The sequence below is a fragment of the Dermacentor albipictus genome, chromosome 10 (genome assembly GCF_038994185.2).
Source record: "Dermacentor albipictus isolate Rhodes 1998 colony chromosome 10, USDA_Dalb.pri_finalv2, whole genome shotgun sequence".
Taxonomy (NCBI): domain Eukaryota; kingdom Metazoa; phylum Arthropoda; class Arachnida; order Ixodida; family Ixodidae; genus Dermacentor; species Dermacentor albipictus.
Genome location: NC_091830.1, coordinates 40,053,261 through 40,341,142, shown reverse-complemented (window position 1 = coordinate 40,341,142; position 287,882 = coordinate 40,053,261). Strand labels below are relative to the sequence as shown.

Here is a 287,882-nt window from a genome sequence, read left to right as displayed (position 1 = left end):
AAAACCGACCAAAACCAAGGTTTTCCACATTCCTGGCACATCTAACAGGACGCTCGTATGTTCTGCGACGGCTGACGTTAAAGAACCTTAGGTGGTGAAAATTAATCTGAAGCCATCGGCTATACGGTGGTTCTTATAGCCCGAGTTTTGCTTCCGCATGTTAATACCCATGAAGGCAGCAATCAGTCGATAACTATTTCAGATCTGTCAGTCACAAGAGCGTGAACACGCGTTATTGCACGTGAAAAAAAATGTAGCGATGACCTCAGCCCCAGTGTAACTCGCGGCGTGCTTCAGCACTGGGCCTAAGAAATCCGGCGAGGAATCGAGGAGCATTTGGCCATGAAGGGTGGATGCGACTGTCAGTCATTGGGCAATATATATACATATGGGTGGGTGGGATGAGGGCTTGGGCAAGGCTGTTGGATGGCAGTGCCTTAGGAGGTGTGGTCCCTCTCCTTCGTGAGGAACGTCTCTTCGTGAGGAACGCGGTGCATGTAACACCGAAAAACAACGCCCACTTCCAACCAAACTACATTTTCTGTCTCAGCAGAAAAAAGTGTTATCGACTTCTCGCCTCAGCGGGTCATATACGAAAACGTGCACATGCTAGAATTGAAAAGAAGTTTTTCCGCGACACAATTACGAAGAGCAAGCTCCCTCGCGTGAAATGGTTCACTATGAGAAATTAGACTTTCAGCTGGCTTTTGTAAATAAAGTATTACATGCTTTTTCTTGTTCTGAGAGTGCGAAGTCACCGCGTTCAGAAGGCACGGCAGCTGTACACGTAGGCTGTATCAGAATGAATACACGGTGTTGAAAGACTTGACGTGCAGAATATTGTGAGCAAAAGCTGCGCAGAAAACATACTTAATTCTGCACTAACTTTGGAGCCGAGTGGTACGCATGTCAGCATGATGGGGATCAACAGTAGTTGAACAAAAGACGTCTGTGAAATCATGAAGGCCCTTCGGCGTAGCACAGCTATAGTTCGGAACTCCTGGTTCAATGCACGCGAGAACGCCTGGTCAGGTACAAGGACATCACCAAGCACTACCAGCTAGGCAGGCGGTTGCTGCTCCCACCTCACCCCATGCTGAAACGTCGCCAGGCAGTCATCTGGCGACAATTGCAAACACAAACATTCCCCAGTCCGGTGCGATTGCAGCACCTTTTCCCCGCGCAATACCCGACTGCTCTTTGCAAACTATATCAGGAAACTAGAGCGACGCTGTCACACATGTTGTGGGAGTGTCGGGTTACATCAGCTACAATGCCAGTACCTCCGGAGGCTCTTGCGTCGAAGTGGACCGCCGCTCTGCGCAGCTACAACCTCGAGATACAAGAGTGGGCTGTCCAGCAAGCCCGAGAGGCGGCGACGAGGCAAGGCCTCGAAGTCCCTTCGTGGGAGACCTGTGCCCGGGTCGTCAAATTTGCCGGATTCAAAATAAAGTTGCTTCCATCCATCCAGCTATAGTACATGCGCAGATGGAGAGCAAGACAGACACCAGAGAGCGCTGTGTGTCTGTCTTGTTTAAAACCCCTTGATAATTTGAAAGTAGTGACTCTCCTCCTCACGGCGCTTTCCTCCTCGATTCTCCTCGCCCACCGGCTGCGCACGGCGCGCTTTTCCTTCTGGGCTCCCGCGGACGGGCCGCTGGATTCTGTGGAGGCGTGTTATTTTGGGCCAGTTGCGCGCCCCAGAGGGGTTGAAAATTTTAAGAAATGTTAATAACAGCATTGATAATGCTGGAGGCAACGTTTATGAGGAGGTTGGTTTTTTCTTAAAGCCGTATGAACGGGGTATACTGATATAAAGGGAGCTTTGAGGGGAGTTCTATACTCCAGACAATTTTTCTGCCACATGATCAGATGCTTCACTTCGTGCGCTTGATCTAGTATTGCTTGTGACACATATCTTTGTGTGTGTGGCTTATTAAGCGAAAAAGTATCATGCGACCGAAGGAAGGCGGGAAGCGAACCAAAGCATGTGCAGCCGCGTGAATAATGATTAGCAAAGTAATGATTGATTAGTGATTGGATTAAGATTTTGGGTGTGTTAAGGAGAATTAAGGTGGAATAAAGTCGATGAAGGTGCAATAGGGTGAATGAAGGCGAATTAAGGTGCACAAAGGAGGAGTAGGTTGGATTAAGGTCGATGAAGGTGGATTAGGCTGGATGAAGGTGCGTTGAGGTGCATTAGGACGATTATGGTGGATTAGGGTGGATTAAAGTGCATGAAGGATAAGGGTGGATTAAGTAGGATTAAGGTGCATTAGGGAGGATTATGGTGGGCTAGGGTGAATTAAAGTGAATGAAGGAGGATTAGGGTGGGTTAAGGAGGATTAGGGTGGAATAAGATAGATGAATGTGGATTTGGGTGGATTAGGGTGAATTAGGGACGATTATATTGGATTAGGGTGGAATAAAGTGAATGAGGAAGCATTAATTAGCATTGATTAGGGAGAATTAAAGTGCAATAATGAGAGTTAGAGTAGATTAAGGTCGATGAAGGTGGATTATGGTGCATTAAGGAGGACTTTCGTGGATTATGGTGTAGTGAAGTGAATGAATGACGATTAAGGTCGATGAATGTAGATTCGGTGGATAATTGTGCATTAGGAGGATTATGGTAGACTAATCGGTCTTAATACTCATTGAACTCCAATTCACCTTAGTCCACCCTAATCCACCTTAATGCTCCTTCACCACCTTAGTCCAGCTTAATACTCCCAATCCACCTTAATACAACCTAATCAACCTACATCGCATCTAACGCACCTTAGCCTACCCTATACGGTCTTAATCCTCCTTTATCAACCTTAGTCCCTCATAATCCGCCTTAATCCCCTGCATCGACCTTAATCCTTACTCGTGCACCTTAATCCAACTCAATCATGCTTAATAGTCCTAATCTACCTTAATACACCCTAATCCACTTCTATCCAACCTAATCCAGCTTCATGGTCCCTAATCTACCTTAATCTACCCTAATCCATCTTAATTGGTCTTAATCCTCCTTTATCAACCCTAATGCACCTTAATCCACATTAATCGACCTTAATCTTTCTTTATCCACCTTAATCCTCCCTAATCATTGTTCATGCACCCTAATCGGTCTTAATATCATTTCATCAATCCTCCACCTTAATCCGCCATAATCTTCCTCCATCCACCTAAATCTTTATACATGCATCTTAATCCTTCTTAGTGCACTCTAATCGACCCTAATCTTCCTAATACACTCTAATCGACCTTAATCCTCCCTAATCCACCTTATGTAAATCACTGATGATTCATTAATTAACTTGAATAATCATTCTTTTATACAGGGTGGGCGTGCCTTGGGTCACCTCTGGCCTTCTTTGGGTCACGCGATACTTCCAGTTTACAACTCGACCTCGAAACAGAGATCTAAAGGCTTTCGCCTTATAACTTAAAAAAACTAAATGTTGACAAGCTAACGCTCATCACCTGCAATACCACGGGTATATTTGGCGCTAATTTTTTTTTCAAGGCGCAAAGCACAATCTATAATGCTGCAGTTCCGATTGAATAACAACAGTTAGCGACGTGCGAGGTGATGGAGCTGCCCCAGAATATTGAGCTTACTGAGGACAACCGCAACAAAAAACGCTGGTAAGCAGGCCGGAAGAATGAAACAGAAAATGCAGCATTACGTGACGCTTTGCTACGAGCTATATGAAAGACGCCTCAGCTCGCAAACAACGCTGTTCTTTGTCGGAACAAAGTTCCTTCGGCCAATGTCATGCAGCCACTGCGTCCTGCGCAAGCCGTCACGCTTTCTTTGTGGTATCCTAAAAACGGCGTAACCATCTTGAGGCTTCTTGCTGCAGTTATCTACGCAACAGCCCGGCATAGCCCTAGCGCATAGAGCAGGCAACAGAGCGTACAACGTTCGCTACGCCGAGCTAAAGCGCCGAGCCAGCCGTGCTCGAAAATTGGCGCGAACGAAAAAGAAAAACACAAGCAAAACTCAAGATCCGCGCGTTTCCAAGGGCAATGGCAGGGAGACCAATCGTCGTGCAGAAAAACGGGGGCCAAACTGGTTGCCGCGGGGGAACGCGCAAGGGGCGAGGAGGAGGCGAGGAGGTCGTGCGGCGGCGGCAGAGTTCAAAGAGTGTCGCTACTTTCGAACTATCAAGGGACTTTAGTCTTGTTCTCCCTCCGCATCCAGGCACTAATTACCCTACGCCGAAAGGCTTTCATTATGACGTACCAACAAGCTCGAACATCAACACTGAATGTCTGTGGAACTTGGGGAACTTGTTTTCAGAAACACCCTTTGTTCGATCGCTGAAATACGTAGGTGTTTACGGTCGTTTCTCACAATCGTGTTTGGAACGGTACGATTCCAAGGATCCACTGGCGTTCACTGGTATACTAACTCCATATCATTTCACTGGCGTGAACTGGTATAGAGTTAAACTGCGCAGTTTACCGTTCTGTTACTTTTTTATTTAGATGTACTCTCGCAGTTACAGTACTCTGGTGGCGCTCTGCATAAGTTGTCTTTACCAAAAAGCTACCAGGAGTGGAGTCAGCAAGCGCTAACATTACGTAACATTTCCAGAGAGGCTTTTGCGTACTTTAACGAGTCTCAAGAAAACTGCATAATCTGTCCCTTCGTAGTCTGTCCGTGTTTAAAAAAATAAACAACCAGCGCCTCGCGTGCTCACGGTTATCTAAAACGCAACATTGGCTGCACTCACCACAAATTTTTCACCATAAAGCTTGCATACGAAAAAAATTTTGCGACCCCGGCTAGAATTAGCGGTTCCAGTTTGGTTACCTCAACAGCTATATATAATCCGAATTCTCGAGTTCATTCAGAACCATGCTGCAAATTTCATTCAGACATTTCAGCCCATAATTGAGCTTAGCTAACATCAAGTTGTCATTGTCACTATTATCCTTAGAATCTCGGAAGAATGTAGCATTGCCTTGGCTCCTACATAAAATTATGCGTAACGTGCACGAGTCTACCTTGCCACACATTGGTCCATCCCTTATATCTTGGCGCCTGCATCTAAACTCAGATTCCACCTTATTTTCGGTTGCTCCAATGCATTAATTCCTGTTTTGTCACGTGCCTTTCAACATGGGAATGGTCTTCCTGATAACATTGCTGACATTATCGACCTAGTAACCCTCAGACAAAATATATTTGGTTCGCTTCGCTCAAGCCTAGTGTGCTGTTGCTTCTATTTCTGGTGTAATCATCACAGTTGATGGAATTGTGTAACGATTGGGTTAACCGTATAACTTTGCAGTTTGCTGAAAAGCTTTTACCGTACAACTTCGCAATTTGGGTTAATCTTTGGAAAAATGGGTACTTACCCATTTCAAGTTCAGTTTATATTTACATCATTGCACAACTTACTTTTTTTCTCACTCTGTTATTGTAGGTAACCCACCCTCGCGCAGTACTCCTTCTGGAGCCTGTGACGTTACCTGAATAAATGAAAACTCAAAGTTGAGTATACTGCAAGTAGACAATGGCCATCATTAGAATCCTTGTCGTGATCAGATTTCACAACACCAAAGCGTGCTGCAGGCGAGATAATCAAACATACGCTCAGGCGAGACTACATTTGCTGGCACAGATAGTTCTACAGAAGATAAATAAGTGGCGCAGGCTACTTGATATTTGGGTCACGTAGGCTTCTGAACACGTGCCAGTCGTACCTCCGACATCAAGCAGTAAAAAAGACTCGAGTGCGATACTGACTAACCAAAACTTAACTGATATTGATTGTCGTGATGGTTTCCCAGGGTTGAATCACAATGAATACATAAATTGGATATAACTCCCGATACTCAAATGAACCCAGTAAAATGGCGCTTCAATTCTTCGAATTCGTAGTAAATTTAAGGAGTCAATCCCTGTAAGTATATAATGTTTATATTCAACATAATCAAAGCAAAAATATCGCTATTAAATTACTGAGACATGGGGCACACTGACGAATTTGTACTACGTACGCGGCGTCACTTTTCCATCACTTTACGACCAACGTCGTGGGCTTCGTTCCCACCGTGGTACTAGACGCCCTCGCTGCATTTCCGGTCAATGTCAATTTCGCAAGCCACTATTCCTCGCCAAGAGCGACACCATAGCGATGCCAACGTCCGCTAATTGTAATCAGCGCCAAGTTCATTGCGCCGCTCCAGCCGAGCTTCTTCGGTAGACTTTATTGGTGGTTGTGCCACATGCTGGTGCCTCCTCACAGGAGCGCCTTGAGCTGTTCCATGTCGCGCTAAGCCAAGAGGCCCCCTCGTCGAGGTTGCAGTTCACCTCTGGCCACTGTCCGCAGTCGCAGCAAGCCGGGACTATCAGCAAAGATCTACCTTAATACACCCTAATCCACTGGAAGAATGACCATGACCATGACCATGGCCGCCATTGTACAGAAACAAAGGCAGGTGCAAGTTTCTTGCACCCCCTTGTTCTGGTTCCCTTCGTGGTATATCTTGCCGCAGTGTCCGATCTGGTACATGACAATGCTCTCCTCCCCTCCCCCTCAACAGGCACGTCCCTCCCTGCTGGGGCCATCCTCAGTACGGGATCTGGTTCTGGTAGTACTGGATCATGTCGTACGTCCTGGTCCTGATGTTCAGGTACGAGTCGTTGATGATCTTGATCATGAAGGCCGCAGCCTCTCGCTCCGTGGCTGTGGGCGCGAACCGCAGCCGCAGCAGGCGCACCGTCTGCCCGCGGAAGCAGGGCAGTCCGGTGTCCAGCATCAGGGAGACCAGGGTGACCACGTCCTCGCGGTAGGGTCGCACGGCCAGGAAGCAGCGCACGCAGAGCTCGGTGAACCACTTGAAGGGCTCGGCCTCCTGCTTGCCGCCCATGATCATCACCATCTCCTCGGTGAGCTTGATGTCCGGCTCGAAGCCGATGTTGCCGCCGGGAGAGCTCTCGAAGAGGAAGCCGAAGTCGATGTGGATGATGTGGCCGTCGTCGTCCAGCAGCAGGTTGCCGTTGTGGCGATCTTTCACCTGGTGGTAAAGAAAGAAGAAAGTTGCGCAAGCGCTATTGACGGTCACGATATTCAATTTAAGAGTATTGCCGAACGCTCCCAGACATCTACTCACTTTATTAAGCAAATAATGTGCTTGAAGGTGTGTACTTGTTATGGTGAATAGGCTTAGGCAGCGTTTGTTATTTCATCGCGTTTCGTTCCGTAGAAAAGCGCCCTTAGCCAGCACGCCTGTAGGGGAAGCACAGGTGGCCATACATATGATCCGGTTTCGTCATACGTGTGTTGTCTCAAAAGGCGGTGTGAGCGCCGACGGGGAAGGCGACCTGTTAAGCTTCAGACAGAGCTTCAAAGCTCTTGCGCAACTGCACGTGCGTCTCAGATATATCCGTCCCTGGTGGACGAACGCGGCCCGCAACTCGGACGCGCGAGAGCAGGCGCCATTTTGTGGCAGCGGTGAAAGTCTGACCGCAAACCACCGACCATTACTAAAAGAGACGCGCGAAAGGAGCCAGAGAAAGCTATTCGCTTTAAAGAAGAAAGCAACTCGAACGTGGTGAGGTGTCAAGGTTGAAGCAAACACTGTGCCGCGTATCATGTCACGTCATGCGCTTAATGGTCCGAAGCACCAGACAAAGGTGCAACTATTGCAGAAATAAGGGTGTACAATGACGCCGATTACATTGAGAGAAGAACGCGTGAACATCTAACGTTCAGCTCTCGAAAGAAAGATCAAAATAATTTGACCAAACACGGAAGAATGTATTGTCATCTACGATGAACTGCTTTTCATATCAAATAACTTTTCACGCACCAAAAGAATAACTCTCCATCACATCAATCGCTTAACTGTAGTGCCCAGTCAACTAAATAGCATTGCCGTAAACTCACCTATACATGGAAGCATCTTGCGAATTTGTATTGTCAGAGTTTCCAACGTATTAGAGGGCCTTACCACCGTCATTTTTCTTCTGTCATGCTATTTCATATCGAATTGATTACCTGGTACTTTATCCCCTATTCATCTTCGCACGCAAATATAACTACCTTGCGCCTATATTATTACAGGTTCCAGTACGCGCAATAGGAAAGAATAACATGCGCACTCACTGAATTAGAACGTACGAGAAGTTTAGTTCCCTTTTGCACCGATGCACTCTTCACCTTAGACTCTAGGAATGCATGTCGAGGAATCGAAATCACTTCGTAAAATCAAAACTTTCATGAAGTAAGGTTTTGTAAACGCCAGGTCTGACAGTGATGTATCGCAGAAAAAAAAAACTGGTTACCTCAGACTGCTGTGCTTCGGGCATTAAAACTTCGCTGAAACACCTGCGCCCGCCATAACAAAATTCTCTTACGCTGGAACTGTTCCTAAGAGAAAATTTCAGCCAATCCTCATGCTGGCCCTATAATTAGCGAAGACAGCTGACCAGTAGTAAAAGATCACGTACGCACACAGAGCCGCGCGAATTCGGCCCCTTGAATACACACGAAAAGTTTTAAGTGGACTCGCCTGCAAGAGGAACATGGCAACGCTGTAGGCGGCCATGCTCTTGACGAAGTTGCTTCGCGCCTCCTGGAAGCCGCGCGTGGATTCGTCGCCGTACTTCTGCAGGAAGTACTCGTACATGCCGATGTCCGTCTGTCGGCCCAGCTGGTCCCGAGACGTGGTGTCCGGGACGCACTCGATGACGCCGCAGCCGGGCGAGGTGGCCACCACGCGGTACGGGAACAGGTACACCTCGATGCCCGCGATACAGAAGACGTGCTTGAAGAGTGCTATCACCTGGAGCGCCAGCATGTCCTGCCGCACGTCGTCGCCCACCTGCGAGAAAACTTGAACCACTGAGGAAGAAGTCTTTTACCTTATTCTACAAAGAACATATCCCTTTTCACCCAGCTTTGATTTTAGGAGAAGATGGGCTTGTTGAAGTATCATGTGTTTTTAGCTTTTTAAAAGAAGCTGGAGTTCTCTTAAAACTTTAAAACCGAACTTAACTACATATTAAATACATATTACAGAACACCTCATCCACCTTCTCATCCCTGGGAAGAAGGCCGAGGTCCTTAGTTAACTTGTTGGGACTTTCCGGGCTCTTGCCCAGACAAGGACTCACTGAGGTGTCCCAACTTATTGAAAGAATCCATACCTAGTGTTTGGCGCATGATAGCCTAAGCTGCTTATGTGCCATTAACCCCAACTCAACTCAACTCACCCACCTGCGAGTTCCCTGAGAACCCGCATGCGTGGGTTCATGCGGCGTGGTTTTAAAACTGGGCTCGGAGGTCTCAATTTAAACGAAACTCGTGTCAGTCAGTCAATGAGGGTTTTTTTTCCATTTCGACCGTTCGGGGCAGTGTCCGGTTTCGTGAACGCTAATCTGAGCCGAAGATTTTGGAGGAAAGTAAGAATTTTTGGCAACAGCCATGGCAGATGATTGTCGAAAGTAACTTGCCATCGTGGATCAGTGGCGATGGCGTAACAGAAACATAGACAAATGGCCTCGTTAGCTACTTACGGATGTAATGCAGAACACGCGCATGTTAAGTAAGCCTTGGAAATACGAGGTAGCTCTTACATATAGCACATTTCTCTAAACAAAACAGACCACAATCTTAGAAAAAGGTTTGTTTGGCCGGAGTGCATGGGAAATAAAAAATACACAAGACAGAACGATCTGTCTTGCGTATCCTTCGTTTTTTCTCATGCACTCGCGCTAAACGAACGCTTTCTAAATAAGACATACCAACAAGTCCCCACAGTACCGATAGGCCACAATTTTTAAAATCAGTAATCGCGTGTCATAATATATATGGTAAGACGGCAGGCAAAGAAACCTTCGCTATAATTACTTTTAAGCGCTGGTGTTAACCCACGTTGAGCGCTGTAGTATGGACAGCCGACTTCGACTACGGCATTTTTTTAGAGCGCAGCTCTTTGGCGTCCGTTCCTGGGTTTCGCGTCGTCGTCGTCGTCGGCGTCGTCGTCGTCGGCGTTGTCGTCGGCCTCGTAACCAGCTCGCCGACGAATCTGCTGCTCCGCCGCCGCGCATGCGCGCTGTCGGCTCTCCGGGCGAGGGAGGATGATGGAAGGGAGGAGGAGAGACTGTGGAGGAGGGCTGGCTACACAAATGGCTCTTTGGCGTCCGTTCCTGGGTTTCGCGTCGTCGTCGGCGTCGTCGTCGGCGTTGTCGTCGGCCTCGTAACCAGCTCGCCGACGAATCTGCTCCGCCGCCGCGCATGCGCGCTGTCGGCTCTCCGGGCGAGGGAGGATGATGGAAGGGAGGAGGAGAGACTGTGGAGGAGGGCTGGCTACACAAATGGCTCTTTGGGGTCCGTTCCTGGGTTTCGCGTCGTCGTCGCCGTTATCGTCGGCCTCGTAACCAGCTCCGCCCCCCTTTCATCCCCCCAGCGCTAGCAGCGACCGACTGATACCGCTTTCGTGAGTCCGCTACCGCACTCACGAAAGACGTCGTGCACTTCCTGCAACTCGCATTAACCGTCCATCGATCCACACCGATGTTAGTAGTGGGGGACTTTAATGTTGACATAAAGAGAAACAGCAATTTCCTAACACTTATGCGGGAGAACATCCCGTTCCTCTCGCTCGTAACGCGTCCCACGGCTGTGACAACCTCGCGAGGCACTTGTATAGATCTCGTCTTTGAGAATCAAGCATTGGTGTACCAAGTCGAACATATATCAGTCTATTTCTCCGACCACAAAGCTTCATTCATGACTGTCAAGAACTGTTAGTGGAGTCTTTGTTAAAGGAATACGTGTGAAAAATTAAAAAAAAAATTCTGTGATAGCGCATACATGTGTTGCTCGATTTCTTTGCCTCAATCTATCGAAAAGGTGAAACAGCTTATTTGCTGCGCTCAAATTTCGCATTAGGAAGTAACGTAATCGTCGGTAATTTTTTTTCCATGCGAAGCATATTACGAGAGCTCAACCCAGCTCCTCAGGCGCGGCGGTGTCGCCTTCAATACCACGTGACACCGTGACGTCACGACAGAGGAGAACGGGGCTCCAACTCGCGCCGTCGCTCGCGGCGTCGCGGCGGTATATAAGCAGCTGCGCTTGCCTCTGCTACACTCACGAGGTGAGATGCCTCCTGGAGACAGAGCTGCTCGTTGGAATGAGAAGCGAAGGTTGCGGCGTGCTACAGAGACTGATTTTCTAGGTGGCTTTGGCTCAATTCTTGCAAGATGGGCTGGGTGGGAATCGAACCAGGGTCTCCGGAGTGTGAGACGGAGACGCTACCACTGAGCCACGAGTACGATGCTTCAAAGCGGTACGAAAGCGCCTCTAGTGAATGCGGTGTTGCCTTAGAAACGAGCTGTTTCTAAGGCTCAGGCGTGCGTCGCTTGCTCAGGCGCACATTTCGTTGCCGCGCCGAACGCTGCGTTGCTCGACGCTCACCGCGTCCAATGCGGGGCGCGTAATCGCTGCGCCGTAGCGCATTGTCTTACACCCCTTGGCGGGTCGACGGGAACGCTCTCGCGTTCCACTCTTGAAGGCGAAGCAGAGTAACGCATGAGTTGTTTCTTCGTCTAGCCGAACCAAATATAGCCAAGCAACAGCAGTTCACCAGGCTAAACAGTGGTTCAACAACTAAAATAAAGGCTAGTATGCTTCGCATCCTGGGCTTAACCTTAGCTAAGCCACAGCCATTTTTTTTTCAGAATGGCTCTGTGCACCGACCTTGAAGATAGCAGCCTGCCAGTGCTCCTTGCGCAGGTCTGAGGCGCTGAAGAAGCCGCCGTCGCGCAGGTCCTTGTATCCGGCGGTGGCGATCTCCTGCACCTTCTCGATGCCCACGCTGCGCACCTTGAACTTTGCCCGGAAGGGCGCCTTGGCTGCACTCTGCATGGGCGCGCCGGACGCGTAGTCGATGTCCACGATGATGGCCTCGGGGCTGGAAGGCAGGTACGACCCTTGCTCCACCTTGATCTTGGACAGCTCGCAGAGGCAGGCGCGTTTGCGCTCCGGGCCCTGAGCGAAGGAGATGGAAGGCCTCGGAATGGAAGCATCAAGCAAAGCAGAGTTGATCTGAGCTGTCAATTGGATTGCGCGAGTCACTTTATAGCCAACTGGTGAGTACGCGGCGAAATACGTACAGTGCACTTGTACTATGTCTATGCGCATATATACCGATGTGGCAAAGGAATTTGATGCTTCATTCTACTTTCCGAAACAGACCCTTGTTTGATAGCAAGTAACAGTTACAATGCCCTTGGTCGCTGCAGTAAATTTTAGTTGTGAAGAAATCAATTACAACAACCAAGCAGGCGAGGCTCGGGACACAAGCGTTGACTCCCAACTGCCCTATGTCTGTCGCCATGATATATAGGTGACATCTAAAACATTACCTCTATTACGTGTTTCCAGCAGCGCAGCCGCTTTCGACGCATGCAGTTAGCAAAATCATGGCCTTCGTAATAGGCTTCTCCCACCCATAGAGAGCGGTCACTGGAGCGTGGATTTGAACACCACCAGCTCATACCTTGTTTGTTTCTGCGCAGTTGTCGCAGTTGTCGCTTTCGTTATGCATTGCCAACCAGCCCTTCTGTACACCTGGCTTAGTTACTACTAAGGTAGAACTGGTCATTGATCTTCGTGCACTGCGGTTTCGTGGGTTAGCGAAACAGAAAAGCACTCGCACGAATCACCGATGGAGGCAAACACTGGCTGCAAAAAAGCACCGCTGGAAGACAGATAGGCAAGACGTGGCATCGTCGAAACAGGCACACATCAATTCTGGGCATTAAAGAGCTGTAGTTATGTTTCGTAAAATAGTGGCATGAGCTCATTTAAATAAACGGGGAGTGTTTAAACAAATTTGTATAAACGACAAGAGCCCAATTTCGCGGCCTCTCAATTGGTGACGCGGAGACAGTATTGCGGTATATTACGCAATGTCCGGCTTTGGTCGAAACTTCTGTGCCAAGCCTCGGCCACAGTTTGATGACAGACGCGTCATTCTGCGAGAGGCAGCGAAACATGCGACTTCGATTCAGAGCAAACTCTTTACCCCATTCAGTGATTCGCAGCAAAAAAGCGCTTCACTAGAAGGTAGAAGCTGCTTCAAAGTTTCACTTTTCCTTAGATTAAGCATAGTGCATGTGTACAACTAAGCATGGCGCAGCGGGCGGGTGTTCGGGCGATAGCGTTATGCTACCGGCATACCTACTACGGCGACACCTAGCGGTGGGTTAGCATGGCGCATCAGCTGGAAGGCAGTCGCGGCTCGTCTGGAGCATTTCCGGAAAGGGAGACCGGTTGGAATGAAGCGACGCCTTAACGGACACGCGATTCCATTGAGCTTCGGCGCGCACGGTGTACTGTTGTTCGCGACTGGGGCACGTCGGCGAAGTTCACCACGCGAAATACGACCAGAGCGGAAGCAGCCGAAGCCTCGAGAATAGAAAGACAGGAAGCTGAGAAAAGAAATGACGAACTTTGACCGCGTTAGGACGACCGCTGCGCATTATGTTTGATGGCCAATATGAACTGGGGCATTACAACGCGTACAGACGTTAACGACTTCACACAACTAAAGGGCGTCAAGAAATTTGACGCTTCATTCGAGATGCCGCAAAGAACAGATCTCATTGTCGTGTTAGATAGTTAATTGGGAGTAACCAAACCTCTAACCAAGCGGCGACTATTTCTGTCGACAATCGAGAACCGATGTGCTACATTTAACGTCTTCGTATCAGCACGTTTTCGGTTATTCTTACCGACAAGGCTACATCGGATAAATTGTGAGACCACTACGAACTGTTATGCGCTCAGTAACATAATGTTACAATGATGTTCGGGTCAACCGAAGGGTACTGCGAAGGTTGCAGCACTTACACTCTAACGCCACAAATGCCGCACCAAAGCCGCAAAGTTATATACCGCATAGAATTGCCATTTATGGCTAATCAGTGCCAGTGGAACTGAGCACTCATCCGCGCAACCAGTGGGAAACGGCCCACCCAACATCAGTCACCTTTGGGAAGTGCCTCAGCACGCCCGATATGGCGGTGATCTTGGTGAAGAAGTCGAACTCTGACTCGTAGAACAGCTTCTCCTTGCCCGTCAGGTTGTTGACCATGGTGTCGATCATGGAGTTGAACACGTCGTACAGGTCGGCGTCCTTCTCCTGTCCGTCCTCGTCGCGGAACATGTTGGTGCGCATGTTCCAGATGAACTGGTGCGTCAGCAGCTGGCTGATGTTGGCCGACGTGATGATGAAGTTGCGGATGTAGCCCATGGTGTCGTAGCGCACCGCCTGCGCCAGCTGCGGTATGTAGAACATGAGCACGTCCGGCGGGCACGCCGACAGCACCCGGATGGCGTACTGCGCGGTGATCGGGTGCGGCGAGTACAGGCGCGAGAAGTACGCGAGCACCTTGACGGGGGACACGGGCGCCCAGGCCTGCAGGTAGGACAGGTCCGGGTTGTCCTCGAGCACGAAGTCGGGCGTGATCATGTACTGCAGGGCCTCGGGCATGTGACACACGAGGTCGGGGTTCGCTTGGACCAACCTGGTGACTTCGTTGCGCAGCGCCTCGGACGACCTGCGGGAGAAAAAGGCCAGCGATGTGTTCCGCCGAGAACAGCTAACAGACCTCTGTGTAGTCAACTTTTGACGAAGTGGACAAAGATACAACGTAACCTTACATGAATGTATATCGGATGACGTGACCGACGACAGCAGCGCTGCCGAAGGTATCAACCATATCGCACCAGGGGATCGTTTTCTTTTGCGTGACTCTTCTCTTCTAAATAAAAACGTTGCATAAGTACAATCGCAATGATTATCTCGCTGCCAACGCATCTACAGGAGCAGCTAAGTGGCACAGAGGCGTTTGCCAGTATAAAAGGTCTGCCCGCTTTGGGTAAATATCACGAGGTCATTCGTAATTAGTGATGTCATGCCTACACGTTTTTACGCCTGTACGATGCTATATCGGTCTCACTCTAGTACAGCGTATACAGATACCAAAAAGCAATTCCTCGAGGCAAAAAATGATAATGTTCCATGCGTTCAACACATCAAATTTTGTGTTGCACGAATTATTAAACGTACTTGAGGAGAGGCACCAACCTCTCCTTAAATACATTTAATTAAAAAAACGTGAAATGTGTAGCTGCCTCGAGCAGTGTTGTCCCACCTGTAGATATTCTTCGGCATCATGATAGTACGGCAACCATAATACATACGCTGCTTCACGTTTTGCCGGTGACCGCTTTCCCCTAGTCATCACCATTACCACGCGCTGCCACTCGATGTACGAAGCACGTGCCGTGTCACGGACCTCGTTCCCGTTCTCCCCACGCAGTCATCTTATAACGAGCACACCATTACCGAAAGCGGCTTGGCAGGTAGACGGCCAGCATGGGCGACAGGCTCCAGGCGCACTGGGCCATGTCCACCCAGCCCCGCTCGGTGATGTGCTGGCTCCTCCAGGCGCTGATGATCTCCTCGCCGGGTACCACCCTGTCGGGCAGCGAGAGCGGGTTGTACCACGTGATCAGGAACTCGATCTCCACCGACAGCAGCGCCAGTATGAGCGAGCGCTTGCGCAGGTACTCCTTGGAGTACGCCGAGTCCGAGATGAGCGGCGTCTCGCGCATCTCCCGCGACGTCGTGGTGGTCGTGGTCGTCTGCCGCGTCGTCGTCGTCGTCGAGCTCTCGGTCGACGGCCGGCTGTAACCCTGCTGCTGCCAGCCGGCGGGTGTCGTGGGGAACGACTCGGCCTGCGTGTAACTAAAAGAAAGTGGCACATTGTCACTGCACTCTTAGGAAAATTTACACCCTTTGGGGCTTATCTTGTCCCACAACAATAATCGTCATCTGTCTTGCCCGCGTTTCCTTTCTTTAGCGCTGCTTAGCCCGGTACTTCCCAGTCACGAACGGCATGCGCGTTGTCAGTGTGACGCAGCATTCTCGACAGGAAAGTAGCGAGCGCCGAGTTTTCAAGAAAGGAAACGCAAGCAAGGCAGATGACGATTGTTGTTGTGGGACAAATATACACCCCAAAGGGTGCAACCGTTTTACGAGTGTGAACTGTTTCGAGTGTCGTGTCGAGTGCTTTCACCCTCGAGTGCTTTCGAGTGTCGTGTCGAGTGCTTTCACCCTCGAGTGTCGAGTGCTTTCACCCTCATTAAACAGTTAAGTGTTGTGTTTTTTGGCGCAAAATCTTTTCAGTATGCAAGATCACCAACTAGCCCAGCAGTTAACTCTTCTAAAGTACATTTCTTATCGTACCTCTCTGTTTAGCAAACTGTTTACAATATGTGGCGTGTGAAACGTTTAAGCATGTCTGTTTTTTATAATGATAATAATCAACCAATCAAACGGTTGTTAAACTATCACTGTGTAATGACTATCAAAACATCCTGGAATGTTTATGTCGTGTGGAGGCGTCGTGCGCGTGGCTGAGTGGTACAATAAATCCTCGCACACTTCGCTCATCTTAACCCGAGGACTCCCATAATTTGTAGCGCTTAATTTTTTTCTCTCTAAAGAAAATATTTGGATTGGTATAGATTATTTGGAGTATTATGCAAAGCAAGACCTTGTACAATAAAGCGCAATACAGAAGCTGAAGCCAACCAGGATTATTACGTAGGCCTTCCGAGCGTAGCTCAACTAGTATCGCGTCCACATACTGAAGTCTCAGCTTCGCTCTAGAGGCGCAGCATCGATTGCTATAGCAAATTATTAGAGATTTATACAAAGTTAGGACAGTAGTTTTATGGGCCGTATAAACTTTTAAACATTCGCATAGTAACTGAATTAACAAGCCTGGCGTCACGTGCGCATGGGCAAACATGAGCACATCTCACTCGATGACCGCGGACACTCGATGACCGCGGACACTCGATGACCGCGGACGCTCGATGACCGCGGACGCTCGATGACCGCGGACGCTCGATGATCGCGGACACTCGCCTTTCAAACGCTGGCGTGAGAAAGCGCGGCAGCAGCAGCGAGCGAATCGACCTTGATGCCGCTTCTCGCTTCAACACGAACCAATCGGCGAGAACACAACGGACACGAAGCTATCAGCCCTCAGTACGCTTAGATTGCACTCATCGCAGGTTAGTTCTCATCGCCATACGCAGCCACCGCCAGGCTGAAAATCGCAAAGCGATAACATATGCATACGGGTCGATCGTCGCTTCACTAGCAGTGCCGCGCAGTGCTGGTCTTCACTGCATAGGAGCGTTCGTTGAGGGGAAGTTGTAATGCGGAGTAAATATGAGATCATAGAATTATTCCGGTTCAAGCATTTTCGTACACATTTCCCTATTCCGAACTATCAAATGCGCAAGCTACCGCGTTTTTGCTACGCACATCAGGGTCATAAAATATGACTTCCTTTTTCTCTCTTCCATTCTGACTCCCTGATAAAAATCGATAAAATTGAAAACACTCAAGCAACAAGTTTACACCTAGGTAAATAATCCAAAACGGATGTCCCAATTCTGTAAGTTGCATCTATTATGACATCTAAAGTGTAAAAAATTTACGGAACACTCTTCCACAAGTTGCTAAGATATAAATTTCCTCACTTGAACGCATAGCAATTTTCATTCAGACTTTATCGGTTGTTGCGACAGTAAATGTTCCTATATACGGTACATACGTATTTCGATGGGCAATTCAGTAAGCCCAAAGCTGAACCTTCCTCTTTGCGTTTGGCCACTTTTCTAGTAACGCACAATAAAAAAAGATGCTTCGTTGAGCGGACAGGTACGTGCTTCGAAAGAACTACAAACACTCACCAATGATCGCTTCAAGCGTGCGCCTGCAAACATGCAATGACACTTGTTTAGAACGCCCATTGCAAACGCATTCAACTGAATGTACCAAGCATATATAGACGAATACGAGCGGTATATACATATATCTCTTGAACGACACGCGCGCTTACCCACTCTCAGCCGCCGAGCTGCCCGCCGACGACCCCTGGCTGCGATTGGACAGCTGGTTGCCCACGATCTCCTTGCCAAAGCTGGTTCGGCGCAGGAACTTCTTGTCGTTGTGCATCGCCATCCAGAACTTGACCATCATGAGGATGTTCTCTCGCAGCTTGCCGCCCCGCTCGGTCGGGTACAGCTGCGGGCCGCAGAAGTAGTCCAGGCAGGCGGAGTAGATGCGCTCCCGCAGGATGCTGCGGATCATCTGGCTGCTGAGCGCGTCGGCGTCGCTCTGCAGCAGGGACACGGCGCTGCTCAGCAGGTTGAACCGGGTGCCCACCACCGCGATGTGGCGGCAGCTGAACTTCTCGTCGCCGATGGTGGGCGAGAACGAGCGGTAGATGAGGTTGGTGAAGATCTCTATCTCGGCCTGGCTGCTGAACTTTGCCGACTCGATCTTCTCGACGATGAAGTTGACCCATACCTGCGACGGAAATGGCGCGTTTGGTTCCGTAGTGGAAATGATCCCCCTTCGGGTACGTTGCGCGCCAGTCCTGTACGTGACATTTTTTTTGACAGTTGTGTACGATGTGGGAAAGGGAAAAAATCCCGGACATCGTGCTTGGGCATTATGCTGCGGGTGCGGCGCCTTCAATCTGCCAATATTTGCACACACGGCCACATACCGGAAGAACTATGCTATGTTTTCAAAGATGTTTTACGGGCCGAGTTTCGTCAGTAATGGCAAACCAATGAAATATTTTCCTTTCTCGTAACGCATGAAGCCATTATTACTAACTTGTGCAAAAGCGTTGTAGTAGTGATTGAATTATCCTTACAGAAAAAATGTGACGTTGTCCGACTGCACAATAAATCAGTGTTTAATATAGAATGTCAATTTTGACTATTTGTCTTGTTTCATTATGTTTGTATACATCTGTGTACGTTTGATATTGTGCCGCTTCCAAGCACTAACTTCAGGGGCGACGGGCCTCGTCAAGCTGCCAAGAACCTGGTTATTCCGCAGCCTAGACATCTGTATCAGTGTAGAACACGAAGTGTGGAATATATATATATATATATATATATATATATATATATATATATATATATATATATATATATATATATATATATACATACATATGAGCACGCACTAGCATACACACAACACCATTCTACCCTACAAGGAAGTCGCCCCACTTCATTAAGAGTAAATGTTCTCTCTCTCTCTCTCTCTCTCTCTACTACTTTCTTTTTCTTTCGATGGAGTCTCCAGCACCATAAAATAAAATTTAGCTGCCACATTGATCAACGGTAAATCGTAATTTGTGACTGAAGCAGCAGTTGTGCGTGACAATGTTCTTGCCTTTATACCATTACGGTCCCAGTGCGCGTGAAAAAACAGGCGCACAGAATGGCAAATAAGACGGAGGGTTCGCAGAAAGACAAAATTTAACTGGATCACAGTGAGCCGACGTTTCAAGAGGTGGACTTGCGTCCCTCAGTACTCCGACAACCTCAACTCCCCCTTGTGAAAACGTTGGCTCCAGGCTGATGCTTTTCTTATTTACTATATTGGCAGTCATATGCCTTATTATACAGTCAGCGCATTTGGAAATGACTCAAATGTTCAACGTTCTATGATTTCGGCCAAATGATTATTCCAGTTGAGAATTGTTAGCAGAAAAAAAGTTCTTTGATTGTATCACCAGTTACTAAACCCAAACTTTCTGTAAGGCTGACATCAGTGACTGAGACGTTGAATGGCTAGTTTACCATGCACTACTTTGGTGATGCGAATTTATATTATAAACCACGAAAACTTCAGTGTTTCCGTATTGACTCTTGTTCCTGCTCGGCTGGAGTTTCGCGCTTTCTAAAACAAATCATGGTAAATTCTGCCGTTGTAACACCTTTAAAGTACCTAACTGACATTGTTTGAATGATAAAACGTACTGCTTTGCGTTGTATCACAGAGAAAAAAAGAATGACCCCAAACCTCGTGCGGGGCTATGTACGGCGACTTTGGGCGCAGGTCGCTCTTCTCGCCCACGGCGCACGGATCCGTCTGCACGGGGTCCTTCGAGAAGATACCCAGCTCTCGCTCGACCGTCGCCTGCCACGCGTTGGACATCTCGTGCAGGAAGCGCAGTTCCTCTTCCGGCTTGGCCGCCAGCAGCCACTGCCAGCAGTAGATGGCGTTGCGCGTCGGCTCCTCGGAGAAGTACTCGACGGGCGACCAGCAGAGCGCCCGCAGCAGCCTCCGGTCGAGACCCTTCATGCTGACCAGCAGGGCGCAGATGCGGAAGATGCACCGCTTGTGGAGCTTCTTGTTGGACGTCTTCCAGCTGGTGTGCAGCTGGTTGAGCAGCTTGGCCGCGAGCTCTTTCCTCGTGTAATCCGTGTTCTTGGAGCTCATGAGCAGGCCCGCCACCTCGCCCGAGTACCGGCAGCGAATCTCCATGGAGCAGACGAATTCGGAGTAGTCCTTCTTCACGCAAGCCGGCCACCGCTCCAGCAGGGACGTCGACTGGGGCGAAGAACTGGCGTTGAGGCCCGCGAAAAGCATGATGCTCTCGATGGCCAGCCCGACGCCCGTGTGCTGGGTCAGCGCTTCTACCAGTTCCGAGTTGGTGACCATGTACTCCTGTAGGTGGGAGCGAGTCGCTATGGGCGCCCACTTGACGGCCTCCTGAACGATGCCCTGGCAATGGGCGGCCAGGTCGCGCACGATGGTCTCCCGGCCGTCCATGGTGTCGGTCAGGGTGATCGAGTACGGCGTGAAGGGGACTATCACCTCCTGACCGGTCTCGTTGGCGTCGAGTTCCAGGGAGTAGGCCAGCGCCTGCAAGATGTCGAGCATGGCCCAGAGGACCTGCCAGAATGGCGGCATGGTTACAAAGCACGCAAGCCTGAGCCAAGCAATGCAAAGCATGTTTCGGTTTCTGAAGCGTGGTGGCTCCCGCCGGCATCAGCCATTTAGTGACTATTTCCTTTTGCCAGAGGGCAAGTTATTGGTCTCTCTATCAACCACTGTACTACTTTTCAACCTTATGACTCACTGATAGTAGGCCAGCACTTGCCAGATGTCGAGCATGGCCCAGAGGATTTAACCAGTGGACGGTACGGATGCAACGTGCGGATAAGCTGTCCTACAAAGCACTTTTATCTCTTCGAAGCATGACATATTACCCATAAATACAATTCATAATGTTTTTCCTTGTCTATAGAGATGTACGTCTTAAGAGTTGTTTCTATCTGAACAAGCAAAAGTATGCACCGTCTTAAATTAAAATTAATATCTGTGGTTTTCGTGCCAAAACCACGATCTGATTACGACGCACGCTATAACTGGTACTCCGGGTCAATTTCGACCGTATGGGGTTCTTTAACTTACACCAAAATCACAATATACGGGTGTATCTGCATTTCGCCCTCATCGAATTAGATGTTTTGAGGAACATTTCAATAAGGAGATTACGTGCGGTGACTGGCTGAAATTTTCTTAGGTATTACCAAATAATATAATTCATCTTATCCAATGAGGGTTCATCTATTTTCCTACTTTCTGTCCACAATGCTAAGTTTTGTCATTAAAGAAAACAGCATATGCACTAGTTTCCATATTTCCACCGTTAACGACTAGCCGTTTTCCCGTAAGAACAGCTTTCCTTGGAAACGAGCCATCCTTTTCTAAAACCACGGCTTTTCAAGTGTGCATTTGCACACGGAACATAAAATTCGGCAGCATTTCACACTGCTGTAACACGTAAAGGCGAAGGCCTGCTGCACACGTGGTAATGCATTAAGTTACGCAATGAGAGAGGTCAGACTTCTTGCAAGACATAACGAGCCGCAGTGTGAAGTAAATGTATGGTGCTATAGGCCAACCTCCTCAGTGACACATGCGAGCAACTATTACACTACCTAAAGGTTCTTTCATTCTTTGCTCTTCCAGCCTTTGTTCTTACTTTCTTTGTTCTTTCTATTCTTTCTTTCGTTTCTTCATTCATATTCAGCCATTGTATCTTTGCTTGCTTACGGGCGTATGAGCCATTCCTGGTAATGATATTCTTTGCTTTACTGGACTAGACGCCGCCTTTTTTTGGGTACGAGCCATTGCAGTGAGTCACTTAAGGCCTTAAAAAGTTTCGATTCATAAGAGAAGCGATAACTAGACTGCTTTCAGGATTCTATATTAAGCAAGCGCTGCAGCTTAAAGTCCTGTGTCAGATAAAGGCCTGTGTGCTCTATATTTCATTGTTTCGTATAAAAGATTTTGTTTAAATCGCAAATAGTCTTTCAGTCATGTCTAAAAATCAAGCACTTCAACCATACCGCGTTTCGCTTTTAACAATTGCATGCTCTTACGTGTTTCGCTTCAGTTCAGAACAGTGTCGGTAAGTTCAGGTGTCCTGTGTAAAGCCCTCACGGGCAATAATGCAAGACTGGCTACAAACTAGCACAGAAAAGCACACCATGTACTTCATATTTCTACTCACTACGTAGTCGCTGAACCTCATCAGGTTGTCATGAGTATTCCTCGTATATACTTACCGTCGCCGTATAACAACAAAACATTAATTAAGATGCATAGTGGTTCATCTATACTTAGCCAAATTATCTGTGAGTATGGCACAGGCTAACCCCTGCTCTACAACGCATTATAACGCCTGTTACGAGTCCTGCACAAGTTTTCAAGTGTGTTTATCCCCACGTGTTACGCCGAACTTGTTGCTCATCTCATCTAATGGTGCAAACAAACGTGCTGCACATCATCTCACCTTGCGGCTCCACAGCAAATGTGGGAAGCGATCGATGAAGTTCGAGATAAACTTGTCGGCTACACGCCGAATCTGCTTCTCGGGGTCGACGAACTTCACAAGGAGAAAGACAAACGCCTCCTCCAGCTCGGTTTCGCGCTCCTGGTGCTTGGGCTTGTCCTGCATCACGTCGAGAAACAAGTCGAAGACCTTATCGGCAACCGACGACATGCATATGAACATTCCACCCTTGTCCTTCTGTATGAGCGGGAATTCGAGGTACTGCATGATGGTCTGGTACGGGGTCTTGGTGGTCACCGAGTTCTGGATCCTCAGCGCTTCCAGGTCGTTGACCGACAGCAGATAGGTGGCCTGCTGGAAGTTCATCTTGTACAGTATGGTGCTGATCTCGGTGCCTCCCTTGAGTTCCTTCAGCAGCTGAAACTTGACGTCGTTGAGGTCGACGATGGCCGAGGTCTCGTGACGCACTGGGTTGTTGAACTGCAGGATGGGCCTCAGGTGTTCCTTGCATACCAGGACCGGCGACTTGAGCGCGATGTCGGCGGTCCCGTAGTACCAGTCTATGGGCCACACGCCAGACAGCACGGTGAAGCCCATGAGCGAGGCGTAAAGCCAGAAGTCCCAGAACAACTTGTGCATCCTCGGCTTGGCGCCCACCACGGGGTCCATGCGTTGCACCAACGCCGAGATGACGGGTATGAGAACGCCCATGTTGGCGGCGCAGCCCGAGTCCTTGAAGGCCAGCTGGTTCTCGCAGTAGCGGCACCCGTCGAGTCCGATCTGTACGAAGAGCTCGAGGAGAGTGCTGAGCAGCTCGAGCTTCTCGTCGGGCCCGTCAATGCCCGAGGCTACCTTGACGAGGACTTTGATGACGGGCAACGCAACGTGCTTGTAGCCGGGAAACCTGAAAGTAAGCGCTCGGGGATGTTCCTTTCGTTCTTTTCAGTGAAAGATATTGGGATCATATTCAGGCAGAACTAAAGTGATGATTAGTTATCTGCAGTGTCCGACGCACAGCTTTTGCCGAGAACAGAGCATTTGTAAGTTATATTATCATGTAAGCATACGACAAAATTAAGCGCCAGTGCTGCGGTAACATGGTGCTGCTCTCCCGATGTACGCGTGCCATTAATAAAAAACAAGGCAAGAAGGTGAGCAAATTATTTCTAGGGCTGGAGCCAATGTTTCGGCAAGCGGACCTGGCTAGTTATCGTGCTGAGTGTTGAACGCTGAAACTAAACTTTCGAAAGAGGGAGGAGGGTTGCCAAATTTTTGACAAGTCCCCTTGTTGAAACTAGCCTGATACTAGCTTGAGACATCCCTTGTTTGACCACTCTTGATGTCCGACATCCCGTACGGCAGATTGAAGTCAACCACTCAACAGCAAATCTTTATTACGCTGCATTTCAGCTTGAAAGAACACCAGCTTCGGCCAGTCTCACTGCATTTCTGCTGAGCTGACGGACGTAAGACGATATACTCATAATAGATCAAGAGCTTGTTCGATTAAACTGAGACATCATAAACGTTTCCAGCTCTTATATAAAATAAACGCCTCAGAAGGACGCAGAAAAGATGGCAGGACCAGAAAGCACGTTGGCTTTCAAATGACGGCGAAGATCAGCATTAAAAACTAGCCTCCTCCTTGTCCTGTCATCTCTTTTTATATGTGCGTGCTTTCTTTTTTCCTAACGTCTTTATTTTAAGCTGTCCGAGTTCGAACTAGCCCAAATTTCCGCATTAAGTATTTGTTCTCATAAGCCGCTCTATTCCCGTTCACTCAACAATGCCTGCCGCGCGAGCTCACTTGAGGCCGGCGTCGGCGATCTTGGCCTGCATGGAGTTGGAGACCAGCGTGACCATGGTTAGCATCTTCATGATCTCGTCCCTGACGGACCTTTCCACCTTGGCAACCAGCATGCGGCCCATCTGGTCCACGATGAGCGTGTCCAACGTTGAAGGGGGCTTGCAGAAGCGCTGCTGGAAGAACTGCAGCACCGACTTTTCGGTCCTGGGTGTGCCCCTCAGAGCCACCGCCATCTTGCCCAACGCCATCACCGTGTTGATGGCGATCAGCGCTCCCTCGCCGCCGCTTATTTCGGCCTGCCGATAACACGCAAGGAACACGGACGTCACTTTTGGTGCCACGACATCTACTTCGTGCGCGTGTTGGGCCAGGACACTCGAACGCAGGTTCGGTAGAAATCCGGAGGTTTATTACACGGACGCGCGCAAACAGGATAGCAAAACTTTCACTGTGGTAGCCACAAACGCACAAACTACTATTTCCGCAACAGTCAGAACAGAGTCGGTGGCCACAGCAGAGGCTACTGCGGTGGCTCTGGCTATTCGTGACGCTGAAAATAGAGCAGCACGTTCTGCGTTAATACTAACCGACTCGCAGTCGGCATGTCGCCTTTTCATGGCAGGCACCCTGCCCGAACTCACCATAAAAATCCTGGGAAGAAATCTCACGGAACACCACGCTATTACGTGGTGTCCGGCGCACGCCGGAGTGAGGGGTAACGAGAGGGCGGACAGCCTCGCTCGAGAATATAGCATCCGAGCGACGGAACGCACTCTCGTAGAATCTCCGATCACAGCAAAAGATATCTTAGAGGCACAGAGACCAGGAAAGCAACGGTATAGCTTTCCAGACACATCCTTGGACTCAGCGCAATTGCGGGACTGGCGCCGACTACAAACCCGTACATACCCACACCTACTCCTACTACGCCACATACACCCCACCGGTATCCCAACACTTGCCCTTGGTGCGGAGGGCGGCCATCTCTTGACCATATCACATGGTCGTGCCAGAGTCGGCCACAAGAAATCCAATCACCCCTTATGGGGCAAAACTCCAACAGTAGGCAGTGGGAGGTGTGGCTAGCCAGCACGGTGCTGGAGGACCAATTGGCCCTTCTCGACCAAGCCCGGCGTGCCGCGATCGCCAGTGGGTCCCTGGACTGAGGGACCCACCCACTGGACCTGAATGTGATTTTTTTTTTCTAATAAAAGTTTCTACTGTGCTAATTCGAAGGGGAAGCTGTCAAAGAGGCTCAATGGGGCCATATATTCAGAAGGCATGCCGTATTTTCTGGTCTATAGGCCGAGGTCTGCATGTTCAAAGCTGAAATTTCATTGCTACGGATTATATATATATATATATATATATATATATATATATATATATGCGCCGGCGTTTTCGAACCTTCTTTAAATCGAACGGCACATTGGAATAAAAGATGTCCGACAACGCCTGGAAATTTTAAAGCGAGGCTTTTTTGCTTTTTGCGTACCCACCCAGTGTTTCGCGTGACAGCTGCTAGGGCAGACGGTATCTCGGCGGACATATTCGAGGAAGGAGCATGATTATATATGCAAACATATGTGTGCGAAAGCTTTAAGGGCGCCGAATGTAAGTTCCAAAAAACAGTCCTATATACTGCACTTGAATGATGCCCGACAAAGTAGTGCCAGTAAGCGCGCCTGTGTTCTGCGCGATAGAAGAATAAATGACGGCATAGAACCTGCCAATATGCTGCCAGCTCACAGGTATCTCGAAAGCAGACCGACTTCTTGACAAAATAGGGCATTACATTCAACGAATAATTTTATTTTTTTTTCTTTTTACCATTCTGTGTGTCAGTGGGTATTCGCCTATTCTTGGACAATCATCCAGGATGGGTACGATTTTACGCATCGCCCTTAGAATAGTACAAAATTTGACACACGCCACTTCACTAAAGCATCGCTTTGCGTAGATTTCAGCATGTGCTTTGCATTTGTATATTTTTAACGTTTCTAATGTTCTGCTGATATTTCCACAGCTGACCTATGTAATCAATTGTTACTGAACCAGAAACTAGCCTTCCTCTTCTATTGGCATTGATACTTCCGTATGGGCATTTACGTGTATATTAAATTGCATTTATTTATTTATTTATTTATTTATTTATTTATTTATTTATTTACTTATCGAAACAACACTCAAATCGAACGTATGCTGTCGGAACTGGCATAGCCGAACCGAATGTGTACAATGCTTAAAAAATATTTCAGCCGACATTCGTACCGATCGGTACCAATGGATGGGATCTGTGTGGAGAATCTAAGGAAGTCCACTTTATTTCATGAGCAAATTTGCTCATTAATTGCAGTACACATTCCCTTACTAATTAAATTACCAGGCATAGCGCCACGCGCGCACAGGCAAACATGAACAGCTCTTACTCGATGCACAGCGAAACGAACACTCACTCTCTCAACGCTGGAGCGGAGCGCCTGCAGCGGGAAGCAAACACTTCGTGCCGTCTCTCGCTTCCCCGCGTCTCCGAAGATTGACGTTGCAGTATACCTCCAACAGTGAGCGCGCGGGAAGACAGCAACCATGAAGCCACCAGCCATCTCGGTTCACTCTTACCCCCGTATGAAGAAATGCAACTTAAGTCGAAGCACATGCTTGACTTGATTTAGATGACGCCTGGCGTTAACGTGCCCAAAGACGCTCACTGCGTTTCCTTCGGCGCGTTCCCGATAGGCGTCACTCGGATCAAGTCAAGCATGGGCTTCAACTTAAGTTGCATTTCTGCATACGCCTTTGTACCTGCCGCAGATTACCTCCAGGACAGGACGCGCAAGCCGCGTATGCGTTCGGCCACGCGGACAACCAGGCGCAGCCACGGCCGGGCTAGAGCAGACGTACGCTCTCCTCCTTCAGCGCGCGCTTGATGAAGTAGCCCAGACCACACGTGCGCTTGCGGACGCGCGCAAGCTCGCGTTCACACGCCCACGCATGCGCAGACGGTGCGGCATGGCTAGTACGCGTCGAAACGCGGCGTACAGCTCTTCGGGCATAGTTTCTCATTACATTACCTAGAGGGAAATCTGGCGCTGCTGCGCTGTGGTATGTAAAGCCCCTCAATTTTCCAAAAGTAGCGCCATTCTTAGATCTTTCCGCCACCCCGCTCACCCAGGCGCTTCCTCCTCCACTCCTCCTGTCGCCCCAGCCTACTCCGCTCCCCCATTGGCCAATCTGTGTCACGTGAAAGCGGGCCCCGCGCTTTTGTATATTTTTTTCTTTCCGGCGCAGAGCAGGCGCCGCGGTTTTGTATATCTTTTCTTTCCAGCGCGCTGCGACCCCCAATCTTGGGCCTGCGACCCCCATTCTTGGGCCTGCGCCACGAAGTACGGCAGGCGGTTTGAAGGAGCGCGGTAGTTTTATACAATGTGTTAGGGCCGAGTGCTTAATTGCGATGCCGTGCTGCTGCGCCTACGGTTGCCACAACAGACCCAGTGACGGCAAAAAGCTTTTTGTTTTACTATCCGCCGGGCGCAACGCAAAACGAAGAAAAGTGTGGATTCACAAGATCGGGCGGGCTGACTTCGAGCAAGTGGCAAAGAACGCGCGGCTTTGTGAAGTGACACGGCTCCTCCAACCTCTTCTTTTGACGCCCGTGTCAAAACGGGCCCGTGTCCAGTGCATTGGGGGTGCGTTAAAGAACCCCAGCTGCAAAAAAAAATTAATCCAGAGCCCCCATTATGGCGTGCCTTATGAGATCGTGGTGTTGGGATGTAAAACCCAAGAATCAACTTTTCTTCTGTCTTGTGTGCCTTGACTGTTCCAGTTAACGCAACACTGCTTCCTTGTGAAAACTTACAACGCAAAAGAATACAGACGCACGTAGTATACAGAGATAAAATTAGCACTTCAACAAAAGTGTTGCTGGTGCCAATGAGGGAGGGGGATAATTATTTTCTGAACCTCTTTCCAGTTGTCCCATCAAATTCCTTCTTTCTTTTCTATCAAATTCTAACCATTTGCACTGTAATAAATAAATAACGATTTCATATGCTGGTACGTTGTTAAAATTATCTATACCGCCTAGAGAAGAATGTAGTGGGGCGCCGACTAGTGCGGACAAGCAAACATCGGCTCCCGATATCATCAATGATTTCACGAGGTTATTCAGCCCAAATCGAAGTGAATTGCGCACCAACGAAGGCAGCAAGTTACACGGATTCCGTGGATACCGGATTTATTTCGGTGGGTGGACCCTTTCTCAACATTTTCTGCGTTGGAATTTTCAACCTGGGCGTGCAAAGGCAGGTAGGCCTAGGGCGACCAACGCAAGTCACTCACTACCGACATGGAAATCGTCCCCGGTGAGACGATATCGCCGGAAGACGCGAATGACCCGGGCTGGATCGCGGCATATAACCGCAAACCACGCAAGGGCAAGGCCAGTCAACCCCAAGGAGCAAGTTCGTCATGTACACGTGGCAGACGAAGGGACGGCGATCGCACCGCCGGACCGAACAGCGCATACCAGCGCCTCGTCGCCACCTCGAGACTCCCTCAGCTACCGAGGGACACGTTCCGTATCATCGTAAGGCCCCGAGACGGTCTCAACGTGGCCAAATCCACACCAGTGCAGGTTGAGCAAGCCCTGGCAATGGCGGCAGCCCTGGCTCCTCAAGACCTCACGGAAGACTCCATATGCCCCAACGTTACTCAGAATATCTTCATCATCTGCACCCCCAGCGAACGTAACGCAAGAGCATACGCCACGGTGCAACAGATTCGCATGAAAGACTCTACGTATCGGGTCGCGGTATACCCGGCCCCACCCGATGATACCTGCAAAGGCGTAGTCCGAGGCATTGACCTCGAGCTCAACGACTCCCAACTCCGAGAACTGATCGTCACGAAGCGCAACCCCAACGCCTTGGAGGTGAAGAGAATCAAGAACACCACAGCCGTGACAATCCTTTTCCAAGGAATGCGAGTACCAAGTTACATCTACTGCGGAGCAAGCATTGTTCGATGCACGCTCTTTCGCAGGCACACCGAAATTTGCTACAACTGTGGCAACATCGGTCACCGCGCAGATGTCTGTCCTAACCCCAGCACCACGTGGTGCCGTAAGTGTGGCCTCAAAACACCACCAGAAGATCACCAGTGTACTCCTCACTGCACTCTGTGTGGTGGACCACACCCCACCGCCGACAAGGACTGCAAACGCAAGTTTCAAGTTCCTTACATCGTGCGACAGAGACGCCGCCGCAGACGCAACCAACGCGGCCGCAACCGCTCCCGAGGACCGAGCGGCGCCAGTCACCGCGATTCGAGCGCCACCTCGGGAATTCCCGTAGCGACCACAAGGAGTCGCTCAGTCACGCCGACACCCGAGCGCCGCAGCGCCCTCCGCAGCAGCCGCTCCCGCTCCAGGGGACGACGCAACAGCCGCTCCCGCTCCAGGGGGCGCCCTACATCCGGCCACACCGAACTGACGTGGGCCGACCGAGTGCGAGGGAAACACCACCAGCAGCAGCAACAGGACGCCTCATCTATGAAACAGGTAACGCGGTCTTCATTGCCCGAGCATGAGAGCGAGATAGTCACAGCCCTACGACAGGAACTAGCGGGTCTCCGAGCGACCATACAAGTGCTTACAGCACAGCTTAATGACGCGAAACAGGAGATTCAAAACCTTAAATCTCCCAAACAGGCACCACCCCAGGAGACAAATGTAAAAGTAAGCACAGCGAAACGCAAACCACCTCCGCTCCCAGAGACGGAAGAAGAGTGTAATGTACCGCAAGACACCCTAGATGAAATTCTGCGCCTCACGCGAGAGAACCTACAAAGTATTCGTACCCTAGCAAATCGTGTAGAGGTTGTCGAAAACAAAGTCGCCATAAAAATTAAAAACAAAGCTAGCCAGCCACAACAAATGGACACGACTACGCAGCCTTCGGCGCCAATAAATTCCTCACAAAACCATCATGGCTAACACGACACGGGATACTTTAGAAATTTGGCAGTGGAATTGCGCTAGCTACGCGAAACGCAAATCCTCGCTGCAACAGTACCTCAAAATTCAACCCCAAAGACCGCACGTAATACTATTACAGGAAACCCTATGCGAAACCCTCACGCTCTCAGGTTACTGCACCGTCTCAAAAAGAGAAGGGGACGCCAGGAGAGGCATCGCCACGCTCGTTAGTAGAAAGCTCGCGCACATCGTTCACGACGTCCCACCAAAAAACAGTCGCATCGAGGCGATCCTAATCGAGCTCGTCCCTAACCGATTCTTAAAACAAAGTGTCTTTGTACTAAACGTCTATAGTTCCCCCGCGCACTACAACCAATCCTTCCACGCGATCCTTACTAAAGCCACGTCATTGGCACGAAACTCACCGCTCATTATAGCAGGTGATTTCAACGCCCCCCACACGTCGTGGGGTTACCCCATAAACAGGCCTAGCGGCAACAACCTCTCGCGCGCAATAGACGACCTGTCCCTCACCCTGGTGACGGACCATAGGTTCCCCACCAGATTGGGTACGTCGACGCAGCGCGATACTACGCCAGACCTCACGTTACTCCGAAATGTTGCAAACTACATATGGACGAACACGCAAGAGAACCTGGGCAGCGATCACTTCGTCATACGCACACAAATACCGAACACGACGGCCCCACCCCGATCTTTCACCCTCACAGACTGGGATACCTTCCGTAAGTTACGGAAGGAAGATACGAATACGTATGACTCCTTCGCGGAACTCCTCTCTGCGATAAAGGGCGACGTTACCAGAGCCACGAAAACCATAGAGACGGAACTGGAAGTCCCAAGGGTTGACCCTCACCTCGCACACTTACTCGAGGCCAAGGCTTCGATACTTGCGCGATGGAGAAAGCAGCGTCTCAACAGACGCCTGCGCAAACGCATCGCGATCCTCAACCGAGACATAGACGAATACTGTACGGAGCTCACAAGACTCCAATGGCACGAACTCTGTTCGGCAGTAGACGGCCGCATGCGGACAGGAGGTAAGTGGAACCTCCTGAAACGCATGTTAGACGACAGCCAAACGAAGGATAATCAAAGTCACGCGCTAGACCGACTTCTACACTCACATAAAGGGAAAGGGGGAACGGAAGAGTCCTTCTTGGAAGAAATTGCCAAACGGTATCTTCCGCTAGGCGTCGCTCACCCCAATGATTACCCGATCATAAAGTCCGAAACCACTCCCGAACTAGACGCTGCCTTCATGGAAGCAGAAGTCCGAGAGGCGCTACACAATCTAAACAGCAGGTCTGCTTCAGGACCCGACGGTGTAACCAACCGACTGTTGCGTAACCTAGACGACCAAGCCGTTACATTACTGACGAAAGACATCAACCACGTGTGGGAAACAGGAGAGGTACCAACGCAATGGCGCACTGCCACGGTGGTCCTCATACCAAAACCCGGCAAACCACTTAGCCTCGACAACTTACGACCCATCTCTCTTACGTCATGCGTGGGTAAAGTAGCCGAGCACGTAATTCAAAACCGAGTGTCACGCTACATTGAAGAACACGAACTCCTACCACACAACATGGTAGGGTTTCGACCCCACCTATCCACCCAAGACGTGATGTTACTCCTAAAGAGACAGATCTTCGACGTTAAAACAAGAGACGTTCGAGGCATCCTCGCCCTCGATCTCACGAAAGCATTCGATACCGTCTCGCACCGCTTCGTACTGGAGTCTGTGGCAGGCCTCGGCCTCGGCCAGAGATTTCAGGAGTACGTACGCTCCTTCCTAAAAGACAGAGAAGCCCGACTGCGAGTCTCGCACCTTAAGTCGGACCCCTACGCGCTGGGCTCCGTCGGAACACCACAAGGCTCAGTCATCTCTCCACTACTATTTAACATAGTGATGAAGGGACTTGCAGACAAACTACGACACATCCCAAACGTAAACTGCGCACTATACGCAGATGACATTACCATCTGGAGCCCGGGAGGCTCCCTGGGAGATATGGAGCAGGCATTACAGTCTGCCCTTGATGCCACGGAAGAGTACCTTCTAAACACAGGAATGAAACTATCTTCAAAGAAATCGGAACTATTACTATTTCGCAAGTCTTGCCAAGGAGTCCGCCACCTAACACCTCTAGACGAACTTCCGCTCGCACTACACACAAGAGACGGACAACAGATTCCGCGAGTCAACCACATACGCATTCTTGGGCTCCTAATCGAATCCACCGGATGCCACGGACTCACGATCAAACACTTGACCGCCAAAACCGAAAACATGATCAGACTCATCCACAGAGTCTCGGGGCGCAGGAAGGGTCTCCGCGAAGATAACCTTCTGCGCGTATACCACGCGTTCCTTATGAGTCACATTAATTACGTCGCCTCTGCCCACAACTGGACGAAACTAGAAAAGACGAAGCTAAACACACTCATGCGCAAAAGCATCAAACAGGTCTTGGGAATTCCACAAAGAGCAAGTACAGCAAAGGTTGACCAGCTAGGTATGCACAACAACATCGACGAAGTGATCGAGGCTCAGACTATGGCGCAAATACTCCGCCTATCCTCGTCCAAAGCCGGTAGGCTAATCCTAAATGACGCCAATGTCTCCCCGTCTCCCTATCTCGAGCACGCGGTTACCCTACCGAGCGAAATTAGAGACAAATACAAAGTCTCACCGTTTCCCAGAAACGTCCACCCACAACACAACGTGGGTAGGCGCCGGGCCCGCGCCCGCGCAATTCTCGACCGCATCGATGCGGATCGTGAAGCCACCGCATTTGTGGACGCAGCCCAGTACGGCAGCACATCCACTTTCGCAATAGCGGTCGTGGACGGCAACGGAACGCTACGATCATCCGCATCGGTTAAAACGAGCACCAGCGCTAAAGCGGAACAAATAGCCGTAGCCGTTGCCATGGCAGACCCCACATTTACTTATGTCTTCACGGACTCGCGTGCCGCAATTCGGGCCTACGAATGCGGCAACGTATCTAAAGAAGCAGCGCATATACTACTAGCGAGCTCAAAGGAGAGCAAACGGTGCCTCTCCTGGTTCCCCGCTCACATGGGGAAAGACATTCACCCGCAAAAAGCTAACCTCAATGAAACGGCCCACGACCGTGCGCGAGAACTTGCCCGCCGCGACGGTCCCACGGCCTACGAGGGGCTGGACATTCAGTTTAATGACCCGCTGCTCACATACCAAGAGATCACCTCCCACTATCGGAAAGGCAGAACCAAATTCCCGCTCCCACACGCCAAACTCGAACGCGCGCAGGCGGCCGCGTTTCGAATGCTACAAACGGACTCGTATCCGTCCCGAGGCCTTCTAAGTCACTATAACTCAGAAATCCCGGCAAATTGCCCAGACTGCCCAGAACTTTATTGCTCACTCTCGCACATGCTATGGCAATGTACCGCGTTACCAAAGGGCCCTCTCTCCAGTGAGCCCGAATGGGAAGAAGCCCTCAAAAGCCCGGACCTCAAACTACAACTCAAGGCCGTCCAGAGGGCCCAAGAACTGGCGGAGCGTCACCACGTTCCCGTCCCGACTTGGGTGTCGCCTACGGTTTCTGCCGGAGGAGTTCCCCGCATGGGATCTCCAACGGATTGAAACTCCTCAGGACTTCAATAAAGTTCTTGACTGACTACCGCCTATGTGTGAAAACGTTGCTCATGGCCACCACAACCTGTGCATGAGCTACGTACATCTGTAAAAGGCGCGGAACAGAAACGGCCCTGCTGCCAGGCATTGCTGACCGCAGACAGTCGGAATCTCTCACGCGCCGGCCGAACAAAAGCATCCTGCAGGTACGTAAATTAACCTACGAAACCACGTGCACATACTTTCGCGCTGTCAAAACCTGAAACTCTGGTAATTACTCGCGTGTCTGAGCACACCGCGTGCTTGTGTCGTGTTTCAGCAACACGAACTTTCAACGTGCGCGCGCTTTACGCCTTAAATACGCCTTGAATAATGGTGCTTTTCTCTATTTCTTCCGCAAATCCGACACGACATTCTTAAGGCCAGTTACCGACTGACAAAGCAAGATCTAGATTGAAAAAACTGCTCCGCAGGACTCGAACGAACTTTTCCGCGGATTTCCTCCCGTAGCGTGTTAGCCGTCGTCTGCTACGGCAGGCCCACCACCAGCGGCGCCACCGTCGAGGCCGCGCCGAGCGGAGGAGGAGGGAAGTGAATGGCGCTACTTTGGGAGATTGAGGGGCTTTAGTGGTATGCATGGGAATGCCGGTATATTGTGGATGCGGATTGGCATCGTTCTCGTAGAGACAGGACACCTTGAAGACGCGCTTGGCAAGTACCATTCCGTCTGTCACAATGATTCATTTTCTACTAGAACAGCACGTGAAAAGCTGTTTTAGCTTTATTATTACGCGAAAACATGTTTTGTTTAAGTATGAGAACTTGTTATTGTGTGTACGACTACATGTTACGTAAAAAGTATCAGCGGGCCGCTAAAGTTGGAGGACAGACGACAAGGTTCGCGCTCGCTTTGAAACAGTTCTGTTCTTGCTTTTCTTTGCTTGGCCATGCATCGTGTGTAAGTAAAAATGTAATATGCGTGAACGGAAACATTTTATGAAGATGTTACTTTGAGAATGCGTTATTTGCGTAGTCATATTCACGTTTTAGACGAAGCCTCTTACAACACCAGCCAACACGAGCCTCGCAGACACATATACCGTCATTCCCATGACGGCACGGTGCCCCCTTAAGAAACTCCCATAGACGGTGGCGCCAGATTACCCTCTAGGTGTTATAGTGAGAAACTCTGTCTTCGGGGGACAGCTCTTCTCTGTTATCGCGCGCCTGTCTACGCAGCTGCGGCGCGAAACGTTCAACTCTCAGTGAAGCAGATTTATATCATGCAGGAAAGTGGTTCTTCTTTCCTTTTGCGCTAACGGCAATAAAAATATAACAATTACGTCTATAGATATCGAAGCGTTTCGAAACACTGTCGATAACAAAATACGAAGCGGCGGCCTACCAAGGCCTCTGTGAGCCAGCCCAGTGAGCGCGCGCTGTCGCGCGTCTTTGTGGGTGCAAACCGCCATTCCTCGCCAGACGCGGCATGCGATAGGCGCGCGGACGCGAGCTTACGCGCGTCCGCAAGCGTACGTGTGGTCTCGGCTATAGTCTTCAGCACTGGGTGCGCGCATCGCACCACTACCTTTTTCGCCTCACCGCCGCACGCTTTCGCTTGCACCCCCAGCAAAATGCGCGCGCCGTGATCTTTTCGCACTCGGACTTTGTACGTAACATCACGGTGACGGCGATAATGAAAACCTGCCTGAAGTGTCCCTGTGATTGAACAAAAATAAAAACGCTGCCTTAGAGTTGTACTCTACAGTCACTTTGAGCCGTGTTAACATCCATTTACAATAAGGCCTTTTGCATCCATAGGGAGGTTGGAGAGGGCTTGCCCTAGCAACTCACGAGCCATCTATCCATACCCATATCCACACACCCACAACCGCGTTCACCACATATAGTTGGCTGTATCACCCTCCGTGCCTACACTCGTCCTGGCTATTCCCATGCTACATCGATGCGGCTTCTATCGCACGCATCGACTGAACCTAGGCTAAGAGTGCCTCAGATCAAATCCCATATATCCCTACCAGCGTGTCAACGTCCAATACAGCGCATACCATCAGCGGGAATTGAACTTTTCGCCATCCCCTGTGTAATAAACCAGGGCGGGGTTCGTTTACATAACCGTGCTCTTGGGTTCTCATCTACCAAAAAGGGGACTTCGGAAGCGTTACTTCGTGGTATTTTATGTCCAGGATTACATTACTGCATCTGAGCGTTCTTTTAGTTTCTGTGTAAGGATATTTAGTCGGGGTCGATCGACTGCGAAGACACTTGCTTGCATTGCATCTTCAACCACGCGGTCTGAAATAATTTCGCAGAAAGTTCCTTCGACATGTGATTTGAGTCATGGCTCAAGAGTGTAAACATGCACACGTCGCTGTGCTTATGGGCTTCCTTTGCTATGTCATGTCTTTGTGTCCTCGTCCTAAAAAGTGGCGCTGGATTAATTTCCTAAGAAAAGTTACACATCAACAACTAGCCCCGCAATGTGTTTTGTTAAGGCTCCTTCAAAGCAACGATAACTTTAATGCCATGCCTTCGCGCACCGCACGGCGCCGGAAGCGATTGCGGCAGCCGGGAAAACGTCATCGCTGCCATGTTTTGAACATAACCGTCGGGCCAACGAGAAACCGTTCTTACGAGCAAAAAGCTTTGCGAGTCAGCGTCACTTTTCTTCTTTCATTTTCGCACTTACCTGGAACAGCCGGTTTGAAGCCGAAGCCAGGTACGCCTGCACGATCTCGGGGTCCCGCTCAATGCCCACTCGAAGCACTCCGCACAGGCAGTCGATGCCTGCGTCGCGCACCTGCGTGGCATTCGATTAGGAATGTTTCGCCGCAGCCCGTACACTGTAAAATAATTTACACCCTTAAAAGTGAGAGGGGGTGTAAATGTGTCTATAACTCCCATCCTTAGGGTGTGATTTATGCAACTAACACCCTATGGGTGGGAGTTATAGACACATTTGCACCCTTTTTCACGTTTAAGGGTGTAAATTATTTTACAGTGAATGTTTGGCGCGAATAATTTTCGATCAAATGAACTTGCCGATTCGACGGAGAGAATTGCCCACCAACTGATATCAAAGATCCGAGTGCATGAGATGAGTCTCAAGATACCTGGTATCCCCAATGACGTGAGCAACGCAGCTGACTGGCGCATGATTAAAAAAGACAAACACGGCATTTATTTTATCTGCGAACAACGTTTTAGCAGAGAGAAAGCGTAGAATGGGCCCCAGAGTGGCGTACCACTTGGTTCTGACTTAGTATTCCCGTCTCGTGTCCGTTTTAGCATTGAATATGGTTAGGCTCTGGCATGCCTGCTTCGACTGCCGGAACCGGCCTCCACAAAATGAAAGGGCAAAAGCTGTCATGCACATGAGAGTGACGCGATGATATGCAAAATAAACCCAGACGGATTTCTCTGAAAGAAACCTTCACGTTTGAAGAAAATTTGTGCGAATCGACGACGACTGTCAATGTACGGAAACAGCCAAACGCTTCTAGAAAGCTATTGGCTTTATTAAAGTAACTGTTCGCTCACATGCATAAATTTCTGGCAGTGCGGATATTCATATAGTGCTTGCTGTTTCAGTGCGTAATTACGAGGAGAACGGAGCTGTTAAGGCCGCATATACGTAGCGGTGTAGTGTATAGGTGGCTTCGCATATAAGTCAATCCGTCATACGTGCGTTATCTCCAGCGGCGCGAGCGCTAGCATGAAAAGCGACTGCCATCCTCCTCTCCCACAGCCACCACATGGGGACATGCGACAGTAGAAGAGGACGTTTGTCCTCCCTCAGAGTTTCACCGCAGCATCTAGACCTTCAGACGACCCAAAAGGCCCGTGCGTCTCCGGGAGCCACAACAGTTGGCGTTAGGTGACGAGCGCACGCTAAAACTCAATTTAACCACATCACGTGCCCTCTACATTGGTACCTTTGTATCCGGGTCTTATTTTAAAACCACGAAAACTGACGAAAAAACGAAAGAAACCCATTCGGTCGAATATTTGTCGCGGTCCAGGTATCGGGCATGGGAATAAAAGAATACTTTCTGCGACGTTAGCTGTAGCACCTGAAGCTTATATACTGGGCCAGTTGCTCGGACGCACCTGTCTGAGCGCCGCCTGGCAGATGCTTCTGACGCCGGCGTTGTCGCCGCTGACGAGCTCTTCCATGCACTGGTAAAGCTTGAGCAGGACGGGTGCTGGGGCGCCCAGGAAGTCGCGCGCGGCGAGCATGCAACCGTCCACGATCAGGGGAAACATCTCGGCCAGCGTCCTGATGCCGTTCAAGCAACTGATGAGGATGGGCAGGTGACCTGCACGGGAATCCAGGAGCTTACTAATGTCTGCTCAATTTTCCTTATCATCATCATCATCATATAATCATATCATAGCATCACATCATAGCATCATATCATCATTATCATCATATCATCATATCATTATCATTATTATCGTTATCATTATTATCGTTATCATCATCATCATTATTATGAGTATCATCATTATCAGCAGCGCACAATTGTTGCAAAAATATTCGAAGATTATTGTCAATATAAGCGTATAGGTTATGCCGACTGCAGAACCTAAATGCACACACGAGCAATACTTCCAAAGCATAATGCTGGCATCGTTAAGGGTGTTTGACGGTGGTGATTCAAATTACCATCTAAGCGATTTGGATGGTGAGATAACAGGGGGATGGTGGCACCACTATGATGGTGTGACGATGATGCGGTTGAAAGGCGAGCAAAAAGAGGGGGGTCACCGGAACACTGAGACCGTAGAAATATTAGACAGTGACCAAACAAGGAAAGCCTCAGCATAGAGCCAACGCTTCGACACAAGGACATCGTTTTTGTAGGGTAGTCGTCTCCCAATCTCTAGTGTTACCCGAACACTGCGGGTTTGTGTGTGTTGTGAAGCGTCTTCTTTAGCGCCTCCCGTGCTGGCCCTTGTGTGGCTATATATACCGTGACCACCTGACCGGCTTCCCACATATCATACACATACACCTTTTTCCCCACTTCGACACTTCTAATGCTAATGCAGTAAAGAACTGATAATCATGCTCACCCAGCGTCCATTTAGGTACACTACAGAATAGAGGAATGTCTCTTAAACGACTCCTCATCTTCGCAGCATCTTTATTCGGGAAGTGGCGCTGTGCTCCACGTGGTAGAATCCAGCGACAGTGTCAATACGAGAACCATTTGGTAAATACAGTAGTAAGGAATGACCCACTTGCATATGCATTCTTCTTCAATACTTGCTAGGGAGAGCATGCTTTATATTAGACTATAAAATGGTTGTGCATTTGGCAACACACTTGTGAAATAGTGACACGATGGCACGGGCATTGCTTGAGGCGCCTTTCACATTCTGCAAACCAGTCCGAAGTGTGTTAGTGACACATCCACACACCTAAGAAGTGAATCTGATTTTATCAGCAGATATCTTTGAGCGCGCGTGTCGTTGTCGATTGACCAATGTATACATGAGCATGTCCGAAGTGCAGTGTGCTTTATATATTGATATACTGTACAGAGTAAAGACTTAATTGAAACTAAGCGCTCGTAAACCCGTATATGTTGTATTCACTTCTCTTCATGGTGGCTTCTTTGTTCGCGTATGTAAATTTTGTGGGCGAAAATGCGCAAGTCCCGAAACTACCACTCCACGCAGAACGCGGCTCCAACTGATTAGCCAGCACTCTTAGGTTACTAAAGACGAGAAGTTTGTTCTCCGCCATTCACAGCTTTGTACCGCCCGCAGGTATACCACGAGATGACGACTACACAAAGGCATTATATATACAGATATACATGCAGCCTGAAAAGTTTTCGGAAGAGGCTGTGCGTACCAAGTGCGAGCTTGAGACCGTGCGCAGCGTGGAGCTTCTCGGCGAGCTTGCCGCAGAGCAGGTCGGCACCGTTCTCGTCCTCCTCGGCCCAGACAAGGATGTCCACGCACGTGGCCACCGTCTGGACGCTGGCGCGAAACCGGTGCACGCACGTGTACTGGTGATCCTTCTGCTCCTGTTCGCTGGCGTCGTACGCCCTCACCTGCCACCGTCAAGGACAGAGCACGGCGCATTGCAGCATAACCGCATTGTTTGACGTGCAAGACGATCGGGGCCATTCTGATGCCCCACTGCCGTGAAAGAACAAGCACTGTCCTGCGAGCGTTACCATCTGCAGAGTGATTCAGCAGCTGCGAGGACTACACCAGTTCAAAAAATTATGTCCTGCTAACGCTACTATCCAACAAGCGATTCGAAAATTGGGAAGAGGGCCACCTCCAGAAACGCCTTCCTGTCAGCTTTCGATAACACGTATTCAGACAGCTGTGAGGGGTGTACCATTTCCAAGAACACTGTCCTGTCAGCGTCATCATGAAATAGGTATGCCTGCAGCTGGGAGGAGTGTACCACTCCCAAGAACACTGTCCTGTCAGTGTTACCATGCGATAACCACCGATACAACTGGAAAGAATGGACCTCACCTACGCGAGCGTTCGAAAAAGGGCATAATGGCCGCATCTCGTGCAGCCCATGAAGGCTGTGCTGGGCCAGATATTCTGCGCCCGTCAAAGAGGCCCAAACATGGGCTCTAGTTTTGGTGAAACTGATAAGTTACTTCGCCCATACTCCGCCCCCCGTCCCCACTTTCGCCAATTCCGCACCCTACTCACCTGTATGTCCTTCTGGCCAGCGAGGAATAGATGCTTGGCAAGCTTCTGGATGTCCTTGGCGAGGCTACAGAAGAGTGGGGAGTCGGTTTTCCACTCCTCCTTGTCGGCGAGCGTGTAGGAGCAAAGCAGCTCGTAGAGCAGCGTGATCCAAACAAGCTTGAGTACCTCGCCGAACGAGAGGTACGGGTTCACGGTGATCTGGCCGCTATGGTAGGCTTCCATGGCGCATTGGTCGAGGTACTCGATCATCTCGTCAGACAGGATGCGGTCAGCGTACGCCAGGATCACCTGACAGCCGAAACAAAGATAGTCTGGGAAACTAACCAGAAAACACAATTTCAAAGCGCGTGTCTTAAAGTGGTAGTTTTTATGTGTTTATTTTTCCAACTCTCGATCTTGGCAAAGAGCAGGGAGAGCCACTTCGTTCTGATCAATTATGTACAACGATTCCTTAGGGGGGAAAAATAGAAATATCACTCTACAAGCCCTTGAGCTACGAACTTTGAGTAAGTACACGATGAAACGCCCACCATAAAACCGAATTGTATAAAAGAACAGTAGATAAATGGAATTAGAAAATAAGTTCACTCATATGATACCCGACCTTACGGCCTAGGCATTTAATGAACTTATAATGCTTCTTACTCCTCAAAACCAAGGAGGCTCGTTTATACGAGACGAATTGTATATGCGAACATACAGAACAGGGCGAAGTCTTGCCAGACAACCGAATAAAATATTTCTTAATCATGCAGAATTTGATCAGCATTTTCAATTTGTTGAACGTATTGGCAATGAAGAGTTTTGGACCTCTATAATACTCAGTTTGCACATCACTTCGTTGTAAAGATTGCGCACCGTACCGTTCACAATAAAGCAGAGTAAATACAGTTAGCAAAAGAAAACTTTTATTTAGGATGAATTCAAGCGATAGTTAGCTAAAACCTTTAGTATTTCTTGAATTTCCATGAGGACTTCATTCGACGGAATGCGCCGCCGTTAGCCGACCTTGTTGCAAGATGATTCAGGCATGACAGCGTCGCACAGCTTGTCACATACTTCTTTGGGGATGCGCGGGGCAAAAACCTCGGGGGACTGCTCTGGAACTGGTTCTGGAAAATGTCAAATTCCGACCTGCCCGTGTTTTAACCTCCTCAGTCACTTCGTACCCAATTGTGTACCTTGCTGTAATTCGTTTTCAACGTCACCTCAGAAGCGATGACGCCACATATTTATCATAGATATATAGTCAGGTATGCTGAAAAGATTTTGCGCCAAAAAACAACACACACAAGAAAGACGACGACACCACGGGCGCTACTTTCACTGTTTAATGAGAGTGAAAGCACTCGACATGTATAGCCCTCCAAAACACCGCGCATGCGTACAAGGCAACATGGAGTACAAAGTTTTGTCATAGTAGGCGTGATAGAAACTTCAGCTCAGCCTCGTATAGAAAAGCCGATGTATCACTAACACAGTTCGGACCCGCTTTCTTGATTTAGAAGGCTTCCAATGTTTCACGCGATGTCTGATGCCTGCCTCTATACCCAAAATCCTCGCATCGCGGAACCGTGGAAAACAATCGGTGCAAGCCCTGCACTGATCCACAAGTCGCTCACCTTCATCATTCTTTATACCTTTCGTATGTTCCCTAAGCCGATCGTTGACACAACGCCCCGTCTGTCCAATGTAGGATTTCCCGCAGGACAGAGGAATTTCATATACGACGTTTGTGGCTCACTTTACGAAACGCTGGCCACGCTTCTTCTGACAGCCAGGCATTTAGCTTTCGCAAGTTATGCGACGGCTTAGCTGGGCAAGCTTTTGGGGAGCGGAGAACACCACCGGTACATACCTGTTAGCCACTTTTTTCAGGCTGTGCGTGCCTTTATGGATAAAGCGCAAAACTGATAAACTAGGTAAGAAAAGTAAAACTTTTTCTACGACAAGGATCACGAGGAGGCGGTTACGTTCTCCACTTACATAAAAAGATGCTCCTTTCAGTATCTAACCAGGAAACTGTAAGAAATCGTTATTGCCGTTCGTGAGAACCGACTTGAGAAGCAGTTGTGCCCTGTGCCATTCTCAGGTCAAGGAGGTTAAGCCAGTCGAGAGAGAGAGAAACTTTATCGTAATTGTAAAGATTTGAAGGAGGGGTGGTCGGAGCCTCTCAGTCCAGGGCCCCACTGGCCTCTGCCGCCTGCCTGACCTGGCTAATTAAGGACTTTTGTCCTGCCAGGTCGGAGCGGGCGAGCTGTCCCTCCCACTGCTCCATTGTCCTACTGGTGTTTGGCCTATGAGGGTGCTTAGTGCACTCCCAGGTTATGTGCATTAGGGTAGGTATGCCACCGCACCAAGGACAGTTGGCCCTATAATGAGTGGGATACATGGCGTTTAGCAATTTTAAGTGGGGGAACACCCCAGTCGAAGAGCGCACCCTGTGAATAGAGTCTGAGTTGTCAACGTAGCGAATCCGGCATGCCGGAATTCGACTGCATGTACTACGTCGTCCCCGCATTAGCGCACCTGGATCTTGTTGGCCGAAAACCTCGCGTGGCTAATGCGCGCGACTTCGGGCTGCTCGGCGATGATTCGCATGAGGCTGAAGCTCGAGCCGAACGTCCGGAACAGGTACGTGGACGCCTTGAACGCGATGGGCGTCGTGATGTTCTCGTACGGCAGCAGGCCCTCGCGGCGCTCTCGCGCCGCCCCGCGGCACGCCTTGGCCATCCAGTAGTCGACCATGGCGCGCCGCGACACCATGACCGGGTTGTACGTCTCGGCGCGTTTCTTCTTCTTGGCGTAGTTCTCGGCGCCCAGCTCGTCCTCGATGAAGTCCACCTTCTCCGGCGGCGGGAAGATCTGGGAGATGAGGAACGGCGCCTCGGGGCTGGTGCGGCCCAGCGCGCGGCACGTTCCGAGGATCAGCGGAGCCACTGTTTGGCCGACCTGCAAAAGTCGGTGTACGATGCGGTTGCTAAGAATGTACCAGTTCCACGCTTCGGTCGCCATATTGCAGCGATAGCTGTGAAATAATTTACACCCTTAAAAGTAAAAATGGGTGTAAATGTGTCTATAGCTCCCACCTATAGGGTGTCCTTTATATAAATAACACCCTAAGGGTGTGAGTTATAGACACATTTACGCCCTTTTTCACTTTAAGGGGTGTAAAATATTTTACAGTGTTATAAGGCCCGATTTAGGGCCGATTTACGCTCGAGCCGCCCATCGCCGCAAGCCGCACCGCACCGCACGCGTGCGGTCGCGCGAAAGACTGCACGTATCAAACACTTGTGCACAAATTTCGGTTTACAATGTGTAAGGTCGGCCGCATTTCGATGGGGGCGACATGCGAAAACACCCGTGTGCTTAGATTTAGGTGCACGTTAAAGAACCCCAGGTGGTCAAAATTTCCGGAGTCCTCCACTACGGCGTGCCTCATAATCAGAAAGTGGTTTTGGCACGTAAAACCCCAAATATTATTATTAATGTGTAAGGTATACACTGTGCACACATTGTAAATGGTAATTTATGCACAAGTGCTGGATACGTGCAATTTTTTCGCGCGACCGCAAGCGTGCGGTGCGGCGTGCGGCGATGGGCGGCTCGAGCGTCGTGCGCCGTCGTGATTTACGCTCGAGCCGCACGCCGCACCGCCCGCCTGCCGCACGCGTGCGGTCGTGCGAACAGTTTCACACGTCGCACAATGGTGCACATTTTTCAGTTTACACTCGGTCCGTACATGAAGTGTAAACCGAAATTTGTGTGCAGCTTTTCGCACGACCGCACGCGTGCGGCAGGCGGGTGGTGCCGGGTGCGGCTCGAGCGTAAATTCAATGGCCTTAGGGAGGCGTGCAACAGTAGGTCGCGTAATGCACATCCAAGATGTAATGTCACCTGAAAACACTACAGCCTCACGAGATGAGATTGAGCGAAGTTGTCGCAACTACTTGGACGTTGGAAGCGAGATCAACCCTTCTGAGGTCGTCTGTGCACCTTATGCTCTGGCCCAGACAAGCTGCAGAGCGTGACGTCACAAAAATGTGGTGGCTGCGCCGCCACGTTTAGTGCAGACAAAAGAAGAATTTTCAATGCAAACTCCGCTGGCGTGAATCTTTCCAGAAGGCAAAAGTAATGACCATGTGGCCGAGCCATAAAGTTAGTTGGCAAATATCCTTCTCCCAAAAAGCAGAAACCAGGGTGCAGAACTGTCAATATGTTGTCGTCTGATCTTACCTGCACTGTGCGGCACCATGCTCTATTGTTTTTATTGAAAGCATGCAGCTTCAAGAGGGCGAAAAAGTGCACGAGCCAGTTTACCCGGCTTCTCCAGCACTGATGTACCCTTCAATGTCAAGACACGTGCATCTTCAATCGTTGCAGGCAACTGCATAAAACGCACGCTGCCTCTTCCCTGGTAGGTTTCCAGCAGATATGCTAGAACTGATGTATAAGGCTCATACTTTTATGGGCGGTATAACCTGCAGTGAACATTCTCTAACTGGATATGCGCGTTGTCACGTGTTCAAAGTGACATGCGAAGAAAGTTAACTCGATCACTGATCACTCGAGGTCACAACACCGGTGTCGCAAGAGAGTGATTTGATGGGAAAGGGACAGTTGGCTCGATCGCGAGGGTTGACTGCGTAACGTCCATCATGCTCAATTCTTTTTTTTCCCCTCGCTCTACGGCTACCCCTAGGGAAATCGAGCTCTGTGGTCGGTGTGAAAACTGATAAAAGATCACGTGTACCACTTTCCAACTCAAACACAATTAGCATAGATGTAGCAGCCAAATAGGTTATCTATCATTTCTGTAATGTCAAGAGGTACCGCGTGTTCAAAACGACTGTTTTCTCCGTGGAGATCTGTCGTTGAGTCACTTGCTTTAGGATTAAACCTGAACGTCCTGGCAAATTTCTATGGCTGATCCTGATATCAGTGCGCAGCCAAATATTCCAGCTTCAAACAATTAACGAGCTCTTATTTTCCAATCAGCCTACAGCATTTATATTCGCAGCAGCAGCAAAGCGTAGCTGCAAGCTGACTCCAGCGCGGCCTCGGCTCTCTTTTCAGAGCCGAAAGGTACACGCGTTGTGCTTTTCAGGGTAGAGATCGTTCCGAACGCTCAGTTGTGTGTACAGGTGCTATTAAATTATGGGGTTTTACGTGCCAAAACCACTTTCTGATTACGAGGCACGCCGTAGTGGAGGACTCCGGAAATTTCGACCAACTGGGGTTCTTTAACGTGCACCTAAGTCTAAGTACACGGGTGTTTTCGCCCCCATCGAAATGCGGCCGCCGTGGCCGGGATTCGATCCCGCTACCTTGTGCTCAGCAGCCCAACACCATAGCCACTGAGCAACCACGGCGGGTTGTACAGGTGCTATACAGCGGGCAGAGCGTACCTTGACGTTGAGCGTGGCTGCCGTGCTCGAGGGCCCCGGGCTCGCCGCGCCTGCGGCGTGCGCGCTGGCGCAGATTCGCACCAGGGCGCCGAGGAAGTCGAGCTGGCAGTTGGTGACCTCCTCGCCCAGCTCGTCGCAGTGGTGGGCCACGTCCGACAGCACCGTGTGCAGCAGGAAGCAGAATCGCTCGCGCACGGGCAGCCGCTCGTCGGGCTCGTACTTGACCTCCTCGACGAAGCTGGCCTTGAGCAGGCCGCGCAGCAGCCTGATCAGGTACGGCACGATGCGCTCGCGGTGCTGGAAGCCCGACTCGACCAGGTACACGCAGAGCGACACCACGGCGTCCTGGCCCCGCTGGTCGATGCGGAACACGCCGCGCGACTGCTCCACGGGGCAGGCGGCCATCACCTTGGCCACCTGCGGAAGTGTGCGGGACGCGTGTCGCAGCGCGCCCGAACTGTTAAAGGGGACACCGCGACGCACTTTTCGTCAAGCTTGAACACACTGATACGAGTACATTCTCTAATTATTTTTATTATTATTACATATAAATGGAGATGTCAATAGCGCAATGTTCATAATTTTCTACGTTTCCCCTCAACTGAACGCATCCGGGCGTGCTGCCTGCCTTGACTGCCTAGCTGTTTCGTCCACGTTGATTTCGTTTCGTTAACCATTTCGTTATGCTGCCTAAACTGTCAAGGATAACATCGAAAAAATTTCGAAGCATACACGGAGCTCGTTAAGCAAGGTGCTGCGCACTACAAACATGGACGAGAAAAGCACAAGGACGGGCACAGGTCTGCGTCTGTCCTCGTGCTCATCTCGTTCATGTTTGTATTGGGCTGTACTCTGCTTAACGATGTACGACCCACTCGCCCAAGAGCATGCACTGTTAAGCATACGTAGGGCATTGAAGGAAAAGGCTGCTCTGCGACTTTGTCCTGTGCAGGAAGTCTGTCTAAGTGCTAGTGGCCGGTGGCATTCTTGCTGTGAACGAAGTGGCAGGAAAATGGCCGTCGATTCAGCGAATCATGTGGTACTTAAGCGCGCATTGCTGCGATAACGTGCAAGTGTGCGAATGCAGCTCTATCGAGTACCACGCTTTCCGATGAGCCCACAGCAGAGATGAGAAAGCCAGCAAGCCAGTCGCATGCTGTACGTGGCTGTATTACGCGTAGCAACTTAAATAACAGTTCACCGTCGATTACAATACTCCTCAATGCGTAATTTGATCGCATCTCTATACGTGAAAGTATGCGTGTCAATGTTTTTGTAATATAATTATATAGATAAGCGGTTTGTATTAGGAAGAGAACGCTGCGAGTAGTGTGGCTGGTGCAGACAATGTCTTGTGCGGCACACTGCAAACGGAGCCAAGTGTGGCGCGACTGCCTCGCTAATCGGAAGATCGTGAGAGGCAGCGCGTGGGTGACGCGTAGACGCAATTCACAGCAGCAGCCGCAGACAGACCTCCGCTCATGCAGCGCTTTGTTTTCATATATGGCATATATATGTGGAATCGGCTCGCCATGTGCGTTTTCGATGGCGTCATCAGTGAACAGACGACGGCGCGCTACTCTGGCGCCATCTCGTAGCGGTCGCCGCCGCATAGCCCGTCTTGCGCGGCACTACGCTCATCTTCTCACGCTTTCGCCATGCCCTCCTCCGTTTTCCTCCTCGCGGTCACTTCGCTATCGTTGTCTTTCATCCCCCGCTCCGCTCCACTTTCGATCTTTCATCCTTCGCTGTGCTCGTTCGTTCGGTTACGCAAAGGACGCCGACACTCGATGCAGGAACGGGCGCCTAAGAGCTGCGCTCTAAAATGAAACTTAAGGAAATCTTCAACCACTGCCTCTAGACAAACGATGCGATTTGCCGTCTTGCTTTAAATGCACCTTGCCCACCGCTCCTGGATATAACAAGCATGAAATGGTTCAGAAGAAACACGTCCTGTCGGCATCTCGCGTTCGCAAGGTTTGAAGAACTGAGTCCAAGTGCGACATGCATTTGGTCTCTTCAATTTGTTGCCCCGAACTGCGTCGTGCATGCCCATGAGACATCTGACCACACATTCATGGTACGATAAACCCTGAGATCGAAAGAAGAGCTCGCGCTCGGCCTTCGCTCTCCGGGTCCGGGATAAAACTGATGAAATTACTTGTGTGCCAATGCCAACCAAGAGTGACGCGGCGATCGTCTTATAGCACCAATCGTTCGGTCTCTTGGACTTGTCGTCCCGGATTGTGCAAGACTGTCCGAGAAAACCAACGCTCATTGGGCACTCTTGGGCAGTCCGGAAAGGCAGATTGAATAGACCGATTGTTTTCGTGGACGGCCAAACTGTGGCAACGTCGCGAGCTTCAAAGTACATCTGAGGTCAAATTAATATTTGGCTTCAACCCTATCCGGGTCAGACCACCCAGGTGGAGGTGATGTCTGCTAGCTGAAAACAACTCAGCCTCACGAGATACGCTTGAGATAAGGCTCTCAAATTTGGTTTTAGGTTTAAAGGCGGAATACGTTGAACCTCCTAAGTCCATTCCCCTAATTTTAGTGGAGGATTCCCGAATGCCAGGTGACCAGAGGAAACGCTGTTCTGAACGTTAGGGCAAGTAAGTTTTGTAAATTTGGGCCCGGACTCGGCGGGCCGCCTGCTGCTGAGCAGGGGTGGCTTTAAATGGGGGGTGAGAGGGAGCGGCCGACAACCCAATAACCCCTAGTGTGCAGTGCGGGCTTGTCGGTAACCCCCCTGCCCCAATCGATCTCCGTGCTATAGCAACGCGGTGTGCCAAGTGATAGTGCCTTCCTGCACGCCCAACGAAACGTAAAAATTGGGCTCCGCCCATCCAGCAGGCAAATCTTAGCCCCACCCTTGCTTCCGAGCCGTGCCCTATCGGTCAGCGGTCACCTTGGTCCATGGCGTCGGCTGGAGGCGAGCCAGGCAACGGGACAATTCCATGAGGCCATGCCGGAACGCCGCGCGCTCCCGTTCCTGGGCCAACAAGCAGCTGCCGACGCCGCCTTCACTGCCGCCACTAGGGTGGCTACCGCCGCCACTAGGGTGGCTACCGCCGCTGCCGCTGGCGATGACGGGAGCTGGCGATGGCGTACCTGTCGATGCTGGAGTCAGATCGGCCATGTCTGTGCCGCGGGTAGGCCCTCAAGTGAGGGGGGGGGGGGGGGGGGGGGCCTCTCCGCGCCGCCTGCTTTGACCGGCGCACCCGCGGCGCCCGCGTTCGATGACGTCTTCTTTGTCCACTCCTAAGCGCCAGCTCCTCGGCAACGAAGTGGGCACGGAAACGGGGTTAACGTACGGCGACGTCGCAGGACAAGAGCTAATCGCTGAGCGGAGCACTTCCATACGACCAGCGCTCTAGGCAAAGCCGTTTCAAATCCGTGACGCAGGGTTTTCGCCCTTAACGAGAAACGGCTGACCCACAAGCGTGGCGATGTGGCGAAATGAAAATACGTAGATATACGCAGTCGATTTCCTGGAACATTTTACTGCGCAGCAGCTAGCGCGAAAGCCAAAATTTAACGATTCCGTAGTGCCTCGCTGAGAATAGTCGCCGATCATGCGGGCCAGAGAGTTTCCTCAGTTGTTGTATGAAATTCTACGCTACGAGCCATCTCTTTCACTCTCTTTCGGTAAACGATAAAAGCAGCGAGAAACCCTTCTTTTGGGGGTATTTCCAAGCTAGTGAAAACGTGTCGGCTCAGCATGAACCATGCGGATGCAGCAAATAATAGCAAACAAGTTTATTATTTAGTGTGGTCGGAGGCTAGTGTGTAGACCGGGGCACCTCTGACTTCAAGTGGGAAAAGGATCGAAAGAAGCGAGTTGTGCAACTGCAGGTGGGAGACAGTTCCGACAACTTCAAACCACAATCGATAAGTGTTGGCACACTGTTCAAACGTATTTCCTTCGTCAAGGGTTACTTCCTTCCGGGGAGGTTCATGCGTGCTTCAGAGTACGACGAAGCAAAGGAAGAGTGCGCAACAAGCCTCACTGCGAGGAAAGTTTGCACCCTTGGAGGCGTATCTTGTGTTCTAACTACAACCACTATATATCTAGCTTGCCTCTTTCTTTTCTTTAAAGGTGTATCGACACGATACTTTCGAAACTTCCTGTTTGCTTTAACTTAAGCTGCGACACCTCTAAATCTACCCCCCCCCCCCCAAAAAAAAAATTGTGCGAAGCCGCAATTGAATAAATAGAATATTACAAGGCTCAATAAGTTAATATAATAACTGTTCTACAGTAAGTTCTGATTTCGTTTCTACTGTGTTGTGACGTGATGATGCCGTATGTGGTCACTTGGGTCACTTGGTAAAAGGGCGGAGTAGCGCTTCGACACTCGCTCGGGCTCGCTTGGTCATTTGCTATGCTGGTACATTAGCCCTTACGAGCAATAGCAGCATACGAAGCGACCTAGCTATCCAGAACTAGTATCAAAAGGTCGCGATGTCCGGCTTCCACGTGACCACACACTGTCTCATAACGTCATATCACAGTATCGTCCTGGGCAATGATCGAAACCGAAACTGGTTGCAGAAAAAGCTATTGTAATAAATTATTTACTGCACTCCTAGTCTTGTCGCAATTATTCTTTGGTTTAGAGGTCTTTTTAGGGGTCTTTTTAGAGGTCTTTCTAGAGGTGTCTTTAGAGGTGTTTTGGAGCGGCACCAAATGAGTAGTCGAATACATCACGTCGGTACCCCTCTAATGCTGCGCGCCTGGCACTTCCTGATAACGAACGGCACGCACGTTAACAGCGTGACATATGGCATTCTTGACTGGAAAGTAGTGAGCAAATAGTTTGCAACAGAGGAAACGCAAGCAAGACACACTGAAAGAAGTTTGCAACCTTTGGGGTTTATCTTGCCGGGTCGATCCAAATAGGCCGCGAAGCTTCCGGAGAGAGGCGGTTCAGAACGAATTGTTACATCAGCAAAGGACGTCATGGTAGCAGCGATTGAAGCGCGGCTATGTAAGGATCGAGGGAACAAATACTGGAAAAGAAAAAAAAATGCGTTTTAACTAAAATGAAACACTTTGACAAATTCAGTAAAAATAAAAGGCCTAGTATGTATTACATGCGGGTGGGGATAAAAGACAGCTGCTCTATTTTACTTTATCAATAAATACCTTTATTCAGCGCCCACTAAGAGCGGTGGATATAACTTATTGAGTGGCTTTAGCCCCACCATCCACGTTTTCGCTGAGCAAAAGTGGCGGTGGCGTGTGGATGAAGGGGCTTTAGGTTTCGCTATAATTTTGCTATTACTTACTTACTATCACTTACTTTAGGTTTATTTTCTTGAAAACTTGAACACAAGGTGTTGTCACGTTGATAACGCGCAAGCCGTTCGTGACTTGGAAGTACCGGGCTCACAGCGGTAAAGAAAGTAAATCCAGGCAGGTCTGATTGCGATTACCGTTGTGGGAGAAGAAACAACACAAAGGGTGTAAGCCTTTTCTTAAAAGTGTTGTTTGGGGACAAGATATGCCCTAAAGAGCGTAAACGTTTTAAACTGCAGGGTGTTGCTTCTCTTCGCTTGTCCGCTCAACGACGCAACATTCGAAAATGAAGTCATACTTTTCCAGTAAAGTGAGCTAAGCTGTTCATATATTTACTCTTTATTCTACAAATGTGCACGTATACACGTCTCGGTAGACTAGTAAGTGTTCAGCGATTACTTAAAATTTCACGGCACCTCTAGAAACGTCCACAAATGACTCCACTTACACCGTATAGAGAATGCCTACAGCCTGATGGCGCTAGCGAACCTCCCAATACGAGCTTCAGTCAGTGCCATAAGCATTATCGGCATCATCATCGCCGTCCTGTTGAGCGAGCGCCCGCAACCAGAGAAGAGCGTGTGTGTATGTGTGTGCGTGTGCGTGAGTGTTTTTCGGGAAAGTGTGATACGAGTTTGTTATAATATGCGCGTATCGTGAGACCAAGCGGTGGCGTGGGAGCGTGTGCCTTACTTTTATTTTTTTGCTGCCCCCTCGACATCGTTTCCAAAACCGGGGGTTATGTTTGCACTTACCTTGGTCCGCCAGTAAGTATGCCATGTTCCGCTGCGCGTTGTCCGGCGCCTTCAAAAAGCCTTTGCCATTCGCCACATAGGCACTTCAGTTTAACGCCTGTAGCTCGGCGCTACGGTGTTGAACTGAAATAAAAATGTGGCAGTCGGAGAACTTGAGACGAGACGCGAGTGCATAAAATTTTTTTAGTAAGTCTTCGTTTGCAGCACAGCCAAGTGTTTGTTTGTGCTGGCGAGAGGCCCCGGCGTTTTTCCTGCGAAAAGAGCGGCCCCTGAAAAAGGCGAAGCCTCGCTGCGGCATCGTCGGCATCGCCTATCGCGCGGTGTTTGTTTCTTCGGCGACGCGGACGATATGTAAAATGATCTCCAGTCAAATGCCATTCTCGGTGAAGTTTCGCGGATAGTGCAATGGGTTTAGGCGCCCGGCGTTGCGAATTTCGTGCTGCTAAGTTGAACGCCTCGCTGGTGATCGTCGTCTGACCCAAATCGTGCAGTTTACCCGGCATTTCTTTTCCTTTCTTTTTCGATTTTTCAAGGCATTGCGATGTGTGCTTTTTGCGCTGTTAGTTGCAGTGATGTAGACTGCAAAGCACGCGAGTGTTAGTGTAAGGTAAAGAAATGCCGGTGCTGGCGTGCTTTGTGGGGGGTATTATGACGCAGCCTGCGTAAATGTGCGGCGGTGCCGTGTTTCATGCTTGCATTTTTCTCCTCTCTTGCAGTGGGGAGACACTGCACAACAAAGACAACGTCATTCAAGGTGGGTTACAGCTGCCCTAGCAATGTGCGGACTCTGTAGTTCCGTGCACTCGATGTGTTGTCACTTTCGGGCAATCTAAACGTTTTTCTGCAAACCCCGAGTAGCTTTGGTTATGTTCCGTGATGTTGGCTTGATGCTGATACTGATGTTGGGTTGATACCGGCCTATCACACTGTAGTGACGCAGACAGAATCAGCTTACGAATTGACTGGCGATAGTGAAAGTCCAGACTTTGTCAACAGTGAAAAGATTTTCATGCTGTTCTAAATGCGAGTCTACAATTCTCTCTACGAGTTTGCAGACTGGCATTTTGAAAACATTCAACATGGCGGACTGTGTGATCAGTCCTCACTCAATCCATCAGGGTCTTGGGTATCAATGTTACCAAATACAATATGCTGTTAACCTGCCACGGCAGCAGCTCTGCAACTGCTTAACTGGTGTGGTTACACATAGTGCATGCAAATTCAGGGCAGTACAAGAACATTTCAAGTTCAATCAAAATTGAGCAGATGTGGTCTGAGCACGGCTGTTGAGTTGACCATGCAGGTATTGATGTATGCAGCCCTTGCACTCTTTTTTTTTTTCTTTTTCATTGTGTGAAAGCTTACGATTGTTAGTGCACATTGTCTCAGAGCAATGCGGTGTTGCCTCATCCCGATTTGATGCGCAGTTGCATTGTTCCAGAGTGCATGACTGCTGCGAAACAGTATTTGAGCCTTGTCTGACTCACTCGTCATGCTTTTTCCAGGAACTCTTTCGTACACCTAATGTACTCAGGGGGAAAATTTGTAGTGTGGTGAACTTCTGGTGGGATGTATGCCACATTTCTTTAGTCTTTGAATTTAAGACGAGTATATATATAGTGTGCATGTCTGCGACTTTCGAATAAACAGTTGAATGTATAGACCGATTAGTTTGACTGGTGTTTTACTGACATCAGACTGGTCGAAGTGAACTGGCAGACCAAAAATCGATGGGTGTGTCGTGACAACACAGGTTTGCACTGCTTTGTATGTGCTTAGCCCACAAATTCTGGCATATTATTTTTGATACACTCAGTTTTATGATTCAAATGATCTCTTGTTTTTAAGTGCAGGAAATGTAATGCGTAATCCAAAATGAGTTTATTTATTATCCAGGGCAGTCTTTGTGTGGATGGCTTAGCAAAGCAATTACTGATTATTGTCAGAATTACAATTACTTACTCCAGAAATCGATTTATTACAGTTAATCAATTACTGTCATGTAAATTAGGCAATTACAAAAGATATTTGATTAACATTACTTTTGTCCCAACATTTATTAACATGCATTCAGATGCTTATTTGGGTGCAGATGCTTGTAGATGGTGCAGATGCGTGCAGATTCTATTTGCGATTACTAAGGTAATCGCAAATAGAATCAGGAACACCTTAGACTTTTGTCAAGCAAAGGACCAAGCAGGATTCCGTAAAGGCTACTCAACAATAGACCATATTCACACTATCGATCAGGTGATAGAGAAATGTGCGGAATATAACCAACCCTTATATAAAGCTTTCATTGATTACGAGAAAGCCTTTGATTCTGTCAACCTCAGCAGTCAAGGAGGCATTACGGAATCGGGGTGTAGACGAGACGTATGTAAAAATACTGAAAGATATCTATAGTGGCTCCACAGCCACCGTAGTCCTCCATAAAGAAAGCAACAAAGTCCCAATAAAGAAAGGCGTCAGGCAGGGAGATACGATCTCTACAATGCTATTCACATCGTGTTTACAGGAGTTATTCAGAGACCTGGATTGGGAAGTATTGGGGATAAGAGTTAATGGAGAATACCTTAGTAACTTGTGATTCGCTGATGATATTGCCTTGCTTAGTAACTCAGGGGACCGATTGCAAGGCATGCTCACTGACCTGGAGAGGCAAAGCAGAAGGGTGGGTCTGAAAATTAATCTGCAGAAAACTAAAGTAATGTCTAACAGTCTCGGAAGAGAACAGCAGTTTACGATTGGTGGCGAGGTGCTGGAAGTGGTAAGGGAATACATCTACTTAGGACAGGTAGTGACCGCAGATCCGGATCATGAGACGGAAATAATCAGAAGAATAAGAATGGGCTGGGATGCATTTGGCAGGCATTCTCAGATGATGAACAGCAGGTTGCCATTATCCCTCGAGAGAAAAGTGTATAATAGCTGTGTCTTACCAGTACTCGCCGACGGGGCAGAAACCCGGAGGCTTACAAAAAGGGTTCTAATTAAATTGAGGACGACCCAACGAGCTATGGAAGGAAGAATGATGGGTGTAACGTTAAGGGATAAGAAAAGAGCAGATTGGGTGAGGGAACAAATGCGAGTTCATGACATCTCAGTTGAAATCAACAAAAAGAAATGGGCATGGGCAGGACATGTAATGAGGAGGGAAGATAACCAATGGTCATTAAGGGTTACGGACTGGATTCAAAGGGAAAGGAAGCGTCAGGAAGTTAGATGAGCGGATGAGATTAAGGAGTTTGCAGGTACAACATGGCCACAATTAGTACATGACCGGGGTTGTTGAAGTATGGGAGAGGCCTTTGCCCTGCAGTGGGCGTAACCAGGCTGATGATGATGATGCTTAGAATAGTGTTGCACTGGCAGAATCCGTAAAATTTTTTTACCAATTGTATGGCCATACAGAACATTGGATTCTCCCCTTCTATGTACGTTAATCAAATGTTGAAAATTCTTAAATGTACGGAGTTTCTTCAAGATAGCATTTGGCTGGTTATACAAGTCGCCAAATGCACTTCGTCTACCAATAGGCTTTGCTCAGTCTTCATCCCTCATCATTTCATATAGCTGTCATCATGTCATAGAACCAATACTTTGTCTCCTACCTCAGCCATTGCTGTGGTCTGTGAAATGTATTGTTGCACACTGATTGTAATGCTAACAACAAAGTGTGCAAGTCAAAATCACACCAGCATTGTACAAAGGGGCAGAGTCTGAAACAAGAATACTTTCTAGTTAGCCCAAGTTAGCCCTAACCTATTCACATTATATAGAGTTGGGCAGGTTGGTCTTGCGTTGTCAATCTAGTGCAAAGTTGTGGATTCACCGTTCTAGCTAAATGGCTGTGATGTCGCGCTGTTGAGGGCGATGTTGGACGTTCAACTCTGGCCACCCTGCCTGCCTGTCGAAGGGGTTGGAATGCAAAGGTGCTCGTGTGCCATGCATTGGGCATACATTAAAAGGGCACTAGAGGGAAATGATAAATTGACCCACATTGAAAAGTTGGGCCTCTGTAATAACGAGTTGGAAGTGGCACCACCTGTTCTAAACTGGTCATTAGCCGGCACACTGTTCGTGAAGCTCGCTGAGCTCAATTTCTGTCTCTTCTAAGATCCAGTGCAGTCATTCTCTACTGCCAAAAAATTTATTAGGCTTGACTAGATGCTGTCAAACTTCATGACATCATGGCAAGCTGGCACATTCCTGTGCCGGCTTTCTGAACGCGCTAGCTTGCCATTAAACCTGGTGCAGGAACTTCAAGGCGACAGCGCCAATGAACTTTCATGTTATTGCGTTAGCAATTCACAATAGTGACAATACCGTCGTAATATGAACACTCCAGGCGAGTTTTCGTCATCGCTGCCAATAAGTGCCACCTTTGCCGTGATGTTCCTTATATATTTATGTATACATGCACTATATATGTACTTACACTGCATATGCAAGGTAGATGGGTTACAATTCAACTGGTAGAGTTGCTCAAGCCAGGATTATGTTCTCGGGTGAATTGTTCCTCACATTTTTTTTACAATTGCTCGACACAAAAAAGTCATAAGTATTTCATTTGCGCATGTATCTTATTCTGAATCTTGTATTAAAAGGTGAAAAATCATATATATATATATATATATATATATATATATATATATATATATATATATATATATATATGTATATATATATATATGTGTTTGTATATATATATGTATATGTATATATGTATCACAGCTCACAATCTGAAAATGACGTAACTTTACTGGTGCTGCTTTTTAAGGGCCGCACAGTGACGTCTGTGCGATGCCATTACAGGCATTACACGATGTGTTGAAGCTTTGAAAGGGGCTAGAAATTTTGGCACATCGGCCTGTGTTGTATCCACGTATGGTCAAACCCGCGCATAGTTAGGTCACTGTTTGAACAGTTCGAGTGCAATGCTAAACCTTGCAACCATTGTCAGTGCTTCGGCCTTCAGGCGAAACTGCCAAATTTTTTGTCTTGCTTAACAATCTTTCTCCCATAGTAATACTGGCCGTTCTGGTGTTGCGTTCGGGTACTTTACGAATACAGCCAAAATGAGTGTTCCTTTAACCCAGGCGGCCATAATTGTAACCTCTAGCCATCCGCATTGGTGTCTCTTATAGCACCTGTGCTGGATTGGGACTTAAAGCCCAATCATTCGCTCTCTGATCAAAAGGGAAAAATGGGTGAGTTGGTATGGAAGCACGATCAGAAGTGAGAAATGGAAAGTTGGTGTGGAAGCATGGGAGCTAAGACAGAGAAAAAAAGCCCCTTGAAGAGCGCTGTGTCCTGTCTTTTGCCTTAGCTTGTGTCCCAGCAGTTCGCGCTCTGAATTTAGCCATCATCACTCTCTGATGCGCAGGCCAGCTGGATGTACCGCTGTCGAGCATCGGCCTTGAGCAGGCCGAGCTGCTGGGCAAGCACCTGCAGCAGCAGAGGTTCACCCACGTCTACAGCAGCGATCTGTCGCGTGCCAAACAGGTGTGGGCACGCCTTGGAGAAGAGGACCCCTTACACACTAGCATGCTTAGATTGCTCATCTTTTGATTGTTTTGTTTTCAGAAAAAAGAGAATTGCATGGGGCACTCAGAGCGGATCCTTGCTGCTGCCATTGTCATGATTAGGCGTACTGAAACTTGTCCTTCAATGAGTGGCTTTTATGATTGCTGTAATAGTATAGTACAGCATGAAAAGGGGGGGAAAAGCGGTGACGTCTTTCACAGTTAACACAAGCACAGATATTCTCCTTCAGTGGCCTTATAATGTTTTATCAACACTCTTTAAACAAGTTGTCGGCACGCTTGCAACACCATGTTTGCTGATAACACCTGGTTTGGGTTAGCTCGCATATGAGCACATATTGCCTCACTAATGGAACTGCCTTAATCTGTCCTGCCTTGCCGGTTACCATGGATTGAACAGCTTTCATGACTGGCAATCTACGCCGGCAACCGGTAAATGGCGCCCGTGCAGCACAGCTTTGGAGTGCTCTAGATCAGCATGCTCGTGATTGTACTATTGCGTTCAGTAGGACTTGCAACGTGCAAGCCTTGGCCGAAGCACTTTCTGGGTCAAGCTGGTGGCACTAGCATGCGAAGCCCTCCAAGTTTACAGCAATACATGGGAACTCCCGTGCTTGCAGTCATCCACGAGTCCTCCTCTTTCTTTGGAGGCCCTTGCCTTGAAGCAAATATACCCTGGTATGCCCAGGAATGAGACTTCCCCTGCTTAAGACGGCGAGCTTTGCCATTGTGTGTAGAGGTGTGCGAATAGTGATTCTTGAGACCAAATCGAATGTGAATCAAATAGTGCCAGAGGCAAATTGAATCAAATATTGAACACTTTTCAGATAGGTTTAAAATAGTGAATAACTGTTATGACAATATGAAACGATGTTCACATCCTAGTATTGCTAAACTTAGCAACTTTCCGTCGTTACATAGTAGGTTATGAAGCATTTGTATTAAAAGCACAAATGAAGCATTAGGAGTAAACAAGTTTCTTCGCATGCACGGGGACCCATCACGATGGCTTAGTGGCTATGGTGTTGCGCAGCTAAGCACAAGGTCGCAGGATCAAATCCCAGGCATGGCAGCCGCATTTCGATGGGGGCGAAATGCAAAAATGTATGTGTACTTAGATTTAGGTGCACATTAAAGGACCCCAGGTGGTCGAAATTAATCCGGAGTCCCCCACTATGGCATGCCTCATAATCATACGGTGGTTGTGGCGCATAAAAACCCCAGAATTCAAGTCAGGCACAGGGCTCTTCAGAGAGTACGAATGATTGCTGTACAGCCTCTAAAGTATGGCTACATAAGTGACGTAGCCTACGCCACTAGGGAAGTTCATATGTTTTATGTGTATATGTGTATACTATGCCCGTGGGGGAGAAAATTTTGTGTACTTTTGCTCCAATTTTGTTTATTTCGGTGTAGTTGGCATTTTTAAGTATTAAAAGAATGTTTGCATTTACACTTAATGACTATTCAATTCAGTTGACGAATTGAGTAGTCATTATTTGTAAGTGCAAATATTTTTGATTTTAGTTATTTTATGAGTACATTTTCATTTCGGTTGACAAATTGAATAGGACACCATTCAATTCGTCGTTCGAAAGTTTCTAATTTTCACACACCCCTAATTGTGAGCCGTTGATCTTCAGTAGGGCAGTGTGTTATTACTGCACGATATAGGAACGCAGCTGCCAAAGAATGTATATTCCCAAAAGTACAGCGAATTATGGGCAATGCTAGAAACGTAAAACCCTCCCTGTGTTTTTGGTTTTTCCTTAAAAGCTTCACAAGTTAGCGTTACCAGTTCGACCTAAAGAGCGTTCTGGCCACGGCTTGTGCTCAGCAAACCATGCTTAACACTTTAGGCTGCCTATGTTAGTCACTCGCACTGTTTGCAAGACAGGTGCATAATTTTGTCTTCTTTGAAATTTCTTTGGGTCCTATTGTGTAGAAGTCACCTTGTGGCCCTTTTGTGATCGCTATTTGTGCCCCATTTGTGATCGCTATTGCTTCAACATCACTGCTGGCAGTATTGAACACGCAACTCAGCTTGGTGGTAACAGTCGGGTTAGGGTTAAAGAAGGGTGCTTGCACTAGAACTTCTTATCGCTACAGCTAGTGCTTTATGACTCTTTCCTTAGACATATGCTTAGACATACTGCAAGCACATGACCCAAAGCGAATATGGAGAGTGAGAGAATGTATTTATTAACATGTTGCTGCAGGATACAATGCCATTCTCTCTTTTTAGCATCTGTAGGGGATGGGAAATAAGACGGGAAAGGGAGGCTGGTATTTAAGGTTGTGCGAAGCAGCTGGCTTCGTGTTGCAGCTCGAATGGAACTTTGGACATGTTGGGATTTGAAAGACTCTAGAACAATCGCTGCCATTGAAACTATAATCGTTTATTTTTATTTGTTTTAAATAGAAAAGGTACTGGAGCTGCACATGCAGGGACGCTCGTAATTGTAAGATGATGAAAAGAATAGAGGCCTCAGCCTGCACTTTATATTTTAAAGGACGCTTACGCTTTGCCTTTTAGAGTGGAACACAATAGCGTTCAAAGATCCCCGACTGTTTCTTGCACTTCCCGGCGACTGGAGCGTATGTAACTGTAATGTTTACCAGGAAACACTAGCCGCGAATGCTAGGCACGAAGGCTGGTACAAACACAACCTCTTGCATGGGCCGCGGTGCGACGGCTGGAGGTATTGCAAGGAAACGGATGCGCCACTCCGAGGCCCCCAAGACGCCTGCGCGTTGGTGCGTGCTAATGGTGGACACCATGGCTGGTTTGTGGATGGTAGAAGCGCTGGAAAAGGGGTTTCTTTGAGTTTTCGCGTAACAGAATTGTTTTCTCGTATAGTCGAATTACCATACGAGAGCTTCATGTCTGTAGGTTGCATGTGAGTCGTAGTTTGCTATTTTCCCATGTATTTTACCTTGAGAAATTCAGTTCAGTGCACTCCATGCATCACATGGAGGGCCTGGGTATAGGTGGTTTGAAAATCTTTTCGTTGGAACAACGTCCGAAGCTGACCCTGGATTCTCTGAGACGAGCGCCTTAACACTATCACGTTAATATAGCAGGCAGTCCTGTACAGTGGAACCCAGTTAATATGTTCCTGACCTAAAGCCCATCGACTCCCATGTACTATTGTGTTCCCGTTTGATACGTTGCCATTTTCTAATGTTCCCGCATCTTGTGTTGCGTTTGAACTCAGCGGTCACGTAAATTTAGCGGTGTAGAGAAAAATTTGTTCTAGTGTGTTGCAACATGCAACCGGTAGGCTGCAACTAGCGACCGAAGCTTGCAGTAAGTGAGCAAGGACGCTCAAGCCAGGCACTGCACAAGCAAGTTAGCAGAAAACATGCACAGAGAGCAGTTAGCGAAGCACCCAAGGGAGTGCGCATTGGCTAAAATCTACCAGGAACCATGCACACTGGGCCAAGTCATACCTGCCGAGTGCAGAGCTACATTTATTTGGGGGCTGGCAAAGGTCTTATATGCATTGCATAATCGGCAGTTTTCTTTAGTCAGCTTTGCCACAATAGAGCCGTGTTATGCAGTGAAGCTTATGTAAAATATTGCGGTCAAGCATATCGACAGTAGCAAGGGGCCACTGTCGTGGAATGTCGTATGTAATGTGTCCCTTAATTATACACATGCACACAGGCCATATCCAGTCGTACTCAAGCACTGAGGCATCTAATAACTGTATTGGCACCTCCTCTTCAGAGCTATTTCTCGCGTTACAATGGCAGTTTGTGGCTTTCCTTATTGTTACTTTCCTGCCTGTTGAGAAGCCCCAAATCACCGCAGTAACGTCGGAAACGGCTCTGAATGGCTGCCACTGCAGTTAACAGATGTCTCGGCGATCGTACTATTTTTAAATTTGATGTGTGCATGTATAATTATGGGACACATGCTATGTTATTTAGTGGTAGCCCTTTTCCACCGTTAATATGCTTCACTGTAAAATACAACTTTGCTGCAGGGAAGCTGACAACTGCAGCAACAACTGCAGTTGCGTCAAGACTCGTCGGAATTGACGATTGTTTACTTCCAGTATTTCGGGGTGGGACCACGGGGTTTGCAATGTGGGAAAGGGAATGCGCCACTGCACCACTAAACTTACGGATCGCTGTGTTCAAACGCAACGTAAGATGCGGGAACATTACAGAATGCCAACGAATTAAATGGGAACATAATACATAGGAGTTCATGGGCCATGACCACGAAAGCATGGCGTAGCAGCTGGGAAAACGCAACAGCAAGGAACTTATCAGCAGGGTTCTGCTGTGCTAGTTCTGCAAACAGCAGAGATTGCAATTTTAAAATAGTCCAAAATACCACTAGGGCTTGGTGAAAAAACGCAGCCTGTGGATAGCATACGCTGTTGTGAAAACACCTCAGCGAAATTCTGCGCTTTGCGGCACCATTTTATACGATACTCTTTTCAATCTAATCCTTCTCCTCACCCCTTTCAAACATGCTGGCAGCTTGCAGATGTTGTCATATGCAAGATTCCATTGGCAGCTGCTGTTGGCTGAAAGCTGACACCAATCAAGGAGGGTGTTTGGATCATTGCGCTTCTTCCTACTGATACTGTGTATATTTGACGCAAACCCACAAGGAGGCTGCTGAAACAGTGCGACGTAGATGCCGCCACAGATGGTCCTCACCTAGGAGTGAGACTGCTTCGAAAACTGTGTTACCCATTCAAGTAAGAATGTCACCTGCACTTTCCAGTGCAGCAAACGCTGATGCTGGACAGTAGAAAACTCCAAAACGTCTCTCTTCAAATGAATAACCGTTACTTCCAAAGTAGACAACATATAGAAGAGCAACAGCAGGTGCCGCATCCAGTATGGCAAGCTGCTACATCGGATGAGGTACGACATGCAGATCAGCAAGTGGTATCGCTACTGTGATCCTTAATACATGCCATTTGCGTGTTGCTGAACAACATGCACACATCAGTCAGAAGTCCACTGCAAGTACTGGACACATCAAGTCCAGTGCTGGCACCCCTTGAGTAAACCGTGGCTCAGGAGGAAGTCTGAAAAGCAGCAGTTTTCCAGTCGAACGCCCAGGGACTCTGCTTGCGCATCGCCAATTGCCGACAATTCGTGGACGCCAAGAGTTTCGCATCATCATCTGTGAGCCGAACTTATCAAACTCAATCTATCCAGCTATGAATCATATGCCACACCATTTATGTTGCCAACTATTGGTGGAAACAGCAGTGTCATGGAGATTTTTTTGGTCGTGACCTCGCATTCTTCAGCCTGTACTGCCACATGACAGTAACCAATACGTATGCTTAACAGTAAAAAGGAAAAGACTTGCTGTTGCGGGTGCCTGCCTGTCACCATGAAGTAGAGTTGATTACAAAACATTACAGGACAGCCTGTCAATATCTCCTGCTCCTTGGATTATCATCGGGCACTTCAACACTCATCATACACCCTAGGGAAATACAAAAATCAATGTGCAAGGCAGAGACTTGTCATCTTTTGCCTCCGACAGCGAATTCTGGCTTTTAAATGACGGCAGTCCTACATTTCTACGCGGTTCTACATACAGCAGCTGTCTTGGCCTTTGTCTCGCGAAGTCTCGTCAGGTGTACTGGATGGCTTACGGACATTGAAACGCACGGGAGTGACCATATTCCCACTTAAGTCAAGATCAGAGGTCTTTCCGCATTGCACTCAAATGATGCAATACAAAGAGTGGACTGGCCCAAATTCCAATCTTTTATTGCAGACCTCTGTCAGGGTAATTTACTACATGTTTTGGAAGTCACAATCAAGAGCACAGTGAAAGACAATAGACGTACTCTAATGTGTTCTTTGAAATTCGCTGAATTTGATATAGAATTAATGTCTTTGAGCAATCCGCCGACGTGCCGAACATACACACTGATGCACAGTCAATGGACGATCTACTGACTGCTAGATGCCTACAAAAGAAGATCCAGTACCGGTTAGGTAAACTGGAGTCACAACGCTGGACTGCTTTCTATGAATCGCTAGACCCTCATAAGCCCCTATCGCACTTATGGAGGACAATGCGAGGCCTTACGACACCACCCGTACAGCGGTCTCCATTCAAGGCCCTGGCCCTCTTCCAACAGTAATCAGATACTGATGTCGCTGAAGACTTCTGTGCCAGATTATTCAAGCAACTCGCAGCTTCCAACAACTTATCACATTCCATCAGCTTCCTGCCCCTGCGTTACCCCCGCATGGGCCTACCATTTTTAATCCATGTGCAGGCGTAAGTCTTTACCAGGACCTGGTGGAATTTCTTACAGAGCTCTGTATCGGCAGGGTTAGCGGACGAGGAGTGTTCTGTTTGAAATGTATATTGAATCTTGGCTAACTGCCACACTTTCCACAAGCTGGAAGACTAGTCGCGTATTTCCGCTGCTGATACCTGGCCAGTCTCCATTAGAGCTTTCATCATATCACCCAATTGCATTGGCAAGCTGTGAGCAGAATGACGAAGAGGATGATCCTCCGATGCCTGGAGTGGTACTTGGAATACTACACCATCTATCCAGATGCTGTGGCAGGCTTCCGACGTGTCCGCTCGTCGGTTGATAACGACGTCAACCAGGTTACCTAGGTTCAGCACCAAAAGGGATGTAAACGTCTCTGCACTTCTTTGTTTCTCGACGTCAAAAGGACTTACAACGACCTTACACATGAAACCATTCTCGCCGCTCACGAAGGGGTAGGCCACGGTGGTCAATGTTTAGATGGATACTTAGCTACCTCTCTATTCAATCTCTCTTTGTGAGTGCCGAGGACGGCCACACTCTTATACGTTGCACCTGCTGTGGCGTCCCCCAGGATGGCATACTGAGCCCTACATTGTTTAACCTCACACTGATTGGTCTCCTTGACCACCTTCCAAACAGAGTTAAATCATCCATGTATGCCGACAACATATGCGTTTGAGTGTCCGGAGTGACACGCTTACAGCTACGTGCAAGGTTCCAAAAAGCTGCCACTCAGACTACACTCTACCTCTGCAGTCAAGGCCTGGAGATTTCACTGGATAAATCTGCACTTGTGGCATTAACACGTAAGCCCTTGACGTACTACAGTGTATTAATCAATGGGCAGAGTATACCATTTGTACAGTCTTACAAATCCTTGGGTAAACAAACATATCTCATGGAGCCCCCGCGTACAGCCGAGCCCGCTTATAACAAACTTGACCGTTACTCTGCGTCTGTTCGTTATACCCTGAAGTTCGTAGTAAGTGGACGACAGCTTAAAAGGAAGAAAGTGGCTCGTCAAAACACAAAATTTATTTGCAGAGAAGTTCATGATGCTCATCTGTTTCTACAGTGCAGATCCGATAAGGGCGGTCTTCAGTTTATTTAAAGCAGAAGTGTGCTCTTCGCCGAGACCCTTGGCATAGACAACTTGCCTGAGGCTCTCTATGCAGCCCGTTGCTACAGGCACACTTATGGGTGCTGGCTTCGAAGTTTCATCGTCATCCGATTCCTCTGCGTCGCTCTTCACCCGCAGTTTGCAAGCGATTCCCTCGTCCGTGCACGGTTCCGCAATGTCAGCATCTTCATAAGCAGAAATAAAGTAATCCCAACCATTGTCGTAGCCCCCCATGTTGAAGTGGACGACGCGCTGCCACAAATTGCCGCCGGACTGATCACCTTTGGAAGCATCAGTCTCTGCATCAGGCACTGCGTCGATGAAGCTGGCCTTGCGGAAACAGTTCCGCACGCAAGCGGCCATCACCTCTTTACGTGCCGCCTTTGCCATCCAACGGCTGAATACAGCGAGACTTGAAGCGGCAAGTTGGTGGCCGGGCGGTCAACAGCGATGAGCAAGCACTCCACAATACGGCACCTATACAATGCCTTACATGCACGTATTATGCCGAAGTCAAGCGGCTGGCTTTTGAAGTGGTATTGCGCGGAAGGGAAAGTAGAGTAACTGCTGTCAGAGAAGTTTGCACGTTGTGCGCTGAGCAGTTGTCGAGCATGAGCAGTATGTGCTTTCCTTGCCTATGCATGTCGCAGTCAAACTCCCAGCCACACTGTGAATAAATTATGCGTCATCCACGCATTAGTATTGTGCCTGTAGCGCACAGGTACACAGCTCCGAAAGCAACGCAGCTTCTTTGATTTTCCTATTACAAAGGGCACGCACCAGTCGCGGCCATCCATATTAATGCACTTCAGTACTGTAACGTGCACTTTACTGGGCTTGCCACTAGCACATGAGTCGTCTTTCATGGCAAGCGTCTTGTATCTTTAAGCAGCGCGTCCTCTATATCTGTGTAGGTGACCTTCTGTAGGCTCTCTTCTGTTTGTCGAGTCAGCAGCAGAGCTGGCGATCTTTTCCTTGTTCTTTGGAATCATTGAGATGGTTGATTTGGACTTCTTAACTTAACTACTTCTTAACCAACTCAGTTTTTAGCACCTTGAGACACTTCTTTCAAGATTGCTTGCTTTGTTGCCATGTTCAGCACTTTTTGTTTCGTGACTGCTGCAGGCAGTAAGCATTAAACATTGGCTACTCTGCCTGTCGGTGTCATAGCCATTGGGTCTCACTAATGAGTTAGTTTTGAACACTCAACTAGCCTCGAACCACGTAAAACTTAAGGTCAGATCACACGTATGCTAGCCAGCGCAAGCTCACTATTGCAGGCTCCAGGCTAGACACCTTGGCAGACATCGCTTCATATTGAGCTATTGACAGCACTTCAAAATGCGCAAATGCCTACTCTCTGCCGGTCAAGCTGGCGCAGGACAAAGCTGGCCTGCACCCCTGTAGCACAGCCAGACTGTAGCACACGAGCGCAAGCGTACACCTTCGTTGTGCACATAGCAAATGCTGTGCACATGCACCACAGTTGCATGTAGCTGCGTCTGCTTCGCAGCGTAGATACCGCAGCCACCACGGGATGTTGCAACGACGCAGCTCGCTGTGGCTCGAGGATGACTGTTTGGCATGTCTTGGGTTCCAAAATTGGGAATAGTGTCATCTGTGTCAGTCTATGCGAGCATCCAAAATGAAATTCGAACTGCACACCTTCGTGATGTTCTCTAGGCGAAATGTTCTGGACACGCTCCAGTCTGCCGTAGCCTTCGCAGTGCAAGACTTCTATGAAGGAAGGAACAGGAGCTCCACAAAGGGGATAAATTGTGATCTTTGATTGTCAATAGCTCCCCTTCTTCTGAACTTATTGAAGTACATTTTGCTGCAAGGTATTTCTGAAATAGTCTATTATAACTTCAAATGCATTTCTGCACTTCGATAAAAAGTGTTTCAGGGCCCCTTCAAAGTATGATGAAACCAGAGTGCTGGTGGTGCAACCGTAGAGGCAATTCCAACTGGGCGCTACCCTTTAGGAGGAGGAGTCGGAATGAACACTCGGAGAATTTCACTTTACACCCTTTGGGGCATATCTTTGTACCACAATATTAATCCCCATCTATCTTGCATTCCTTCCCTTTAAATTGCGTCGTTCCTTTCCTTTCATTAATGCTGCGTACCCGGTACTTACAGGTCACGAGCACCATGCGTGTCACTGGTGTGACATAGCTTCCTTAAAAGGAGAGTGGCAAGTGTAAAGTTTTCAACAAAGAAAACAAGCATGGCCGATGACGGTTATTGTTGTGGCAGAACGATGCACTCCAAGTGGTCTCAACTGTTTTTAAAGTGTAGATTTGAGTGCTACTGGGACATGGTCTTCGGATGTGCTTTGGCTTTGCGCCACTGAGCACCTAATGTGTTTTTCTCATCTTGCAGACTGCCATGTCGATCCTGGAAAAGAATCGGGTGACTCCAGGGCCTATTATCGAAGACCAGCGGCTACGAGAACGGGTGAGTTTGCACCGCTGAAGTTTAAGCAGTGTCTGTGCTTGAAGAAAGTGTTTAAACTCTTCCTTTGTGGCCATTTGCACTTGCACTAAAGCAATCATTTGGGTACAAGCTTGGGCTAAGGATTTTGTTATAAGCCAGCGTTTCTGGGGTACAGGGAGTGGCGAAGTTTCTCAAAATGTTTCTTGAAATTGTCGAAGATCTGCAGCTGCTTCTTTAGAAACTTGCCTTTGGTACGCATTAACTCCAGGTTTTCACACTAACCCAAATGAAATTGAAAAGCCAGAAGCAGTGTTAACCTCGAAGGAGCCTAGTACATTAACAATATTCAGCAAAACTTGTCATCAGTATCCCCAACCCCAGTGCAGGATAGCAAACTGGATACTCTCCTCTGGTTAACCTCCTTGCCTTTCCTCCTTCCCTCCCTCTCTCTCTCTCTCTATTGACACAATTCTGACACAATTATTAATTGCATGCAACACCATTCTCTTGACTGTGAGTCTAGACTGAATCTATGGACAATAGAATGGGAATAACAAACAGTTGCCAATCAATTTTCTAGACCTCGTGGGGACCGAAAAATAGTCCAGAAAGCTTGTTCACCCAAAACATGAGCATTTATTAGGCTTAGAGTGGCATAAAAAACTCTAATGATGCCCTGCCTCATACTATGCTAGGAGGCAATTGGGTTTGCTTGGATTTGAGCAAGAGTTACATCGTCTCCGTATACAGCCAACAAGAGTGTCACCGTACTGGCGATCTCTGTTGGCAGAGATTACCATGGAGATAGAATTGAAGAACCTTACTTCCCACCTCTTGGATCCAGTAAAGCCACACAAACACACGCAAAAGGGGGACATCTCCGAAACGCACCTGCTCTCTGGGCATGCCACTTGCAAAATAGCAACCGAAACTTTCAAAAAAAGATACCACAAGTGATTATGATAATAGTGCTGAGCATAAAGAGAACAAAAAAAAAAGTGTCATCCTCTGAAGCGGTTTGTCAGCTCAGACTAAGTGGGCATGGCCTCCGAGATAGTAGGGTGCACATAGTGTCCCAATCTCGAGGCTATCGTGTGGGCCACCGGAAGGCAAACCTGGACAAGCCTGCGGAAAACCCACCATGGCAGCCTCCACATTCATGTAGAATAGCTTGGAACAAGCAATTTAGTCCGGAAAATGGAATTTTGGGGCCTAAATGTGGCCAAAAATCGGTCTCAAAAATGCGTAAGCTCTATGGGAACCCTTACGGTGCATTTATGAAGTCCAGAATATCCATCAAGTCCGAATTTTTGGAATCTGAAAAATCCATCAACTACTATACAAGCTAAATACAGCAGGATCTGGGTAATACGATCATTTTTGATATGAATTTCTGGGTGACACAAATTTTTCAAGTCCTGGCGCAAGTGCATTAGCTTAGCACATGCTAAATTCTTAATGTTACCAACTGCTTCTCATGCTGAGGCGGACGATACAGACAATCGAGCTGCCACGCGATAAGCGCCCAGCCTGCCATTGGCACCTGGCACTGGCTGTTGTCGTCTAACCGCCTTGACTCCAATCCCCTCTACCAAGCAAAAAATATTTTGCTTTATGTAATACATTCCAATCTCGTTAATTCAAACACACTTAATTCGAACTTCCCGTTTATTCAAACTGACGCCGTGGTCCCATCAAAGTTTTGTGTATTTCGATGGGTGAAAACGCCCAGTAATTCCAATGCGCAAGCATTTGTGACAATTAATTCAAACATACCGTGCTCCAACAATGCTTTCAGCAGCACGCCAAATCACGCGGCGGTGCCTCCGACCAGCATTGCTCTGACCCCGCCATAGAGGAAAGGCTTAGGAGAAACCTCTTAATGCTACGCATGAAGGGAAAAAAACTGTTGTGGAAATTTCACCCACTTGCGAATGGCAAAGTCGGCGATACCAAATAGATTGTGATACCAAATTAAGATAAGTGCTGTTGTGCCATTACCACAAGCCCGGATTCCGAATCTGCAAGATGCAGAATTTATCCTGCGAGCGCCCTAATTCTCCCTTCACAAGTCAAGATGCTGAGCCGTCAGGCAGCGGTGTCCTGCGGGAGAAGCCTCGGCGGGCAACTTGTTCAGACGTGTCACCAAGTGCCAGACAGCCCGGCGCCGCACCTCCTTTTGCCTGGAGGTCACCACGCGCGCGAACTTTGAACCGTGTGGCCAGCACGGTCGCTGGTTGGACCTCTTGGACGACCGCCGAGTGCTGACCTTGTATTGGGCCATTTGAGTGACAATGGTTCCTCGGGGATTATAAAAGCAGCGACGCGCCGCATGAAAAACCGGATCCGCCGACCCACCGGGAGCCAGTGCCGCTCTCGACTGGGGTGAGATGTGTCACGCGTTTTCACCGGATGTCGCCGTGCGGGAACAGTCGCGTTTGCTGTGAGGTCTCGGCCCCAGTGCCGACCCGTTCATGTCCTGTATAATGACCTGTATATAGTGTATAAAGTCCCTTTTGTTATTCTCATCGACGCCTGGCTCGGAGTCTTCGCTGCCAACGCTCTGTCACGAAACGGGTGACGAGCGCTACGGGACCACAAAGTCGTAATAGTGGTGCAGCGGTGCAAAGTCGTAACAGTGCGGCAGCAGCAAGGAGCGAATTGACCTTTGTGCTGTCCCTCGCTTCAGTGCGAATGTAACATTGAAAGCACAGTGCATATGAAGCTATCAGCATTGGGTGCACTTTGTCCACATCGCAGATCGCTTTCAAGATACAGCGGTCATGCTGTAAGCAGCAGCCGCCGGAATAGAACCCTTCTCTCTCTCTCTCCTACCCCCCCACACCCCGTGCCTCGCTCGTACGATATTGAGCCGCGATCGCCAGCTGACCCCTGCAAGTCAGTTGCCGGCCCATGTCGACACGGCAAATCTACGTTTTATACGCCCGATTTTGGGGAAAAAATGGCCGCTAATTTTGTCCGCTGTAGCCAATGGTCCGTTGTAGCGTGGTCCATTAAAAGCAAACTATGTTGCATTAATAAAATAAGTCAAACAAACGAAGGCTGAAATATGGTTCGTTTTATCTGAAAGGCCATTGTATGCAGCTCCATTGTAACAAGCGTAGAATGTATTTGCCTTTAGTGTCCCTTTAACTACGACAGTGTTTCTCATCAGCTAGTCCAGCCACATGCTTTTTTCCCAAAAGGGGCCAGCACCGAGTGAACGACAAGCCCATATGTTTGAAGCTTATTATACTTTATCACTCTACTATATGTATGGGGCCACTCTGTTTATCATAAGACAAATATCAAACGAAGGCACGCCAGAAGAAAAATGCACAATTTGACTCTGGGTACAGTGCGGGGCTTGTCTCATCTGTAAATTTCTCTGAAATAAGCAGTTTCATGAGCTGGTCTTAGTGTTTGATGTTTTCAAGGCTGTTGTGGCACTGAGCAACACAAAAATTCCATGTACCAAGCTTATGGGGTGATGAAGCCAGACATGCTGAAGTACAGACACAACCTTGGTAGCACGCAGTGTAACGCAAATGGGCGCACAGTTGCTCCGACTGGAAAGGAGGCGGCCGGTGATGTTGGATTCTGTCCAGTAGGGTACCCGCCGTGGTTGCTCAGTGGCTATGGTGTTGGGCTGCTGAGCACGAGGTCGCGGGATTGAATCCCGGCCATGGTGGCCGCATTTCGATGGGGGTGAAATGTGAAAACACCCGTGTACTTAGGTTTAGGTGCACGTGAAAGAACCCCAGGTGGTCTAAATTTCCGGAGTCCTCCACTACGGTGTGCCTCATAATCAGAAAGTGGTTTTGGCACGTAAAACCCCATAATTTAATTTTTTTTGTCCAGTAGGGCAGCAATTGGCGTTTCTGTCACAGCGGAAACTTGAGGTTGTTTCGTAGATTGTTTTAGGACAACGACGGGAAACCAAGTCGAAATTGAGGTCATTGGTGGCACTGGAATAAGATGACACCAGAGCTTGCATCACACTCATTTTGCACAGCCTGCAGCAAGGAACGGTGACACATTTGGGTTGTCGCCTATTAAAAAGTGTACAATACACTTCCAGTGGCACTAAGCCACACGAGCTGCGACACAAGTAGGGGAAGGTGCTCATCGTAGTACCGTTGGCGGCAACAGCCGTGAATGCAGCGTGCGACAACCCACAAGGAGATTTGCTGGTACCAGAATATGAAACTGAGTGCACACTGGCATTTTCACGTAATTCAAGCAAGCAAGTACTGTGGGGAAGCTGCTGCGGTGCGTAGCTACTGTTGACAACTGCGCACGTCTTGTGCCTTTTCTTGTCTACGTGGGATCTAGCGGCTGATAGTCGTATCATACAAATGCAGCTTGCTTATGTTCATGCTGGTAGGTAATATTTTCTGGTAATGTATCAACTGGTTAAAAAAAAAAGGCGCAATTGAGTCATTCTTTTGTGTGTGTGTTTTCCTTCGCAAGTATTGGCGCCTGGATATGACACAAAACAGGATCATATCAACGTGGTTCTACTGTACTTGACAGTCTCCTGTCTGACGTTCTTGCAAGGGGTTCTCGCATGGAGTCTAGAGGTTTGGTTATAACTCATGCAGGATCGGCACATTTGGTGTCAGTGGCGAAGTAAGGAAAGCAGCTGAAGTCACAAGAAATGTCTCATTGTCGGCTGCCTTTAACTCGAACAAGGTGCAGATTATGGCTAGTGGGCTGGACAAAGCACGGAACTGAGCATCGTGTCAATTCGTTTTCTTTTGTACGAGTTCTTCCTGCTGTTGACATCTGGCCTTGAATGGTGGCGGCACCATCTTCTCGTGCAGAAATTTGGCACAGTGGAAGGCCAAAGCTTCGGCTACCTGAAAGAGGCATCCAACAAGGCCAACCAATCAGTGAGCTCCTTCACGCCACCAGGTGCCGAGACGCTAGACCAGGTAGGTGATGCAGCTATCGTCTACACTTAACACTTTCCTGCCCACGGGAAAAACATCAGTTTTTGGGTTGTGTCTAGTAAATACTTAATTTGAGCTCTAAGTAAGGCAAAATGAGCATGCTGAAGGGAATCAAATTTTTTGTGACTTTGCTCAGATGTTCAAAAAGATTGTGACATGTGCCACGGTGCTGCTTACAAAATTTCTCAGCACCTTGTGCTAGATTGAGCTTGTGAGCTTTGCGCTTCAAGCCAAAATTTTTTGCCTAGCTCTATTATTCCACACTGACTAAACGTGCATGCAGTCAACGCAATGTTACACAACGAAGAATCCATGCATGCCCCTAGGCATAACTTCTAAGACCAAAATCTGACCTTGGATACATTCCTTCATTAAAAGATCAAGTTCATTGTAAAATGCATCGTTATATTGATAATGGCAATACATGTATAAGGTATCTGGCCATGTTACCTTTGTTGCACATGCCATTTCACAGTAGAGGCGGTTGACTGTAGTCACCATGCTCAAGGAACAGGTGAAAGTCTGAAAAAGTGCCTTTTGTTGTGACTACATACTCAGAACTAGTTATACCTTACAGTATATTGATGTTACAGTACTTAAGATGTCAAGGTAAATGCGACCTCTTAATCTTCAGTTTATTTCAGTTATAACTCCCCTCTCTTGACCTCCCCTCTGCTTCAATGCAGTAGGATCACAGGTGAGTAGGCAACAAAGAGAAAAGAAAAGCGGGTACCCAGGACTAGAACTGCTTTTTTGCCGTCTCCTTACTGTTTCCCTGGCCCAGTTATTTTGTACACACAAGTGAGAGACACTACCACTCTTAACCCTTTGAAGGTTTTAGCCGTACATGTACAGCGGCGGTTTTCTGTCCCACAAAGTCTTTGCCATACGGGTACGGTTTCGAACCTCCGTTTGAAATTTCGCGCCACAATGACGATCCATGCTCACTGGGAGGTGCTGCCACCTCTCAGGACTTACAAGAAGCGTTTGAAATTTGCGCTACCTTCTTGGGGAGGTAAACAGAACTGATTTCTAGCTTCAGCGCGTCACACAGACTGCGGCAACACCCCTTTTGCGGTTTCGGTTTCGCCGCGTGATCGCAACGGAGGCGCGCGAAGCGTCATTTTTCTGTTTGTCGGCACTCTCTTGCAGGGGCGGTGATGGTTGATTTCTATCTTGATTGGCGCTGCTCTTAGCTTATCACCGCTGTCGCGAGGTATTCTCGCTCTCAGTGGCAACACGCTTTTGCGGTTTCGGTTCCGCCACGTGATCGTAATGCAGGCACGCGAAACGTGATTTTTCTCTTTGTCGGCATGGTCTCGCAGGGGCGGCGAAAGTTGATTTCTATCTTGATTGGCGCTGCTCTTTGTTTATCACCGCCGCTCACGAGGTATTCTCGCTTTCTGCAGCAACGCGCTTACGCGAGATGGTGCTTCAGACCTTCAGACCGGCTGCCCAAGGCAGCTGCACGCAAAGATGTCATGTGTGCGCCAACATAACTCATCACTCCAAGAGGAGAACAAACATGCATTTTAGGTGTGCAGACTGCGATAAGGCGCTGTCCATAGAACCGTGTTTTAAGGAGCACCACACTCAGAAATACTACTGAACATTTTGCAGTTCTGAGTGATGCCGACACCAAAATACTGTTCCTAATTTTTTTTTTACTATTTATTCCCGACTTTATACATTTTGGACATTCAAGATTCGCAATAAAGTAATTTGACCACCTGGGAAAGTTTTTTTCAAAATAATTCGACCCTCAAAGGGTTAATCTTGATACAATTTGAATGATTAGACATCTGGCATAATGCACTGACTCTGAAATCATTATGACCGCATTTGACTAGATTGCTGTTCACTTCTCTCTATCCAACGTGGTTGTAAGTAGGTTTGACAGGACTTCAATTCTGCCTTCCATAATGCAGGTAAGGAAGCGTGCCGTCTCCTTCTTCGAAGACCTCTGCCAGCTTCTGCGAGGGGCATATTTGACAGAAGACCAGGAAAACCTGAGCCCCAGCAAACGTAAACGCGAAGAGCAGACTCCTTCACTGCCGTCATCGCTGAGCAGCTCGCCGTCTGCGTTCCCACCTTCCCACAATTCTCCATCATCAGCTACGACGCCCTCTTTTGCCGACGAACTCATCCGCGCAGCGCTTGGCCCAAGCACTGATGATGCCAGCATTGCGGCGACAGACCCAGCCCCCAACGTCTCTCTCTCCCCACTCGTTGAGCAGTGGCCCGCCACCAACCCGCCGCGGAAGCTCTCGGCTTGTAGTTCGTCGGACGAAGGCGACGGTGTTGGGGGTGGGGGAGCGCTGCTGGCAAGCATCCTCGTCGTGAGCCACGGGGCCCTCCTTCGCGAGATGGTCCGGCACCTCGTCGAAGACCTCGGCTGCTGCGTGCCCGGCGGCCGTAGCCAGGCCCTGCGCATCAGCCCCAACGCGGGCATCTCCAAGTTCACCGTGTCGGGCCCACGCGACCGGCCGCGCATCGTCTGCCACCTGATTCACGACAGGCAGCACCTGATGGGCGGAAGCGCCTGTCCGATCGTGAGCAGCGGCGAGTCAATACCACGGCGGCGAGAAATGCCTCCGGCTGGCCTTTCGGCAGATGCTACGGCACTTTAGTAAAGGTGTGGGTGACCAGGGACTGTGAACGGAATTGTCTCGTTTTTGTGCTGGAAGCACCCTTTGATTCTGTTTTTCCTTTTTGTGAAGTGGCAGCGGCTGCAGCATTGGCAGGAAGGTCTTGTGACACTTCAGCACAGAGCTGTGGGTATGGCTTCCACGTGCCTCACTGACGGGGGAGGCAGCGAGCTTGTCTGCTGACACAACAGTGCTTTAGGAGGCAGGCAACAGTGACGGGTCCGTGTTGTTTTTATGATGGATGTGCATTGCCTATTTTGTTTTTACATTTTTGTGCTTCCACGGGGAAGCAGTATTTTGCACTCTAAGGAAACAGGACGTCTGCAGCGGGAGCGCAAAGCAGCGTTCACTTTGTTGCGCCTTCTGTCATATGTATAGCCGGCAGACGCGAGGGGCACTCGAGCTCTGGGGGTGAGGGGGGGTGTGCTGCTGCCAGTCTGCCTCAATTTTTTTTGTTCAATTGGGGCATTTGTTTTTGTTTTGGTCATCTCTGGCACGTGAATCAGTATTTCTCACCTTGTGAGACTGGAACATTCGACAGTTGAAGCAGTGAGCTATTGTTAAGCAGCCTTTTCCGGCAGCATTGTTAACAGTGTAGACGTTGGCCGAAGCTAGCAGCTTTCCATAGTCAGCAGCGGTTGACCACACTCTCGAGGATGTTGCACTGTAATCCGGGGTGACCAAACAGTGCTTCAGGGCCGGTTCACTTGCGGTCCTATTTCGTGGCGCTGGTATTGCAGGACTTGTCGTTAATTGTACAACCCCCTGATCCACAGCAAGGGCAGTACTTGTTTGCCATGTTCCTTGCTCCTGTTTTCACAGTAGCTCAGGAGCCTGTGGCTTTTTGTCTTTGTCCCCCTCTCCTATACCTTCTGTGACGTTTTGTTTTAAAACCAATGACACTTATGTCGGAGAAGGAAATAGGCACAAGCAATGTTCCAAAGACTTGGCGGTGCATCGCCTGCGACAAATTTCTCACTTTAGTGCTCTCATCATTAGAAATTATTTTAGTGTATGCATGAGGACTGTTATGCACTTTTCCCAAAAATGCGACTTCCAGAATGTGGCCACAAAACAGGAAAATTGATGCACTCTTAAAGTTTGCTGCAGGCGTCCCAATCGCGTACCTGTGGCATCTGTTCCTACGACTAGCAGACAACAAATGTGCCTGTTAACAATTTGCTGTCTCACCGCTTGTAGGATGGCGTTGTACTTGAGGAATGGTCAGGCGAAACTTGAATGTCCAAAGTTCTTTGCTGCATCTTACGACGCCTAATGCATTGTAGACTAGGCACAACCTATTTTGACAGTCAGTGCTTCGTTCAGACAGTGAAGAGAACCATCTTAACTAAAAAGTCCTTGGCACAAGTTGTGACATTTCATCGCTGCGGTATTTGCGCACTGTATGCCATATTACTTTCTCAGTGCAAAGGCTGTGCCTACTTTTCAATGTGTTAGTGGCATTCTTATGGTGTTGGTTATATACTGGGTGATTCAGAAGCAACAAACAAAAAAAGTAAATGTTTCGTAGTTAAAAACTAAACCATAAAAACCTGTGCTTTTCATATAATTTTAAACAAGTCATCTTAAAGCCAGGGTAGTTGCATGCCGCACTGACAGATGGCACTTCAGATTGCAACAGTGCTCTGGCTAAAAAAAAAAGCCTTGCTTTTTCGGTAATTTCTTTTTATCGTCTCGTTTAATCTTAAACTGGAGCATGGGGAAATAGAATGAACTTGTGTGGCAATTGCAACAGCTGATTCAAGATCGCTGTTTCGAGCCGAATTAGAATTAAGGAATTCAGGGACGTTCATCATTTCTGTTTATGCAAGGAAGCTTTTGTGAACATACAAAGTGGAACGGGTTTCATGAGAAAATTGTTACTTTGACCCAAAGTAGCCTTCTGAAATGACAAAAAAAAGAACTGTACGAGTCATCTCAAAAAAGCATCGTCGTCCAATTAGTTTTCCAGACCTGCGTGAATTTTTCTTGAACTATGTAGCTTTGTCTGAGGACTATTTACATAATTTTGTACATGTGTGGGCACGTGTAATTGGAGCTTCTTCTGGGTAGGTGACAATTTTTTTTTTCATTTATGCAAAAAACCTAACCAAACTTGGAACACAAGGTTTTTTACAGCAGTCCTAAAGTACACTTTGAATTGGAGCTTCCTTGTACACTTCAACATAGCAAACCTCACCATGCCAATCACACAGTGTAATTGCTTAGAAAAAAAAATTCGTTAAGTTTCTACATTCTTAAAATCTCCAACAGCACTTTATAGGGGAGCAATTAGGTTGTTTCAACTTTGATTGACACCCATAAATTTGTAATCTTGCTTCAGGAGATCCTTCATGCATTAATACCTTGTGCCTGTGCTACACAGGGAAGGTAAATGCTGTTGCCTTGGACTTTAATTACTTCCTTAAAGCCATTTGATAGAAAGTTGGTGTTTGGTCCTGCACTTTTAATGGCAAGAAATGTCATGATGATCAAGCTGTAGTAACTCCTGCAAGTGTGTTTAGAATTGCAACAATTTATTTTTAATTATTCAGGGAGTAAAGATGCAAGAAATGCCACTAAAAGCACTAATAGACATACTTTATGTAGGACAATTTTAGTTTGCTTTAGAAACTTGTGTAGCCATTACTGCTAACATTGGGAGCTGAAGTACGCATTCGACGGCCTAATGAGATGTGCGAACGCACTACACTGCAACTGGCATTAAGCTTTGATGCCATTAAGTATATTTGGTTTGCACTGCGTTAATGACATTAAGCATGAATGCTGTTTAACAGTTAATTTCATTTCTTGCGCCTGTGTAACGCAGTTTCTACAGGCAGCCATCAACAGCAGCTCAACAAGAGATCCCTCAGACTGGTGATACATGTAATACTTTAATATAAGGACTTGTCCTCGTTGAGGGTACTAGGCAGGTTTTTTAATATGTCCTCTACTAACACTAGCATAGTTAAAACAAAATTGACAGTCCTATTAGACAGTTTTCGCTGTGCGTTGCTTACGGTCTGCTGTGCTCAGATTTCACGCACAGAGGCTGAGGATTGTGCTGCTTTCGCAATTTTGATTAGTGCATCTCCCAGGGATGCTGGCGACATTGAAAAAAAGTTCATTCACCCTTGCACTTTGTTCAATAGGCTCTGTCATGCACTGCGGGCAGTATTCTATGTCACGATGTCGTGTGCTTGCACACTAATATTCTAACTTGGCGGCTATGTGCAAGTTATCAGGGCACTCCAGTCTTGAGTGGAGCAAACTGTAAAGGCTCGGCTGAAACACTGCTGCATTACCCAGTGTTTTCCCAACCAGTGTGCAAGAAACAGAACTTTGCAGTTGTTCAGGAATTGCGAAAGATTGAACTGTAGCAAGAACGTGAAATGTGTTAGTCAAGTGAAGTGGTGATAAAATGTCGCTTTTAATGGTGCCAGCAACTTGCAATTAGTATATCTAAAGGTCCGTGGCTGGCGTTATACAAGTCTCTAAAATGAACTGCTAAAGGGTGACAGGGTAAATTGGGGAGACGTACTTCAGCTTATGGTGACCATCTCGTCTTGTATTTCTGTGCTATCTGCACCTTCCAGTTTCTGCTTTCCCCTTCCTCCCTTTCATTATGGATTCACTTTAGTTCAGCAGCTCCGCTATCATATGTGCAAAAATTACATTGGGGTAGAATTGCATTGGGTTCGGAGATGAACTGAGAAAAGGCAGGATAGGCTATGACACTGCTTCTTTCTATACTACCTGCTAGAGTAGTTCTTGGCTTGCGTTATGAAGGCATTCAAAAAGAATTAATCTGGGCTGAGGGTGTCGGTGCTGCAATCTTCTGTAGCATTTTATATTAGAGAAGTTTATATAGAACTCTGTTTTTGACGAGAATGTGAAATGAAATGCCATAATTCCCTTTACACTCTCTGCCCCCCCCCTCCCCCCCTGTGTGTCTGGAATTGGCCGCTGTGGCAATTTCATTTCCTCTCATTTCCGTTGTGTTCTAATAGTGGTATTGTATTTTCACTGCAGCTTGTTTCTGTACTCGGTAAACATAAAGTGTTTTATATTTTAGTGGCATTGTAGAGGCGCTGTAACATAAAGCTATTCCAAACTTTTCTATTCCAATTCTGCAGTCAGCCCTCTGCGATTGGTCAAAAAGCTTTTTTGGGCCGCCACCGCTACGCCTGTCTGTCATGCAGCATCAAAAAAACCACAATAGCTCCCAATCTGACATGAAGTGTACACACTGATTATGCATGATTCGACCGAACAAAAGAAAAGTAATTTCTGATTCGATTCCTTTTCGCTATTAACCCTCTGCTATTGGTCAAAAGGACCTCTCTGTCACTCGACATCGCAAACAATGTCCGCATTATCTGAACACCAAGATAAATACCCACTTGCTCTCTGCACCGCCTTCTTTTGTACCGTGGCAAGTACGAGGTCACGGGATCAAATCCCAGCCACGGCGGCTGCACTTAGATTAATGAAATGCAAAGACGCCTGTGTGTCGTGCATTGCGGGCACGTCAGAACTTCTGGTGGTCAAAATTAGTCCGGAGTCCCCCACTACGGCGTGCCTCATAATCAAATCGTGGCTTTGGCATTTAAAAAAAAAACATAATTCCTTTTGTACCGTTGTGATATTGCGAGGTGAAAGTTGCTGTAAAGCCGCATCGTTTCGCTTTTGGGTGGCGTGCACTTCTGCTTTATTCTGCGACGTGCCTCCTCCCAGCCACATCATTTGCCAACATACTTCTAAACCAATAAATCAATCGGCAATTGACGAATGAAAAACAGCGCTCACGCAACAAGAGAGAAAGAGCCAGAGATTTCACCACAGCGCAGAGGCATCTTGGCCTCTGTCCCCATTTCGGACACGTGCACAGTTTTCCATTCATCAAGAATGCATTAACAAGTCCAAGTCTCTACTGAATGAGTCGTGCTTCACTGTAAAGCCTGACAACCTGCATTACTCTAATGCATGCTCAGCTTCAGTGTAGTGTCCTTTACTCCTGCAAAGCACATGGTTTTTTTCTTTTCTGTAGAACTCCCTGATGTAAATTTTAGTGTAAATGCTGTGTTATAGCAAGGTTTCTCTTTCTCTGCATTCATGATTGACCGACTCATTGATTGGAGTTAACATCTCGGACCAACGTGGGCCACGATAACTCCCACAATGGTGGGCTCTGATAATTTTGGCCACCTGGGGTTGTTTGACATGCGCCCAAGGCTTGGTGCAGTCAGCATCCAAAGTTCTCGGGCAGTGGGATCTGAGAAAAACGTCGAGTTTCTGAGCATTGAGTAACTGCAGACTGTAGGACCGTGCAGCAGTACGTTGTTTGCATATTACTAGTAGAGGCTAGAAATAAACACCAGACAGTGAAAATATTCGGCTTTAGATCGGATCGCACGGTCTGTAGACTTGACACAGACTGTATGCGAGTGTTTTTGCATACCACCCCCAATCGGAACGAACGCAGCCACGATGGCTCTGAATCAAACCCACGACCTTGTGCTTGGCAACAGGACCCCATAGCTGGTAAGCGACCTCGACAGGCTGGCCCTCCGTTCTGAATTGAAGCATTTGCCTACACACTAAGACTCTTCTGTAACCATTCTCTTGCACTTCATTTGGGAACCTCGGTATCTGCAGATTTTCACACATTTAGTTTTCTGCCTAGTGATTTGCGAGCTGAGCCAGTAAAGGTTGGCCGTTGTTACGTGGAGTACCTGCCAGAGGACTAGAGTTGGTCATTGAGAAGGCAGAAGCGGTCAAATTAAAGTGTTCTTAATTTTAGAAACTGTGTTCCTGGTTAATGTTCACGATAGCATCAGACACAGAAAGAGGCAACTTGCAGAACTGCTCACACCACTTTGCGAGTACTTCGCCAATATGGGTAGCACTGTGACTGTATTACGGGGCAGTTCCATCCGTATTGGCTGCCATGACAATTTTGCCAATTCTGCAATTGTTCTTGGTTCAGTGTTCAAGCTCTTGGTTCATGTTTATATGATAAAGGCACACAGGGAAACTACAACATTCAGACCTGGCTGCCTACACCTTTGGGAATGCATGAATAGTACAGGGAGCACCGTGATCATATTTCGTAACAGGAAGTTTTAGATTTTGTGTATGCAAATGGGTTTGGGTACCCAAAGGGACCTTTGCATATGCAAAGCACCACGCCCAGCTTGCATTCTTTTGGACCCCTTTGGGGTTCTTTTGTATACCTTTTTGCACTCTTTTGTAAGCCTGACAGTTTGCGGACGCGAAATATAAAACTCCGAAATGATCATTTTCCAGTCATACCAGCCATCTTGCCACTTCTGGTAGACCCAGCAATTGTTCTTTATTCATCTTTATGATAAATGCAGACATGGAAAAAAAAGAACATACAAAATTAACTACTTGCACCTTTGCGGGTGCATTGACAGTATTCTATGGAAGCACTGCGGCCATATTTCGTAACTGTTACATTCTATTCATGCCAGCCATTGTGCTAACTTTGCCAATACTGACAACAATGAGAGTGAGACCAAGTGCGGGCTCTTCGTGAAAGGCAGCAACGAGTGGATCCTGGGAAGAAGTCGCAAAATCTAGACCCCGATTTTGGAGGTTTGGGATTCGATTATGCGCAGTTAATTACTGTAGCAGTTCTAGCCCACAGGAGTTTTATAGCGCAAAACTGGCAGCATGTAATGACTGTAACGGCCAGATAAGTTTCTTCCGTCTGCTTCCTTACTGTGATTGTGCCAGACCTGGCGTAGCACCATACAGTTAGTACCTGATTGACACAAAGCTGCAATTTCAGTCACGTCCACAGGAGACAAGATTGTGGTTCATATTGTATGGTGATGTGTTTTTACAGTTCCGTTAGTGTGTCTTTGTTTTTTTTTTCTCGGTGTTGAAATTTGTTGTTACTGCTGATACTGCTTTGAATGCTTTGCAACTTTGATGTTTGCCGACTGTGTTTTGCAGTATCTAGCTTTGGTTACATTGTGCCAGAAAGATTACCGATCTCCTGTTGCCGAATGGCTGTGCTATGTATAGGACGCCACTTGGTTTGTTATCCTGGGAAAGACATCAGAATGAGAAACTTGGTTGTCTTGAGCAACTAAATGCTTATGAAATCTAAGAATACCCGGCATTACTGCAACTACCATCTTTAAAGCACAGCCATTTAAAACTGCTTTAACATGTAGGAGGCTTTTCAGAGGAATGTATGTCAGAAGTGCAAAAACAGGTTGGATATCTAAGGAAGCTGTTTGACTCGTGAAAATAGCAAAGTGGACAGTGATATGCAGATATGGTACTTGCATCTTCTTCACGTTTAGCAGCTGTCTGTCATCCTGCTTTCACTATGAAAGGGCAAGAAAGTAAAAAGCAGGACAATGTGGTACTGTGGTGATATTGTAATTGATAAAACTTGCCAATGTTGCAGCAACTCTGACATTCAGATGTTCGTTCGAGTTTTTCCCAAAAAATGTACGAACTTTTGCACGAGCGAGCACGTTCGTAATCGTGTCATTTTATCTGTCGACAGACTTCCTGGATATCTTTGTTTTTCTCCTGACCAACTCCAGAAGTTTAGTTTTGAAGACTATCACTGGGAAATACCTTGTTTTACTGCCTTCTGGCTTGTACTTGGAAAAAGTTAAAAATATATGTGCTTTGGTGTTCGGATGACGTGTGTTGCTCCATTAGCAGTTCTGTTCTCATTTAGAAAGCATCTTTCATGCTTTCCTCCGCTCATGCTGCACAGCTTTTTTCTGCACTGTTTCAAGTTTCTTAGCAACAGGAGCAGTACTGCAATCTGTAGCCCAGAGAGGGAAACCACCCTGTATTTCTTTTCCGCGGCATGAATTTTTCCCTCCTTGGACAGGTGGCAGCACTGTTCCTTATTCCGAGATTCTTTCAATCCAGCATCGCACTTCTGGTTTGTGGTGCATAAAACGGACAAGTACTGCATTCAAACGTGGTATTAAACAAAACCCTCGAAGTTTTTCCTACAATATACAAGAGGCAAGTCTGGTACTACTAATCTATACTCTTCAAAGTGCAGAAGACACTGAAGTTTTGAGTAAAAGTTAAAGTGGGGCAAATAAGCCAGCAGGTCTAGCCGGAACGAGCCATCCATACTGGCCTTTGCCATGGACGCAGCACACTGTACTTTTTTTACTTGGAAACACTTTGCAAACTATAGAACAGGGCCACCATACTTGGCAGCAACCATTGCACCATCTGGAGCATTTGCCTCCAGACAAAGTTCCGTGCTGTCATGTTGAGCAATGTGTTGTATTCGCAGTTATTGTACCTGGGCCTAACAGTTCTTCAGTGCAAGATACAAGCATCAGGTCCGAGAAAATGGCACATTTGCTGAGTAAGGAATTGAACATTATGCAGAAAGGTGCTGCAATAACAAGCAGGTGAAAATATGAGCAGACGCAAGTGCTGACAGCCAACTGAAAGGATTGCGTGAGAAAAACGGCATACATATGAGCACAGCGTTAATACGCCAAAAGCATTGCACATTGCGGACTCGCACCGGACAACTGGGGCACAAAAAGCTATTTAGTGAGGCCCACGTAAGACATATCTCCTTTTCTGGTGTATTGTCGGAGAGGTCTCTGAAGCACACATTACAGCTTCCTTGCAAATAAAGGAGGCTTCTATAATATTGATAAAGATAATGATGCCCTTAGAATTCTGCAAACTGGCTTACAGTACATGAGTGTTTTATGCTAGCCCTTTATAGTCTTATTGTGTCTTAATTTTTTCAAGCACTTCTGTCTGTACATTACTTTTCCTAGCAAATATTTAGTTACCAGTCACTGGTTAATGCTGTTGGACAGACTTGTTTGCTGGGTTTGTGACTGATGTTGCACCAGCACAAAGTCAAACAAGACATCAAGATACGAGACAGAAACCACAAACACTGGACTGCAACTGAAATCTACTTCACCCTTTAAGTGCTGGCAAGAAATCAAAAAATGCATTCAGAAAATGACTTGTTTGTTTATTGCACATTTGGGTATTCTAAATGTATGATGTGGGGGTAGTCAATTCACAGCTTGTGTTTAACTACGCAAATGAAAGCGCTGGTGGAAGGTTCCGTCCATCTAACTTCGTTCATTGCCACGCTGTGTCATCAGTAAGTGATATCAGAGTCACTGGATGTGTCTATAGCACAGAAAACACTGCCATCAATGTCAATGCTTTCATGCAGCAGCAAATTGTCTCCACAGCTTGATGACTCAATCAAATGACGATGGTGATGGGTGTGGTAACATGCGAGTAGCAGTCGCCATTTTTAAAACCCTTACTGGACAAACCCGGAAGAAGAGTCTGTAGGCCCCCTAGCGGCCAAAGAGGGAACTTGCCAGAACGTCAAAATGGATCGGACCAACCCGGTCCGTTATTGGCACTTAGTGTCGAAACATGTGGATGAGACAGCGTTATTAGTGGACGTGCATGCCATTTATCCTCCCTCTGATTATTGATACTCCATTTCCTTGTGATACCATTAGAAAGGGGGCTAATGCAATTATCACCTTTTGGGATGCTAAAGACCTTGCAGGCTAGCCGTTAGCTTTACAAAAAGGACAGCTGTTCACAGGAAGATGGAGGTATGAAGGGATCAACGCCGTTTCAACGAAGGATGTTGCTGGAGCCAATGTTTTGGCAAGTGAGAAAGACGCACTGCCTTGTTGAAAGATTGACTTCATTGACATTCCTTGTTTGACGAGCGTTGATCACAACCTGTTAGGTCCTGATTTAAACTGATGCAGCGTATGTGGGTTATCAAAACGCAAACATCGAGCAATTGGTAGGGGTGTGCGAACATTCAAAATTTTCAAATAATGAATAAAAAAGTGGCCTCCTTGATTCTGTCTGAATCCTGTTGTCATTTTTCGTAAGTACAAGTATTTTTCTAATATTTTTTAATGTTTCAAAATATAAACTGTGTGCAAACAGATATTAGGTTGGACCAAAAGTATAGCAAGTTTCATCCCCTAGGGCATAGTACAGGCATAAAACACAAGAACTTACTTAAAGGAGCAGGCTGTGTTGCTCGGGGAGCCATACCTTGCCAGCCACTTAGTGATCATTCACATTCGCTGAAGAGTACCGTGCATGTGAAGAAACTGCCTTATCTGTTCCTAGTCCTCCAGTTCCTCATTTGACAATCCTTCAACATGTGCTAGCAAAATGAATGCTAGGATTTGCACATCATTTTAAGATCAATAGCGGAAATGGCTGTTCATTGTTCGAAGAGTATTTGATTCGCTTCTGGCACTGGTTCGATTCGTATTCAATTCATCAAGACGGCCAGTTGGTTATGATTCATTGTAAAGTTCGCAACAGCTCATCACAAGACATGGACAAAGGGACAAGGTATTCAATTCGATGTCTACAATTACTATTTGCGCACCCCTAGAAATAAGCGATATGTCGTGACGCTGCTGTGGCTACTGCGTGCGTCTGGCATTCTCCTGGCCTATCATTTAGACATGAACACCAGCGGCATTTAATCTTGTGTTGCATTTGCGCCCTGTTTGATTTTGTGCTGGTAGCATTTATAAATTTTCCTTTTAGTGTCCTTGTTTCTTTAGCACTGTCTAGCTTTAGATGGACCTTTTTCTTCCCCCCCCCCCCCTTTTTTTTTTATTGCGTGCACTGTGTAGCAGTGCCACCTCGGAAACGCTAGTGTGCTGTGCTTGCAACAGATGGCACCACTTGCACTGCTGTTATAGTTCCATGCAGTGAACTCATCAGTCCACTGATGCTGAACTGCATCTCTGTAAGGCTTCAAGAGTGTGCTTCTGTATTGCGACGTTTGTTGAGAGCGTGGAATGTGAGTGAAATGTGCTGTTGTGCCAGAACGAAACGAGGACGCAAAGAAATGAGTGGAACACCTTGTATGGGGCGATCCAGAAGTAGCATAAAAAGTAAAAGCTTAATTATTTGACAAGTATGGGTAGTAGAACGAGGCAACTTTTACAGAAATGCTATGAAAGACCGATTTTCTCTCGTAAAATATTTTCATGCTAAAATCGTTGGTCACTGACGGGTTGTGATATAGGACCTCAGATCCGCTGTCACAACGGAAGTGCCTCCTGGCAGTGCCTTTAAAGGCAATAAAATTGTTTCTTAAAATCATTTAGACGTTTTTGTTTAATGCATTCTCTTCTTGTAGTTCACGAATTATGGGATGTTTGCTTTTCTGTTGCTTTTGGATCACTGAAGATATGCTTAGCTACCAGAGGTTTGCAATATGTGATGAGGGGGTAATACAGGGATAAATGCACTCTAACCCCAACAATTGGCACCACCATCACGCATACAATGGCAAATGTCCACATTTCGCTTCGGCGAGGTAGTCTAGCTGGTAAGAATGGCATATATCCATCTTACTTGGTCAAGCAATAATGCATGCAGATTGTATCCGTTTCAGATCAGAAATATGGCATCAGGTTGCTGAGTGCTTGTTTAAAGTTGATCAGAATTGGTTCATTTGGTGCGATGTTGTCTTTGGGATGTTGGCTATAAATGTTGACCAGAAAAATATGAACTGCGTGCTTGTGTTAATACCACACTTTCTTACTATCAGTATTTGGTAGACACTGAATGCTGCATTTGGAATATTAGTGTATAGATTAAAGTTAGTTGCTTGGGGGCATTATAACAGTTTCGTTGTTACATATTTGGGTTGCCAATGTGATGAACACTGTTTCTGTCACTTGCAAATCAAATAGTCGGTGGCTTTCCCACAGTACGAGTGCCGAGAAGTGTTTCTCGCAAATTGATGGTTTTCATTGCCACACTAATTTGTGCACAGTGAAGCGTGTCAGCGTGATGACTCCTGGTGCCTTGCTTGCACTCTTCGTGTGGGAATGCTGCATGAAGTGGTATGAATCGCTATACTAGGCTTTGTAAGGAATATTTCACACCTTCGAGTCTCACTTCTGCATTGCTGTGGACAGCTGGATACGGGTGACAAAATAGAGGAAAATATAAAATACGCGATTGTTGGCTCCTTTTTTTTTCGTGTACAATGTGTTAAGGCCTCAAATGAGATGTGCCGTTGATTGTTGCCATACATATTCCATAATAAGCGGAAAAGGAAAAAATTTAGTGATTTGAACAGTGTAAACAGTAGCAAGGTGTGCTTTTCCCAGAAATACTCAATGAAACATGAAGTCTTTTTTTTTCTTTTTTAAATTGCAGCAGGAATAGTTACATTTGTCTCGTACAGGTGGCGCTGTTGCCACTTAACTGATGTGACAACTGAAGAACGATCTGTTGATGACAAACATAACGGCTCTTGCTATCGAATTTTGGCAAATGACTACCACACTCTTCTGTGTGCTTAGAAAAACTGCATAGTGCTTTAGCCTGTACTTTTCAAATTGGGTATAATGTTTTTATGTTCGGATCACCCTGTACATAATTGCAGTTTTATTGTTAATACTGACAGTCCTGGTGTGCTGCTTGGAGTTTCTTACAGTGCCACTGTTCTGTTTGTGCTTCTTTTTTTCTTTCCTTTTTAACCATTAACCTGGATCAGTTCTGAATGGAGCATGTTCTGCTGTAATGCTGTTTTTACATGGCTGCGTTCAGCTGTCAGTTTTTTTACGACAGGCACACACGGGAAGCTTTGTGATTTTACGAATTGCCTACTGAAAGGGCTGGTGTTTTTTTTTTCACAACCCTAATAAAAATATGCTTCATTGTCATCTTTGCACACCCTATTCTTCACTAGTCAGGCAGATTTATTGTATTCTAGAAATCCTGTAAATGAGTAAACTTGATGAACAGCCTTTGGGTGTAAATGGCTACAAATACCAGAAGGCTGAAAGTAAGCTTTTTCAGGGAGTTGTTGAAAAAATATCGGAAAGGTAGTTTTTTTTTATTTTGTATATAATTTGTTGTTTCAAAGCAATCTGGAAAGTTGTTCGAAACAACTTTGAACCTCCATACTGAGAATAAATGGGTCAGATTTCATTATCTTGATTTAAGCATATTTAAGCTCGCAGTAAAGTGCAATTGCTGTTTTACACTAAATCTAAAGCATTAACCGTGTTTTGCTGGGTTAGTGCAGATCGACTCGTTCTGACTTGAACGTTGCCCAAGGAGGTTAAAGAAAACTGCTGGAGTGGAAGTCGCCTATACCGCCTATTGTGCGCGGGTGAAGCCGGCGGCGGCCATCTTGGGGGGGGGAGGGGCAATAACAGGCCTGCCAAGAGCTTCGCAGCGCTGTACGCCAACCCTTCCAGCAGTTTTTAATTGCTTAACATATCCAAGTTCTAATACAACACTGTGGGCAATGAGGTGAGCCATATTGGAGGTCTGCGGATCACAGGCAGTTCGGCAGTTCCGACATTCGCAGTTCCGCCCGATCGAAAGGCGAAGCACCGGTTGCAATAGCAAATTATTAGATAACTATGAAGTAATAAGTAGTTTATCGGCCGTATAAACCTGTAAACATTCGCAGGCGAATGTTTACGAGTTCATACTGTCTGTGAAAACGCTGGAGTTAGGAATCGCGACAGTAGCCGCGAACCGATTGACCTCCGCACATCTGTCGCTTCAAGGCGTATGAAACGTCGGAAGCACAGCGCATACGAAGCTACCGGCCCTACGCAGACTCTGCAAACATCGCAGATCGCTTCGAAGATGAGGCCTGCGCGGGCGCGCACTTCAGCCACGTCGCAGACCGCTTTCGAGACACACGAGCGCCGGCAACGCGTCCCAACGGCATCTGCTACGGCATCCGCTATTCGCGTGGCCAAATGTGGCCAACGCCGTAGGAGGCGCCGCGGTTGTTTCCTCTGTACGGAGCGACGGGCGAGGAGGACATCGAGGCCGGAGAAGAACTCCCCTCCTCCCTCGCCTCACCCCCCTGCCTCGCGTGCCGCAAGAGAGGGACGCATCCAAGCCGCGTTCCTCGCTCGCGCATGCGAGATTGAAGCGCGTCCGCCAGCTCACCCTCACACGCTCATACGAAACCTGACGGCGACGGCAAAAATGTGCCTGGACCGTCCATATAAGTGCTATCGCAATAAAACACCCAAGCGCGCTAGCACATATTGGGGCAAAATACGACGACCCGAAACATCCCAGCCAACGATGTAAGCTGCGGCGACTGGCGTGCTTTTGCCCCCTGCAAGATGGCGACGCAGCGGCTTCACTTGACGAGCGCTCCCTTCACTCCAGCAGTTTTTCTTTAACCTCATAGAGTTTCTCAAACCTCCTTGGCGTTGCCGGAGTACCTAGACAAATGCCTCTAACTATTACAATACATTTTCTGTTGCCGCTGAGATAGGGCAGCGCGCGACGAGCGCCATTCGGCCTTTTAAGCCGTGTCTTTTTCGCTGCAACTTGTACTACATGAATAAAACCCAGCGACGGCTTCCATGTCACATCATTCGAATGGAGCATTGACGTCATAGCCGCCATCATAAAAAACAACTTTTTTTTTGGCGAAAGACGCGTCAGATTGGTTGGCAACAAGCGTAGAAACGAAACTTGGGTTTGCTATATCCATAGAGTTTCTCACTACATTACCTAGAGGGAAATCTGGCGCTGCTGCGCTGTGGTATACATGGGAATGCCGGTATATTGTGGATTCGGATTGGCATCATTCTCGTAGAGACAGGACACCCTGAAGACGCGCTTGGCAAGTACCGTTCCGTCTGTCACAATGATTCATTTTCTACTATAACAGCACGTAAAAAGCTGCTTTAGCTTTATTATTACGCGAAAACATGTTTTGTTTAACTATGAGAACTTGTTATTGTGTGTACGACTACATGTTACGTAAAAGGTATCAGCGGGCCGCTAAAGTTGGAGGACAGACGACAAGGTTCGCGCTCGCTTTGAAAAAGTTGGTCGTCTGTTCTTGCTTTTCTTCCCTTGGTCATGCATCATGGGTGAGTAAAGATGCAATATACGTGAATGGAAACATTTTATGAATATTGTACTTTGAGAACGCGTTATTTGCGTAGCCATATCCACGTTTTAGACGAAGCCTCTTACAACACCAGCCAACACGAGCCTCGCAGACACATATACCGTCATTCCCATGACGGCACGGCGCCCCCTTAAGAAACTCCCATAGACGGTGGCGCCAGATTACCCTCTAGGTGTTATAGTGAGAAACTCTATGGCTATATCCTAGCCAATGCCTAGCACTGTACGACCCTAAAAACACTTTTTTGTGTGTGTGTGTGTGTGAACGTTGCTCAAGCACTCAATATTTTTAGGCGATTAAACAGGCATGTTATAGCAAAACTGATGTCAGAAACGTGAGAAAACTTGGTAAGCGATCATTATCATTTGCCGCCGCTGCAGCTGTCAATAAAAACGTAAATAATGGGCTCCGGTGTGTTTTAGCAGCGGCGAATTGTATATCTCGCGCGCGCAAGTTGTAGAGGTTTTTGTATTAGGGCCACTTGTTTACTGTTTATTTTACAGCACCGAGTGCTCAGACTGTGACTACTGCAACTGCGATGAGAAACGTTACTTGACTCCAGCACAATATTTGCTCGCAAACCCCACGGTTGCTGGTGTCTGTGATGTTCTGCTATGAGCTTGAGGCGAATTTTTCCATTTTCGCAAGACGACATCCAATCGAGGGTGTGTCTCGACTCCGCGCAAACGTTCGTGCTGGGCGACGATTCCACGTGAGTTAACCGTGACCGTGATTAAAGAATAAAGTTATGTATTTGCACTATGTTTACGAGTGATTAAACTGCTGAAGGTCGTGATGAAATTATAAGGCGTCCGTGCGGTGAGCGATTTCTTCAACTTGAAATGCGTTAATCGTCTCGCATCTGATGATTGCTGGCTGTCACTGCGCGTGGGATTGATACATAGACCCGGTGGCAACCCTCTAATAATCGTTGCAACATCAAGACGCCGATCACCAATCCCTGCGCGAATATTCGCGGATGTGGTGCACCCTGATTGGACGACGCGAAGGAATGTCCATCGCCTCGCGATTCTTCCTTGTGTGGCTCTGGGCTCTAGTATCAGCCTTGTCGGTCCAGTCAAAAACAAGAGCCCCAGTTGGTGCTATTCATCTATTTTGGTAAATAAAGTGAAAACAGACATTTGAAACTTAACAGGAGCAACCAAAATGCTTGATTTGATTTCCCCTCTACAATTGGTACATGCCCGCTGCTGGAGACTTTGGATAAAAATCAAATTTTTAGCACGAGCAAAAGAGGCACCAAGAGTTCTGTTTAGTAAGCAAAGAAAATATGGCGAATGAAAGAACACTGAGGCATGTGGAAAATAGCAAAGTGAGCTAAGAATTTACTGGAGGATACTAAGTAGAACCGCATTTAAGAAAACGGCACACCCTCATCAAATGCTGGGCAAACACACGTCTGACTTCTTGGACCCATCTCTTTTAATGCAATAGCGTTGTAGAGGCCAGTCTGTTTATGATGTCGTGTCGAAATTCCCAGTGAACCGATGCCAGAGACAGTGTAAGCATGCATGGACTCGTCATGATACCTGTGAACAATGTGCCCTCGCAAAGGTATTAAAGTGGCAGAGATGCCAGCAATAATGGAATAAGTGTAGCGTTTAATCATGTGCTGTGTGCATCAAACTGCAGTCGACGTGCTGTTGTGTTACTCACGGAATACTACCGTGGTTTGGAAAGGCAGGCATGTAAACACAGGCACAAGTAGAACGAACAGGACAACACAAATGCCTTTCCATACCAGAATCCCCTACCACATTTTCTCAGCATTCAGTCTTCCTAAGGACCACTAACAGTGGTGCACACGTATATTAATACATTATCAGTAGACATACATAATAAAATTACAACAGGTAAGTAGACAGCTTCACTAGAATTAAGTCGTAAGGGGCTGGTAAGCAACCCCAGTAACTCGCAAGGTCGCAATAGTTCAGGGATAACCATGGAAAGGGACCAAAGTTCACGTGGTCGTCAATAGATGATAATTGAACTACAGTATCTCGTAATGCTTAGGTCTCAGTCGCTTAGGTGTGGCATGAATGAAGCTCTGTGAGTTTAATTTTATTTTTCTCTTTGCTGGGGGGTCGCAGTACCTGGATGTACAGCTTAAAATTCTAGTGTGTTTTCCCAGATGCCTGAACTCCTTGGCCCTGCAGCTTGCCGTTACATCAGCAGAAGCTGGCGAGTATGTGGCCATAGTTGGCTGCAGTGCGATCGAGACGGTTTTCCACGTTCACGGCATGCCTGCGTTTAGTGAAGACATGGTTGACTTCATACGCCCAAGGTAATGCAAGGCTGTTTTTTCTAGCCTTTCGTTTTAACGGTGGCCAAGCCTTCCTTACATGTGCATTTAGGCCGGCTATCCAGGCTGGCAGTCACTTCGCCTGAGCTGTATCACTGGGTAGTTTACTGTAAGCTTAGAAAAGCAGTCCCTTGAAAACTTAAAATTGGCGGGGAGGCTCCTTTCAGGCACTGTAGCCACATGTTATTGAGCCATGTCGTTCATCCAAGATGCTGCATGGTGATTCCACACCCTTGCCCAACTAGACATGGTTAATGCATCTGCATGCAGGAACAGATTGGTGCATGGTGCCGACGCACTTCTGTCAAAAGTAGAATAATGTGTTGTGCAATTCCCGTAACTGTTGTGAACTTTGTATAGCAAATCAGTTCTGTAGACACATACTAGGGCAAAGAAGTGGTATGAGAGAGAAAGATTGTCATTTACATGAAAAGTTGGACTAAACTAGGACAGAAATTCATACTGATTACTCAGAAAGAAAATAGACATTGCAGTTGAACAAAAACTTGTCTTTGTCCAGTGATTCAAACTGGAACCAATGACTTCTTTGGATAATCGTCCTGCCATCTGAGCTAACCAGGAGGCTGGCAGGTGGCAGCTGAAGGCCAGATTAATTCACAACTCAAAACAGTGGTACACTGTACATAGCAAATGGGTCCCATGATAACGAGCAATGTGTTTTTTTTTTCAATTTGTCTGCTGATTAAGCCCAGGTGTGTTTAGTGGCGTCCTGGGACAGTTCTCTTTGTGAACGCCCAGTGGGGTTGTGGTTCTGGTTAACGAAGGGAAACATGGTCAAAAACAGCAGAATATTTTGCGGTGTGATGAAGTTAAGAAATTTGCAGGCATAGGATGGAATCGACCAATGTACGGCAGGGCCAAAGAGACCACATTTCCCAAGTGGGCATCAGCGAACCAGTGATGAATTTAACAAGTAGTTCAAATTTTTTTATAGCCGCTCCCGCACCCGCTCTCATGTCTTTCTTTAGCTTTATGCCCCACCTTTCCTGGTCCACATAATAGGTCATCATGCAAAGCTTCAATAAAGAAGTTTTCATCATCAACATTGTTTCTGTCGTAGTTGGTTCTTGTGTCCACCAAATTACTGCAAGGCAGCCTTCAGTATTTGCATTTTGTTCTCAAGCACGAGCGCCCTCTTTGTGGTTTCCATCCTCTCTTGGACCCTAAGTGCCCACAGCATTCTGTTGCCGAGCGTGAGGTCCTGGGTTCGATGCCCAGTTGTGGTGGCTGCATATCGATGAAGGCAAAATGCGAAAGATGCTCGCATAATTTGATTTAAGTGCCCATTAAAAAACACCAAGTGGTTAAAATTCATCCAGAGTCCTCCACTCGAGCAGCTCTCATAGCCCTAGTGATCGAATAAATGTGCAATCTTCTATAAGAAGTTGCCAGGCCACTGCATGCACAAGCACATTGGCTTTTGGACGGGTGGTAGGGGACCCTAAAGTAATTTTGACACTCCGAATGCGATGATGATGTGAAACAATGCTGTTTTCCCACTTCAGAGCCTTGTAGCTCTAGGAATCGATCACATATAAGCTCCACTACAGGTCATGAAATTAGCATGTTCGTGCACGCCGTCGCCTCTCAGAGGTTTTGGCCAACACTGTAAGATAGGGTTCACACCTTAAGCTGCAACACGTGTACTCGGACCGTGGACTACGGCTGCCAGTGTACCCTGCGCTACAAAGCTGATCTTGACTTTTCCACAGGCACTAGTCGCAACGAGATACTTTAATGCTGTATGCTGTACTGTGTTTATGTTGCTCTACTCCAGAAGTGAGTCAAATCAATATACTATACGCTGTCTTGCCTTGTTTTTCCCTATGCTAAAGCATATGGCACTCTCACTTTGCAGGTTCATGGGCGACCTCAAGTCTCTGTTCAACTACCTCACCAAGTTCCAGCAGCTCCCTGTGCATCCCAACGTCCTCATACTGCATGGACTTGAGGCGTACATACAGGAAACCTCGGAGGTACACGCTCACCAGTTGACCAATCTGTTCAAGCAAATGGGCTGTAGTGCATTTGGAGAAGCACTACCAGGGTGTTCGGAGTAGCTTAACTACACCTACGAGTAGAAAAGCGTGTGATCGCTGTACCATATGTCACCACATATACCATAATATACTGACCATTCTAGCCACGATCAAAGAATAAATGGACCTTGGCTAGCAGTGTAAGGAGTTGTTATGGCCACCACTGGGTGATGACTGAAGGTGAAAGGAAAGCAAGGTGGCACAGAAAAGCTGCAGCAGCAACATTGCAAGTTTCGATAAGCACATTCAACGCCGATTCTTGGTTCTTCTCTCTACTTCGCCCCATTGTAGCTACAGTACGGAGTAACTATTGTACTTATGATGGGGTGAGGCTGAGACAAGAACCAAGGATAAGTGTTGAACATACTTACTGCACCTTGTGTTGTTTATGTTGCAGTTGTTCTGTGCCACCCCTCTTTTTTCCCTTTATCTTCAGCCATCCACTGCATATTAAAACGGGTCAGCACAAGTCTGTTGTGATAAAGTACCGTAACAGGTGCCAAAGAGCAAGTACAGGTGAGGTTGTGGGTGTGTTGCTTGGAGATCCGGAAATGCATTCAGGGTTTGTCATAGCATCAGTATGAGAGCATACTTGTTATTTGAATTCATCCAAGGAATCAAAACTGTAGGAGGGCAAACTACATCATCATGCAGTAGCAGTTTTCAGCAATGCAACGAAAGAGAAAGTGTGAATCATAGTTTCCTACTACAACCACTAGAGGGAAATCTGGTGCTGCATTTGTTCGACCGCAATGGGAATGAAGAGCAGCATACAGGAATTCATCCACAATTTGGCATGGCTTTGTTGAGGAAGGAAACTGCAGCTTCTTTGACTGTTCTTTGTGGTTCAGCTGTGTTGTGTGCTAATTACAACGAGAGTGTTTAACCGAAACTTTTTTTTTGTTCCGGTTTTTGTTTTGGTTCACCAAAAACTGTTCAGTTCCAGTTCAACTCCGAAGTGAAAAATTAGTGGTTCAAGCCAGTTTGAACCAGTTCAAGTTCATTTGTATAACTGAAGAATAATTACAGGAAAGCATCACAGGTTTACTTTGTACAAAAACTCAACACTGCTTCTAAGCTGCACTGAAACACTGCGCCTGTTATTTGTTCTCCAGGCTGCACGTAGTAGTTGCCGAAGAATTATGCAGATCCAACACCAATGCGGGAATCTATGTCAAGCCACCCAGGCATGTCCTTGGTTGACCTCCCTACGTTTCCCTCTTCGTTTCTCTCTCTCTATGTCAAGTGAAGCTTCATTGAGGGAGAGAAAGAAAGAGAGGAGAATATATAAGGATAAAACGCAGAGAGTCCTTCAGCCTGCTACTCTGCTCAGGGAAAAAGGGAAGAGAAGAGAAATAGGGGACTGAGGAGTAAAGATGAGGACAGGCAGTAGCATGCAGTTATATCCACATTCGTGTTCAAAGGGCCTTTTTACAGCCTTGAACCTAGGCCTGTGTTAAATAAGTATTCTAAGAGATTGATTGCTTTATTGATATGCCCGGTCAACAGCCCAGTAACAGGCTCTCACTGAACAGCATGTTTTTAATCGGTGCTAACCAAGAGATCAATGCCTGCTGTTCAAAGTCATACTGGGGACGAGTAACACCTACACCAAGCTGTGTACCAGCTAAAGTTAGCCAAGCTGTACAATGAAAAAAAGAGGGATTTAGAAAGCACGGTGCAAGATACAATTATTTTGATCATAATTTGGGATAATAGTGTGGCATGGAAGGGGTTAATTAAAATTCTGTGTGGTTGCTAGATTTAGAATTTTCCTGCTACTGCTTTAGTTTACATGTTTGTAACAAATTGAACGCAAATGAGGTTTCGTTACAGTTGGCCTATGGCTTCTGTCATTATGGCATTAACCGCAGTTATCACTGACTACAAAATAAGTTTCTTCTTGTTTAGTAGCTGTCTGTGGAAATTGATTCACCAAAAGAGTAAGCTGACCTAATACCTTCCCAGGAAGAAAATGGGGACCAGACCATTGCACGCCTGTTCGCACTGGCGCAGGATGCTGCAAATTTTGCCACCTCAAAGAAGTGAGTGTTCATTTCTTTTACCAGTTCTGCACTGATCAGAATCATCATAGCAATAAGATGGCAGGTTCGGCCTTGTTGGTGTGAGATTTTGATGTGTTTGCTGGGCAAAACCAGACATAGAGGAATGGGACACGCCACTTGTATTATTGTAGGGGAATTATTGCTCTGTTTCGTAGTGCAAAACAAAGCAGTGCAGTAAATCATACAGAATGTACAGTACTGTCCACTGTAACGAGGAATGCCAAATTGGAGTCAAACCTCAATATAACAAAGTATTGGATATAACAAAGTCAGTAAGATATCCTTACTGCTAGCATTACAGCGTGACAGATATGTTTATAACAAATATTGGATATAACAAAGCTATCTTGCGTCAAATCCGAATTTACCACAGTGAAATCAAACTGTATTATTTCAGATATAATTACAGCTTAGTGCTGACACAGAGGCCTCTGCAATAACATTTACTGTTGTGTCTACCAAACATGCCAGATCAAGCACTGTCTTACTATGACGTTGATGATATGATCTGGTTACATTGGTTATACTCATTAGGTGTTCAAGAGTAGATCGTGCTGTGCATCCAACATGTTCTTATGGCTTGTCAATATACAGTGTCACTTTGTTTACCTTGTTGCTATGGTAACCTCATCTATATCTTGAAGTGAGGTGTGAAACAGCTTCAGCTCTTCACGGTGGTCCCAAAGTTCTGCTCGGTGATTTAGCTGAAAGAGCAGTTTCACCAGAGCTGTACCTTGTACGAAATTTGGCTATCAAGCAGCCTGAGAAATCCCAGTTTCAGAGGAGTGACAAGGGCCTCGGGAATGAAGGGAGTCGATTTATTATAATAACCAAATAAAGCTAAAGCGATCATAGGGGAAGTTAACTACAGTATGTAAGTTTCTTAATCGAACAGTAGGAATTATAATTGGAAAGGGAGATGAAAGTGCAAAAAAAGAGCTTGCTGCCGGTGTTAGTCGCAACCATAACGTCCGCATGACATGTGTGATGCGATGCTGCACCAATTGAGTTATGGCGGCAATTGTCCCTCTTACCCTTTTCATGTGCTTGGGTATTTGAGGCTAGGTCTGGGAGTGTTAGCCAGTACCACTCAGCTCGTATATTTGACTGTGTCTAGCAGTACAGGGATCTGTTGCTTATGTCATTCACACAATAAACTTAACACGTTCACTGCTGCAGCACTTTTTGCAGTCTCATTACCTGCGTGGCGTGACCCACCAGTGGTCCACTTGTGGACTCTCTGGTGACTGGTAAGTCACCAGAGAGTTGTGCTTCAATTATTCGAGTTAGTAATGTCCACCTCTTCGAATAATCCAGCTCAACGACAAGAATTATGCTATCTACCACGGGCGTTATTTAAGAATTACATAAAACCTGATAATGGTCAGCCTGTATATTCAATACGTTATTACGACTGTTGTGTATTATAAGCGAGTCCGACTGTAATGAAGTCAGATTTGACACGCAAATACCACCTCCACTATATCCAGCATTCATTACAAGCGTACATTGAATATATGGTGATCTCCGAGAGAAGCATTTTATAGTTACTTCATTTATAAGGCCGCTAGGTGTCACGAGCCAGCACTGAGAAAGAAGTGACTGGAACATGTGCTGAAGAAGTGGAGGCCGAGGGCGCTGGCTTGAGTTTTTGCTCGCCATCTTGTATAACTGTTTGTCTCGTCAACGCCGGGTACATTTTTGTACATTCCTATAATTCTCATACCACTTATATCGAGTTGACTGTAGTGTGTTGGTGGAGGACTGAACTCATGCATCCCATTTGCTTACTCGTTCGACACCCATTGCGGTGGCACAATGGCTATGTCGTTGCGATGCTGCGCGCAAGGTCGTAGTTTCAATTCCCCACCGCTGCACCTGCACTGCAAAAGCGCAAGTACAAAATGCTCATCTACTGAGTTAAAACACATTGGCGGGTTAGTTGGTTAGAATCCATGATAGAGGGTATAAACGCGACTGAACGAGGACGTAGAAAGAAAGAGATACACAGAGACAGTCCTTCTACACACAGATACCCAGAGCGCTGTCTCTGTGTATCCGTTTCTTTCTACATCCTTGTTCTGTCGCGCTTATACACTCCATCATCTCCTGAGCATGCTCTTCAATTTGCAACTGTATATGTTGACTAAAATATTTTTTTTCTTTATTTTTATCCTTTTTTTGCCTGCAGTCGCCAAACGTGCCATCTGCTTGTGACTTGTTGCGATTCCGCATCCAAGGGTCACGTATGCCCCAGTTACGTAAGCCTACCTTTCTTCCCACTTCCTTGGCGCTGCAGCAAGCTGGAAGACGGCCGCTTCACTCTCCAACTGGATGGCCGTCTTCCAACAACTGTCCTCTTTGGTCTGTCCAAGAGGGAGCTCTGCTTACAAAGAGTGGACTGCTGTTGATAGCAATGTGTACTATCTTTGTTCTGAGCAAGTTCACAATGCTATTCATTGGTGCAACAGAATGAATGAGGAATTCAGTTCTGATCAAGGTGGAGGGGTGTTTCACTCTCTATCAAAATGGCTGCCTTCCGTCAGATGCCTGCTTCAGTCTAGAGAGTTCTGCTTGCACAGAATATATGGTTCCTAACAGTGCTGTCTACAATATCAGTTTGCTAGGTTTCTGTGCTATGTAGTGTTGCAATTTAATGAATGTGCAATTGAGTCTTGTTCAAGATGGACGATGGCTTCTTAGCTCTCTATCAAAATGGCTGCCTTGCGACAGGCAGCTGCTTCAGTCTGTCTCAGAGGGAATGCTGCTTGCAGAGAGTGGACAGCACTTAATAGTGCTGTCTACTTTCTATTACAGTGCTGTACATAGATGCAAAAAATAATGGAATATGAAATTCAGTTATCACTAGATGAGGGGTGGCTGCTTAACTCTCTTTCAAGATGTCTGCTTTCTGCAGCCATAAACTTGAGTCTGTACAGGGGGAAGTTCTGCTTGCATAGAGTGGACTGCTCTGGGTGGTGCTGTCCGTTAATATATGATTTATAATATGTTGTGGTGTTAAACAGTGGTTCCACAGAATGAAAGTGGAAATTTTGTCTTCATCAGGATGTCTTCATCAACAACTTCATCTAAGAGAAAGTTCTTGGAGAGTGTAGACTCCTCTTTATGGTGCTGTCTCTAGTCTCTGGTTTTTGTTATGTCACAGTGTTACTTAGTCGTGCTAAAGAGTCAATGTGAAATTTTGTCTTCATCGAGGTGGAGGATGGCCACTTCACTCTCTCTCTTGAGGTGGCTACCTTCCAACGACCCTCCGCATCAGTCTGGCCAGAAGGAAATTCTGTCTGTGCATAGTTTCTGGTGATACTATCTAGAATCTCTGGCCTGTTTAGGTTGCAGTGTTATGCAATAGTGCAGCAAAATTATGTGTGAAAGTCAGTCTCCATCACCATGGCAGTGTGTGAGGTACTCCCAGTTTATTAGACATCTTCTTAATGAGCAAAACACTATGAGCATAAAAAAATTCAGTATTCATGGTTTCTCTTATTTCATAATGCAATTTGCTTCCCTTCTTTGTGACACTGCGTTTGATCCCTGGACACCTGTTTTGTTCTTTATCGAGATAGTTCTTTATGTTCTTTATCAGATATCAGATGTTTATCAGATAAAGATGTTCTCTATCAAGATAGTTGCCTTCCAACGAGCATCTGCTTCTGTCTTTCCAAAAAGAAGCTATGCCTCTAAAGAGCTGACTGCATTTGATGGTGCTCTCCGTGATCTCTGGTTTGTGTTAAAGCATAATGTTATGTTCCATGCAGTAATGCAACAGAATAAATTGGATTTGTCTGCTGCAATAGTCTTAGTTTGCCTGTTTGCACAGGTACTGGCAGAGTATCCGCACATAATTAAGTGTGTCTTACTTCATTTCTATAATGTGTTTGCTGTGAAAAAGGCAAACATGTTTGTTCATAGTGGAGAGCAAATGCATGCAGGTAAAGTTTTTTTCAAAGTGTCTTGAAGCCACTGCAAGAGGCCTTGTATGTACTGTATATGGCTAGTCGTCATAAAAGTATACTTTAGAAGAATAGCTAATGTATACAGTTGTACTGCCTTGCTTATTTGTCTGTATGCTCGGTTCTTCATTTGGCTTGCATGTCTCACATTTATTCTCTACAAGAAAATGGAGTACCTTCATTTAAACAGGGAATTTATTTTGAATTACCTCATGAGCCACGTTTCTGCTCATGGCAGCCACTATTTCAATTAGTACACAACACAGGCTTTACAGCGTACATATAGTAACACATATCAAACAATATGCCTTATGTAAGCCTCAATTATGGGGGACGAAAAATGTATTCTGCTGTCTAACACTAAAAAGACCAGAGTGGAAAGCTACTAGATGTTGCAGAGATTATCAGTTCCATATAAAAGTGAAGTTGAACACCAAGCCAAGATATCTGTGATGAAATTAATCTAAATTTTGTACAACAGAAGCAATCATTTCCAGATTGTAGACAATGTGGGAAATATTAGTGCCAGTATTTTAGATCCATCCTTGCATCACCTGTAGTACTGAAAGGCATGTCACACTTTGAACTCTTCCCATTGCTTTAATCATTGTTCTGGTCTCTCAAGGTTGGCATACAATGCACAGTATTACTTTTAATATTTAAGAATTGGCAAAGAGATGGGGGTGGAAGGGGCAGTGTGAAATACATGTACACCCTTGCAATTTTTTTAACAATATCGCGCGAGTGTCGACCGCGCGGTGTGTCAGTGGCCCTGTAGCGGTGAGATGATACCCTAAAGCTGAACAGCGCTGCAGAATACATTTGAACTAGAATTCGTCTTGCACGACCACACATTATGTTGCCAATCCTGCAGCCCTCGCCTCTACAAAGCCATTGACATGCCTTGCGGTCGACACTCGCATGATATTGTTAAAAGATTGCAAGGGTGTACCCTCTTTTGCTCCAGTAGGGCAAAGTGCTGTATTACATGATTATAAGCGCACATTTTTTTCCCTGAAAATAGTTGATAATCTATAACATGCGTATTAGAATTGAGCACGAAACTGAAATTCCGATAGGTGGTGTCGAAATCTCAACCCGCCAATTGCAAATCCCACCTTCCAGTCTCGCACTGCCGCAATGAGTGACGCCCTGTTCGTAGTGGCTCGCATGTAATAAATTTTATTTTTCACATTAACAACTAATTGCTATTTATCTCTCTTACCATGAAAGTATGGTGACAAAACAAGCAGTCTATTGCATTTTGCACTTTTTTGAAGGTATGAAAATCAGGGTGCACTTACAATCAAGCACGTGTCATTCTATTTGTGGCTGTGAAAAATGGGGTATGCGTTACAATCGAGGATGCATTCAAGTCAAGTAAATACGGCATATAATTGAAAGTAACGAAGCACCAAATTTGGCATTTCTGAAATACTACAGTGCATTACTTGCAACCAGCTTTAAAACAAAATGTGGCTTTGTTATGTTTTGGGTCGCACATTTGCCTGTGTTCAGAAAGGGACCAAACTGTACTGTTGTTCCTTGCTGGAAATCTGTTCTACTCCACGAACAAGAGCCAACAGTTCCCAGTTTGGCCTCTCCAGAGCTGTAGCCTCAAGGTCTAGACATGCCTCAGCGATACGTGATGAGGGTTGTCTGCACCATTGAAGGTCACAACCAGAGGTTATGAATCTGTTTTGAAAAGAGACTACTATGAAGCAACACAAGTAACCAAGTACAAGCTGACTGGTGTCCCATTTTTCACGCTAGCATAAAAGGTAGAAAGACAAGCTGATCTACATAGGCAAGTAGCTAATGAATGAAGGTTGGCAGGAAATATCTGTTGTAGCATTTTTTTCTACTGTTATGCTGCAACTTTTCTATCTACCTCCCACGAGTCTCTACTGCAACTGGCTTAGTATGCCTATTCTTTCTTGGCCAATTCCACTGTCTACTGCTCCACGCTGGCCAAATCTGGTGAGAACATGAGCGGATTGTCACCCGAGACCATGACACTGCGTTAGAAGGATTGCAATTTTAACAGACTCATTTCTTCATATCAGCCCTGGTCACATTAGGACCAGCATTATTTTTGTGCATTGCTACCAGTAAGAAAAAGATCAGCATTTGTCTTGACAAATATGAACTGGTGGCACGAATTTTTTTTTCGTGTGGTAGTTGAACAACTCAACCATGCTCCCCTGTGGTGACATTGGCGTCACTGTTCTATGCTGACTGCATCTTCTGGCTGAAAGGGTCAGGAGAAATTTGAACACATGGTGCAGCCGCTGAAACATAGTCTCCAATTCCATTACTTTCAGCAATATAAACCGTGACGACAGACAAAAAAAAAGAAACAACACACGCGAGCAGTAACTCCTGAACGCATCCATTCTCGACATGCGTGGATACATGAATAGACAAGAAAAATATAGAAGCTTGGCTATACCAGGACAAAGAAACAGAACAAATTGATAAAACAGATTAATGGCTCAGTGTCATGCATGTACTTCATGGCCTTCATGGTGCACAACATTTCAGTAAGCCAACTCCCTGCTTGACAGTGATAATAAGATTCTTACAGAAAAGCTACGGACCCATATGTACACGTTGCCCCATTCCTGCAAAACCAAGCCATTGGCAACATGTGTATTGCAGTTTATGAAATGCTGGAGATGTGCTGCGGCAGCAGTGTAGGTAGTGGGATCTTGTCATGGTTTGTTGAATGCCTTAGAATCATTACTGGGTAGCGAAGCTGCTCATATCAAAAAGAGCCACCATACACTAATGATTACATTGTTACTGATAAAAGAGAGCCACTATACATTCATGATTGCGATGTTACCAACCTCTGTAGGCCAGTAATTAAGTTGCACATAGTAGAGTTTTGACTGGTTTCCATTTAATTTCAGTTCTCCATCCTTTGTCCAAGCAAGTTGAACATTGTGTTGTTTGTTGCATAATTAGTCCACCATAGCAGAATTCAGGTTTTCAAGGGTCCATGGTTCATAAATACTGTAAGCCAATGTGGATGTGCAATATAAAACAAAACAAAGAAAAATTTGATCTTTCAGTGTACTCTTCTTTTAAAAAAAGTTTTGACACATTAGATGGCACGACCCTTGACACCATACATGTTGAAACAAAAGCAGAGAAAGCCAAAATTGACTTATATCAGGTAACACTGATGCTTAAGTTGTTGACTGGGAAATTGTCACCAATAAGTCGAGCCAAGTAAAGCAATAAGCATCGCTTGGTTCGTGTGAAGATATGGTGTCGCCAATTGGCATTTAATGGAGCTGGGAAAGCTTCTACCGATACTGCATTACAGAATTTACCGAATTCAGAAGGCCAAAGTAAACCAGCTTATCGAAGTTTACATTGCTGCCAAGTTTATTGACTCGACATGCAGCATTGTAGGTTATAGTGGCCGTTTCAGATTCAAATGCGAGTTGAAATATCTACAGCATACACAGGGAAGTTGCCTATGCATTCCGTACAACCATTTCACACTAACACACAGGCACAATGAACAGGGAATGCGATTTTTTTATTTGTTTATTTGTCAGCAACGACTCCATTGCAAAACCTGACACAGTCAAATCTGTCGAGAAAATAATCTGTGTGGAACTCCCATCTTCACAACAACCAACAACTGGGTCATGCTTCATTTAGGCCAAGGGCAACCAGGGTGGGTACGGGCCAGGTTTGAAACCACCACATCGTGCTCAGCAGGGCAGTGCTTGTTACCTTTGGATACTGGCCAATCCAGAAAAATGACCCATGCAGGGCTCTCATACTACATTGCCAATCGTTGGAATGGTAACTGTTTTATGCCCTCTCATGGAACTCATTGCCGCATGGTGGCGCCACTAGCACTGCTGCTGGCTCCTCAGTCTCCAATATTGCTGTGTTCCATAAATGGCATTATGTGTAATACATGCTGAAATGCAAGCTAGGACACTACATAATCGAAACACAGGACCACTATGACCTGTCGTTCTTCATCTCTAACACATCTGTGCTGTCCACCATAAGTAAGCATAAGTGAACATACAAATGCTGGTGAATCTGTTTTACGTTATAGTGGAAAAAATTTTTTTGTTAATTTATTGCATTCCTAAGGGCTATTGCAGAAGTTGGGAGTACAAGATAGAAAGATGGCAAATATGAAAACAAGATGCAATTCCAAATAAACTGCTAAAATATAAAAGGAATTCAACAAGTTATAAAGATAGGACATAACCACGTAAAGTATTACAGTTTCTTACAATATGGACAAAAATACTGTATTTAGACGCCTCGGTATGGTAAGGAAAGGAGACATATTCAACTCATGATGGTGCCTAGTGGATGTAGGTCTACTAGGTGGGATGTAATTGCTGAGTAGAGGAAATTGTGGAGAGTTAATCAGAGAGGTGGATGCCATTGTTAGATGTTTATTCATGGTTTGTGGGTTCCAGGGTTTGCACACCTTGATATCCTTGAAAATCTTTGTATTTGGAAACACAGATTCAAGGACCCTTCAAATACCTTTAAAATAAATGTGTTCCTTAAGGAGGTATAGTAGGGCAAATCAACCAAAAAATTTATTTCTTGATTGCATCAATAAAAAATAATACACACTGTGGCGAGCAAAACAGTGCAGCGGCGAGCGCGTAGGAGCACTCTAACCATTTAAAAATGGCGCCAAAAAGCGCGCCGCCTGGTATTTAAACGTGACAGACGCAAGGGTTTGTTTACATGTTGTTTTCCGTCATTTTTTTAGTGTTTACGTAATTATGTTTACTTCATGTTTACGTTTACGTAAACATGAAGAAAGGCTTTGGGGAAGACACCAAAAAAGCCAGAAAATTTCTGTACTCTGCTGGTGCATGTTGAACGGTTGTAGTGAAGGTGCAGACAGAAAAATGCGTTTTTCTCAAAATCACTTTTTTTTCAAAATTTTCGGAACTTGATGTACCTTTTCTGGAAAACTGCTCAGCCCATTACGCTGAAATTTTCCCAGTATATACTCAAATCCCTTGCAAGTAATCTGAACCTAAATGTAGGAAAAAATCGCTCAGTTATAACTGAAAAAAAAGAAAAGATTATTAGAAAGACCTTCCCCAGTACGAGACCTGTGACGGCAATATTTTTTTTCTTGTGACGTAAATGTAGCAAAGCATTTTTTAAAGGTTCCAGTTAAACCCACTCTTATACAGAATTATCGTGCGAAATTTCACGGTCGTGCTGTTTTTTGTTTCTGAGAAAAGGTACATTTTATTTTCTATCATAGCTTAAAGTTTGGTTCTCAACTACACAAAAAAATAAAAAGGCCTGCAGTAAAAAATTACACCAATTAAGGCCAACGCTATTGCTATTGAGCGTGCAGAATTTCACGCTAATATACAGAACAGTTGTTGAGATATAAAGCTGAAACCAAGATAGTTCATGCACCCTACCATACCCCCTTAAATTCATTGAAAACTGGGATTCAGAGTAACATTTTAACATCAAAAGTAATAAACTCAGCTTAGGGGTTATGCCATAGACACTGTCTATTGGGAAACAATCCCAGACATTTTCTTTTGAAAGTGTAGCTAACGGTAGCAATGTGATGTGTCCACAGCCACAAGCCAGCAACAGGCTTGTTTAAATCACCATTGTGAACATGGAGCTATACAAAGCCAGATCAAGTGACCAAGGTGTGGCACTGTTTCGTTATTTTGCTACCTAATTGGTTGACACCGCACCCATCAACATGCCATTTTCGAACCTATGGGCTCTAAAAATGCTTGGCGGAAAGCAAGCTTTGGGCCATTTGGCTTTAACACGACGAGTATTTTAATTGTGCTGACTCCATTAACAATCATGCCAGAAAGCGACTGACATCAAAACGAGAAGGTCAACTTAGAAAAGCGAGCTGAAGAGATCAAAGTGTGTGTCCAAGTCAGCACCTGTTTGGCTGCAAGCAACTGCAACTAAGAAGTAGGTTTCACTATTTATCGACGCATGTGTACAAATAAGGTTTGTTTCCCCATCTTCGAATATCGGCCTTCGGCATCCTTGAAATCTTTGAATTGTCCTTGAATTCTCAGTCATGCGTGCCGTACGAACCTCGGCATTCCAGAATGGCGCACGTCAATACACAGCTTTCCCGTCAAACAGTTAGTTCTACTGAACATGGCAGAGTGTATAAACATGACTGGACGAGGACGAAGAAAGAAACAGATACACAGACACAGTGCTACTTTCAACTATAGATTTTATTTTTTGCTGTTACGTTTGTTTCCGCTCGCACGGTATATATTTATCGATGCGTGCGAAAAATAAAATCTATAGTTGAATGTAGCGCTGTGTCTGTGCATCTGTTTCTTTCTTCGTCCTCGTCCAGTCGCGCTTATACACTCTGCCATGGATTCTAACCAACTAGCCCGCCAACGTGTTTTAACCATGTTCTACTGAACACCTTTAGGATGTTTTCGCATTGCTCGATGCGATACCGACGGCACGTTGACTACAGTTCTGGCGCAGCCCGGGCAAACGCTCTCGTCTCTCGCACATGCGGGACAGCCAATCCAGAGCCGGCACTGTGCAGCACAACCAATCCGACTTAATTATAGCTAATCGCATTTAATAACAGCGCGACACGGATGCCCATCCCGCTCGCCCGTGGCAAGTTGGCGCAGCACTGCGCGCCGCAGCCGCGTAACCTGCTCACGTAATATCGGAAGCGCGGTTACGCGATGACCCCGCACCGTTTCCTCCCTCCATTGCCTGTACGCTCCCGGGTCGGTGCATTCGTGCTTCGGATGCGCCGCCTGCTAAACATGGCGGGCACACATCCCGCCGACCCGGTCGCTGCGCCGTCCGTGTGTTTTTTTCACGCTCGGTTGGGTGCCGGCAGATCGCAATTATGACGATCTACATCCGTCGCCAAGGACGCTCGCTGTACTTGCCGTGTAGCCAGTCTCGCCCCGTGCGCTGCTCCTGTGGGCGCAGGTGTACGTTGGCGAGTTCTTTAGCTCGTTGGGAGAGGTGCGATTGATCGTGCTTTGAGGAGATGTTAATTTTAGGTGGCGTTGTTACAATAACGAATTCGCTATAGCGAAATGGCCGCTCTTACCGCGAGGGCAGCGGGAGGCTTTGATAAGCAAGAAAAGGCGACAGAACCGAAGACCGGTAGCGACACCGCTGGTGATCCCGCGCCATCTGAAACTCAATTTAGCATGTCAGCTATATTGCTCCGTCGAGACGGTATAAATGCGGTTTATGTTGAAATGTGTAGCGTCACACAGATGTCAGTAGCGGCTCTAAGGCTTGGGAATGAAAGTCCAGAACGGGAGACGCCTGGCCATCATTTCATCCAGCAATATGCAGCTCTATCACGAAATATTAAATTTGAAATAGGCTTGTGAATCGTACTGTACCAGTTTATAACTCCAATTTAAAATGTTGCACTCCAGTCGGCACTATATGCAATGCTGTTGAACGAACATTAGTAAATTACACTTCACTGAAAACACCTTTTCCAGTGCGGAGAGTTAGTTTCCGGTGGAGACGACAAACAAAATGAATTGTACTTTCGTCCGAAGGGCGAAGCACTTGTGCTTGAACTACCAGGGCGCTGTTCTAACTATACGCGGGGGTGACATGCAGGCATGACACAGCACGCAAGGCAACTGCATCACAGAACACCTGTATACTGCATGCTGCTGGGCATCAAGGACCAGCAACCACGGCCACCCGCCAGGCGTCTCATAACGCTGGCCTCGTAAGGAGCTCTGCCAGTGGCATTGCAGGCGTCGTAGCCATGGATCGGGCACGAGATGCGTCCAACAGGAAACCGTTAGACAGCGTTTACTGCTCAGACCAGAGCGTACATGCAGCAGCTCGGAAGGAACGCTAAAGCGTGCTTATTTCGTACATGCGCACAACGCTACCACCAGAAGTGGGAGGCAGAATTTTGTCCATTAAGTAAGTGTCCCCCCATAGTGGACATTTCGTCCATTTCGGCTGCTGCTGAAGTTCTCATTGGCTGGGCTGGGCTGCGCGATGGATGGATGATTGAGGCTCAACCCTTTGAATCGGGCGGCGGCGGCGCGCGCCACCTAGCCTTTAATGGTTCTATATGCATGCATACCTATGTATTTACTCCTTTACTTTTGCGTTGATATTATCCACCGATCAGATAGCCTCCGTTTAGTTATTTCTACCTGTTCAAAGTCTATTCTACTTTCACTGTCTTTAAAACCCAAAGCTTTGAATAGTTCCCCGTTAGATTCAAGTGCAGGGTGAAGTTGTTTACAAGCAAGCATCAGGTGTTCAGCCGTTTCCTCCTCCTCTCCACACGCCTCGCACACCAAATCTATCTCCTGGTATCTGGCTCGGTACGTCTTAGTCCGCAGTACACCTGTCCTGGCTTCAAACAACAATGAGCTTCCCTTAGAGTTATCGTAAATATTTTCTTTGGCAATTTCTTGCTTAAACGTCCTGTATGTCTCCAATGCCGATTTGGTTTGCATCTCTGCAACGAACTCCACATACCCCTCTCTGTCTCCTTAACCTTTTTCTTGACAGATGATTCCTTACTTGTCCCCCCGCTACTGCCCAAGTATTTGCTTGTCAATTTTCTAGTTCGCTTCCTCCACCTCGTGTCATCATTCCTCGTGTATAAGTTACTGAAGATCAGAAAGTCAGAAAGAGATGGGCGCCCCCTGCCAACCAGCACATTAGCAGCAGACGAAATGTACGCTGCTCAGCGATTAAAACGCGATACTCAGACAGCATGGCGGCCAGCACTTTTGAGCCACCGGCGATCGCTGAGAAGGCCGAATACAGTTACAATGCATCAAAAAGATTCTCGCTTTCATGTAACACAAAGGTGCATCATCTCTCGGTGTCCCCAGCGCCCACTGGTGACGCAAGTAAGTACCGGCCGCCATATTGTCCGAGTATCGCGTTTCAATCGCTAAGGCCTGCACATCTCCACTTGGTTGACACTTACGGAATACCTGGTACCCGATTATTGCGCGCTGGCACACGATTAATTACGCGCTGGCACGCACGAAATGACACCAGGCTTCATGTCGACAAAGTTAGATTTAGATTACTAGACTGATATACGAGGAACTATTACGCGGAAGGAGGAGAAGAAGCTGCAGGAAAAAAAAATATATTGTCTTTTTTCTTCCAGAGGGACATAATTTGGTAAGCAGAAGTTTGATAATTTCACCTCACACTAGAGCATTGCGCGGGCCGCTTTCTCAGGCCCGGGCCCCACCCGACCCCGACTCGGTAGTTTCAAACCTGATCCGAACCCCGCGCGGGCCCGAAACATTAGTGTCCGGCCCGACCGAGCCCGGTTCGGCCCGTTAGCCCTTGAGCTAAGCGAAGCACGGTCCAATTCTCGGTAATTGTGAAGATGCCATACGGGGCACAGGAAAGTTCCTAGAGATATAGTTTTGACTGTGTCCACGCCACTGAGCCCACTCTGTAAGATTCGGACGGGGGGGACGAGCTACACTTAACCACACAATGTGGGACTGCGAGGAGAACACGCATCCTCCTAACTTCATGGCTTCACCCTCACCTGAAGAATGGGAGACGGTACTGCACACTTCTAGCCTGGACACCCAACTCCAGGCCATAAAACGAGCTGAAGAAGTCGCCATCAGGCCATCTGGCCTGCCTGAAGAAGCCATGCCTAATCACCCCACCTAACGCTGACGAAATGAAGTTTTTCCTACCTATAGTAGGTAGTTTTCAAAAGTCACCAATCGTATACCCGGCCCATTACGGGCTTGACGGAGACCCAGGCCTATTACGTGACTGACCGAGGCCCGGGCCCGACCCGAGCCCAAAGCTCCTCGGCCCGAACCCTGCCCAGGCCCGCCGATAAATATAGGTTACCCGACCCGAACTCGTCCTGCGGATTGGGCCAGGCCTGGGTCCGTGCAGTGTTCTACCTCGCACTGTGGGGAAAGGCCCGCATTCCACGAAAACTGCAACGACGAATGGGTGTAATTGAGAAATAAAACCCGTGTAAATCGAGCGTCTGTAATAGAACGAAATTTTAAAAGAGCATTTGCGAAGACACGCTATTTTGTCGCACTACTTTCTCTCAAAAGAATAAAGAAGAACAAATACAAAAATTGAATATTCTTGCGATGTTTATACCGCTGCTAGCTGACACGGTTACGCCAGTGAATATGTGGAACACGGTCGTGGCGTGACCCGGTTTTGGCTTCGCTTGCCACCCGGCGATAATCTTTCGTGGTTGTTTCTATTACGGCGCTGGTACCTGCTACGCTGGTTGTATTTATTATGGTCCATGGACCAAATATTTCCTTTTTAAATAGGGGTGCATTAAAACATGACTGCCTCCAAATTCGCCATAGAAACAACTCCTTCCAAGGCTCTGATAAAAAAGTTAATCAACATTTTTTTGCTAATTAGTCTTCTGATACTTTTCACCAGTCTTTGACTTCACGCGCGAAGAAAACTTCTTTGTACGCAAGTGATGTCCTCCGTGTATGGCGCCTGCAGGGCAACCTTCTGAATAAAAATTCAAGGGGCATTTAGTTGTCCATACGTGGATTAAAAATTATGGGGTTTTACGTGCCAAAACCACTTCCTGATTATGAGGCACGCCGTAGTGGATGACTCCGGAAATTTTGACGACATGGGGTTCTTTAACGTGCACCTAAATCTAAGTACACGGGTGTTGTCGCATTTCGCCTCCATCGAGATGCGGCCACCGTGGGCGGGATTCAATCCCACGACGTCCGGGCTCAGCAGCCCAGCACCATAGTCGTACGTGGATGAATGCAAGCGCACTGCGACCACCGCGCGATGCCTATGCTCTTTCAGTCGTCTTAATTTAACTTCGCCTTAATTAACAACAAAGGTCATTGGTTTGACTCCCACCAAAGGTCGTGGGTTCGAGTTCCTTGGTTAACTGTGCCTTAATTAACTTCACCTTAATTAACACCAAAGGGTGTGAGTTCGACTCCCAAAAGTTGAGGGTTCCTTATAGCCTTTTTAGACCATTGTGTGGTCCCTCCAACGCCGGATTTTCGGCCTCGTGAGCCATATGTTTTCACATTAAAACAGAAACGTGAATCTTGGATTCACATGAACTTGCTTTGTAAAAACTTGAGGTAAACATAGTCACCAAGAAGTCTCTTGCACGACGAACATATCTTGCAAAGTTCGAAAACCTGTTTATGACTCATGCTTAGCGTGTAAAAAAATGTGTAAGTTCCTTTATAGGGGGAAAACGTTCGTAGTGGGACTGCGACCCTGCCCACCACTTTTTATTCGCGGACACCCAACTACCGGTCGGTCAGCTGGACTGGGTTGCAACCGTCTCCAGTACTCTCAAACTGAGAGAGACGGGTACGGCTTGAGCCAGCTCGCATAGAAGTCGGCTACCGAGTTGGCCGACGTAGCGTGCTGTCGCCCCACCGGCTAGCGGACCAGAGCCCTGGCAAGAATCTCGAGGATGCGCTCGGTACGCTCCCTCAAGATGCTGACGACTCTCATCAGGGTTGAAACCCACCGCCTCCCAGGTCGTGGTCCAAGTGCCTCGAGTCACCGGTCCACAGCGCTGGTTATGCGGTTAGGGTTCAATAGGGTTTATATGTTTGACCTAAGTGGCTAGAAGAGAAAGTGCGTAGTATCAATGACCGCGTGAAGCGTTGGGTGTATATGCGTGCCATCCTTCCAATTCCTCTGAACTGGTCAAGCTAGGTGCTTCGTTGTGTTTATACCAAGGAATTTCAACAGAGCGTATAGTGTCAGTGACCATACTTCTGTTCTGGGTAATAAAACAGTAAACCACGGCATGAAGCTTGTACACATGTAATAACGGCTCATGGGTGTTTATGAAGCACACAAAACTATTATTAAAATGTCGCATGATATTCAACAGCTTCTATGATTTTCGTAAAATTCCTTACATTATGGTTCCACATTCTTGGCCAACTCCTTGTGCGTGTGCCAATACCGGCCAATCCTGTCGGTCTTATCTCGTTGTCCGATGTTCCTTGACTTCGCGCTACCATTGTCCGCAGTAAACATGACGCACCAGATAGCCCATTCCGCTAGCCTTCCAATCCACCAGAATGGTTATGTGGCACTGTGACACAAATGCTGCGGAATGCTTAAAGCTATGTTACAGGGTGTCCCAGCTAACCCGGGCGAAGCTAACTTTACTTCCCCGAGTATGTTGTATGTCTATTTATCAATCTATTTATCTATGTATACATATGTCCCCGCCTCTCCATCTGTTCCTACAACTTGTGTCCCCCACGTAGTCCATGGCCCGATGGGTAGGACATCGGGCTGTTTGTTGAGGGAACCGGGCTCAAAACCAACCCGTTGAGCAACTCGAGTTACTGCGTATGTAATAGTGGGTATGTACCACTCCTCAATGACGCTTTTTTCACGTTAAGTTGGGTCAGTATAAGTATGTGCAATCGGTATGTGCCGCTCTTCAATGAACATCTCTGAGGCCAGCTTTAGCCACTGGCTATATGTGCCGCCTTTTCATAATGAACAATCTATAAAACATACCATCAGCAATTACAAACTAACCACCAGACTGATTGGTAATAGCGTTAAAGTCGTCAATGACCTCTAAATGGTGGATGGAGCGCCATTTTTAAAGGAAGACGTCAGATCCCACGCACTGTGGGAATTGATGTAAGCGAAGCTTCGGTGAGGCTACAAGGAAAAACAGTGCACAACAATAAGAAATGCGCAGCAGTTTTTGGTGGCGAGTCCGTTCCGTGACTGGCCTGTGAGGCTCATCATCTGCGATGGCGCACAAAGAGCAAAAATTAAAAGATCACTGCAGCTCTGCCCTAGGGCAAAGCTTCTCAGGACCTTGTAATTAAAGTTCTTTTTCTGTCTGTCTGCAAAGAAACGCTGAATGGGCTTAGTAGTATAAAGCATTTCTTTAACGAACCATACTTTCTTTGATATCAGGGCAATGGGTTGGTTATTAAAGGAAAAAAAAAACTACGGTCAATGGTGTATTTTTGGATTCCGTGCCGACGACAATGCACCGGTACGTCAGATGGATGTCCCGGATTGCAAAGTATTATTCTTTTTTTCATTTCAGTCTCTGTGGTTGAGTAAACGTTTTTGAACATCCTAAGTTCAGTTCTTGGCTATTTTAGAATAGAATCATCTAGAATATAGTCTGTTTTCTACCGACAAAGATATAAGTACAGGCCTGAGAAGATGGTGTCAAAATCTGCGGCGCCATGACGAGCTGGTGAGGTAATTTCAAGAGTGAGTCGCCATCACTCTTTCCTGTTTTTGCGTATTTTTTGGCTTACTAAACGTCTTTTCGCTGTAGGAGTGGCTTTCTGATGCAAAAGCGTTAATTGGCCAATTGAGCTAAAAAAGTCGGCGTCTGCCCTCAGTTGCAGCGAAACGGCAGGTAAATTCCCATTGGCTGCGACCCACGTGACGAACACGGCTCGGCGAAGTTCCCATTGGCCGCGACGCCACGTCACAGCGCGCCTCGACAGAGCAGAGCGGGCGAGAGGGAACACCGGCATGCTGCCTCGATAGCGCGCCAGGTGTTGCGCGAGGGGGAGAAGGCATCGCCACGTCACCCTCGCTCTCGCTCTGGGAAGCCTGTGTTATCCGCGCGTTCCTTGGCCGCAAGAGCTCGCCCGCGTTCTGACTGTGCTTCGGTGCAGCCAAATCAAAGCGCTGCATGACCAAAAAATTGAAGGGGCACTTAGCTATCTCTAGGTGGATGAATTCGAAAGCATTGCGACCACCGCGCGATGGCTATGCTCTCTCTGTCGTCTTAATTTAACTTCGCCTTAATTAACACAAAGGTCGTCGGTTCGACTCCCAACATAGGTCGTGAGTTCGAGTGCCCTAATTAACTGTACTTTAATTACGCTCGCCTTAATTAAAGCCGAAGGTCGTGGGTTCGGCTCCTTCCAAAGGCCGAGGGACCGTAGCCTTTTCGGACCATCGTGTGGTCACTCCAACGCCGGATTTTCCGTCTCATGTGCCACGTAATTCTTTCGCATTAATAGTAAAAAAAAAAGTTACGGCACACGGAACTTTGTCTCGAGCTAGGTTGGTATCAACCCGATAAAGGCGGGTCGAGTCGGATCGTCGGGCCGAAAAGCAGTCGCCCGATTAATTTCTTTTCTGAATAATGAGTATTTGGGTAGCCTAAATATTATTCACCTCTGCTTCGCAGTTAATTGTATGATGCGCGAATTCACGGCAAACGCGGGCTAGAGCGGCGAGCAGCACTAGGACAAAAGAAAATGGAAACAACAAAATAGAAATAATGATACGTGTGCCGGGAAGCGAGCCAACCAGCGACAAAAGCCGGCAGGGTGAGGAGGAACAGAGGGCCGGAAGTAACGTTCGCACAAGCAACGACCCGGCGCGAAGCTATCCCGTGTAGCTGCGGTTTGCGTGCAATCTTGTAGTTTTGTGCGCTGCCAAGTGTGGCTCTTTTCTGTTTGGCTTTGACTTTTTTTTGGTTTGCTCTATGCTTTGGATGTCTTATGGAAGGATGTCCTTCAAGGTTGACGAGCAGGGCTGCTATATTTACGAGTGAAATGAAGAGCGCTGCGGTGATGAAACTAGGTCAGTTTTTTTTTTCGGATGGCCCTTCGTGCATATGCTGGTACTATTGCCGTAAGAGTGAGGTTCTTTTTTTTTCTGTCCGTGTGCACTCAACCCCCTCAATTCAGCCTCGTTTAATTCGACTTTTTGCTTAATTCGAACGACTGAAAAATCTGGCAAAAACTATACAATGGTATGAAATGTATGGAAGGAAAACATGCTTAGTTCGAACTCGAAAGTATGTCGCTTGGATTAATTCGACCCCCACCATTATCCCTCAGCCACGCAGCGATTACTAAAAGCTTGAAAAATAAATTCAGCAGACAGCGCTAAGGCTTCATTAAACGTAAAGCTGTTTGATTTGAGATATATATATTTGATCCTTTAGTGGTCGACGCTCCTTCCGCCCCGAAGCCATGCGCTCCTGCTTTAAACATGTCACCTCTCTTCGACTCACGAAAGTTGAGTCGCCATATCAAAATCAAAATTGCACTACGGACTACTTCAAGCTATATAAAAAAAAGGTTTGCAGTCCTTTGTTTTAACCCCGTTTGCAAATTTGATAATTCGACCAAAGTTTTCTTTGATACCCACAAGGGTCGAATGAACGGGAGTCGACGGTATACGCGTATCGCGGTTCACAGAATGCCGGAACATCGGTGACGTGGACGGCAACAACAGCGCTGGTAGCGACCTCTTGTAGCAGCTTGTTCAAACGCTAAGCGCCAGAAGCGATTTTTGCATTTCATATACTGTTCGTGGTTTGCGCCTTCTCTCATATTTTTTTTCCCGACAGCTAGGAGCAGCACATAGTCCGTTATCGCAGTAAAAGCTTTGTGCGCTCTAGCTGAACGCAGCGTCACACGATGAAACCACCAGCTTTACAAGGTAAAGCAGAGATAGGTATAGACCGCTAAATTACTATAGATATATAGTAACACTACTAACATATCGTTAGCGGACATAGACTGATTGACTATTTATCGTAACTCCAATTTAGAGAGGATGGCGGTAACGATCATCATCATCATTATAAAAGCTGGTGCCACATGCACGATGGGACTAGGACGGGAAGGATCGCGAAGGAGCATAACGTCATGCAGTCTCAGTGCCGCCGAATCAAGGGCACCGCTTACTGTCTGCTATCGGCACGATTCATTTGCAGCTCGACCACATTAAGTTTGCCTGTGGACTAACTCCCTCCCGTCGTGTAAACCCAGCTAAAACGGACGTTACGTACATGTCAGGGTTGGAGGTCGTAGGGAGGAACTTGGGAGGAACTAGGCGTACAGGGTTTATTTACAGATATTTTGCATTAGAACCTGGGATGCATTCGACAGTCTAGCGTGACTCCCAAATGGAGCGCGCAAGACGTAGCATACAGCATGCGAGCATGAAGCTCCAAACACACTGCTCGTCGAACACGAGCACACAGCTCACGAGCACGATCACAGAGCACCGAGCACACCCTAGCAGCCGACAAACAGCTGCTTATAAACACTCCGTTCTCCCTAGATCCCTAGGTGAGGGAAAATGGAAGATCACCGCCAATTCGTAGCGCCCAACGTCATCGTAGCTGACCCGCCTTTTTGGAGGAGGAGGAGGGCTCACACACACACGTAGGCAATGGTTTCACTGCCCACACCGAGGTGAAACGGGCTTCGCAGAACTCGGGGCTTACGTCTTGAAAGGCGCGTGGGAAGGTGCTGCCAAATACCTTCCCTCGGGAACTCCCCCGCTCACGGCAGACCAGGTCGGCGGTGGCGAGTTCAGTAACAAAGCCTGGTTTGTCGAACTCATCTCGGCCTTCCCACGAGGGAGAGTCGCTTTTGCAATGAATGAGATAGTTGAGAAGTTGATTAATTAATAATGAATATTTATGGAATTAGACTAAATACAAAAAATTATAGCCCTCCTTACACAGCAGACATCGTGACGCCAAGAGGCTGGAGAAGGACGGTCGGTTCCTAGAAAACGCCAGCCCTGCTGCTGCAGCTGGCTGAGAAACTTTACGCGTCGGCACCTCGGCAGGCCATTCCTAACAGTACACGGATTAGCTAAATTTCGATTTGACTGCTGTCTGATCGACTCTCGCGGCGCTCAAGGAACCAGAGGTCAGAAGAATGCGTCCAAGCCAGGAGCAAAAGACTACATAATTATTACAGGCCGGTAACAGAGCAGTGTGTGTGTGTGCGTGTGTGTGTGTGTGTGTGTGAAAACTTTTATTGCAACGAGGTCCGGAGGCTCGACTTCTCAAGCCAGTGCATGAGCACATTCAACTATAATATAACAGAGAGACCGGAAGAAATGCGAATACCGGGGAAAAAATAAACGCAGAAAACTGTATACTGCAACGCGGCCTAAATGTAAAAGCCAATGGAAGTGACAGAAACTATGCACTTTTTGCAGTAGAGAACGAATCAGCCAAACAAATGAACGAACAAACAAACGAACAGAACCAACCAAACAAACAAACAAAATTTCAGATGAAATGATATTCTGTTTAGTTAGAAATTTGATGATACAATCGCTGTGGGAAGGTTTTTGCCAACGTTTAGCGTTTCGGTGTGACATGGGCGGCGAGTCGTGATAGCTAACCCTGCTGTGCACGCGTTCAGAGCTGTGCTGCGACCGGAATAGTGAAGTGGAATACATGCGCCGGATTTATTTCAGGCTTGGAAAATATTTTTATGTAGCACGGGTTGAGCAACAGAAAACTCCATCGAGAATCTTTCAGGATGATCTACAATCGTTTAATTAACGCTTTTGCTATGAATGAGATAGTTGAGAAGTTGATTAATTAATAATGAATATTTATGTAATTAGACTAAATACAAAAAATATTACAGCCCGATTTGCTCCAAGCGACGGTTAACAACGTTACCTTGGTTTTGCCCAGCAAGCGCCACGTATACGTGGCACTTGGAAACAATTACAGCCTACTGTCCTTGACACATAATATACCGACTGTACTAAACAAATATAAGCACACAGCTACGCTAAATAAAAATGGTTTGCGTGATTCTTTCTTTATAGCGACACTTTAGTATATTGTAATCAAGTGTGACATATTTTTTATGCATACGTGCGATCTGTAATGTTTGTGTATAAAGCCTTCTGTGCATATATCATGTGAGTGCTACTGCCATGTAAGGGACCCTGGGCCTTCGTCCAGCTGCTGCAACAGCTTTTTTGCCCAGGTGTCCCTCCAGTTCCTTTTGCTTCTGGTAAATAAAATTTATTTATTTATTTATTTATTTATTTATTTGAATGATTGATTGATTGATTGAGCGATTGATTGATTGATTGATTGATTGATTGATTGATTGATTGATTGATTGATTGATCTACAGGCGCTGGCTCTGGCTTCGCGATTGGTAACAGAAATGTTTATCTTCAAAGCATTTCCGCACACTCATTGCCATTCGCTGAATACGGGGTTGACATAGACGCTGCTGGCAACGCTGGTAGCGACACCTTGCCGCACTTTGCCTTGCGACAAAGCGTTTAATTGCGCTTTTGTATTGCATGCGTGTTCTCTTCGAAGGCGAACACGAAAAAAAAGAAGAAAGACTGCGTATACGTTAATTATTCCGTCGTTCGCGACCACTGGCTAAGTAGAATATGATTGGTCACTGTAGACTTCGCGTCACAAAATGGCGCCGCCAACGCGGCCGCTCACGTCTACATCTCCGATATACCCGATATTTCGTAAACGTTAATGCGCGCATGCGCAAAGTAGGTCACTGCACAGGCCGCGATTAACGGCCAGGGCACGACCGGAGCCCGGTTCTTGTAAATGTTTGCCCTCCCGAACCCAAACCGGTGGCCCGAAGCGAGGTGCGGGCCTGGCCCGATCACGAAAGAAAATTTCCCCTCCATCCCGACCTGGCCCGACTTCTTCCTTCCGACGCCCGAACGTGGGCCGCGAGCAAATCGTTTCAAACAGTGATAATTGTTATTTTGTTGGTGCATGCTACGTTAACAAGTACTTTAACCTTCAGTAACTTATTTTACAGAAGCGCCTCAGGGTGCAGAGAGATGACCGGACATGCATACAGTGTATAAGAGGAACCTTAAGCTGCGACATGCTGTACTTATTTTTGCTGCAGATACAGTAGTGGGAATAGTCAAGAGTGTTTTTAAGCAGATTTTGTAGTAGGCAAAATGATTTGCAGCGCCTGTCTTCACTTTAGTAGCAGCTTGCCATAGCAATGGAAACAGAAGATCAAAGCCAAATTTAATGACTTTGTTGCAGATGCAGTCGAACGTAAATATAATCACGTGACAGCAGAGAGCCGTGGTATAGCCCTGCGAGAAGAATGTTTCTCTAGTGATTCTAAGTCATGAGACTTCGCGCATGGCCTTTCGTTTTTGTGAGTGGCGCCAACTTTCACTAGCGTCACCCGCATTTGGAAGCCTGTCATTGCTCTTGCGACAATGAATGTAAATTTACATTCGTTAATTTACATTTCAATACAATTTACAATACAATTTACAATACAATTTACATTCAATAATTTACATTTATTGTCTTGCGACAATAAATGTAAATTTTATTTCATTTATCATTTATTGCTACGTTTATAAAATGACATTTGTAATATAATATAATAATGGATGCAAATAAAAGTACAGAAAGAAAATAGTGAGATAGATGCTTTACTGGAACATCTTCGCAGTGAGAGGAAAAAAAGTGTACTGGAACGAGCGGCTAAGCCACTTCTCGCCCGCTCCGCACAAATTAAGCAGCAACAAGCAAAACAAATCTACCGCAATTCTGCGTTTAGAAAAAAAAAAGCCTTGCTTCGAAATTTAGACCAATATCAGTAGATGAAGCGTAGTAAACAAAGCCTCAAGAAATTCTGACGCTGAAGTTCAGACGAATGCCTACACTAAGCCTCATTCCCACGGTACCTCAACAACCGAAGCGCCATAGTTCCTTGTAGTATTATTAGTAGGAAACCTTATAGGTTATGCATGGCCTCCGAGATTGACGGCTGCCCGTTTTTCGAGGCCATAGACTGAAGACTGGGTGTATAAATCATCATCATCATGAGCCTGGCTACGCCCACTGCAGGGCAAAGGCCTCTCCCGTACTTCTCCGACTACCCCGATCATATGCTAATTGTGGCCATGTTGTCCCTGCAAACTTCTTAATCTCTTCCGCCCACCTAACTTTCTGCCGCCCCCTGCTACGCTTCCTTTCCCTTGGAATCCAGTCCGCAACCCTTAATGACCATCGGTTATCTTCCCTCCTCATTACATTCCCTGCCCATGCCCATTTATTTTTCTTGACTTCAACTAAGATGTCATTAACTCGCGTTTGTTCCCTCACCCAGTCTGCTCTTTTCTTATCCCTTAACGTTACACCCATCTTTCTTTTTTCCATAGCTCGTTGCGTCGTCCTCAATTTAACTAGAACCCTTTTCGTAAGCCTTCACGTTTCTGCCCCGCAGGTGAGTACTGGTATGAACACAGCTGTTATACAGTATTCTCTTGAGGGATAATGGCAACCCGCTGGTCATGATCTGAGAATGCCTGCCAAACGCACCCCATCCCATTCTTATTGTTCTGATTATTTCAGTGTATATATACCGGCCCGGAAATGCGCTACCGCATTTGGCAGCCGTGCACACTCAACGCCACGACACACTAATGCAATACCTGCGTTGTTTTTCTTTTCGTGGCACTCGCTGCTTCCGCAGCTGCTGACACACGGGTGCGGAAAACAGGCCACCGCGCAGCCGTTTCTGAGCGAGCGAGATGCGCTCATTATGCCCATCCTCGAGCGATTCGCAGAAGCAGCCTTATGGTGGCGCTGCGCCCACAGACCCCTTGTGTAATGATCGGTGCATGCATAAACCGTACGGTGTGTTACGTCAGGTCGATAAACGTCGGGGGCAACGCACTCGCGCCAAGGGCTGCACGTGGACTTGGGTCGCAGGGAGCACGACCTCGTGTCGTTCGTGCTTGTTCCTGTGACGAACGTCTCCTATTGATATGCGGCATTCTCGGCAAAGTGATACTTTTCGTCGGCCACTATTCGTATAATAGCATGCGATGTACTTTCAATAGAATTCGAATATTCGATTGTACTTTAATAACGACAAAAATGTGCATACCTGTGATCAGAGGCGGAAAGCTTTCATGTTTCCGGGGGGGAAGGGGGTAGGGAGAGGGCGACCAGCTTATGAACCCCATATATATAGTGACGGCCTTATAGTAATATTTTACAAGACCCCATGATATAGGAGACAGTTCAGTTTCACAGCCCGATTAAGTCCTCTCGCGCCCCCAAGAATGTGTTGTCTTTCGGTGGTGTAATCATCCTTCGAATAATTGCCTTACACTTAGCTATCACTATAATACTGCTTCGACTTTCCTGCGAAACTGTAGGTTCTTTCTTTTTTACTGAGTATGAATATAAGCGCTGCTGCGCATGACTGTCCTTGATTCTGATTGAAGAAAAGCCCCCGGTGTGCCAGTATAGCTATGTCGTTCTGCTGCTGAGGTAGCTGGTTCGGCTCCCGGGCACGACAGCCCGGGAGTCGAACCCTCTTTCGATGGGGGCGGAATGCAAGAACGCTGTGCTTTAATGGTTGCCAAGCGCGTCAGCTCACCGCGTCCTTCTGTACTCTGTCGTCCAATTTCTAGATAAACAAAAGGAGCTTCCTGCATTATTTTTTACTCGACAGTGCATGAATGAATGAATTTTATCGGCAATAACCACAGTACGCTGAGATTGTTCCATCACTGCAGCTATTTCGGCCCAAGTAGCAGCATACGAAGTGGTCGTTGCCCCCGATTATGTCGATATCGATCCATTTCTTGGAACGCTTTACTCACTCATCGCATTCGCTTCCGGCGTCACGTTCAGGTTTCGGGCGGTTGAATGCCGCCACATACTTCACGGATATCTGAGGATCTTTAGTTGAGCGCACAGATCTGAAACAGTTTTTCGGCATCTCCAGATATTTCACGTTCTTTTGGGCGACTCGCCTTTGTGTTGAATTAGTTTATAGGCTTATTATGACGTATTGGAGACGTTGGGAACAACTGTGGATCGCCGTCTTCCTCACAGCAATGGAATCTATTGCTTCAATAAAGGGTTGACGTGTGGTGTTTTAACTGCTTACAGCAATTAGTAAGTTAGCTAATTCACGCGCGAATGAATCATCTGCATTTAACAAAGAGAGACAGCAGTTCTCACATAGTCTTGTAATCGAGAAATCGAGGCTATTCCTTTGCCCATCTAACACGCGCACACACGCACACACACGCACACACACGCATACGTACAGACGCACGCGCACATTGACGCACGAATGTACAAACACACAATAACGCACACGCATACAAAGAGAGGGGGGGCACTTGCCCGATGTGCCAACCCCGGGCTACACCACTGCGTGCACGCAAACAATCGCACGCACGTGCGCACGCACACAGGCCACGGTTCTATAACCGTGATTGCGAAACAACATGGCGGCACCCAGACCATGCTCCAACCTTGTGACTTACCCTCTGCTGTAATAGCAAGAAATAAATGACAAAATAAGCCATTGTCTACAGTCGCATCTTGCGCAGATGACAAAATATCAGCGATGTTTGTTGACGTCAGCTGTGTGCTTTGACGCCACTACACATACATGACGCAGCCCTAGGAGTGGTTTGATTTCCACTTGACAGACAAAGCCACAGCTAAAGTCCCTATATTTGTTCCCTTATTTATAAAAAAAGCAGCAAATCTAGGGACTTTAACCACATTAGCGTTGATGATGTAATGACGATGCGAAACGCTGTAGAAGCCTAATGCTTCACTGCTATAATTCTACTAGATACGCAATGACTGTTCCCTGGAGCGGCAGCGCATGCGCAGTGGTCCTAACGGAACGTGGAAGCATAACACGTGTCACGTAAAGCTAAGATTCTCTAATAACAAATGGGCTCTAACAATGACAGGCAGGTTTTGTTGTCGCAATAAAGCCTGCACGAGTCATTATTGGATTGGATTGTTTTACTTTGCCGTCAAAGTGTAGATGATGGCGGAAGCCTGGAGTAAAAGCTGCCTCAAAGCAGCTTGACAGAGCCTCAAGCCCCACCCCCCCCCCCCCCTACTTTGGCGATGGTATACCAGCTGTCACAATACAACTGTTAACAGTGTTTCGATCAATCAATGGAAGCAGTTATATATTATACTTATAGACTATTAGCTGTCACAAATGGAAATACACAACGCTATTGTTTGCAATACACAGTTTTGCACCCAACGAAAAAATAAGCAGATGAGAGGAGGCAAAGAGTTGACAATATGAACAGCCTTATTTTATATGGTGAACCTGGATTTGAGAAAGACGAAGTATTTCTTGAAATGATGCCTCTGGGAGACAAATGTTTACTTGGGCTAAAACATTAAGTAAGGGAGGCAACCTATTTTCTAATGTGTGCCGACCGTATGTGGTTCGGCATGTGCTAAGTTTCAAATGATCTCGGGCGTGGGTTTCGTATGCTGTTCTCGTTTTTGTAGATTAGCCGGTGTTCGGAGAAAACGCGTGTCTTTGGAAATTTATCGTTTCTAGTGCAACATAGTGTGCAGTCAGCCAGATTTATTACTGGAATGATATTATATTTCAAGAGAAATTGACTGCTGTGGTGTAGCAGTGGTACACGTTCAATTATGTGCAAAACACTTTTTAGTAGTGCATGTAGCTTCCGCAAGTTTCCCTGTGTTATCGAGCCCCAGCTTAAGATGCCGTAATTAGGCGAGAATTGAACAGAGCTCGATATATTGTAATTTCCACATTGGTCGGTAATACATGACGATTGCAATAGACGATACCGATAACTTGTGACAGTTTTGTTATAAGATGATCGAAGTAATCACCCCAGCTCATCTTCTCGCTGAAAATAACACGTAATGTTTTAAAAGGCGATACAACTTTTAAAGAAACAAACGTGAAACATATGTCTCTGGTTACATGAACTTGTCTATTATTTGCTCTAAAAACAATAACTTTTGTTTTAGTAATGTTTAATTCAAGTGCATTTTTTGTGTCCATAGGTGTAGTTGAGCTAGCGTGTGATTGGCTGAATCTATAAGCTTGACAACGCTATTTCCTGATGTAAATAAGCTTGTGTCGTCTGCATAAATGATAAACTTTACAAGTGGTGCGATGTGTACTATATCGTTAGTATAAATGTTAAAGACGAATGGGTGTGATAAACTTCCTTGCGGAACACCGCTGGAGATAGTGTTTCAGAAAGAAAACCGTTGACACTTACTGCTTGTTTGCGATGCATGCTGTAGATAAGATGTGAAGAGTGATGCAGCATGCCCACATATTCCATAGCAGTCAAGTATAAGGAGTAGTAAATCATGGTTTATCACGTCGAATACTTTGGTGAAATCTATGAAGATACCAACTACTATTCTGCTTTTTTTTCAAGCTCTCTTGATGCGTTTTCTTTTTTTGTAGCAGTGCAAGCTCTGTTGATAAGTGTTTTGGGAAAGCTATCGTTGTGAATCAGTTAGTATGCGATGCTCCTTTTCCGAAAGAAGGTAAACGTCTGCGAATTACCTCTTTCAATAAGTTTGAAAATATTGGCGAAGCCTATATCGGCCTGTAATTGCCAAAATTATTCCTATCGCCTTTTAAAAACAAAGCACCGGCACACGTACTACTTGCATATGACGTGGGAATACGGTATTAGAGGTGCATAGGCTCATTACATGTGTAAAGCAGGGTAAGATTAAATCAGAGAACTAAGCAACAGGCTTCATTTTTAAACCATCGGTGTCGGATGCTGTTGTACTACTCAGTTCTTTGAAAGTCGCCATTGTTTCGCAGTCATCAACTGCGCTAAGAAATAAAGTATCCAGTGCGCAAGGAACATATAGTTAAGATTATTATACCGCAGTAAAGTCTACTTGCTATGTTAACGCGACATTTGCTTCGATGCGGAACACTGGAACGACGACTCGTTGACACGATTAACCCATCGCGATTGGGGAAGCGCCGTTGTTCAGGCAACGAATCAATCAACCAATCAATCAGTTAGCCAGTCAGTCGAAGCAGATAACGGCCAGCCAAGAAGTTTTTCTTTTTTTTTTGCGCGCTACATGAGGCAGTAAACTCGATGACCAGTGAAGCGAACAGCCGCTCGCTGTGGTTTTTCGGGTCATCGGTTGCCACTGTAGTTTGCGCAGAGCGGATCCGTATCGATCTGTATCAATGAGATCGAGGATCCTGTGTGGATTTATAGGACAGCAGGCAATTATGCTTATATGAAAGCGGCGCTGCTGTGGTTTATGTGGCACGCGAACTGAAGTACAACTATTTACTTAATCGCTCACTGTTCTTTAGGCGTACACACAGCCTTCTTACTACCCGCCTCTAGATCAACTCCAGCGCCGGCGAGGGCTCCTCAAGCGACGGCAGGAGCGTAACTTGAGATTAGCAGCAGCAGTACTATAGGGTTACCGCAGTTTTACTACTTGGTTGCTGTACTGGCAGTAGCGATCAACGTTTGTAAAACGTTGGCAGCGGCACCATCATAATGCAGAGTCCGGCCGCGCTATTCGCTTTGTTTTGTTCCGGATAATTTGCATTACAACCGAAAACTGAAGTCATCTGCGCTAACTGCAGTGAGTCCACGTCCAAACAGCCAAACCTGCTGTGCTGTTTGGTGCAATTAAGAGTGTTTGTGTGTTGCAAGAGCGTTTTGCCGGCAACGGATACCGAAGAGGCACCGGCCCAAACTTAGTATACCTGCAGCTAGCTGTATCGTTGAAGAAAGTTACCTATACATGCTCGGTGTTTTCGTTGAATTTGTTCTGACGACAAACGGGCGCATCGAGGAGTTACCTGCGGTACGTTTCTTATAACGAAGTTCATAAAAGTAAATTCGAATGCCAACAGCTACTGGGTGGCAGTTGGACGTTAAAACCGTCACTCAGGCCAGCAGCCATTCCCCCGGTACATTGCCAGGACTGGCATTAACAGGCGTTAATTATTTTATAACATTTTGGAACAAGCAAACACGCACGTGGTACTGACAGCGGTACGACGGCGTCTTGCAGACTACTGTCCCGTTGTGACATTCTTCTTTAAAACTCGTTTCCGGCATTAAAAAGAGTTGGCATTCTAAAGTACGTGTCATTGATTGTCTGCCAAGCGGTTCACTTGCACACATGGCGAGCTAATGCGTTTTGTCAAGCAACAGCCGGTGTTTTGGGACGGGTAAGCCGGCGCATGCTATAGGGACGAACGTGTTTCATTATGCTTCACCTCACTACAAACCTCTATCAATTAACATACAAGATCTTGTTTAGACAAAGGCCAGCTTGGCACATGCGGTTACTGCCTCACTGACGCTTCTCGAAACGTCAACCAGAACAGATCAACTCAGCCATACGAATTGCTTCGCTGCGGAGGTTAATTTTGACATCGTGATTGCTCCCGCTTCTTGGACAATAATATATGAAACTGCATTTTATCTTTTTTCCCATTCGGAAACCATGAACTTTGTCATCACGGACAGGATTAGGTAATGGTAGTTTGTAAGGTCGTTCCTTTCTCCAAGGAGCACATATGACTAACGGGTAATCGGTGTCCCCTAAACCTAAAGGACCTCCCCATGGACCACACCACAGTGAACACTATGTAGATTAAAAAAGCATGTCTACATATCCACCAATTAAGCCGTTCTAGCTTTAATAGATTTTGCTTTCCGGATCGTGAACCTTCGAAAGCGTGATGTGCTCTCCACGACGAAAGAACACTTCAGGCACGTCGTTACCTTGTGCACGAGTTCGACATATCTCGCGGACGCGCTGAGCAACAACCGTTGTCTGTCTACACTTTCGCACAACACCGGCACGAAAGTCGCTTGAATTCTTCGGCTGTTAACCTGAAAACAAGAACCCGGTGCGCATGATGCTGCAGGTGCAGTTTTATAATAAATTTCTGCCTCGTCGCTGCGTTGATTGCAGTTTGAGGAACACATGTCCGGATAATCGTTAAACCGCCTACAATAGTCACCTCCTCAACTTCGCAGACGTGACTTTCTGTAAACATGGGCTTTCCCTGGAGGTTAGTTACTTCGTGGCTCCGACGCAGGCTTCCTTGCCAGAGCTCGGTACGTATCGTACGTGCAGAAACAGTTCACGCCGAGTTATTTGTCTCTCTGCCTTTGCGAAAGTAAAGAAGTTGTGCGAGGTCGGGGAAATCGAAACCGGTGCTAAGCTCGAACGGACTACGTAGCGTACGAATACGACCATGTGCAAAGGTTCCGCCCTCGTAGCTTTCGCTTCACAGCCAGGAAAAGTTATCGCCGAATATAGTCCTTTTCAGTGGACCGGCCTGCTGCCTACTCATAAATATGGAACCAGCGCTGGTCACGAGGCACTACACGGCAGTTTGAGTGTGCTATACCGAAATATGCTGACGCCGTCCGGTAGGTGGGCCACAGAAATGGCGCGCTATTCTGAACAATAGCAGACGAACACCCGTTTGCTTCAACCGATGACAGTGATTTTAACTCACGGTGACCTGACGCATCCAGCGAAACCCTGTCGATGAAAATTCGCCTTGCAATAAACGCGTAAGCTACTGTTCTAGCATCCACATCGGTGCCTTGTCAGGTCAGAAACTTGGCACATCTACACGCCTCGGCAAATACGAAAGAGAACACCGGATTTGTGTTCAAAACCAGTAATTTTCGCTGTGTGCGCTTCAACAGCGAGGAAAAGTTCCACGAGCACGATTCTTCAAGTTGAGAACAACGTAAAAGATAGCCGTCAGTGAGGTTCTGTCTCGGACATTTGCAGGAAACGCGTTTCGAACGCACATGTGAGGTGTCCCCTTCAATATTGGCCTATAGGGGTGTACCTCAATATGAGCTGCAAATTTCCTGATGAGAAATCGAACCAGGTACTACTGAATACTGTTTCCTGCGTTCGTTAGTCTGCGTTAATTAAGGTACTGCGGTTGGCTTTCGAAGTTTCAGCGCTGGTTTCCCGAAGGCCACGTACTGTACAAGATTCCTGCGGTTGAACGTATATGTGCCACATCTGCCGCCATGGCCTACGAGCGCCGCTGGCTAATACACTGCCAGACGAATGTGTCACACGACAGCGATTCGTGTTCATTCGATGTCACTTCCAAAGCTGCAACACGACCCGCTCGCTCATGCTGGACGCTTCATTTCGCATCGAAACTCATTTCAAGCGTGTAACACTCTCAGTCAATGTCACTGAGACTGGGTATATGTAGTTTCAGGTGTGAGCGGGTGACTGTGAGGCGTCCGATGACCCACACTCACGGTCACGTGCCCGCGGTCACGACGGATCGTGCTGTAGGAGACACACATCGTGACTAACGAGTTAGATCGCGTACACGTATACAGTGAATCCTCACTTGAGTGAACTTCAAGGGACCGAAGGAGATAGTTCGCTTAACTGAAAGTTCACTAAACTGAATATTCACTAGACCAACATAAGACATGGCATACAGAGTCAAAAGTTTGAAGTGCAATTCATGGAGCAAAAGACATGGCATCCATAGTGCTAGCAATGTGTGAAATGGAATTTGTACATATCAACAAGTACAAGGTTCATAACAGTTATAATGCTGCCTTTCTCACTTAGAAAAAAAATCTGTAATCTTGTTTCGCACATGTACTTTTAAAGCATAAGAAGTAAGAAAACTGTCCGAAGAGCCAATGTTTTTGTACGCTTCTTCTGGCACAGCTTGCTGCTGAGAGACAAATTCTCTGCTTTCCAATGTACCATACAACCTCAGCTAGAGTTATAGGGCTTGAAACTGGCCGGGCAGTTGCCTCTTCTTCGTCCTCTTCGCCTCCTCTTCATCTCTTCTTCGTCTTCCTTGCCTCTTCAGAGGCGCTGTAGCGCCAGCGGCGTTACATTGCCGCTAGAGCGGTGGTTTGATGAGGGCGGGCATCGGTTCTGATTGTAAAAATAAGCCTTGGTCCTTTGAGCGAGTTCGTTAAACTGAAATATTGACTGTTCCGAAATTCGTTTAAGTGAAAAATTTTTGCATAGAATCTATAGAAAAACTGCCGGGGATTTTTAAAAAGTTCGTTATTCTGAAATATTCGATAAACCGACGTTCGTACAACTGAGAGTTTACTAGTGTATAGGGTAAAATTCGAGATATACACGGGGGATCCACAACGCAGAATCGAAACGAAATATCGTAACAACTAAGACTATCTGAGACAGCGCTAGTCGTTAAAATGTAGCCTGACATTCATTTGTAAAAATTCATCACCTGACTTTTCATTCAGTTGCTTTTTTTTTACGCTCTTTTTAACGCGCCGGTCGTGGAGCTTTGCCACTGATAAGGCTTCTTAACTTGCACTCCTTGCTGGCGTTGTTTTTAATACGTTTACTTCGAATTCAATTATGGACTATTTATACGTGCTTTGAGTACTAATGACGTTTATTTGTGTACTTTATTGCAAGTTCCCATCCTCAATGTCCCATGAAAAGGCCCCGTAAGGTATCTTTACATAAAAATATCAAGCGGCACTTAGTTATCCCTACGTGGATGGATTCGAAAGCATCATATACGACCACAGCGCGATGCTTAGACATTGTGCCACAACGCAAGGTCGTGGCCTTGACTCCCACCAAAGGTCGTGGCCCCGACTCCCACCAAAGGTCGAGGGTTCGAGTGCCTTAATTAACTCTACCTTAATTCACTGCGCCCTAATTAACTTCGCCTTAATTGACACCAAAGGCTGTGGATTAATTCGAGTGCCCTTATTGGCTCTATCTCAACTGGGAATTGACTAACTTCGCCTTAATTAACACCAAAGTTCGAGGGCTTGCCTGCCATTAGTGGCCTGAGGGTTCATATCCCTTTTTAGACCACATCATTTGGTCCCGCCGACAACCCTGGATTTTCTGCCTCATCGGCTATTTAATGCTTTCGCACTAATAAATATTTTCCCCCCTTACTGGGTATGTGCCGCTCGCTAATGAGTGGTCATCATTATCATAATAATCACCACCACCATCAAACGGCCTCAAAGCAACGCTGCCGCGGCTGGTCACCGCTGCGCTCACGTCCGCCTCACCGGAGTTGCCACGGCTAGCAGGAGAGGGACAGGCGTGGGTCAGCTTTGCCTGCGAGGAGAGCAGCCGCATGCTATCCGTGCCCGTTGACGACCTCAAAAGACCCGACAATGTTGGCTTCCATTGAAAACTGTTGGAAGGTAAGCCTAACGGGCCTTGGGAGCCGGTGCCTCGAACATAGGGGTGGGCGTATATTCACAATTTCACATAGTAATGGAGCGTAGTACCCTAGTTCCGTATCGAATTCGATTCCATAATTCGATATTCGTTTTCTTCGAATGTTATATAAATGCTGGCCTTTTATCTGTTACTGGAACCACCGATGTGGCGTTCGGGCGCTGAGAGCGAGGTTGCGGGCTCGAGCCCCAGCCGCGGTGGCCGCTTTTCGACGAAGGTGAAAGCAGAAGTGCTCGCGTAATTAATCCGGAATATTCAATGCGTGGCAATTCCGATAACCCGAGGCCACCGTAGTTTCAGGACAGTTGACTCCGTAATTTTTGTTCATATATAGGGTGTCTTCCATGGAAGAGGGCCGGCGCACGACATATGGACGTGCACGTTGTGAGCCGACCTGGAATGGCGGAAATTTTCCCAGCTTACATGCTGTACGATTGAAGGGGCTTAGGAATAGCAGTGCGCGAATTCATAGAGGAAACCACATTTTTCCCACCTTCTCCATGCACTTTAGTTTTCTCCTTTATTGAGAAGCTAGGAAATATTTGGTTTTAATTCAATAGTCGAAGCTCGCATCTTTCAAATATTCATATTCAGTTCAGTTCGACAGCTTCACTGTGTGGAACCATATATATACATATATATATATATATATATATATATATATATATATATATATATATATATATATATATATATATATATATATATATATATATATATATATATATATATATGTAGGGAGCAAGTTAATGGCACGAACCCGCTATGAAGGATAGGCTATAGTAGGGGGGAGGGGTATAGGAGCGGGTGCTTCGCCGGCGCACGCCCTTTGAGCGCGCACGACGTCGCTCAAATCCCGTGCATCGAGAGCGAGAAGCGCAAGCAAAGCGCCGGTGGAGGCAAGCCAAGCCCCGCTTTCAAGAGAAGGTAACCCAAGTCAAGCGCCAGCAGAGGCAAGCCAACCCCGCAACTTCGAGAGTACGTAGAGGCACAGAGAGATTCCTCCCATGGAGGGTGCCGATGGACGGTTCAAGAGACAATTCCTGGACCGTGAGTGCGGCCACAGCTGCAAGGTGTATGATAGACTGTGGTCTGATCACAACCTCAAGCAACTGAAGAGTGTGCGTAGTCCGGAACCGCAGCTCGAGTCTAGTAAAACGACGACGACGAGACAAAAGACTTTCATAAAAATCGCGCTACACAAGAGTTCAAACTTGAGCAAACGACCATCAGCTTCGCTGCATGTTTGGCAGCTTTTATTGCGTGGAATTGACTTTGCTTTTTTTAAGACTCTCTGTACATAACTAGGCACACACTGATGTGATCGGTGCTTAAGTGTCATCGCGTACCAAACGAACAAACAACTCAAAGTAAACTGGAAACAATGTCTGCAGGAGATCACGTGTTCATACACCATCAATGGGCATGGTTTGTTATCTAGGCGAATGCGACATGTGACAAGATATCGTGCAAGCCGTCGACGATGATTGGCGATGCGGCGTAGTTGTTAACGAAAGTCAATGTCAATGTAATTACGAACGAGTGAGCGAACGAACGAGCGATAGCTCACACTCGAAATCCCTCCTCTCTACTCTCCTCGGGCCTGCCCAAAATGCAGTTCCGTGCGCGTGGTCCTTCGAGAGCTCACGTGTTACAGACCCCTTCTCCATATCCCCTCCGCGCAACTCGGTTGCTCGAGGGCCTGCGCCCTTTTCATCGGCGTCTTTGTACCTTAAAGGGACACTAAAGCGAAACACTAAGTCAGTTTAGACTAATGAAGCATTGCTTGAGAACCCTGCAGGCACTCATTTCAAAAGAATAGTTTGATTATTAGATGAGAAAATGAAGGTCCAAACATCAGTATTTGAATTTCGCGCCGAAACCCGAGCACCGGTACGTCAGCGTGACGTCAGGGATTCCAAAGCATGTTTTCGCATTTGGGCCGCGTTGGCGGAATAAAGGTTCCCGAAACTTGCCATGTTTATTATTTGGTTCCTTTAGAACACAATGTAGTCAATCTGTAATGCTATATATAATTAGTAGGTCCTATAGAAAATGCCATCAAAATCCAAGACGTCACAGCCCCCAGGGGCGGGAACTTAAGTAGGCGTCGCGACCCGTATTTCGTTCTTGCGCTTTTTCTGGCTTGCCAAACGTCTTATCGTTGTAAGAGTGGTGTTTTTGGTGTTGTAGAACGGTAATGTACTGATGCAGAAGAAATCATTTTTCACTTTACTGTCCCTTTAAGTCCGCGGCCGCCGACCATCAACCACAGATAGCCGACCACCGACCGCCGCCAACCACAAAAACGGGCGACACAGACAAAGAAAGCTACTCGCCTTAAGAGAAAAAAAATCTGGTTTTATGGCTTCTGTGGCGCTGACGGAAAGGAAGTTATCTTTTTTGGATGCCACACGATTTGATACGATCGTGCATCGCATTCCTGTGCATCGTGCATTTAGACGACATGGTTTTCAATACAACCAGATCAAAGTGTGTGATACGTGCGTCCTTCAGTTGCATATCCCACGGCTGTTGAACGCATTTACACGTTCGTAATTCCCAACGCGCTCGTCCAATTAAATGTGTTGTCTGCACAGGTGCTGCTCAACGAGTCGCCCAATCCGCCTCGTCAGTCCGGGAGGGCCTCGTTATGGGAGGGAAAAGTTCCCCCGATGCATGAGCGATGCCGTTTAACCGTGGAAGAAGCGTTGCTTCGCTCAAAAAGGTGTTGGGCGTGTGAACGAACGGTACGTCTATTTTCTACATATATTATGAGAGGGAGAGATAGAGAGGGAGAGGGAGAGAGAGTGAGATGTGCTTGAAAGTCCCACCCCCTTCTTATTACAATAAGAATTAAACTGAAACTTAGGGCTCATTTCCTCCGTAGTTGTCGCCGTCTGCGTGATGTCCCGAATCAAGTCCAACCTGCGCGTACGTCGAATTGTAAGCGTCCCGAGACACTTGTGGCCGTAGTTATAGCTGATACGCTGCGGGTACCAAGGCAAGCATGCGAGGGCAAACCGATAAGGATGGTGGCTTGATGCGCGCCGTTTCGCCGCGCGCCCAATGTTTGAGGTCACGTGATCGGCGCGCCCCCCGGCTCGCTCGATGCCCCCACAGTATCCACGGCCTCTGTGTGCCTGCAGCTGTGGTCTAATGGTTAAAGCATCAGGCTGCTGTGCTCGGGGATCGAGGCTCGATCGGGCAAGTAATTCATTTCTTTTTAGGTGTGAGCTATTCGGCGAGATAGCTAGCAGCAGAACCCAGCAGCCAAGGTTGTGAAAGGCCGAGATCGTTTGCAAAGAAAGCTTAACTTTGATAGCCCTTTCTTTCTAGAAAGTTCCATAGCAAACACTAAACCCTTTCAGTCTGTAATTGTAATGAGGGGCTATGGATAAACGTATCAAAGTTACGTATAACTTCATTGCAAGGATCTGCAAACTTCACTGAAATAAAGTAATACAGTGCCGTCGCTTACGGTCCAGCCTGCTCGAATTTCACCTGCGGAATAATGTTAATTGGTTTCGAAGCTTCGTTAACCCAGAAACGCGGTCGCTGCAATTTGTGTACCCTCTGGTTAAGCTCCGCACCACTAGGTGGCGCTCTATTGTTGCTACTAAAGGTGTAACGGTCCCAGGACATACATTTGGAAATGCGGCTGTGTGCTTGAAATCGGGGGTACAATCGGGACTCGATGGCAGCCAAAGGTCAGTGGGACGCCTCGCGTTGGGCGCTCACGGGAGAACTACAAATGAAGCTGCGCAGGGTGGTGTGGGCCGGACAAGCTTTGAAGTGAGAGAAGCTGACAGTAAAATTTATTGTGAAGAGCGACTGAAGAACATGGAAGAAGGTAAATGGGAAGAGAGAGTTTGCAGGCATTTGTGCAGGATAAACATTGATTCACAGAGGAGGAAAGGAACTAGGAAGCTTACCAGCAAGTATGCGGCCTGTATGCTTAGCAACATGGCAACAAAGAACATCAAGCGGAAGTTCAGAGAGGCTGAGATAATCTCTTGGGTGGCTGCAGTGGAAAAGAAACCTACTATGAGTAACTATCTAAGAGTAATACACAAAATCAGGAAAGAAACGATTTATGATAACTCAAAGGGAAGCTCATAACATTTCGAAGCGAAGTCAAGATGCCTTAGAACACGCACTTACAAAGCGACATATAAGAAGGAAGGAGAAGCATGTGCTTGCTGCGGTAAAGCTAGGTAAACGATGGAGCATGTTTTATTAGAATTTGAGAATATCTGCCCAGCGGTAGATTTAGGCATCTCTGGCCTCCTTGAAGCCCTTGGGTTCAGCGAGAGCAGGGGGAAAGTAAACATGTCCGCACTAGAGAAGAAAAGTACGAAAACGACAAATAAAGCATGCCTGAAAAACAAAGTTCCCTATAGGGGTCCAGAAAGTTTGGTTACGGGAATTCATCGTTTTTTGTGTGTTTCCCTTTCCTTTTTTTTCTTTTTTGACATAGTCAGGACATTAATCAAAATAATAATAAGAGCATGGTGGCGCAACCTCGCAGCTCGTTCCAAAGGGGACGCTCATACCATCCATCCATCCATTCATCGATACATCTCGTTCACGTCATTAGGGTTAGCCGGTATTGTGCAAATCGTAACACGTTTAGAGGCAAACTTAAACTACGAGAAAACCGTATCGATTCCCTTAGTAGCCTCGTGTTACGTTCGGGTCTGATTTGATTTGATTGATTGTATCTGTCGCGAAAAAAAAAGAGAAAAAATTGAGGTGCGGTTAGCTTCGGGTGGATGACAAGTTTTTTTTCCTTTCACTAACCTTGATCCACCTTGCGGGCTTCCTCAAAACTTATTTGCCGTATTATAGTGTGTCAGTGCTTGGTGTCGTGGATTAATTCGACCTTGCTTTGCTAGCCTCCTGGTTAGCTCAGACAGTAGAGCGACCGCCCCGGTAAGAAGGTAAGTCGCGGTTTCGATCTTCGGACGAGTACTAATTTTCTCAACGGCCAAGCTTTGTTTCTGAGAGACCCGTATATGGGGTTCTCTTGCAGCTTCGTGCTACAATCGGGTGCACGACAATTGGTTCCTTTCACAAGATGTAAAATTGTGCTCAAGCTCTCTAAATTTCATTGCCCCCAGCATACGTGTTCAGACAGCTGCCCAAAAGAAACGGAAAAACTTAATCGTGCGCAGCTACATCTGAAATAAATGGACTCGCACGGAGAACTAAGCGCGAACTTCATCCTTCGGTAAACAAAGACAAGCGGCTGACGCCAAAGCTGAAGCTGAAACGCACCTGGGTTCGTTTGCTTTCGCCAGTATTGTTCTGCACGCCACCGCAGGTGTCTTACCATCGACTCACCGCGTGCATTAAGCCACAGTTAGCGCATTTTCCTCCTCGTTTCTAGATCTCCTGTAGCACATCCTTTTCCCATTGTTTGCTCTCTCGTGACAATGGCGAAACCATTCTTTTCGGCCAAGGAGCGAGTGGCAGCTGTGGCGAGATGAAAAGGCATCCGGCTGTTTTATTCCTATTTCTAGAGAACAAATACTGCAGACGCAATAAGGAGAACAGCCCAACTGTAAGGTTTTTTTTCCGCGGTCAAAGCGGCGAAGAGGAGGTGCACGTGACTGCATGTAACGCACCTCGTAGGACAAATTAGGTATACCGTATTTGTTTCAATATAAGCTGCAGGGCCTCGATTGTATGGCCCAACCCCCGAAACACGGAACTTTCAAAAAAAGGAAAGGCGTTCTTTTGCGAAAGCAACATGCAACATATGTAGTCACGACGTGTGGAACATTCGGAGTTCCCCCATTATCGGACTGGCCGAAATTCCGTGCCATGCCGCCGACATCCAATTTCACTATAGCTCACTGAGCGGTGTAGATGTGTTTGAGGCCCGTCGAAGTAGCCAGGCGTCCGAACTTGTTCCGAGCGAGGTATTCAGTGATTGCAACCTCCTTTGCCTGCATGATCGCCGTTTTTACGAACTCACAAGCCCCACTATAGATCAGTGGCTGCGACGTTGCACTGCTGAGCTCGAGGTCTATAGGGTTCGATCCTGGTATCCGTATTCCAGATAAGGGTGAAATAAAAAAAATGCTCGTGTACACTTGAATTCGTCTGTGGTCTGAAGATGCGCAGGTGGCCCCAAATTAATCCGGAGTCGACCTATACTGCGGCTTGCCTCATCATCAGATAAAGGCCTTGACACGTAAAACTCAGTTATTTATTTTTTCGTCGTTACGAACATTCCCGCTTCGCTTTGTGTCCTGACAAAATCAGAAGCCTCTTTTTTTTCTTCTTCTACTTCGTGGCATCGATTTTTCAGCGGTCGGCTGTGTGTGGCTGTTGGGGCCAAACGGCATCCTCGAATCTAGCTAAGCCGACTTGCGGCAGTCGTACGTTTATTTGTGAAAGAAAGGTGTCGGACTGTACATTCAAGTCAATACGGCGCATTCCGTCCTGCGATTTTTTTTTAGTGTGTTCCGCGGTGAACCTCCGTTGAAACTTTACAAGACGATAGAATGAGTGCGCAATGGATACGGAAAAAAAAAGTAATTGGATCGATCGATCGATCGAGGGTGTGCGCGACAATTATTTCAGAACACCGATTGAAGCACTAACTTTGAGTTGGGACTTAGTGAAGCATGAATTACTATTCTAAATCAAGGGATGCTTGCGATGTACAGTGGAGGTATGTACACTAGACGCAAGGAGCAGGTCCACTATTCTATCAGAACTCTTTCGTTTATATTTCAGGGAGATTAAAGCAGAGAGCATCGTTGTTGCTTTCTGGGTGTCGCGGCCAAACAATTTAGCGTCAATAGGTCAGTGTGAAGTCATACGTGAACGAAAAAACCAGTCAAAAACACAAAAGATAAGAGGGGAGGTTCACACCACAACGACCAGTCGGTGTGGTGTGAACCTCTCCTCTTGTCCTTTGTGTTTTTGACTGGTTTTTTCGTTCAAGTATGTACCAACTGGCCCAGATTTCAACCCTTCTGCAAGTCATACGTCTCAAGTTATTTTCGAGTGCTGGGGCCATTTTCGATCGGGGAAAAAAAGATTCCACGTCTTCCTTAGTTCAGTCTTTTGTTCCTTCGGAATAAAATGTAGTCGTTTTTTTTCCCCTCCATAAGCACTCGACATCTTCCGATGTAGAAGCTGTCATAATCCATGACGTCCTGTCAAGCACAAGGTCGCGGGTCCAATTTACAGGTCGTGGCTGTCGCGTGCATTTCGATGGGGGGCACAAAAAAAAAATAACAGAAAAGGTGGCAGATTTGCGCGACCTAGAATGATCACAGCTCAACGACCGGAGAAGCCGGCCGTTTCGATCAGTTGCAACGAATTTCCAACTGCCTGTCATTGAACTGCACGCTAGAAAACGTTCCCGCATATATGACTCGCCCGTTTGGAATCTTAGCCGCGTATATGTATCGTTTTCGAGCATATTCAGAACGACTTTTTTTTGTTACAATGACTCCTATTTATTGCACACATTTCTAACTTCGCACAGAGTTCGGCCGTAAAGATCCCCGAATTTTCGTTAAATTTAATCTCCCGTGGACAGTGGGCCAAAATTTTGCGCCGTTCGTAAAACAATCGAAATTAATAGGGCTCCGATACACTTGTGTACGTAATTTACCTCAAATGCAATAATTAAGCCACTCACTATGAATTTCGCCACATCACCCAACGTACCCCTTATTTTAACTCACACACACACACACACACACACACACACACACACACACACACACACACACACACACACACACACACACACACACACATATATATATATATATATATATATACACAGTGTGTGTGTGTGTGTGTGTGTGTGTGTGTGTGTGTGTGTGTGTGTGTGTGTGTGTGTGTGTGTGTGTGTGTGTGTGTGTGTGTGCTAGGTTCCTTTTTTAACCCCGAAAACACCGGGAAAGCAATAGCTTGTGCAATATTGACACGTGAACTTGTTTATCCTTTTCCGAGTACCACACTTGACTCGCTAACAGCCTAAGGTTATCGCTGAGCGCAAGAGGCGCCTCTGGAACTTAGTCGAATTGTTATCCTTGATTTTGTCAGTTGTCCATGTTCTCGCCGAACCTTGCGTAATCAGGTTGTATTTCGTGACGTGAATAGCGTTGTACTTTCCGGCAAGGCACGCAAGCACCACCAGAATGACGCTTGAACCTTCGACTAGATATGTATGGACAACCCACTGAAAAACTATGGGGTTTTACGTGCCAAAACCACTTCATGATTATGAGGCACGCCGTAGTGGAGGGCTCCGGAAATTTCGACCACCTGCGGTTCTTTAACGTGCACCTAAATCTAAGCACGCGGGTGTTTTCGCATTTCGCCACATCAAAATGCGGCCGCCGCGGCCGGGATTCAATCCCGCGACCTCGTGCTCAGCAGCCCAACACCATCGCCACTGAGCAACCACGGCGGGTGATGGACAATCCATATGGCAGGGAAGAAGTTTGGGCGTGTTGGTGGGATATATTCAGACTGCGATACATAGCGCAAAAAATGACACAGGGACAAGCAGAACACAGGACGAGCGTTACAGTCCTCTGTCCTGCTTGTCCCTGTGTCATTTTTTGCGCTATGTATCCCAGTCTGAATGAATCCATATGGGTTGTGTCCAGATTTTCTTCTTATTATTATTTTTGAGTAGAGCATCGGCTATACCTGTTTCGTCTGAATTCCTCACCACTGTCTTTCGGTCTCTTAACGTTACGTCCTTCTTTTATACCTAATAAAAGCAAATATACTTATTAGGCCACTCTATGCGTAGACCGCGCTAACACGTCATAGTACTAGCGCCCCTGTGCCCTCACACAAACGTGGACCTCTGCAGTGCACTTGATGCATCGGGATCCATTGTGGCCGCCATCCCCTCGTATCGCAACGTGCGAAGCACGTTTCTTTTGTCCGATGCTTTTTTTTTATTCTTATGTCGCCTTCAACCTTTTGCATTTAGTGACGACAGCGCATAGTGAAAGAAGAGCACGCTTTACGAAATCGAACTCTGCAAGCGCCCTGCGTTTCTTTCAAGCTCGCTTTTGAGAAACGGAAGGAAATAAGAATAAGAAGAAAGTGAGCCGATAAATGTAGATCTAGAAAACGTTGCACACGCGGCAAACGTGTTCCTTTCATCTCGCGTCACGAAGTTGTGGCCATCGTAAGGAAGTGAAAGCAGCGCCCCTACGCGGTATTACACGACCTTTTTACACGCCAAGCAAGGTAAATCTACCTGGTAGCGAAGCTTCCATAGAAGCCCATGTATTCAAGACATTGCGGTTCATAAGGCCTAGCGCCATCTGTGTGACGAGGGAATACTTCCGGCGGAACAAAAGCAGCGTTGCACCATACCCGTTAAAAACGGAAGTGACGTCATTTTCATTGTGAATGGCGCGAAATCTGTTTTCGTACGTGGCCGGTCGTTAGAGCTGCATATTCAAATGCCCCGTAATTCGACTCGATGGGCGTTTCGAGCTTTTTTAGCGCTCGGAGCAATGGAGCCAAACGTCAGTCGTACGGGGTGTCGAAATCGCTCGTGCACATGCGCTGAACAGCGTTTCTTCGCAGGCCAATGAAACCTTTGGGCGCGGAATGCTCGTCGCATCGTCGGACGTCAAGCCCATGTTGCAGGGCAACCTGCATGGTGGTTGCTGTGAAGTAAACAATTATCTGATGTATCAAACGTGTATCTGGTATCAAACGTAGTGGTAACTCACTACGCTTGCCTGAACACGTAAAGCAGCGATTAAACACACCTGGAAAGAACCGCTCCACAAGAGTTCAGACAAGCGTTGAAGAGCGACCCAACACAACATGTGAGGGTGGCTTTTAGTAGCAGGTAAACTTTCCCGTTCCCCCGGTGTAGGGTAGCCAACCGGACGTTATTCTGGTTAACCTCCCTGCCTTCTGCTTTTTTCATTTCCCCCCCCCCTCCCTCCCCTTTCGAGCTGAATTGTATTGCTATAGATAACGCCGTGAAGAAGCGCTAGCTCCCCTAGGCTAGGCGGCGGCCGCATTTCGATGGGGGCGAAATGCTAAAACACCCGTGTACTTAGATTTAGGTGCACGTTCAAGAACCCCAGGCGGTCTAAATTTTCGGAGCCCTCCACTACGGCGTGCCTCATGATCAGAAGGTGGTTTTGGCACGTAAAACCCCATAATTTAATTTTTTTTCCCCTAGGCTAGGCGCTGGAAAAGAGGTATTTTTGTTAATGGTAAAGTAAAATAGAGTTCGTCTTTTGTTTCATCGCCACACGTAATATAACATTTATTAGGGATTTCGGATTCGTTGAATCCAATGTGTCTTGTTTTAATCGGGAGACGGTTTTTCTTTCGCAATGTTTGCTCCCTCCTCACATAGTTGCGCTTCAGTCGCTGCTCCCATAACCGCTTTTGCTGATGTGTCTGACAATTGCTTCCGGACCTCTTCTCTCGCGAAGCTTCGCAACCCATCTCGATCCACTTTGATGTAGCAGCCAGCGTCGCTAATTAGTACTAGTATTTGTTCCACCAGGGATATGTTTGAATCGTATAGGAATGTGCGGAAAAAAGAGTTGCTTAAGATGTCGAGCCACATTGAATATTTCTCATACGCGCATAGGACTTTTACGGAATTTTAGAGAACGTAGATGACAGGCGTGTAGCCAGAAGTGGGTGGGGGTACCACTCCCCTGCTAGAAATCTGGCTTAAGACGTCGTGCGACCCTCCCCCCCCCCCCCCCCCCCCCCCCTACCACGGTCCCTTTGCTGCCTAAAAGAATTGGTGACTATGCCACTGGTAGAATAAAATAGTTTCATTTGTGCATGGAATAGAGACCATAAAACAAAATTAGCATTCTGGTATCTTACTCCATACCAGGCATTTTCCTTGAAAAAAAAAAAAGGAATGTTAAATAATCCTACCACTTCAATGCGAGCATTGTGAAATTCCTTAAGGAATGTTTTTCTACTGATGTGAATGAAACATGCAGGCTGATCTGATTACGGAACAATTTTCATCCTTAATCAGTTTGCTGTAAGAACATCGTAAAAAAAAAAGACTGGTTCTGATTTATGCGTTATTAGCGTCTCAGTATTAGCTGAACTTACAGTGCAGTGGTATTCCCCAGAAACAATTCTTTTTGTCAATAAAAGAAAATATAAGAGTACGAGTATTCAATACCAACACAAATACCGACCAGTATTTGTGTTGGTATTGAATACCCTTTACCGTTCGGTCGTTATAGAAATTTGAATACGTGAATGCGAAACACAAAGTGATTTCCTCTTTGCGAAGGTACAACGCAAAATGTAGAGAAGCTGCACTAAATATAAAGCACCTCAGGCGGTAAAGTCAGGTAACGTACGTCAAATGGCGTGTCCTACTACAAGCCGCAGCGGCAGCGTACGGTTTCATATTGCAGTCTCCACGACAGCTCGCAGTCGAAAAGACGCGGTAGTCGCTCGTCTGCATCGATCGATCGCTGTCCCGCCGTGAAAAAAAAAAAAAAGAAAAGAAAAAATGCGCCCAGGCGACTTCTCGCCGTCGCTTGAAAAGTGTGTACGTGTGCTACGGGCACAACGCGTGGACAACTTGGTTAATCTCCCGCCACCGGCTCGGCGCTCGCGCCAAACTGGATGCGAGCCAGCGATTGGTCCGCATCCGTGACGTCACGCGCATTTCACTAAGTTTGCTTGCGAACTTGTGCCTCACAATTGCTCCAAATATGTACGATTAACTGAAATTACAAAAGAATGCGCTGCCACCTATGAAGCCGACAACAAACAATAACATGGCAATTTACTTTCAAAAATTACACCAAATAGTTGAATTACTAAATAAGAGAGGGCGCCACAATTTGTAAGTACCAGTTTTGCGTTTGTGTGGTGCGTTGGAAGTTTGCTTGGTTGTAGGTTGTACCACTAGCTCTAGTAAAAGCATCCGGTCACGTGCCTGCTATCCGTCTCCGCTACAACGCGATGGAGAGAGGCGACGAGAGGGAGGGCGAAAAGCGTCTGCTTTTCGGTCAAGCGCACAAAACGCACGCACGAGCGCAGCAGACGAGTCGATTGTTATGGCGATGTGCAGATGGCTGCAAGCGTCGCTCCGCCGGAGATCACGCCCGACGCTGACGAGAGTGCCGGCACCGTCGACAGTGCTTCCCGACCGCGCACGCTGAGGACCGTCGGTGGCTACGTGATCTATCCCGTGCTCGTGGTTTTTTGGCTGCTACGATGGTTTCTCACGAGCGTGTTCACTGTGTTGGTGTTCGTTTTCCGCGGCGGCCGCAGCCAGGACGTCGTCGGTCGACCCCACGGCCATCTGTCGGCGTCGGCCGGCACCTTCGACGCAATGGCGGCGTCCAGTGCGGAGCCCGACGCGAACTTGCTCATTTGTCAGAAACAGCACCACAAGCGGGCCTTTGACTTCCTCTCCAAGGCTCTCAAGTACGACGAGGAGAATGACGGTGAGTCTGCACAGCCTCTCAGCGTGCTGTGTTTGTGCTGACCTGCGTGTAAGCCGCCGTTCGACAGGCAAACGTGCGGGACGGTGGTTAGGGCTAGCCTTTAGCGGAGCACTTTGCTCGCACGCTGAAAAAAGAAACAACTGTGGTATCAGCTGGCTGACCTCTGCAAGTCTCTTCCTGCTCGCTTACTCGCGCTCCTGAAAGCCGCCTCGGTTCTGTGCGTCTAGACGAATATACGTCATGTGGTGACGTCCAAAGTGCGTCACGCTGTTGGGTTTGAAAACGTTGGATAACTCGGCGACGACGAGAAGACGTCAACGCCGGTACCGCGCGAGCGACAAGTCGTGCCTGTGGAGTTTAAAGTGCCACCTCCGTCGCTTTTCAGAACGCGCGCCGCTTTTTGCTCGACGAAGCGCGACCGGCCGACGCGAAAGGAAAGACAGTTAAAACATTAAACAAAAACGGAGCCGAGCACGACAAAGCATATGGGAGGAGCGCTCAAACGCGAAAGAAGACAAAAAGTTTTGTCGGCAACGCTCGCTTATAGCGTACGCCCAGTGAATGCTCTGTTCGTGGCCCCGAGGAAGTTTCCTGCCGCACCTATGTGATGCCTTCCTTTCTTTTGCTCCTCGTCTGTTTCCATTTTACTTGCTTTCCACGCGTTCGCGTACTGTCCGCGCCTCTGTTGCCCCCTTGGTTTATTTTTCTTTAAAGGACACAACCGTAATGGAAGGAGTCAGTCGCGTTTTCATGTAGGAGCACGCGTCTGCACTGCTGTGTCTACGCAGTTTTCAAATTGCTTTGCTCCGAAGGCGTGTTCACAAGTCTGTCCAGTGTTTTTTTTGTTTTGTTTTTCCACCCGTGCACGCACCCAGCGTGTGTTCCTCGAACGCTTCTTGATTGTCGCCCTTTTTTGCCCGCATTTAGCGTTATTGTTGTTTCCTGCACGTTGAAGTACAGTTAGAAAACGCGCGACGTCACCTTCCTTTGTACTCTTCAGAGAGCCCCGTTTCGACATTTCCCGTCTCCACTTGGGGACGTGCACGGTAACGTTCGAGGCCCGCTAGCTTCCTTGCGTGTAGTGGGCGGCGCTAATCTCTTGCCTGTGCGGCTTAGTCGTAGTCCTTTACCCAAAGTCGAAGACCGCTAAGCGCACGCAGCTCTGCAATCGGTTGCTCACCCGAACTCTGTGCCAATGGCCTGCCCTCGTTGGCACATTGATTTATTTTGACCCGCATGTTGGCTCCGCGGACCGCTAGTAGCAGACGAACTTTTTTTTGCTCCCTCCCTCTTTGCAGTTGTTCGTGTGGCTCCATCTATCGGCGACCTCGTAGCCGGGCCGCGTGCGTTGTTTGGTTTCTGCTTTTGTAACTACGATACGCGCACGCCGCCTAGCGCAACCTTCAGTTTCTTGTTGTTGCCGTCGTATCTTCAGCTCGTGGTTGTTTCGTTTGTTTAAATATTTTACCTCTTAGACGCCGGTGCCCGTTACGGCGGCTTCAGTACCGCAGCTAACCTCGTTTGCCGCACGAACACGCGAAGTTCCGCTGGTTGACCGAGCCGTTAGCGGCGTATGGTGGGCGGTGGGCTCCACTGCGTGCGGTTGGTTTACGAGCTGCGTGCGTGCGTGTGTGTTCATGCGTACAAGTTGAAGGGGATGGGGAGGATGGTGGCGAGCAGATGTGCGGTCGCACACACAACACGCTTTTGCGGCTGCCTCGATCGCCTTGATTGTCGTGACTGTTGCGTTGGGGCCGCGGTGGAGCGCCGAAAGGATCGTTCCGTGTTTGCCCGTTTCGTTTTCAGGGTCGTCTTGAGAGTGACACCGCCGCCTCCGCGCTGTTTGAGATATCTGATTGTGAGGTGATTATTCCTTGTCGTGGCGGAAAACGCTTTGCGACAGCGAGCGCTTTCCAAGTCCAGGATTTGTACACCTGCTCGAAAACCCACGAATCTGTAAAAGGCGATTCAAGGGCCCTTGGACTTCCTTACATTCACATGTGCGCCTTGAATTCCTAGAAAACTGGTGGTTGGAGGCGACTTCGGAACATTGCAGTAACTTGCTCCACATGGGTGCTATGCAATGAACGCTGTCTGTCGGTGAACACTCCTAGATGTTTTCTTTTGAGTGTCGCTAAGTGATTGCTGTGTGACGTGCCCATAGCCACCAACTAACACGCTTCTTTAAAGCATCGTTGCCATCGTGGAGCTAGACAAAGCGAGGTCAAGCGTCCAAGCCATGTCACCGTTTCGGTGTTTTGCTGATTGGTTCACACCACAACCATCATGGCTCCCTTTTTGAGTCCTATGCATGGCGGGAAGTTTCAGCCATTTGGCTCTAAGACGAGTATCTTGGCTGAAGTCAAACTACTAATGAATCAGTTTACAGTGAACACTCACTTCGGTGAACTTCAAGGGACCCAAGGAAATAGTTTTAACTGAAAGCTCGCTGAATTGAATATTCACTAGAATATGGAACAGCAGACATAGAGCCAGAAGGGTGAAATGCAGTGTATGGAGATATGTACATCAATCTATACAAAGTGTGTAACAGTTATGTTGCTGCCTATCTCATTTTGAAAACAAATTCCATTTGCACTGGTGCTCTTAAGCACAAAAAGAAACAAAGCTGTCTAAAGTATGTTTTGTGCACTTCCTCTGGCACAGCTTGTTGATGAGACGTGAAGTCTTGCAATGTTCCAATGCAGCCTCGGCTAGAATTGCAGCATCTGAATCTGCCTTTGCCATTGCATCTTCCTTGTCGCACTCTTCTTCTTTGGGACGAACACTGGAAACAATTTCCAGATCTGATAGTTCAGCACAGGTAACCAGCACACTGTCGCACTGCACATAGACACCTCTGGAGGGGCAATTTGGGAGTTGCGGGCATCGACTACGCCAATGCTGTAGAGGGCAAAACTATGTTGAACAGATTTCAAAAATGAGCCTGGCTTCACTGATCAGGGTTGCTCAACTGAAATATTCGCTATTCAGAAATTCGTCTGACTGAAAAATTTTAGCATTGAATGCAGAGGAAAACTGCCGGGGATTTCCTAAAAGTTTGTTATTCTGAAATATTCATTAAACCGCCATTCATACAACTGAAAGTTACTGTATTCATGTAGAAATGTACATGGAGGGGTGAATAGAAAAAGCTGCCGATTAGGCAGCTTGACAGGTTCTCACCCCTGTACATTTGATCAGCAACCGTTTACACCAAGCATAAAAGTAGTAACAAAGAATAATACATGCACAAACATTTTGCTCATCTAGTACAGGTATCATAATATGAAGTAGAATAAAAAACAAACTTGCATGCTGGCTTATACAATGTAGAAGTAAGGTGCAAGTTTGTAAGCTATGTTGAAATGTATTAAAATGATTATATAGGGAAAGAAGACAAAGGAACAAACTGTAAGAAGTATGGTTAAATGCTAGTTTAGTAAGATATTCTAACACAATACGACGATAAGAGCAAATTAGCAGTTTTGGAGTGGTACTTTTCAGCATTTCCTCTCTGTACTTAGTATCGTTTAGTGACACATTCCAACACTCCCAATTTCTTGTAGTATATATGTGTATCGGTAATGTAAGTTTCGCGAGGCGAATTGGATCAGAACATTGGTGCCGTTTTTCTCTTCATAGTGCTTTGCAGAGGCAATGATCATAAAAGCTTTCCGTAGAGATTAAAACATATTTTTATCTATTAGAGGAGCAGCTGCAGGCATCATGGAGCACTAGATATCTCTAATTACCTTGTTTCAGACACGAGCGTGTTTTCTTCTATTAGCTGACATTGTATTGCCCTGTTACAAGAAAGCATTATTTTACGTTAGAAAGAAAACGTGAGTGATGTAACATCCTAATGTTCATGGGTAGTACATCTCTATTCCGATAAAATAAACCTGTTACTCATGACAGCCTTACTATTGTGTAATCAGTGTGGATGTCCCAAAGGATATGTTCACTGAATATCACGCCTAAAGGTTTAAAGTTGCTGACTGTCTATTGGATTTTCACTTAAAGAGAGGGAAAAATCTGCAGGCAGTTGCATGCCCTTTGATCTAAATACAATTGCCTTGCTTTTCTTTCACATGTATAGTTAGTCCATCACTTGAGGACCAGAGCAATAGTTTTGATAGAATTTCATTTCCTTGGCGTAATGGTACCACACGGTTACTATCCAAAGTGAATGAACTTGTATCGTCCGCATATATTACAAATTTTAAATCCTGATCAATCTGTGTGATATCATTAATGAACAAATTAAAAAAGTACGGTCCTAAAATACTGCCTCGTGGGCAAGAAATGGTTTTCACGGTATAAAGGTGACGATGCATTGCTACCACCTGTCTACGATTGCTCAAATAGAACTGAATAATGCTGTGCACTGAGCCACACATGCCATGGAATTGCAGTTTGTGTAAAAGTAGATTGCGGTTCAAAGAAACAAGTGCTGTAGTGAAATCAATAAAAATCCCTAATATTAAGTTTTTACATCCAATGTTCTGTAATATGTGCTCTTTCTGTGTGAGGAGGGTGAGCTCTGTAGGCAGGTACTGCCTAAACCGAAACAGCAAGTTCGTTATTAGGCTGTTTTTCTGTTAAAGTTCACAAGTGAGAAAGTAAACCTTTTTCTAAAACCTTTGAAAGCACAGGCAAAATTGATATAGCCTAGGTCTGTAATTGTTCAAATTATTCCGATCATCCTTCTTTGTGAAGGACCTCCATCTTGGCAATTTGTAACTGCACTGGAAAAGCAGATTAAAAATATGTACGAGTGGTCCCGCAGTGACATCTGCAACAAATTTTGTTCGACGGACCTGCACATAATAGTCGCAGGCAGTGCTACTTTTCAAACCTGAAATTAGAGAATATGCCTTGCACTCATATATCCTGCTTCAGAACACCGTCTTTGCATGATTCTTTGACATGTGTTAGCATGCACTATAGGGGGATGATCCATATCTACAAAGTCATCATTAAAATATTGGCTAGTTCTCTACCATTGCCTAAGGTACCATTAATATTATGCTCAAGAGGTTAACCGCCTTATTGCTACCAAATATTCTATCTACTTTTTGCATATAATTGACAGCTGGTCTCTACCTTACACAAGAGTGCTAATATGCATTTCTAGCATTCTGAATTTCCTTATTCAGCTTTTTACAGTATGCTTTATAACTCCCAAAATTGTGGGTCACTAGAGGCAAAAAAAGGTGTCATACATTTTATATTTAACCTCTATCTTGTTTATTAATTGTTTTCTCTTCCATGGATTATGCATTTTTCTAGATGAATGGCATTGCTTATGTGGAAAATGCAAATCTTAAACCTTCTTGAATTTCATTAGAAAATGTGAAAGGCTGAATCAACATCCTCAGCAGCAAAAGTCACATCCCAAGACATAGCTTCCATCAGGATATATCCGTTATCTAAATTTCGAGACATGATGTTTTGTATAAGGATGTATAGTCTCTATTTTTTGACATCTCGATAGATAGCCATAAATATAGGTAATTGATCACTCAAATCACATGAGATTGTCCCAGATAATATATTGTTAACTTCAAAGCTCGTAAGAAAGACGTCGATTAGCATAAAAGAATGAGTGCTTATTCTAGTGGGTGAATCGCATTAATTCATTATGCTAGAAGGCGAATGACATTGTTACAATGGAAAAGTCAACTCTGAAAATAACCTGCTGAGCTTGAATCATGTGTCCAACTTGCCAGCTGCTTAGCTGCAAGGAATTGTTGTCAACATGGAGATTTCGCTACTTTTTCATCTACAAGGGCAAATCAGAAAGTCTTCGCCCCTATTTTTCATTAGCCAAAATACGGTACACTCGGGTAATTAAATATATACGTCTGTTCTATGCTCCTTCCACTATTTTTCGACGTAGTCCCCACACAGGTGCAGACATTTCTCCCATTGCAGCACTCAATTTGAGATGCCCCTGTGGTAGGATTCATCGACACATGCGGCCTCCCCGAACGCTCATTGTCATGCAAGTCTTCAGCGCATTTTGCGAACTCTCAACACCACCACCTCAGACTTCTCAATATGAGACACCTTTTGCTATGCATAGGCTGCATTTCCCTGTGCATTTCCATGGGCATCTGTCCCTTGCTCCACAGAAAACGAATCGCACTTTGTTGCTTGTACACCGTGCGCGTGTAAAGCACAACCGCCATCTTCAACAACTGACAGAGCGCCATGTCACAGAGCTACCGGCACATAAGGCTGGGCCGGTCCAAGGAAAGTCCACCGCTGGGGATGGATATGTTGACTTCACATTTACAGCTGTTATATGGCTTTAAAAAATAAAAATAAGGGCAGATACTTCCTTATTCGGCATTGTATTTATGTGAATAAGGTTTGTTTTCCCCGCCCTCCTTGTTTTTTTTTGCCTTGGGCATCGTCGAAATACTTGAATTGTCTAGTTCTTAATCGGTTATGTTGTACGAACGCTGTTGTAACGTTATTTTCTGGGCTGCATGTTATCTAAAGCTCTTTTGTATTTCAAAAGAGTTTTCAAAAGTGCACGGAGAGGTGAATTTAGACCGGAGTTTCTGAAGAATGTGACGCCCTGCCGAGCTGGTTCAGTGCCTAAGGCGTCCTACTGTGGAGCACAAGGTTGAGGGTTCATTCCTGGCCATATTGGGAAGTAGACGAGATGCAGTATAATCAAAAAAGCTCTTGCACTTAGACTCGTGCACGTCATACATGCAATCAAAATCAATCCGGATTCCTATGTGGCCTCCCTCGTAGACTCAACAGCTCCCAGAGTTAAAACCTCATCAGTCTAAATTTTTAAGTGTAAGTATACAGTAGGATAGCATGCAATGTGCAGACGTTGTCGAATGCTTGGCTTGGGAATGCGAATGTATTGTATATTGCGTTCAAAGCACATGTGCCTAGTGTAGTTTACGGTTGCGGTTATACCTAGAGCGCCAGAAAGCAGGCGCACGTAAACATCAGATGTTTTGCATCGATATTACGTTTTCCTTATGCACTCTTTTCATTCGATTTTATTATCACACATTGCAGCGAGTGGCTGATGCTGGCCATAACTGAGGTGGCTCGGCGTCATGCCAGAAAGATGAGAAAGTGAAAAATATTGTCGCGTCAGGCAGCCATTTTTATATTTACTGCCCTACACACAAGTGTACAACTATGCACCTGCATTGAATTGTTCATGCAGTGGACGAAGTACCTGTTCTGGCAACGTGTTTCTTCGTTGTCGCGTACACTAGCTGTTCTCAAACCTTGCATGCAATTTTGATGCAGTGTTCATATAGCATAAATAGTTGTCCCCCATCGACCGTCATGCTTTCTTGCCCTTCCGCGTCAATTTTTTTTTTCGAAATTTGCGCGCCATTTTCGACTTCAGACGGAGCTGGCGTGAACATTCCGGCCTTGTGAAACGAGTGCGACATGTTCAGATTTATAGCGCCGCGGAATACGATGGACGGGCCGGAAGGACGAGAACGCTGTGTGATGTGTCCTCGCTGTTCTGGCTCCGTTCATCGCGCTCTGAACGCGTGCGGAGAACTAATAACATTTTGATTGCTTTTTTTAGAACTTGCAGCTAATTTGCGGCGTTCGCGACTTGGCAATCGCGAAACAGGGTTTTCCACGCTCAAGCCTACCTCCGCATCACCTCCCTCACGGTGTCCGGCACCACTATCGCCATCCACCTCTACGCCCCACCACCGGACGACGCCCTACGGGGCATACTCTACCACGCCTTCGACGACTTCACAGATGAAGCCATCCTTGACGATCTGCAGGCAAGCAATCCTGCACTTTCTATTGTGGGTGCCCGCCGTATGGGCAAGACTCCCCACATCTTGGTCACCCTCACGGACCCCAAACTACCCCGGTGGATCTTCTACCATGGAGTCCACCTTCGCCTCCTCCCTTTCCACAACAAGGTGGAGGCCTGTTTCAACTGCCGCTCGACTGGCCACCGGACCGACGTGTGCCCCAAGCCACAGCAAGACAGGTGCCGTCGTTGCGGCGACTTTCACCCCCCACCGCTCGAGGGCTCGCCCCCGACTTGCACCCCCCGCTGCATCGTTTGCAACGGGAATCACTCAACGCATAGTTCCAACTGTAAGCACCGCTACGTGCAGCGCCCTCAAGCCCCGAAGCAAACGGCGCGCCGTCCTCCGCCGCCTCCGCCCTCCAAGTCGACCAGTGACTTCCCACCCCTCGCTCCAGCGGCGCCCAAACCAGCCTCTAAGCCCAACCAGTCGACGTGGTCCCGCGGCCCCCCCGGCGCTCCCTCGGCGTCCTCCTCGCCGCAGGTCGTCGCACTGCAGCAGGAAAACGCCTCCCTACGGCAGCAGCTCACTGCACAAACCGCTACACTTGCGGCACAGAAGACCCAAATTGAATCCTTCCAAGCCCAACTACGAGCTCTTGAGGAGAAGCTTGAGGCAGCCATCACGCTCCCATCATGTCTGCCCTCCTCAATCGCCTCCTCCTCTGACATGGATGTTCAGACTTGCGAAGGAGGCACTAGCAAACGCCGCAGACCCAACACCCCTCCTGCATCTCTCCACTTTTCCGAAGAGGTCCAGGCAGCCATCAAGACGACCCTGGTGGACCTAGAAAAACGGCTGGATAGCCGTTTCACCTCGATATACCAGCTTCTCACGGCACAACAAGCCCTCAATGACATGCGCACCGACCTCACTGCCTATCCCCCCGCCACGTCCTTCCAATCTCTCCAAGAGACGGTGGATAGCCTTGAAGCTTCCATGCTCGCAACCATCCGAGCCAAGCCACCGCTCCACGTCCGCACCACCTCATCCTCTGCCGCCCGACCCTCGCAAGCACCAGCCGAGGCAATACCTCTTTCTTCCGCTACTAATCATGGCTGACCGCTCTGTCGTCACCGTTTGGCAGTGGAACTGCCGTGGTTTTCGCCCCAAGCGTAACCACCTCCTTCTACGCCTTCAACAACTGGACCCCTCGGTCTCTCCTGACGTCATCGTTCTACAGGAGACTCACGCCACCATTTCCCTCTCGGGTTACGTCGCCCATGACCAAGTAGCTCATCACCCTCTGCCCCATCCCGTCACGGCCATCCTCACTCGGCGGACGCTCACGGTCAATCGAGCCGATCTGCCCTTCCCTACGGTCCACCATGTCTTTATCGAGGTCCTACTTCAGCGACGTGAAGACCCCTCTCTTTTTATTCTTAATGTTTATACCCCCCCACGCGTCACCAAAGACCTGTCGCTCGTTGCTCTGCTCCGTGCCGCTGCAGCGAGAGCAGCCAAATCCCCCCTCCTCGTTCTCGGTGACTTCAACGTCAGGCATCCGGACTGGGGTTACTCCAAGGCCGATGGCCCCGGCGCGAGGCTGTGGCAGCTCGCACACGACCTCCACCTCTCCCTGCTTACCGACTCCACGCAACCCACGCGCATCGGCAACAGCGTGTGCCGCGACACCACTCCGGACCTCAGCTTTTGCCGTTACGTGCACGACGCGCGCTGGTCCAATACACATCAGTCCCTGGGCAGCGACCACTACGTCCTCGCCATCCAAGCCCGTACCTCCCCGTGCAAGCCGCGCCCACACACGACCCGCTATACGGATTGGGATGCGTTCCGAGCCCGCCGGCTGCACTCTGCCACCCCCGACATCGAGGACCTTTCGATGTGGACCGACCAGCTACTGGCGGACCTCGACGGGGTCACCGCCTCGATCCCCACCACGGAGGACCATCCGGCAATTGACTCCCGCCTCGCCCACCTCTTAGCCGCTCGCACGAGCCTCACCAACAGTTGGCATAAGCAACGTCACAACCGTCGCCTGCGCCGCCGCATCGCATACCTCGATCGCGAGATCGAGCATCACACAACTGTGCTCGCCCGCCAACAGTGGGAGCAGCTTTGCTCAGGGATCTCCGGTCAGTTGGGCTGCAAGCAATCGTGGCATCTCCTCCGCCACCTCCTCGACCCTGCTTCCGCCAAGTCAGTCGCTCGGCAACAATTACAACGCATTGTCCGGGCCTACCCCGGCGACACACCGTCGCTGATAGCAGACCTGGCCGCCAAATACCTCCAGCTGACACCCCCTGGCACCTCTTCTCCCCCTCTCGCGTCCTACTCCGGGGCCCCCAACCCCGAACTAGATGCCGATATCACGGAAGCTGAAGTCTACGCGGCGCTACACAAGCTCCGCACCACCTCTGCCCCCGGTCCAGATCGCATTCCCAACAAACTACTCCGAAATCTTGATGCCCCTTCGGTCCTTGCCCTTCGGTCCTTGCCCTCACTTCGTTCCTGAATGAGTGCTGGCGCTCCGGCAACCTCCCCCAGTCGTGGAAACACGCTCGCGTGGCTTTCATCCCGAAGCCGGGCAAGAAACTCACGATCGAGAACCTCCGGCCCATCTCACTCACATCGTGCGTCGGCAAGCTCATGGAGCACGTCGTCCTAGCTCGCTTGCAAACGTACACCGACGCTCACCACCTCCTTCCCCACACCATGATTGGTTTCCGCCCCCACCTCTCCACACAAGACGTCCTCTTGCAACTCCACCACGACCTTCTCGATCCGCCCACCTTCTCGGACACTAAGGCTCTCCTTAGCCTCGACCTTCACAAGGCGTTCGACAACGTCTCCCATTCGGCTATTCTTACCGAACTCGCCACCATCAACCCCGGCTCTCGCACCTACCACTACATTCACTCCTTCCTCACGGCCCGCACGGCCGAAATCATCGTGGGAGATCTCTCGTCTCCCACGTATGCGCTTGGATCTCGTGGTACCCCTCAGGGCGCCGTCTTGTCGCCTTTCCTTTTTAATCTCGCCCTTCGCTCACTTCCCGACAAGCTCGACCGTATCCCCGATCTCAAACACACCCTGTACGCGGACGACGTAACTCTTTGGGTCACGTCTGGCTCCGACGGGCACATTGAGCAGACGTTGCAACGCGCAACTGACGTCGTTACAAGTCACGTGCACGCGGCCGGTCTCGCTTGCTCGGCGGCCAAATCGGCCCTCCTCCTCATGCGCCCCCCCGACCGGCGTCGCCACAAGACGCCTCACCCCACCATCACGATTCACGCCAATTCCACTCCCGTTCCCGTCGTCTCGCATCTCCGGGTGCTCGGGCTGATAGTACAGTCAAACCGCCATAATGCTCACACCATCGACCAGCTCTCGCTTTCGGTTCAGCAAACCGCGCGCATGCTTGCTCGTGTCCGAGCGCGGCGCATGGACATGCGCGAACACGATCTCCTCCGCCTAGTGGACACTTTCGTCGTTTCCCGTCTCACGTACGACCTTCCTTATACTCGTCTTCTCAAATCGGAACGCGACAAGGTCGACGTCCTCATCCGCCGTGCATACAAGACTGCTCTCGGCCTTCCCCCCAACGCGTCCACGGCACGTCTCCTCCGCCTGGGAGTCCACAACACGCTCGACGAACTGATCGAAGCTCACCGCACCGCTCAGGTGCAACGCCTTCATCGTTCGCCGACCGGTCGCTACATCCTCTCTTCCATCGGTCATGACACCTCTTCTCACCCGCCAGACCTGCTCTCACTACCGCATGCTCTTCGGGCAGCCTTTTCTATCAAGCCGCTACCCAAGAATATGCTCCCGGGACACCACGACGCCCGTCGCCAAGCCCGTGCGGCCATGCTTCACGCCAAGTACGCCGACCACCCGGCCATCGCCTACGTGGATGCGGCCAGATACGCCTCGCCCGGGGACGCCTTCGCAGTCGTCTCCGTCTCGCCCTCCTCGGTACCCTCGGCACCCTCGGGGCCGACAATCACGGCCGCCACCGTTCGAACGCCCTACGTCGTCGAGTCTGAGGAGGCAGCCATCGCTTTAGCCGCCACCTCGACCAACGCCAGCGTCATACTCTCCGACTCCAAGCACGCCATCTCCAATTTCGCCCGAGGTCTCGTCTCGCCTTCCACCTTACGGCTCCTTCGCCCACTTCTACTGGAGGACGAGCCGTGTCACATTGAACTGGTCTGGGTCCCCGCCCACTCGGGTCACCCCGGCAACGAGTCGGCTCACCAACACGCTCGAGGATTCGTCGACCGAGCGGTGGGCCCCTCCGCGTTGGACGCCCCAATGCCGGAGCCCCTGGTCACCTACCACGACATTACCCAGCACTATCGCCTCGAACGGTACGCCTACCCACCTCCACATGGCAGTCTTCCCAAGCAGTCCGAGATCGCCTGGCGTCGCCTCCAGACCCGCACCTTTCCGTGCCCCCTAGTGTATTCGCACATCCACCCTGGTGTCATTGATCCACGCTGCTGCCTGTGCGGCGACGTTGCCTCCTTGAACCACATCCTCTGGGGCTGCCCGGAAGATCCCCCGCCCGCCGACCTCGTCTCGCCACCCCCCACCGACGAACAATGGGAGGCTCTTCTCTCCAGCACCGACCGAGACATCCAAACACGGGTCCTGGCACGAGCTGAAGACTCCATCGTGAAGCACAACCTGGAAGCCTACGTAGCTTAGCCTCCCTTATCCCTTACCCCTTCTAATAATAAAGTTGACACTCACTCACTCACTCCACGATATAGCTCGCGAACCCGTTACTGAACTTGTTCAGCACTCTTTCGATGAGCAAGATCTGAGTAAACGTATATTTCGCTTCATACTTCGCAAGTAATCTCTGCGGAAGCTACATCCTTAAAACAATTGCACCCTTTGGGGTGTGTATTTGCCTCACTTCGATAATCGTTTGTCCTCCTTGCGTTTCCTTTATTGAAAACGCTGCGCTCACTACTTTCCTGTCGAGAATGGTCATGCTGATAACGTGCATGCCGTTCGTGACTTGGAAGTACCGGGCTAGCAGCGTTAAAGAAAGGAAATGCGCGCAAGAGAGGTGACGATTATTGTTGCGAGACAGATATACACTCCCAAGGGTGCCATTGCTTCAAGAGCATTCCAGTACATTGTAAAATCATTTACACCCTTCAAACGAAAAGGCGTAATTCGGTCTATAACACCCTTGCGTCCAGAAGGAGTGTAAGGGTGAGTTATGAACCGATGTGCCTTTTTTAAGGGTGTAAATGTAGTGTGCGGTGCAGTCAGCGGTGCTTCCTTATAATACTTTGCTGGTTTCGCAGGGCCGTTCTACCTGCGGCGCTCTCTAAGGAATAGCTATACTTCATAATTTACAACTAAAGCTTGGGGCCGTAAGTTAAAGCTCGTGTATCATTGATGCACATCTGCACCGCGAGTGCACACATGCACATGCACATGCATATGCACATGCACCGCGAGTGTCGCGGTGTGCTGCGGGTCGCGCATATCGCAGAAGCGCGTCTCACTACGAATGTGTATAGATACGTTCATATCTGCGACGTCCTCCGCGTGATAAGTGGCATTTACTGGCATAAAAGTGCATCAAATTACATGACGCATAGCCGATGTCTCTTTATATACGTGGTGCAGTATTTTTTTGGTCGCGAATGCTATAGCAGCGTAGGTCGGCAGGATAAGCGGGATACCCGCTAATATTCTTGCAGGATATGTACAATCGCTCGCGCTTATGCGCACTTGCCGAGCAGTGAAAGCAGTCCGCCGTTGCGACTTCGTTGCGTTGCCCGTGTACTACATCTCGCAAGTCGTTTGCAGCACTGCCGAAGGTGCGAGGCGTACGCAGGTGTTATCCTTGCGCTGCGGAATGCAGTTCCGGACGTAACTGTATGACCATTGGCGGGATTGGTTTTACTTTTGCATGGTACAATATACGTTACAGCGATGTGTGACACGTTAGGACCTTTTTCACACGCACGTCGTATTCCGCGAATCACTCTGGCGGTGAACAAATTACGTGACGTGGATGAACACATGTCGGGAGGCATTCGGCCACCCTATTGGATAGGGAGCCCTGTAGCTCTCACAGTGCTACAAACGACTTGAAATGGAGCTATGTGCAAGATGAGCTCACGGAACACCACGTGCTAAAGTGGGACGTTGGTCTGCTGAGTGCGTCTCAATAAGCTGATGCATTCTAGCTAGCGCAAAAAAAAAATATCGTTGTCAGCGCGATCGAATTCGATGAAATAGACCGGAGAAGCGATGGAGCAAGCACTAGGATGCACGATGTGTAACGACTAACTAGCCCGCCATGACATCGATAAGCTTCTGTTATTTTTTTTCACCCAGGCTAGGTTGTCTCTGTCAGTACAAAAGTGTACGTCCGTCTCTCTTCGAGCCGTGGATTGCAGTGACAACTGTACTCGGTTAAACGACCGTGTTTCGCTCAGTGGCGATTGTTCTGGCTCCGGTGGGACGGGAGACGGCCGCGTTTCTGACAAGCACGTGTGCATCTATATAGGCTATTACCGGCCGAGGAGATGGGCAGCGCCGTAGGCTGTCAAACCGGAGCGCCGTTATTAAATAGCAGTCTCCGTTCCATTAGCCGCTTGTTCAGAAGCTGTTGCTAATAGAGAGTTTTAGTGTAGGGGACGCAAGCCGCTTGCGTACGCAGGAACTAGGGGCGACGGTACTGCGCATGCGCAGTGTCCGACGTAGGTGTCTGCGCATGCGCAGTAGCGTGCCCCCTAGCTCTTGCGTACGCAAGCCGCTTGCGTCCCCTAAACTAAAACTCTCTAATGTCGTGCAGCTAACCCGGTTTCGCGATCGTCCATGGTCGTCGCTTGCCAGTCGGTCGCGCTAAGCCATTGCAATGCCTGGAGTGCCAGGAGCCGAAAGTCCGCGACGACGCTGCATGGCTGTTAGCTGTTACCGCCTATTCTTGAATCTAAGCACCACCTTTCCTGGTAAAGGCTAACTGCAACGGATTTTAGGACCGCGTAACTAGCTTCAGATAGTGCAGCCGCCGTTCGAAACGTTTACCCTTCAAGTACGAGTAAATGCGTCGCGAATAGCTCACAAACATATACACGTTTTTGATATCGAAAGTAGAAAAAAACAAACTCCACCATTTCCTGTCGCCGGAAATTGCGCAGAAACCGTAACTTAGGAAATTAGCCCTGCGCCTTGGCATGACCTTCGAGATTAGGCGGTGCCCGCGGTGCGCATGAAATCTTGGAGGCCGTGGTCTGAAATATGCGTCATGTCCGCCCAACCACCACGTGTCCGCGTCGTCTGCTTAGGGGCTGTGTAAATGCTGCTAATAAGAAAGTTGCACAACTACCAGTCCCTGCAGCTTTGTCAAGATTGCGTCAGCAGTTTTAACTACTTTTGACCAGTTCAACCGAAGTTATGTTTTCTTGCAGCTAACTTTTAAGCCTTGGCGCTCTTTTAATTTGATGTGTCGCTGTGTATAGGACGCGAAGGCTACTGCACACTGAGAAACATCGACCTTGAGTCTGTGCGCCCAGGCTTCGCGGAAATTCACGCTTTTCCAACAAGGTGGGGTGCTATACGTTACATGTAGTTAGCACCCCACCTTGTTGTGTCATCTCTGCTGTTCTCTCCCCTACCCTCATCCTGCCACTGCTGACCGCCGCTCAAGTGTCAGCAGACTGCGCTAGACAGGGCGCGGTCAGCAGTTATTCCCTTCCTTTCAATGCGTTTAGCGACCCTTTTGTGAACTAACCGCAATTTCTCGTTATTGTCTAACCGCCCTTGCGGGCATATATCCCAAATATATTGCAGTGGTGAAAACCGCACGTTAGTAAGGAGAGCGTTCTCTCGCATCCTTCTCTTGTGACATCTAGCGTTTTGAGGCGCTGTCGTTGGGACGTGGTGCGGGTTTGCGAACTGGTCCTTCAGGAAGAGGTGCCCGAAGTGCTGGTTGGCTCCGGCGTACGGGTCAGGCGGCACGGTGTATAGTACTACATGGTGCCACAAATGGCCACCTCCCAAAGCATGCTAAACGCATTCCTGGACAGCAGCCGGGATTGGTTCCTTCACAATTGTTCTCTGGGTTTTTAACTTCAATGGAACACGAGTTACCAGCGCTACTGTTACGTAAACTTTTGTGGCCGACTGTACACATGCGCAGTCTGCCACAAACCTTTAGAAAGAGGTCAGTGCTTGCTACTTGCAGTGAAAGCAGTCCCGCTTCATATACGGGACTCTCTGGGCGTTCGTCTCGGTGGCTTGGTGATTGTGCAGTTCTCCATGCTGAGCTCCAAGCCGCAGGTTCGACTCTAACTTTTTGTCCGCTTTCTTACGGGGGTCAGATTGCGGAGACGCTCGTGTACTACTAGATTTAAGTGCACATTAAGGGGCACCCCCCCCGGTGGCCGTAAATTCGTAGCTCTCTTCCGCTGCGCCGTTCGTCATAACCATTCCACTGTGCGGTTTCGGTTCGGGACATTAAACCCGCCCTACCCTCCCTCCCCCGGCTCAGTGTAATATAATGGTGCATCATCGTGTTATTTTGTCGCAGTGAATGCTTATGTTCATGTTGTAAACCTTCTGTTGTAAAAAAAAAACAAAAAAACTTGCGAACATCATTCGATTAGCCCGAGTCACCACCTTGCTGCAGCGAAAGCATCGCTTTATTGCAACCTCTGCTTCATGCAAAATATCTTGGTATTGTATGTTCGCTGCTTTTCTTGCAGGCGCGCATTTATCGAACTCGGTAGAGAGAGCCCCTTTCCCGGGCTTTTCTGCTTCTATTAAAAAGTGCACTGATGTAACAAAAAAAAAGTTGCTTCGCTCGTGCTCTCTGGTAACGTGCAACGGTTTTTTAAATGCAGCTGTGTGCGTTCCCCGCTTTCCCTGCGGCAAATTGGTTTAGAGACCGTAAACGTTGTTTGGGCAAGCCGCCAGCCCGTTTCGTTCTGGTGCACACCTCATTATTGACTCGTAGGGGCCGCAGTTGTTCGTTTTTTGATCCCATTAATTTCGGCCGAACAACTATGAGATCGTTCCGATTCGCCATCGTCGAAACATTAACACTCTAGCCGCGTTTAGGGTTAAACACAATCCTCTTAAGCATGCAGAAGCACGCGTTTGATTCATGAAACCTGTCATACTTGTGCTCCTCCTGCCCTTGTACGATGGCCGGGCGTTCGTGAAGTTCGTATTGTTGCCACAAGGGAACACATTCAGCGATGAAGACTCGGGCGGGGTAGCATAACCTGCACCCCGCACTCTTGTTAACCAGCGGCACTACATTTTTTTGCTCCAACAGCTATCATCCGGTCAGCAGGCACGAGAACCTCCACTTTGGCATAAATTTGTAATTCACGACCGACCGACCGTTCACCACTCCGTACTCCGTCGCCGTGGCTTCTTTTTCTTTCTTTCAACCGCCTTGAAATCGCCTGCGCCATTTCACAAGTGCACCGGGCGTTGTCACCGTACGCAGTCGCCAGCTCTGGACGTACCTCCTTGGCCATTCACCATCATCATCATCAGCCTGGTTACGCCCACTGCAGGGCAAAGGCCTCTCCCATACTTCTCCAACAACCTCGGTCATCTACTAATTGTGGCCATGCCGTCCCTGCAAACTTCTTAATCTCATCCGCCCACCTAACTTTCTGCCGCCCCCTGCTGCGCTTCCCTTCCCTCGGAATCCAGTCCGTAACCCTTAATGACCATCGGTTATCTTCCCTCCTCATTACATGTCCTGCCCATGCCCATGCCTGGGCCATTGGGTCCTTTGAAATGCCGAAAGCGCTTCATTGTTTCGTGTTTCCCTAACTTTCCTGGTACGCGCTGTCATTCTTCAGGGTGTCTACCAACCGGGAAAACCGGGAATTCTCAGGGATTTCGCTTAGTCTGGAAAAAGTCAGGGAAAACTCAGGGAATTTGGGCCTCTATCAGGGAAAATTAGCGGCAATTTTATTGAAAGGGTCGAAAGTCGCGGTAATGCTGGCTCGAGTAGCAGACAGGAATCGTAATGAATCGTCTTTGACGCCCTGTCGTTGGCAGGGGGAGTTGCCAGTGTACAGTCAACGAGCGACTTTCCGGATTCCCGATAATTTGGACGGCTTCGCGGCGCCACCTCGTACCCCATAGTGTCAACGTATCAGAACGTGTGAAATTTCCGACGCTAGAACTCTTTGCCGTCCGATTTTCCGGACGTTCTGCCGCGACCGCAGGTCCGAAACGGCATTAATCAAAGGCACCACCGCTGCCGTCTTGATTACTTCGCCGCCTCGAACCGGCACTCTCGCACGCAGATCCGCTGGCACCCGTTGCCACCACTGCGGCAACGCTAGGCCTAGCTGCTTCGACGTTCGCTATGAAGCTTCTTGCCAGTGGGTGCCGAACTTTTTATTGAAAGAATTCGCTGCTGTCAGCAATGGCACGGACTCCACCTTTGTGCTCCTCGCGATTGGCTTAGAAACCTGGAAAACACGGTGCGTTGCATAATGCCGGTTCGTGAAAGTCAGCTTCGCCTCTGTACAGAAATGTTACTCGGTAAAGCTTACGGAAAAGTATTGCAGTGAAGCATAACAAGCGTGGGAAGGGGCTATTGCCACGGAATACAGTATGTATATCTTAATTATGCACGCGGGCACCCGGCATTTCCTGTCACAGTACGAGCACAGGTATGCCTAATACGTGTACCGACAGGCCTTCAGAGCGTTTTCGAACGTGCCTGTGGCGGTTTGAGCCCCTAAGGGCAGTAAATGACACGCATTTATTTTTTTCCAACTGGCCGATTTTTCGGACGTTTTTGCGGCCCCTAGGGAGCTCGAAAAATCGGTCGTGGACTGTGCAACTGATCAAGATGCTTCAAATGGTCCTTGGGGCGAATGAGTGGCGGAAGGCGGACAAGAACAGAAGTGACCTACGCATTGAGGAATAAACGAGAAAGGAAGCTTGTTGCCGCCGTTTTGAAAGAGCTTGAGCTCAAAAAATAAAGTTTTGGCTGATGCCGAGATGCAGGTGTCCCTCATCCAAACCAAAGTACACTCTTGGAAGCAGTGCAACACAACACTCGGGTGTCGTGCGCGGGCTGAGAGTATGTCAGGACTGTTGAGGTTGTCTTACGAGCTGTTGAGAGAGAATCTCAATTGTGACAGAGTTCAGGCCTCATCCCACTGAGGTTGCGATCAGTTGATAGAAATAGCTCATATTAGAAAATATTTGCCTTTGTATGCATCTCCTTTTTATTCGTATTTGATAATGTCCGACCCTATTTGCAAATTTTTCAAAGACACTTTATTTGCTGTGCATTTTACTAACCCCTGCCTTCTATTCTCTTTTTGAATAACATCAACACTGCTCCTTAGTATTCAAATTGGATTAAGTTGCTTTTTTTTCATGTACTAGAGAGTGACAGCATCAGGTGATATGGTTTCAGCCCGTGTTGATATAAAACATAGTTCTGCATCACTCAGGGAAATTTGCAATGGCACTCAGGGAAAACCTGGAAAACTCAGGGAATTTGGAAATGTCAACTTGGTAGACACCCTGTTCTTGTTTCGATGTCCTATAGGCGTGCTCGGTGGTGCTCTATATAAAACACATTTTCTTTTTCATATCCCACCGAAACTACACAGACGTGCGCTCATTTTGATGACTCTCGCGCACTCCTGTACAAAATTTATGGTATACTGATGATGCGGACTATGGATTTCGGGCCAGCGCCATGAACGAGCCTACGCGAAATAAGTTTCAGCTGCTCGTTTTCTGAGGGGACAGCTGCAAGGCTGGCTTTCCCTGCGTTTCAGTGCTATAGAAGCTGAAGTCTAGCTTTGTGTCGAACAGCGCAGCTGCTTGCTGCACATTCGTGACACACAAAAAATCAGCTGCGTCCGACTGCCATTTGTGGCCGCATGCACTGGCGCCGGATCATCGCGGCCACTGTAAATTGGAAATGTCACTTGGTTTAAATTAGATATTTTTTGCTTTTAAGTTACCGGCTTACTAACGTTGTTCGCACACACCGCTTATGCGGAGCCAACGTCGTTTAAAAAAAAAAAAGATTGCCCGGTGACGCTTCGTTGGTTTGCGAACAGCGTGGTACTGCTGCATGCGTTCAAACCTACATATGCGGCCGTCGGGGTCATCGACCTCTGCTGCATTATTTTTTTTTGCTGAAAAGTTCCTCACGCGTGGTTCGAGTACGTGATGCGCACGATTCTCGTCGGTCGTAATGACTTTCGGACTTTCCAAGAAGCAATGCAGCTTCGCTGCGCTGCTTAGGTTTGAAAGCGGTACGAAGCCCCGGAAGACCTGGTCCGTCTGGTCACGAAGTTGGTGGACATTGCTGTATAGCCGAATGAATCGCTTAACGGTGTCAGATTTTTGTAACGGTGTATGGAAATGTATATCCTCGCGGAAACGTAGCCCATCGACGTACGTTCTTTGAGGCTATATAGGCTGTCCGGGGATATCTACAAACCGCGCCGCGCTCTGAAGTGCGCATACGAAGAGGGACGAATGCAAGCGCCGGCTCCCAACATTTTTTTTTCTGTATGTGGAACTTTCCCGAATTGCGCACCGCAGTAGCTTGTATTGACTATAGCGTGGCACTGCTGAGCTCGAGGCCGCCGGTTGGATCTCGGCCGCAGCGGCCACATTAATTGGATGACGGCGAAATGAAGAAAAAAAGAAGGAACTCGCGTTTATGTGTATGTTAAAGCTCCCGTGGAGGCGGTGAAAAACTGACCAGGAGTCTCCTATACTGCACTGTGTGCCTCATAATCACATCCCGGAACCCTCCCAGAACTAAACTCTCCCAAATTTCCCGTAACGTTTGTGAATTTAGGCTCGTTTCACGAATATATTGCGTGATGTATTGCGAATAAATGTTGTTCGCTAGAGTTTCGCTCGTCGGTTTCTCTACCTTCGGTTTGGAAGTCTTTTCAGGTGGTGAGACGATGCAAGCTGGGTTATATGGATGTCAAACCTGTTAATGATAACCCGCGTGGGGCGTGGCTAGAGGTTCAACCCTTGCCTTGTATACTGGCACGTTCCCATTATCGGAAAGATTACGCGCCGACTAATCGAACGCACCCTGAACAGCGCGGGGCGTAATCTTTAGCTGTTAACGCCAGTGTGCTGTTACAAGGCGCGGATGGTTTCTGCGCGTTTCGCGCGTTGTCGTTATCAGGTCTGAGGTCTGCACTTGCCTTGAGTAAACTTAGTTCTTGAAGCAGACGAAATCTGCAACACGGCAGTGAATGCAAAAGCCGCTGTGAATTGAAATCTGTGCCTGGGGTATGTTATGTCGATGCGAAATCTCCCGTGCTTCGGGTGCACTTAAATACCCCAGCTGGCCGAAATTCATCTGGAGCTCCCCGCTACCGGGTGCCTCATAATCACGAGGCACGCGGGTAATCATAATCGTTCGAAGTGGTTATGCTTTGCAAACTCACCGGCTACAACGCGCGCTTGGTAGCGATCAGGAAGATGGGTGCACTGCCGAACCTGGGTCGAATGAAGCACGTGTCTTCTGTGAGCGAAGCTTTAAATGAGTGCAAAGGGATACTGAACAGTCCCAATAAAACAGCTCGAGAGTTGGCAGAGTGCGTAAAGGTGCTTGTATATGAGCGTCCACCATGAAAGAAATCTTGACACCACAGCGCCTGTGCCGTCCTATTCCGCCCATTTTTCAGGGATCGCTCCTCTGTTCTCCGTACAGTCCCTTTATATCCGTATGCTGATGTCATTAGCCTCTTTCTGATTTGTTAGTACATCAGAGTACCGTTTGCCAGGTTCCAGTAGCTTTTGCCAGGTTCGAGTACCTTTTGCCACCCTTTCCCAGTTTCGAAACGCAACTGCTCTTGTTTACAGCCCAGAGATCACGTGCTGTTTTCACACGTTTCAATAGCTTGCTACTGTGCGCATGACTCATAAATCACGTGTATGAGCGAATAACACATGTAGCGCTCAACCTTTAGTCAAACGCCACAGTCGACCGGGGCTTATTAGATATTCAAGCATGCAGAAAGGGTGCAGGATGGGGGGGGGGGGTTGCGCGTTAGGCACCATATACAAGCTGATATGACTGTGACGTGGTGTGCACCTGCGCTGTCGATAGAGGTTACAAGAAAGGGAAACCAAAGTGCAGGAGTGCTGCTTAGAAATCTCCTAGCAATGGAAAAAAAAAAAAGATTAGTAGTGCGCCGCGGTTGCGTAGTGCCTATGGCGTTCAAAAATGGCCTCCAACGAAATTAAACCTCTTCATATAAGACGGAAAATTGCTCGATTAACGTTTCTTCATTCACTCATCCAGGGAAAGTTTGGGATTTCTTCTTCACCTTATGTTACACCTTCAACTACACGAAAAACCCGTCACCAACATACCCATGCCCTAACACCATATTTTGCGAGAACAAACTTGTTTAAATACTCATACTTTCCGCGCACATTAAACGATTGGAATGCACTCCCTGAACAGATTGTCTCAAGTGACAGTTTTGAAAGAAATCCTATAAATGAATTTTGATGTGCTGATTGATGTGCAATGTATTTCCTTTGACTTGTTTCGCTCATTTGTGTCATTTATCAAACCTTTTGTCTATGCAATAACTTCATGGCGTTTGTAAATATGCCTTGTTATCTGCCCTTCCTGCTTCGACCACATGAGGTCTGCAGTATTACGTAAATAATAAAAAAAAAACTCGTTTATATTTAGGTGCACGCTTGGGAGCCACAGGTGGTCAAAATTAATCCGGAAGTGCTTCGTACTCGGATCGTGGCTTAGGCGCGCAAGAACCAAGCACATATTTCTTTCATAGCTAGTGTAACTATAAATTAATTGGTGTCCTCAACTACCCACAACTGTCGACCCTCCCTTATCTAAAAAAAAAAAAACGCTAGCTTTGGGCGTACTTTTGAATTTTCAATGCTTATTAAGTACGAATTTGAAGGCATCGGCTGAATGTATCAAAATGTGATGCGTTCGATTTTGTGTCGTTACGTAACTTTGCGCACAAATGGCAATCGACAACTGCGTATTTGCTATATATTGTACGAAGACTGCGTTTAAACTTCAAGATATGAGACGCACTTTCTCATTTTTGGTGCGCGTGTTCGCTTTTTCTGTAGTTTATCATCCGGGCATCTTGTTTTGTACATCGGTTCGCTGATGCATCCTGCCCATTGTAAGCCCTCTGGCGTTACGCATACGTGTTTACATTACAGTATACTCGGTCGTGAAGGCATAGGCGGAGACGAGGAACAGCTGTGGCTGTTGACGACGCCCTGTCTACTTACTAAGCAAGGTGCGGGGCTCAACTGGAGCATTTTGAATCATAGGGGTGTTTTGTTTTTCATACACTCCGACCGATAACAAATTACGCCATTAGGGGCGTGTATGTTTGTCCAACACATAATCGCCATCAATATATCTTGCGTGTCTTTCTGTGTAACGCTGCGGGCTCGGTTGTCGGCGTGACACATGGCTTTCTTGACGGGAAAGTAGCGAGCTCAGAGTTTTCGAGAAAGCAAACGAAGGCCAAGACAGATGACGATCGTTGTTCTGTGGGACAGATTATTTTCTAAAGGGTGTAAATTGTTTTCAAGAGTGCTCAGAGAGGGGACTGGTGCTAGGATCGCTCAACTGTAAATCATATTTATGATGACTAGTCCACATGGATTTGTAGACTGGTCACTGGTCATTTTTAGACTGCCACTTCGTGTTTCTGGCTTTAGACGTTCTGGGGGCCATATTTATTACATTTTGTTCGTAAATTTCTTAAGTTATCGCGTCTTTTTAAACACGTGAGTGCAATAAGTCTCTGCGCACATACCTAATCATGGGGAATTGTTTTTAACGCGTTGTTGTGCTGAAAAAAAATTTGCCTAATTCCTAAGGTTACGCTTGAAGCCGAGGAAGCGGAAGTCGAGGCAAATCCATGTACTTTGCCCATAGTTCCCATTATCGCTGAACCGCCATGCTTGCCTCTCCCATTGACACTATAGCGCCAGATTTATTAGTAATATTGTAATCAACCGTTTTTCCATATAGCGTTACGGCAATTGCTAGGCTGTGTATACGTTAACGTCTTAGGAGACGGTTCGCTTGTCTGCGTTTTACAACACGAGAATTACGGGGCCTTGAAAAGTATATAGCGTCGCCAAGCCGCTTGACGTATACCCGAACACTTTGGGTCGTCTTCTTTGTTCTTTTGTACACTCAGCAGATTTCGTCTCGTGTAGCTTTGAGCCACCTGCTAAAAAAAAAAAAAAATTCCACGTTAGAGTATTTCATCAATAGCCCCTTCAGTCACGAATTGTGATTGACTGTCGATATATGTGTGAAATTAAATAATTTTATTCCAAGGTACCGTACATTCCATTAAGAACAAGTCAAGGGGGTACGGTGACTTTCTGCATTTTATGAAGTCACCATAAATAGAGTGAAGTATCTAATTTCCGTGCGCTCCGTAATTATGCGTTTCTTCATAGAAAAGTATTGAATCAAGAATGTGAATTAGTTGGACAAGTTAATTATTGGCTGCGAACAGTACTAGAAAGAAAAAAACTTCGCAATTGCTACAGAAACGTCCCACCTCAGAGCTCCCGTCACACTGTAGTGGCTTCTTCAAAGCGATCTTCGGTAATGGCACATTTCCCACAGAACTAAAATGAAGGTACTTGAGGTAAGCAGGACGTTTTAATTACCTTTAAGCTGAATTTTTACGGTCTATTCCTTGCCACAATTCCACCGAAATCACAAAAAGTCACGTACACAAATGCGGACACGGTGACTGAAGGGAATAGCACCAACGTTCTGTCGTCACCACTGCTTTCGTTGCCAGTAAAGAACTTGTCTTATACGACAGATGGCAAGGCTTCACTTACTGCTATGTGCCTCACTTGATGAATTTGAGCTCGCGTTGCAAAGCGAGTCGTTAGAAGGCTAACGAGTGAATCGTTCTAAATGGCGTTCCGAACGTTGTGAAGCGACTTCCGCCTCCACTGGTATGATACTCCTGAACAGTATGAACATCGCTTTGTGTGTTCTGTGCAAAAAAAAAAGACCAATCGAACTGAAACAGACAAATATGCAAAAAAAAAAAACAGCGCAGACGTACGCCGGTGCAAGCAACTTCATACATCAGACAGCGCAGCTGTACAACAGTTCTCGCACCCATCGCAAGTCCTAACGGTGTGTTTGGGCACTGCTACGGCATTCCCAAGCGCCCCCTCCCCGTCAAAAGCTTTACTATATGTATGTCTCGTGCAATGGCATCGCTACATGCGCTGGATTTTGCGAATATTTCAACCTGTATACTCTCCGTTTCGTACGACGCATGTTCCTGTACGTTGCGCACCCGCCGCTGGCGTAGCCCACGTGACCGCGGCCCTTTGGCCGCTGGTGGTGGTGCAAAAACGTTAATTGCCCTCAGAAGGGAGGCACATGGAGGTATGCATGAGCCGGTCCTTGAGGGCCCGGCCCTTAAGATACTGTATACGTCGGATCCCTAGTACGGGACTCCAGTGGCGTCGGCCGCTGCCCGGGCGCGCTCGACCAAGGCCCTTTGGGCCTGCAGGTCACAGCAGCCGAGCAGGGTCGCCTCCCAGTCCTCCAGAGTGGGATTGGGGTGAGGGGCAATAGCTGGGTGAGACGGCATGTGCTAGATGCCCGAAGACGTCTCCGCACAGTGCGGACAACTGGAGCTCGAGGTTCCAGGTTCGATTCTGCGACCGCGGTGGCTGCATTGCGATGGCGCAGCGAAATGCGAGAATGCTCGCGCGCCTATTTAATTTCGATTGGTGGGTTAAAAACACCCTCGTTGGTCGAGATTCATCGGAGCTCCCCGACTGTGGCGCTTGTCTCATAATGGGATCGTGTGTAAAAAAAACCCGCCGAGTTTAGTTTTAATTCAATGAAAGCTGCTCCGGTTCTATAATGACGCCGCGTTGTCTCGCTGGTACGTAGCGCTGCCTTGCTGTGGTTTTCCTTTGACGTTCGATGCCGGTCGAGCCCCGGCTACGCGAGAACAGTTGTGAAACTGCCATTAAAACACCGCTTGTAAAGCACGCCATATGCGTACACGCACGCACACACACGCACATATTGTCCCTTTGTTTTATCCATCCAGACTCCCCCTCTTTTTTTTTCTTCTGCAACCTTTTTAAAAGGGGACCACGTTTTCTTTAGCTCCCATTTCGCTGTGCCTCTTTCCAGTACAACTTGCCGTTCCGTACTTGTGCGTACGCACGCGCCTGTTACTTGCAGTATATTTCATTTTTTCTCGAGCCTTCCCAGAAAACACAGCCCGGTGCTCACTTCTCATTGTTACCTAAAATGGCCGCTTCGCTGTATCGGTGAACGGCGCGCTGTGGGGCGCCTGTTCAGTGTGAGGCCTGTCAAATCGGTCTCCGTATGCAGTGTGTGTGTGTCTGTGTCTGTGTGTGTACGTGTGTGTGTGTACAGGGTGGCAGGTTCGCGTGGTCTCTATTACTAGTACACGGTCGCCGAGAGCTCCACTGACCGCGTTTATCCCCCCGCCTCCTTCCTCCTTTTGCAGGAAAAGGCTTGCTTGCGTCTGTGTACGCACACACACATATATATATATATGCGCGTGTATTGGATGGATTTTCCTTGCGGGTCACGCGTGCTTGCTTTTCTGTCTGGCTTTGTTTGTCTGTAGGTCTAGGTGCGAGTGGTTGACCGGGTGATCGGCGATATCCGCGGTGGTTTCTTGTCTATAACGTCGTGGTTAAAACGGGCGCTCCAAAAAAAAAAAACGCGTAAAAGACTTTATATACTGGTAGAGCGAGAAGAGGAATCGGCGGACTCGATTTTGTTCTAGTTAACAGTTGATACGGAAATACGGCCACGAATATAACCCATGCACGACAACGAGGAAGGCGACGGAATCCGTGGGTGCTGCCCACAACTGCTCGCGGCTTGTCACGTTCGACGGAGTGATTCGGGATGCATCATTGGAACATGTGATAATCTTAAGAAAAAGCGCAAGTACGATTTGATTGGCATGGACATTTTGCGTGATGCGCGTGTGCTGACGTTCCGCCGTTTCTGCGCGGTTGTATGGTGAAGTCGTGTGTGTGTGTGTATGTATATATATGTATACGTGTATATGTATATATGTATATGTATGTGTATATGTATATGTATGTGTATATATGTATTGCCGTGCCTCGCGAAGTTTAGAAGGGAGCACTTGGCCTGGCGTCTCCCTTAAATATTCGGCACTCGGTTTATGCTCTTGCCGTGCTTGTTTCCCCGTTTATGTATGCCTTTCGGCGAATTCAGTTGCGCGTGGTGTTCTTTAGCGCACCAGAGCAATCACCAGGCGACAACGTGTGCATGTGGTGCGCATTTTCCTTCGTCCGAAACACACTGGAATCCTTTTTTTTTTCCCGGCGATTTGCGTTCAGCCTGTGAGCGCAGGAGCGTATATGGTGCGGCGGCCGTCTCTCTCTCTCTCTCTCTCTCTCTCTTTCTCGGTCTCAATGCTATACGCTGGCGTTTCCATGCACCGCGCGAGGTGACCGTTAATCCGTCTCGGACTACCCTCTCCAATCGGATCAACTTGATTCGCCTTCGTACTGCGCATTACCACATGTTCATATGAATGCGACGCGGTAGAAATTCGACGCGACTCGCCACGGTGTCGCATTCGTGTAATCGCGGCGTTGAGCGGGGGTAACCGAAAACAGCGTCCATCTCATTTAGTTCGAATCACTATTATGCAGACACGGCTAGTGAGGCCTGTTTCTCATAGCATCTTTCCTTCCCAGAGCGTCGCTGGGGTACGACCGTGCAGAGTGTGCGCGTCTCCGGGGGGCTTTGAACCATTGCGCGGGTCGTCGCGCTGACCTTGTTTGTCAAAGTGTTCGGCGTAACAGGCCACGGGTCGCGACCGTCAAGGTCGCAGAGTGCAAAGGGCAGGGCCGTGCGTCTGTCGAAGACGAGGCCGAGACGACGCTCGTGAACGCTTCGGTTGGTTTTAAAAGGGGGTAGACGTTTGCGGTGGTTGCGCGGTTGGCTTGCAGTGCGCTACGCGCTGGCAGTTGCACAGAAGCGGAGCGAATGTTAACGCCCTCTTCGTTTCTTTCCTTGTGTGTGCGATTTTGTAAATTGCATTTTTCTCTTTTGAAAAGGGCAGGTAGCAAGACAGCCCCGTTCTCGACTAAGCGGCGCGGTTAGTTCTGGTTAGCTCCCAAGCACCTGTGTGTGTGTGCGTGTGTGGGCGTCAGGGCCGGTTTTGAACAGCATGCAGAATCTGTTATTTGCGAACTTCGTTTGGAGGTGCTTCGTAACTGTGCATATATAGGTCAGCCTCTATAGCTGGGCAGTGAGGGAATACAGCAGTGCCTCTTCCGATGCTCTAAAATTACGCACAGTGGTAAGAAAAAGTTTTGAGCCATCTTTGAGTTTTCGTTGTGTTGCGGCGCTCTATATAATGTGCCCAAGGTTGGCGCGTGAGCGAGAGAAACCGATTGGCTCAATTTTTTTCGTTAGCTCATAGCAGCTCTATAAAGCTATAAAGTGAATCAGCTGTGCGTTAGCATCACAAACTCTATTGGCACCATATAGTTCATGACGTGACCTCATCGCGCCCATCTGGCGCAATTCCAAAAGGTCGGGCTTTCCCACGAACGTAGACTGTGGCAAATTAGACAAGATTGGCAAGCCGCACCTTCAAGCTCCCGCACTGTAGCTCCCCATGATGTTATGACAGCATGTGCATGAGTTAATTGTTCATTGACGAATAAGGATAGAATTACATTCTAAACGAACTCGCGACTCCTTGTTTTTGTTTCGAAGCGACGTCGTGCTGGCGTATACCGGAGCTGTATGCTGGATGGTGCAGTTCAATGGAAATTTTGTCATTCATTTCTCTGCTACCGGTCGGCCTTTCTACCAAACAACTGCAGACAGCGTTCAAAGGATACTTAGTCTGTAGTGTAATTACAGACCGGTAGTGATAGAAAAGCGGGGCATAATTGGAAGGGCAATATGGGAACTATCAAAGAGAAACTGCGCTTTACTTCTGTATACATATAGCTTGTTCAGCCTTCAGCGCCGCTTTTATGCGATCATGAACGAACCGGCCCGCCGACTCGTTTCTTGCTAGACTATATGGTACTTCGGCTGGACGTGCAGTCCTCTGCTTCGGAGCAGCCGCATCCTGAGCCGCTTTGTGTCCGAGCTGCAGGAGGCTGAATGTTCTTTATTCTCAGATGGGCGTTTAGTCTCAGCTGGACACGTTCCGGGAATGCAGGCACCACCACCTACAATCAAGTTGTTTATAAGTGGTGGGGTAAAATCAATGCGTTATACCTTTGGCTGCCGTGTGGGGTTGAAGCGTGAGACGTTATTAAACTTATAGGACGCTAACTACCGTTCAGCGAGCCAGGGATCAGAAAATGTCACGGCCGCTAGACGGAAAGGCACACCGTGTGCTTTCCCATCCAGCGCCCATGGTAATGTAGGAGACATACAGACGATGGTGTAGCTCGGAGAACAGACAGGGATAACCAATATTCCAGTTGACATTAAAGGGGAAAAAAAGCTGGACAAGACCAGGAAATGCGTATAGGGAATATAACCGGTGGTCAATTTGAGTTACAAAATGCGTGCCAAGGGAAGAGAAGCGCAGCATGCACTGTAAGATAACTTACACCATTTAGAGGCAATAAGGGTTTAACTCAGTGAAGAACACTCCTACGCATCTGGTCTGTAGGGGTGTCAGTCAAAGATCACTCTTTTGGGGTGTATAGCTACAAGGGTCTTGCGTTGCACCCCTTTTTGGGGTGTAAGGGTGCGAGTAATAGATTTACGCCCTTGTTCACTTTCAAGGGTGCAAAATCAGCAGTCAGATACACTCTTAAGCAAAATTGCACCCTTTTGTCGCAATAATAGTCATCTGTCGTGTCCGCATTACTTTAACGCGGCGAGTCCGGTATTTGACAGAACATTCTCGACGGGAAAGTAGCGAGCGCAGCGTTTTCAAGGAAGGAAACGCAAGACAGGTGATCATTGTTCTGTGGCAAATGTACACCTCAAAAGGTGTATATTTGGTTAAGAGTGTAGGTGATGGAGCCCACTGGCGCCAGAAGGGTGTAATTGTATCTGCGGTCAGGTGATGGAGCCCAAGTGCCAGACGGGAGTAATCGGTGGCCGCAGGGTAAATACGTTCGTGATTGCGTGGTCGTTGGTGTGGTATGCGCCAGAAGGTGGTTAGTTGTCTATGGTACGAATCCACTAGGCAGAAGGGGTCGAGTATATAAGGGGAAAAAACGTGCCGCACTATTTGTGAAGGCCATCATTTTTGGCCGTTGCTTCGAACGAGGGTGTTTCGATTCAGGCGAGTTTTGGTCAGAGTTCTATGTTAACACGTGAACGCCGCATGCCTGTGACCTTTGTGCGTATGCACGCTCCTTCGCCTAGGAACGATCAATGCGCACAACGTTTATGCTGGCTTGTTTGGCGAAGGCCGCAGAAGTCGGCACGTCTTTGTCTGAACTTGTCCTCTGCACCGGCGTGCTCGACGCAGCGTCGCCTCTTCCATCTCCAAGGACGTGTGTACCCGCGCGCTTGCCTTACTCTTATTTATCCTTTTTTCTTTCTTTCCTTCGCTCAAGTTCGCTGTTCAGCGACGCCTACGTTCTCCGGTTACTCTATAACGCGCGACAACAAAGACTGCCCCCCTCCCTTTCGCACCCTTTCCTCCCTCGAGTGTTTTGCAAGACTCCCTCGAGTGTTTTGCGAAACGGATGGCGCATATGGGCGGCCTTCATTTTGATCGACGAGCATCGGCGGCCTGGAGAGCGGGCGCCGAGGCTCAAGAAAGAAAAACCACGTAAACTTCTCTAATAACCGCACATTTTCCGCCGTGATAATGTGCGGGAAGTCTAGGTATTGCCCACGTCAAAAAAAAAAAGGAAGCAAGCGCGATTTTGATGAACTGTAAGCAGTCAAGTTCAAGAAAACGTGGCTTGCAAGTACAATAGGGGTGCGCGAATGTGAGCAACCTCGAATAGCAAATCGAATATTGTCTTAGCTGATTCGGTCCTTGAATCGAGTAGTCGCTATAGGAGAACCCGTTTTCTTTTTGTAATTTTTTGCATACTTCACGTCGCCAACTGTGCATGGTCAAACATGAAATTCGAACAGAAATACGAAAACGTTTGCCTTATCCGCCGGTGTACGTGACTGGTATACCAAAGCGTCGCTCGGGAAGGGAGACCTTTACGGCAAGACAACGATCAATCGCAGTCACACTTCGTTTAGACATCGCATTCGGCAGCGAGTATAGTTTGGTACTTATTTCTAGACCAGCACCTGTGTCGTCTCATGAGATTCATTCTGAATGCGTGTCATTGCAACATAGTTACATCCATTTACCTAGAGCTTTCTTCCCCCGTTTTGCCAGCGCCGCAGATGACATCCTGGTTTGGTCGCGAACACGTACACCTGACCCATGCTTCGAAGAGCCCCGAGTTTCCTAAACAACTGCTTAGTTGCTAATGCTTCCTTCGTACTTTCCGTAACGCAAGATTTTTTAATGTGCAATGAAATGCCACATTCGAGGATGCGAAATTTGCTTCATAACAGGGAGAATTATATTCGCAGCTATTTCAAGAATATTCGATTCGCTTCTAGCACTATTTGATTCGGTCTCAAACTATATTTGCAAACTACAATTGTTCGCAACCTCGACCGATGTGAACCTCGTAGAGAGCCGTTGACAATTAGGCTGGGTTTGTTTGCTCCACAAGGTACCATGTTACTGCCAAAGCATATGCGGACGTCTATGGACATGCAAGGTCAGAACTTTCTTTCGCGAGAAGTTGTACACGTGGGGGGGGGGGGGAGGTATGGCAATCACACGGGTGTATGCGGTACGCGGCAATTGGTTCTTCTCATAGGCGCGGGCGATTTGCGTCTTGGAAGAAATTGCTTTCCCGTGCTGCTTATTAAAAAGCCCCGCCATACACGGTTTCGCCGAGCGAGAGAGACGCTATCACGTGGATGGAGGGGCTTCACTCCTTACCCAGCGCGGCACAGAACACACGCGCTCCAGCGTACGTGTGGGCAGATGATGGTCGCGGGCCCAGAAGGACGGTTCTTCCGAACAGCAGCCAGCTCTTGCCTGCTAGCTGGCTCGCATGTAGCTCGGTAGTCGAAGGTGAAACGTCACTGTGTGGGCAGGGAAATGCGTGTGGGCGCGTTCTTTCTTAATTTTTCGTCGCTCGAGGCGGGCTGCCTTTCGCAACTTTCGCTCTGCAAGCCGCACCCTCTGCTTCCTCGCCTCGATCACGTCTTGATACGCTGCGCGGAGGTCGAGGCCTTCTTCTGCCTCCCCCCTCCCTGATTTGCTCGGTCAAGGCGAGGCTCGGTTTGTTTTGTCTTCTTGCGTGTCGCTTTCGCCGTACTCGGGCTCTGTTTCATTCCTTCGCGTATGCGCAGCTTGCCAACAGCTTTCGCTTTCGTCTGGGTCTGTCTCAATCAGCGCCTTCGCCCGGGTTCCCGAGGAGTGTACCGCAATTACCGCGCTACAACTGGTGCCGCCATATACTGCGCAACGATGAATTACGTCTATAAAAAATGGAGGGTAAATCTCGGCTTAAAGCATATGAAGTGCTTATCAGACTATATCCATCTTCTTAACATACAGTGTTCAGTGTTCACACGTAAACTTCCCAATTCCCTGTACAGTGAAGCGAAAGTCACGAGTCAGGTCTGCCAGTATACTACCGAGAACCAAGGTTGTCCGACCCTGACCGTCCTGCGGTCGGCGTCAAATACATGGAAGCTTCACGGAACGATTAGTGATGCATGATGGGCGAGCCTCTCGTCTTCTGAGAATGCACCCTCGGCTCTCCTTACCGATTGCTTATACGAGCTCTGGCTTTCGCTAGAGCGAGTACCAGCCAGTCTATATCCAATCACAGCAATGCTCGGAATTGTGGAGAAGTATTTCAGTCTGTACACACAGCTTTAGCAGATTATAGTATCGCTACGTAGATGTGCGCCGCGAAGGTACAGCTACAGTACTTGCAAGCGCTGGCGGGTGGCCACCATGTGGTTAGGGCTGACTTGCGCTCAATCCGCACGCCGTTCCGCACGCGTGCGGGTGTGCGGGAAACTGTACATATCACACAGGCGCACAAATGTCGGTTTACATTGCTCGTGCGGAACCATTGTTAACGGAAATGCGAGTATGTGAATGTGAGTGACATGTGTACTTTCCGGCACACGTGTGGAAGGCTGTGCGGGTGGAGCGTAAGTTGGCCCGAACAGTACACATGGTGTAGCGTGATGTGAAACTCTAGTCCTGCTTGCGGGGTCAACACTGGCGGATGTTGCAGCTTTATTGCGAGGACCACTCCCGACGTCGGAGTGATTGTATATTCGCATGTACGCTGCGTAAATCGCCTTGCTCAGCCACGTTCATTAGCCTTGTTCAGGTTAGCGACAGCAGATGCGGGTGTACGTTTTAACATTATAGCGTTAAAGGAATACACGTATACTGCAAGTAGCGCTGTTCGCGCTCTACACTGTAAAATTTACACCCTTAAAAGTGAAAAGGGTGTAAATGTGTAATTCACACCCTTAAGGTGTGATTTATGTAACCGACACCTTAAGGGTGGGAGTTATACACACATTTACACCTTTTTTCCATTTTAAGGGTGTAAATTATTTTAGTGTGTAATCGCATCGCAACGTACCGAAATCTACGCGGTGATCGGCGCTTATAACGTATACCACCGGTTGTCTGGTCCATGCATTAAACTACCCAATTCCGCTTCTTCCTTCGCTCTCTAATCCGTATTCCGTTGTCCACACGTTTTATCGCTCGTTGCGCGGACCTCATTTGACTTATTTTATCACCCAAGTTCTATCCGCATAGTAAGATGTACGCGGTTTCTTACTCGTCTAAGTCGTCAGTAAGCTTTCGGTCGCGAACGCTTGTCATATGCGCCCCAACCCGCGCACGTTTATTCGACCGGGAATCTCCTTATAATCCACGTACTCTCTGTGTTCAAAGTACACAGTCAACCGAGCTAGTTGGCATGGGTTTATATCGAAACTATACAGCGCAGCTTAATTACAGACGATGAAAGGGAACACCTTAACACTAGCGCGGACTAGATGAATTTGTTCGAGAAAAAAACTTGTCAAATGTGGGTGATGTCCACTGTCGGTCTGCGCTTGTGTCAACGTGAATTCCCTTTCGTCGTTTGTAAAGCCGCGCCGAATTTTCAACACGTGACCCTTGATTGCATACTTGGCTCGGTTAAACGCACTTCCGCACTGGCACTTTCGAGCGTCCTACACTTAACGGACTAATCGCGAGCTCCTGTTCCTTTTACGGGCTGTTGAGCATTATTTGGTTTGGCGTAATAATCCTCAAACCTGCCATTATGTACAGTCTCGGCTGGCTAGCGTCCTCAACCGTTCGTTTAAGCTTAGAGTCATTGCGTTGCTTAACGAACACGATTTGCAGCGTGCGCTGCAGCGTCGTTCCCATTACGCTGCAGAGCGTCGCAGCTGCACTGTGGCGGCGTGCGAATTTCCGTTTAGCGTGTATATATATGCATGCATGCATACACGCAGCTGGTTGCACAGTCCGTTGTTTGCCGCAAAGGACGCGTGGTCGCGCGAAGCCTTTCTCGGACGCTTTGCTTTTTGCGAACTCCGCGCGGCCGCGTTTTGCGAGCGGTTGTAATCCTTTGCGCAGTGTACGCGCGGCAGGAGACGGAGGACGGGTTGTGCTTGGTTCCATTATGCTGTCTAGGTTTCCTCCGCCCTCAGGGCATCATTAGCGCCGTCTTCCTCGCGTCTTTTTTTTTTTTCGTCGTACCCTCTCGGCGTTGTAAGTGCCCTTGTCGATTTACGTAGCGTATACATTATGTATGCTTGTTCCAATCTGGAAACATTGCACAACACGTGGTTTAGCTGCACCTGTGTCGATCTCTCTGCGCCTGCACGCGCGCTGCTTTAAGCGGGTGCTGTGATTGGCGCGTGTTTTTTTTTTTGCCTTTTACTTCTATGCGACTGGGCGCTTCGGTTAGACCGGCGGCTGGTCGCCGTCTTATAAACGATGTGTCGTTATTACTTACGCCGGTTGTTGAGCACTGGGAGGTATATAGACCTTGACGACGCCACCTCGTAAACCGCAGATATTCTTACAGCAGGCGGCTGAAGATGCATATTGCTGAGGGGGAGACCACACACTGGCTTACGCGCTACTTTAATAGCCCGCGCTAGTCGCCATTTTCCAGCGTCTTTCTGTTCGTCGTCCACCCCCGCATCCATCTCTTTCTTCATCGCGCGTGGAAGCTAAGTGGATTCACTGTCTGTGCCGAGAAACCGAGGGCTTTGTCAAACCGTGTCTGGTTACTTGGCGTAACCCACGTGCAGAACTGTCTGCTACAACAGCTGTGTGTGGCTGCATCGACCGTACGTTTTTTTGCTTTAGCTTTGCTATGAAAGGTAATTCCTCACTACGTATACATGCACTGTGGTATTTGTTACAAGGGCAGGCTTGCGTAGACCCAAGATGGAAGCCAGGTCCAAGATGGGGTGCCGAAATGGAAGCTAAGGATCTCACTGCCTGAGTGACTACTGTGTGTATGTGTGGTGTATATATGTTCAATGATTCGGATGATAATCGAGTGGAAATGACTTCTACAACTTCGCTGTAATCGTATTGAACAATTCTGACAGGTAGGCCGACCGACCTTCGTCGGAAGTTATACAAGCCGTTCTAACAAATCTTCTTAAAAATCACGTCGTCCCCTTTAATCGTCATCCTCTTTTCCTGTATTTTTCTTTTTCTTCTAAACGCTTTCGCAAACTTTTTGATCAAATAAGACGTTCAGATTTATGTGACAGCGCCTCAGTCCCACTTAACATTCAGTTTCACACTGAACACTTCAACCTCACCGGCAGCTGGCAAAGTAATTACAGTTAACGATGCCCGTAAAACACTTAACATAGACGAAGCAGATGCGGATCTTTGCCGTATACGCCGGCCGTCTAAAACTGCGCTTAGGTTACTTAGGAGCTATTGCTGTCGTTTAAACTGAAGTATTATTAATGGACACTTTCAAAGCCATACGTCTCCTTAAACTATTGGTGCCACCCATTGGGAGTCTGCGCGTGCTATGAACCGATACATTTAAGATTTCCTACGTCGTAGGCAGGGGTCATGCATTCTTTATTGCATTTTTGCTGTCTAAAACAATGCTCGTGTCATCCTTGAAACTAATTGTCCGTAAAAGGAGTCGTATCAATAATTCTGAACAGTGTTTTAAACTTTTGCCAGCTAGGTACTTTTCGAGAGCTTATTTCAAAGCACGCGACTGCTCTTTTTTCTGCTCAAGCCACTTTCGTCCTATGTCTGCGTCATGCACTATTTTTTTCTAGCATATGGTCTGAAACAACGCTGCCGTCATCTTTGAAGCTGTACAGCTGTCTGAAAAAAAAAAAAAATGCGGGGATGCCGTATATTCATGACAGCCGCTTCGAACTATATGTACGCTCGAGTGCCGCGCATGTTCTCTTTATCTTAGTAAACCAAGTTGGTGCGTTTTTTTTTTACTTCTCCAGTATCGCGACAGGTTATTCGTCTATACGTCGTTTTAAACGCTTGGTCAACCGTGCGAGTGAATGCAATCGTCTGTCCACCTGTCGTGGTGCCTAAGTGGCTGAGGCATTCTATACTCCTGAGCACAGGTCGTGGGTCCTATGCGATGCGTGCAAAATGTTGGATGCCTTACAATAGAGATTATGATAATGCGGCGTCCGCAAAGGCGTTCCGCAGCACGAGAAAGCAAAATGCATTGCTCGCGTGCCGCCACTTGTGTTTGCGATGGCGCGACTATAATGCGAGCGTGGTACTTCCTGTAGTGGTATTTGCCAGTATATTTGCAGCAATGCACATGCCTTGAATGTGATTGATAGTAGAAATTGCGAAAATTGTTTATCGATGAAGAAAAGCATACGTTGCGTTCGAAATCAACCGAAAGCTCAACGTAGCAAGTTTCGAGAACTTCCTCTGAACTGAAACGGCACTAATAGAATAGTTTGGCGTCGAGTCCGTTGACGTCACGTTGATTTCAGCGACCCCCACCTGTTTATATAAGACTCCTAGAGCCAATGCAAAGGTTCCACCAGTGTACGCTTGGAGGAATTCTACTGCGACGCATTGCTTCTCAATACCCCTTCCTTCCCATTTCGTTTTTGCCTTGGTATCCGTCGGCAACGCCGCAGTATATACTCGTCGCAGGAGTGCACCTTGTATAAACTGTATCCGACATTGTGGATCGAACTCTCCCCCCCCTCCTCCCCTCCCTCCCCTCATATTCGTGTTACCGAAGAGGGAGCCGAGTCTATAGGATAGCTCGCTGTTGCGCCGTTCTCGTGTTCAAAAAAGGACGGCGCCTCAAACGTAAAGGGACGAAAATGTGCCTTTTGAAGACCCGCCAGTCGTAAAACGAAACTACCCGGTATTCTCGATTACAGCAGACAATTCTCGATAGTGAGCTGCACGGCTCCTATGGCGTTTTTAGAACAAGCCTGCCACGAAAAAAATTATGTAATATTTTGCTGTTATCGTCGTCAGTCGGTTTTATGTCCACTGCAGGACAAAGGTCTCCCCCACCGATTTCGTCTTCTTGATGTCAACTTTAACATCGGCCACCCCTGTTTGCTCTAGCCCACACCACTGTCTTCCTTAACGTTACTCCTAAAATTTTTCGTTCCACCGCTTGTTCTTTCCTCAACGCCCATGTGATAAAAATGAATCCGGTGGCCACATTAATCTACTACGGCGTGCCTCATGATCATATCGTGGTTCTGGGGCGTAAAACCCCAGAATCTATAAAGCGATCCTTCTTAAAAATTTCAGCACGAACAGTGCAGCGGGAAGCCTAAAATCTTTTTTTTTTCGAACGCGTTACACGAAATGTGCAGGACCCCACCCCCTGTATGTGGCTCCCAAGGGGTAGTAATAGTACAATAATTCTGGTGTTGATGACCATGATCTATTGACATACCCTTCAAAACGGCGCTGTGGCACGTAGTCACCTAGGCTGTTTGATTTAATCATGTATGCTATTCATGCTTTTCATCCTATCCTTTTTGTGTCGATACCCTTAAGCTTTTCTTTTCCTTAAAACTTATCCACCTTGTACAGCTGAGTGGTGGAACAGCTGCCCCCATTGCGCCAAAGTGCGCCTTGAGCTGGCCTTTGTGCCATGCCGAGCCAAAACGGCATTTTAGCGGAAAATTGCGCCGAGCCTGCGCCAAAGCATGCATAAGTGCGAAACTCTCCTTCCGTCGATGCTTCGCAGCTAGCAAAACTGAATTCAACACCAATAGCCCGCTATCATCCTGATCATGGATGGAAGCAGATTTCTCACCTAATTTCTCACCAAAACTGAATTCAAAACCAGCAACCCGATATCATCCCCGTAATAGATGGAAGCAGAGGCCCGTCCATGGCCTGTACTGCGGCCACTACACTCGAAAACAACACACCGGAGTCGCTGTGACTCGCACGGTGCGTCACGAAAACTGAATTCTAAACCAACAGACCGCTATCATCCTCCTCATAGAAGGAAGTGGAGGCCCGTCCATAAACTCTGAGCCCGTTGTAGTTGTCCGGTTCGTCATTCGCGTATTTTTTAAAGCGAAAGCTTTACTGGCCGTGAACTTGCGATTTCGCCATGGCGGTGCTCCGAGGAGCCACATGACGTCACAACGCGCGCCTCGCCACGGATATTTCTTTCTCTCTCGCTCCCTAGTCACTACTGCGCATGCGCCACTAGTAGCACCGAGCCACAGGTGTACCGCAGCTGCGCCGCGCCTTTCCGACGCCGCCGTCGTTTGGTGTGACATCACACCGCGTTCCTCGTCGTTGCGCTCGTCTCCGCCAGCTGCGTCGTATGCCTGGTAATGTGTCGGAGGATTGAAAAAGAGCGCTCGCGTGCGCCGCAACCACAGTTTTCCATTGCCGACAGGAAATGCATGATAGCATTTCCTGTCGGCAATGCTATCATGCTGATAACGTGCGTGCCGTTCGTTACTTGGAAGTACCGGGCTCGCAGCGTTAATGAAAGGAAGCGCATCAAGGCAGATGACGATTATTGTTATGGCATAAGGGGCACTCCAAAGGGTGTAAACTGTTCTTAGAGTGTACCCCCGGGGAGGACTCGTATGGCTGTATGGTTCTCTGTCGCCGAGCGTGAGCGCGAAATGCACAGACGCTGGTGTGCACTTAGATCCACAGAGCTGCACGTTTATGAACGGGCCGGGTTATCGAAATTGATCCGCAGACTCGCCCTCGATAGGGCTTCCCTCAGCCTTTGTGCCGCTTTGGGTCGTGAAAACCCACGAATAAGTCAATAGATGTACAATGAATATGATAAGGGTCCTACTTCTGGCTGTCGAATTCCCATTTGCGGCTTGAGGCGCTTCGAGGACACACGTGGAGCGGCACATCATGAGAGAAAAAAAAAGACTTTTCTAGACACGTTCACAATGGGTCGATTTGCTTTGAATTCGTTCGTTGGCGGGCGTAAATACGGCCAGTTCTCGGAAAACGGGGCGTGCACTTTTTTTTTTTACCAATGCGTAAGGGGAGAGGGGGAAGGAGGGGATGCGGCGGTCAGTGACTCTTCAGGTCGATTCCGATGCAATCAGAACGCGCACGGACCGCGGAGCGTCGACTTTTGGGGCGAAAAATTCGGCGCCCGTTGCGAAGAAAACGCCATTCTTCTCTCGGAGGCCGTCTAGCGGTTGCTATATAGCTCCGCGAGGTGCTACTCCGAATGCGAAGAAAAAAAAAGCGCCTTGCTCTAAACACGCAATGTTCGGTTTCTTTCTTTTTTTTTTTTGCTGTTCCAATCGCTCCTGCGCCCACCTCCATGCATCATCTTTCAGTTCGAATAAACTGAACCGAATGCTCAACTAGCGTTTGTTCACTTTTTCCCGTTTGCTCTCTGCCCGTTCACATTTCTTTTGTGTGTGTGTGTGTGTGTGCGTGCGTAGCAAGCGCCACCTAGTGACCGCTGCCTTCAGCAGCTCTTCCTACGAGCGCCTGACCTTCGACACATACAAGAAAAAAAAAAACGGATCCCATTGATGTATAAAGCCCTCTTCATTCGTTGCCTGCTCATCCCGCTCTGTACGACGTCCACTGCTCCTTCAATGAAGGCCCATATATCTCTCCTCTGCTGTACAGGCGAAACGGTGTGTAGCGCACACGCACATATATGTTCGTACAGACGTACTGCATACATGCTTGTAGTTGCATGGCGTGCAAAAGGGGGGGGGGGAGGGGGGGAGGTGCTTCAGCCGAGCGCCTCGCCGAGAATCAGGGTCGACCGTTCGCTGTCAAGCCCACGCCCCTTGGACGACCCACATTTTCGAGAGCTTGCCGGTAGGGGGAGGGGAGGCGTTTGCCCACATCATCCATATAGGCTCAGCGCCCGTGTACTGTGTGCGTCCTACCCCTCTCCCCCACCCCCCTGCTGTGTATTTCTATTTTGTATATATACTTCGTGCATCTGCTGCGTCGTTTTATGCGCGTCTGTGTAAGTGGCCGCTCTTGTCTCCCGCCGCGCTCGTCGTCGTCGTCGCACAAGCAGGAGCAGCATCGAGAGTGTCGTTTGTACACGCGTGGTGCCGATGCTCCTCATCACTTTTTTTTTTCTTTGTGGTCGGTTGTTCAGGGTTTCACGGCCCATAAACAGCGCGCGCTCTTATGCACGAGGCGCACGTTCTAAAGCAACTGGAATTGAGATGCGTTAGAATGATAGCTGGAAGAGCGAAGATGGGAAAGGATACTGTGTTTTATGGACTTGACTATAGGGCTGTGAAGTCAAACCGGTACTGTGAATATTGAACTGAACCTCGACTACGGGAGTCATTTCAACGTCATAAATCTCAACGCGGAAATGCGTTGTAATTTATGACGTCACACGCACCTGGTGATGCCACAGTATCGGCGAAAAATTTAGTAAGGTTACCTTTGGCCTTGATTTCTTTTTCGCGATTGACCAAATTTTTTTTGCTACCGGATAAAAAAACAGTAAATGGAAGAATACGTCATCAGTCTGCACTGATTAGTGTTGACCTAATACAGTGTCCCTCCGCTGCGCGGGTACAGGCTCGGCGTATCCGCTAACTTTAGCGCTGTAGAACACACGAAACGAAACCAACGCAAGTGCAAGGGGGGGATACGCACGGTTGTATCCGTCACGTATACAGCCGATTCCGTATACAGTGAGAGGCATACAGGAGAGATGCCTCGACCTGCACCACTCGATTCCGTATGCAGCCGAGTGACCTCCAGCGAATGCGAGAGTCCGCACTTTAAATGCATAGAAACCGACCGAACTCGGCCGATCCAAATAAAAATATCGCCTCCCATTCTAATAGCGTGCAACATGCACAGACCTAACTTATCGGGTCATCTGCGCACGTTGCACGCTATTGGAATAGGGGACGAAACGTTTTTCTTACTCGGCTATTTGAATCGGGCCGGTTTCTACGCATTTAAAGTGACCTCTCTCTCTTGTCCACTGGAGGTCGCTCGTCGCCAGAATCTGGTGTACGTGTGGGACGATGCGCGTTTTCGCGTTTCCTGGGTCAGGGTTATTGTGACCCTCTTCTCTGTATTGAGCGTATACGTCTAGCCTGCGGACGGGCTTTTTTTCGAGCGGTATGGCTCGACCGCACAAGCGGACTTTCACCTTCACCGCGTTTAGTCCTTCGCTCTCTTTTTGGAGACATCCTTAAATCTAGAACGTGTGCGTGGGGGGGGGGGGGGGGGGGCAGATGTTTTGGCGCGGTTTGGAAATGGACTCGCGACGCCCTTGTTTCCCCGGCAGCGCCTATAGATGTGGTCGATCTTTCTTCTTTGGGCCGCCATGTTAGCGTGGAAACTACTTCGAACACACATAGACCTTCAGCTAGTCTGTGAATGCATTAACTAGCGCAAGAGGTGGCGCTACAAACCGCCAGCTGGCGCCACCAACCCGGGGCGCCCACGTTTACGTCTCCCGTAACCCGGTACTCCGCAGAGGGCAGCAAAACACCCTATCGAGGTGAATTACCCGGGCCTCATCGCATTACCCTTTACGGAATGCCGGGTTACAGGAGTCCCAAGCTTCACAGTGCTGGTGTCGCCGTCTTATGACGCTCGACAACTTTAGAGCACACAAAATGGCATCCGAGATCGGGCGACGCGTGGCTACGGATCTCGGAGGCTGTGTACTTAGCATTGAAATTGCAACAATCCTAAGCGAATATGGTGGATTTCTTTAGCTGCGTTCGCGTGCCACTTTCGATGCATAACACGAAGTGAATAGGACGTGTACTTGTGCTGTGCACCCGTGATGGTGTTACACGCACTGTAGAAAGGCGGGTTAACAAAACGAATTCGGGAAAAGTAATCGTTGCGGTAGCGGGCCCCATATAATGGCCAATTCTGAAATCGCGGTTCGTGTACGTCAGGCCGGTTGGCACACACGTTACGCATATGCGCCGGCGCTGCAGCTGTAGTGATCGTCCATGCGGGGGTGTTGGCGGCATTGTGTATTCTGTGTTGGGCCATTTCATTTTATTCAATGTTGCAGGCCGCACACTTTGTACTATGTATAACCACGTGAATAAAATAACTTTCGCCCTAATCGCGAGTGGCAGAACTATGGGGATGTCGGTAGCGACGTCGCTTTCTCGCGTACCCGCCGTGGTTGCTCAGTGGCTATGGTGTTAGGCTGCTGAGCACGAGGTCGCGGGATCGAATCCCGGCCACGGCGGCCGCATTTCGATGGGGGCGAAATGCGAAAACACCCGTGTACTTAGATTTAGGTGCACGTTAAAGAACCCCAGGTGGTCTAAATTTCCGGAGTCCTCCACTACGGCGTGCCTCATAATCAGAAAGTGGTTTTGGCACGTAAAACCCCACATATTATTATCGCTTTCTCGCGACCACTGTTGTTTACTTTCGTTTTCAACTTGCGCACTTCTGTCTTGTCCATGGTCACGCGCGTACTGCGAAGACGATTCCCTCTGATTATTTCCAGGCGGAGGTGTTCGACCTCTCCACCTGGAAGTGAAGTGTCTTGGGTAGCAAAATAGCGAGTTCTCTAAGACGAAGACGATTACCAACACTGCGGCAGGCTAGCGTCCACGCCGCTTCCTTATATATCTGTCCAGATTGGGTGTATTCCCTCTTCTTGCCAATCCGGCCACGAGCGAGCCGCTTTCTAACGGGGACCACCGTGAGCGGGCCCGCTCGCTTTTTGGCGCTTCCTTCGTTTCCTTCCTCGTCGGAGCCCATTTTTCTTCTGCCTCGAGTGGCGCCTGCATGCGTGGGCCGAATGCGGCGAACGTGCAGCGTCCGTGTCGGCCACGCCTACTTCGAGATGTTGGTCTCCCCGAGCCTCGCGATTTTCTTCGCCGACAGGAGGCGCCCGCTGCGCGCCATCATGGCCCAAGCCGGTTCTCGTGTAAAAACGCTTAGCGCGTAGACTGGCGCTGGCGGAAGGGTGTAGGAGGGAAATGTGTGTGTGTGTGTGTTTGTATCGCACGCACGCACACACACGCGGTCTTCATCCAGGGCGCACATCAAGGTTTGAAAGCCCTGATGAAGACCGGTCCAGCGGAAATTGTTGAAATTAAGTACTGGTTTGTGTGTGTGTGCGTGCGTGCGTGTATATATATATATATATATATATATATATATATCTATATGTATATGTATATATATGTGTGTATATATATATATATATATATATATATATATATATATATATATATATATATATATATATATATATATGTGTGTGTATATATATATATATATATATATATATATATATATATATATATATATATATGTGTGTGTGTGTGTGTATATATATATATATATGTGTGTGTGTGTATATATATATATATATATATATATATATATATATGTGTGTGTATATATATATATATATATATATATGTGTGTGTGTGTATATATATATATATATATATATATATATATATATATATATATATATGTGTGTGTGTGTGTATATATATATATATATATATATATATATGTGTGTGTGTATATGTATGTATATATATATATGCTTAGAACTTGACCTGAGGAAACCCGATTTTACGAAGTTCCTGATCTAACGAAGAAATTTGCATTCCCCGGCACGTACCCACAAGGTTCGATATGGTCATCAACCCGAATAAACGAAACTAGCTTGCATTATGCCCGGTTTGGCAAAGCTTTCCCAGAAATAAATGAGTAAAGAAAGGGTGTGCATGATTTCTTTCCAGTTTTGACGCAGACGGGTCTTCCTTCAAGAGTGCGCTCTAATGCCATCGTGGTAAAACATCTAGGCACCCTAGTCATGGCCCTAGCTTTATTTTGACGAGGCTGCATGCCGTGTCTATGCACGGAACAACGGACTCGGCAGTCGCTATAGTTCTTACGTACCAGACCAGATGGCGCTAGGGGCGGCTGTACTTCCTCGCGGACTTTTTGCACGCGCAGGCATCGGTTAGCGGCAAATACAATGTCGCGGTATCTATTGGGTGTCGTTACGTTACAATTTTGGATTTCGGAGGACCGAAAGATCCCTTATACTCGATTTACCGAACTTTCCGATTTAAGGAAATAATTCGAGCCTAGCTATCACTTCGTTAAATCGAGTCTCAACTGTGTGTGTTTATATGTATGTATAAATGTATGTCTATATATAGAAGTAGAATAGAATAGAAGTAAAACCACAAGAAGTTGGCCCAGCACTTCATCTTGTCCCGGTAGATTTTCAGTGTCTCCCGCGACGACTATCGCCACACCGTTTTCCGAAAAAGACGAAAGCAGCGGACACCGGCCGCAATATTTGCGATTCGCGGCGAAAAATGTATCTACACGTTGCAATAAACGATCGAAGTTGCACAGAACAATCGGGAGTAGGCGCGTGAACAGAGCGCTTAGCGAAGCACCCGAGCAACATCCAACATGTCATTTAGAACCTGCTAGGAATCAAACACCTGGCCCAGTCTCTACCTTGCTTAGTGTCACGTGTTGGGCTGACGTCTATTCCTCCGGGCGCTGACTCTTCGTCAGGCACGGGAGAAAAAACGAAAGCGAAGGGGGGATGTCTTTCCGGAGTTTCTGGCACGCGAAGGCTTTCTGCGATACGCAGTGCGCCTTCCGAGTTAATTTTCTTTCTATGTAACACTAAATCGTCACTGTTGATAAACAGCGAGTTTCGCTGCATAATTTTGTGTCACGGTACCTCGAAACTGGTGCTAAACAGGTATTTATACTAAGACAGTCAAATGAAACTTTATCACATCATCGCAAAAAAAAAGAATGTAGATATGTGGACAGGTAGCGTAAACTTCATACAAGCACCTCAAACTGAGCAATTGGAAAAGTCCATAGTTGGTCTATTAACTCGCCAAGCAGCGTTGAGAATCTTTGTGCAACCATGTAGAAGAAAACACCACGTGCAAAAAAAAAAAATCCAATGCAAACATATGCACGTCCCTCATATAACCCGCATTCTGCCATGCGTCACACGGGACGTGCCGGTATGCGATATATCAGATACTCATGCGGGTTTGAAGTTGGATCCCCATGCTCTGTTCTGACTGGCGTTGACGTGACGCCAGATGTAGCTAGTACATCTGGTTGTACATACATCTAGTTGTACATACAACTAGATGTACATACATCTAGTTGACAAGTTAGTGTAGCTGGCAGTAATTCCCTTACTTTCCTTTTCTGGAAAAAGGCAACGAATTACTCCTACTAAGTTATACCATGTGTTTGGCGCATGATAGCCTAAGTCGCTTATGCGCCATAAAACCCAATACAATACAATACAATCCTACTATGTGTCTATTGTATTTTACCAGACGCGCTAAAAACAGTGCTCTCCAAACTGCATTGCTGTTCTAGCAGGCTTTTATCTTTGTTCCCACTTTGAGTTAGACTCGCAGCGCGTCGAATGGTTGCGGCAGGCCAATTATCCCGCAGTTAAATATTTGAAGGAAATATGAAGGGTGCCGCCCGTTTTGTTCCCTCCCCTGCGCTTGCGATCAGCGGCTAATGACTTTAACGAGCGTTTGCGATAATTTTCACGTGAGGGCGGGATGTTTCTCCGCGGGGGCGCGGGTATACGTGTCTGCGGGCTCGCCCGCTGGCGCCTTGGCGTAATTCAAGGATACTGTCGCTTTCTTGGCCGAGGAAGCCTTGACCCGATGAAGTCCGAGGGGGAGCGGGCGACTGTTTGTTTTGCCGCGGCGTGTTTGTGTAAGGAAGGCAAGGAGTGGCGCGTTGAGGCACTGCAGTCACATGTTTAGTAAATCAGCTTGAGAGAGAAAGATGGCATCCAGCTTTGATTAATCAAGCCTGGTAAGAACTTCGATAAGCGGAGTTGCTTGGCACAACAGACAGACCACTGCAGGGAAGGACAGCTACTCGGCCTTGGGAATGGTTTGAGCTTTAATTCATGGATTTGTTTCCGTGTATATTCGTTTTCACGAGTACTTGAGCTACCAGGGGGAAAAGTACTTATAATCGATTCAGAAAATGGGCTCGTCACCTTGTGCTAAATTGAGTTGTCGTTCCAAGAATCGCTTCTCTAAATTTATTAGTTATTGTTTGTGCTTTTTTTGGGTCATGTTTTTGTGATAATTTCTATATGCAGTCTGTGTCTGTTTGCATATATGATGCAGTGTAGCCGGCTAAATTTTCCCAGCATGTGGCGTCGATGCGAGAGCTTCATTTGCCGTTTCATTTCAGTTTACTTCTACCTGAAGGGTATCCCGTCTATTTTACCTCCTCTCCTCAGTTTGTTACTCATCAACCGGAAGAAACTTCTCTTGCATTGGCTAAGTAGGCTAGTACATACCCTGTCCGATGCGATTGCTGACGAAGTTCAGAACCGCTATGCCGTGGGTGTATCTGTCTGAGGTGCATCCTTGGCGATGTTGTATCGCCCTTTCCCTCCTGCTACATTTTTGCGACGAAAAATACGAGAATTTCTGCCGTCACTGCTCTGGTTATGTGCCGGCTTGCTGCGTCCAGGCGCCCAGTGCATGTGGCGCTGCACTATTAGCACGTGCAGCGCTGGCAGGTATACATGACAAATGGCGTGTCGATCGCCTCCTTTCCGGTCCGTTTGGCGGTTCGGATCTGCGCTTGACGGTTTTGTCACGAATGCTGGACCGACAATGATGTATGCGTCTGCGCTACGATGTCGCCGCATAATTACGGACCCAGACAGCCACAATTCCGGGAGGTAACGGCGGTGTGTTGCAAAAGCGCAGTTACTTTCATCCGGCCCGAAACATTTGCCACCCCCCTGTCGGCACTGCAAGAAAAGGGATCGTCGTGTTATTGTGTGCGGAGAGGGTTCAGGGCACTGCGGCTTCAGCCTGCCCGTCCATCTCTGCTAAGATGACGGCACGCGACAGGCCGGGCAGCTCTTTGCCTGAATTGGCTGTTTCGTGTGTGTGTGTATATGTGTATATGTGTGTATATATATATATATATATATATATATATATATACACACACACACACACACACATGTTTTGTGTGTATATATATGTATACATGTGTATATATGTATGTATGTATATATCTGGAAAACCGGATATCCTCAGGGATTTTGAATAGTTTGGAAATACTCAGGGAAAACTCGGGAAATTTTTGCTTCAGTCAGGGAAAATTAGCTGTCATTTTATTGAAAGGGAACGCAAGGCGCCTTACTGCTGGCTCGAGTAAACTAGGAATCGTAAGGAATTATCTTTGACGCCTTGTCGTCGGCTGTAGGAGCTGCCAGTGTACAGTGAACGACCGATTTGCCGGGCGCCCCAATTTTCAGAAAACGCCCCGTAATGCGGACGGCTTCGCGACACCACCAACGTGCCCCATAGGGTCAATGTATAACAGTCTATTATTTCAGACCCAACAACCCTTCGCTGTCCGATTTTCCGGACTTTTTGCCGCGACCGCAAGTCTGAAGCGGCATTAATCAGAGCCAAAACCGCCGTTTTGATCATCTCGTTGCCTTGAACCCGCGCTCTCGCACGCAAATCCGCTGGCATCCGTAGCCACCACCGCGGCAACGCGAGGCCTAGCTGCTTCGACGTTCGCCATCAAGCTTCTTGCCGTTCGGTGCCGTGTTTTTCATTGAAAGAATTCGCCGCTGTCAGTAATGGCACCTACTCCGCCTCTGTTATCCTCGCGATTGGCTTCGAAACTTAGAAAGCAGAGCGCGTTGCATAATACCGGTTCCCGAAAGACTGCTTCGCCTCAGCACAGCGATGTTACGCGGTGAAGCGTACGCGAAGTATTGCGGTGAAGCTTCACAAGTGTGGGAAGGGGCAGTTGTCACGGGAAACAGTACGCATTTCATAGTACACATGCGTGCACCCGCCGTTTCCTGTCACAGCATGAGCACCGATAGGCCTAATAAGTGTACTGGCAGGCCTTCAGAGCTTTTTCGGACGTGCCTGTGACTAGTTGAGCCCTTAAGGGCAGTAAAAGACACCCGTTCACTTTTTCGGACTGCCCGATTTGATTTTGCGGACGTTTTCGCGGCCCGAAGGGAGTCCAAAAAATCGAACGTTAACTGTAAAACTGAACAAGAGACTGCTTCAAGTGGTCCGTGGGGCGAGCGCGTGCCGTAACGAGGACAACAGAAATGACCGTAGCATTGGTGAATGATCGGGAAAGGAACCGTGCCGCCTCTTGTTTGAAGGAGCTCGAACTCAAAAAAAGCAAAGTACTGGCTGACGCCAAGATGCAGGTGACCCTCAGTCAAACCAAAATAAGCTCTTTAAAGCAGTGAAAGGCAACACTGAGGCATTGTGCGCGGGCTGAGAGTATGTGAGGACAGTTGAGAGGTTGCCTTTCCAGCTGCTGAGAAAATCTCACTTGTGACAAAGTTCGGGCGTGATGCCAATGATCTTGCTATCACTTGATAGAAATAGCTCCTTTTTGAAAATATTTGCTTCTGTGTGCATATCCTTTCTATTCGTATTTGAAAATGTTTGAGTGGATTTGCAGTGGGCTTTATCATTTTCTTTTAATATATTCGTTATGCATTTTACTATCCCCTCCCTTCACTTTCCTATTTTGAATAAAATAAACACTACTCCTTACTATTCAGACTGGATTAAGTTGTTTAATTTTTTTAAACGCTTACTTGAGACTGACAGCGTCGGGCAACGTGGTGCCCAGCCGGTCTTGACATAAAATAAAGTTCTGTGCTGCTCAGGGAAGACCTGGAAAATTCGGGGAATTTGAAAATGTCAACTTCGCAGACCTCCTGTGTATGTGTGTACGCACGCACGCGCACACACGCACACACACACACATACAAGAAGAAAGAAAACCGAGGGGCCTGATGTTCGTATAATCTCGTCCATACACCACGTACACTGACATCGTATGTCGTACAGCGCTGTCTGCTGTAGCTGTATGTAGGTCTGTAGGTGCTCGAACATGTAGGCGAGCGTGTGCTATACTGGGATAATAGTTGCTGCTGTAACACGCGCGCTCTTCCTGGCACAATTATGACTCTGCGGGCGGGCGAGGTCGGCGTCATTTGCATAGCCGCGGCCGCTGCACGTTGGTGTGCATACATTTGCGCGGGGTCTTCGTCTCTTTTGTTCGCCGCCGTATACGCGCCCTCTCGTGTCGCCTCCTGTCACCACCGTTTTGCCGCAGTGCTCGCGACGGCGCCCTTTTGCGAAACGCGTATAATGTTAGCGGCCCGATAAAGCTTCTGAAAACTAGAGTGGCACATACGAAAAATTGCAAATTTACGTTTTTAAGAAAAAAAAATGACAATGGAATAATCCTCATGTGCAAGGGAAGCATGCTAAATGCACCGCGGACACATTCGTGTGTCAGGATAGCACAGAGATATGTCCAAAATGGGAAGTAATAAATGGTGCTGCACACGTGCTTGAATAGCTTGGCCAGATTTTATGAACAGGGCTTGTACTTCCATTGTGCTCTGTAGGTGTCAAAATATTCTTTGGTAAAACGTGTCTTGGTTTGTTTCCACTCTGCCATCCGCGAAATCATTCATGGCACTTAGCTGTGTGGAAGGAGTGCTTGAGGAATTTCAGCAGTGCTCAGTGCTTAGATTAACTGTGCTGCACTGTGAATTTTACTACACTACAACTGGCCCAAGTTCCTAGCTTATTGACATTCACTGCAGTTCACTGAGCTTGTAGTTTCCGTTGTCCTGATATAAATTTCAACTACTTTGAGATGCAACTTATGTAACCTGCGTTGTTTGACGACTGTGAGTAGATTTGATATGTAAATAGGGCAGTGGCCTTAGCAGTTTCTAATGCAACCTGAACTGTGCCAACTGTCATGTCCTTTACAATGAATGGTGGAAATTAAGGAACAAGTGTAGTGGCTGATGGATTGAACTGAATCTATCAATCTGTCAAACATGTATATGGATCCATGAACAGCATTTACGCAGGTTACAAGATGAAACTGAAGTCTTCCTTCCTGCTTGCAGATCTCAAAGAACTGGCCATCGACCTCTACCGCAAGGGTATTGAGGAACTGCAGAAAGGAATAGCCATAGACTTCTCCCAAGGAAAAGGTCTAGTTCCTTATCACTTCATCTTTTGTTGTCTTTATATTGATTTTTAGTCTTTTGAAAAATAAAACCTTTGGCTCTGCTTCAGATGTTGTAGTTACACTGCAGATCCGCTTGACTAGCTAGCGTGAACTGTACTGTCATAAGAGCAAGCTTTAGCTCGGGACCAACTCCAATTTCCCTATTCAAACACTACATCTAAAATGCAGAAAAGCTTGCAGTTTGCAGTTGTTCTAAAACTTTGTCTGAAATTTGTCACTTTTGAAGTTTCTCTGCCAACTGTTGGAAGCATAATTTTCATTTAGAACTTAACTTTTTTAGCAAAATTTATGAGAATTTGCAGTTATAAAAAGAATAAAAGGGGGAGTTAATCACATGGCAACATGATCAAGCGAGTGTTAGGGGGTCAGGTGAGCATTTGTATCTCATATAGTCTGGCCATGGCTGCACACTGGAGCCTGTGCTACTGAATGCACATGCAGCCCATGTGCCCTATCTTGGAGGTTCTCTGTGGCAGGTGCAAACGCTAGGCAAGCTGAGATGCTGATCATACACACACTAACTTTCTAAATGCCTAGTCTTGTAAATTCTGTAATTTCAAGTTTTGGAGACGTGTTGGAGGCGGAAGGCTGCATGAAGTCCTCGATTTCAAGACCGGCACCCTTGATCCTGTCAGCGTAGTGACACCGAGTGTTTGCAGTCATCAAGTGATAGCCAAGTGTGCCTGTGCGTTCGTGATACTATGCTTGTTTAATGTTGGTTTAACAATCAAAGGTTTACTGCTATGTATACGGCTGACATATCTGTGACCCTTACTTTGTGTAAGGGGCTACTACTTTGCTATCACTATCAATGCTTCACCCTTCAAGTGAAACTTTTTTTTTCTTCACTGAGAGCCTGTGGAGGAATTGTTACAAATTTTGCTTCTGACGCATGCGTTGGTAAATGCAGGTCCATCCTGGGAGAGGGCACACAGGCTAACGGACAAGATGAGGGTCAACCTCGAGATGGCCAAGGACAGGCTCGACTTTCTAGGTTGGTCATGGGTCTTTTCTGTTCACCCTAGCTTGACTAGCCATCCTGTGACTGCTCTAAGGCACCTAAAATTGCAGAGCTTGTTGGTGTGCTCTTTTATCCAGTACGAAGAATGTGAAGGCCTTTATCTATTTTTATTTTGATACCTTTGCCATTGAATTATGATTGTGGAAAGCCAACAAATTATATACAGGGTGCCTACCAACCAGGAAAACCGGGAATTGTCAGGGATTTTGAATAGTCTAGAAATACTGAGGGAAAACTCGGGGAATTTGTGCTTCTATCAGGCAAAATTAGCTGTAATCTTATTGAAAGGGAATGAAAGTCGCGGTAATGCTGGCTTGCATAACATAGAGGGATCATAGCGAATAGGTCTTTTGGCGCTGCGTCGTCGGCTGGAGGAGTTCGCAGTGTACAGTCGACGACCAACTTTCCGAATGCCCGATAATTCGGATGGCTTCGCAGCACCACCACGTACCCTATAGTCAATGTATAAAAATGTCTGAAATTTCGAACGCAAGAACTCTTCACCATTCTATTTTCTGGACTTTTTGCTTTGGCTGCAGGTCCGGAACAGCATTAATCAAAGCTTCGCCGTTAGATTTTCTGGACTTTCTGCTGTGGCCGCAGGTCTGGAACGGCATTAATCAAAGCTACCACTGCTGCCGTTTCGATTACCTCGCTGCCGCGGTAAACGTTAGGCCTAGCTGCTTCAACGTTCGCTGTTAGGCTTCTTGCCGTTCGGTGCCGTGTTTTATCATTGAAAGAATTCGCAGCTGTAAGCAATGGCATATGGCATAGACTCCGTCTTTGTAGTCCTCGCGATTGGCTTCGAAGTTCAGAAGGTACGGCGCGTTGCAGAATGCAGATTCCCAGAAGTCAGCTTACCCTCAATACAAAAATGTTACGTGGGGAAGCATACGCAAACGTATTGCGGCGAAGCATAACAAGCGTAGGAAGGGGCAATTGTCACGGGACACAGTAATCATAATCACCAACCTATTTTATGTCCACTGCAGGACGAATACCTCTCCCGTTGATCTCCAATGACCCCTGTGTTGCGGCAACCGATTCCAACTTGTGCCTGCGAATTTCTTAATTTCATCACCCTACCTAGTCTTTCGCAGTCCTTGACTGCATTTTCCTTCTCTTGGCACCCATTCTGTAACTCTAATGGTACACCGGTTATCTTACCTACGCATTTCATTACCTGCCCAGCTCCATTTCTTTCTCCTAATGTCAATTATTATATTGGCTATGCCCGTTTGCTCTCTGAACCACGCTGCTTTCTTCCTGTCTCCTAACGTTACACCTATCATTCTTCGTACCATTGCTCTTTGTGCGGTCCTTCATTTGTTTTCGAGCTTCTTTGTCAGTCTCCAAGTTTTTGCCCCATATGTTAGCACTGGTAGAATGCACTGATTGTACACCTTTCTTTTTAGTGATAATGGTAAGTTTCCAGTTAGGATCTGAGTATGTCTGCCATAGGCACTCCAACCCAATTTCTTTCTTCTGTGAATTTCCTTTTCATGGTCAGGGCACCCTGTAATTGTATCTATTCCTTAATTGTACACGCATCTGCCTGCCATCTCCTGTCACAGTACAAGCACCGATATATGCCTAATAAATGAACTGGTAGGCATTTTTGGATGTGCCTATGGCGATTTGAGCCCTTAACCGCAGTAAAAGACATGCATCCATTTTTTTTTTAACTGCCCGATTTTACGGATGTTTTCACGGCTCCTAGGGAGTTCGAAAAATCGCATGTTGACTGGACAACTGATAAAGAGTACGCTTCAAAATGTCCATGGGGCAAATGCACGTTGGAAGGACAAAAACGGAAAGGCCCTACGCATTGAGGAATGAATGGGAAGGGAAGCGTGCTGCCGCTTCTTTGAAGGAGTTTGAGCTCAAAAAGGAAAGTGTTGGCTGATGCCGACATGCAGGTGTCCCTCATCCAAGCCAAAATAAACTCTTTAAAGCAGTGAAACGCAATACTGAGGCGTTTTGCGCGGGCTGAGAGTGTGTCGGGACAGTTGAGGTTTACACACCAGCTGTTGAGAGAGAATCTCACCTGCGACAAAGTTCGGGCCTCATACCAATGAGCTTGCTATTAATTGCTAAAAATAGCTTGTATCCCCTTCGGTCACGGTGTCCACATTTGTCGATGTGACCTACTTTTGCCATTTTTGTGTGATGGTAGCAAGGAATAGATCACATACATCAAGCTTAGGGCAAATTGAACATTCGATAACTTTAATTACTTCCATCTTGCTTCTAAGTGATATGTATCGTTACAGAGTACCGCTTTGGTGGAGGCACTATACCATGTTTTACGTGATGCTTGCCGTGGGGCATGTCGTTAGCAACCTTGAAATATATATATATTTTTCTTTTTTGAGATGCTTGCTGCCAATGAATAACTTGCACATGTAATTCTAGCGGGGGATTTAATCTTTTTTTATGAAGCAACACAGTGTGACTGACATTACAATATTAAAATGATTAGTTACTCTTATTTAGCGACTCAATATGCTCAGAGTCATTCTACCACTTTGATTTGCTTTCAGTGGAGTCTCAAGCACCATCTATGTTTCACACATGTATCGACACACTCAACAATCGGTCATAATTTCTGACCGAAGGGGATATTCGAAAACATTCAAAATGAGTTTTACCATATTTTTCAGATATATATTATTCACTGTGCATTTTACTAACATCTCCCTTCTGATTTCTTTTTGAATAAAATAAATGCTACTCTTTACTATTCAAACTGGATTAAGTCATTTTTTAAATTTCTTAGCAAGCTTACTAGAGTGACAGCATCGGGCGACATTGTGTAAGCCTGTCTTTTGCGAAACAGAATTCTGTATCGCTCAGGGAATTTTGCAAACGCACCCAGGGAAAACCTCAAACTCTGGAAATTTAGAAATGTCAACTTGGTAGACACCCTGTATATATGAATGAGTTGCCACTTGGAAATTTTAAGTCATTAGAAAGAGGGCCTCATTGTGGCTCAAGCTCCTGTTGTGTACATCCCATTACCGCTCCGTGGTCACTCAGTTTTACTGCGGGTCATGGCGGCGGTCATATTCTGGTGGAGGTGGAATGCAACAAACTTGAGTACAAAACTATGGTTTCTTGTAAGAAAATAAAACAGTCAATCTTAAGGTGAAGCCCTTTGCAGCAGCATATCTTGTAGCCACTCTGTTGCTTTCGAATGCCTAACCAAATCAATCATTAATTCCCATTTGCTGAAAACTGATCAATTGGTAGTCTGTGGCCTTCAATAGTGTTTGTGAAGTTTACAAAACTAAATGCTACCTATCTCTTGAGTTGCCTACTTTGGGTTTTGTTTGCCCAATATTCAGTTCTGTGCAGTGCTAAAGGAGTTGCTGCTCTCTGTCACCTTTGGGGCCATGAATGTGAATTTGTCCGAGCACAATGTATTTTTGCCTTTTCACTGCATGGCTTTTCTCATCTGATTGTGTGTGGCAGGTCTTGGCAGTAATGGCTTCTGTATGAGCTTGTAGTTAGTTTGCATGAAGCAAAGGTGTCATTGTTGAAAGCCTGCAGTAAATACACACAGCAGCTGCTATACTACTTGCTGCACGGAAATGTTGTGAAGCTGTGTTCTTGCCTGCTGTGCAGCAGTGTACCAGCTTTGCCATGCTGCACCTGTGCTGGGCTTTCACCAAGCATTCAACAAAATTTGGTACCTAGTGTATTGCCGTCAAGTGCCATTGAAGCCCAATGCATTCCAGACTAGCAAGTAATATGAAGTTGTTCGCAAAGTGTTGCCGGAAACGGATCTCACAACAAATTTGAGATTCTGATTGGTTACTGCGGGGTGCTTCTTATTTAATGCATCACTGCATAGCTTGCGAAAAGTACTGCAGACAGAAACTTTGAATTCAGCACGACGTAACCAGACACAGCTTCTGTGGCCCGTATACTTGTGTGGGCAACTTTACATTACTGGCTGACTGAGAGGCCCCATTGTGGCACATTGAGAGCAAAAGGGTGTTTTCAGCTGCCTAACCCACACATTCACATATGGACCTTAACTTTAAGCCCTTGCTCAAACTACAATGCTGTCATTTTGTGGTGTGGTGCTTCAACAATGCCTAGGGTGCCTCATTGTGCTCCTTGCCCGCTGCGGCGCACAGTCGCCGACAACTGTGTTTTCTGCTACAGCGCCTGCTATGTTCAGTCTTGCTCCGCAGTACCATGTGCCTAACACAGTGACGCGAGGCGGTCTTTCCGTATATATACCTTTGTGCACAGAATAACAGCGCCAAATTGTTTTCAGAAGATATATTGCGTGACGTTTTGCAATTCAAGTTATCTGCTTATGTTCTTTTTTCTGTAACTCGGAAGCAGATCCAACAATTTTGTCTCTGGAGACTTTGCTCGGTGCAACAAAAAATGGCTGGCCTCGAAATTTTCTTTTTTCTATTATGCACTGAGCGTATGCTGACCACAATTGCCTCTGATTTATGTGCATATTTTCTTAAAATAATCATTGGTCAGGGAATTACAAGGGTACCTCGGACCTTTTTTTTTTCTAATTTAATCAGTGGATTTGCCGCAAAGGACATGCACAAATGATTTAGCAGAAGGCGTCAAAGTAGCTTCAATCACTTTACACATTTCAAAACTTAAAGCGACTGACAACCGATATTTAAGGAGTTGGTTTTTTATGGCGCAATATAAAGCTCACCCTTGGTAGTGTTTACATCTGCAGCAATTACTTCCAAAAGCGCATGAATATTTAGTAAGCACAATTTTGTGATCTGAGCAGCATCTCAAAAAGTAAGTCCCTCCTCCAGCAATGCTGAAAATTGTGAGCAATGTCGATAGCCTGCCTCGCAAATTGTGAAAGTCGCCCATCGTTCTGCTTTCACATCAGTGATTGTAAGTGTGGTTAACCACCTACATTTTCACTTTTTCAACCACTTTTGAATATAAAAAGCTGGTGCAATAAGTTTGCGTTGTCCTACAGACATCTTTTATATTTAGTATTGCGCTTTTCACGAAGTACACACCTATGTTGAGGCTTTGCTGGCCCCCATTGTCATTCTGTCGATAGATGAGCCAAGCCAAATCATCGAAAGTGAAGGCGAAGTCAGCGATCTTTTTCTGCTCACCACAAACAAAGGCTTATTTGCACATTGTAGGTCAGTAAAAACATACAATAATAAAAAGTATCTACATTTCAATACTAATAAAAAGACGAGGAAGTGCGTGCAGACCAGGAACTGTGTACAAGAGGTCACGTGGTGGACCTCTTACGCAGCTTCATGTTTTTGCTGCGTGGGGTGCCAAAGGTAATTTTTTGTGGCTTCTAGTGATGAATTAAAAATATAAATCCACATTTAATAGCCACTACGATAGACAGTCATTCCGTCGGCAGGATTATCTCTATTCATGTTGTGAGTGGTTGTGGGTCCTTTTAAGGGTGGTAAGCATACAAATAATTTCGGAAATGATGTGTGCAAAGAGAAGCAAAATTAAATATCTGCACTGCATTTGAAATAGTGCTCAACGGTCTCTGGTTAGGAGCGCGAGTGTCTCGTGATTTATTTGTAGGGATAAGCTCTCAAGCACGGACAGGCCTACTTGACAATAGTCTGTATTGAGTTCTAGAGTAGTGCTAATTTTCAGTGCGGTGAAGATCATCAGCGATTTTCTTGGCATTCATATTTTGCACAGCACCTGTTGTTGAGACTAGCTCTCTTTTGAGAAGCTGTCAAAAAAAGTAGACTTGCACGTGGAAGATTAAAGAAAATATGCATTAAACAAGCAATCTTTGGTGCTGAATGTACGAAAAAACAACAAATATATCTAAAAAAAAAAGATAATTTACCTGTGCAAGGAATAAGTGGCCGATCCGTTGCTGCGTGCACTTCCGCTTACATGCAACCAAGTATGCCTGTATTTTTGCCAATTTTGTGCTGTGCACCAATGCAATGACTGCAAAGGCTCGAGTTAGATGGCATGTGAAGGTTTCGAAGCACACGGCACATTGTCATCCGATTTAGTCTGTTTTTGACGGTGGGAGAACTAGCTCAATTATTTTGTCATCGTTCAGTTTGGCACACGATGACACCGCGCTGTCGACGTCTACTAAGTTGTCAAATGTAACAGTGGCAGAAATTGGCACACCACTGCCTAGCAGGTCATCAATGATTTTCGCATTTGAGCACGTCGTGATAGGCGGCAGGTTCAGGCTCTTCAGTTGTGGACCCTTTGGGCTACGAGGCACCGTTGGGGCAATTTAACGCGGCCTTCCGATAAGTTCATGAGAAAGATTTCTTGGAGTCAGCAGATCGCTGTCTGGAACACAAACTAAACAAGCACAGTATAGTGGAACGCTGTCCGCAAAGCAAACTCTACAAACAGAATGGTGAGAGCAGGCCATGGGCGGCGTTACCGGGATAGAATGTGATGATCTCGATGTTGATGCGACGTATAATACAGGCAAAGCCTCGAAGATATGCAGTTAAATCTGACGCATAGTGCTGTGACCAAGGCAAGGCCTCGAGGATTACCGTCTAACATGCAATCTTCGAGGCCATATTTAATGCCTTGTTCAGGTTCCCTGATGGCGGCTGTCCAAAATATTTGTCCTCTTTACACATTAAGTCTATGGGGCCATAGGCAGTTGCGCGAAGCTGTCCAAATTACCGAGCATTTCCGGATTATCCATGTCCTATTTATGGGTCGGCAACTGTATTAGCAATGTTGATGAGAACACAGAAAGGTAAAAGCTGACAATTTGTTTGGCTGGCGTTGGGCATTGACATTTCGGTGAGCTTCTTAGTGCGATGGCATGCTGCTTGCGCCCTGTGTTGCTGCTGCATGTGTCTTGCATTTGCATGCTGCGCAGAGAGCATGGTCAAGATTGAGCACCTCGGAGATGAGCTGCCCTGGCATGCGGGCGTGGCCCGGCGCCAGGCCAACCAGAAGCGGCGAGCATGGCAGAAGGTGGCGCCCGGCCAGGATGCAGCCACAAATCAGGATGGCCCCTCGTGGCTGAAAATGGCTGAGAACGGTGGCACCAATGGCCAGCCGGGCGACAGGCACAGGCGCTGCATGTCACCACCGCTGTCACCCAATACGCGACCTGGTGGTTAGTGACTTTGTTATGTAATCTGCACTGCTGGGCAACTGAAAGTAATTTGTGCTCTTGCAGTGGCAAAACACTTGTCACCCCTAATGAGAACGGGAAATGAGGCCTTGATAAGCAGTGACCAGTGTTTGTGGTACATTCAATGAAAGAAATTAGTACTAGTAACCAGTGATAGGTGACGCAATATTAGGATAAATGGCAGTGCATTTGACATGTTTAGAGTGAAAGTGCCAGGCTGTTCCCACTTTCCGCACTCGGAAGTAGTTAGGTAGACAGCTGCAGTTTTGGCTGGTCAGCACATGAGTGCAAGTTGGAAAAGTTGTGATACATATTCATAATCACTCTGATACGGCTCTTGTATGGAACTACCCAACTTCTCTGCATTGCTAGCGGGGCAAGAGCCCAAAGTTTTATCTGCCTATTCCTACACAGTCAAGTGTACAGTTATTTCATTATTCCGGTCTCTCGTGCTAGTCCTTCTTTCATTGGCGCGTTACCAATGCCCAGCCTTGTGGCAAGCACACATGCTCCCTCCCTGTCACCCAGAATGTTTGCAGCTTTGGGCTGTAGTATGCACTGAGTGTTCTTTGACTGCACTTGAATCATGATTTGATCAGTGCTGGCTGTACCCAGTTGTTCTTGGGACCAGCCATTTGACAGATGAAGGATGTTGCCACCACTCCTGCAAAGGTGCCATTTGGTGATGTCCTAGACATTGCAATATATACGGATCTTTGCAGACACTTTCTGGTGTATTAAATTTTCTCAAAAAGCATCGTGCTATAGCTTATTAAGCTCTCCGTAGACTTCAATGTGCCAGTATTTATCTAGACAGCATGTATACTTGGTGGAATTATGCACTCATCATGCCTAGTCATCCATTGATGTGGAAGGTGCAATGCTGCAAAAGAAAGGAAGAGGAAAAACAAAGTAGGCAGGGCTTGATGACTTAGTTTGTTCCTTGGCCCCGGTATTGGAGAATGCAGGGAAGTAACACTGCTTGGGTATGCTCTTAGAGGCAGAGGGTTGGCAGTGACACTTGCCTCATGGTGGAAAGGCAAGAGGACATTTCATTTCTATTTCCTCCTAGAACAAGTGAATCTGAAAAATTATTTTGGTAGAACGCTCCTTAGCATTTTACAGTTTTCAGTATACAAGCGGAATTTTCAAGGAGACAGGATTTAAAAAAATTAAGTGCTAGTCTAGGGCAGGTGCGGAGCCTCCACATCAAGGGCGCATAAATGATTTCTCTTCTGCGGTCTGCTGCAGTCACGCTGAAGAACCAGCCAGCAACAACATCGCGGCCAGGAGTGGTGACGCAGGCAGTTGCTCCAAGGGCCCAGACGCTGCCTCGCAACACAACTGGGGGTGCCCGGATGACGGCCAAGTCCCCGTCGCGGCTTGCTCGCCCTGGTGCCAATGATCCGGCATCGACGCCAACTCCAACAGCAGCCAGGCGGCGGCTAAACCAGCAACAGCCAAATACCCAGCAGCCCAGGGTGCGAGAATCTGCAACATGTGGCTTCAAAGTTGAGAATAAGTTTAAAGTTAAAGGGACAGTGTGTGTGTGCACAAGTCGAAAGTGTACAGTGTAGTACACTATTAAAGGGAACACTAATGTGTGGCTATCATTTTGCTGGTGCCAGTGCATAGGTATGTAGACAGATGCCAGTGCTAATGACAAGTAACCTGCTGCATATTTAGGTGATTGCACACTTGCCAGAGCAGAAAATGAAGGGAACACTCATTTGCTCCCTTTAACCATGGACCATCCTGTAAATTGCGATTCTTTGTTAAAGAAAATGTGCAGTCATAACTGCATATATCTGCATAATGCCATATCTCAGCTATAGATAAGATATGGCTTAAAGGCCTACCTACAGATTATTATGCAAGAACATGTCCGATTGAATATATAGGCCACATATTTCTCATGAACAAACATTCTGTTAATACTACCTTACTATCATTACATTCATTTGTTACTACTTAGGTGTACCCCTTAACGGTGGGCCATACTTGGATGGTGCAAGAGCGTGCACCTACATTCCAGAAGTGTGGTGGTACTGTAATGTGAGATGGGCATTCTCAGGGTGGTGAATTCACATGCACACACACACATCACATGCACTTGTGCACACAAATAAGCCTATTTTCATTACACAGCCTATGCTCGTTACAACCGACCCTCGTACAACACATTTGGATATAATGGAGCATATTTCAACCTTAGTTTGCTCTACCTATTCTATTAACGCAAGCAATGCGATGGCAGTTATCTTGAAAGCGATCTTCAATGTGTACAACATGCGCACCTGCGTAGCCGTGGTAGCTTCGTATGCGCTGTGCTTTTGGCTTTTAGTTCACATTGAAGTGAGAGACGGCACAAAGGTCAATTTGCTCGCTGTTGCTGCCGCACTGCCTTGCTCCAACGCTTTGGCAGCGACTTTCTGTGGTCATCGAGTGAGATGTGTTCATGTTTACGTGTGGGCACGTGACACCATGGTTGTTAATTTGGTTGGTAAGCTAACGTTTACAACTTTGAAAACTTCTATTCTTATTTCGCATAGCTGTCTATTTACTACTGCGATCAATGCTTCGCCTTTCAGGCGAAACTGCGACTTTGTTTTTGTTTTTTACTGTGGACGTTCGTCACGCACTCTTTACAATAATGTTGAACACCGTGACCAAAGTATTGAAAGTGAGGCTTTTCGGATATTGCGGACTTTGTATCAAACAGCCGCTTTTTGTTGGATTATCAGGGTCCGCTGTAATGAGTCGACTGTGTTTGTGGTAAATACCTTGGATATGTTATGTGCACCAGTGGTGTAGCCCATTCACCGACGTCTTTCGAAGCCAAGTGAGAGTGACACTCGAATGCAATGCTTGCTTCGTTTGCCAGGGTCGACAGCAGCCTTCCGGGGTCTCGCGACCTGGCGCCAGAGGCTCCTTCCGTGGCGGAGAAGGGAGGCGAGTGTCAACGCTCAAGGGTGTGGACTCTCGGCTGGCACACATGATCCTGGACGAAATTGTTGACGGTGGCCCCGAGGTGCTGTTCAGCGACATTGCTGGCCAGGAAGTGGCCAAGCAGGCGCTCAGCGAGATGGTGATACTGCCTACAGATCGGCCAGAGGCAAGTTGGCAGTGGTCATGTAACTAGGGATGTGGACAGCAACTGTTGCAGAATTTTTCTTGAACTGCTTGGCCGAACGTACTGGTATAAGTACTATGGCACACGCACGAAGAATGAGGAAAAAGATGCATTGAAAAGTTATAACCATCGCCAACTAATTTGATTATTCTAAATGCTGATCTCCTCCTAGGAATGCAAGGAATGAGAGCATAATACAGCAGCTGTAGGGCTCTGTGCTTAAAACAGGGAATGTGTACCTCTGCTAACATGTTACATAAATGAAGTAGTAAATGTACTCAAGAGTACTTGCATGGTATATTTACAAAGATAGCTATAGTTCTGTCCAGCTTAGCTGACAGTTCAACAAAAGGGCCAGTATCTTTTCATTGGGGCGACTGTGCTCATCTTTCAACAGACATGTGCAGTGCACGTAGCATGTGCTGTAACCTGTTAAAAAACTAATTACTTTCAATTATACCGTTAATACTCTTTTAAGTATTTGTTTCTCCTTGAGCAACAAGTGAATGGAATAAACTTCCTAACCAAGCCCTTTTACTGCCATCCTTACAGCTGTTTGCCTTACAAATTCAGCAGAGATTTTTCTCACATGGTGTACTCCATTTGAAATGTTTAGTTCTAGTGAAGCATTGTGTTGCTTTGACAAAATAAGTACACATATTCCCTGTTTTGTTGTTGTTTAGCAATTTGCAAAACCCAGCAAATGTAAATCCACCCTGCTTAAGCCCCACATAAGGGTGGCAGTATTTATGAATAAATACATTGGTTTCTTGCGGGAGTACTGTCCACTGCTTTTAGTAATCCGATGCAATGACTGGAATTAAGCTATCTGTCGTTGGGGATTTTTCCAAGTCCTGTCTGGTATAAAAAAAAGCCCAGTGTGAAATTCAGTTTTTTTTATTACTGTGTGTATCACATTATGGTGCGTTATGGTTTGGTAGGACAGGCATATTAGTTACGTTACCGTGAGAGAATGGCAGTTTTTATAGGTCTTGGAGCACAGTTCTCTGCCAGTACAAATAATATTCCAGCACACATTGCAGCATAGCAAATTGTATATATTGAAGTGCTCTTTCCAAAACATACGTTCAAAGCAAAAACTTTTTTGGATAACGCACACTTCTGAAAATTGCCATTTTTGTGGCTAGCTGATAAAAACAATAAAAGAACTACAAAAGCGTTGATAGTAAAGCAAATTCAGATTATGCATTTCATAGATAAATCACCTAGGAATAGTGTCTGAAAGAATGCTCAGTGCACTCCATTTTTCAGATACAAAAAAAAAAGAAAAGATCAGGAACTGCTTCATTGCTCCTGCCATATGTTGAAGCAGTTTCTGGTTTTTGTGAAGCATAGATGCACTCTGCGTTTTTTGCACAGAACATTTGTCTTTTGGTCAACTTGGCAGCCCTCATGCAACACATTTTGCACTTTCACCTTTTCGACATCTTCTGATGATGGTCCCATGAGAAGTTCAACAAACTTCACTAGTTCATCTGGAGTTGCCTCTTTCCAGGACTCACTTTTTCAGCATAGCTGGGCAACTGTAGAATATGCATCTAATGATATTTGTTTGTACTTTTTTTTGGATCGTCTTCATCACCTCCGCAGTGGAGAGCAGAAAAAGCTCGCACTGCTGTAAACTGTCTTGCGTTCCTCCGTAGTGCTGGGCAAAGTTTTGTTCCGAGCGGCATTCTTGGAATGAACTGAATTTTCTTTGCTGTCAGTGGCAGCACATTCTGACCAGTCAAAGTACGCACCCTGCAGATAATCGTAACTCTCAGGTTGTGCACAAGGATTGGCAGATAAGCGCACACAAGAAAGGAGATGACTGAAGGCCATGAAGGAAAATCGCCAAAAAATAGCTGCAGGTGTATTGGGCTAACTTAAAACATTGTGACCATCTGAGTTTGAATCTAGTTTGCCGTCACCTTCAGACTTGTTACTTGAATCATGACTAAGTTCAAGTGTGCGTGTAGCATAGTTCCATGTGGGATGCTTCTATCACTGCACTTTTCTGCCAGACGCCGACACCATGTGTGCAACTTTCGATAAATGAGTAACAGCGGCAGCGCTCAGATTTTACAAAAGATGCGCAACTGAAATTCTTTGAAACGGGCTAGAAATGCCCGCTCCACATGTTGGAAGTGCATAAGAAATCGCTCCAACATGTCAAAATCGGCAATTTCAATCACTGGTAATCAATCAGAATAGGTGTAACAAGAGCTGAGCAGAATGCAAGAGGAATGAACCGGACAGCACTAATGCTATCAACTTACGCATTGTCAGTGGTGGAAAAGGAGGCAGATGCAAAAATAACTGTTCTGCTCATGGGAAGGCACCGCCAACCTGCTAGTACTCACGAACTTGCATGTTCACATTATCGACCGATATGAGTTTGGACGTGAATATTATTCTTTATGTAGAATAATCTAAGGATGGCTTACTTTCATGCTACTGCAGTTATTGAAGTTCATTCTTGTGCACAAAAAATTTCACCATAAAGTTTTGCCAACTTGCTCAGCTTTCTCTTCTAAAGCCATCGGGTATAAATTGCTGAGCGTTAATCTTGTTTTATCTGGTTTTGCTACATATGTAAAGTTATTTCGTTTTTCATCTACTGCAGCTGTTCACAGGTCTGAGGGCACCACCCAAGGGCCTGTTGCTCTTTGGGCCCCCGGGCAATGGCAAGACCATGCTGGCCAAGGCAGTGGCCCACGAGTCCCACTCCACGTTTCTCAACATAAGCGCAGCTTCGCTCACTTCCAAATACGTGAGTCCCTCTTTGTGGAGAATCTTGTGGCTGCACTTTAATAGGTAGCAATATTTGGGCTAGGTGGAGTTGTGACAGGAGTTTGAAGGAACGTGGCACAAAGCTGCACTGTCAGCTGGAATTTAATCGAAGATGCTTTTCCATAGAAAAGCATGTGCTGTTTTGGAGGTTATGTGTATGGGTGGTCTAGTTTGTGAAGTGAGGTTAAGCAGAAAGCATAGTGGACAGAACTGCGAGGCAATGAAATGGATGGCACAGAGAGTTCTTTGTAGCTGTCTTTGTAGCTTGCTCTCGTCGACACACCCTTTTGATCTCCTGATCCGTCAATTATGCCAACAAAAGTTTACCACTCCCCCCCCACTCCCTCTTAAGGGGGGACCCCGCAGCTTTCACATTGCGAAAAATGGCCAGAAAATTGAATTTCGTAAAATCACATTTGCAATTTCTGTTACTCTTTCCTGATTCCAAAATATCATCACTGTAAACCATGTAGAAGTGCTCTAAAAAATTTGTTTTATCAACCAAGGCGGCGCAAAATTTCGTGGAAATAAAGAAAAAAACAGATTTTTTCAAGCCACAATATGTTAGGAACGACGCAACTGAGAGCCGTCATCTTGGTCTCGTTGGAAAGCGCATTTCTCAGTCTTAAAATTTGCTGCTTCAGCTACCTCCTCCATACAGAAAAAAAGCATACAAAAAGCAAATGATTGAAGATTGTGCTGGAGTTCATGATTTGCCGCACCAGTCACGTGACTCCAGCGTGGTTCCCCATTGGTCTGGCATTTGCGTCGTCTGCTCGGCTCTTTGCACCTCGCGAGTCTAGACAGGAAGTCTCCACTCGCCGTAATCTCGAGTTGTCAAAACGGGCGCTACGGGGACATGGCAGTAGCGTGGCCGATCCCTACGTCTCAGACCTGCGGCTAAGCATACCGAGCATCGGCGACACGGACATCGCGACCAAGATTCGCGCGAGGAATCCGGGCACATGGCTAAGCGTTGTTTCGAAATTCTTGACCAAGCACATTTCGCAGGCAATCCTCGGACCTGCCACTAAGCATTTCGCGCATAGGAGTCTGCAACTAGGTGATCAAGCACATCACACGCGGACATCTTGGACCATCGCCTACGCATTTTGTGCATCGGCGCCTCTGACTGCGAGACTATGTACATTGAGCGTCGACTCCTCAAGCCCGCGACCAGGCATTTCACACATTGGCACCTTGGACTGCGCGGCTAGGTACTTCGCGCTTCGGCATCTTCAGGCCGCGGCGGCTAATTTCCTGCATTGGCACCTTGGACTGCACAACTAAGGACATTAAGTGTTGACTCCTCGAGCTTGTGACTAGGCATTTCGCGCGTCGGCACCTTGAACTGCGCGACTAAGCACATCAAGTGTCGACTCCTCGAGCCCGTGACTAGGCATTTCACGCATTGGCACCTCGGACTGCGCGGCTAGGTACTTTGCGCGTCGGCACCTCGAACTGTGCAAATCAAAGGGCAGAGACCCAAAATGTCACCAGTAAGCTAAGATACCAAATCTACAATCCTGGTGCATTTTGTGAGATGTGAACTGCTCCAAGAACTTTGAGAGACGTTTTCTCAAAAGTGTGTTTTGGGCATTCTGTGTTTTCTATGGAAAGGGTAGCATTGGAATGCCTGGGCCAATTTTGATCCTGTTTGTTTTTATGTATTCCCTAAATTTTGCTTTAGGGTATGACAGTTTTCAATATCTTGCTGAGGGCTTAGTTTTTCTTCTGCATGCTAATTTGTGAATGACAAGTTCTGGTACAATTAGTAATAGTGGACATGATGTTTGAACATGATGTTGATTGATTTTGTAACTTGAAAACTAGTTAAGGCATCGTAATGAAACCATATATTTCTTTATTTCAGGCACTTTTAAGTGTGGCTGCCAAATTTCATTACTCTAGGTCAGAGAACAAAAAGTTCACTCTGATCCCTCCCTCCCCCCTTAGGATCTATTATTCGTGTTTATCAATAAAATTTTTGTTTTCCTTAATTGTAGCACATTTTCAATAACAGCTACATAAATTCACAATTGATGAGCCTCTTTCCTTTATAAATGAAGGTTGGCGAAGGTGAGAAGCTGGTACGAGCCCTGTTTGCAGTGGCACGAGAACTGCAACCTAGCATAATCTTCATTGGTAAGTGATGATCACAGCCTCCTGTATGCAGCTCAAAAGCTTGCTCGGACATGCACTCTCCTGCATGTACGCACCTACCCACACAGTTTCGCATTCACACTCGTCTGAAAACACACTTGCACTTGCTCACCTGCACTCTTGTGCATTCAAACTTGCCCGCAGTCTTGCACATTCACACTCGCCCGCACTCTTGCGTATACGCACTCGCCATCACTTTTGTGCACTCACACTAGCCCTTACTTACTTACTCGCACTTGCTTGCCCGCTAACATACTTGCAGTTGCTCGCCTGCAAACATAGTTGCACTTGCGTGCGCACACTCGCATATGCACGTTTTCATAACGCTTGCTGTGCACACTCGCATACGCACGTTTTCCCAACGCTTGCGCGCGCACACTCGCACACACTTTTTGTAACGCTTGCGTGCGCACACTCGCACACACTTTTTGTAACGTTTGCGTGCGCACACTCGCATACTTTTTGTAACGCTTGCATGCGCACACTCGCATACTTTTTGTAACGCTTGCATGCGCACACTCGCATACTTTTTGTAACGCTTGCATGCGCACGCTCGCATACTTTTTGTAACGCTTGCATGCGCACGCTCGCATACACTTTTCGTAACGCTTGCGCGTGCACGCTCGCATACGCACTTTTCGCAACGCTTGCGCGTGCACGCTCGCATACGCACTTTTCGCAACGCTTGCGCGTGCACGCTCGCATACGCACTTTTCGCAACGCTTGCGCGTGCACGCTCGCATACGCACTTTTCGCAACGCTTGCGCGTGCACGCTCGCATAAGCACTTTTCGCAACGCTTGCGCGTGCACGCTCGCATAAGCACTTTTCGCAACGCTTGCGCGCGCACGCTCGCATACGCACTTTTCGCAACGCTTGCACGCACACGCTCGCATATGCACTTTTCGTAACGCTTGCGCGCGCACGCTCGCATACGCACTTTTCGCAACGCTTGCGCGTGCACGCTCGCATACGCACTTTTCGTAACGCTTACGTGTGCACACTTGTGCTCGCTTCTTCGTGTACTCATGGGAGCGTCCACATTTGCACGCGCGGACATGCACTCGTGCACACTGCACATACTTGCGGCCAGTTCTCATCAACTTTTGTTTCCATTTATAAATTCTTTAATTCAGCTAAGTAGAAAGTAACTTCCCCTTTGATCTCCTTGGCGTCATTCTTTGTTGGCATCTTACTATTTGACTAATGATTGTCCTTTGAGTTTCCTTTCTTTTCATTCAGTAAAGTATGTATATACAATTAAACATAGATATAACGAACTTCAATATGTCAAAGTATTTAACTTTTCATAACCTCTGGTCCATAGGACACGATGCATCTAGAATCTCAATATAACGAAGTGTGTTTGTACGGGATTTCAGTGTAATGAAATTTTGCTTCTGCTGCAAAGGAATCCCGAAATAAAAATGGAAGCTTTTGCGCGGCAGATAACAAAGTGAATAAATTACAAGCGGCTGCTTGCAAATGCACTTTTCAAGTCATACGCGGTGCAACAAGAGCGACTGCCGAAGTGGGGTCGCATCATGTTCTGTATAAAGTTAAAGTGCAATAAGATCCTATCGTGCCCCGCACACTTTGTGCTTTACATACGAGTGAAAGTGTGCGAGGGTGAAACAAGATGATTGCTTCATGAGCGCCACCTTCCCGCACGAGAAAAGGGAAAGAGGGGGAGGGGAGCGAGCTTGCAGTACGTGATCGTGCGTGCGTGCCTGCGAGGGCAGGAGGGTGTGCTTGAAGTGGTCGGGATTTCTGGTGCGCGTGTCACAGCCCTGGCTTCACATGGTTGTAAGCGCGGCTGAGCGCACATGCAGCCACGCAGCCTAATCTGCCACGTGTACAAAGAATTGTCATGCCGAGAAGGTGTGGCATTATGTAAGCTGTCTTCCCACCTGTTTAGCATTTTGGCGTTTAGTTTTGGCGACTTGGAGCAAGAGGCAGATGCAGCACTTGCTCCCCTGTTGCCCATGCTTTTCATGATAGCGTCGTCCCAGTGTGGGCGACGCTATCTGCTGTGGGGGCGGAGTGCACACAAAAGCGTGGCTGGCTTCGCTTAATTTGTAACGCTGATGTGAAGATATTGTCGACATGTTATGAAACTATCATTTGTTGCAGACTCCCAAATTCATCAAAATGAATTCTTTTCTCATTCGATTTTGCTTTTTTCGATTGCTCGATAATTAGGCAAATTCTGCGGTGTCTTTCTGTATGAGAAAAATCGTTCGGGAACTGTAGTTAGTTTCAAAATAGGTCGAATTCTGATACAACAAAATTTCGATATAAGAAAGCAAATAACCTACTTTATCCACTTTGTTATGTAGCGGCTTAACTGCATATACACATGTACGATGTTACTACCAGTTTGCTTGGTTGCTACAGTTTAGGCATGCCCCATGTTTTGTTCGCAGATGAAGTTGACTCTTTGCTCAGCGAGAGGAAGGACAATGAGCATGAGGCAACGCGGAGGCTCAAGACTGAATTCCTTGTTGAGTTTGATGGGGTGAGTGGGCATTGAACAGTTCCCATCGCATTGGTATCTGGATTCTGCTTGCCTACCTGCAGCGTTTTATTTGCTTGTTTGAGAACATTGTTTTGTTAACTGAAGAAATAAAAACACTGCTCTGCTTTCCTATAAAGCTTGCAGCTGGGCTAGTTGGTTGGATAATTAATAGTTGGCCTGTCTCGCGAAATATTTTTGAAAGTAGATAGAAAATTATTTTTAATGCCTATGGTAAAGGAACACTGGAAGTTTTATTCAAGTAAACTAGAAATTATTTTTCGAAACTGATCAAACCATCAGTTCTGAGGACAGTGTGTAGGCAAGCTAATGGGGTAAACTGAGAACAGGATTAGTGTTGTCAATGTGAGTGTGCGATGCCTGCTCCCATGATCTAGTGCTTATGACTACTTAATTGCAGCCAATTACGGGTTAAGAAAGGGTAATTAATTGCATATCAGTGCGAGACAGTGTTCAGTACGGCCCATTTGACTCATTTTTATAGAGGCATAAAAAATCCTTGGCATGTTTTCAAATGAAACTAGTTTATCTACACTCTAGTTTCATTGTGTGTTTTGCCTTCACTGTCAATCTTTACAATTGCCTTCGTGCAAGCAGAACTTCGAAATAATTTTCTTGTGTAAGTACTTCTAAACTGAGAGTGCAGGAATACATATATAGCTGCTTCATTTGCCCTAGTGGCTTGTTCGCTTTCTAGATTTCTTTTAGCCTTTGAGAGGATGCTTTAGCTCGGGTGGGGCCCAGCTCTGATTCTGCCTATTCAGATGCATGTAAAACGCAACAGGTCTTTTTTTGATATAACGTCTTGGGTGATTTTATTGAAATTTGTTGCACACGACAAAGAAATTTAAATCCTAGTGACTGCTGCAAGTGGAATTTTGATGTAGGGCCCGAATTTCTTTTACAAAAATTGCTTAAAATTTATAAGGTTGTAAAAGAAAGAAGTACCAAGTTGTCATATCCTTAACTATGCACCTAGAACAGATATCACAATTCTGTAAACTGCATCCATGAGAATATCCAAAGCAGACAAATTCGAGGTAAGATAGTTAATATCTTGCATGAATTTGTTAGTGTTTACAAGGGTTTTAGTCTTACTTGCATATTAGTGGTGTATTTAAGGGCCATATAATATAGATCAGTTTTGTCTGCTCTATATGTACTATTAGTTACAATTAACAAAATTGGTATATTGTTTTCCATTCATCAGTTGTAAACTTGGCCATTTCATTTTCTGAAAAAATAGCCATTTTCAACATTTTTACGAAAACTAATCGACAGCCTAAAATCTGAAACCTGCTTCAAACAGTCACGAGACGTAAACTTTTTTTAAAATGCAGCAAATTTCATCATGTTTCACATTGTGGTTGTCAAGGAAAACAATTTCCCTTTTTCCATGTGTTTGGATATAGAAGCCTCTGTGCTAAAACTTCCTCTTAGACCACTGCTTCTTGGCTGAGTTGGCGATTCATACAGTGCAGGGATGCACTAAAGGACATAGACTATAAGGCAGGAATGAGCTGCCACTTAAGTTGCTTTGAGTAGATTGTTCAGCATAGCAGTGGCGCTGGTGTCATGGCCTCAGAGGCATGGGGCTGCAAACACCAGCTTACCACAGTCAGGTGACAGACGATGCAGCACCATTGGCTAACACACAGTGAACTATTTCTCAGCCCTTCTCATTGCCTAGGGCAATAAGCTGTTAGGGCTGCTAATCTTGGGTGGTGATAGTGATTGGCTATACACATCAACACTCCTTCCTCTCTGCATTTATGTGACGGTATAGAGAGGTGTTCCAGTGCTCTACCTTTTTTGTTATCCTTTTGTTTCTGCATGTCTTTACACATTTCTTATGTTGTTGCGTAAATTCCAACTAGCCCAGCAGCCTTGCATGTATTTATGTACACCTTATTTGTATGTCTCCTTCACTGTTAGCCATTCACAGTATTTTTTTAGCCTTATGAACTGTGTTCCAATACTGACCGTAAATGGCTAAATAGGCAGCTAACCACAAAGCTTCACAATAACATCATCAAAGTAACAAACGTTGCAGGCTATTTTGCTGTCTAAACAAGATGGTGGCCCAGTAGGTTTGGAAACTGGACGGGAAGGTTCTCTGCTTGGAGAACATATTCACACTTTCTTACGTGCTTGATGTAGGCAACATTGTTTTTAATTCGTTTGCGCACTCAGTGTTAAAGCAATTATTAATATGTGCATTCCTTAGCTTTTCCTTTCTCGACACAGGGTTCCAGACTTGTTGCTTTGCTGGGGCTCCAAGTGGTCTTCTTAGTTGTCAACGTAGACTGTCTATGTACTGGTCAGAATTGGAGCACGCCCATACTTTCCACACAGTCATTGAAGCTTGCTCACAAAGACACGTAATCCACTTGCATTCAGCTGAATGTACTCTTGTCCAGCTCCACACCGGAAGTGAAGAGCGGATTCTTGTGATGGGTGCCACCAACAGGCCTCAAGAGTTGGATGATGCAGCACTTAGGTGAGTACGTAAATATCAGTAGCATCAGCACTGATATTTTCTGTGTGTCGTAAGCCAAAAAGTAACACAGAAATGACCATAAAGCTCCTATATGAAGTAGAAATGTAACACGCACCCGATTTCTTTTGCAAGAAAAATGGGCAAGGGTGTAATATGTATTGCACGATGCAACCAGTACAGTAGAACCCCGCTGTTATGTTCCTCACTGCTGCGTTTTCCCGGCTGCTACGTCGTTTTCGTCCGGTCCCGGCATAGCTTCCATAGGATACAATGTATAAGGAACCCCGCTGTTACGCAGTAGCTGTGAAAACGTTCCCGCATGATACGTCGCAACTTAGCACCCCGCACCAGCGTGGGCTAAACTAGGCAACGCGTTCCAACCGCCATTTTGGCTTTTGACGAGCTTTGGCTGGGCTTGGCCGGGCTTGGCTATGGAACTGGCTGCAAGAAGCCGCACGCCAGTTCGGGAGGCCGCCACTAAGTGGCCATTCGTGAAAAATGCTCTCACTATCATCACTGTGATTACGGTCACTGCATCGTTCTTGGAAATGGAGGAAGAAGGAAACTCGGGAGAGGCCCTGACGTCACTCTGTGAAGCTAAAGTGAAACCGGAAGTTGGTGTTGCTCGTGGTGTTGCTCCGCCTATCGGGCCAGCTCTCCTTTCTTGTTTACATTTCTCCCACAGCGCGCTGCACGCAACCGGGGTGCTCGGACGCGCGCGCTCCGCAGTAATACTAAACAATCGTTAGCACGTTAGCATGATTACGCCAAAGAGGGCAAAATTTCCCGCGGATATTCCGTCGTCCGTTGCCATTGCCGTGGCGCGGTGACGATGAGGAGCACGAGCCGCATGATGCCGGGGAGTTGCCAAATCCTAGCTTTGGAGAAGCCGTCGTGGCTCTGGACCTCCTCCGTAGGTACGTCGCACCTCACAGCAACGCTGACAGCAATGCGGCCTTCCAGGCTATTGAGAAACGTGTGGCGATTTCTAGCGAGCGAAAGAAACGGCAAGCCACCATTATAGACTTTTTAAGGCCTAAGCGCACTCTGTGGAAATAAATTATCTATAGTTGAAGCTGCATTTTTTTATTCATTTTCGGAGCTTTCCTCACTGTTGCGTTTTCCCGGCTGTTACGTTTTTTTTCCCCGATCCGGTGAAAAACGTATGAACGGGGTTCCACTGTATTCTAAAGTCAACTTTGCGGCAATGCATCGATGTCATGTGGTAATGCATACAAAATGGCGGGTTTCGTTTGGTGTTCATTTGCACTGCACATGCAATTTGTAGCCATCTTTTTTTTTTCTAAAAAGGAGGCACATGTTAGAATCTGGTAAGTGCTGCAAGCAGTCATTGTGTCCTGTGGTTATTGCTTCAAAAGCTTCTTAGGGCAGGCCCTAGGAAAATACGTGTTTATGATGGCAGGCGACCTGTGTTCAACACACTCACTGTCTCCTAAGCTCCTCCAGGACAGATGCTGCCACTAAAGGGGTTGCTATTGGGCTTATTATAAGGGGTCAGGCACGTGCATGCTGACTGGTCAAGTTGAAATCATCCAGTGAAGGCCACTTTTAGGATATAAAGAGTGAAAGCTTGGGGCTCATAACAATTCATGGGCACCGGCCAGGACCTTTGGTCGGGATTGAATTTACCAAGAAATCGAATAAGCTGGAGTTGAATAATTGGATGTCTACTGTAGTGGTGAGACTTGATGCAATACCTCCACTGCAATTCCCGATGGAACACAAGAAGCATGCTCCCACTCAGAGTGGAATGTGCCGTAGTACTGAGCTGCAAACAGCCATGTGGGATCATGTCATGTGTATTGCTCTTTGTAGGCGTTTTACGAAGCGGGTGTATGTCACCCTACCGGACGAGAACACGCGGGTCATACTCCTGGAAAAGCTGCTCAGGAAGCAGAACAGCCCGCTGTCTCTAGACAAGCTCAAGTACCTGGCCAGGTATGAACTGTGCGGTCATGCTTTTTTTTTCAGTGTTACCTCACTTGGCTATGGGTGTGCAAGTATTTTCAAATTTCTAATAATGAATGGAATATTGCCTTATTCAATGTGTATTTCCCATTGAAGTCACTATATCTAAATATTAATATTTCTTGAAGTTGTTTTTTGATATTTTGAAATGTTAAGTGTACCTGATCAATCTTAAAATTGGAGCAAAAGTACAGCAACTTTCATCCCCACGGGATGAAACCAGGATAGTATGCACTATAGTACGTTACAGGCATAAAGCATGAGAACTTGCATAGTACAGTGAGCTATGTCACTCAATCAGTCATACTTTACGACTATATGGTGATCTTTCACGTGTATGATTGGACATACTTCTTGCAAAGAATTTTGTGAGCGAAAATAGGAACACAATGAGAACAATATAAAGACTGAATTTACCAAGTATCAGCTTTGTGTGATTGAAATTCACCGGAAAGCTTTATATATATAAATTTCCTAAACTCATTGATTATCTGGTCTCAGGTTGTGTTGGGGCAGGTACCTTTTGTGGTAGCTTAGTGGCTATGCCATTGTGCTGCTAAACTTGAAGTCACTGCTTCAATCCTGGCCACAATGGTCGCACTTCACTTGGAGTGAAATGTAAAAAAATGCTTGTGTGCGGAGATTTAGGTGCATTTTCAAAAAGCCCAATGTGGTCATAATTGAGTCACTACAACATGCCTAAGTCAGATCCTGGTTTTGCCATGTAAAATTTCCGAAATTTTTTTTTTTGGGGGGGGGGGAGGGCAGCTGACTCCATAATCGTTGACTGTGGGTTATCATTGAGAGGATGTGTTAGAACCAGAGGATTAATAGAGAGCTCAGAAAAGAGCAACAGGATGGCCAGTTCAGCATTGCGACATGCTGGTGAAGAGTTCAAGGAATTCAGAATGAATGTGCATATGATAATTCAATTGCTGGTATGCACTAATGCCCAAGCGAGATAATTTGTGAGGCAGATATAACACGCTAGATTCGACAGAACCGGAAAGCTGGCAAATGACATGCAGTGTGGGCCCGAACCAGAAATGGGACATGATGAGAGAAAAAACTGTCTGCGCTGGTGGAAACGTTACTTTCCAACTCTGAAACTGCTTTCTTTGAGTGTAATGAGAATGCCTGTTACTTTTGCTTCATGCAGGGTGACCAGTGGCTACTCTGGAAGTGACCTGACTGCACTAGCCAAAGATGCTGCGTTAGGTCCAATCAGAGGTATGTTGCTCCTTTTACTAGCTTGTTTCTAAATGTAGGTCTTTAAGTGTTTTCTGGGCCTCGGCACAGTATTTGCACACACAGTATTGTCATGCAAAGCCATTCTCATGTACAGAAGAAAATGGTACAGTATAATCCTGTTCCTACGGTTTTCAAGAGAGTGTGCAAAAATAAAATGTAACAGACAGAAAACCATAACCGTGAGGAAAGCTCTAAATCACCACAGCAACATCGGGAACAGCTGTACGCCTGTGTATAATTATGGGACACATACTGTGTTCTGTGACCAAAGCCACTTTCCACTTTTAATATGCTTCACTCTATAACACTGCTGTAATATGGCAAAGCTGACATTAGAGAGGTGGCAGTAACTATGATCATCTTGTGACATGGTTAACATTACCTACAATCGTACACTTCCGGCCTTGTGTAATTTTAAATCTACCACGGCACCACAAAACTTACGTGACCTCGTGTATTCAAATGCATACGAAAATGCAGCATAAGCTGTGGGAACATTACGGAATGGTGATGTATCAAATGGTAACATAATACATAGGAGACAAGGGGGTTTAGGTTACGACAGTGATAACTCAACATAGCAGCCAGAAAAATGCACCAGCGAAGAATGTATGAACAGCGTTTCACTGCATTCAAGTTCACAACAGCACATGTTGAGCACTGTGTTCAAGCACTGGAATTGTTTGGTTGATCATATCTTCATAATGCACAATGTTGTTATTCGCAGGGGGGAGACACATTGCATCGTTACATGAAATTCATCGCTAAAACATGTGGGCTTTTGTGCTTGTGTTTGAATATCTTTTTCCATAATTTATATTTCCACCATAATGTGTTGCACATGTAGTGATAGCATGCATGTTGGCAGAACTTCAATATGAGATTGTAGGGTTGCACACCTATCCTAACTAGACGTTTTTTTTTTGCAGAGCTCAATCCTGAGCAAGTCAGATGTGTCGACCCCAAAAAGGTGAGACACACTTTTGTGTGTGGTGAGGCATTTATGCCACTTCCGTTCGCTGTATGCTGTACGGACATAAGCTTAAGTGTAGTCGAACAACTAGCCAATGAAGGGGAGACCCGAGTCCTTGGAACCGCGCTCCTAACAAGTTTCTGCACCTATCCGAAATTTGGCTACGAAATACTGCATATTTCTTCCATTATCGTGACCTAAAGATGCGAGTCTGCAAGCGTTGCCCTTGAATTTGGGGCAAATCACGCCTGACTTTCGTCGTGCATAACTCGGTAGCCACATGCTCTGCCAACACCATTTTGGTACCATTCGAAAGCTCACGTTTCCGCGTTTTTTTATTAGTTGGCTGGCAACATTGCCAGTGCTGCGGTCACAAGAAAAACAGCAAAAGAAATTCTCCACACATGCTACTGTAGGCCAGTTTGAGCACGTAACCAAGATGGTGAGTGATGATTGGCTTCAACAACCACGAGCGCTCAAACTACGAAAACAGCTGCCATTTTGTCTTAGTCCCAGGACTGCAATGCTGGAGGTCCGACAAAGTTTCATTCCGGGAATCGTTACGGGTAATGATTCCCGAAATGCAACTTTCGGAAGTTTCTTGCATCTTGCACGTTTCACATGCAAGGTGCAAGAAACTTCCAAAAGTAATTTCGTTGTCGCAGTCAGCACAGGATACTCGGCAGCTTGCCGCTTAAGTCGTACTGCCGCCAAATACAGACTCCTCAACTGCTCTTCTGGATCACACATCTCCACACGCTGGTTCCACTTCTGTAAGCATTGACACAGCTGTTGTAGCTAAAGAGGAAATGGATAAGGGCACATGAGCAAGATTGTGTCTACACTGGCCATGGAGTGAAAGATACGGTGTTTTGTTGGATATCCGACCACCGATAATTCAACAGCCTAGGTGGTGGAGCCGGTGCTCCGTACGTTGTCGTCGAACTTGCAGCACGGAATAATCTACTCGGCGTTCTCTTGTGCAAATACTTGCAGTGGCTCTCCATAGCTAGTGCGGGGCGATCAGGGTTACGGTGTCGCTACAAAAGTGACTGTGGTTTGCAAGATTTGTGGTGAAGTTAAGTCTGGATGGAGCTCACGGAGAATTGAGCCCGTAAACTTGCAATTCTCTTTTAGTGAACATACTCGCAATGCATGCTGTGTTATTGACTGGCAATAGCTAAACAACCATGAATGATACTTGATGCCTACTACCTGGTGATACCTGGTGCTTGTGCCGTTTTTTCTGAACTTTCAATATATCAGTTGTGAAATGTTTTCTTAAAACCACAACTTTGGTGATGATGCCATATTGAAGGTGCATTATCCCTGCTTCTACTTGTGCTATTCTTTTTCCAGAATGGCAAAGTTGTGTGAAGTGGAAATTTTCGAAATAATGTCGTTGCATGTATTAGAAAAATTTAAAGAACTGCTTCTTCTTTTAATAGTTAGGTGGATATCTGTCTCTGAATTTTGCAATGTTCTCATTTATTATAAAATTGGGTTACAACACAATTCTTGCTAATTTGCACTCAGTTAGGCCTGCATCATTTGCTTGTCAATCTTTAATATTCCATCTATAGTTTGGTGAATAGCTCACCTCCAAGAAAATTATGCAAGAAAGCTGAATTTCTTCAATTTCTACAAACTTATTTACTCTGCAAGAAAACTGAATGTATGTTTAAAATTAGCACATCGAAATGAATAAACTCGGCAGGTTTCATAAAAATTGAGAATTGGAAAAAAAGTTTTGAAGAGCAGGGTTCCCCCTGAAATTTCCAAGAGTCACTTATTGAGGCATTTGACATTTTGTTCTCAGTCTCTTTGCTCTGTTCTGTTTGGCAGACTTGCGAGTTGGGCTCTGAGTTAAGCAAGAAGCGATTGCGGAGGTGCGAGGTTTGCTGCACAGAAAAGGCAGGTGGAATTCAATGTGGGACTTGCTAACCTGCCAGAAGTTCTCACACATGCATCAATATTAATGCTTGCTCAGGGAAAGAGCTTGACATGTAATATACTACAGTATGACTGCTTCTATTGTAAAAAAAAATGGCGTTGTAATGACGTTTGCATCCTGCTGCTATTGACCAAAGTGCTTGTGAAGGCCCTGTTCTTGTTGGCCGTGTAAGTGGCGCCATGTGCTACAAGTACCATGCACTACACACTACGCCTCATGCCTTTACATTGCATACACTGCTGGGCATGTCTCGCATTGGCCACGTGCCTTCAAGCTGTGCATTGCTATTTGTGATCATGTCGATAGCGACCATGGATTTGTCAGCGGTGGTTACGGCGGGCAGTATTTCCATTTCAACAGTGCTAGGCATGTGCATTGTCACGACTGCAGAAGCCATTGAAGATGACGTGCGTGTCTGTGGAGCACGCATGCTGGCATCAAACATTCCGGCTACGTTGCAATGAATGGATGATGTCTCGCTGACCAGCTCGTTGGTGCAAGAATAATCTGGTTGCACACATGATAAGGAAAATTATGTCTTTTCTGATAAAGACGTTGGTCTCGTGCAAATACCACTGTGAAGAAAGTCACGAGGCCTTTAACACTGCAAGTGCAAATCTCCAGTGGGACGATGTGAATTGCAGCTCCCATGCTGATTTTGTGTGAAATAGAAGCAATGGTGGCAGATTTACTCAATAAATGGAGTGTTGACATAGTAAGCATTTCTTTGTTTTCTTGATATACATCAACATTCAGTTAATGTGGAGATTTCGTCGTGCTCCTTTGGATCTCAATTAACCCTTTAAGGACGAGACATAAATACCCACAAGAATGTTTATTTTCTATCAAAATGTGCAAAACTCTTAGAGAACAAGCATAGTCAACCAAAGAAAAAATATTTTGCGGTATTTTTTTAGCAATGTGGAACACCAAGCAGAAAACTGAAAGTGGGCTTCACCTCAAGCGACCTATGGCTTCGTTTGTAATAGCACTTCACAAAGGATAACTTGACACCTTTCAATGATATGCTGCACATTGATTACGAGAGACATCTCTTTGTAGAGCTTGTGGCAGCTCTCATCATATGTGAACCATGGGTTTAGTCAACCACAAAAGTTTACGGACCATGTCATCTCATGGCATCAGCTTGTAACAGGGAAGCCGAATTTCACAATGTTGTTCACGTACACTGATAGAGGCTGTAAATGTGAATACCTGGTTGCATTGTGAGGCTGCACAGATATTGATTTTTCTCAGATGTCGTGTTTTGTGGTTGACTATGTTTCATATGCTTTACATCCTATGTGTGACAGTACTGCAGCTGGACACCTTGCATCGGTGAAAAGAAAGCAAGTCGTGTGGCAAACTTGTCTTGCATCGTGTGTTCCTGCACTAAACCAACAAATGACATTTGCTGCCTGTCATTTGGTGTTTGCCAAATACATTTAGCCAGAAACCCATACTCTACCGACAAAAAAGAATTTTTTTTGTCTGGTATGCTGCCTGTAGGCAACACTCGGCCATAAATGGTAATTGAGGGTTAACTTGTGCATACTTCCACAACTTGGGATGCAGCACACCTTAGGAAGTGTACTGAGTACTTTGGACAACATGAGGCATGCCGTATAATTGCCCACCATGTGCTGCAGCACCACATGATGCAGTGAATTGGTTGGCTGCATTCATTGTATCGAGATAGCACTTCACAAAAGATAACTTGACACCTTTCAATGATATGCTGCACATTGATTACAAGAGACCTCTCTTTGTAGTGCTTGTGGCAGATATCACATGTGCCATTAACCGCTTGCATGGCAAGGTAGGAACTATGCTGCGAATAATATTTTCATTGCTTTGTTTCTGATTTGTTTGAATGTCAAGCTGTGTTTGAACACACTTCACTGTAGAGTGAGGGAAATGTAAAGTGTTGACTTGGCCCATGGGGAAACTTAGAAAGTGTTGTTTTGTTTATTTGGCAACAGACTAAGATGTGTCACGGGGAAATGCAAGAAAATAGTTCACCACAAGTCTTGTATTTCAATTATGTGCTCCAATCATTCTGTGTACTCTGTAAAATTCAAGGTGCCTAAATGTAAATTGTATATCCATGTACTAAGTGTAGTGACAGTTCCTAATAATTTAAGAAACTTCTTTTATATTGACATTTCTTTAGTGATTGATAAAGGAGCTCTGAACTGAGGCATACATCAGTCCAGACTGATAGGTAATTGCTTCCAAAATTAGAGTGTATCAAATTTATTGGTGAAGTATTGTGTAATCGAAATATGGAGGCCAAACTTTTCTTTTTTGAATAGCATGCTGTAAGCACAGAAGTAGTGCTGTCACTTTGGTGTTGCCGATTTCATACCGTATCTATTTTGTCAAAATTTGAGGTATTTTTGTATACCTGAAGCGGTCCTGCTCAAGCAAAGCACTGAAAACAGGCCAAGTTAAGTCATTGCATACTTTCAAGTGCCATGTAACCATTTCTTGTAGCTCGAGAATGAATTGCCGCTGTGCTGACACTGACAAAGTGTGGCATGTCATGGGAACTGGTGCAGTAATCTTAGCAGCATTGTTGCTGGTCATTTGTGTCTCTCAAAGTGCCGCTGATGGCGAAGGTACTGTTCCTAGTTTTGATCACGCCATCAATAGCACCAACTACTGGGTCACAAACTGGTAACATTTCCTTGAAATGACCTTGTCAACTTTTGAGACCAGTTTGTCCCCTCATGATGTTGTACTATGGCTAGTTACCGGTAAGGCCCTATTGAACTATTGCGCTTGATGTGAGCCACAGTATGCGAGGGGGTGGTGCGGCAAGGCATGCTCAGGTTGGAAGGTAGCATCAATAGGTGCTGTGTTGCCTGCATAGGTGGAAAGGGTTCTGCTGTTGCAGTTTCAAACATCGCTCCTCCATGCCTGCTTTTGCACTCTCCCCCAATTTGTGTGCAAAGTATTGGTCTCCCAAAAGTGATGAGGACAGACAGTGGCTACCCTTAGTATGAACTATGCATCATTTATTGTCTGTGCACTTCAACCAGTGAAATATTGTAGATAAGGGACAGTGAGCTTGTAGTAAGTTCATACTGTGTATATGGCGATTTCACACAGAAAGAGAAAGGGCAAATGCAGGAGCTGAGGGTTAACCTAGAAACCTGTGTGACGATGCATTAGGGGGTGATAAATTGAGCGAAGAATTTAGAGGTGACAACATCTTTCATTTGCATATGTGGGAATGATACCCCACTCACAGAAATGGTGGTAGGCACTAGTCTGTTCAGACTATTTTCCAGAGAAAAAGATTTAATCCTCAAGCCTAGGATGCAGAACAAAAGCAGGCATGAAAGGGTGATGTTTGAATCAAGAAAAGCAAAACCTGCCTCTTTTGAGTCGGGAACATGGTGCTAGGCAGTGCTTATAGAGCCTGGGATAGTGCTTGTTCACGCACTTGCACGCTGTAGCTCATACTGAGCATAATAGTGTGTTGGATGTGCCAGGTGACTTATAAAAACGGAAACAAGCTCGTTAAACATCTTTTATGGCAGACGGTGCAGTTCTGTTAAATCTGCTGAATTTCTTGAAGAGGCAAACATTACTAACACGATGAATTGTACTGCAAGGCTAGCAAACAAGCAAGCACACGGGTAGGTTGAGGTTTGAAGTAATTAACTGCAGAGGTTGACTGATCACCTGTTCAAATGCTGGCTTCAGCGACACCCCTTGTTGAACCTCTGTTAATGACTTCAAGCCTCAACTTACCCGTATACTTGCACCTGGCACTGGTGTTGCTGAAGCATGCTGTTGCATTTGAACAGGTGACCAGGTGACAGTCAGGACTAGCACTTAGTCCTCTCCTCTTAATTGTGCCAATTAGTTTTCTTATGATGAAATCTCGTCAACAAGCTCAAGAGAGAGAGTGAGAGAAACAACTTTATTTGCCACTGCGGGGTAGGAAGTTATGGCAGGTAGGCATAGTGTGGCTCTCAGGTGGGGTCCACGAGACGAGTGCGAGTTGCGTTTTCTTGTCTGCTCTTGTTAGCAGCTTGTTCCAACCCTCCTCTAGGGAGCTGGCAGTAATGATTGTGGGGGAGGGTTACCCTTGCATCCCCAGAGAATGTGTGCCCGAGTGGCGAACTCTCCATGGTCGCACTTAGTACAGATGGGGTCGTAATCCCCGCCATTGTTGCCATCGTTGATCACTTTGGCTAACAAGGTTTGGCTAATGAACTGTAAACATTCTCAAAAATTATGCTGCACATGATTCCTGCTAAATTGGCGGGAGTCCATTACCAGTCCATTTCAGTTCTGTAGTTGAGACATGTGTCCTCTAGTGAACTGCAAAGTCCATTGGTTCATTGGTATAACTGCTGGCTAGGTAACGTGATGCTGCAATATGTGATGCAAGCAGTGTTTGTGTCGGCTAACGCAGCTTTTGTGACAGAATTGTGCATATGTGCAGAAATATTTTGAGCTTGTTTCAATTCTTTAAAAATTGCCTGGTTTGATTGACTTTCACAGTGTGGACATAAATGCCATTTGAAAGCCAGCTGCACTATACTGTTATTTCGCGGTTGCATAGAACTTGGATGAGTTAGCAATACTTACTAGTAAAAGTGTGCTGCAGATAGCATTTTGTTTAAGCAAAAAACAAGTGCTGCAAACACAGACTACTTGTAACTGACCTTTACTGAATCATTAACTACATATGTATAGTTAATAAGTAACTATATTTAATGATACTTAGTTAAATATAGTTAACCATAGTTAATCATTAAAGACACACACACACCAAGGAAAACTGATATCAAGAAGGCATAATGGATAATCTTGTCATATGGTTCGGTCCTCGGGTCATATTGTATTCTATCTAACCTATCGCACATGTTCTGTGCTCTCATCAATGCCAGATGCGGAACATCACCCTCGAGGATTTCATGACATCGCTCAAGAAGGTTCGCTGCAGCGTCTCCTCGCAGAGTCTGGAGTTCTATGAGCGATGGAACCAAGAGTTTGGAGACATCACTGTCTGACGACGTCGCTGCGCCTTTTTGAGGCCACGGTCATCGCTGCCATCATGTTTATGTTTACTTGATTGCACTGACGCAAAGGGCTCTGTACATAGCACCACAACGTCGCGGGCCTGCTCGTGCATGTTAGGCTTACTTTCTTTCTGAACTTGTTGCACCATTTCTGCAGCACGACCTCTGTGAATGAAATTGTGCCCTAAAAGAGATTGTTGGGTGGAAGTTCAGTTTTATCGTTCTTCTGGTGCAACAATTGGTATTGGCATGTAGGACAGTTTGCATGCCTGTGAGGGCATTAAGAAATGTGCTTGTGGTGAGAACATACTTATGCTGTTTCTTCAAAATTACCACTACAGCTTTTGCGAAAGCATGAAGTCTCGCTGGCATGCTCAGTTCCAAGTGTAGGTTTTGCGTCCGTGATGTCGGAGCTAAATTAACTTTCGTGCCCTCATGACTTGTTTGAAGGTCCTCTCATTGAGTTGTCACTTCTAATTCATTACTTGGAGGTTTTGCTACAGAGGTGCATTGTCACCGTACATAATATCAATGGGCCATAGGAACTTTGCATGTGCGGACAATCTTTCAGTGGACAGACAGTGTTTACAGTGTCGCATGATGTTCATACGGCTTTTCTGTGAAAGCGCTTTCTCTGTTTCAAGAGAAATCAGCTGTAATACATGTGCAAGAGATCAGTGTAAAATCGTGTTTTACTGCTTTTAATTTGTGTACATGCAGTGACTGTCCAGTTCGTAAAGCTTGTTTTGTGTGCTTGAACTAGGAAGACGTTTTAGCATAGATCTCGTTAGATTTCTTGACTTACCGCCGTATTCAGAAATGCATCTTAGCTTCAAGCTCATGCTTGACTTGATATACATAATGCCTGGTGCGAACGCACCGAGAGGCTCATTGCGTTTTCTTTGGTGTGTTCATGACAGGCATCATTTAAATCAAGTCAAGCAAGGGCTTCAAGTGAAGATACATTTCTGTATACAGGGGTTAGCTTGTGGAGTTGCTTTAATGAAGAGAACACATGAATTGGTGTACAGCTGGCTCGCTGTTAAGATATGATTGAGGTGCGAGATGAGTGTGATATAGTTAATGCATCCTTTGTAGTTCTTCATAATATTATCAAGCATATCCAAGGCTTGTAACATTAAAAAGCACCTCTAACTTCTCGGAGCATGTTTCTGTATTCTCACAGTGATGCACAGGAGCACTCTTGTAGACGTCTTCGAAAGTGGGAAAGAAAGAACTCTGGTCTGAGGCTGTTCCCCAGCATTACTGATTAATATAAGATTAATTTAGAGTTAAGAGATTCAGAGTTTAGAAGGTATGTGAATTTTGTCAGGCTAAGTTCTCTTATCACAAATGCAAACACACTATCTAATTTTGACTGATATGGATATTATGAGCAAAAAAAAAATGAAAATTAGGCATTAGCATTTGCCAACTATTTCTGCTGCTCTTTCATAATATGCAAATGTTAGCCCACATAGATTGTGGAGTTCTTGCGTGAGGTTTGGTGAGGCAGATTAGTTTCAGCCATGTAGTAGTTTACATTGCAATTTCTTAGGTGGCGTTTCTCTTATACACGCTTCAAAAAATTTTGTACCTTTTCGGGCTTATCTTGTCCCTAAAGAATAATTCCAATATATCTTGCATGCCCTTTATTTCTTCAATGCTACACGCCCAGTAATTCCAGGCCACAAAGGGCATGTATATAACCAGCGTGATATTTCGAATTTGACTTCTTACGCAACCGCCTTTAATGTGCATGTGCCTGTTCATATTGCTTGGTGCGCACATGCATGACAATAGGATATTTATGTACGATTTCTATCCTTCCATTAAACACTTGTGACATGGCATTCTTGACAGTGTGGAATGGCAGCAGGAAAATTATGAGCACATGGTTTTCAAGAAATGGAAGCAAGACAGATGACTATTATTGTTTGGGGACAAGATACAACCCGAAAAGGGGTAAACTTCCTTGTAGTGAATATGCATAAAAGCTGCTGGTTGATTTCTGGACAAGCTTTTTGAATGAACCTCTCGTAGCCTCTTCAGTGCCGAAAGCAAATAGTGCGCTCTGGCAACAGTGGTAATAACCGTTGATTCAGGATGTATATCTAGCATGCTTGCAAGGTGAATGTTTCTTAGTGCCAAGGAAATGTATCTGCATGCATTCACTGGGACTTAACTGCATGCGCCCTTACGCAATACTAATTTGATAACTATTCTGCAGAAGTCTTCGTGCCCACGGGTGATGCTTGCTTTTCTGCTTGCTGTAGCAGAACATGAAAGCTCTTTCTTCGTGACCTCAATGCAGTATCGTTCAGCCACTTGCTATTGCGAACATAACCTCGCAGGAGATTTGCCTCAGTCACTCAAGAGTGGCAGCATCAACAATTGTGCTTAATCACTATAAGAGTGAAGTGAAAAGCTGTGATTTCTTGTTACCAATGTGAAAGTCTGTGCTGTCCTTTAGGGTCTTTGTGTTTCTTGTTGCACTGGTGCTATGTTCTTCCTCCTAGAAACACTTCAGATATTTTGCATTGAGGAGTATTTTTCATGTGGCTGCGGGAGACTGCAACAGAAGCCAGTGTCAAATGATAGTAACCTTTGAACTTGTCTGGCAATATTGACAACTCTCCTGGAGGTACGGCGCTGCCTAGTTTATGCTAGTACTCTCACTCGAGAGATGTTTCAGCAGCTTTACTAGATCATGAGCCTCATTATAGGGCATGCAAAAACTCGTAGTCTTCACCTCACCACAGTTACTGTTCTTTTCCAAAAGTGGTGTTTCTCTTTGGAAATTCTCATTGTATGTGCTGTAGCGTGCAAGACAGTACGTAAATCTAGAGAAAAATGCTATGTTCTTTCTTCAAATGAGTGACCGCGAAAGTTATGTCCCGCTACTGTTCATGCTTATCGGTGGTTGCATTATGCAGCTGTACACTGCACTGGTATATGACACAGAACATTCCGTATGATCTAGAGCTGAATTTTGCATAGTCACTTGTGCTGAGCTTCAAAATCCAAAACTGCTTTAACAGGGAAAAAAAGATTAGCTGGTGTACTAAGCATGAGCCAAGCGGGTTTCTGGAATGAGTCTGCTTGAGCAGCAGTCGTCACTTGAATGCTAGTTAGTTAACCCTTGTGATATTGAATCGTGCTGTACATAGCTTACGCCACATCGCTCGCCACTTTCGCGCTGTACATAGCCCTCGCACAAAAACACATTCGACTCTTTTCGGGCACTTCGCTTTCTACGCTCGTGCCGTTCGAATTTGCTTAGCTGCAAACGAAGCGTGCACTTGAAGCGAATGCGTGTTCCAGGCGTGGCGTCAGCTCTGCTCCTCATCGCACGATGCGAAGCGAGTGTGACGCATGCGCGGCCGAGATTGGGTATAGTTGAAGCGAGAGCCACAGGAGGGCATTTGTGTTGAGAAACCTATGCACGTGACATTGTCACAGTCATTGCAGTGCTTGTATTTCTTGCCTTTCTTGTGTGTGTATATAGTTTGCCATTTCCTCGGGAATGTTGTTGTTCTGCTGGACCAGAATTGTTCATGCTGCTTTATACAAACCTGCTTTGTAAGAAAAAAAATCTTCCCCCATTCTTTTTCTTTTTCCTGTTAATAGTTTACAGCTAGGTCGCGAAAGGAATGTTTTTAAAATAAATGGCTTTTACTGTACTGCGTGTTCTTCATTTGGGGGGTGTAGTAATTGAAGTGACTTGAAACTCGCTGACATCACGTACGCGCTGCTCTGAAGACACCAAGTGCAAATTGAGACTGTATTCAACAAACACTCCACTACTTAGGTGCAGAAGGGAAGCACTGGTTTTGTGTTCCGAAAAGGCCGAAGTTTCGCCCGAAAGGCAAATTGCCAAATGCGATATCAAATTAGTAGATAGCTATACAAAGTAAGGATAGTAGTATTAGTGGCCATACAAACTTGTAAACATTCGCTTGCTAAATTAACGGTGATAGTGTGTAAGTGTGACTGAACTACGACGTAGAAAGAAACAGAGCGCTGTCTCTGTGTGCGTGTCTTTCTACGTCCTCGTTCAGTTGCGCTTGCACATTATTTCATGGGCTCATACAGAATAACCCGTCAACGTGAATTAACCAGCACGGTGTCACGCGCGCACAGGTAAACATGAACACATCTAGCTGTCAAAGTACAGGGGTGTGGAATCGCGGCAGCAGCTGCGAGCGAATTGACTTTGGTGCATCTGTCGCTTCAACGAAAAGTCGAAACACTGCGCATATGGAGCTACCGGCGCTACGTGCACTTTGCAAACATCGCAGACCGCTTTCAAGATGGCCGCGCGATTTGGCCACTTCTCAGTTTGCAAGATACGGCGCGCGCGCAGCCTCGCCGTAACCTGCTAGCAGCCGCTAGAGTTACTGTATATGCTACCCAAGGTAGCTTTGGTAGCATATACAGTAACTCTAGTAGCCGCTGTAGAAGAACGCCCCCTCGCCACTGTACCTTCGTCCCCACCCGCGACGCGAGAGGGCGCGCTTCCGGCCCGCCTTCTAACTTGTGACTTCTGACTTCTAACTGCCTTGCTCGCGCACGCGAGATTGAGCGGATTGAGCCGCGTTTTCTGGCCCACCCTCGCACGCTTTCACTCGTACATATAGCTGCGGCGCGCGGCAACGATTTTGTCGCCCGTGGACTTTGTATACGGAACCTGAGTCCGACGGAAGAAAGGAGCCTGGATTGTCCTTATAATTGCTATCGCAATAAAGCGCCCATTTAGCATCTTTGTCGATAGAACTTAGACATCGGCCGTGGTTGCTTAGTTGCTGTGGGGTTGCGCTGCCGAGCACGAGATCGCAGGATCAAATCCTGGCCACGGCGGCCGCATTGCGATGCAGCAACGAGATGCTGCATCGGCGGTATGCAGCAACGCCCGTGTGCCATCTTTCGGATGCAGCTTAAGAGCCCCACGTGGTCGGCATTAATCCGCAGTCCCCCGCTGCGGTGCGCCTCAGAATCAAGTCGTGGTTTTGGCACGTAAAACCCGAGAATTCTGTTCTCGCTTCTAAATTTGGAGGGGTTGGGTTCAGACACCTGATGGGGCCAGAATTTTCAAACTATTGCCCTTACTGGCTACACCATAGGTCTAATGATAGTATAACGTAGTCGATAACACGCTGACTCTGAAGATAATGTTACCGGTCCTTGCGTGAATGGTAAACTTTAAGCAGCTGGACCAAAGCTTTAAGTACAATGGCCCGTTCGAAAGGTTACGGTCACGTGCGCAGTTTAGGAGATTGCGCTCGCGAGGACACTATCAGCGTTGCCTTTCGCATGGGCTGGTTACTGTTCAAGCTTTATTTTAAGGAAATATAAAGGATAAAGGAAATGGTAAATTGGGCTTTGGCTTCACTCTCATCTCCTAGAGCATTGCGGGGCCCTATTGAAGCCAAACGTATCAGCCCTACACGTGATCCCCACGTCAGAGCAGGCGTAACTCTCCCACTCCACAGGCAGAGTTACGGCAGGGTAGGCGAGCAAGGCAGCCTCTCGATTAAAGATTACTGGAAGCAAACGTTCCCGGCCCATGCGACGAATCGCGGGGGTCACATGTCGGAGCGATGCAGCGAGGGAAAAAGCGAAGAGACCGATTTCACGGAGAGCTGGCTTGGCAAGGCTGGTTGCGTGACGTGATGCTCACGCCTGGCTTTCGTGCCTTATGCCAAACGATGCGTAGCTGGTTAGAACACACTTGTCCTAGCGCTTCTGTCAGCTTCTCTGTCCTTCATGTCCACCCTCGTGGACGACCCAAAAAACATCCACATGTATACGAGGCCGGATGTTTTCGGCACCATACGTAATTGTTTTTACTGCCGCTCGTTTTTTTGACGAATTCTGGGCGAGACCGTGGCGTCGACAAAAAAAAAAATGGCCTTTAAGTACACTTCACCGCTCGTCCATGCATGGGCCATAAGTAACCGGGGAAGGAGGAAGTGAACAAATATGATGACAATCCAGAAGACAGTGAGAGCAGAAGAAACAGCTGCGTAACGTTAATACGGAAGGTTGTTTTGATAAATGCGAACATTTCTAACTCGAAAGCAAGAGATGGGCCACATAAAACACGTACATGAACGCGCCCCTCCATGCACCGTCAGTGATGGCAAACGGGCGTAACAAGATTCTATTTGCACTGTTACCACACTTTGTAAATAACAAAAGGCAAGGGAAGCCATTTTTAAGGTGAGCTAAGAACGCGACACTTTGTACAAGCATGGCGCTCTGTGTGTCCATTCTCTCTTGTGTACTCTTCTATTTCGGCTAGAAATCGCCCGGACATCTGTCAGTATAAAGCCTCGTTTCTTGCGATCCACCCCCGCCCCCTCCATGTATTTTAGAAAATATTAATCTCACTGCAAGCAGCATGGTGAATAGTTTTCAAGTTTGGGAGTTGAAATACTGTCCATGTAAAATGTCACCGGCATTATCTTTCTGGGCCACGTGCCTTTTCTAAATTTTCTGCGCTCCGCGGGAGCAGTTGCTTCGTGCTTTTAAATACCAGAGTGACAAATATTCGTTTGAACAACATCAGTTTAGATTTCAGTGCTTTCAAATCACTGAAACCAGTAGTGAGACAGTTTAGTTACTAGAACAAAAAAGTTCTTAACGTTGTGCCAAAAGCTCGCACGCGACACTTGCTTCCAATGAGAATATGCGAGTTCAGATAAGTTAAATAGCAGTAGCCGTACAGAGCAGAGAAGTAAAAACTTGCAGGAAAGTAAGAAAAAGAAGTGCAAGCAAACAAGAACGCGATGACTACCGAGCAAAGTGAACACATGTCTAATAGCGCGAGTGGTTCTGTCGGAAATCAAAGGGAAGTAATTACCGAATTAATCAGCATTGTCGAGTCCCTAGTGTGATCAGAACAAAGTCTAATCACGTTGGTTTCTCCCTAGCAGGCACGGGGAGTACTTCTGAAAATTGGCAACGGAAAAGAAAAATGTTGGCAACCATGCAGTACGGAGCTGCTGAATGAGGTTCCACCGTGTACGCTCCGTAGAAGATGCAGCGCGTCTGCGGGTTCAGCGCTGCTCCGGTGGGACACTTGAACGCCGCCGCGAATTTCTTCTCGTTGGCAACGGGTAAATTGCAACGCAGGGCGGATGCCGGGTAAATGTCCGACACATCCCACCAGTAGGGATTCTTGGCACAGAACTCGAAGCAGCCCGCGACGAAAAACAGCTGCTCCTGCGAGTAGCCGAGCATACCCGGCTGAGTCGGCAGCGAAGCGTACGCCAGGCGGGCCTTCTCGGTGCCGGCAGTGTCCGCGAACACCTCCGACAGCGCGTTGAAGCCGTGGACGTAGCTTTCGATGCAGTTGTCCACCTGAGAAATGACGCACCACAGCCTTTCGATGAATCGCTTAAAGGACGGCAGCGACCACCATGTGGCAAAGTCGCCGGTCCTGGTCTGAGTGCTGAATTGCGGGTCGAAGGCGTGGGACAGCTCGTGACCCAAGACCTTGCCGATGGATCCGTAGATCACCGCCGGGGCCACGCCTGAAGCCACAAACGGCGGGGCAATGGTGGCGGGAAGGACGTCCATGATGTGGTAGAGATGCAGGTAAAAAGCGTTCACCTCCACCGAGCTCAACGGCAGGTCTTCGCGGTGCACGGCCACCTTTGGGTCCTCGCGAATGAAGCTCTTGTACTTGTCCGACCGCCGATTCCTGGACCTCATGAACCAGCGGAAGAAGGGCTGCGACTGGTCCGCCCCCAGGTAATCGTAGAAGGCGTCCAGCGCCTGGCTAGTGTTCAGGTGCGCCGGAATGGCGACGATGGAAAGGAGGCTATCCACGTGGTCGATGGCGCCCGCGGCGGTGGACTTGTCCATCCACGACAGGGTGGGGAAGTTGCGCCGCGTGGCGTCGCTCACGGCGTTCCACGTGTCCGCGACGTCAAGCACAGCTTGTGAAAGTTCCGCGCTGTCGACGTAAAAGCGGGCAAGGGCGTAGCCGGCCATCTGCAAATTAGCGACATGATTACATCGAGCTGTGTATAACTCCACCGCAGTATTTCTTTGCAGCACTGTCGAAGCTGCAGGGCTCCTTGGCTGAATAACGCGCAAGATGTGTTCATCCGCACCGCGTCGTCTGCTCATGTCTGCTCAGGCCGATACATGTGTAATTGTTGATGGTTTGACACAATAAATGTTTTGGCGTTGTAACCGTAAGCTGCACTAGGGTGAATGTGGGGATGATGTAGTTAACAATTATGCCTTTGTAGCGTTCCGCGTCTGCAACGCATCACCACTGTTTAACGCTGTGGCGTCCTCTGCTAACCGGAAATAAAACCACTTTTACGGCTGAGCGCCACCTTTGTCGCCCTAGCAGCGTCAAAACAAATAGCCGATTTCAATGACACCGACAAAACATACCCACTGCTTGTGCTCAGCGTGAGATGAGCGATGACGGAATTTACCATTTATCTCTTGCTTTCCGGGCGGAGAGCCAGTAACGTGTGCCAATTCGGTTCGAAGCGGGTGGTCAGGGCTTTATGGGCGCTGTCATGTAGCCACGTAAGCACGTTTACGTTCATGGTTAGGGTGGGGTATTACGGTTTCTGGTAGTAACGGTCACAGTAATTCGCGGTATTGGCAACTCCTGAATTCGCTGCTTTCGTTGGCAACACTGTCCAAATAAACAACGACGGCCACGACATCCATGCTCACGGTGGCTCTTTCGTTTGGTGGGGCGCTCGCATTTTTGTTTGTCGCGTCGAATTGAGGTATTTCGTCAAATCCCAAAGGGTCCCTGCTGTCCATCACGTTATTTAGATCGGTCCCAAGGATCTCAGCGACGAACCCGTGGCAGTAGTTAGCCGTGCGTGCCAAGCGTTCGGCCTGCCCAGCGAGCCGCATCAGATTTTTTTTAAAGGCAAAGAGCCTTTCATGCGAACCGGAAAGAAAAAACTGTTTGTGCGTTGCGAACCGCTAAAAAAATTAGATTATGGGGTTTTACATGCAAAAACCACTTTCTGATTATGAGGCACGCCGTAGTGGAGGACTCCAGAAGTTTCGACCACCTGGGGTTCTTAAACGTGCACCTAAATCTAAGTACACGGGTGTTTTGGCATTTCGCCCCCATCGAAATGCGGACGCCATGGCCTCCGGTTCGAAAGGTGCAGTCACTTGTTCGCAGCTCTGCTCCACCGGCACAGTTATATAGGTTATTTGGCGACCTGCACAGGCAGCTCCGCACTGCAACTCGTCTTGTGGCATATCACATATAGCACCTCAGAAAAATTTGGAGGGCGCTTGAGCTTCGCCTTTAAGAGTGGAACGCGATAGCGTTCAAAGACCCCTTACTGCTTTTGATGCTTCCCGGCAACTGTAACTTACGTCACCGTAACGTTTACCGGTAAACGCTGGCTGCGAACGCTATGCACAAAGGCGAGCTTTCGGTAGAAATGCGGCACTTGTGTGGGTGAATCTCTTGTTATTGTTTCGCACTTTTATTACTTCAGTGCGAGAAGAGCTAACATAAAGAACAAGCGCTGTCGGTGTCCCCCCCTACGTTACATTTGTTTGTGGGCGGTGGTTGTCAGAAGTCCGAGGATTAACTTTGTAAAGAATGAAAGACAAGGTATGAGCAAGTTTGGGGGTGAAGAAATGGTTGGGTATGCGTGGTTCAAAATTTGGTTCGAAATTCTTTTCGCCGAGGCAACGTCCGATGCCGCACGCCCACGCGGGACACCGACGCCGGATTTTCTGCGACATGGACTCCTTAACGCTATCGCGCTTTTATATAGACGACCGCACGCCAAGTTTCATCCTAGACGCCAGCGCTCGTTTCTCCCCTGGCGGCGCGATTTCATCTCCAACGGGTGTAGGTTTCCGTCGCCGCTTCCCTTCACGGTCGCGCCCGCGTTCAGTTCGCGCTGCGCGCGAAACGTCTCTTGTTTGCGACGGTGCCACTTCGGATGACCGGAAATTATTATTGTGCTGTTAACTGTCACGACAGCAATGTAAACATGAAAAGGTTGATGCCACCAGTGAAATTCTGCCGATTCACAAGAAAATGGTACGAAAGAAGCAGACGACAGACATGGATTACTGCGGTGCGCCGAGCGAAGTAAACATCTGGCAAACGAAGCGAGCTCGTTTATTGATCACTCGTGAGTGTATGACGGTTTCTATATGTAACCCACGTGAAATTAACAATTACTCGGTACATAATCCTTTTATTCATATAAAAACTTTAAGTTCAACGAGCGCTTGTCCTGTCTTCTTTCTCGTGTTTCGTTTGTGTGTGCGCTGTCTAAGAATGGAAACCACGTCTGTTGTATGCGCTAGCAGTGGCCGAGGTTCACGCGTGCCGAGAAATTGAATATGTGCTTGATGCATTGAACATGACCGGAGTTCATTCCCGCTTCACCACCGCACCGATCGATCGGGTTACTGGACGATACACACCCGCGTCTTGGTCGCGCCGGCATTGCTGAAGCAGGAATGATTAATAATACTTTCAACTTCCGTCTCTTGAGTACTGTTAAAAAATGACCAAGCTGTCTACATTGCTGCCTCTATTCCATATTGTAGGGGACGTACTAGTTAAAGTTGTGTGCGCATGTCGTACTTGTGCTATGCAGCGATATATCTTGTTTATTTCCGCACAGTGTCGATAGAAGTCCGTTGTCGCCATCAGAGACAACACGGATTTGTAGCAAACATAATGTGAGAAACTGCAAAAATGACTTTAGCTCGTAGGTGCCGTATGTATGTGCCGCATCGTATGTGCTGACGATTTTTCCGGTGGCACATACGATGTCGTTTCCAATTACCTGCTCAGCCATAAAAATAATCGTCAAGCGTACCGATCTTCTTAAAGGCAAATATAGCGTGTGCAGTTTGTTTCACACTAAGGGGAAAACTCGGAACGTATTGCGTCGCGATGCGGCAAGCAATGGAGTCGTGCGGCGGCAGCAGCTCGAGCAGGCGCACACGCTTGAGGGGCAGTGTCGTGATCTGCGTCGTCTGCTACGGCGGCGCGCTCTGGCCGCATTTTCGGGAAGCGTGGTACTGTCAGGGGCAGTTCACCGATTTCATCGGTACTGCGGGAACTGAGCTGATATTCTTTACTAAACGTTGTGCGTCGCCACACTCTGATCCTTCATTGGCGATAATGGAGTTCCACAAACTTCTTTTGACAACATGGTTCATTTGTTCTTTCGAAAGGCCGGAGTACTGAGCGTGTGCACGTATATTTCTTCACTGTGTGTGCTACCGTAATGAGCAGCGACAAAACGCACCAAGATGTGCGCGCAACGTGCTCAGTCTTTGTTTGACTCGAAAGGAAAACAAAGCACTCAACAATGGGAGTCGAACACGGTGAAACAAACGGACACGATTAAATGAACGTTTTAGGTTCAGACAATGAGCTGGAAGTGATTTTTCTCGATAATCATTCGCTACACCAGACAGACCCTGCCCGCCGGTGGGGAATTGGACACGTTACGCTCGAAACTTCAGTTAGTATCTCGTCATGTCCCCAGCGGCAGCGATGACAGCGCTCATCCTGGAAGGCAGTGAAGTGTAGAATGACTTGATCAGGGATGTGTTCATTCGCTGCACGTCTCAGTCACTGAGGATGGTGGATCGAAGCCTATCCTCGGGCGACTGATAGAGGGGATGTTGCGCCAGAGATACTTTCAACGAGCCCCAGACATTTTAAATGATGTTGGCGCCCGGGGATTGAGGCGGCCGCTCCAAGAGAGTGACTGCGCGCTCTTCTAGCAGTTCTTGCACAGCACGAGCAGTGTGGATCGGCGTCCTATCGCGTTAGAATATATAGTCGCCTTCCAGAAACGGGCCGTCAAGAATGTATGGAATCAGTACGTCGTCTATGACTGCCATGCAGCGATGAACTTACATTCGAGGCGTATCAGTGGGCGTCGCGCAAAGCTTAGCAAAGAATACCGGCTCATTTCACGCAGTAACCATGTGATCAGCACCCTGCACCTGACAGTAGAACGTTTCTCGACAATGCGGCCAGCGTGCGCCGCCGTAGCAAACGACGCCGTTCAAGATCCCGCCCCTCGAGCATCTGCGCGAGCTGCTGCCGCCGCCTGACTCAAGCGCTCGCCGCATCGCGATGCAATGCGCTTCGAGTTTTCCCCTAAATGTGAGAGAGACTGTACACCGCCCTTCGAAGGAAATGTCCACGCGCACCACGGAGGAAGGAAACTAAGGAGAGGCCCTGACGTCACTCTTTGTGAAGCAAAAGTGAAGCCGGAAGTTGGCGTTGCTCATGGCGATGCTCCGCCTTTTGTGCCACCCTCCTCTCTTGTTTATATCTTTCGCGAAACCACGCCGCGTTGCGCGTGGTTTCGCGCGCGGAGCGCGCGCGCTCGCGCAACATCCGGCAGAGCACGGTGCAGGTAACACAACGCAACAAGACACGGTTACTAACGCAAACCCGCCCACACAGCGCCTTTGCCACGGCACGAAACCTACCAGAGCAACACGTGTGAGCGCTCAAAAAATCAGATCAACGCCGCCATTGTGGCCCAAAAGGCGGGGCCATACAACAAAAAAATAAAAAAGCAGCAAAAAAATGAGACCCTACTACGTCATTTCCGCCACACTTTTCTCCTAGCGCGCGGAGGGGGTAGGGCCTCTCCTTAGTTTCCTTCCTCCGTGACGCGCACACACCGCGCGCGGCGCGAAACGTGCCCAAACACGCGCACTGCAGGAGGCAATCAAGGCGGCGCGAACGAGAGATGGGAGAGGGGTACCACCCGCTAATAGAATTTCGCTCCGCATGCGGCGCTCTCAACGCCGGCGCAGCAGCGCCGCTCTCGGTGCCGTTCTTGTCTATAGGCAGTAATGTCTGTCGTGCTTTCAGACGATATATAGATATGCTGCACTGATAGAACCAGGCTAAAATCTAGGGCGTGTGCGAATTCATTTTTGCGACCGAGCCGAATATAGTGCCAGAAACGAATCGAAGCGAATGTCGAATACCTTTCGAATAGGTTTTGAATAATGAATAACCGTTATCACGATAAATATGAAACCATGTCCACATCCGAGTATTCATAAGGTTAGCAAGTTTCTGTCGTTACATGGGATGCCATGAGGAGTCCTTTATTAAAAGCACAAATGGTCCATTAGGAGTAAACCAGTAATTTCTTCGCACGCACACAGCTCTTCAAAAACTGCGAATTATCGCTGCGCAGCCTGAAAAGTACGACTACCTTAGTCGCGTAGCCTGCTTTATACAAAAGTTAATATGTTTTTGTCTATGCTATGCTCACGTGGGAGAAAATTTACCGTACTTTTGCTCCAATATTTTTTTTTGGCACAGTTGACGTTCTGAAAGATTCGGAAATTATTCGCATTTACGAATACGCACTATTCGATTCGACAACCGAACCGGCACTATTCGATTCGTTTTTCGAAAGTTTCGAATATTTGCACACCCCTACTAAAGGCTACGAAGTTACCTGGTCAGTGTGATCTTAGATTAAAAGGCAAACAAATGAAAGCTTCGTTTGTGAACCCGGGTGCACATTTCTTTTATGCGAAGCATACTAGCCGCACAACCACGCTCTTCCTTGCTGCGCCGCGCGCGGCCGCGTAGCTACCATATGACGTCATAATAGCTGCAAAAGCGGAGGCTCAACTCGCGCGCTCGCTTGCGGCCGCGTAGCTACATAGCCGGGTCTCAGCTCGTGCGCTCGCCTGCATGAGTTGTTTCTTCGTTTAGCCGAACCAAATATAGCCAAGCAACAGCAGTTCACCAGGCTAAACGGTGGTTCAACAACTAAAATAAAGGCTAGTATGCTTCGCATCCTGGGCTTAACCTTAGCTAAGCCACAGCCATTTTTTTATATTTGAGTGATCCGTGTCATAAGGTGGTTTGCGTCCGATGAGGGGCGCTTACTCGGGCTCGCATACGCATAGTGTTTGTGGTAAGGCACACACTTGGGAGCACTGCAGGCACCTGCATCCCGTAGGCACTCTCGAGCCATGGGGAAACGTGAGAAGTGAATAACAACCAATCGGACGAAGCTGGAGTTTCTTCCCAAAGGTCTCCACAAAGTTTAGTGATAGTTTTCTGTTGGGAAAAAAATAACTTGTATTAGTGGAAATGCATGACTTGGAAACGAGTTGAGCTAGTTGAAACGAAATTTAGCTGTGTGCACAGTGTCGGAAAGCAGCCTAGCGTTGCTGTGCGCAGGTCGAACGCTCCAAACTAACCGCGTTGAAGGATCTAGAACGGCGTCGTCTGCTTGCAACGCTAAACTGAAGCACGCTATGAGAACGATGGGACGTCTAGCGGCATAACATGTCACGATGGAGTTCAGACCTTGCGAGGTAGTTACTGGGCCTGCAGAGAAAGGTACGTTAGCGAGAATAATTCTGCTGTTTAAAGCATTAGTAGCACTAATGCTGGACCAGAAAACTATAAACGAACAAAACCGAATGGGCCTTAAGCGTACATCACTAAAATTAAAGTGCGCCTGCATAACTAAACGAAGTGCACTCCGCGATTTGAAACGCCAGCAAGATATGTAAACTAAATAAATAGCACTGGTCTACGCGCTGGGAAGAAAGAAGTCGTTCCGAGCGAAGTGTTGCGAAGAAACCGGTATGGTAGCAGTCGCCTTTTCCGATACGATACGGAAGTTTCTTGACCAAGCCGGTTTCCTAAGCGCATCGTCTACTTCTTTCGGGAAACGACTTGATTATATATTGGTTTCTTTCCACCGCGATGAAACGCTACAATGGTACAAAAAGTTTTTCAACTTCCGTCTTTCTTTTTTTTCAGGCTTCTGCGTGGCAGCATTGTGACGATTTGAGAACTATGAGGCAACGTTGCAGCACACGCTGTGATGTGAGAACCTGAGGCCGAACCAGGCTGAACCTAGATCGGCTGGTTCTCGGCGCGACCGCAAGGGGGCGAGCATTTACTTGGAGTCGTTATACGAAGAGCATGCTCAAATGGCCGAACGTGCCACGTATCGCTGTGACGTATCATCTACCAATCCAAAATGAACCTCTAATCTAGCCAACAGTGAGGTAGTTACGCCAAGCACTATAAACCGCTGCACGATGTATTGTGTGTGTGCACCTCCTTCGACAGGGCTGCAAGTTACTTGTGAGAAAAGAGTATTGGTGGCGTATGTCGCGCACGAGGGCCCTACATTCACAGTTCCATAACGTCAGTTTGATAAATGACCTGTTTAAAAGATATCCCTTTCAGGCGCCACTTGCAATTATGCATAGAAAAAAAATCTTTTTATATATAAACATTCTTTTTGGGGCCTAAGAAACACAAAACCATCGAATTCTTGAAAGTTATCAGGAAACTTTATTATTTGCAACATCGTACACAATTGTGTACACAGCGCCTCGGTGGTCACAAAATTCACTTGTGGAATGCGAGGAAGCAATTTCTCTCTTACATCAGGCACAGTGGCACGGCGCATTTCATGCAGAATATCCGGGCGCCTCGTGTGCACTTCTCGAGCTTACACCTAATTCGTACCTTCTGGTCGCAGGATTCGGGCCAATGGTCAAAGGAGTCGTAGTGCGCGTCTGCGCAAGGAAGCGATATTCTTGCTTTTTTGCCCTATCTTTGGTTGTGGTGCTTGGATCTCTGCAAGAGAAGGCCTTCCACGCTTTTTCTCAAGTAGTACCGACTTAATTAATGCTTCGGCAGCTTGCAAGCGAAAATTCATCAAATATAGGAGTTTAGCTCTAGGCAGCGTTTGATTGACGCGGTGGTAGTCCAGCAAAGAATTGCAGGTACCCAGGTTCACAAAAGGAAAAAGCACTCTCAGTGTCCACTTCTTCAGCTTGCGTTTCCCCTGCAGCAGCATCTTCCTCTTCTGTGAGGTTGGTGAACGCAGCTGCAACGCAGGCGTCGGTCGCTTCACACGTGGCTTCTTCTTCGTCACTTTCCCCGATGTCTGAAACATTTATCAGCAATGAGCTCCAAAAGCCTTTCAGCTGTTTTTGGGGTTTTCTTATGCTTGTTTGCACTGTGGAAGGAAGAACGACGAATGGCCAAAAAACCTGGAAAGAAAATCAAAGCAATTCTCAGCGTTCTTCATTTCTGCAGCGACCACGGCGCTTTGTACACAATCGCGTACACATGCGCGTGCAAGCGTTAGCGTTCGGTCATCTCCTCAGAATGTATGAAATTATCACTCCTCGGTACTTCATATGATGCACAAGCGCGTCTAATTTTTTTCGCTTGCCACAATAAAAAAAAAGCGGCTCTAAAAAAATAAGAACTTGACTCACCGCTCTTTGCTGCTCCAGCGTCCACCATTTCCTGTTTTGATGTGAACATCTTCACCGAAATGTGACAGATGGCACCGGAAATGCACATGGTTGTCAGTTTAAAGTTTGGGAATGCGCTAAAGACAACCTAATAGAAAATTGCGCGCCCTAAACGTGAAAAAAACACCAGAAATACAATGTACACAATTGTGTACAAGGCGCCTTAAAGGGATATAAATCTCTTTGGCACGAATAAAGTTTTGTTGCAAGCTGGCGCCTGTGTACGAATCTTCCTCAGTCCCCTTGCCTTCAAAGCGCTGAAGCGAAAATGTAAAGGCTCACCAACTAGCCAAATTTTCCCCCTATTGTATGTGTTTTCACGTACGCCAACCTAAACGGACAAGTTTGTTGCGGCAGCACTTGCAATGCAACACTACTTTGTTGTGCTATAGAGGAAGACGGCAGCGTACGCTAACTCAACTGGCTAAACTCAAGCATTTTTTATTACGTTTTTTTTACAGTGAAGCATTGCCATGGGCAGCAACACGAGAGCTACTTTTTTGTGGATAGTGGCTTGAAGGTTGTCGTTTTCCCCAATATTCTGCTAGCCTGGACAATATATCGAGCATGGGATTCAGGACTTTGTTGGAAGAATGCATCTCTCTGAAGCGACATCCCAGTCAGCTTAAACTCATTGTTATCGAAAGTGAAATGATGATAGAGAACGGGTCAAAAGGTCAACCCGAGATCGCTGGCTTGCAGCGGTCTCGGGTTGTGCTCGTATGCGTGTGCGGTGTGCTTCGACGACGACATACTCTGTTGGGTTTCTACCGTGTACGTTTCGGCGCAGAGACTGTTTTATAGGGGAAACCACCGAGACAAATGCGTACACAGGAGAACACGTGGAAAGGGCGAGCACTGGGCTTGTAAACGTATAGTTGTAAGTCCAGTGCTCGTTCTGACCACTTGCGTGCTCGTCTTCATGTTTCGTAAGCTTCCTGTTCAATAATTTGCACCAACTAGGCCAGCAAGAAGTTCTGCTGTAAAAACTGGGCTTGAATGCGAGAGCGTGAGCCATTTTGCAAGAATATTGCAGAATGGTATATATAAGGTTCTGGGTACACCACATGACTAAGAATACTAAGCGAGCGAATCGCAAACCAAAAGCGTCAACACCACTTTCAAAGTTCCTATATTTGAAAATGAATGAACGCAGGGCCTTATCTGCAAACTTATAACTTGCATACTGAATCGTTATGCATTGCAAAAGTTCAATTGCCAATCGTAAATGTTTTCTGCTGTTTCTATGTCTGTGTAGCATTTCAGACTGATGTTTCAGTTGTCCTGTGTGTTGCAATAAAAAGTTCTAGATAGGATGGATGTGTGGCATCGATTTTCTCGAGCGCATATGAAATAAAGAAGAACGTAAACAGAGAAGTTTACGACTGAAGCTCTGCCTTCAGCATATGAAGGTCAATTTGTTAATGCAGTATGCTAAACTCATACGTTGCGGTGCCTTGTGTAAACCAGCTCGTTAATTTTGTGTACTGAAGTAGGCAGCATTTAAGACACATATGACACACAGTAGACTTCAGGGAAGATGCTTTACGAACGCTTTCCAAGGCCAGGCATGACTTAAAATAAATATGTCTCTATTGACGAGCGTGGCTTTCGCACGTGCAATAGAAATCAATCGCATCATCGCAGCTCGTTCACGAAACGGAGGCACGTCCCCGCAGCCAAGACACGAGCGTCCTCAGGCGCCTTCCCGGACATGCAGGTCAACAGCGACGACGACATCCCGGCATTGTTTCTCGCGACGATGTTCCAGCCGCTGAACAGCACGAGATGCGCGTAGCGCGATCGCTTGGCGGTTCTCAGCATCTCGCTCAGCGCGAAGCCCGTTTTGTTGTAGACAAGCACTCTCTCGTCCTTTCGAACCGTCGTGTTCTTCGGCAGGTGCTTGTTGATGGCGTTCAGCAGGGCGTCGGGCGCCACTTGCTGTGCGATGTCGTTGGCCAGGTTTTCGATGGTGGCGAGGACGTGGCTCCGATCCCGGGAGACGGCATCCAGGAGGACCACCAGGTCCGCGTGCACGGCGTGAATGATCGTCGCCGAACTGCAACGCAGAATCGCGCCCAACGGACGGCGCCACCGACGGCATGCAGGCGGCTACCTGCGCCGGTTCGTACGCGGTCCCGTCTCGGCCCAAGACGAAGTCCAGAGAAAAGCCGTAGCGCCTGTCCGTCGGCAAGTACGGCCTCAAGCTGAGCAGAAGCGGCGTCTCCAGGCCGTAGTCCAGCGACAGGCCCAGCAGGTACTCCATCACGTCGAAGTTCTCCGGAAGCGTCCAGGCCGGCCACGTGACGTTGAACTGATCGAACACGTCGAAGAGGACCTGTGTGTAAAAAGGAAAATTGCGCTGTTTTATGTACAGAAGACCTACCGTGAAACATGAGGGACACCGCAGTAGAGTGCCACGGAATAATTTATAATCAACCTGGCGCTTCTTGGGCATGCACCAAAAGCAGGCTACAAGAACGGTTTTTGCAATCCGCCCCCATCGAAATGTAGCAACGGCGGCTGTTAATCATACCCGCGACCTCTTGGTCGGTAGTGCGGCACCGTACCCACTGAGTCAGCGCGGCAGAGAAGGAGAAACAAAAGAAGTATAGGGAGTTTGAAACCGCATTCTTTCGCTAATGGTGTATGGACTGCACATGTTTGAAATTTCGCGCGGGGTGGACTATATAGTCTTTATATATATTGTGAAAATCAAGCGCAGAAAAAGAAAGTAAGGCCCGACCTCGCCTACAACCTTTACCGTAGCAAATCATATAGCGAAAGAGACGGCTAACTGCCGAAACCGGCATAGTCTAACTGACTTATAGCCCAGTCACACGGTTACTTTCAAATTCCTTTGAACCAAAGATTCTTTACTTCAAGGGAGAATGCGCACTGTCACACAGGCACAGCAAGGGAGCCCTACTGGGAGCTTTGAGTCAAAGGAGTGCGCGTTCGTCCTTTGAAACCTCAAGGGAATACTCTCGAGCCCAGAGGGCGTCCGACAGCAGAAAAAATAATCTCTCAAAATATGAATGCTCAATTTTTACTTCTTCAGAACAAGCTTATAAGTACTGAATACTATTACTAGAGCACTCAACACTTTCATGACACCCGCAATCTCCACCATGAAAGCGCCGGTACAGCAGTGCCGGCACGGCCTGTCGTCAGCAGCAACATCGACACAAGGCGGGTGCCATGTGCGATTTGGTTCTTTGGTTAGCGGCTGCCAGGCATCCGAGTCTCCTCGGCTTTCTTGTGCGCGTCTCCTTCCCTCATCACTTTCGTTTTGCAGTTCTTCATTTTACCGCGTTGACGCGCGCCTACCGCTGCTTAGCCACAAGGAATCAAACAAAGCAGCTGAAGCAAGGGCAACAACGAATAATCGACGCCAAGATGCGGTGTACGACGTGGTACAGATAGTCGCCATCATTACAATAAGTACATCTGTATTTGGCAAAGTAATGCCTTTACTACGCGTGCATTTTGTTTTGATGTTTCTATGTATTAGGAAAAATAAATATTGATGAAAAAGATGTGACAAGCGTATTATAAGACGCATTTGGGCCATACTCTTTTTATTACTTTCGAGGCGATGGCAGCGCTAAGGATACGTTGCGGTTTCTGTTAAAAGCTTCAACGGAGACTACCTGGAGACCGTGTAGCACCGACACATATCCCATAATGTGCCTTTGAAAGCTCAATGCTCCTTAACTTCAAAGGACCTTTGGCATGCTCATGTGACTTGGGTATTACACTAATTGCTGACAATATTAAGAAAAAAAAGTCCTACTTAATTTTTCAATACGGCCACCGCAGAAGTCGCGAGCTCCGCTGTAACCTTTGCAGTCGATTCAGCCATCACTCTTGACGGCGGCATGCGTGGTTGTCACACACATCAATGAATCATACAGTGACATTTGACCAGGAGAAACTAATAGACGTGGAATGCGTTAAGGAGTCATGAGCTATTTATAAAACTGATTTGGTGCTTACAAGCGTTGGCGCACGAGCGAGATAATCATATACGCTAGCGAACGCTGCGTGAAGCAATGACAATCAAAGTGCACGTCGTCTGCCGGCGGCAAGATTCAAAAGTTGACGATTTCTCTGCAACAGATTGGTGGCGCCATCTGTCCACGTGCGGCGAGTTTCTCCGTGTTTAGTAGTGACAGATGCCGCTACCGTTCCTTGGCAGTGACGTGGTAAGCTGCGTGTGTGTGTGTGATCATCGGCTCGGCTTTAAAATCCCTGAAATTCCATAACCAATCTCACGACAACAGTAGCCAGAATGGTTGAACTTTGCTGCCGAGGAGAGTTAAAGTGTAGTATAAGTCGGCAACATAATTAACTTTCCGTGAAGACGGCAAGCGGATTAGAAACGGCTACGCTGTCGGCCTGAAGCGAGCGAAATGCTGCCCTGTGACGCAATGGCGTAATTTCGCTTGCATATATGTGCAATGACAGTCTGCGGTAGACCTTGACCAAAATAGCTTCTGCGGTAAAGCTTATTTTCAGCTGTATAATTGGTCCCTGCTAGCAATAGTCCTGAAGATGCGGTAAATATCTTTGCTGGCTTGACCACCCGACAACTGTGTAGTTGAAATCAAACATGCGTTCTAGGGACAATATAAGTAAAGGCATGTTGCGTTTAAATTTGTTCACGAAACAGCGCGACAAGACGTGACGCGAATATTGAAAACAAAGGACCAGGAGTGTACCGTGTTTTAATGCGAAAGCATTACGTGCCCCATTACGCGAAAATCCTACGGCGTCGGCGCGACCGAAACATGGTACCAAACACGGCCGACGGCGCAAAGAGCAAAACAAGCTCGGATGGACGTCAAATTTCTCAGAGGCGTAATGCATACAACACTGCCGCGCATCTGGATGCACTTTCACTGTAAAATAATTTACGCCCCTAAAAGTGAAAGAAAGGCGTAAATTTGTTTATAACTCGCACCCTTAGGGTTTCCGTTATATAAATCACACCCTAGGGGTTTGAGTTATCGGCACATTTACACCCTTTTTCACTCTTAAGGGTGTAAACTATATTACAGGGTTGCGTGTATTCGCGGACTTCTTTCACGCTCGGAAAATCACCTTTATGTAGCACGCATCGAGCAAAAGAACGCTGTATCGGGGAGTTTTTGATGTTACTCCACAATTTTCCCGTCGATACTTTTCATCTAATTATAATATTCAGGAAATTGATTAAAATGATCTAATTAGGCGAAATGAAAAAAAAAAGAATAATCTGAGTATCTCCACGCAACGGCAAACAACATCACCTTGGTTCTTTCCAGTTACGCGGCGTTCGCATGTGTTAGTGCATGATAGTTGACACTCTGTATACTGAAGAGTTTGAAGATACTTGCGCATAGCGAATTAATTGCATCGGATATGGTGAAGCGCATGCAGGGCAAACTATTTCGGGCACAACATACCAGAACCCATAGATGCTTCCGAAAGGCTCGAGGACTGCCGTAAATACGTGTGCAGCTTCACGGTATCTTATGCGGGAGTGAGTCATTGCACGCTTGTGCGAATGTGTTCTTTGCGATAGCAGTTATATCGACAATACAGGCGAATTACAGTTGTCGACGTCGCCACGATGTTCCATATGTGTTTATGCGCGCCCCTGCAATGTTTTCGTAATATCTCGCGGCCTCTGAGCGGCCTCGTAGCGGCGAGGGGCATTCCTGCAGTGAACAGCGCAGCAATTGACATTTGAACCATAAATCGCCTGTCATGAACCCGCCGCCCCTTGCCGCTTCAAGGCCGCTGACGCACGCACGATATTCTTCAAAAACAATCGGAGGAATGTATGTGTATGCGTACTTCCCCTATATGCCAGGCAGACACGACACTATTCAACCGCCAAAGTTGCTGAAACAACGTAAATGTTCCTGACTAAGATATTTCTGAAAATTTCGGTAAACTGAGGTGCAAGAAATCTGATCTTAACACACTTCCGTCACAGCGCATGGCTCTGTCCTAAATCTTCTTCTACTTAGGAAGTGCAAAAGTGCTCAACATTCTGAAAGTCGTGTAATTTTGCTAACATCGATCTTTGTGCGCAGCGCAGTGAAGCCTGTGCGATGTCATCGTAGGCATAGAGTTTCATACAATAATTACTGGAGGAAACTACGAGAGCTGCAATGGGGGCGGTTGTACCAGCATGGCAATTATGGGAAGTACATGGATTCGCCTAAATTTCGTGTTTTTGCTTTTAAATGGCTTTGTAAACGAGTCATTCTGAACAATACAGTGCGTAATAAACAATTAAATGACACCATTAAAATTGTCCAACGGTAGGATTCGAACACCGGAACTCTAGAGCACAAGCCTGATATTGAAACCCTCAAGCTACGAATGCACGTAACGACAAGCGAGTGGGATGCCCCTATGAATTTATCGCGGGTATGCCAGTGCCTCGAGACGCTTGGGGCATTTAAATTTGGCCACCTGGACACGCTCAATCGTTGCAATTTATAGCAATTGTGCGTGTTGGCGGCGTCTTCTGCACTTCGAAGAGTATAGATGGCGCTGAAATTTACGACAATAAGATTTCTATAGCGTGATATACAAAGTCACAAGAACGTCTGAATCCACAAGCACGAAGATCAGACAAATCCATGTACTTCCCATCATTCCCATGGTGGTGCAATGACAGCAGCGCCACAGTTCTCTCTAGTAATTATTGTAAGAAACTCTATGATCGTAGAATGCGATATATGTTGTTGCCGCATCCGCTTATGTCACGTCAGCGTGCAGCCGCACCCTCGTACAGTTAGAACACCATTCGAGGTGTACAGGCGTGACGCTAAACCATGCCATCGCGGTCATGCGCTTCACGTACCCTTCGGGCAGAACTGCCATGTTTTAACGCGACAGCGTTAAGGAGCTCGTGTCGCAGAAAAGCCGGTGTCGTCGGCGTCGGTGTCGGTGGCGTTGGCAGTGAGCGACAAATCTCAGCAGACACTTTTCCCCCTCCTTCCTTTCTTGTCAGGGCTATCTCACCTGGGCGTCTTCTCGCTGATCGTCGAAGGCCCCGCGGCAGGCCTGGTACCCGGACACGGTCCTCCTGACGGCCAGCGACGGGTGCTGAGGGGCGGCGCGCTCGAGTTGCCGCAGCACGAAGACCGCCGCCCTGGTCTGCAGGAGGTGGAACTGACCTGGAAACGCGGGGTACCGCCGAGACCAGTGCGCGCACACGTGCTCGTACAGGTTGTCGCACGGGTCCACGCTGGGGTCCACGCTGGCGGCCAGCTCCTCGGCGTAGTCGTAGCACTTGGTCGGGTGATCGCACCACGGGTAGGCCAGCAGGGCGAGTTGGTCCACCAGGATCCTGCTCCCGCAGCAAACGAAGCCGATGAGCAGCACTACCGCGGGATTCGGGGCAGCAGATATTCGGCTGGGGCGTTCTGGCTGTCGTGGTCGACCTGGTTGGTGAGCGTCGAGGCAAGGCGTGCCGTCGTCCGCAATCTTCGTTTCTTCTTCTGCTCACGCCGGCGCGCACTGGCACGCTCGCGCGTTCGAAAGTTGTTTTCTTCATCTTAGATTGCGGTTGTCAAAACATACTTAATTAAACGGGAATCTTGTCCATGCCCATTAACGAACTTGGCGATGTATCGGGCGTCCTTTATCATATCAGGAAGGCTGAATTGAAACACCTAAAGTTGTTTTTATTTTTAAATACGTGCGTTATGGTGGTGGTGGTGGTGGGGCGACGGTCGGTAAGTTTGTGTGCACGGATGAATGTGCCGCCGCGACCATGGGAGAGCTTGAGAACGAGGACTTTATTGTCGATGTCGTGAAGCAGGACATGATTGGAGGGAACAGTGGAAAGGACAACTCGGATCCTGCGCCCATCTGCCCCTACGGGATCCGCGCGCTTGCCCTGCTTCGATGCTTCTGCGTGGAGGGGAAAGACCGACGCTGCAGGAGATACAACGCGAAAAATATGCGCTCGCCAAGGTAGCGAAGATGTTGAAGGAGAAGAAGCTTCGGGACTATTTCATGCTAGTGTAAGGGACCTGCTAAACCTGTATGTATAGCATACTTGTGTTACTCAGGTATGCTATACGTAATTTTTGTTCTAGCATTTTCGCATCCATCTCGTTAATCTTCTTTCTCTTCCTCAAAACCTCTCTATGTATACCTTGTACGGATACATATGCTTGTAACGGATCCGGCGTATCAATCTCTTCCGTGCTCGGAATTGTTTCCTGGCATCTTCAAGTTACATTCCGACGCTATCTTGTCTGTCGGTTATGCTTACGCTGTATTTGACGATTTTTCTGACGCATGTTATTTTGAGGAATGCAGTTAGTTCAGTAATGTCTCTGCTTCACAGGGAGGGCCTGGGTGGTTGCGGTCCGGAGTGATTTTTCACTAAGTGACGTGCGGCGCCGACATCAGATTTTTTTGCGACACGAGGACCCTAACGCTGTCGCGTTAATAAATAGACAAAATAAAGCTAAGATGGGGAGGGGGGACGATCAGTCTAACATGGTAATGGATTGGTTTCAATTTGGTAATTTTTGACTGCTAAGTGATCATTTCTGTGAGTGAACCCAATAATGGAGGCTCAAAAGACAGGATCGCAGGCACTGATAAATTTAGGCCAGTATTGCAAAGCGGGATTTCCAGTAATTGTTTTCTTATAACAGAGAACGCCTGCAATACAACCAGAAATGGTCTATTGTCTCCACTTCGCCACAGAATGAGCATAATGGTTAGGGGACCAGGCGAGACCGGTGTAGATAGAAGTTCGACGTCGGTATACGGCAGCGCAGCCTACCTTGTACTTGATTGCCAACTTTCTTGACCTCTTCCCCCATTTTGGGCCCGCGCTTTTGAGTTGAAGATATATATATATATACTTGTGGACTTTAACCGACTGTTTATTTTGATCCATGTTCCTGCGTTTTTCTTCAAAACTAATTTTGCTCCATGCTTTTCTAACTTCGAATGAGGCCGAACCCATGTCTCCCTGCACTTCCTAATTTGTGGTTTTGCCGTGGGTTCCCAACGCCTACTGGCTTAACGATCTTTGCTTAAATTTCAGCCCCGACACGGTATCCAATTTTAGGCACAGAATGGCATTTGCAAATACTAGCGCTGGCCCCATTACTCCTTTCCAGTTTTCACGCACCACCTTATATTTATTGTGTCTCCGAAGTGATTTACGTCTCATTATTGCTGCATTCCGTTCCTCTTTTATTTTGAGATTAGCTTGGTTGGTGCTTGAGCGAGTCATTCCTTAGTTTATAGGCCGATGTACTTATATTGCTTGACTGTGGGTATGACTTGCTGCTGAGTTGGCACCATGTAAATACTCATCTCACCATTGAAGATTATTATTCCCAATTTCTCTGTGCTAAAATTAAGGCCTAGATTTCCCCGCAGGGGCGTCTGTGTCAGCAGGCGTTTGGTGTGTTGCGACACCACGTACCCGAGCACACGAGGGTTGGACCCTCCCGCATCTAACCGTGCGCGGCTTAGCCGTGTCTGGGGAAAAGTGGATCCTGGTGGTTAAGCCGATCCTGAGCGTCTGGACTTTTGGACCTCTCGGCAGAGGCAAGACACTCCTTTGGCCTCGGCTTCACGTAGACGCGTCATCTCCGGATTGACCCATCCGGGGGAAATTGGTAGTTGCCTTTTCCTGTCCTCCTCTCCGACCTTGGTCTTCCTCTCTCCCTTTAAAATTTCCTGTCTTCTCTTCTCTTCTGCATCCGATTTTCTATGCAGCAAGTGTTAAACCTATGCTAGTAGCCAACCTGGGTTATGTCTTATTCGAACCTGCAACGCCTGTTTCACAGGTCCTGCAACATCCCCTTGTAGGGCTGCACGGCGGGTGGCTGGCGTTACGGCCGAGAAATACGCTAACTTATGGCTGGCTCCTTCCCCACAATACGTGATCGCCCTCTGAAGAGGGGACGCACCGATGAAGTGTTCGAGTTTTTTGGTCGCCAAAAAGAATCATTCCCCGTTTCCTTACTATTCACCCGGAAAAATGAAAAAAATAATGTCACCATTCCTTGTATCGAAGTTTCTTAGCGAACGTTTTGGTTCAAGTCATAAAGCATACAGGATGGGAAGCGGTGATCTTTTGGAGTTCTGCAACCAGAAACAATATAAAAAATATGCCATTGCGCCCGAAAGGCGAAGCACCGATTGCGATAGCAAATTAGTAGACAGCTGACCGAAGTAACGATAGTAGTTTTATCGGCCGTATAAACTTGTAAACATTTGCTTATTAACTGAATTAACAATAACAGAATATATAAGCGTGACTCAATGAGGACGTCGAAAGAAACAGACACACAGAGACGCTGCTGTCTATGTGTGTCTGCTTCTTTCTACGTCCTTGTTCAGTCGCGCTTACACATTCTATTATGGATTTAGACCAACTATAGCCCGCCGACGTGTTTTAACTAAATCAACCGGCACTGTGTCATGCGCGCACTGGTAAACATGAACATACCCCGCTCGATGAGCGCGGAAATTCGCTGTCAACGGTCCATAGTGAGGAATCGGGGCAGCAGCAAGCGAATTGACCTTCGTGCATCTCTCGCTTCAAGGCGAACAAAACGTCGAAAGCACAGCGCACACGTAGCTGCCGGCGCTACTTGCGCTGTGCAAACATCGCCGATCCCTTTGAAGATTAGGCCCGCGCGGCTACGCATGCACGTCGCAGATCCCTTTCAAGACACACGAGCGCCGGCAACGCGTCATTATACGGCGTCCGCCAAGAGGCTATGTCACATGCTGCGATTTTCAGTCTGCGACACAGCGAACTCTGTTGCTCAGCGACCGCCGCGACGTTGTGTGCTTTCCGCGAGTGGATTCCAAGATGTTGGTTGCGCCGTCGCTGAGTCGCAGCGCTCGACGCGATGTAGGAGGGCCCATGTCTGACGAAACAAAGCGCGAGCAATGTCGCGCGCCAGTTTTAGTTATGCTTTAATAGCGCGCACCGACCAGCGACTGCGGCTTAGGAGCTTCATAAACATTTTGTTTTTCTTCCGATTACAGAATTCGTTTAAAAACGGAAGCTGCACGCTATCCAGGTCGAGACGAGGCCACCGCTTCAACTTAATGCACGTACCCGCTCGATCACCAGCGTCGTCAACCTCTTCATCGCTAGAAGTTGTGCCAGCTGCTTATACATGCACACTCAACACTAGCTTCTTGTTCTTCTGCAAAAGTGAGTACTCATCCAGGAAAAAAGTTTTGTCTTCCATAGCAACAACGAAACTAGAGTGTACTAAGCGGAACCACCTTACCGACGCCGCACAAGCCGCACGCACATACATGCGGTGTTGTGCAGCGTCTCATTTACCCCATCTGCAAGCTGCCGTAAAGTCTCCACGCTTTTAAACGTTAAAAAAATGGTGTACGTATTCTATTATCGAATAATAATAAGAAAATTTGAACATATGACTAGTTTCCATGTTTTTATTTAACGATGCTGGCAGCAACCCTGCGCATGACTGCGCTGCCGCAAACACATGTGAAAGCTGTGAGCGAGAATCGCTCTGAGATGTGCGCGGCAGAACGATTTTTTTTCGCCCCAATCGCGTCGTGTGAAACAGCCTAAAGGCGTCTGCTACGGTGCCCGTGGTTCGCGTGGCCAACGTCGTAGTAGACGACGCGGTTGTCTCCACTCTGTATGGAGCGGCGGGTGAGAAGGACATCGCGGAACCCTAGCAGCTGCCGGAGAAGAACGCTCCTCCTCCCTCGCCTCACCCCCTTGCCTCGCGCGCGACAGGAGAGGACACGCATCACGGCCGGCATATTCATTCAATCGCCAAATGCTGAAAACCTGATCGTATTTAAATACGTTAAATCACAAGGAAGGCGGACACGACGGCAAGCTAGAAGGGCAAGCTGGGAGATGTTCCTTTCAGGCATTAATTCGTATGCCCAGGAGGCAAAAGTACTGAAGGGGTTACGAAGTTATAAGGGGTAGCAAAGCAATCCGTTACCCCTGGTAAGTGACAAAGGGAAAACCTAGCTGATGCGCTTGGGGAATACTTAGAACGTGTGTCTAGTTGTGTGCATTATTCCGAACCATTCCTTAATTATAATGAAAAAGAACATAAGGCACTTGACTGCAGAGGCAGACAAAACGAGCCATACAACCATCTCTTCGACATCGCCGAACGGAAAGCTGCATGCAAAAGCTCCGCGCCGGGAGGTGAACGGATCACGTGCGACATGCTCAAATGCCTGCACACTGACAGGCAGATGATGCCGCTCGCACTTTTTGACGCAATTCTGGCTGCCGCATACCTTCCAGCTAGATGAAAGGAAGCTATCATTGTCCCACTTTTGAAGCAGTGCAAAGACCCATCCTTGGTTTCAAGTTACCACACAATAGCACTGACCACCTGTCTATGTAAGCTGTTTGAAAAGGTGAATAATCGCCCTCGGTCGCACTTTCACGATTCCAATAAGTTGCTCGACCCCCATCAATGTGGTTTCAGGGAAGGGCGGTCGACAACAGCGAGAAGTAAGGTTATCATTTGTGACGTACTTGCGCATCAACAGTACTTTATGTCAATTTTTCTTGACATGAAAAAAGCATACGACATCACGTGGTGCTACGGAATTCTGCGGGATCTGTCAGGAATGGGTATGCGAGGGAACCTATTAACCGTTATTGGAAGCTACTTAGGAAACCGGACATTCTGTATTAGAACTGGTAATGCTTTGTCCAGGTCCTTTATCCAGGAAACTGGGATGCCGCAGGGTAGCGTAATTAGTTGTACCCTTTTTATTATAAAAAGGAACTCCTTGCGTTCATTAATTGCGCAGAATATGTTTTATTCCACATATATATCGATGACTTGCAAATTTGATATAAGTCGTGTAACCTCGCACTCTGCAAACGACAAACACAGCTTTGCCTAAAAAGTGTCCAAATTGGCTAACGAAAATGGGTTCAAGGTAAATCCCCAGGATAACTCCTGTGTCCTTTTTGGAAGAAAGAGAGGCCTCGTGCCAAAGCCCACTATCGAACTCCGTGGACAGTGCTTACGTCTAAATGCGGAGCACAAGTTTTAGGTGCGATATTTGACACTAAATAATTCTTCCTTCCGCATATTAGGTATCTCAAAGTTTAATGGCTAATAACAATGAACATTTTCAACATACTGTCACACGCAACATGGAGCAATAATAAAAGTTATTATTGAACCTGTCCAAGAGCCTCCTACGATTACGTTTAGATTACGGCGCCGTGGTGTATCACTCTGCTGCGCCAACCGGGTTAAAGATGCCGGATCCGACTCCTCATTTAGGCATCCACTTGGCCTCAGGCGCCTTCAGGACACGTCCTGTACAAAGTCTTTACGTGGAATCGAATGAATGGCGTCCTAAGTTGCAGGCGTCATACTCGAGCTTTACTCATTTTCTGAAAGTGTATTAGAACCCTGAACACCTCTGTTACATGACCGTAAAGACCACCACAACTGCCGCATAGTTTCGTCATCGACCTACAGCAAGAGAGCCCTTTTCACCGCGTGTCAGAAAGTCAAGCAATGAAATGGGGGTACCATTGCTCGAACATCGCCCAATGCCACCAGCGAAGCTATACCACCTCCGTGGCAGTGGCGGGTGGTGGAATGTGATACCTCGTTTATCGATTTCACGAAACGCGCTCCACCAACACGCATTTACAGGCAATTTTTAGAACTTCAGTCAAAGTATTCTTGTCCAGAATTTTACATGATTGCTTAAAATTAAAATGCTGGTGTATCTTACGCAGCTGTCGGTCCCTCTTTCTCCGAGTCCGGCGTTCTGCACCCTCAAACAAGCATCTTTGCAGCAGAAAACTATGCAGTACTCTCTACGGTAAAACACATCAGGGAATTCAAACCACAATATGCAATAATATTCACCTACTTTTTAAGTGTTCCAAAAGCTTCACAGTTATTAAAAACGCACAAGGCTTCTGTTTTTATTGAACTTTACTCGTTGTTGTAAACTATTTATTAATCTCATCAACATGTGATAGTATGCTGGGCTCCTGGACAAAGAAAAAGAGAGGGTAATATTCTTGCCGACGAAATGGCTACATCAGTAAGTACAAAAGAAGGTAATTCCTTCATAGCTGTCCCTTTCATGAAGTTAAAGCCCTTCCTTCGCAGCAAACTGAAGGGCCAGTAGCAATGTACGTGGGACACTGAAACACAGGGTAAACTTCATGTCATGAAGCCAAACATCAGAACCTCGCCACAATTAACGAAAACGAGACGAACCGAGGTAATTTTCTGCCGACTGAGGATAAGGCACACCTTAGTACCCGTAATTGTCTACTGATTGGAAATGAACCTCCAACCTGTGGTAGATGCGGTGAGAGGTTGGTCGTCCTCCACGTCCTGCTGGAGTGTCGGGAAGCCGAATCTGAGAGAAAGAAACGCTTTCCGCTAGCATAACGTTGTCGCGTTTCTGTCTAGCCGGTTATGTTTCTTGGTGCAGATTCGTCTTTTACGACAAAGGCAGTTCTAAGTTTCTTCAATGATGTTGTGCTACAAATTATTAACCCAATAAATTCGTAGCATACCCTCTTTCAAGAGGATGCTGCTGTGACAGATTTTTGTAGAACACATGCCTCCAGGCCCTTGAGTTTCAAGGGCTTTGTTGAGGCAGCTAGTGCTTCTCACAACTTTTCAGCACTATGTATTCTAGGTTATGATATAATCCATCATTAATGTCACACTTGCTTTCATAGCACACTTCCCTGGTGATTGCCATACTTTTTATTCGTGTACACTTACGCCCTTCGACTGTCTTTAAGGCCTTTACACAGCCACGTCATGTCCCTCTCTTACTTATTCGCTACATTGCCAACTTATTAACACTAACTTGGCGCTCGGTCATACTATGCCCTCACGCCATAAAACAACAAATTCATCATCATCAGGCCTAGATTTGTCGCTGCTTTGCCACACATATTTGCAGGTGTCTATAAATTTATTGCAGTGTCCGCTTCGGATGGATGGACGTTATGGGCGTCCCCTTTGGAAAGGGGATGTAGGTTGCGCCACCAAGCTCTTGCTATTATACTGCCTAATGTCCTACTTAGGTGAAAAAAAGAAGAAAAAGAAAAAAGAAAATGCTCGATGAATTCCCATAACCAAAGTTTCTGACCCCCTATTGTGAAGTTTGTTTTTGTACGTCTCCGTTTTTTGTCGTTTCCCTACTTCCACGAATCTTCCAATCGCATTCTACTAATCTGTATTGCGGACATGTTTACTTTCCTCTTGCTCTTGCTTTACCCAAGGGCTTCAAGGAGTCCATTGGTGCCCAAATCGGCCGCTGGGCAGATATCTTCACATTCTAATAAAACATGCTCCCGGGTTTCCCTAGCTTTAACGCAGCAAGCACATGCTTCTTCTTCATTCTTATATCTCGCTTTATAGGTGGGTGTTCTAAGGCATCCCGATCTCGCTTCGAAAAGTAATGAGCTTCCCTTTGAGTTTATACCATAAATTGTTTCATTCTGCACAAGTGGTTCGCTCTAGCGGTGCGGCCGCGAAGTCCACGCGTGGAGCGTGTCTTAATGTATATTCAAAGAAGATTTTTTTGGCGGAATCAAACACTGACGCGTGTTTGATGCTGAAGAGCGGCGCGTACACACATTTACATACCCAGCGACGCAAGGTGGAACGACGTTTGATTTAAAACGCTGTTCCCTCAGCACAGCAGTCCGATTCTCTTTCTGTTCACAAGACCATGGACTGCCGAGTGACCCAAGTGGACGTGAAAAGTTCAGATATGGACCGACAGACATACCGCAAACTGCATTTCAAAATAATGTTATTCGCATTGTCGATTGATTTTATTGAAAACATGGTGAGCAGAAGGCAGTCGCAGGAAAGGGGAATGCAGGGGGAGGTGAACATGTACCCAATAGATCGGCCATTAGCTACACCCAAGTAGGATCATGTGACAAAGTGTTAAGGTTAGGGAGTAATATGTCGTCATCCTTGGTTTCGTATAATTCCTTGTTTCTTCTGTATTCAAATGTCTAACACGGCAGTATGAGGAGTTGCTGATTTGCAGTATATAGGGATTGACAGACTGTGTGTCTATTATAGGGGCAGCTTAGTTATTGCCCTGATTCAGCTTACATTGAGCTGTGCATTAGGCGCGGGCCGGTGGACCTGCTGATTGGTACCTTATTAATAAAGGTGTCCTGAAATAGATCTAGCCTCCACTCCTTAAAGGCGTATCTAGAAGTTATACGTTTGACATTCTCTCGTTGGAAATACTTCATGTAGTTCCATACTCTCGCCATCTCCATTCGAGGGCCCACTGTGAAATTTATGTCAGGGTGCGATCCAAAGTGATTAACTCCGGAGGGTGAGGTTGTAGATGCTTTAGTAATTCTCTAAAGAGATTTCCATCTTCGCAACCCTAGAGGAAAAAGACAATTTTTGAACACGCGAACGCACTCACACCACCCGGTTCGTGCCCCACCCCCCACAGTAGGTTTGTGCACTTATTTGAGGCATCATCATCATCATCATAATCATGATCACGCGCTCAGCGGCGGCACGAGCAGACGAAGAAGTCCACAAGCGAAGGGCAGCCTCGCGTTTCTTCGACGCTCAACGCTCAACGACTGCTGTAACAGCGCCGTCTCCATCAGCTTCAGCAGAATGTCCGCCGCCCCGAACGTTGCGGTTGTGCTGCTCATCGGCATATTGTACTGCGGTGGGCGGCTCCTGGTGGACAGACTAGCCTCGCTTGCTTACCCGTGGTGCGATCACCCGCTCATGTGCTACGACTACGCCGAGGAGCTGGCCGCCAGCGTGGACAAAAGCGTAGACCCGTGCGACAACCTGTACGAACACGTGTGCGCACGCTGGCCCCGACGGTATCCTGCCTTTAATAACAGTTTCGCGTTCCTCCAAGTGAGAACGCTGACCTTGCTGCACCAGCTCGAGCATCCTGGCTATGAACATGAGTCGCTGGCTGTCAGGCGGATCGTAACCGGATATCAGGCCTGCGTCTTGGCTTTCACGGAGCATCGTGAGGATATCCAGGTAAGACATCCCTGAAATGAAAGGAGGAAAAAAAAAACTTATAGGTGTCTGGTTTAGCTTCACCGTGATACTTCCCAATGTTTTGCAATCGCTATACTTCGACACACATTCAGAATGCTCCAAAACAGGGGAGCCCATTAGCACTTTTCTACTCTCCGCTTATGCCGTTTCCTAAATAAGGTGCTATGCAGCACCCCGTTCATACGGATGCTACAGGGCCGCAGTGGGTGGAGACTGCGTTGCTGTAAATTCTCTGACAGACATTCGATACCGACCGTTCCGTTGTCTCTACCATATTACTGCGCGAAAACAACTGCGCGTAACTCTGACTGACAGCTGCAATGCAAAGCAAACAAGAACAAGACTGTAAGGTTCACTGCATGAAATAGCGAGTAAAGGAAGCCGAAATAGCAGGTAGATGTGTCGCTGTTCACGGTAGCGCTTACATCAGGCGGTGTGACAGTTTTGTGGCCCGCGGAACCAGAGAAAAAGCTGAATTTTCGAACAACGTGATCATCAAGTTTCGTCTTTCGTGCCTGCATTGGCGTACGCGAAAATAGCGTTGTGAGGTTTAAGTGGATGGGTGCACAAAGTGCTCTGAAATTTAGGGTTTTTCTCAGATGTTGGGCACTCCGTAAATTCTGATGCCATTTGCACGTGCTGTTCTTGCTCATAAGAGGCCTCGTTTTGAAGAAGAGGTCTTCTTAGCTGACTTTAGATTGATTTGACGTATCTGGGATCTGCGTGTTTTGTAACTTATAGAAAACGATGCCGAAACCATCGGCGATGATTGTAAATGTAAGCAAATAGCTTGAACGAACGAACAAGCGAGCGGATTCTCGGCCGGCGCATTGTCCACGATGGGCTGGCCATCGTGCGATGAACGAGCGAGCGAACCAGAGAGTTACCGCCTCCCCCACCCCCCCCCCCCCCGTGCTTCGCCTTGGCACTGCCGGCGACTCGCTTGACCGAAAGAACGCGTCCTCTCCCTCGCCTTTCCGCAGCGAACGAGCGAGCGAGCTAATCAAACGACAGTGCACCCCTTCACATTCCTACCCCGGTCGTCTCTGCAACTCGGTTGCCCGAGTGCAAGTGCTCGTTGCGTCTGCACGTTTCCTCGCTTTCCGCAAGTCCGACCATTGTCGTACCTGCGACCTACCACGGAAGCGGCCGAAAGAGCCAAAGAAAGCGAGTTGCGTTAATAGCTGTCGGTTAGGGGACTTCTAGATGTTGCATGGACATGAAAATGATAATACATGCATCGTCTTTCTTATTAACCACGCAGTAACAGTCGGCAACTAAGGGTATATTACCACGGTCACCGTTTCGCCCGAGAGAGGAAGCATTGATTGCGATAGCAAATAATTAGACAGCTATACGAAGTAAGCCTAGTCGTTTTATTATCTGCTTAAACTGCTGGAAAGATTCGCTTGCTTGCTAAATTACCAAGCCCGTTCACGCGCGCACTGACAAACGCTAACACAATGCACGCGAAGCCATTAGCCTCTTCGCGTAGCCTTGCTTTCAAACCCACTGCAGGTTGCCCTAAGGGCGTGCGTGGCCGTGCCCAGCAGCAGCAGCAGTGAGTGTTAAACACAGCCGCGCTAATCTGTCCTCTCGTGCCCCACGCTCCCTTCCTAGTGCTACCACGCAGAAATCTTTCTGCTCCCCCCCCCCGAAAGTTATCAGGGCTAAGCCTCTCCTTGAATGGCTCCGCGTCATGATGTGATTTGACGTCTCTCTTCCCACAGCCACCTTACCATCGACCTCAGCAAGTGCAACCAAAGCAGCGTGTTTTGCGAGCGTTCTGGCGCAGCGTTGAGCCTGTCCAGTATTGCGGTAATCGTAGTCGAGATGGGCGTTTTGACGGATGGGTGGACGCGTAAAAGTGAGCGGCCTGCAGGGCGCAGCCACCTTGTGGTGCGGAGCTCAGCCAGCAAAACACACAGCTATGATTGCTGTGTGTTTTGTGTGCTGTGTGTGACTATCCCAGTGCATGTTGATGATAGTGTGAATATCGTCCTTTGCAATAGAAAAATGCCAACTTGTTACTTTTTTTCTTCGCTCTCTTCATTTTCCTGTTCCATATGTCTAGCACCAGAGCATATATTATTCTTGTCCTACATGAGTGTTTGCGGAAATACGCCCACCTGCTTGGTCTGTATAGACTGCAGTATGTACAAATAAAATAATAAACAATCAAGTGTAAAACATTTAAAACTGTTAGAAAGACAACGCGTTTATGACTACGCTGGGGCCGAAAATTTACGCTAGCTGCAAAGTTGAATGCATTCTGTCACCGCTATATAATCCCTGTGTTTGTCTGGTTGATTAGTGTTACACAAGGTGGCAGCTCACTGCAGGCCACTCTAGAGTTACTGTATATTTCTATGCGGCTCCAAGGTGTCTCGCTGTCCTCCTCGCCCACCGCTCGGTACAGGGTGGAGACAACCGCGTCGGCTGCTATAGCGCCAACTAGGGTGCCTAGAAGTCCTCCTCGTCCGCCGCTGCGGAGCCGCGGAGGACGAGGACATCGAGGCACTCTAGCGTCCGCCCATCCCACACCCACTCCGAAGGGCGCGTTACCGGCGCGCGTGTGCATGAACGATTTGTAGGCAGCACGGGGGCGTTATGTGGCCCAAAATAGGTAATATTTTTTTATGGATTGCAGTAATACAGCACTATTAAGCTGCCTCACGCTGGCATGCAACGCTCTAGTCTGAAATCGTTCTGAAACGCGTTACGGCCGTTTGTTGGCGATAGTTCTTTTACTTTCAAACGGGAACTAGGTTGCATGACATCCTGCAGTGCAAAAAACTGCGAAAACTGGTGCACAACGATGGCGAAGCCCATACTTCGTGTAAATGTTAGGTGCAGTGTATATAGTGCCTGTTTGCGCCTGTTCAGCGTCTGCAGATGTCTGTATACCGTGGAGCTTCTCTTTGTACACCCTGCATTAGCACTTTCTCACCCTGGGAGTTCCATTATTTCTTCTTGAATCGCGCTGTCGCCAAATGCTTCTTCTGCGCAGCGCACACACTCTTAGATAAAATTTAGCAACTGCGAGAAGGTAGGTAGTAACTGCAGTGGTTACTTCCTTTCTTGGACCGTTACTAACATTTTCCTACCTGTTTACTACTTAATACAAAACTGTGGTTTCTACTTAGTTTGGCCAGGTTAATAACTGGAAACATCCCGAAGTATTACCCGTTAGTGGAAGCTGGCGATGAAAATGTCTGCTTGATCAGGTACAGAACCACACATTCTTTCTTGAAATTAACCAGCCGCAGTGTCTAAGCGCCTTTTCAGGTCAGAAACTCTTTACTGCGGAACTCTCATATGGTGCATAGCATTCTTTGTATTAATTACTTATGACGCCATTGTACCCTTGAAACAAGCAATGCCATATATTAAGAGGGGAGCAACTCCAAGGAATACCACGCGCGGGATGACGAACTCCCCAGTGAGCTCTTCTTTAACACCAATCTTGTGTTGATAAAAAGAAATGTAGTGTATTTTTTCTCGCACAATTTCCCGACACGCTCTCCTGTGCTCCAAGGCCTCCTCTTCAGAACATTCTCCCTATTGTCGCTTGCGTTTTCCATGCGTTCCTTCAAGCGTTCACGTCTCGACACGCGAGGTGTGCGTGACAATGGCGGTATTGACGGTAATGTGTCCACCCTGTACGGAGCGGTGGGAAACGAGGGCATCGAGGCACCCTAGGCCTCTCCTGTCTGCGCCTACGCCCATTCGGCAAAACGCCCAGCCCGCCTGCGTTTTGCCGGTATACCGGACACGTGAAAACTCTATTGTGGGAGCAATCCTCGGGTGTGAAGTTACGGCCACAAACACGTAGATCCTGCCGCCGACCTGCCGACAGCCCGCTTCCGTACAGCCACTCCGCTTGCCTGCTGCATTGCGGACACGATGTTGCAGCTTGACATGATGCCAATCGTTAAAGTTGTAGCCCACAGCGCAAGGATCGCGACTCGTGGTCCTCGGGACACCTCGAGTCCAACGCGGATCACGCAGCTCGCATGAACACGGAGTATGTCACAGAAGAAGATGTTACTGAGTGCCGGAAGTGCTTGGGCGTAGTCATCAATTTCTTGCTGTGCATTCTCTTTTCGTTACTTTCTTTATGGAAAAAAAATTAACAAACATTCTCACTATTGCGAACAAGATTTTTCACCATAAGAATGGAAAAATAATTGATGGCGTAAAGTGGGCAGCGAATCCTATAGCTAGTCTGACTGACGTCACACGCGCCTTCTACGTAGATAGTGGCGAGGTGGCTGAAAACTTAGGGGAGCGGCGCCAATGTGATCGGTAGTGATGCATATATTTAAATATATTATTTTAATTTACACGCCTTACGCGTTGCGCCTAAATTGTCACTTAATGACCCGAAATACTTAACCAAATTACTCAGTGTGTTTGTAAAATGTCAAGATATTACCTGCGTGGTGTGTGAGCTTTAAAGCTGTGTTTTGCGTCTGTGAGTGCGAGTGTCATCCAGCAACACGTAATCACGGCGCGGGTGTCCATTATTGTCATGCTCAACTGCCACGGCAAAAACATAGGAGCGCGTCTGCGTCACTAAAGTAGTTATAAATGTTTGGTAGGACTTGTTCGGGTGGCTCGTCGTTTTATACCGACGGCTCGTCGCAAAGCAAGTACAAAGCTCGCGTTCATTTGCTCCGTCGAGCTGCTGATAGGGACACAAAGTGATATGGCACACCAAAGTGGCTGCACTTCGGATTCAAAATGTGACGTCAGAGTCTCTCCTATTTGATTCTTTCTTCTATTATCACGGGTGGGTATTTTTAATCGGTAGGCTCCTCCACCCCCCTCCCACCACAGTACGGTATTTCTCGCCGCGCAGTTCAGAGCTACGAGACGTTAAATCACACAATTTAATGTTCTTCACGCAGATCCTCTTCGACCTGCTTAGTAAGTTCAACGTTACGTGGCCGTCTTGGACGCTTCCGAAGCACTTCGACGTAATGGAGTACCTGCTGGGCCTGTCGCTGGACTACAACCTGGAGACGCCCCTTTTACTGGAGTTGGAGCCTTACTTGAGGACGGACAGGCGGTACGGCCTCTCTCTGAGCGTTGTCCTACCCTCCAAGTCCGCCGCGGATATATACGGGCCGAAAATGGTTACCAAGTGCATGCCGTCGGTGGTGCCATCGATCGGGCACGATTCTGCGTTACGCTTCGGCGAGAAAATTTCCCAAGTCTACGCTGACATGTTAGTGAGCCGAGAACACTTCTCCGAGGCCAAACTTGCGCTGTCATACACCACGATCGGAGAACTGGCTCACAACCTCAGCCTGCATGTGGCAGACGGCGCCTTGCTGGGCGCCATCAACAAACATCTTCCGCGAGACATGCAAGTGGACAAGGACGAGGAGGTGCTCGTGTTGAACAACACGTGCCTGGTACTGAACGATATGCTGACAAATGCCAGTCGGTCGCGCTATGTGGATCTTGTTCTGTACAGTGGCTGGAACATGGTCATCACGTACAACTATGGAATGTCGTCATCGATGCTACGCTGCATGCATCCGGTTGCGACCGTGCTGTATTCTGTCATGGCAGCGGTGACATGCCTTGACGCTATGAATAAGGTGCGATCCTACGATTCATTTGTGCTGCAGGTGCTAAAGCTATGCGCTTCGGTTGAGACATATTTGTTTGCGATAGGAAGTTATAGTTCACGTTCGTCATGGTTTGTAGAGGTGTTGACTGGCTGAGGATTATTATCCGGTCTATAAGGCAATGCTTCGTGTGTGCATTGATTCGTGTGGTCTTGTCTGTAGCCTCTTGTATGACTAATTTTGTCTCTCCCGCGTGGAACATAACTTCTGGCCTCCGTTTGATTGTCCTACATTCTGCCTTCGTTAAGCATTGACCATTTTTAATCCTGGGCTGGTTGTGCTTTAGAGCATACGTCGAGACATTAGGATAACTTTATAACATTTTATGCTTTGCACCATGCTGACTACTCTTAAATAGTGACAGCGAGAACTGTTTCGGGAAAGTAGTACTAGTCTCACAGTATTTTCTAAGTAAATGTGACCCGCCGTGGTTGCTCAGTGGCTATGGCTGTTAGGCTGCTGAGCACGAGGTCGCGGGATCGAATGCCGGCCACGGCGGCCGCATTCCAATGGGGACGAAATGCGAAAATGCCCGTGTACTTAGATTTAGGTGCACGTTAAAGAACCCCAGGTGGTCGGACTTTCAGGAGTCGTCCACTACGACGTGCCTCAATCAGGAAGTGGTTTTGGCACGTAAAACCCCATACATAAAGAAAAAATTCAATAAATGTGACTACCTTGCCATCCGACTGCATTTATGTATCTGCAACACGAGTGCCGGGATAATTTGCGAAGCATTGCAAGTTAGTTCACTGAATACTGCTATTGATATGATATACTTATTTCTGCCGAAACCTCCGAAGAGGCGAATCTGTACTATTTCACAAAGGCGGCTTTATTCGGTGGAGCAAAACCGCAGCCAAACAGTCTCTCTCTCTCTCTCTCTCTCTCTCTCTCTCTCTCTCTCTCTATATATATATATATATATATATATATATATATATATATATATATATATATATATATATATATTAAAAAAAGAGAGCAGCCCACGCACTGGCCGAAACAAAGGTCAGCGTCCTCTTCCCCTAAAAACGTACAAGTCTTCTTTGTGTCGCGAATGATTCATAATGAAGAAAGGGTAATAAAAATGGTTGAATTTAGCCGATGCACTTCACAAACGTGGCAAGATTCATCCTATGCAGAAAGCACCGCTGCTTTGCTGGATTAACAGACACCCACTTGCCTGTTCGGTTTGGTGTACGTGAATACTCATATTTGGGGCAGAAAGGGCGACTAGTTGGTAAGCTCTTAGGTTTTTTTCTTTGGCGCATTAAATCATGAGCTCTGGGCAAAATTAGCTGTACGGAGTCGCCAACTGGCAGCTAAACTTTTTGACAGACAGATGCACATTTCCCTAACATCAGTTCTCCTCATAAAAGGCATTTTGGTACTGTTTCCACGCAGAACCCTTGAGCGCGGCACGTGCCAGCTCGATCTCACGACGTCATTGATTCGCAGGTGGCCGGCTACGCCCTCGCCCGCTTTTTCGTTGACAGAGCGGTACAGTCACGTGCTGTGCTTGACGTCACGGACACGTGGAACGCCATGCGCAACGCCACGCGGCGCAACTTCCCCACCCTGTCGTGGATGGACCAGTCCACCGCCGCGGGCGCCATCAAGCACGTAGATGACCTCGCTTCCATCATAGCGTTTCCGGCGCATCTGAACAGCAGCCAGGCACTGGACGCCTTCTACGACTACCTGGAGGCGGACCAGTCGCAGCCCTTCTTCCGCTGGTTCATCAAGTCGTGGAAGCGGCGGTCGGACAAGCTCAAGCGCTTCATCCGCGAGGACCCGAGCGTGCAGGTGCATCGCGAGGACATGCCGTTGAGATTGAGCTCGGTGGAGGTGAACGCCTTCTACTTGCGTCTCTACCACATCATGGCCATCCTGCCCGCCATCATGGCGCCGCCATTCGTTGCCCCAGGCTTGGCGCCGGCGGTGAACTACGGCGCCATCGGCAAGATCTTGGGTCACGAGCTGTCCCATGCATTCGACCCGCGTTTCAGTAATCAGACAAGGACGGGTCACTTCGGAACCTGGTGGTCGCAGACCTCGTACGACAACTTTGAACAGAGGCTGCAGTGCGTCCGTTCTCAGCTGGCCAACTACACCGGCAGCGAGAGCCACGGCTCCAACGCGCTGTCGGAGACGTTCGCGGACACTGCCGGCACCGAGAAGGCCCGCCTTGCGTACGATTCACTGCCCAAGCAGCCGGGTATGCTCGGCTACTCTCAGGAGCAGCTCTTTTTCGTCGCAGGCTGCTTCGAGTACTGTGCCCAGTATCCGTACTCGTGGGAGGCGTCGGAAGAGTACCCAGCATTCGCCCTGCGTTGCAATTTACCCGTTTCCAATGAGAAGGAATTCGCGGCAGCGTTCAAGTGTCCCACCGGAGCAGCGCTGAACCCGCCGAAGCGGTGTACGTTCCATTAACGTCACAGTGAAACATCCTTTGGCAGCCGTATGCCTGCTGGCATTCAGGATTTTCTGCTCGGTATCACGATTTCTCAGAGAGTGCTTCCTAGAATGAAAACTCCGCTCTATTTTTGACATTTTTGAAACATTATTGCATGAACGTTTCGCTGCAGTGTGACTAGCCCATTTCTTTGTCATTTTTTACTATCTGAATTTTTCTTTGTCTTTATCGCCTTGTTCGTTTTAGTTTTATTTGTCTTCATTAGCACCTGCCCGTTGTACTCAAGGGTCATGTTTTCGTTTTCGGCGCAGTGTGGGAATCTTTCCTGTCGGTCCTTTAATTGCCTCACCATTCTTATTTTTTTAATATGTGCTCAATTATACCTTAGCATTAGGCCAAGTAGTTAGGTTCAGCCTTCCGGTATTAGATGCACAAAACAAATATTATTCCCTGGCAGATGTCGCAGACTTAAAACGTGTCATTGGAGCAAGTCTTCAGGGAAAGGTGAACGCCTCTAATACGGATCTTGCAGTGTCAATGCTATAATTTCTGGACTCTGGAAGTATCCAACGTACCGCTGCCACTTTTTTATGCCTCCTTTAGGACCCTTATTCTATAGGCAAGTGTTTAAAAATGCTGTGGAAATATTCGCTTGAGGCAAGGCCACACACTGAGAGAAGTAGAAACGTGCGCTTTTTCATGTGTGGACGTTCTTGATTTTATTGCTGTAGCATTCCGCCTTTTTATTTTCTTGTGCTGCCTGCTTTCGCACTGCGCTAAAAGCTTTTTAAAAGGGTGCTATGGCTTTCAGTTTCCGATTTGTGTGCGTGAGCTAATGTGTGTGCGAGGCCTGCGAAATTCTTGGGTCATCATTAAGTATTCATCACTTCTCGAGGGCAGCATCTCCTTCCTAGGACCTACCGGTCACTCAGTGACTGCTGGGAGGAAAGGCCTGTGGGAGCGTTGTGCTGTGATAGGTTTCTGTGATAGAGAACTGTGTGAGAACAATGAACATTCTCACCATATTGTCACACACAACTAAAGCAATGATAGAAAGTGATTATTGAACCTGTACAAGAGCCTCGTACGATCACGTTTAGATTACGGCGCCGTGGTGTATCAATCTGCTGCGCCAACCGGGTTAAAGACGCCGGATCCGACTCATCATTTAGGCATACAAACGGCCTGAGGCGCCTTCAGGACACGTCCTGTACAAAGTCTTTACGTGGGATCGAATGAATGGGGTGTTAAGTTGCAGGCGTCATACTCGAGCTTCACTCATTTTCTGAAAGTGCATTAGAACCCTTAACACCTCTGTTACATGACCGTAAAGACCACCACAACTGCCGCATAGTTTCGTAATCGACCTACAGCAAGAGAGCCCTTCTCACCGCGTGTCAGAAAGTCAAGCAATGAAATGGGGGTACCATTGCTCGAAGATCGCCCAATGCCACCAGCATAGCTACCACCTCCGTGGCAGTGGCGGGTGGTGGAATGTGATACATCGTTTATCAATTTCACGAACCGCGCTCCACCGACACGCATTTACAGGCGATTTTTAGAACTTCAGTCAAAGTATTCTGGTCCCGAATTTTACACGGATGCTTTAAATTCGAATGCTGGCGTATCTTACGCAGCTGTCGGTCCCTCTTTCTCCGAGTCCGGCGTTCGGCACCCTCAAAGAAGTATCTTTGCGGCAGAAAACTATGCAGTACTCTCTACGGTAAAACACATCAGGGAATTCAAACTACAAAATGCAATAATATTCACCTACTTCTTAAGTGTTGTAAAAGCTTCACAGTCTTTACAAACGCACAAGGCTTCTGTTTTTATTGAACTTTACTCGTTGTTGTACACTATTTATTAATCTCATCAACATGCGATAGTATGCTGGGCTCCTGGACAAAGAAAAACAGAGGGTAATATTCTTGCCGACGAAATGGCTCCATCAGTAAATAGAAAAGAAGGTAATTCCTTCATAGCTGTCCCTTTCATGAAGTTAAAGCCCTGCCTTCGCAGCAAACTGAAGGGCCAGTAGCAATCTACGTGGGACACTGAAACACAGGGTAAACTTCATGTCGTGAAGCCAAACTATGAACCTCGCCACATCTAACGAAAACGAGACAAACTGAGGTAATTTTCTGCCGACTGAGGATAAGGCACACCTTTGTACCCATAATTGTCTACTGATTGGAAATGAACCTCCAACCTGTGGTAGATGCGGTGAGAGGTTGGTCGTCCTCCACGTCCTGCTGGAGTGTCGGGAAGCCGAATCTGAGAGAAAGAAACGCTTTTCGCTAGCATAACGCTGTCGTGTTTCTCTCTAGCCGGTTATGTTTCTTGGTGCAGAATCGTCTTTTACTACAAACGCAGTTCTAAGTTTCTTCGATGATGTTATGCTACAAATTATTAACCCAATAAATTCGTAGCATACCTTTTTTCAAGAGGATGCTGCTGTGACAGATTTTTGTAGAACACATGCCTCCAGGCCCTTGAGTTTCAAGGGCTTTGTTAAGGCAGCTAGTGCTTCTCACAAATTTTCAGCACTATATATTCTAGGTTATCATACAATCCATAATTAATATCACGCTTGCTTTCATAGCACACTTCCTTGGTGATTGCCATACTTTTAATTCACGTACACTTACGCACTTCGACTGTCTTTAAGGCCTTTACACAGCCACGTCATGTCCCTCTCTTACTTATTCGCTACATTGCCAACTTATTAACACTAACTTGGCGCTCGGTCATACTATGCCCTCACGCCATAAAACAACAAATTCATCATCATCAGGCCTAGATTTGTCGCTGCTTTGCCACACATATTTGCAGGTGTCTATAAATATATTGCAGTGTCCGCTTCGGATGGATGGATGGATGGACGTTATGGGCGTCCCCTTTGGAAAGGGGATGTAGGTTGCGCCACCAAGCTCTTGCTATTATACTGCCTAATGTCCTACTTAGGTGAAAAAAAAGAAGAAAAAGAAAAAAGAAAATGCTCGATGAATTCCCATAACCAAAGTTTCTGACCCCCTATTGTGAAGTTTGTTTTTGTACGTCTCCGTTTTTTGTCGTTTCCCTACTTCCACGAATCTTCGAATCGCATTCTACTAATCTGTATTGCGGACATGTTTACTTTCCTCTTGCTCTTGCTCTTGCTTTACCCAAGGGCTTCAAGGAGTCCATTGGTGCCCAAATCGGCCGCTGGGCAGATATCTTCACATTCTAATAAAACATGCTCCCGGGTTTCCCTAGCTTTAACGCAGCAAGCACATGCTTCTTCTTCATTCTTATATCTCGCTTTATAGGTGGTTGTTCTAAGGCATCCCGATCTCGCTTCGAAAAGTAATGAGCTTCCCTTTAAGTTTATACCATAAATTGTTTCATTCTGCACAGGTGGTTCGCTCTAGCGGTGCGGCCGCGAAGTCCACGCGTGGAGCGTGTCTTAATGTATATTCAAAGAAGATTTTTTTGGCGGAATCAAACACTAACGCGTGTTTGATGCTGAAGAGCGGCGCGTACACACATTTACATACCCAGCGACGCAAGGTGGAACGACGTTTGATTTAAAACGCTGTTCCCTCAGCACAGCAGTCCGATTCTCTTTCTGTTCACAAGACCATGGACTGCCGAGTGACCCAAATGGACGTGAAAAGTTCAGATATGGACCGACAGACATACCGCTAACTGCATTTCAAAATAATGTTATTCGCATTGTCGATTGATTTTATTGAAAACATGGGGAGCAGAAGGCAGTCGCAGGAGAGGGGAATGCAGGGGGAGGTGAACATGTACCCAATAGATCGGCCATTAGCTACACCCAAGCAGGATCATGTGACAAAGTGTTAAGGTTAGGGACGCAGTAATATGTCGCATATATATACGCAGTAATATGTCGTCATCCTAGGTTTCGCATAATTCCTTGTTGTTTCTTATGTATTCAAATGTCTAACACGGCAGTATGAGGGTTTGCCTATTTGCAGTATATAGGGATTGACAGACTGTGTGTCTATTATAGGGGCAGCTTAGTTATTGCCCTGATTCAGCTTACATTGAGCTGTGCATTAGGCGCGGGCCGGTGGACCTGCTGATTGGTACCTTATTAATAAAGGTGTCCTGAAATAGATCTAGCCTGCACTCCTTAAAGGCGTATCTAGAAGTTATACGTTTGACATTCTCTCGTTGGAAATACTTCATGTAGTTCCATACTCTCGCCATCTCCATTCGAGGGCCCACTGTGAAATGTATGTCAGGCTGCGATCCAAAGTGATTAACTCCAGAGGGTGAGGTTGTAGATGCTTTAGTAATTCTCTAAAAGTATTTCCATCTTCGCAACCCTAGAGGAAAAAGACAATTTTTGAACACGCGAACGCACTCACACCACCCGGTCCGTGCCCCACCCCCCACAGTGGCTTTGTGCACTTATTTGAGGCATCATCATCATCATCATCATGATCACGCGCTCAGCGGCGGCACGAGCAGACGAAGAAGTCCACAAGCGAAGGGCAGCCTCGCGTTTCTTCGACGCTCAACGCTCAACGACTGCTGTAACAGCGCCGTCTCCATCAGCTTCAGCAGAATGTCCGCCGCCCCGAACGTTGCGGTTGTGCTGCTCATCGGCATATTGTACTGCGGTGGGCGGCTCCTGGTGGACAGACTAGCCTCGCTTGCTTACCCGTGGTGCGATCACCCGCTCATGTGCTACGACTACGCCGAGGAGCTGGCCGCCAGCGTGGACAAAAGCGTAGACCCGTGCGACAACCTGTACGAACACGTGTGCGCACGCTGGCCCCGACGGTATCCTGCCTTTAATAACAGTTTCGCGTTCCTCCAAGTGAGAACGCTGACCTTCTTGCTGCACCAACTCGAGCATCCTGGCTTTGAACATGAGTCGCTGGCTGTCAGGCGGATCGTAACCGGATATCAGGCCTGCGTCTTGGCTTTCACGGAGCATCGTGAAGATATCCAGGTAAGATATCCCTGAAATGAAAAGAGGAAAAAAAACTTATAGGTGTCTGGTTTAGCTTCACCCTGATACTTCCCAATTTTTTGCAATCGCTATACTTCCACACATATTCAGAATGCTCCAATACAGGGGAGCCCATTAGCACTTTTCTACTCTCCGCTTATGCCATTTCCTAAATACGGTGCTATCCAGCACCCCGTTCATACGGATGCTACAGGGCCGCAGTGGGGGGAGACTGCGTTGCTGTAAATTCTCTGACAGACATTCAATACCGACCGTTCCGTTGTCTCTGCCATATTACTGCGCGAACACAACTGCGCGTAACTCCGACTGACAGCTGCAATGCAAAGCAAACAAGAACAAGACTGTAAGGTTCACTGCATGAAATAGCGAGTAAAGGAAGCCGAAATAGCAGGTAGATGTGTCGCTGTTCACGGTAGCGCTTAAATCAGGCGGTGTGACAGTTTTGTGGCCCGCGGAATCAGAGAAAAAGCTGAATTTTCGAACAACGTGATCATCTAGTTTCGTCTTTCGTGCCTGCATTGGCGTGCGCGAAAATAGCGTTATGAGGTTTAGGTGGATGGGTACACAAAGTGCACTGAAATTTAAGGCTTTCTCAGACGTTGGGCACTCCATAAATTCTGGTGCCATTTGCACGTGCTGTTCTTGCTCATAGGGGGCCTCGTTTTGAAGAAGAGGTCTTCTTAGCTGACTTTAGATTGATTTGACGTATCTGGGATCAGCGTGTTTTGTAATTTATAGAAAACGATGCAGAAGCCATCGACGATGATTGTAAATGTAAGCAAATAGCTTGAACGAACGAACAAGCGAGCGGATTCTCGGCCGGCGCATTGTCCACGATGGGCTGGCCATCGTGCGATGAACTAGCGAGCAAATCAGCGAGTGACCACCTCCCCCCCCCGTGGTGAGTCGCATCCTACAGGAGGCTGCCCCGCAGAGAAGGCACGCTGCGTAAATTGCGGTGGACGACACCCCTCGACAGAGCCGAGCTGTCCAGAGTGGCAACGCGAAAGGAAGGCGGCCGTGCTGTTGTGTTCGTCCGAGCGGCCCCTTTCGAGGAAGAAAGCGCTTGAGCTGGCCGGCGCCAAATCGCACGAGTCGCATTTAGCCACCCCTTCGACGAATGCTCGCGCCCCGCAGGGCCGATCCTACAGTGACGCCCTGCATGGCCGCAACACCCAGACGGCCGCTCCTGAGCCGTCACGTGGCCCACAAACCGCACCAAGCAGCGACCCCAGGGATGCACTCATAGTCGCTCTCGCGGCTGCACTCCGTGCCGTGCTGGACCAGTGCCCGGCCATCGACAGCAACGTCCGACAGAAGTGCGACGCGGCTATCGCCGCACAGGAAGCTCTGCTTCACCACGACTAGGAGCGTCACCGCGCCTTATAAGCGAATGTAAACAACCTGCCTACGCGCGCTGTCGGGGCAGCCGCCGCCGCGTCTATTTCACCCTTTCTATTCCCTATCCCTCTTGTGCAGTGCGGTTGAGGTGTCCTCATCTGAGAGACAGTTACTGCACTGCACTTTAACCCAATTATTTCCTTCCCAACAAGAACCCCTCTCTCCCCCCCCCCCCCGTGCTTCGTCTCCCCACTGCCGGCGACTCGCTTGCCCGAGAGAACGCGCCCTCTCCCTCGCCTTTCCGCAGCGAACGAACGAGCGAGCGAGCTAGTCAAACGACAGTGCACCCCTCCCCATTCCTACCCCGCTCCTCTCTGCAACTCGGTTGCCCGAGTGCAAGCGCTCCTTGCGCCTGCAGGTTTCCTCGCTTTCCGCAAGTCCCACCATTGTCATATCTCCGACCTACCACGGTAACGGCTGAAAAAGCCAGAGAAAGCGAGTCGCGTTAATAGCGGTTGGTTAAGTCCGATCCACACGACGGACCAAGTCCACGGGCCGATCGGTCACGTGATGCGACGTCACGGCCCGCAGCGGTCCGGTCCGGCGCAAAGCACATCCACACGGCGGACCGCCATGGCAGACGGCAGAGCGGACCAACCAGCTACACTCTCGGCCAGAGTGTTATCATTGTTATCATTCCGGCTCGAGTCCCACAAAGCCGGGAACTGCTCAACGAGGCATACAAGATGAAAAAAACCTCCTCGTCACTCCAAGAGGACACGGTGTTAACGACTGGCTTGACTGGCTTTTGCTGAGCCGAAAACTATATTGGATTTGGCTGAAGACACTCTGTTGCTGGACAACATTAGTTGGCTAAGCCAAAATCGCTGCTGTTTGCATGCGGTCCGCCGCCAATACGGAAGCGGGAAAAGCCTCGGCGATTTGTTAGACCGCGAGGGCCGCGGTCTTGCGCGGGCCAACGGCGGTACGCACGAACTGGTGACGTCCTATCACGTGATGCGCGGACCGCGGTCCAAAAGAGCAATTTGGTCCGTCGTGTGGATCGGCCTTTAGGGGACTTCTAGATGTTGCATGGACAGGAAAATGATAATATATGCATCGTCTTCCTTATTAAACACGCAGTAACAGTCGGCAACTAAGGGTATATTACCACCGTCACCGTTTCGCCCGAGAGAGGAAGCATTGATTGCGAAATCAAATAATTAGACAGCTATACGAAGTAAGCCTAGTCGTTTTATTATCTGCTTAAACTGCTGGAAAGATTCACTTGCTAGCTAAATTAACAAGCACGTTCACGCGCGCACTGACAAACGCTAACACAATGCACGCGAAGCCATTAGCCTCTTCGCGTAGCCTTGCTTTCAAACCCACTGCAGGTTGCCCTAAGGGCGTGCGTGGCCGTGCCCAGCAGCAGCAGCAGTGAGTGTTAAACACAGCCGCGCTAATCTGTCCTCTCGTGCCCCACGCTCCCTTCCTAGTGCTACCACGCACAAATCTTTCTGCTCCCCCCCCCCCCGAAAGTTATCAGGGCTAAGCCTCTCCTTGAATGGCTCCGCGTCATGATGTGATGTGACGTCTCTCTTCCCACAGCCACCTTACCATCGACCTCAGCAAGTGCAACCAAAGCAGCGTGTTTTGCGAGCGTTCTGTCGCAGCGCTGAGCCTGTCCAGTATTGCGGTAATCGTAGTCGAGATGGGCGTTTTGACGGATGGGCGGACGCGTAAAAGTGAGCGGCCTGCAGGGCGCAGCCACCTTGTGGTGCGGAGCTCAGCCAGCAAAACACACAGCTATGATTGCTGTGTGTTTTGTGTGCTGTGTGTGACTATCCCAGTGCATTTTGATGATAGTGTGAATATCGTCCTTTGCAATAGAAAAATGCCAACTTGTTACTTTTTTTCTTCGCTCTCTTCCTTTTCCTGTTCCATATGTCTAGCACCAGAGCATATATTATGCTTGTCCTACATGAGTGTTTGCGGAAATACGCCCACCTGCTTGGTCTGTATAGACTGCAATATGTACAAATAAAATAATAAACAATCAAGTGTAAAACATTTAAAACTGTTAGAAAGACAACGTGTTTATGACTACGCTGGGGCCGAAAATTTACGCTAGCTGCAAAGTTGAATGCATTCTGTCACCGCTATATTATCCCTGTGTTTGTCTGGTTGATTAGTGTTACACAAGGTGGCAGCTCACTGCAGGCCACTCTAGAGTTACAGTATATTTCTATGCGGCTCCAAGGTGTCTCGCTGTCCTCCTCGCCCACCGCTCGGTACAGGGTGGAGACAACCGCGTCGGCTGCTATAGCGCCGACTAGGGTGCCTAGAAGTCCTCCTCGTCCGCCGCTGCGGAGCCGCGGAGGACGAGGACATCGAGGGACTCTAGCGTCCGCCCATCCCACACCCACTCCGAAGGGCGCGTTACCGGCGCGCGTGTGCATGAACGATTTGTAGGCAGCACGGGGGCGTTATGTGGCCCACAATAGGTAATATTTTTTCATGGATTTCAGTAATACAGCACTATTAAGCTGCCTCACGCTGGCATGCAACGCTCTAGTCTGAAATCGTTCTGAAACGCGTTACGGCCGTTTGTTGGCGATAGTTCTTTTACTTTCAAACGGGAACTAGGTTGCATGACATCCTGCAGTGCAAAAAACTGCGAAAACTGGTGCACAACGATGGCGAAGCCCGTACTTCGTGTAAATGTTAGGTGCAGTGTATATAGTGCCTGTTTGCGCCTGTTCAGCGTCTGCAGATGTCTGTATACCGTGGAGCTTCTCTTTGTACACCCTGCATTAGCACTTTCTCACCCTGGGAGTTCCATTATTTCTTCTTGAATCGCGCTGTCGCCAAATGCTTCTTCTGCGCAGCGCACACACTCTTAGATAAAATTTAGTAACCTCGAGAAGGTAGGTAGTAACTGCAGTGGTTACTTCCTTTCTTGGGCCGTTACTAACATTTTCCTACCTGTTTACTACTTATTACAAAACGGTAGTTTCTACTTAGTGAGGCCAGGTTAGTAACTGGAAACCTCCCGAAGTATCACCCGTTAGTGGAACCTGACGATGAAAATGTCTACTTGATCAGGTACAGAACCACAAATTTTTTCTTAAAATTAACCAGCCGCAGTGTCTAAGCGCCTTTTCAGGTCAGAAACTCTTTACTGCGGAACTCTCATATGGTGCATAGCATGCTTTGTAATAATTACTTATGACGCCATTCTACCCTTGAAACTAACAATGGCATATTTTAAGACGGGAGAAACTCCAAGGAATACCACGTGCGCGATGACGAACTCCCCAGTGAGCTCTTCTTTAACACCAATCTTGTGTTGATAAAAAGAAATGTAGTGCTTTTTTTCTCGTACAATTTGCCGGCACGCTCTCCTGTGCTCCAAGGCCTCCTCTTCAGAACATTCTCCCTATTGTCGCTTGCGTTTTCCATGCGTTCCTTCAAGCGTTCACGTCTCGACACGCGAGCTGTGCGTGGCAATGGCGGTATTGGCGGTAATGTGTCCACCCTGTACGGAGCGGTGGGAAACGAGGGCATCGAGGCACCCTAGGCTGCTCTTGTCTGCGCCTACGCCCATTCGGCAAAACGCCCAGCCCGCCTGCGTTTTGCCGGTATACCGGACACGTGAAAACTCTATTGTGGGAGCAATCCTCGGGTGTGAAGTGACGGCCACAAACACGTAGATCCTGCCGCCGACCTGCCGACAGCCCGCTTTCGTACAGCCACTCCGCTTGCCTGCTGCATTGCGGACACGATGTTGCAGCTTGATATGATGCCAATCGTTAAAGTTGTAGCCCACAGCGCAAGGATCGCGACTCGTGGTCCTCGGGACACCTCGAGTCCAACGCTGATTACGCAGCTCGCATGAACACGGAGTATGTCACAGAAGAAGATGTTACTGAGTGCCGGAAGTGCTTGGGCGTAGTCATCAATTTCTTGCTGTGTATTCTCTTTTCGTTACTTTCTTTATGGAAAAAAAATTAACAAACATTCTCACTATTGCGAACAAGATTTTTTCACCATAAGAATGGAAAAATAATTGATGGCGTAAAGTGGGCAGCGAATCGTATAGCTAGTCTGACTGACGTTAGACGCGCCTTCTACGTAGATAGTGGCGAGGTGGCTGAAAACTTAGGGGAGCGGCGCCAATGTGATCGGTAGTGATGCACATATTTAAAGATATTATTTTAATTTACACGCCTTACGCGTTGCGCCTAAATATGTCACTTAATGACGCGAAATACCTAACCAAATTACTCAGTGTGTTTGTAAAATGTCAAGATATTACCTGCGTGGTGTGTGAGCTTTAAAGCTGTGTTTTGCGTCTGTGAGTGCGAGTGTCATCCAGCAACACGTAATCACGGCGCGGGTGTCCATCATTGTCATGCTCATCTGCCACGGAAAAAACATAGGAGCGCGTCTGCGCCACTAAAGTAGTTATAAATGTTTGGTAGGATTTGTTCGGGCGGCTCGTCGTTTTTTACCGACGGCTCGCCGCAAAGCAAGTGCAAAGCTCGCGTTCATTTGCTCCGTCGAGCTGCTGATAGAGACACAAAGAGATATGGCACACCAAGGTGGCTGCACTTCGGGCTTCAAAATGTGACGTCAGAGTCTCTCCTATTTGATTCTTTCTTCGATTATCACGGGTGGGTATTTTGTGTCCGTAGGCTCCTCCATCCCCCTCCCCCCACAGTACGGCATTCCTCGTAGCCAAGAGTAGAGTAACGGGACGTTAAATCGCGCAACTGTTCTTTACACAGGTCCTCTTCGACGTGCTAAAAAAGTTCAACGTCACGTGGCCGTCTTCGACGCTTCCGAAGCACTTCGACGTGATGGAGTAGCTGCTGGGCCTGTCGCTGGACTACAACCTGGAGACGCCCCTTTTACTGGAGTTGGAGCCTTACTTGAGGACGGACAGGCGGTACGGCCTCTCTCTGGGCGTTGTCCTACCCTCCAAGTCCGCCGCGGATAAATACGGGCCGCAAATGGTTACCAAGTGCATGCCGTCGGTGGTGCCATCGATCGGGCACGATTCTGCGTTACGCTTCGGCGAGAAAATTTCCCAAGTCTACGCTGACATGTTGGTGAGCCGAGAACACTTCTCCGAGGCCAAACTTGCGCTGTCATACACCACGATCGGAGAACTGGCTCACAACCTCAGCTTGCATGTGGCAGACGGCGCCTTGCTGGGTGCCATCAACAAACATCTTCCGCGAGACATGCAAGTGGACAAGGACGAGGAGGTGCTCGTGTTGAATAACACGTGCCTGGTACTGAACGATATGCTGACAAATGCCAGTCGGTCGCACTATGTGGATCTTGTTCTGTACAGTGGCTGGAACATGGTCATCACGTACAACTATGGAATGTCGTCATCGATGCTACGCTGCATGGATCCGGATGCGCTCGTGCTGTATTCTGTCGTGGCAGCGGTGACATGCCTCGATGCTATGAATAAGGTGCGATCCTACGATTCATTTGTGCTGCAGGTGCTAAAGCTATGCGCTTCGGTTGAGACATATTAACGCGATAGCGTTAAGGAGCTCGTGTCGCAGAAAAGCCGGTGTCGTCGGCGTTGGCGTTTGCGGCGTTGACCGTGATCGATAAATCACGGCAGGCGCTTCATAAATAAAAAGCAACTTCCAGGATTGGCCCGGTGGGAATCGAACCAGGGTCTCCGCAGTGTGAGACGGAGACGCTACCACTCAGCCACGAGTTCGATGCTTCCAAGCGGTGCAAACGCGCCTCTAGTGAATGCGGTGTTGCCTTCGAAACGAGCCGTAGAAAGTTATACTGCGGTGTATATCGGTAATTATGAACATGTAACGTACAGAAGTCACAATTACACGAGTTGCGAAGTGCGTTTCCGCTGCATTTCTTTTGCGCTTTCCGCACACGCAGAGCCATCTTGCGGCAAACACAGAAGACCCCCTCCTCTCAATGTACGGCGCTGCCCCGACAGGAGGCGCGCCGCGCGCGCATTGGGACCGCTGCCAGGCGCGTCGAGGGACTCCCTCTCCCCTGAAGACGCTTCGCCGTGCTCCCGGTTGCAGAATCAAGCGCCGCTCCTTTCTTTAGATTACTATCTATCTCTCTGCCCGTGCCGATCACGACGTTTGGCTGGCGTAGATCGTTTCCCCTCCGAGACACCGAGTTCTTTGGTTCGTTCCGTTCGCTCAGGCGCACGTTCCGTTGCCGCGCCGAACGCTGCGTTGCTCGACGCTCACCACGTGATAGGTGGGCGCTAAGTCCGATGCGGGGCGCATCGTAAGTGATCGCTGTGCCGTAGCGCATTGTCTTATACCCCTTGGCGGGTCGACGGGAACGCTGTCGCGTCCCACTCTTGAAGGCGAAGCTTAAGCGTCCTCCAATTTTTTGTTTGCGATAGGAAGTTATAGTTCACGTTCGTCATGGTTTGTAGAGGTGTTGACTGGCTGAGGATTATTATCCGGTCTATAAGGCAATGCTTCGTGTGTGCATTGATTCGTGTGGTCTTGTCTGTAGCCTCTTGTATGACTAATTTTGTCTCTCCCGCGTGGAACATAACTTCTGGCCTCCGTTTGATTGTCCTATATTCTACCTTTGTTAAGTATTGACCATTTTTAATCCTGTGCGGGTTGTGCTTTAGAGCATACGTCGAGACATTAGGATAACTTTATAACATTTTATGCTTTGCACCATGCTGACTACTCTTAAATAGTGACAGCGAGAACTATTTCGGGAAAGTAGTACTAGTCTCACAGTATTTTCTAAGTAAATGTGACCCGCCGTGGTTGCTCAGTGGCTATGGCTGTTAGGCTGCTGAGCACGAGGTCGCGGGATCGAATGCCGGCCGCGGCGGCCGCATTCCAATGGGGACGAAATGCGAAAACGCCCGTGTACTTAGATTTAAGTGCACGTTAAAGAACCCCAGGTGGTCGGACTTTCAGGAGTCCTCCACTACGACGTGCCTCAATCAGGAAGTGGTTTTGGCACGTAAAACCCCATACATAAAGAAGAAATTCAATAAATGTGACTACCTTGCCATCCGACTGCATTTATGTATCTGCAACACGAGTGCCGGGATAATTTGCGAAGCATTGCAAGTTAGTTCACTGAATACTGCTATTGATATGATATACTTATTTCTGCCGAAACCTCCGCAGAGGCGAATCTGTACTATTTCACAAAGGCGGCTTTATTCGGTGGAGCAAAACCGCAGCCAAACAGTCTCTCTCTCTCTCTCTCTCTCTCTCTCTCTCTCTCTCTATATATATATATATATATATATATATATATATATATATATATATATATATATATATATATATATATATATATATATATATATATATATATATATATATATATATATATATATATATATATATATATATATATATTAAAAAAAGAGAGCAGCCCACGCACTGGCCGAAACAAAGGTCAGCGTCCTCTTCCCCTAAAAACGTACAAGTCTTCTTTGTGACGCGAATGATTCATAATGAAGAAAAGGTAATAAAAATGGTTGAATTTAGCCGATGCACTTCACAAACGTGGCAAGATTCATCCTATGCAGAAAGCACCGCTGCTTTGCTGGATTAACAGACACCCACTTGCCTGTTCGGTTTGGTGTACGTGAATACTCATATTTGGGGCAGAAAGGGCGACTAGTTGGTAAGCTCTTAGGTTTTTTTCCTTGGCGCATTAAATCATGAGCTCTGGGCAAAATTAGCTGTACGGAGTCGCCAACTGGCAGCTAAACTTTTTGACAGACAGATGCACATTTCCCTAACATCAGTTCTCCTCATAAAAGGCATTTTGGTACTGTTTCCACGCAGAACCCTTGAGCGCGGCACGTGCCAGCTCGATCTCACGACGTCCTTGATTCGCAGGTGGCCGGCTACGCCCTCGCCCGCTTTTTCGTTGACAGAGCGGTACAGTCACGTGCTGTGCTTGACGTCACGGACGCGTGGAACGCCGTGCGCAACGCCACGCGGCGCAACTTCCCCACCCTGTCGTGGATGGACCAGTCCACTGCCGCGGGTGCCATCAACCACGTGGATAACCTCGTTTCCATCATAGCGCTTCCGGCGCATCTGAACAGCAGCCAGGCGCTGGACGCCTTCTACGACTACCTGGAGGCGGACCAGTCGCAGCTCTTCTTCCACTGGTTCATCAAGTCGCAGAAGCGGCGGTCGGACAAGCTCAAGCGCCTCATCCGCGAGGACCCGAACGTGCAGGTGCATCGCGAGGACATGCCGTTAAGCTCGTATGCCGTGAACGCCTTCTACTTGCCTCTCTACCACATCATGTCCATCCTGCCCGCCATCATGGCGCCGCCATTCGTTGCCCCAGGCTTGGCGCCGGCGGTGAACTACGGCGCCATCGGCAAGATCTTGGGTCACGAGCTGTCCCATGCATTCGACCCGCGTTTCAGTAATCAGACAAGGACGGGTCACTTCGGAACCTGGTGGTCGCAGACCTCGTACGACAACTTTAAACAGAGGCTGCAGTGCGTTCGTAATCAGCTGGCCAACTACACCGGCAGCGAGAGCCACGGCTCCAACGCGCTATCGGAGACCTTCGCGGACACTGCCGGCACCGAGAAGGCCCGCCTTGCGTACGATTCACTGCCGACGCAGCCGGGTATGCTCGGCTACTCGCAGGAGCAGCTCTTTTTCGTCGCAGGCTGCTTCGAGTTCTGTGCCAAGGATCCGTACTCGTGGGAGGCGTCGGAAAAGTACCCAGCACACGCCCTGCGTTGCAATTTACCCGTTTCCAATGAGAAGAAATTCGCGGCAGCGTTCAAGTGTCCCACCGGAGCAGTGCTGAACCCGCCGAAGCGGTGTACGTTCCATTAAGGTCACAGTGAAACATCCTTTGGCAGCCGTATGCCTGCTGGCATTCAGGATTTTCTGCTCGGTATCACGATTTCTCAGAGAGTGCTTCCTAGAATGCAAACTCCGCTCTATTTTTGACATTTTTGAAACATTATTGCATGAACGTTTCGCTGCAGTGTGACTAGCCCATTTCTTTGTCATTTTTTACTATCTGAATTTTTCTTTGTCTATATGGCCTTGTTCGCTTTAGTTTTATTTGTCTTCATTAACACCCGCCCGTTGTACTCAAGGGTCATGTTTTCGTTTTCGGCGCAGTGTGGGAATCTTTCCTTTCGGTCCTTTAATTGCCTCACTGTTCTTTCTTTAATATGTGCTGAGTTATACCTTAGCATTATGCCAAGTAGTTGTGTTCAGCCTTACGGTATTAGATGCACAAAACAAATATTATTCCCTGGCAGACGTCGCAGACTTAAAACGTGTCAGTGGAGCAAGTCTTCAGAAAAAGGCGAACGCCTCTAATACCGATCTTGCAGTGGCAATGCTATAATTTCTGGACTCTGGAAGTATCCAACGTACCGCTGCCACTTCTTTATGCCTCCTTTAGGACCCTTCTTCTATAGGCAAGTGTTTAAAAATGCTGTGGAAATATTCGCTTGAGGCAAGGCCACACACTGAGAGAAGTAGAAACGTGCGCTTTTTCATGTGTGGGCGTTCTTGATTTTATTGCTGTAGCATTCAGCCTTTTTATTTTCTTGTGCTGCCTGCTTTCGCACGGCGCTAAAGCTTTTTAAAAGGGTGCTGTGGCTTTCAGTTTCCGATTTGTGTGCGTGAGCTAATGTGTGTGCGAGGCCTGCGAAATTCTTGGGTCATCATTAAATATTCATCACTTCTCGAGGGCAGCATCTCCTTCCTAGGAGCTACTGGTCACTCAGTGACTGCTGGGAGGAAAGGCCTGTGGGAGCGTTGTGCTAAAAGAGGCACCGATAAAACAAAAAACGAACACAACCCGCCAGTTACTGACTGTCAGCGCACGTGCAATCGTCATCGAGATATTCCTTCGTTTTATACGTTCACAGTTGCAGTTAAGAGAACTGTGATAGATTTCTTTAGATAGAGTTAAACATTTGCTGTCTTTCTTTATGAATTTTTCTTGCCTTACAATTTTCGATAGTTTTGTGAAACATTTCAGACCATAAATCAATACCTTGCTTCCGAGAGCTACTAGAATTTGTTTCAGGTGCAGGACATTTGAATCAGTTTAGTTCAGTGGTTGACTCGTAAAGAATTTGAGTTCAGTTCAGTTTGTTTATTCAGACATACGTTGCCTGGGTTGAAAGGACTAAAAGGCAGATGAGCTCTTCCTGACTAAGGTCCCTCCACCCATACATTTTCTCAGAAGCAGTGAGAATAAAAAAAAGAAAAACAATGGCTTTGTACATTAAAGCGCCAGAAAAAGATTTTCATGAACAGAGGTAATATCGCGATTAGGCATTTTAAATTGACTAACGGAATCGCACAATAATGCAACAGCAACAACCCATAACAAGCACAAACGCTTGTTCGAACGCTTAGACGTGTTTGATAAGGAAGCTCGGAGCTGGCCCCGATCTAAATCATGCTCTTAATATGCTCATTGAAGATGATCATTTGTTTCCCAATGTGAATGACTTACTTTCTGTCCTTCTTTGTGGTTCGGTGTGAACTCCCCTTCCACTATACTGCCTAGAAGAGAGCTTGTCGAGCTTTTCCAGTACGTGACCCCTTTCATTATCACCAAACCTTGCATGAAAATTCCCCCTACCCTATTTCATAAGCCTCCTGAAAATTGTTTATTTAGCGACGCATATAGAATCTAACCTTCAATTTATTTACGAGGCAATAAACACAGGAGAGAGAAGTACGAGAAAGCTTGTTTATGATTTTTAACGAAGATTGATTTAATCATATATTACAATGAGAAGCATATGCAGTTTAATCCTTGAGGTCCGGTAAAAGAATTCGTTTGGCTACCTAGAAGGCAAAAAAAATTTCTTAATTCAAGGAGTGCAAAGAGGAAGGTGGATCGTTTTAATGTTTGATGTGAAAGGTTGGTAAGAGGTATAGGCACCATTGCTGACAGTGGAAGTTCGACCCTCCGTTAACCCCTGGAGAAAGGCTCATGACCCATTTGTGGGTAATGACCCGCAGTTTGAGAAACACTGGTCTAGAATATACTGAATAGTGTGCTGAACCCAGGCACTGCGGCGGCATCGTGCATGTATACCCCGCTCGCTGAAAGTTTCGGATCGACGTGCCCGTGCGCAGATTATGGTTTCTCTTCTCGTTTGTTTCACGTAATCACGCGACTGTTCGGTAGGAATAAGGTTCGGCAGCATGTTACACTCCTGTGACACGTGAAGGCGAAAGCCTGCTTGCACACGTGGTAATATGCCGTGTCGCATCGTCGCGTTGTTGTTTCGCAGTCCGGCTTCTTCGGTTCATTTTCGGCGCTTACGTGCGGCTTCAAGACGACGTTTCTCTACGAGTTTACGTTATCAGTAGGGGATTGAAACGCATACTGTTCTGTGTGTTGTATGGGTGATTTCAATGAATGTATGTACTGTTCGGTTAACTTTACTGAGCGCTTCTTATACAGAAGCAACAGCGGACGCCCAGCATTGTTTGCTCGGCGTCGATTTGGCGTTCTCTCTCAACTGTCATCACAGTTCATACTATAGTGCGGAGAAGTACATAATTTTGCATTGAGAAAGGATCAATAGTGCTCCATATTATCAACTCGTTACCAGTGCTAGTACCGTGGCGCCATATGTGAACTTGAAATCAAACTTTTACAACAATGTGCCGCTCTATAGTTTTATAGCAGCTCGAAAAGAATCAGCTTATAAATAAGAGTGACATAACATACCTACCGCTTTACGCTTAGCGTTTCAAGACACCAAGTGATGACGGATGACCATTTATTTCTTGCTGACAGTGCGGAGAGCCAGTAACAAGTGTGGATTCGGATCGAAGCAGGCGGTCTGGGCGCTGCCATGTTGCTGCATAGTCATGGCTAAGATGGCTATTGCGTCTATCGGTGGTAACTGCCGTTGCGCTGTACGGCGCACAGGCGGAAAGTTGCTCAGACGATCACGTACCTCTGTTACGCATCATGTAACAAGACAAAATGCAGGTCTGTAATACGGCCAATAATAAAATAGTTACGCCCGGAATCAAATTCTGCAGCTGAAGCATGTTGCCTGCGTGCAGCTCGTACATCTAGCAGTGCTGCAAGCGACTTGTGAGATAGAGTATAGCTTTTCCTACAGATATTCCGTACCGTGCCCTGTAAGTTCAACAAATAGCAACAAGGTTACTAGCTTAGTTCGCCGAGGACACCGAGAAAGTGAACTATAGACCTCGTATATATATACCACATGAAAACAGAAAGAAGAAAGGAAGAATGAGGGTTCTTAGTTAACGTTGTTTCTAAACATTTATATCTACTTTCGGAGGTTAAAACATATTACAGATCACTGTTTCCAACTAAGCTCGGGACGTGAAAGTTACCCCACACGTTACATTTGCTCTTTCGATATGATGTGAACTGGGTTAGTCTTACACTGGCTGTGCATGAATGGCTTGGATTTAAATCTGACTTCGGCTAGCTACCTTGCGCATGAGGCCAACGACGTGGTTGTGGCTGCATGACACGTTTTTATTGTTGTTATTTTATGAATGTGTTATTTCTGTTTATAGTTCTGTTTTTGGACAGTTTTTCGAGAGATTTACGGCCGAGTCCGTACAATCGGAAGAATTGGTCAGAATTCGGGAGTCTCCCGGACAAATCGAGAGACTTGGCCGGTATACATGGTGGCATCAATTTTCGTGTGAATTATTCGAGCATTGAACTGTAAAAGTTTGCAGCAGAGTGAAAGGTCAGAAGGTCAAGGGAAGACAGGGGAAGCGTCATGTTGTAACATTTCCTATTTTTAAGGGGTTACAGTGTAACGGAGATTGGCATGCACTAATTGAGTGACAAAGTCACTGTACACAGAAAAAGCAGATTTAGCTGGAACATAGCAGCCTATATGAAAGAGAGGTAACATTATTCTTTGGGATGCTTGGTTTGCATCGCTGTTTTATTTACCATTGGTGACCATGAATATGCAGAAGGTAAAGCACATGCTACTCCTCATTTTGCATTGCCTGTGCAATTATGTTACTAAAACCATTTGTTAAAAAGTGTCCCAGCAATAATTCAGAAATGAGAATCATGTGTGTCCTAAAGCATCACATCATAGCCACAGAACGTTCAGCCATCGTCAGGTGTAACCTGAACAATGAGGGCACATCTGTAGCGGTTCAGCTTTAACAAACAGGCTCTAAGGAGCCCGTCTGAATGCCTTCGAAGGAAGATGCTCCGAGCTAACACATTTAAGGCAACCCAACCAAATATCTCAAGCGCCCTAAGAAGAAGAAGAGAAAAGGCACTCAGAGTGCACATTACAGGGACTGCAGTGGGTAGGAGCCACACGTGCCACAGGCTACAACAACAACAACAACGACTGCAGTGCCCAATGTATCATTTGTACTATGCTGTGGTTGATGCCTCAAAATTTTGATTTAAACATGAGAAACGCGGGCGCCTACAGTCATGGTTTTTCTATGCTCGAGCGAGTTCTCAGATGGGGATAGCTTAGTAAACTAATTACTAAGTAATTACTATTTAGCGACAAAGACAGACGCCAACAAAGGATGTGAAAGAAGACGGTTGTTGGTGCTCGGGCTCATTCTGCTTGCCCTTTTTGTGAATTTTTATTCCTGTCACAAATCACGTTTAGAGCTAAATTTGCGCTTGCGCTCAAACATGGTGGTAGTGCTGGTTCTATTCTTCAACCTGGAACCTTGAATGCGGACTCTACTTGCCTCCAACGTTGGCTATGCCTGACGCCAAGGGACAGCAAAATGCTACCTCAACCCCAAATGTCAGGTGCTGTGGCATGTCAAGGCAGCGAGACTGCGTTGTATTCAGTGGCACTAGCAACCATGATGCGTAGGACTGGCTTTCTCCATATGTACGACACATGACACATATGCTGAATAAGAACAAGGAAATGCCCCACAGATATGCACT

At 47.3% G+C, this 287,882-nt stretch overlaps 8 protein-coding genes across 12 annotated transcripts; 5 read left to right on the top strand and 3 right to left on the bottom strand.

Annotated features, from left to right (window-relative positions):
• Positions 1 to 6,442: 6,442 nt before the first annotated feature.
• On the bottom strand, positions 6,443 to 49,463 carry LOC135907335 (phosphatidylinositol 4-kinase alpha-like). Its single transcript, XM_065439017.2, has 16 exons — positions 49,193 to 49,463; positions 46,282 to 46,698; positions 43,400 to 43,822; positions 40,871 to 41,158; positions 40,041 to 40,242; positions 38,285 to 38,493; positions 36,864 to 36,974; positions 24,531 to 24,826; positions 22,724 to 23,627; positions 19,939 to 20,814; positions 17,951 to 18,420; positions 15,376 to 15,777; positions 14,014 to 14,584; positions 11,718 to 12,008; positions 8,524 to 8,835; positions 6,443 to 7,026 (listed from the first exon to the last, which is right to left on the bottom strand). The coding sequence occupies exons 1-16, from the start codon at positions 49,421 to 49,423 to the stop codon at positions 6,580 to 6,582; spliced, it is 6,450 nt and encodes a 2,149-aa protein (XP_065295089.1). The 5' UTR covers positions 49,424 to 49,463; the 3' UTR covers positions 6,443 to 6,579.
• A 2,672-nt stretch (positions 49,464 to 52,135) lies between these two features.
• Positions 52,136 to 83,028, top strand: LOC135907337 (fructose-2,6-bisphosphatase TIGAR-like). 2 transcript variants are annotated; one of them, XM_065439019.1, is made up of 6 exons: positions 52,136 to 52,353; positions 53,058 to 53,095; positions 57,731 to 57,849; positions 67,680 to 67,754; positions 72,560 to 72,670; positions 74,617 to 83,028. In XM_065439019.1, exons 1-6 carry the CDS (start codon positions 52,328 to 52,330, stop codon positions 75,316 to 75,318), a joined length of 1,071 nt encoding a protein of 356 aa, XP_065295091.1. In that variant the 5' UTR covers positions 52,136 to 52,327; the 3' UTR covers positions 75,319 to 83,028. The 2 variants fall into 2 exon arrangements, with proteins under 2 accessions (XP_065295091.1, XP_065295092.1); XM_065439020.1 differs by lacking the exon at positions 52,136 to 52,353 and adding an exon at positions 52,430 to 52,527.
• A 7,479-nt stretch (positions 83,029 to 90,507) lies between these two features.
• LOC135907334 (uncharacterized) lies at positions 90,508 to 100,948 on the top strand. Of its 2 annotated transcripts, none has more exons than XM_065439016.1 (5): positions 90,508 to 90,666; positions 92,472 to 92,624; positions 94,522 to 94,639; positions 96,671 to 96,747; positions 98,960 to 100,948. In XM_065439016.1, the coding sequence occupies exons 2-5, from the start codon at positions 92,581 to 92,583 to the stop codon at positions 99,177 to 99,179; spliced, it is 459 nt and encodes a 152-aa protein (XP_065295088.1). In that variant the 5' UTR covers positions 90,508 to 90,666; positions 92,472 to 92,580; the 3' UTR covers positions 99,180 to 100,948. The 2 variants fall into 2 exon arrangements, with proteins under 2 accessions (XP_065295088.1, XP_065295087.1); XM_065439015.1 differs by lacking the exon at positions 90,508 to 90,666 and adding an exon at positions 90,711 to 91,031.
• Positions 100,949 to 130,369: 29,421 nt separating this feature from the next.
• On the top strand, positions 130,370 to 229,786 carry spas (spastin). Of its 2 annotated transcripts, none has more exons than XM_065439014.1 (16): positions 130,370 to 130,583; positions 133,221 to 133,370; positions 142,712 to 143,090; positions 193,496 to 193,582; positions 194,531 to 194,614; positions 201,510 to 201,752; positions 203,022 to 203,251; positions 204,655 to 204,885; positions 207,530 to 207,676; positions 209,766 to 209,841; positions 212,285 to 212,376; positions 214,815 to 214,894; positions 216,731 to 216,853; positions 218,043 to 218,113; positions 219,064 to 219,104; positions 220,953 to 221,066. In XM_065439014.1, the coding sequence occupies exons 1-16, from the start codon at positions 130,554 to 130,556 to the stop codon at positions 221,049 to 221,051; spliced, it is 2,163 nt and encodes a 720-aa protein (XP_065295086.1). In that variant the 5' UTR covers positions 130,370 to 130,553; the 3' UTR covers positions 221,052 to 221,066. The 2 variants fall into 2 exon arrangements, with proteins under 2 accessions (XP_065295086.1, XP_065295084.1); XM_065439012.1 differs by lacking the exon at positions 220,953 to 221,066 and adding an exon at positions 225,972 to 229,786 and having other exon boundaries at positions 130,371 to 130,583.
• Positions 229,787 to 232,630: 2,844 nt separating this feature from the next.
• On the bottom strand, positions 232,631 to 234,104 carry LOC135907365 (neprilysin-1-like). The gene has a single exon (XM_065439051.1). The coding sequence runs from the start codon at positions 234,102 to 234,104 to the stop codon at positions 233,019 to 233,021; it is 1,086 nt and encodes a 361-aa protein (XP_065295123.1). The 3' UTR covers positions 232,631 to 233,018.
• Positions 234,105 to 243,960: 9,856 nt separating this feature from the next.
• Positions 243,961 to 251,284, bottom strand: LOC135907363 (endothelin-converting enzyme 2-like). Its single transcript, XM_065439050.1, has 3 exons — positions 251,245 to 251,284; positions 249,462 to 249,940; positions 243,961 to 244,773 (listed from the first exon to the last, which is right to left on the bottom strand). Exons 1-3 carry the CDS (start codon positions 251,282 to 251,284, stop codon positions 244,132 to 244,134), a joined length of 1,161 nt encoding a protein of 386 aa, XP_065295122.1. The 3' UTR covers positions 243,961 to 244,131.
• Positions 251,285 to 258,924: 7,640 nt separating this feature from the next.
• On the top strand, positions 258,925 to 268,478 carry LOC135907331 (neprilysin-1-like). The gene is made up of 3 exons (XM_065439010.2): positions 258,925 to 259,501; positions 264,436 to 265,134; positions 266,626 to 268,478. Exons 1-3 carry the CDS (start codon positions 259,115 to 259,117, stop codon positions 267,598 to 267,600), a joined length of 2,061 nt encoding a protein of 686 aa, XP_065295082.1. The 5' UTR covers positions 258,925 to 259,114; the 3' UTR covers positions 267,601 to 268,478.
• Positions 268,479 to 272,009: 3,531 nt separating this feature from the next.
• LOC135907332 (endothelin-converting enzyme homolog) lies at positions 272,010 to 283,660 on the top strand. 2 transcript variants are annotated; one of them, XM_065439011.1, is made up of 3 exons: positions 272,415 to 272,552; positions 278,708 to 279,406; positions 281,819 to 283,660. In XM_065439011.1, exons 2-3 carry the CDS (start codon positions 278,933 to 278,935, stop codon positions 282,785 to 282,787), a joined length of 1,443 nt encoding a protein of 480 aa, XP_065295083.1. In that variant the 5' UTR covers positions 272,415 to 272,552; positions 278,708 to 278,932; the 3' UTR covers positions 282,788 to 283,660. The 2 variants fall into 2 exon arrangements, with proteins under 2 accessions (XP_070384206.1, XP_065295083.1); XM_070528105.1 differs by lacking the exon at positions 278,708 to 279,406 and having other exon boundaries at positions 272,010 to 272,552.
• The last annotated feature ends 4,222 nt before the right edge of the window (positions 283,661 to 287,882 follow it).

Coding starts and splice junctions, on each gene's coding strand:
- LOC135907335 (XM_065439017.2), bottom strand. CDS start 49,423: ATGGCCGATCTGACTCCAGCATCGACAGGTACGCCATCGCCAGCTCCC. Junction 12,009..14,013: donor TGCTGAGGCACTTCCCAAAG/GTGACTGATGTT, acceptor TCCTTCGCTCAG/GGCCCGGAGCGCAAACGCGC. Junction 7,027..8,523: donor TTGCCATGTTCCTCTTGCAG/GCGAGTCCACTT, acceptor CTTTACCACCAG/GTGAAAGATCGCCACAACGG.
- LOC135907337 (XM_065439019.1), top strand. CDS start 52,328: ATGTTTGCACTTACCTTGGTCCGCCA. Junction 52,354..53,057: donor GCACTTACCTTGGTCCGCCA/GTAAGTATGCCA, acceptor CCTCTCTTGCAG/TGGGGAGACACTGCACAACA. Junction 57,850..67,679: donor ATCTGTCGCGTGCCAAACAG/GTGTGGGCACGC, acceptor CTCATCTTGCAG/ACTGCCATGTCGATCCTGGA.
- LOC135907334 (XM_065439015.1), top strand. CDS start 90,934: ATGAGCTTGAGGCGAATTTTTCCATTTTCGCAAGACGACATCCAATCG. Junction 91,032..92,471: donor GTGCTGGGCGACGATTCCAC/GTGAGTTAACCG, acceptor GTGTTTTCCCAG/ATGCCTGAACTCCTTGGCCC. Junction 96,748..98,959: donor AATTTTGCCACCTCAAAGAA/GTGAGTGTTCAT, acceptor TTTTGCCTGCAG/TCGCCAAACGTGCCATCTGC.
- spas (XM_065439012.1), top strand. CDS start 130,554: ATGTTGGCTTCCATTGAAAACTGTTGGAAG. Junction 130,584..133,220: donor CCATTGAAAACTGTTGGAAG/GTAAGCCTAACG, acceptor TTGTCTGCACAG/GTGCTGCTCAACGAGTCGCC. Junction 207,677..209,765: donor CTTCGCTCACTTCCAAATAC/GTGAGTCCCTCT, acceptor TTATAAATGAAG/GTTGGCGAAGGTGAGAAGCT.
- LOC135907365 (XM_065439051.1), bottom strand. CDS start 234,104: ATGGCCGGCTACGCCCTTGCCCGCTTTTACGTCGACAGCGCGGAACTT.
- LOC135907363 (XM_065439050.1), bottom strand. CDS start 251,284: ATGGGGGAAGAGGTCAAGAAAGTTGGCAATCAAGTACAAG. Junction 249,941..251,244: donor AGTTGGCAATCAAGTACAAG/GTAGGCTGCGCT, acceptor CGGCGTGAGCAG/AAGAAGAAACGAAGATTGCG. Junction 244,774..249,461: donor ATCAGCGAGAAGACGCCCAG/GTGAGATAGCCC, acceptor TTTTACACACAG/GTCCTCTTCGACGTGTTCGA.
- LOC135907331 (XM_065439010.2), top strand. CDS start 259,115: ATGTCCGCCGCCCCGAACGTTGCGGTTGTGCTGCTCATCGGCATATTG. Junction 259,502..264,435: donor AGCATCGTGAGGATATCCAG/GTAAGACATCCC, acceptor TTCTTCACGCAG/ATCCTCTTCGACCTGCTTAG. Junction 265,135..266,625: donor GCCTTGACGCTATGAATAAG/GTGCGATCCTAC, acceptor ATTGATTCGCAG/GTGGCCGGCTACGCCCTCGC.
- LOC135907332 (XM_065439011.1), top strand. CDS start 278,933: ATGGTTACCAAGTGCATGCCGTCGGTGGTGCCATCGATCGGGCACGAT. Junction 279,407..281,818: donor GCCTCGATGCTATGAATAAG/GTGCGATCCTAC, acceptor CTTGATTCGCAG/GTGGCCGGCTACGCCCTCGC.